At 39.4% G+C, this 288,358-nt stretch overlaps 2 protein-coding genes, 1 long non-coding RNA gene and 1 pseudogene across 5 annotated transcripts; 3 read left to right on the top strand and 1 right to left on the bottom strand.

The window, feature by feature from the left end:
- The first annotated feature begins 64,640 nt into the window (after positions 1–64,640).
- LOC126471710 (5S ribosomal RNA) lies at positions 64,641–64,758 on the top strand (annotated as a pseudogene).
- A 31,004-nt stretch (positions 64,759–95,762) lies between these two features.
- On the bottom strand, positions 95,763–274,153 carry LOC126470398 (transcriptional adapter 1-like). Of its 3 annotated transcripts, XM_050098242.1 has the most exons (8): positions 273,912–274,153; positions 251,244–251,346; positions 210,304–210,340; positions 208,987–209,187; positions 199,353–199,553; positions 152,357–152,508; positions 141,869–142,031; positions 95,763–101,551 (listed from the first exon to the last, which is right to left on the bottom strand). In XM_050098242.1, the coding sequence occupies exons 3-8, from the start codon at positions 210,307–210,309 to the stop codon at positions 101,375–101,377; spliced, it is 900 nt and encodes a 299-aa protein (XP_049954199.1). In that variant the 5' UTR covers positions 210,310–210,340; positions 251,244–251,346; positions 273,912–274,153; the 3' UTR covers positions 95,763–101,374. The 3 variants fall into 3 exon arrangements, with proteins under 3 accessions (XP_049954199.1, XP_049954198.1, XP_049954200.1); XM_050098241.1 differs by lacking the exon at positions 251,244–251,346; XM_050098243.1 differs by lacking the exons at positions 208,987–209,187; positions 251,244–251,346.
- Positions 274,154–274,340: 187 nt separating this feature from the next.
- On the top strand, positions 274,341–275,181 carry LOC126469531 (uncharacterized). The gene is made up of 2 exons (XR_007586004.1): positions 274,341–274,571; positions 274,911–275,181. It is a non-coding gene; the product is annotated as an uncharacterized LOC126469531 (long non-coding RNA).
- A 3,666-nt stretch (positions 275,182–278,847) lies between these two features.
- Positions 278,848–280,986, top strand: LOC126470975 (TBC1 domain family member 5 homolog A-like). Its single transcript, XM_050099021.1, has 3 exons — positions 278,848–279,525; positions 279,652–279,987; positions 280,456–280,986. Exons 1-3 carry the CDS (start codon positions 278,848–278,850, stop codon positions 280,984–280,986), a joined length of 1,545 nt encoding a protein of 514 aa, XP_049954978.1.
- The last annotated feature ends 7,372 nt before the right edge of the window (positions 280,987–288,358 follow it).

The following is a 288,358-nucleotide window of genomic DNA, read 5'->3' as shown; positions in this document are numbered from 1 at the left end:
ACTGATGGAATGTATGTGAATCATGGTGGTCACTTTCTCAGAGAAAGTAATATTATTGCTTCATTCAAACCCAGTTCAGAATTTGGTGCACCGTTAAATCACAAGCCACATTGTCCAGTATATAATCCAATTTTTGGTAATATATGGGATTTAGAAATGACTGTAACTGACAAAAATGATAATTTGATGAGCTCCAATGGTGCGTATGTGAGAGTTGTTTTAGGAATGTCTTAATAAATTTTATCCTTATTAAATGAATAAAACAGAGAGCTACCAGTTTTACTCATTCCCTGTGAATTAGCAGACTGAAAATAACTGCCTAATCCTAATAATGGACAGAGATTAATATTCACATTGCTGATGGCTGGGTTCATCATAATCAAGTTTAACTGTACATGAACTTCAGTATTGTTGGAGCTGATGGTACACATTATCCGACATGTGATAGAAAAGCCAATAAAAAAGTGGTTGACAACTATGTGGCTAAGCTTTTCTCTGTTATCACCATAATGAAAGGAAACAATATTTTGTCTATGAATGAGTACCCTTTCATTTCCTTGTCTACCCTTGTGCCATTGACATCATCTCTAGCCAATGAGCTAGCCATGGAAGATCATATCTTTAATAATGAGTAGATAAAAAGAAAAACGAAGTTCTGTTTCCACTACTTTTGCTTTAATGACTACAAGGAAGTTATACTGGAAGGAAATTTAACTGTAATTTTTACCTGAAGTTCTAGTTCTAACGCTCTCATTCTTTAGTGGTCTTACCATAAGAAAACTGGAGCTGAAATAAAAGATATGTAAGGAATGTAAAGTTGTTGAGGGATCAGTGGAAATTCATGTTCACGTGGTCAGACATGAACCAGAGTATTTACTTGAGCTTGAGCAAGAAAGACTAAAAAATCCCAAAGTTTCCATATCTTTCTTTGAATCAGAAACTATTGAGAGTTCCAGATTAAGTGGAAAAAGAAATTTTGAACTAGATATCACCAATCTATAATTCTTCAAAATATGATGTGCCTTACTTTTCTGATATAATAATCAGTTGAGTGTTTGTTCTTTATTCGATTATGTTAAATTACAGAATATCTATATAAAGAATGGTAGAAATTAAGTTTTTCTCAAGAAATGTAGAATATATATTCAATAAATAGTTTTCTGAAGGCATATAACGTGTTTCTTGAGTTTAAGTGGGTCACACAATTAAACAATGATATCAATGTAAATCCATTCAATTTTATTGAAAATTATCCTATTTTTGTTATAAATATGTCCAGGAGAATCAATGTGTTAGTTGCACAGAGACCTACTATGAAATTGTGTCCTACTTTTAATGATACACTTGCTTACATAATTATGTATGGCAAAAAGAGTTTTACTTGTGATGTACAACACAGAATGATAACTGATTATTTTTAAATTGAAATATTTAATATCTTATTTATTACATGATATTCGGTTTTATTCATTACAATTTCTTTGGATAGCTTTTTTTAAGTAGATTGTGTTAGAATTTAAATTTTTTAAAGTCAGTTAATATTTGTCTGAAAAATTAGTGAAATTTGATTTACTCAACTGGTCTGTTGGCGTGAGGTAGTGCGTAGCTCCTACCTCTAACGTGTCTCATAGCTGACTTAAGTTTTTATCGCCATCTGCCGCAGCTTTCTGGGCTACCAAACTATTTTCCTGGATGGCTTTAGCAGCAGGAACTGGTCCAGGAAACCGCTAACAGATGGCGTCACATGTAGAAATTTTTGTTCTTGAATCAACTTTGTCACTTAACTACTCACTATATATACGAGTTGTGAACGTTGTCTCCTTGCCCCGTGGTGCTCAGTTGAGTGGTATAACAACTGGACTCGCCAAGCCAACTCTGTCGTATCTGACATCCATCCACTACTGCAGCCCATGAAAGAGAAACAAGGGAACCAGCTGTCAGCAGCTCTTCTGTCTATGCATATATGTAGATGCCAAGATGCAGCCAACAAGAAGGTATGTGGATGAACATGACAAGCAAAGCTGCAGACCAAAAGCGACGTTCAACAGAAAAAAACGGTGGAGAGAGATGAACTAAAGAGAATATCAACAAAAAACCTAACTGGTTTTCACCTGGTGACAAGATATTACAATTTCTGAAAATGAATTTATTTTTTTTAATCGTATAACAATTTTTTCTGTAAGTCTATGTCAAAACTTGTATTTTTACAACTCTAAATAATTTTGTATAGAAATAAAACAAAAACCGCCATGAGCAATAATACTGAAGAATTATTAAAAGAGCTTAATAGTTTCAATAATATCTCTACAGAAGGTTTTACTAAATTAATAGATTTAAATATATGTGTACATTATAATATTTAAAAATTTGAACTTTTACCCACTAAATTTGATCAGAAAGTTACATCAGTTCTAAATTATAAGTATAAAATTATTCTTCACAATCATTACACTAAAAGCTTTTTGGATGTTGAACATAAACTAGAGAAATTTGTAAATTTAAAATTTATATGTAGAGTTTTAAAAAATTAAAAATTATTCTGTTTATGTTATTGATTTTGAAAAACTGATTGAAATTTTTTTATTTCTTTATGTATAATCTTTTAATTTATTAATTTTTACTATTTGGTATCTCTTAATATTAATCAAAATGTTATTACTGCACTGGGACTGGGAAGTTTTTTGATTTGGAAAAACTAAATCTAAAAACTACAATTTTCACACCAGAGAAACAATTGGGAGTGATGACTCAGTTGAAGATTTCGTCAGCTTTTGTTACTTGTGACAGAATTCTCAGATGAAAGCTACTGCCATCTCATAACTTCAGGCTCAAGTTATGTAGTGGCTCGGAGAAACAGGTACCTTCACCATTATGGGGTAGGAATGATCCATGACAATGCTGCACACCCAAATATGAAGAAGTCATGCGGCATCGCATTGATGCGATCCTCTCTCTGATTACTCGAACAGTTCTGCGTACAGTGGTTGTTAGTCAAAGTATCGTCCGGGACGTTCTGCGTGAGCAACAATTACATCTGAAACGGTACACGTTATGTGTCCAGCCGATTTTCCACAACATGTTGTCTGCTGCAAGTGGTTCCTGCACTGCTGCTTCGACACACCCGTTTCCTAGTAGAGTTCTGTTTAGAGGTGAGTGTGAGTTCACTAGGGACTGTGGTCTGAACTCACGAAACGGTCATGTCAGGGCAGTCGAAAACCCTTATGCCACGCGTGTTCAGAGATTTCAGCACCAATTGATATTAATGTGTAGGCAGGTACTCTGGACTGTTATGTGATTGGACCATACCTCCTTCCTCTCACGCTAACTGGTCCCACAAACTTTATCTTCATACAAAACGTATTGGACCAGTTCTTGTATCTGTGCCACTGAATGTTCGTCAGGAAGAGTGGTTTCTGTATGATGGTGCACCACCTCGCTTCCACATACGATTCGGATATATCTCAACAGGCGATAGCGTGAAAGATGGATAGGCCCATGTGGTCCAACACGTCGCCTCGGCGACCGCCGGATTTAACTCCTATGGATTACTTCTTATGGGGTTGTATGCAAAGTTTAATTTACAAGACTGCTGTAGAACCAAAGGAAAGTCTGCTGGCACGAGTTCTGGCTGCTGCACTAGAAACTGAAGAGCCATCAGGCGGGATGGAGAGCGTCTACTGGAAATTCTTCATATATACAATGTCTGTAACACCGTTGGTGATCGCTACATTGAGCCACTGTTGTAATGCACCAGTACTGCTCTGTACGTAAAGTATGCTGACTTCTTTTTTGTTTTGGGATAATATTAACACCTAATGTTTAAGTGTTAATACAAACAAATAAAATTATTGAGATATCTTAACACGTCTTTTTTTAATTTCAAAACGGTACTTACTTTAAAAAACACGCCTCGTATGTTGCCGGCAATAGAATCTTTCTGTGACCAGCTTCAAATGTCGGTTCTCAATAGTGATCCTCAAAAATAACATCGTCTTCCCTCCAGGGATGCCCATTTGAGCTACCTGGCGAGTGTAATCCGACTGCTGAAAAAAGCTACTCATCACGCAAAGGGACTCTCATGAGCAATTTAGTTAATCAATCAATCAATTTGATATCAATGACCTGCCGCCAGGGGGCTGGAAGTGAGGGCAAGAGTGCCGCAGATATGATTCGAGAGTTAGAGTGGTAATCTGGCGTTTATCTGTTGCGGCGAGATCTTTCAAAGGAATTTTAGTTTCTCACCTGCACAGAGAGAGATGGTCATCATTCAGCTATATTACCAAATTTATTAAGTGATACATAATATAAACCTGATATTTACATCTCTGTGTTGCTACCTTGGGCATTTGGTTACCTTAAGAGAGTTCGGAAGTGAGGAGGCATCCTGTGACATAGGTGGAGAATGCTCTTAGCATTCCGTCATAAGCCAAAAATGAGCTTCATATTTCACAACAAGTAACGATAATTTAGCGATGTGAAAATGGGTGTAAGGTCCGATTTCTTCTGTCTTTGAAAATAACACGTATAAAAGGGAGAAATCTACATTTTGTGTGAGAAATTAGAGGTGTGTGGTCAACAACATCCCTGTCTTGAACTGGGCAACGTGTGTTTTTTCAACTGGGGGGGGGGGGGGGGGGGAGTCAATGTCGCGATGAAACTGGTTAAGACTACTGTATACAATCAAGCCGTTTGTCTCACAATGCGCTGTGGCCAGCGGCACGAGTGCTCACGAGCCATCAGCGACCAGAAATCGCATATTAACTTGGCCTCCGGCGACCGACAGGTACAAAGAATGCTCTGACCTGTCAGGTGTTGCCCATGGGGGCTAGAGAAATGACCAGTATGATGGGTGGGCGATGACAGAAGTTGACGTGCGTGTTGCGTGAGTAGGTTCAATTTTACAGGTGTTTGCACTGGACGATTATTCCATCCACGTTAATTGATCGGTTAATGGCTGGGCGCCCATGGTGATACTCTCTCCAGTCCCTGATCGTCTGGTACGAGAGGCTTGCGAATACCTGGAGATTGGTGCTTACCTGTCAATGTGGTCAACACGTTCTACACAGTTGTTTCTCTGTGGGGTAGTGCAGTGGATGGCGGATGGCGCGCTCTTTGCGATCGCGAGTGTGTATGATAGGTAGGATTTTTTTCAGCAGATATTTTTATGGATACTTTATGGTGGAGGAAGGTGCTCGTGTTGCGAAACGTTGGTGCATAAAAGACCACGGACGTATTTAGTGCTATGATCTATTTGTGGAGGAAATTTAATTATTTGATTTCCATAATGTTTGTGGGTGATACTCAGACACTGGAACTATGTTTTACTACGAAGAAGGATCATCGTAGGTTGGAGATGAGTTTTTTGAGTGATCTGTTTGACTCCTGTAAATTGTTAAGCAATCAATTTGACAGCGTATTGCAAATGGATTATTTCCCTCTATTTTTTATATACAACTTGTGTCAGCTCTCCCATTGTCCCCAGTATTAGCCAATAGTAACACAGTATTCTGTGAAGAGATAAAAACCTCTGCCTGCATGTTTGAAGACGTTCGTTGACACACACGAACAGGAAGTAGCCTCTTGAGGGAGACAGAGACAGGAAGCATGTCTGGAATTTCCAGATCAACAGAATGCCGCCACTTGTGTTACTTTGTTTTGGGGCTGTGAGATTGAAGGAGGCCGCCGTCCAGTCAGTGGTCGGTGGTATTTAGTATCATGATCTGTAATTAGGATATTGGCCAGTGTTTCACCGCCGTGGCGGCGCCCAGACGACAGACAAACACGCAGGGGACCCCAAATGGCAGTTACTATACGAGATCATATTCCATTCCTCGGTTCTTTCAGTTATTACATCATGGGTGGGGAGTGCAGACGTGAGCTCTATCCAAGCAGGGGGACTCCTGCCTCCTGCAAACGGATTAAATAAAGAATATGCATAATATATTATTGAGATTGATTTCAATTTCGTGTTATAAGATCCTTTCTCTTCAGCTCAGACCGAGTCTCTTTCCTGCAAATTTTTTCTAGGTGGGGTGGAGAGGGAGGCGGCGAGGGGTGGACGGTGGGACGTCCTCTGGTGGTGACACTGTGCACTAGCTCAGTCGATCCATGCATGTCAAGGTGAGCACATACACGAAAATTTTCCAAGAGAACACCTCCAATCTGCAGCAGGAAAATAACATAATTAGGACACATAGTTGCTGGATGTGATCTCTTACTGCCAAATAAAGGGAGTCAAGCCCTGAAAATCAACAAACATTATGTCCTCTACTACGTAACTGACGCTGACTTCAATTTCGTGTCATGAAACCAGCACTGACTGAGTCCTTTTATCGTCAGATTCCAGATGGGGAGGGAAGGGGGAGTGCGACGTGGGGGCCTGGGGGATTTACCAGGTGGGGAGGGGTAGTTAATTTATCGATTTAATTAATTAGTCTATTCATTTGATATCAAAGGTGAGCTTGTATTGGTGAGGGGGTCTCCCAGAGGGGGGAAGGTTGAGGGGGAGGGGGAGGATGAGGGTTCTCAGAAGGAAGGATTATCCCCAGAGGGTCCTAAATCAACTTGCAGGAGGTCATAAACCACTTAGAAGAATAGGTTAAGGGAGGGGGAGAGGAAGGGGTCATAAATCAATTAAGTTTTCCACTAGTATGCTTGCCCCTAAATGTATGCAGTACACACTAACAAAATACACTGACACCTCTGTTGCTCCACTACTGACATTCACAACACGCTCATACTTTGCATCTGTTATGGGATTGCCTTTAAGGTTGTTGGAGAATGCAGTTATGTCGAGTAGCCTGGTTTCATTCAGTTTTGCCATACTATTCAGATACTCATGTGGAACACCCCCTTCCTTGCCACAAGTTGAAACTTTTCCTTGTCATGCAATGCAGCTCAGGTGGTGTGCGTATCCTCATGAGGCAACTTCAATGCGTTTCTGGAATAGTGCCAGCATAAAACGTAGGTATTCAAGGAAGTGGAGCGTAATTCTTGGTGTCATTCGTTTGGTGAGTGAAATATATTTCTCAGCACTCTCAGGAAGGAATCTGACCTGATCATTCTCCATACAGAAATTAGCCAAGTGCTCAACAAGACCGTGAGTGTCATACCCGCTTAAATTATGAAAGAAAACGGGTATGTGTAGCAGTAATTGATACTTCAAGTTTTATGTGTTATGGGTGGCGCCATAGAACTTCGCTGTAAGATGACTGTGGTTTCTGTGTGCAATTTCCGCTTTTCTATCTAATGACAGCCGACAGATTTGGCAGTCAACTGCCTTCATGTACAGATTTCCATTCTCCTTTAATTTGGTCATGGGAATGTTGTTGCTGTACAGATTACCAACTTCCCATGAAAGATTTCAAGCTCAATGAGAAGCGAAACCAGAGATTATCGCCAAAATAAGACTTCTAAAGATTTGAATCATAGGATGATGCAACTTGGTACACTGCCACATATGGTACGTGTTTTTCTGTGAAGGTAGTATGTGAGGCTGTGGGTCACCTTCACAGCAATTCACAGGGGAGATGAGACATTCAAAGTCACCATATATCACAAACGGGCATCACTCCTGATCGTGGGTGTTCTTAAACTTTATGAATTTATTTTCCTCATTAGGCTTAATAACATGTACTGGGTTCTTGGATGCGCAGTCTATTACATTATTTGCTGATAACTTGTCTGACTAAAAGTCATTGAGGCACCTTAAGCACATATGCTGTTTACTCAGTTGGAAAGCAAAGACTTAGGACATGTCACTGATCCAAAACATAATGATCTCTTTCTCCATCAGAGAGCAGCAGTATGTTCACATGCATGTTATGCTCACCAGGAAATTTTGAGTAATGGAGGGGTTCGATGACTATATGTTTATTCTGTTTGTCCTGCTCATCTGACTTTTGTTGTTTCAGGCCATAAACATGAACTGATATTCTGGTATTCTGTGCCTCAAATTTAGTTATGTTCTGGGTCTTGATGGGGAATTCAATACCGTAAAAGTTATAGCACTTATGAATGTCAAGGTATCTACCATATCAAGATGTGCCCTCTGGGTTCTGTTTAATATTTCTCTGGAGAGCCTCGATTTACCATGCACAACAAGCCTTGTCGGTTTTATTTTTTATATTAATACATGCCTTCTTATCCCCTTTATTGGGTCATAGACATGTAGGAGGAGAAGGTGGGTAGGAGGAGGAGATGGTTCGTTGCTGTTACCGGAATACTGGGCCAATTGCCAGAGAGAGAGTGGCCCATTCACACCTAAGTGGAGCTGAGGCAGGGGCAGTTGCAGCGGGGATGGCTGCAGGTGTGGCTGCAACTGCTGCAGCTTCCCATGCAGTAACAAGTGGCGCCTTACATGGCCATATGTGCTGCACAGGACCGCTTCTTGTTGGTGGTTTCTTTGCTGCCCTCTGTACCTGCACGATGGTGTACCATGGTGAGGCACCTGCTGGAAGAAGAAGAATAACGAAAAGAATTAAGTACAACTTTCCAGACATTGCTTGCTGCTGCTGCTGCTGCAAGGAAAGAATAATGATTACATGCAAGCAGTGTGAGAGTCTATTAAAATTATCTATATGGCTCTGGCTCCGTGACATATCCCTCAGATCATTGGAAACACCTCCAGTATCTCCTTACAGCGACGCTGACCCGTCTTCGTTTCTTCCATCCATTGTGACATGTCATCATTCTTACCTGAACCACCATGGATCTATTGATCAAGGTTGCTGAAATCAGCTACAACAGCAGCATTCTGATTTAATTAAAAAACTTAAAACACATAAAACTAAGAATATTTTTTAGAATATACACTTACACAATAGCTGTGATGGGGAAGGTATCACAACCTATGTCCCTCCCTGCTCCTCTTCTTTGAAATCATGTACAACAACGAAGAATATGTCTCAGATAACAACATATTATGTGTACACACAGGACTATGATGAAATTTTAGAAAGAAATTTTTTAAAGATTATGACTCAGCAAAATATTATATATACACGGAGCACTACGAAGATGAAAATATGTACTTATAATGCTGGTGATGATGCTGCTGCTACTGCCCCTCAGCTTCCAGACGATCCAGTATTTCATTTATATATGTTGAATCAATAAGACGAAACGTATTCTATACTTAGAAATTCTTAGTGAAAGAACTGTGAGGAAAAAAGTTGAAGTTATCGATTTGTATATGTAGTTAAATAGTATTTCTGACTGTCTAGGCTATTTACCACTGGCGCTGCAGCTGTTTGCTGCTGCTGATCGCTTCGTGATAGAGGTGGATTGAAAACTCGACACACTAATGAAGAACAGGCACACTGAAGTTACAGTGGACGATGGCATAGTGAAGATGACTAAGTGAGGGGGTAGGCTTCATATACCTTCATCAATTCAGCATTAGCCAATAGGAATACAGTATCCTGAGGAGGATGAAATCCTCCATCTGTGTATTTGGACATGGTTATTCATGCATGTGTTCACACAAACACAAAATAACCACATGAGGCAGAGAGAGAGAGAGAGAGAGAAAGAGAGAGAGAGAGAGAGAGAGAGACAAGAAGCGAGTCTAGAATTTCCCAGACAAAAATGACAGCTGGCCATTAAATGTGGCTGTCTCCAATGCAATGGAGACAGCCACATTTAAACCCACGTGCTTCTTTAGGTATGTGGATGACACCTTCGTGATCTGGCCACATGGGATGGACAGGCTCAATGAGTTTCTTGAACATCTTAACTCATGCCACCCTAATATCAAGTTCACCATGGAACTGGAGAAGAATGGCCAGCTGTCATTTCTGGATGTACTAGTCCAGAGGAAAGCAGATGGATCAATTGGCCACAGTGTGTACCGAAAACCTACACACACTGATTTATATCTGCAGGCCAGCAGTTGTCACCACCCTGCACAGAAGAATGGGGTTCTGAAGACTTTAGTCCACAGAGCACGTGCCCTATCAGACCAAGAGAATCTACCCATAGAGATAGAACGTCTCAAAACAGTTTTCTCCAAGAATGGATACATGGACAGACAAATTGAGAGGGCACTCCGACCAGCCACTATACCACAGGTTCCTGAAGAAGACCAAGATGAAGCAAGGAAGGTGGCATATCTGCCCTATGCTGGCTCTATTTCTGCCAGAATCAGTAGGATCCTGCGTAAACACAATATCAAGTGTGTTTTCTGTCCATCCAACAAGATCGGGGGACTGCTGGGGAGTGTCAAAGACGACCTGGGGTTACGAAAACCAGGGATTTACAATATACCTTGTCAATGTGGCATGTCCTACATTGGCCAGACGACAAGAACTGTGGAGATCAGGTGCAAAGAACATCAGAGGCACACTAGATTAAGACAGGTGACTAAGTCAGCCATTGCTGAACACTGTCTAGAACTAGATCATGCCATGAAGTATGAGGATACCAAGATTCTAGCACAAACACCCGGATTTTGGGACAGTGTTATAAGAGAATCGATTGAGATTAAAATGGCTAACGATCTTATGAATCGTGACACAGGGTACCAGCTAAGCAGAGCCTGGGATCCGGCTCTGGAATTGTTAAAGGAGCAACGGGGCCAGCTGCAACACCACACAAACAGAAGAACCAGAGACATGGAGATGGTAAACGAGCCCCTGACGGACTGCCAGGAGCACCAGACCGAAGATGGAACACCCAGAAGTGGGACTGTTGGGCGCGGACCGCAGAGGGAACATCCAGCAGACGAAAAACGGAGCGGCAACGCTCCAACAGGTCGTGGTGAGCGGGCGCGGGCCACAGGGGGAACGCCTGGTACCCCAGACCGTAGATGAAACCCCCAGGAGCGGGTTTGGTGGGCGCGGACCGCAGAGGGAACACCTAGAACCGCAGCGGACGGAAAACGGAGCAGCAACGCTCCAGCAGGTCACAGGGAATGGGCGCGGACCACAGAGGAAGCGCCTGCAGCTGTTGGTGGAGGGGGAAGGCCATAGGCATAAATACTGGACCAGGTCCACTCGAGGAGCAGTCTCAGGTCGCACTTGATGAAGGTCTCGAGCTACGTGACCGAAATATCGTGCAAGTACGACGCTGATATCCGGCAGAACACCCAACAACCCAAGATGTCACATGGAGATTTTTCAGGAGGCAGCTTTATCAGTGCTAGGGAAAGATTCAAATTTTGCAGCGGCGCCCAATCGTTTGCCAGTGGTTGATTTTATTAGTTATGTGGGACAGGCAGTTTTTAAACTACCTCCTGACGTTGCAGAGGAGGCTAGGAGGGAGGCGTGTGGTTTATTGACTGGGACACGTACACCAAAGAGTAATATCACAGCAGCTGAGGCAGCTGCTTTACGTTCGTTCAGATATTGTTATTTTACCAGAGGACAAAGGCAATGCTATCGTTGTTTTGGACAAGCTGTATTACGTTCAAAAGATACAGTGTTTCTGTCTTATTCAGCGTATCGCTGGATCCGTGCTGAGCCCACAAAAAGTGTTGAGAGAAAGACTAACCGCCTCCTGAAGAAAAGTTCCTTATTGCAAGAGACTATCAAGTGTCTTAATTCTTATTGTGGTGTTCCCCTAAGGTTATATGGTATTCCTAAGGTCGACAAGGAAGGGGTTCCACTGCCTCTGATTATGAGTAACACTGGTACTCCGACATATTGTCCATTAAAACACCTTGCTACTCTGGTGAATCCTATGGTAGGTCGGTTTGAGCATCATATAAAGAACTTACGTTGATTAGAGGGAATGCGTTTGAATGACTCTGTTGTTCTAATAAGTTTTAATATGGTCTCTCTCTTCACTCATGTTCCTCTATTTGTTTCGTTATTGGTGACTGAGGTTAGGTTTAGTATTGAATTAACGAACTTATTTCGACATGTGTTGACTTCCACTGACTTTTTACTCAGGGTTCAGTACTACGAGCAGACAGATGGAATTGCGATGGGAAGGATGTTGTCGTCTGTTATTGCTGATTTGTTGATGGAAGACTTCGAGAAACATACCTTGGAGTCGGCGGCTTTGAAGCCTGCGTGTTTGTTTAGATATGTAGACGATACTTTTGTTATCTGGCCTCATGGCAGTGAGAACTTTCTAGAACACCCGAATGCAATCCACCACCCCTTCCTTGTATGTGGTGGTCAGGAGGAAAGCTAATGGTATGTTGGGTCTTGGCGTTTATAGGTAGCCTACTCACACTGACTTGCATCTGCAGGCTGATAGTTGTCACCATCCAGCTCAACATGAAGGTGTACTTCATACCTTAGTTCACAGAGCCTACGTCATATCGGACCCTGAGAGTTTTTCAACTGAGTTAGCCCATCTCGATGTCACTTTTCGTCAGATTTTATAGAGAAAGACAGATTGTGCACCATAAGAGTGATGGTAATAGTCAGGTGGCACCAAAGTCTGCGGTCTTTTGCCTTACGCAAGGTGCATTTCGAACAGTATAGGCCCTATTTTGCATAAATATCATGTTAAATGTGTTTTCCGACCACCATTTACTATTAGGCTCCTTTTAGGTTCCGTAAATGATGATCTTGGTTAGCATAAGACGGATGTCTACCGTATTCCTCGCAGTTGTGGCATGTCATATATTGGTCAGACCATCAGGACTGTGGACAACTGGTGTACTGAGCATAAGCGTCACACACGCTTACAACATCGGAGCAAATCCACCATTGCAGTACATTATCTTGGCACTGATCATGCTATGGAATACAAGAACACAGAGATTTTGAAGTGTACTGAAAGCCATTCGGACAGTGTTATTAAGGAAGCAGTTTAAAGTAAATTAGCAAGTAATCGCAAACTTACCCATACAGAGGTGAGCGTTCTTGATGACTCTCGTAGTCGCATTCTGTTCAGATGACACTGCACTTAATGCTTTAGGACTGACAACCGTTACAATTTCCTGAAGTTGAACTTTAACTGCAGCCCTTTGCTGTAATGAATACGTTTTTGTTCTGACATATAGCATCTATAAAATATATTTTTCATTAAATTAACTCCACATATGATTTCTATGATATTCGCCAATACAGGTGACTAAATTCTTGCACACATGTTCAGTACATAGTACATCTATGGAACTAACTACGATCATGTGACACCTATTTCCATGGACCGATACATGCAGAATAATAATCAAAGTAGCATGCAATTATTTTGTGAAATGACTCACTACACATCCTTCTTAATATAAGACAAAACAAAACGTGTATTTATGGTTTAAGGCTTCTTATATATAGTCCAAAATCGAAGATGGTAACACTTTCTGTGGCAGATGGTTGATACTTGACACAGAACTTAACAGTTCAACTGCTGCAATATCGGAGTGCGACCTACTAATTCATAAAAATTCAACTGTTGTCGCTATGTTGGAGAAAGCTAGGTGCTCAAGAATTTTCAGCTCTTTTTGGACTTAGCAGTTCATTATTAGAAGAGACAAAATGTGTGTGAAATGTGGTCGTTCAAAAATTAAAGTGTGTACAGGTCAACCATGGATTATATCTGTGGAAGGAGAGAGGTAGCACTCATGTGAGTCTCACACTAATGGACGTGATGATACTGCAGCATACACAGATAGAATAGTATAATGTGTAGCTGTACACGCACAGAATGTCCATACAAACCTACAGCATAGTATGATGCAGTACTTGGTACACTGCCCATATTATGCAATGTGCTGTTCTCTGAATATAATACAATACCATGCAGATGCGCTATGGTCAGTCATCTTGTATACAGTAGTGGGGCAAGTCGTTATAGTTTTTTTGTGGTAATGTGTTACACTGGAGAAGGGAGGGTTTGTCACAGTTTTGGAGGGCACTTTGTTGCAACTTTTACTGAAACATTGGATGAATGGGGTGAAGCGTTAAGTACCGTCCAGTGTGCAGGTACAAATTACTCATATTTCCACTTCATATGGAATATTCGAAGTCCAAACTTCATATGCAAAATTTATCAGTAGCCTTCACAAAATAAAACTCCTCACAACCTTGAATAACTCTAAGTTATATGATAACTGGAACTATTTCACTACAGTCAAACATATTTCAATGTCCTATAACTTAGTAACCTTGTAGAATTCCCCAAGACTACACACATGTTCGTTTCACATCACCTCTTCTGCAAACTTCTGTCATGACCTGCAGAAGAACCTATTGCGGTAGGGCCCTTATTGGATGAATGAAACAAGCATTCATAAGAAAATGAATCAGAAATCATGTGGAAGTGTGCTAGCTTCCTAATAGAAATCCCATTATACTGCCAATGTTTCATGTTTCACATATTGCTCACATATTCACATTCCTCAACTGTCAACATTAACAAATAGGCTGGAAATGTTAGATGTATTGTGTATAACGTAAAAACGCTTACAATTTATGTGAAGGATCACCTAAACATCATTTAAAATAGAATGATAGCCTGGATATTACATCGCTTTCTGCTTATAGGAAGGATGATTGGAGCCTAACGTTTCACGTAAATCAGTGTTAATTAACCCTACAATGAATATACAGTGCTTTGGAGGCCCTTGGAAGCCTTACTTTTTGAATTTTCTTGTAATTTTGATATCAAACTCTTTCCAAGTATTCTTTCTGTTAATCGTTGGCATCCTCCTTCTCAAGTCAGAGACCAATTGTTTTTCACGTTTTTGTGTATAATTCAAAATATTTGCAGAAACACCATTAATGCATATACAGGACCTCAGAAGCCCCCTTACCCCTTATTCATGTTCTTTATTCCAGATTGACTTTTGTATTTGTTAACTACAGATATTGTTGAATTAATAACTGCTCCAAGAGGCAATTGTGGTATCTCGCACCAGCAGGAGTAGTAGCAGCAATAGTAACAGAATTTACGCTTATTTATTAGGGATATCTGTATACCTTGGAGCTATTACCAATCACGTGACTTATTGTTGCACAGTATTGTTGTTCTGTGCTGTCATTGTCACCATCGTAGTTAGGTTACTTTATTTGTTGCCCCAATGATGGTATTGTTATCATTATGACTTTTTTAGTTTTGCATCAGATGTTATTCGAGTGACATGTATTTTGTTATGGATTCACCAAGGAAAACAAGAAAGTCACAAGTGGCTGAACACTTCCTGTTCCCTTAAATAACGTAACTATCCGACGAACGGTCCGGACACTTGGATGATGCCGTCCAGGATACCGAGAAGCATATGTAGCACACGCCCATTGGGCATTTTGATCACAATAACCATACATCAAGACGATATCGACCTTTTCAGCAACTGGTACACGGTCCATTTTTAACTAGGGTAATGTATCATGAAGTAAATACTGTCTGCACTGGCGGAATGTTACGTGATACCATTTACCTATACGTTTGTGACTATTACTGCGCCATCTATCACAAAGCGAAAAAAATGGTCCAACTAAAACATTCATATTTCTTTATGTACTACACGAATATGTAATAAGAAGGGGGGTTCCTATTTTAAAAAACGGAGTTGATATCCGTTTGACCTATGGCAGCGCCATCTAGCGGGCCAACCATAGTGGCATCTGGTTTCACCCTTCAAGCTAGACAAGTTTCGTTCTGTGTAGTTTTTTCGTTTGACGCTTATTTCATGAGATGTTTGACCCAGTCACGAACAATGAACCACCCTGTATAAGGATAATTGATCATTTTATATCACATGATTTGGCTATCAAATGTACAATTCGGCTTTAGAAGTCGTTTAACAAATGAAAACGCCATATTCTCTTTTCTCTGTGAGGTACTGGATGGGTTAAACAAAAGGATCTGACCGCTAGGCATAGTTTGTGATTAAGCTAAGACGTTTAATTGTGTTGATCACAAAATATTGCTTCAAAAGTTGTACCATACAGAATAGGGGGAGTAGCTCACAATTGGTTCACCTCTTACTTTAGCAACAGACAGCATAGGGTCATTATTCACAGTGTTGAGAATGGCTGTGATTTGGGGTCTGAGTTGGGTGCAGTCAAGTTTGTGCCCCAGGTATCAATGTTGGGGCTACTCCTGTTCCTTATTTATATAAATAATATGTCCATTAGTATTACAGGTAACTCTAAAATATTTCTATTTGCTGATGGCACTAGTTTGGTAGTAAAGGATGTGGTGTGCAACATTGTCAGATAGTGCAGTTCATGACCTAAGTTCATAGCTTGTAGAAAGTATCTAATGCTAAATCACAGTAAGACTACGTTTTTGCACTTTCTTACACATAATTCTACAAAACTGACATTATAATTTCACAGACTAGGCATGTTATTAGTGAAACTGAACAGTACAAATTTCTAGGTGTTCAGATAGATAATTAATTGTTATGGAAAGCCCATGTTCAGGATCTTGTTCAGAGACTTCATGCTGCCATTTTTACTATTTGAACAGAATCTGAAGTGAGTGATCGTTCAACACAAAAATTAGTCTGCTTTGCTTATTGTCATTCACTTATGTCATATAATATTATATTTTGTGGTAACTCTTCATTTTCACAAAGGATATTTTTGTCTCAGAAATGGGTTGTTTGGGCAATAAGCAGGGTAAGTTCACAAACTTCTTGTCGACACCTGTTCACACATCTAGGTACTTTGACAATGGTCTCTCAATATAAATTTATACCTTAGTGTAATTTCTTGTTAATAATAGTAGCTTATTCCCAAGAATAAGCAGCTTTCACTCAGTTAATACTCGGCAGAAATCAAACCTGCATTTGGATCGCACTTACTTAACTCTTGTGCAGAAAGGTGTGCAGTACACTGCTGCATCCATTTTCAATAATGTACCACTAGAATTCAAAACTCTTAGCTGTAATCCAAGCACTTTCAAATCAAAACTGAAGTGTTTCCTCGTGGGCTGTAGCTAAATCAGTTCATGAAAAACAAAAAAGGATGTAGAGTTAGGAGACTAAAAAAGAAATAATTTAGCATTAGAAAAAAATTCATGTCTACAAAACATCTAAAAAAATTAAGAAATTTTAGATCATTATCAAATTCTGATGTAGACAAACTTGTTGGACAAATGAAAATTAAACATTTTTGTGACTTTTATGATTGCATATTATGTAATAAACAGGAAGATTTTATCTGGAATAGTTAATTTAGATACTTCAAATCATACTGGTACTCACTGGATATTTTATTATGAATCGAATAACAAAAAAATGTTCTTGATTCATTTGGTGGGAATATTACAAAACAACTAGTTAAAGATTTAGCTAAAAAAGAATTGTATTACGATATTGAAAGAACACAAGATTATGGTGAATTAATGTGTGGTCTTTTATGTATATTTATGTTAAAACTATTGTCAGATGGTAGTAAATTTTACCATATTTTAAAAATGTTAAATAGACCTTTTTGGGAACAAAATAAATGTGCAAAGTAGTGCAAAACTAAAATTAAGAGAACTAAAAAATCAAAAATCATGTTAAAAAGGACTAGATCCAAAAATTAAAAATATCACTTAAGAAACTTTGTAGTGAATTGAATAATAATTTTCAAGTAAATAAAAGTAACATACATTTTAATAATAGAAGACTAGTAGATGTAACTGATCCAACTGATAAAGAAGATAAAGTTGACAAAAGATAATTGGAAAATGAATTCAATAATCATATCACAAAAGCTGAGTGCACAAGCATTTTAACACAATATAATAACTATTTCACTGAAATGCACCTTCATGAAAAAATTAATCAGGTTTATAATGATAATTATGTCACTATAATAAATGTTATGGAAAAAATAAACAGAGAATGAGGATCTTATGCAAGCGATTTTGTTGATGTACAAGGGGGAAAAATATATCATAAATCACTGAATTTTCATTTGTGACAGGAAATGAGGAATAATTGTATACTTTCGAGTATGATTTTAAAATGAAAAAACTTGTTGTCACTGGTAACAATATCCAGAAAGATTTAACAGTGAATGACTTTGCTATTACATAAAGTTTTATCGATAAGCTAGATGAAATAAATAATGAAAATATTTAGTTTATGGTACAAGAAACAAATTTTTAACTGTAAGTTTAAAAGATATATTTAAAACTGTTCCAATACATGTACAGGGGCTGGGCAAAATAATGTGAACAATGCCAGTAATGGGATAGTTGTGCTTGACAGTCAACAATGGAGGAAATGCATGTCTCACGTGCATGTTCAGTACAGACTGCATCAATGCAGGTTGTTTACGAGTGGTGGACCCTTCGTATTTGCATTTAGTGGCCAAGGTCGATGTACAATGAAAGACCTAACAGAGATTCAAACAGGGCAGATTGTGGGGGACCAATTAGCTGGAGCATCAATAACCAAGACAGCCAACTTATGGAATGTTTCAAGAGCAACTCTTTCAACAGTCATGACAGCCTACACAAAATATGGAAAGACACCATTGTGTACACGTAATAGTGGACTCAAATCAAAACTAAATGACAGAGATCGTCATACGCTAACATAAATTGGGTCAAAACAATACAAAACCATAGAAGCTAAATTGACTGCAGAGCTCAATAGTCATCTTTGAGACCCTGTATCTATCGACACTGTCAGCTGACAACTCTATAATGCGAATGTTCATGGACGAGCTGCTATTCCAAAGCCATTAGTGACTAAAACCAACGCAAAGAAGGGTAAAACATGGTGTCAGGAGCATAAATCCTGGACAGCTGATCAGTAGAAACAATCATATGGTCCAACGAGTCAAGATTTTCATTATTTCCAACGTCTGAAGAACGCTAAAAGAAACCTACAATCCTGATTACTTGAGTCCAACGACTAAGCACTGAGGTGCAAGTGTGATTTTGTGGGCAGCCATATCATAGTATTCTGCTGGTCCCATCATTACTCTCAAAGGTTGTGTTATAGCCAACAAGTATGTGAAAATTTTACGTGATCAAGTGCGCCCCATGTTTCAAATGTTGTTCCCCAACAGTGATGCCATATTTCAGGATGACAATGCACGCATTCACACAGCCAGGACAGTACAATCATGGTATGAGGAGCGTGCAACGGAACTGCAGCGTCTTCCCTGCCCAGCACACTCCCCCAGCTTGAAGATTATCGAACCCTTATGGGCAGTATTGGAGTGCAGACTCCAGAACAGATTTCCACCTCCCTCATCACTAAAGGAATTAGAAGAGGTGCTGGCCGAAGTGGCCGCGCGGTTCTGGCGCTGCAGTCTGGAACCGCGAGACTGCTACGGTCGCAGGTTCGAATCCTGCATCGGGCATGGATGTGTGTGATGTCCTTAGGTTAGTTAGGTTTAACTAGTTCTAAGTTCTAGGGGACTAATGACCTCAGCAGTTGAGTCCCATAGTGCTCAGAGCCATTTGAACCATTTTTAGAAGAGGTTCTGAGGCAAGAGTGGCATAACATTCCACTGGAGACTGTTCAATCATTAATGCCAGTATTCTAAGGAGAACAGCAACTTTATTATGGTCAAATGGGGGTCCAACCACTTACTAATAAACCATTCCAAAGTAAGTACAGGTTTTCACATAATTTTGGTTATCTCTGTGCAAATAAGTTTATTTGGTATAATTTAATCTATATAAATGAACGATTGTGCTCCAGACACAGCTTTTCACTGTGTATATATTAGGTGTTTTAGAGAAAAGAAATTTCGTGAAATACATTATCCTCAAGGAATAATGACGAAAAATGGATGAAAGGGAGTACAAGGAATTTGTGTTGTTTGTAAAATAAAAAAAATGTAGATTTGTTTAAGAAATTTATAAACATTTATAAATAAATTATTAATGAATTACATAATCCAATGAGAAATGTTTTTAAAAGATGAAATGTTGTTTCTTTTGATACAGATTATTTATGGCAAGCAAATTTAGTAGAATTTGATGTAGGAAATTTAAAAGGAATTTCAAAAATAAATAAAAGATATAAATAACTCCACCATAGCCGGTCCCAAGCCCGGTTGAGAAAGGAGGTGGGGGAGGAGTAACACCTCATTAAAAAAAGCCTTGGTTCCCCTGGCCCAGGTGATAGTACCTCGTGAGGGCCCCTTGCCAGGGATACAGTGAAGATCTCAACGGCAGCGAAGGCAGAAAAGATGGTCTTCGGTACGGCGGACCTGGTGGAAGAGGCAGCCTCTTCTCCAAGACCAAAATGAACAGAGGGCACAACGGTTCCACATGTTAGCGGTGGCACCCTGACAGTGTCTGTTCCACATGTTATTGGTGGCTAACAACCTGACAACCTGGTCTTACTTTGACAATTCAGGGATGACCTTGGATTCCATACTCTTTACAATTTACAGCAAATAATGGCTCTGAGCACTATGCGACTTCACTTCTGAGGTTATCAGTTGCGTAGAACTTAGAACTAATTAAACTTAACTAAACTGAGGACATCACACACACCCACGCCCAAGGCAGGATTCGAACCTGCGACCGTAGCGGTCGCTCGGTTCCAGACTGTAGCGCCTAGAACTGCACGGCCACTCCGGCCAGCACAATTTACAGCTTCAAGTCGCAATATGGAAAGTTCACACAATGTATGCTCTAACCCAGGTGGTAACTCTGATGAGGAATCCACCATTACATCATGTAATGCAATGGGACCTAGGATTCTGGGGAGTCCCAACATTTGTGGTGAAGAAAAGATGAAATATGTAGAAAAGCCTTCCAAGTTTCGGTTCAAGAAGAAGTACTACTATGGAACCTTAAATGCAAATTCTCTTCTGAAAACTGGGAAACAAAAGAAATTAGAATTATTTCTGCAGAAGAACGATATACATATTGCAGCAGTTTAGGAAACACGATTCTTAGATGAGGATGTAGCTGATACACAACATTATAGAATTTATAAAGGGAAACCAGCAGTGAGAATAACGGAAAACATTCCGATGTTTGGAGCAGCATTTTATGTAAACAAAAGAATCGTAGATAGTATAACAGAATTTAGATCGAATTCAGAAAGGATATCCATGTTAGCAATGAAGTGAAAGAATAAAAGTTAGATCCTCATAAACTGTAATGCACCTATAAATGCTGACAACAGAAGAAATCTGAGGAAAGTAAATAAATTCTGGGATCTTTTAGAATCTGAAATTTCTATCATACCTAAAAAGAACATTAAAATACTTCTTGGTGACTTCAATGCGCAAATTGGGAGGGAAAGGAAATTTAGAACTGTTGTATGTGAATATCCAGCACACTCAAGAACAAACAGAAATGGTGAAAGACTGATCAACATGTGTAAAATGTTCCAGTTAAAACACACGTCCACACATTTCCGCAAACTGCCAAGAAAAGCCAAAACCTGGAGACATCCAAATCCAAACCTAGGCGAATTTCAACTGGATCACATAGCCATATCTAAAAGGCACATCACGCAAATTATGAATGTTAAAATAGTCAGAAATGGGGAATTCGATTCAGATCATTATCTCTCTAAGATTAAAAAACATTTCTACCATCTAAACCAAAAAAGGCGACCAAGAAAGTGATCAGACACAACACCACTACAGCTAATATTACAAAAGAAAATATAGAAAAATTTAGAGAAGAAATTGAGACAAGTAAAGAATTTGATTGGCGTGAACTCCAGATGAAAATAACTCAAGCAGCAGAGAAAACTTTTGGATTAGCCAAGAATCAAAAGAAGACATGGTGGAATGAGGAGTGTGAAGAAGCACTAATACAAAGAGCTCAAAAATAGAGAAAAGGGATACGTTCGAAAAAAGAGGAAGACCTTGAACAATTCAGACAAGAAAGAAAAGAAACATCAACAATAATCTGGAAAATCAAAAAGAACTTTGAAAATTGTCAGCTTATTGAAATAGAAGAAAATTTCACCAAAAATAATTCTAGAAATTTTTACCAAATATTTAAACACATACTTAAAGGATATCAGGCACCAAGTATTTGTTCCAAGATGAAAATGGCAAAATAGGATTAAATAATAAAGAAAATTGTTAAATTTTAGCAAATTCTTTTGAAAAGTTGTTAAACTATCCAGTTCCAACAGATAAATTAGAATTTCCAGTGACACCTCAAAATCTAGAGGAACATTTCCCGCCAACAGAGCTAGAAATTCATGAAGCCCTCAAAACACCCAAAAACAATAAAGCATGTGGTGAAGACTCCATTACAGCAGAATTATTGAAGTGGTCAGTACGAAAAATCACAAAGGATCTACAGCTGCTTTTTGAGAACATTTGGAAAACTGATAAGATTCCAGTTGAATGGAAAACAGCATTAATCCACTTGCTACATAAAAAGGGAGACAAACAAAATGTCAGTAATTACAGAGGAGTGTCACTTCAGCCAGTGCCATGCAAAATATTATCAAAAATCCTCCTCAACAGAGTGGTAGATACTTTAGACAAATAACTAGGAGAATATCAGGGTGGTTTTCGAAAGGGAAGTTCCTGTGCAGAACAAATTTTTAACTTAAAGTCAATAATTCGCCATAGAATGTAAACCAGCAAACCAATACTAGTGTCATCTATGGATTTCAAGAAAGCATTTGATTGTATGGACAGAGAAACGATAGATAAGGTCATTAGAGAATTTGGTGTTGAATCAAAACTAGCAAACATAATTCATAAAACACTAACAGGTACAGTATCTCAAGCCAAATTTATGGGAGAAGTATCTCAGTCTTTTGAAATAAAAACTGGTGATAGATAAGGCTATGGTTTATCACCTTTACTATTTAACTGTGTTCTAGAAAAAATTGTAAGGATCTGGAATTCAGAGCTAAAAAATCACAAAATTGAACCAGTAACTCTGGTAAGGAAAACAAATGGAATTAAGGTAAACTGCTTGGCTTTTGCAGATGATTTTGCAATACTTTCAGAAAACCTGACAGAAGCAGTTACTCAAATAAACATTCTGGAAAAATTAGCAAACAGAACTGGTCTCAAAATTTCAGCTGAAGAAACAAAATTCATGACAAATATAAAAATTGTACCAAAATACATAGAAACACAAATAGGTAAAATAGAGCGAAAAAATAAATTTAAATATCTTGGAGAAACTATACCACAGAATGGACTAGAAAAATCTGCAATAGATGTAATAATTGACAAATTGGAAAGAGCATACGGTTTGACAAAAAATATTTACAACAAGAAATGTATATCTAGAGAAACAAAACTAAAACACTACTCTACAGTGGTAAGACCAGAATGTTTATATGGATCTGAATGCCTAACAATGAACTATAAGATGGACAAACTAGAGGTACTGGAAAGAAGGATTATTAGAAAAATAGTGGGTGCAATGAAAATGGTAGGAAAATCAGAAGTAATGAGGAGATCTACAAGAATATAGAGAAAAAATCTGAAGTCATGGCCAAACGAAGACTAACATTTTTTGGACATCTCTACCAAATGGATGGAAGAAACTAACAAAACAAATACTCCTATATTTCTGGAAGAAGAAATTGACAATAGCATGGATTGCAGAAGTAAGGAAAGGTCTTGAAAGAAACAACATCAAAGAATCAGAAATAGCAGAAAGAAACCGTTTTAAAAACAAAATACTAAATTTGGAAGGCTTTCAAAGCAGAAGAAATAAAAAATCGGGAACAACATGGACAGAAGGAAGGAAGAGACTTCAAGGGGAGAAAATGAGGGAAGACTGGAAAAATAGTAAACAACAACAAAGGAAGAAGAGGAACTGAAGTTGTTAACGTGATCCCAGTTGGTCAATACGATTGTAAAAAAAAAAAGATATAAATATCTACTAACTGCAATTTATGTTTTTCCAAGATTTGCTTGGGGTATTCCAGTCAAAAATGAAATGAGAAAAAAAGATTCAGAAAATTTCGAAAACATCTTAGAGCAAAGATATCCCAAAAAATTACCAAAAAATGGACTGTAATATTCAGATTATCAACTAATGTAGCCTCAGTTTTTATACAGTATTCTTCAGTTCTATCAGCAACTCAGTTTCTTAAACTCATTACTGGTTTCTCAAAATTTATAACCTATAGTAAAATCCAACATTTCAATTAATTTATTAATTGTTATTTGTTTGTCTTCATATTATATACAATCATCTTCTGAAGCTAAGGGATCATTGTATCTACTTTCAGTATAATGTAGAATGTAATTTTTAAACACTTAATGACATTTTTTGAAAATTTTAAAATCTACAGAGGTTATACACTGAACTTCTGCAAATCTATATTAAATAAAATGTAAAATATAATCCCTAAGCAACACTTTTTTCCTTTCAAACAATATAAACCTAATATTTTTAAACCACATTCCTAAGTTTAACTGATAACTGTTTTGGTTGATAACACCAAATTTATTTAACATTCCTTTTGATTTGGTTTATTTTGTATCCTGCATATACTACGCATATTAGGAAATATTTTAGTTACAAAATTTTTCTTTATGTTATTTTGTTTGCCACTTCTAAATAAATCTTGCATTAATTGTAATAATTCATACAAATTTTTTCTTGTTTTAAAAAGTAAACAATAAAAAATTTAACATTTAACTACTGTCTAATTTTTTATCTTATAATATATTTTTCCATCAACTGAAAGTGATGACACCATCTTCAGACTACATCAAAACTAAAAAGTGCAAAATGAGTGAAATTGATAAATCAATAAATAATTATAATTTACAAAAATACAGAAATGTTGGCTATAGGACAATGTTTTAATGGGTATCATCAAAAACTGTATAATAGTAAATGAAATCTGAGTGTACATTGAAAATAATTTCTGCTTGTTATTTCAAGGGACATTTGAAAATGTTTGTAATCATGATCATTCACAGATGTTATTATCAATGGGAAATGGTAATGAACAACAAACTGGCTGTAAAAATACATTAAAGGTCAAGAAATCACAGTTTTTTGTTTTCATGCAAATCCATTTTCTAAAGACAAACATACAAACACATGTATTAATGATATTTGTGAATATAATATGTAATATTATATGTAATATTATTAGAATTAATATCAAATACATCAGAGTTACTGAAATAAAGTATTAACTGTCAAGAAATTAAAAAATTTTATTGTTTTTTCTTCATCATGTAGAGACAAACACTCAAGTAAATGTAAAAACTGTGTTCTAGAATATGTTTGAAAATATGAAATCTGAGCACAGCTCTAAACAGCTTGAATTAATTAAATACATTTTTAATAGTTCCTAATAATGTCTTAGGTCTGACTTTTTATTTTTGTAATGAAATATTTTCTCATATAAATAATAATGAAGTCAGGTGATAAAAAATTGGATTGAAACCAATTAAAAATAATTTAAAATTACTGACTCTACCTTTATCTTTGTCTAGAACTCAATTTAATCTACCAGTATCTTATATTTAATTAATTTATAATAATTTTTTATTCTTTTCAAATTGTGTTGCTTATATTTTATTGATTTTTAATAATTTTTAATTCTCTCATTTATTCTAATACACATTTTTCGCTTTGAAATTGTGATAAAAACAAGACACACCTCAGCTGCTCAGTTCATGATTATTGTAAAGGAAATTATGTAACTGGATGTAGTAGTCTGAAAAAGATGACTTAATTACTTTCAGAATTAAACATTATAATATTGTCACAGAAGAAGCTAAGTAGCATAGTCCCCATGGAGTAATGGTTATGGTACTAGACTGTCATGAGTTCAAATCTCACCTGAACTGTAAGATTTTAATTTCTGCATTCGGTTCGAGTACATTGTAGAAGTATCCACGAATGTCAAGACTCATTGTACTGGAATGTTCTGTAACTGTATATATACTGTATGTGTTCTAGATGGAGGCATTTCACTCCATGCTCTTGTATGTGCAAGTGCTCAATAAACCTTCATTAAGTAAAGTTAGGGTTCGTCATTCATCTAATTACACCTTCTACTTGACATTATTCTGGTGGAGACACTGGGTATTGGAGATTGTGATAGTGCACATTATCGACGACATAGTGGCTCCCATCAGGCCACGAAAGAGCAGCCGTTTACGTGGCGAGGAACCCGAATTCGAGCTATATTCAACAGATCGCAATCTATCGGAGACAGAAGATGAAGGGGACGTTACGATGACAACAACTGTGTGCCACCACATGAGACATCCTTCCGGGTTCTCTGGTGACAATGGCCAAGATCCCAACAAGTGGCTGAAGGTACATGAGCATAAAGCCAAATTTAACAAAAGGGATGACACCGTGTGTTTGACTAACGTATTTTTCTACTTGGCGGGCACTGCCAAGCAATGGTATGAGAACAACGAGGAGAAGTTCAAAAATTGGGAAGTATTCCAGACGGAACTGCGCAAGTATTTCAACGACACACAACGACAGAAGTGCAAGGCTGAAGATAAATTAAAGTGCAGAGCACAGCGTCCAGGAGAAAGTACAGAATCCTACATTCGAGACGTCTTGGAGCTGTGTAAAATAGTGGATCCTAGAATGAAGGAGGAAAATAAGGTTGCACATCCCATGAAGGGTGTTGCTGAGGACATGTATCAAGATCTATTCCTGAAGGAGATTTCGACAGCAGACGACTTCATGAAATGGTGGCACTGTATAGTGACATTGCATCAAAAGAGAATTACACCCAAGAAGTTTTAGCGACTTCCAAACGTCGTATCGATGCCTGTGATGGAGGAAGGAACTGATTTCACAAGTGTTCTTCGTCAGACAGCGAGAGAGGAAGTTCAGAAGGCACTTAGATTGCACGGAAAGCAAAAAACCGAGATGCTTCAAGAGGTCATAATGGAGGATGTGGAACAGACATTGAATCCAATCTCTCGTCCTTCATTTCCCTTTAAAACGGTTAAAAAGTCGAGACCAAGGCGAAGATACGTCCTTACAATTGGGCGTGAGGAACCTGTTTGGACACCAAAGAAGACTGACGTCTGGAGGACCCAGTATAATCAACCAGTACGTTTCCACTGCGGACGACTGGGACATGTGGTGCGCTATTGTCAAGAAATGCGGCAGATATTTGATGACATCCCGGCAGAAAACAGCAGACCGATTTTAGCCGACGCCATCTCCGGGACGATGAAGATGACCAAGAAGATGTGGGTATAGGAAGACGTAGGTCACCATCGCCGCTAACTAGCCGCTGGAGAGGACGCTCCCCAACAAGCCGATCAAGGTCTTCATCGCCATTTGGAAGCTCCAGCCGGTCACCTAGCCGCCGTAACCTGGAAAATTAAAGGGTGCAACCTTCCTTGGAGGTGAGGCCGCCGAAGAGAAAAATCTTCCGCCGTCGATCGCTACAAAAATGATAGGAAACTACGTCAATATCCTCATGGATGGCCGACCTGCCCAAGCTCTTGTGGACTCTGGAGGATCATATTCAGTCATTTCGGAGAAGTACCGTGGCCAGTTGCAGAAAACCGTATTCGTCGACAGCAAAACATCTGTGCTGAAGGTGGCTAATGGGAAATATGTATAACCTACAGGAAGATGTGTCATTCATGTGGGTATAAGTGGCCATACACAGCCCTTAGAATTCACCGTCTTACAAGAGTGTAGTCACGACGTCATTCTCGGATGGGACTTTTCGAAAGCTTCTCAGGCAATTATAGATTGTGGTCGCTCGAAGATTATACTAGACGAGATAAGATACTGTGGACAGGGAGATGCGCATCCGTGTGTGTGGAGACTATGTGCGCTGTTTGAAGAGATCATTCTTGCAGTCAACACTAGAAAGGTAACTGTCATGTGTCATGCCATGCATCAACCCATGGATCTTGTTGTGGAATGTAAGGGAAGAATACCAATGAAGAATAAGTTGGTGAGCCCAGTCTCTGTCGTCTTGGTTAAGAACGGATTCGGTGAATTGTGGATAGTTAACTGTCGCCGAGAACCGCAGATCCTTCCAAGACGCATGTGCATAGTTAACGCTGAGCCGAACAGCTGAGCGTCATAGAAACTTCCCACATGCCGAATCTGTGGGTGAAATTGGCGCTACCACTACGAGACAAGATCTTCTACCTCGATTATCACCAGGTCTCACTAAGGAACAACAGAAGAAGCAACTTGCCACTCTTGAAGAGTTCTCTGAATGCTTCAGTCCATAGGTGAAGAGCAAATTAGACAAATTGACGGTGAAGCACCAGATTAGCACTGGAGACCATAAAACAAAAAGCCAGAGAGCATACCGTGTGTCAGCAATGGAACGTCGAATAATTCGCGACGAGGTAGAGAAAATGATGAAGAATGACATCATTCAGCATTTGCAGAGCGCATGGTCGTCACCAGTGGTTCTCGTCAGGGAGAAGCATGGCAGTTGGCGCTTTTGTGTTAATTACAGGAAACTTAATAGGGTAGCTGAAAAGGACGTTTATCCTCTTCTACGAATTGATGATACACGAGATTGTCCGAAGGAGGCTAAGTTTTTCTCAACCATGGACATGTACTCGGGATACTGGCAAATCGAAGTAGATGGGGCTCATCGTGAGAAAACAGCATTCTTCACCCCTGAGGGCCTATATGAGTTTCAAGTAATGCTGTTTGGTTTGTGTAATGCATCAGCAACTTTTGAATGAATGATGATAATCTTCTAAGTCACCTGAAGTGGACGATGTCTCTTTGTTATTTAGATGACATTATAGAGTTCTCAGAGACATTTGATGAACAAGTAAAAAGACTGCAGAGACATTTGATGAACAAGTAAAAAGACTGAGGGCCGTTCTTAAGTGTCTCCAACAAGACGGACTGAAACTTAATCCAAGAAAGTGTCCCTTTGGAGCAAAAGAAATCAAAATACTTGGACACCTTGTATCAAACGAAGGTGTGCAGCCAGACCCAGAAAAGGTGAGATCTATAACGGAATTTCCTATTCCTAAAAGTATTAGAGATGAGAGAAGCTTCCTCGGGTTATGTTCTTATTATCTTCGTTTTATCAAAGACTTCTATATCAAAGCCAGGCCACTCCAAGAGTTTTTATAAGCCAATGCTAAATTTATCTGGGTTGGTGCCCAACAAGATTCTTTCGATGTGCTGCAAAAAGCTGTGATGACTGACCCTATACTTGGTCTGTATGATGAGAGAGCACCTACAGAACTACACACAGATGCCAGTGGGTATAGGATCAGTGCTGTTCTGGTGCAAATTTCTGATGGAAAAGAGAGGGCTATAGCCTATGCTTCTAGGACATTTACAAAATCCAAGATAAATTACTCAGCTATAGAAAGCTAATGTCTTGTTGTGGTCTGACACATGTGCAGATTTCGACAGTATCTCTATGGAAGGCCTTCACAGTTGTTACAGACCATCATTCACTTTGTTGGTTGACAGGTCTTAAGAATCCATCAGGACGACTCGCCAGGTAGGCACTACGTCTTCAAGGGTATGACATTACCATAGTGTACAAAAGTGAAAGAAAACACCAAGATACCGACTGTCTCTCAAGAAACCCTGTGCAAGACCATCAAGACTTTGATGAAGATAGCGACTGTCTCGCTGCACTCCAGGATCTCTGTGCTGAGCATAAGAAGGACGCCAAGATATCTCAAATTATGCTGGCCTTAAATCGGTCAGAGTATGTGAAAGGACTATTTAAGGTAGTTAATGGATTACTTTGCAAGAAAAAGTTTGATCCGTTTGGAAAGAGGTGGCTACCAGTGATTCCTAAACACGCTTAGATGTTCTATGGAATTCCCTGACACGCCTGCGGCCGGACATGGAGGATTTATTAAGACATACGATAGGTTCAGCAAGAGATTTTAAGAGATTTTTCTGGCCAGGTTTATTTAGGAGTGTCCATCACCATGTGTCACACTGTCGAGAATGCCAGAGGAGAAAGATGGTTCCTCAGAAACTACCTGGCCGACTCATACCAATTCCACCAGCCGAAATGCCTTTCCAGTGTGTTGGGATCGACGTCCTCGGATGATTTCCAATGTCTTCTAGTGGCAATAGATGGATTATTGTTGCCACTCATTATCTGACATGCTATGCCATAACAAAAGCAGTGAAAACAGTCGAAGCATTCCAGGTAGACAAATTCATCGTGGAAGACACTGTATTAAAACACAGTGCCCCAAGGTCGTTAATTATGGATCGAGAGAAAGTTTTTCAATCGAATCTTGTGACAGAGATAAACTGTTGGTGCAACGTTAGTCATCACATGACGACTGCCTACCATCCGCAAACTAATGGCCTTACTGAACGCCTATTAAGACCTTGGCCTTCATGCTATCAATGTTCGTCAATGTTGGGCAGAGCAACTGGGATGAGGTGCTATGTTTCGTGACGTTTGCCTAGAACACTGGCAAACAAGACTCCACAGGATTTACGCCATTTTTCCTGGTGCATGGCGTGAGGTGACTACGACGATGGACACTGTGTTTCCGTTACATCCTGATGACTTGGACGATGATTACATCGGCCGGGTGTTAACCAGAGCTCAGGAAGCTCGGATGTTGCCTGTCTCCGCACGCTACGATCGCCGAAGGTATGACGCGAGCCACTGCCCAGTTGTCTACTAGCCTGGTGACATCGTCTGGATCTTCACTCCTGTTCGGAAGGTTGGTCTCTTTGAGAAGCTCCTCAGGCACTACTCTGGACCTTATAAGATTGTAAAACAGTTGTCTGATGTTACTTATGAAGTTGAAGATTTCGACCTCGATACAAGACGACGAAAGATCAGAGATACAGTCCACTTCCTTCCAATGAAGCCCTATAAGGATCCTGGAACCCAGGGTAAATTCGAAGTTCCAGCGACAGGCAACAAGCGGAAAGGTGACGAAGAGCGTAGTGGCAAAGAAAGTTCTAAGAAGATCACCGCCAGGATGAACATCGGTCATCGGGAGTCGGAGTATGCAGGACCGATGACTCATTCCCGGACTGGGACGACGTGACACCGAGACACTGTTCTCTTATGGAGGAAGCAATGTCGCAGAAAACGCTGGGTAGCACAGTCACCGTGGTGTAGTTGTTATAATACTAAACTGTTGCGTAGATTGTCGTGATTTCAAAACCCACCTGAACTGCAAAATTTTAATTTCTATTTTTGGTTCAGGTACATTCTAGCAATGTCCACAAATGTCCAGAATCATTGTACTGGAATGTTCTGTAGCTGTGTATATATGATATGTATTCTGGCCGGAGGCAGTTCACTCCACGCTCTTGTATGTGCAAGTGCTGAATAAATCTTTGTTAAGTGAAGTTAGTGTTCGTCATTCATCTAATTACATTAATTTTTAACAATAATGAAATTAAACAATTGAAAGAAATATTTCAATTTTCTGCTAATGTACCCATGAGAAAAAAAATACAAAAACAGTCAATCAGTATCTAGTTAGTAAGCATTTGAAAATAGATTATGGATTATAATCTAAGGGAACAAGCATAACTTTTTTCTATAAATTCCTTTTTCAATGTGTCATAACCAAAACTTACAGAATATTGAAGTAAAATTTAAAAGTATACAATGGAATAAAACTAGATTTTACGACTTTTTGTGGTTGTAAGGTGAAATCATCAGATTCTGAAGAAAAGGCGGAATTTAAATTTCAAACAGATAATTACACAATCATGAATGGAAGGGATTTGATCAAATGTTATTAAAATGGACGAAAAAGAATTTATAGCGCAATGAATATCAGAATTTCAAGTTCAGGGGCCTAGATGAAGTTTAGAGTGCGAATTATTAGATTACAGTTAGCAATAATTAAATACAGCCCATTAAGACTACATCTAAGGTCGATTTACCAGAAAAAGTCAAGGGAAAGAAAGCTTGTATAAATGTAAAAAATAATGATCAAAAATTTTTTGCATTCAGTACAATCAAAACTATATGCTGTAAATAAAAATGCACTAGTGACTTAAAAACATAAAAATGTCGGACTCAATATCGATCTGAAGCTTGAATAATTTGGATCTCCAATTCAGATTGGTAATATTCCAAAGACCGTGATTGAAATTAGTGTATTTATAATGTTTATTCAATTCATAAAAAATATCACATTTATCCATTGAAAATAGCTAAATGTAAACAAGATAAACTTACTAACCTCTTATGTTTTAAAGATGAAAGTAACTCAAATTGCTGTTGGATTAAAGATTTATTTTGATTTATTTCAACTCAGATCTTAAAATACAATGCATTGAAATTTATTTGTGATATACATTTACTAAATTTTAATAATAAAGAAAAATCAAATATTAACATTTTAAACTTTTCAGTTAATAATCCATTACAATTTCAATTACCAGTTAAAAATTCATATGCAAGTTTCCAAAATTATCAGCATACTATAAAAGCTCTATTTGTTATTTGTGCTGGATCTGAAAGATTGCTTTTAAAAATAGATAACTGTCAGCCTGGTACAGAAAAATCATATACAATGAGATATCAGAAAAATGAACCAAGTGGCTTTTTATTACTTTAATTATGTGATTGGAATTTATAAAAATCCAGTTTTATATCGATGACCAAATACTCATAAAAATTTATCAAATGTGTGAAGAAATAAGTTGAAGAAATTGGTAACTTATATTCTGAAACTGAAGAAATGATACAATTAACATCTGAAGAACAAACATGACACAATAAATAAAAAAACTGCTTCCTTATGTATAGGTCAGTATTCACAAAAAAAGTTCATCATCTTGATCATTTAACTGGAAAATAAATAAACCCCTGATGTACCAATTTATTTATATAAATAAATAGGATAGTATTCTGATTTGTTTGTAAAAGAACTCAGTTAAACAGAAATAGATTTAATAGCAATAATGAAGATGGATATATTAGTTTTGGTAAAAAAAGTCGAAAATCTGACAATATGATTTAATAACACAGTTAAATTTATGGTTGCAACTCTTGACAAACTTTCTTTAAATTTGAGAAGAGATCAAATGACAAACATTAAAACAATTTTTTCCAAAAAATTTAATAATTAAAAAATTAATTTATGCCTTTGATTACATGGATAGTTGAAAAGAATTTGAAGAACCAAATCTTCCATCAAAACAAAAATTTTGTAATAAATTCAATCAGTGTGAAATTAGTGATAATGACTATAAACATACAAAACTGATTTGGGAAAATTTAATGTAAGTTATCTTTGTGAATATCACATTTTATATCTCAAAAGTAAATTTTTGTTTTTACCTGATACTTCTGAAAAGTCTTAGGAAAACGTGTATAAACACTCATGGCTTAGACCCATCTTGATATTTTACAATGCCAGGTTTAAGTTGGGATTTGATGTTAAAAATGACAAAAGTTATATTTTAATTATTAGTGATTATGACATGCTTCTAATAGTTGGAAAAGAAATTACAGGTGGTACTTTTCAATGTTGTAAGAGACATGTCAAAGGAAATAAAAATTTGAAAGATTATAATTCAAATAAGAAATTATATTATTTAACGTATTTAAATGCAAATAATTTATATGGCTGCACTATGAGCCAATTTTCCATATAACTTTTTTGATTGGAATGATCGAAATAATTTTAATTTTAGATGATAAGTGAAATTGCAGATAATTCGGAAAATGGATATAGTTCTGAAGAAGATTTAGAATGCCCAAAAAATGTAGATGATGAAACTTACCATTACCTCCTCAAAGTGAAATTGTGCCTGAGACTAAAGAAAGAAGTTGTTAATAACATCAAATTACAAAAAAATTATGTAGTTCACAGTGCAAACCTTAAACAATACTTGTCTCTTGGAATGAAGTAAAAAAACAAAGTAATAAACATGTAATTTATTCAGTTCAAGTAATAAAAAAACAGTGATTTGCAACAAAATGCAAATTTTACAGCAAAATTGAAACAAAATGCCCTTTTTTACAGCACACCTTAACAAAGCACTCCATGCTACAGAAAAATTGTAACGAATTAACCCACGTTACAGTAAAATGGTCACAAATCGTTTCTCAATATACATAACTGTTGTATAGTTTTGCATAAAGAAATGTCAGAGGTGACTGTTATGGATATATATATATATATATATATATATATATATATATATATATATATATATATATATATATATATATATTGACGTCGAAGTCTATGAGATTTTCTAACACTGATTTTCTCACAGTTTCATCCAGTAGATGGCTATGCCGAGCATATCCCCATCAGCTGCCACATGTCCCATATCTCATGGGGTTATCCCCTGATGCCACAGTGGAAGTAGAGCACTTTTGTTTAGTATAGTATCCAAGATGGACATTTGTAAAAATCGTACAGGCACTAAGTATAATATTCAAGATAGAAACCCCAGATAGCAAACCTTAGAACAGCCCTCTGATTTCACAATCCAAAATATTGAACCAAAATGATGGACCTTAACACAGTGCACTGATGTCATAAAACACTTTTCACTTTTGATAAGTTTAGAACTCAAGATGGCTTGCCAGATCGAAGATGGTGAGCCTGAAGATAGTGGTGCAGCCTACATATTTGTCAAATTCCTGATGATGTCGAAATCCAAGATGACAGATGTGGGAAAACAGGTGCAGTTTACATTGCTGCCATTCCAAAATAGTTGTTTCAATTTCCATGGTGCAACAATCACCAACCCCACCACCACTCATCTACATCATCAGGCAACTGGCCATCAGCTGGAAATGGCATTCATACTCTGTACCTGTAGTGAAAGGTCGATCTTCATGAAGTAACCTCAGATTTATGCCAGCTCAAGACAGAAAAAACTGACTCTCAAAGTAAGTCGATTGTAAGTATTAACTCATTCCTCTTCCTCACTGTCTCTTATTTGTCATTGTGTGCACATGTATATATTTTCATGGCTTTCATTTATTTATCCCTCAGTATCCTTAAGAAAGATCATACCAAGCCTGATTCATTTGAGTAGCATAAAAAACAAAATCAGCTGTAGAGAAAGTCTATCCAGTTACAAAGGTACAGTTCAGTGATGTAGGGTGGGACTAGCTTTGTGGCAAGCTGAAGTATATCGAGGTTTACATGTCAGCCAACTATAGTCCATTCCCTCAAGACATCAGTATCTTTGACAGCAACACTGCATCCTTCAACAACTTGTTTCTGGGTGACACATTGAATTTACGATCTCAAAATCCAACACAGTGTGTTTATTTAAAACACACAAGTGTCATGAACCTGCATGGCTATACACTGCAATACATGTCACTATGCACAGACTAAATCTATGATGAACACATTTTAAACTACTGTTTGATGATGTTGTTGAGTATATGTTGGAACAACGAGGTTCATGAGGAGGAAGAGCGAGATAAGTGTTTACATGTGTGTATGTATGTTATACTTAAGTCTGCTAGTATTACTAGTACAAACAGAAATTGCATACACAGATAGTTTACATATGGCATATGAAGGTTGTGTGTGTGTGTGATGATGAAGTCCCATACTCTGTGACAGAGCGTAGGGGATGATGCGGGAAAGCTGCACCGCCATACTAGGCAAGGTCCTAGTGGAGGTAGCTTGCCATTGCCTTCCTCCGACCATAATGGGGAAGAATGATGATGAAGATGACACAACAACACCCAGTCATCTCGAGGCAGGTGAAAATCCCTGACCCTGCTGGGAATCGAACCCGGGACCCTGTGCTCGGGAAGTGAGAACGCTACCGGAAAGCAAACTGTTGAAGTCATCGGTCCCTAAGCCTACTCACTACTTAATCTAACTTAAACTAAATTACGCTATAGACGACACAAACACCCACGCCCGAGGGAGGACTCGAACCTCCGACGGGGGGCGCCGCACAGACCGTGCGGCTACCCCGCACAGCCTATTATGACTGTATATTTTGCTTTGTCTAATAATGAAGTACAGTTTTCAGAAAAAATGTGAGTCAGTTCAAAAAAAATTGCACAGGATTTTTCATATTGTGTTGTACATACTGGACGATGAGAACAGGCTGCATGTGATTGTAGTCATTCCCATAGATGTGTCGAATGCCTGTGCAAAATTTTATCACCCTTATTGGATGAATGCCATAGAGGTCATATGTGGACGAAATTACATGAAAAAATGAAAATGAGATAGTTCAGGAAAGATTATCTGTCTATACTGAGTCACATGTTACCCTTCAAGGTGTTTTTATGTGATTCTTGTAGCCTGTGAAGAATAGAACTACATCTGTATCCATCACTTGAACCAATGACGCTGTGTAGTTTAACACATGATTTGTGAGACATGACCACCTGCATGGGTTACCTCATTGTAAATATAGAAAGTATGTATCGACACTAGCGTCATTCTCCGACTGGTCGTCAGCTGTTAAGGTGTATGCAGAAAAACTTAATGAATCTAGATTCATTTATACCAGTAACAAAGCTCAAATCATTTGAATCCACTGTGATGGAGGCTAAAAGACTGGGAATAAATGCACTATTGCCAGGCTGAATATTCCCTGTGGTTTTCCAGCATTTGCTTTTGGTTTCTTTGAAGGGTAAAGCATCTGAACACCATGTAACTATGAGGATTATCTGCAATGTTAACCTGCATAAAACTGACATTCTCCACAAGATGAGAGTACTATTCTTTCCATGCTTTAAATGTACATGTCCCTTTCCCTCATGTGTTCTATGTTGAAATCCAAGCTACAGTAAGAGCGTGTCATCGTAATAAATTCAGTATCAATTAATAGTTTTAGCATATAAAATGCTCAAATGCATTATTTTCATTCCCCATTTTCTCTCTTCTGTTAATGAACTGCTAAGTCCAACAGCAACAAAAAATGTGTTAACTGCTATGCCTCTCTAACATATCAGTAACAACTGAAAATATTATGAACTATTAAGTCTCACTCCCTTACTCTCTCTCTCTCTATCTCTGTCTCTCTCTTTCTCTCTCTCTCTCTCTCTCTCTCTCTCTCTCTCTCTCTCTCTGCCTCTGACATTGCAGTAGTTGAACTGTTGACTTTTATCTCATGTAAAAATGTGGCTAGTCTTATCCATGTAGCTGAACTGTAATGTCTCTCTCATATTGCGAATGTATAAATTACTAAGACTCTCTCTCCAACAGCTGAACTATTAAGTCTTATGGGAAATATGCATCATGGAATAAGATACATTGCACTTTGTAAGTATATTATTTTTATTATATATATTTTGTACAATTTTTGTACATTATTTATGTAGATTACTGTATTTTTTAACTGTGAAAAATAAATCACTCTCATTAAAACATTGTCATTCATTTTTTTCTCCACCAACCATAGACATCACTGCAATATTTTCCGAATAACTGTTTTATATGTTTTAAATTCAGCAAGTGTGCACCAATCGGCCAGCACATTATGACCACCAACCTATTATCGATCTAAACCCATCCAAGCGATGGCAGTATCACCTGGCGAGGAATGACTGTTAGTCAGACACACATGCAGTGCATGTAATATCAGCGAGTGTGCTGCCTGTGTGTAGAACGGGAAAGACGCGTGGTCTATCTGAATTTGGCATAGGACAGATAGTGATGGCCCAGAGGCTTGGCATGAGCGCTTTGGAAACTGAGCAACTTGTCAGGTGTTCGATTAGTACTTCGATGAGTGTCTTCAACATGTGACGAAACAAAGGTGAAACCACCTCCAGACATCGTGAGGTTGGGTGGCCACCCTTCATTACAGATTTCTTATGTCATAGGCTGGCTGGGCAAACTGGTAAAACAGGACAGACAGCGAACTGTGGCGGAACTAACATTGGACTTTAATGTTGGTAGAGTACAAGTGTGTCTGAAGACACAGTCCACTGCAAATTCCTAATGATGGGCCTTCACAGCCGACGATCTATGCACGAGCCAATGTTAATACCATGACATCAGCAACTATGACTTAAATGAGGACGTGACGATCGGCACTGGACGTTGGCGCAGTGGCAGAGCGTTGCATGGTCTGATCAGTCCCAATACCTTCTTTATAATACCGATGGGAGGACGCAAATCTGTGTTCTTGCAGGGGAACAGCTCCTTGACTCCTGTCCAGTGGGACGGAGACAAGCTAGTGGTGGCTCCATTATGCTCTGGGGAACATTCACGTGGGCATCCATGGATCCAGTGGAAATCTTGCTAGGCACCATGATGGCCAAGGAGTATCGTACACTGGTTTCAGGCCACGTACACCCCTTCATGACGATCATGTTTCCCGACAGCAGTGGCACTTTTCGTCAATATAATGTGCCGTGTCACAAGGCCAGGCGTGTGATGGAGTGGTTCAAGGAACACAGTGGCGAGTTCCAATTTATGTGCTGGACCCACAACTCGCCAGATCTGAACCCAGTCAAACACATCTGGGATGTGACTGAACATGGTGTGAGAGCTCATCGTCCCCATCCCAGGAATTTACGGAAATCAGGTGACTTTTGTGCGAGTATTCGTCAGTAACGATTAAGAAATCCTTTAAAAACATGTAAGCTCACCAAAAATTAACCTTGCTAGTAAATAGAGCCCCTACTTCACTAGCCCTTCGCAGTTACAGGCATAGACTTCATAGGTCCATTATTCACCGAGAATGTGCACAATGTCAGCAAATGCTACATTGCCTCGTTAGCTTGCACTTCTAACTGCACTATCCACCTCAAATATAACTACTGACGGATTTCTTTAACACCAAAACCCGAGCAGCACATCCGGACGTCTTAAGAGGTCTCAACGACTGCTTAATAATGCCGCGATCTCACATAGGTGCGTGGCCCTCTCCAGCATGGAGGCACAGCATTCACGACCGGTGTAGTGGTGACCAATTGCTTAGCACCCAGCTGTTTTTGAGAGGGACTCGTTTGGGCTACTACACCAGACTCCTCCAACACTATGATAGCGGCACAATTTATCTCCTCAAATTGCTCTGCAATTCTAAGAACTGCTGTTAAATCACTAGGATTTTCAATGCCCCCTCTTCCTGAGATTTCCGCACAAGAAAACGCCTATGGCTCTGTTTCCTGCTTCCTGCAGTGACACCTTACTGCCTCACATACGTCTGACCATTAACTTTGCGAACCCTGACCGAAAATAATTCCATTGATTCATAACGTTCCAGAGACAAGTTACTGAGCTACTCGCGAAAAAACCTCTGTGCTATTCTGTTTTTGGTAGCCTTGCGTAGTCGAGCGACCAGCTGCTGAAACGACTGTGCTTTACTGAGAGTCTCATGACACAACACACGTCTTGGCTTCCCCCATTAAATACAAGTTAGCCACATGAAAGCTTATTCCGTTTGCCCATCGGCTCGTTGCAGCAATAACTGTAACATCATTCATGAATATTGACACATTTTTCGTAGATTTACCCGAAAACGGGTTAAAAACAGATGAAAAGAAGAAGAAGCCATCCAGCTGTGCCTTATTTTCCCCTAGCTCAGAATGTGATTGAACCTGAATGGCTTCTGAAGCCTCAAATCTATGTAGGAGTTCCCCGTGCTCATGCTTCTGACGAGGTGTTACTTTTTTTTTTTTTAACATACTAACGAGCTCTGTTAGCGTAGCGATAGACTCTACAGTAGTAGCAGCATGTGCTTCTACCATTATGCGTACTTCACCCCTTACAGCAGTCAATACCAGATACACAAATAACTAACTAATGCACTCAATACTCTGAAAACCTTACAAATTTCTCTTTCAGGCGTATCATCGCCTATTTACACTCTAAACTATAGTGAATGAAATGACCAACCCGCCTACAAGTAAAACATGTGGTTGTCACAGCCTTAGTGCACGGCAATTCATGCCCTGCAAGACTGCAAAATTGACACCTTACTGGTACTAGATTATCAGTTTTACCATTACCCTCAAACAATGATAAATCTACAGGTTCACGTGGCTTTGCAAGGACAAACTTATACATGATATATCCAGCAGTCACAAATTAAATCTAATAACTGAGAACAGATTATGACCCAAACATAAATAAAGCGACACTCACTGCATCCTATTGTGCTGAGCCAACACTGCTGAAGTGGATATATGCCATGTAACTACCAAAATACTCATTCCTACTACTCAACACCAAATCACCGCGTCTGGGTGTCTAGTGTTACACATCAATCACTTCTCTCACCAAACTGTAGCGTTTGCTCGTTGTACGAACACTTCTCGACACGACACGTTGAGATGGGAAGTATAACGACCACTTACTGACACCTACTGTAATAACCTGGCCTATTCCAGCCTGCTATGCATCTGGATGGCGGAGACGAATGGTGAGGAAGAGGACACATTCACGCCGGGGTGTGCAGTTAAACAGTGGTAGTATTGAAAAGTGTTTATTCAAGCAGCCTTATGCAGCACTTTAGCCGTTGTCAGAGTCGCACTGTGTGCGTGAAAACACAGCTGATTGCAGAATGCATTGATGCCTGGACTACGCCTACACCGGTGACGTCCGTTGTCCTGGGTTGCGGAAAACTGTAGCTGCAGAGCGATGTAGGTCGCGAGGGCGCGCCTCCCCCAGCCCGATCGTATACTGGTTGCAATTCTTCAGCCGAAGACAACGGTGCCTGGTTGGACACCAGCTCTCTGCATCAGCGAAGTTTCCCCAAGTCTCACAACTACCGCACCACGCCTCATGCCGGAACTTTAGTGAGTTACACAGCAGACAGGTAGCTAGCTGATCTTCATCACCTAGTGTTAGCCATGGTTTCCCTGAAATCAAAAGCCCGTCGTTCTCTCTAGTTCAAGACGCAGACAGAATGGCGGCATGACTGAACACTGTGAGTCCCTAAGCTCGATTATTTATACCCTTAACGCTACGTTTCTGACTTAGTCCTACTGGTGGCTGGGAGGGGGGGAGCTAGTAGATTCACTATATGCTTGTCCTGGCAACTTTTCCTAGCTCGCTCTGCAGTGAGCACACATTGCTAGGCCAAGTTACATTTGCAACGTGTGAGTTTCCCGATAACACGCAAGTGCTCTGAGTCACAAACTGTTACTTCATTGCTGTCACACTACGACGCGGCGTTCACGGTTCTACGTGCCTCGGTAGTGACTGGTGTTTCAAACCCTGTCTGTCTGGGGTGTTTTGACGTAATGTCAACAATACTGCCCAGTGACTAACTTTGATTAGCACATCAGCCGGACTGGCGTCTACTGTCTGGCTGCTGCTGGGAAAACTTTAAAAAATTCACATTTGGAGATCCAAACTTCCTCCTTTCTTTCAAAATATTCACTCAAAACTTCCAAGGTTAGTCTTCCCTTAAAATTGCTCTCATCCAACAGAACACTGTACCATGCTGACAACAACACTCAATTTTAATCATGATGGGCTTTTCTCCTATCCACTACTACATGAGCTTACTTTTAAAGTGTAATTTCCAGAACCTTATTACAATACAATCCTTAATCTAATGTTTATACTATTTAAATACTGTGATTTTACTTCCATCAACTGTTCTCTCGGTCCATGCAGGCTAACGAGTCGATTGGCAATTGATGTGTTGGTTGATTTGTACACTGTACACGTTTGTGTTTATAACAGAAAAAAAATATGAAAATGTCCAGTAGAAACACGCCACAATTGGTAGCTGAAATTCTTATTGGTATAAACTTGTGCTGACGATTTTCATCAAAATTTTGAACATGTTGTAACATCTGCTCCATTGAAATTTTCCCTGCTGCGACTGGATAAATTTGTCTAAACAATGCTCATGTTCATGGTCGAGGGTCCCCATTAATGGGGACGTAGGAGAAAATGGACATGTTTACGTAATCTAACACAGTTTTTGGTGTTTGAAAGATAATAGAACCAAATTTTGCACGTGAGGTAATTGTGTTATGGGCTTCATTCTGGAAGTTTTTCAATTTTTTTCTTAAAAAACTTGAGCATGGTATTGCTGGAAATTTTCGCAGCACATACTATCACACAAGGAACATTTTTACAAAAAGTACTTTACTTACATCTTTCATATTGTGGTACATAATTCTTAGTAATCAGATAAGCAAACGTGTGGAACAGTTCTTTAATATCAAATATAGAGCTCTTACAATTTATTTTAAAAATTATGTGTATGAAGCAATGTAATTTCAGTTTCACAGAAAAGTAAACAATTTTGACACAAACACACTTAGAAAAAATTTGTACCACAGGAAGTTGTGTTATATTACGAACAAAGTCTGCAGAAAATTTCACTTTTCTATCTCCAGTGGCTCAGGGGAAAATGTTCCTTATACACCGAAAAATTAAAGTTCCAGGAAAAGCACATAAAAGATTTTATAAGGATTTAAACAACATACCAATACCTTAATGTTGACCATAACCATACATTTGGTCTTCTTGCTCTTCGTATGCCTGTTTCCTTTTTATCTGATGTTTCTGGCATGCCCTTTTGGTTATATCCTTCACAGACAGTTAAGAACGTGCAACACACGCCGTATCTAACTTCTTCAATAGCTTCTCGGCGAAGCAACCTGCAACAAATCCCAGTCCTGTAAGGGTCCTTATTGTTCCAATGCTGACATCATTAAACACCAGACATGCATCATATGTAGCTATTTTGACAACAGTAGATGAGCTAAATGTTGTTTTTGGACATCTCTTCCAAATGAGACTATTGAAGCTCTCATTAGGGCTTTGAGTTTCACCATGGATACCAACTAGCCCAGGAGGAACTTTCAGGAAAGAGGATGGTGAGTATAAAACGACAGCACATGAAACGCTGGAACTACTCCTCAAGACTCATTTTCCTCAATGTACTCTGACAGACAACATAGACCAGGACGAGATCCCTGTGAGATATCGGTTTTCAGGTATTCGAAGGGAGAACTGGGAATCCGCCAGAGAATGTATTGACCATAATAAAATCCACTGGGTGGTGGGAACATTCCAACCATTCAAGTCACCTAGCCCAGATGGAATTTTTCCAGCGCAGGAGTGAACTTAATAATATTCATATGCATGTTATTTAGGGTTAGCCTCGCAACAAGAATCATTCCTAATGTCTGGAGGACAGAGAAAGTTGTCTTCATTCCAAAGCCAAGGAGAAGTGATCATACCAAGGCCAAATATATGAGACCAATCAGTCTGTCCTCCTTTCTTTTAAAACATTAGAAAAACTGGTCAACGTGCATGTTAGGGAGATGAGGTTAACTAGGGTCCCTCTATACATAAATCAACATGCATACCAACCAGGAAAATCGTGTGAAACTGCACTCCACCAACTTGTTGAAAAGGTGGAGAAAGCACTACACTTTCAGGAAATAGCCCTCTGCATCTCCTTGGACATCGAAGAGGCTTTTAGCAACACGACCTTCGAATCCATAGTTAAAGCAGCAGAGGTGCATGGCTTGGAGACTACCATTTGCAGGTGGATTAGAGCCATGCTTAGTGGTAGAACGGCAGAAGCCACCATGATGCAAGGAAAAATGGTAATCAACACCACCAGAGACTGTCGACAAGGAGGGATTCTGTCCCCTCTACTGTGTCACCTTGTGGTGAATAAATGCATTGTAGAATTAATCTCTAGACAGTACTTTTGCCAGGGATACGCAGACGATCTTGTCATAGTAATAATTGGGCAAATTTTCAAGCACAGTCAGAGCTATGGCACAAGGAGCTTTGAACATTGTGCAAAATTCGTGCAGGAAACAGGATTTAAGGGTCAGTTCTAAAATGACTGTTATTGTACCATTTACGAGGAAGCAGAACCAACACATATATTGGAATCTCAAACTTCTCAATGAAACTCTACCAGTGAAGGGGATCGTGAAATATCTAGGGGTAAGCCTGGATGAGAAACTATCGTGGATCCCTCACGTAAGGAGCACCTGTTCCAAGGCAAAAGGTACTCTAATGAGTACCAGGAGAGCTTGTGGTAAAAACTGGGGCTTAAGCCCCAAGAGTATGTACTGGATATTTCAACAACCCTACACAACAAAGGTCAGAATTTAATAACGATTGTGGTGTTACTCACGCTGCTAAATACTGTATTTTCGGGCAACAACAGTCATATTATGTGGCAGTTGTCATTAGAGCACAGTTAATGAAGTCATTTCATGTAATAATCAAAAAACTAGGCACTCATCTTTTTGTGTTTCCCACGCTGGTCTCGTCGTAAAATCATGGCTCAATCGTTGAATATCTATGTGATTATGATTCCAAGCTCGGATGCAAAGAGGCCTAGGTTTTGTCCTGCTATATTCAAAAGTTTTGTAGATGCGCTTCACAAACCATTCTTGGAGATTACACTTTTGCTGGACAATGGTGATGTAAAAGAATAATCAGCACTCCGAAATTAAGCTACACTTCCTTTTAATTGCAATATCACGTGACACACAAAACATCACTTCACAATACAAAACATAATTGAAAACGTCTTCCTCACATTCACTGTTAAAGTTCACATTTTATAAGCTGACGACAATATTCGTCTTTCCAACATGACGTCCACGACTTGACTTTCTCAAGGTCCGACTCTCTAACAAGTTAACAACTAGCTAATAATCGCTTACGCGCCTAAAAATCAGAGTTACAAGTACTTCAAAGATCATAGTGACAAAAGAAAGAATACACATAAGAATAATACCATTGCAATATAAACATATCGATGTATCACAAATGAAATCAAATCTGAATTTTGTCTCAGAAATATGTCAACTACTTTGCAGAAACACAGTAGAATATAGCTGGTATCGAGAGGTTTAGGTGAGGTGCCGTAATGGTTGCGTAATTCAAGTACCATTACAATATACACCATAGTAGTAAGACCTATGATCACATATGAGGCTACAGTGTGGTGGGAAAAGGTAGAACAGTAGGTAGCTGCTAAAGAACTCGCTAAGGTGCAGAGATTGGCCAGCTTAGCCATTACAGGCGGTATTAGCAGCACACCCACTGCTGGGATGGAAACCAGGTTGGACATGCCCCCATTACACTTGTGGATAAAAATGGAGGCAGCAGCTGGAGCACACAGGTTAAAGACTGGCAAAAACTGGAACTCACTTGGGTATCCAGGATCTCACACTAAAATACTGAGTGAGGTGGACATAGGTATGGTTGGGGAAATGTCGGCCGACTGTATAATAACTCCCAGCTGCTTCAACAAGTCTTTCAATGTAGTAATTGGAAGTAGAGAGCTTTGAGAGAACAATTTTCGACACTGTACTGGGGACATAATCTGGTCCACTGATGGTTCGAAAACAGACCAAGGTGTCAGGGCCGGGGTACATGGGGTGCAACAAAGGCTTGAGAGTGCAGTCTCTCTAGGGAAGATGGCCACAGTGTTTCAAGCAGAAATATCTGCTGTCAGGGTATGTGTGAAAGAGAATTAGCGAAATTGCTACCGAGGTCGTAGCATTTTCATTTATTCAGACAGACAAGCAGCCCTGAAAGCACTGGCAGCCTCTGCCTCTCAATGATCGTGGCAGAATGCCACAAAGTCCTTGTGGAGCTAGGGGAAAGCAATAGGGGAAACCTATTGTGGGTCACTGGTCACTCAGGGATTAATGGTAATGAGAAAGCCCATAGGTTGGCCTGGATAGGGGCGATGGCACCATTTATGTGACTGGAACCTGTCCTGACAGTCACCAAGGCGATGATCAAAATAAAACTACGAGACTGGACAAGGAGACAGCATGTAGAATATTGGGCTAAGGTCCAAGAGCAAAAACATGGCAAGGTATTGATGTCGGAAGTTCCATGCGGCTTTTCGCGGATGATGCTGTAGTATACAGAGAAGTTGCAGCATTATAAAACTGTAGCGAAATGCAGGAATATCTGCAGCGGATAGGCAATTGGTGCAGGGAGTCGCAACCGACCCTTAACATAGACAAATGTAATGTAATGCGAATACATAGAAAGAAGGATCCTTTATTGTATGATTATATGATAGCGGAACAAACATTGGTAGCAGTTACATCTGTAAAATATCTAGGAGTATGCATGCGAAACGATTTGAAGTGGAATGATCATATAAAATTAATTGTTGGTAAGGCGGGTGCCAGGTTGAGATTCATTGGGAGAGTCCTTAGAAAATGTAGTCCATCAACAAAGGAGGTGGCTTACAAAACACTCGTTCGACCTATACTTGAATATTGCTCATCAGTGTGGGATCCGTACCAGATCAGTTTGACGGAGGAGATAGAGAAGATCCAAAGAAGAGCGGCGCGTTTCGTCACAGGGTTATTTGGTAACCGTGATAGCGTTACGGAGATGTTTAATAAACTCAAGTGGCAGACTCTGCAAGAGAGGCGCTCTGCATCGCAGTGTAGCTTGCTCGCCAGGTTTCGAGAGGGTGCGTTTCTGGATGAGGTATCGAATATATTGCTTCCCCCTACTTATACCTCCCGAGGAGATCACGAATGTAAAATTAGAGAGATTAGAGCGCGCACGGAGGCTTTCAGACAGTCGTTCTTCCCGCGAACCATACGCGACTGGAACAGAAAAGGGAGGTAATGATAGTGGCACGTAAAGTGCCCTCCGCCACACACCGTTGGGTGGCTTGCGGAGTATAAATGTACATTTAGATGTAGATGTAGATGTAGAAGCCATGTTCTAAGAGAAGTCTCTCAATCCTGAGCTTGAACAAAAGACAAATGAAACTCATGGTTGGACTGTTGACAGGCCATGGGAATTTCAAAAGACACCTACATACAGCGGGGATAATAGAAGAACACCCAAATGTAGGCTGTGTGGTGTGGTCAAGGAAACCGCATCACATTTGATCTTCGAATGTGAGGCATTGGAGATTAAAAGACACAGAATATTCGGATCAACCAGACCTGAAGAAATTGTGTCTAGCAAAGCACTGGTAAAAGATTTCCTTGCACTGCCCGAGGGCATTGATTGGTTTTACAAGAGACACAGAGAACAAAACCGCACAATAAACTCTGTTTTGGTGTGAGCAGCAAAGGCTTGACCTGCGTTTTTTTTTTTTTTTTTTTGCTTCCCTGATCAAATCAAATCAAAATCAGACTTTAATGCTGAGCAGAGTACATGTGTCTCTGATCACACAGTGCACTGAACACTCATAATGACGGGCTTCCACAGCCGATGACTCCTACATGTACCAATTTTAACACCATGACATTGTCAGCTACGGCTGAAATCGGCACGTGACCATTGGCACTGGACACTGGCGCAGTGGCAGAGCGTTGCATGGTCTGATGTATCCTGGTATCTTCTTTATCATGCTGATGGGAGGGCGCGAATCTGCTGTCTTTCAGGGGAACATCTCCTTGACACTTGTCTAGTGGGACGGAGACAAGCTGGCGGCAGCTCCATTACGCTATGGGGAACATTTACATGGACATCTATGGATCCAGTGGAGCTAGTGCAAGGCACCATGATGGCCAAGAAGTATCGTACCACTTACATCACTTCATGACGATCATGTTTTCCAATGGCGGCAGCACTTTTCAGCAAGATAATGTACTAGGTCACAAGGCCAGGAGTGTGTTGGAGTGGTTCAAGGAACACAGTGGCGAGTTCCAATTGATGTGTGGTCCCACAAGTCGCCAGATCTGAGCCCAGTCAAATATATCTGGGATGTGACTGAACATGGCGTCAGAGCTCATCACCTCCCTTCCTTGAATTTACAGGAGTTACGAGCCTTGTGTGTGTGCAGACGTGGTGCCAGCTCCCTCCAGTGACCTACCAGGACCTCACTGCTTCCATGCCATGAAGTGTCGCCACTGTTATCCGTACCAAAGGTGGATATACCGACTGTTAGGTAGGTAGTCATAATGTTCTGGCTGATCAGTGTAATTAACAAATTAGAAATACATGGCTGTTGAAGATGAGTTTTACGTTAATTACTGTTCTACAGTCTTCAAAATGCGATATAAAATCTATTGTTGTAACGCTACGTGCTGTTAACATCCAGCTGCCCAACACTACAATGGCAGATATTCCAACAACAATGCAAACCAGCCACAGACTGCACACAGCACATATAGAGCGCTACGTGGCGTTACCAATATAAAAACTTAAACAGCCTACTTACATAGCCCCCATGCTCCCCACAAAAAATTTTACAAATTGTTTTGGGCAGTGGCCAACACAGATTTGAAAAAATTTTTCATAATTACAATAACAAAGAAATCAAATGCACACACTTATTGATACAATGTTGGTCAAATGCTAAAATTTTCTCACAGTCCATAAAGACAGTCCTGATCGTTCATCACAGTAAAATAGCAGTGTTTTTCTCAAAGTCTGAGCAGTAGAAGAAAATGCACACGGAAGTAGTGGATTTCCATGCAGTCTTGAGGAAGTAGTATTGTCCTTCCAATGAAAAGACAGTGCTGACTCCTGACATGCAAACAGGTAATGGGCCACAACAGAGCAAACTCACCGCAGAGTCACTCGAAGTTTTGAAGAATATTGGTAGGTAGGTCATCACAGAGTAGACCCACCGTAGTCCTGGTAGAGATTATGGTATTGGTGGGCCACCAGAGGTGCAGATCCACTGTAGTCCTGGTAGAGATTGTGGTATTGGTGGGCTACCAGAGGTGCAGACCCACTGCAGTCCTTGTGGAAATAATGGTAATGGTGAGTCAGCAAAGGTGTAGACCCACTGTAGTCTTTGTAGAGATGGCCAGCAGCCATCTGCTGCGACTGTGCAGGTGCACAATCACCATCGAAGAGTCTTGCAGACAATATAGCAAGTCCATAACCACCACTTGTGCACTCACAAAATTTTTTGGAATTGTCCTTAGAACCAGCAATGCTGTTATCCAGTCCCTTGCTGAATTTTTAACACACGTGCAAACACTAACAGTCCCTACTTCTCACATATTATCCATGTACTATGACCAACAGAAACGTGTGCAGTGAAATAGAACTTACAAGTTACCTAATTTGATGAAATGGTGTCAATTACAATTTTATAAAATAAGAATACAATTACAAAGATACAAAATACATCATTAAAGAACATAACAATACAGATAACATTTGTAGTACAGGCTTTACAAAAGAATCGAAATAACATATACATCAGTGTTACAGGAATTATGACATAAGTTCATACATAAAAGATCAGAATAACTTTCGAAACATCAACTTCACACATGAGCATTAAAACAGAACAGAATAAATAATGTCTAAACATCTTTACAAAGAAAATAACATATTATCAGAAAAATTCTACAACATAACTCTTATTAGCTAAACACATTAAGACAGGAAAAACACAAATTCACATAGTGTAATAACACAAAAATAAAGGACAGGGTTTGTTTTCAGTGTGACATTTGGTACTGCAGTCCACCCCAAAACTTCATTCCATATATCTTTCCTCTTATTTCAACATTTGTTTCCACCAAAAAAATCCTATCCAAGCATGCTTTCTGTATTTATATGTTCACATATTTCTTACCTCATTATTAATTTCCATTATCTTACCTCATCATTTAATTCCAAGAAAATCCTACGTAAACCTGTTGTCCCTAAACCCTACTTTTTTGCTCATATCCTCTTTCAAAATACTTTTTTGGCCAAACCATTTTCTTATAGCTTCTCAATGCATTTCTTCCAATTCATCACAACTCGTTCTCTCATATAGCCTACCCCATCTTAAGCTAACTTAAATCTACTGAGCTCAGATGCTAAACTAAGTAACGAGGCAATGCAGCAGCACAAAACAATTAACACAAACAGCAATGATAAAAAATACAAATGGCAAAGCAAGCAGCATAAATTAGCAAAGCAAATGCAATATTACAACTAATATAAGGCAATGCGCAGCAAACAAGAAAAATAAATCAGTAGTAAAACTAGATTAGCAGAGTAATACAAAGTGAAATTTAATAACACTATGCCTGGCAAACAGCAGCAGCAAATGCAATGAGTTATATCTAATCATGAAAAAGCTCAAGCAGAAAAAATATTACAGCAAAGATGGCCATGTCTAATACCTATGTCACATCTTAACACTAGAGTGATGCATCACTGTAACTTGCTCTAGCAGACAAGTTACCAAGTCACTGACAAAATTATGTATGCAATTCCTGTGAAGTGGAAATGTCCTTTTGTGCTCCCTCATTTTTTTGGAGTACATCCATCATAAAGTTATTTTTTACTGGATCTGTAGGCATAAAATATTTATATTAGTACAACTATAAAATTTTATTTTAACCAATGCTGCAGTGCAGCTAGGAACTGGATATTAAACAAAATAGGCAAAGCAAGGCGTGAAACGTCATTCACTAGCCATATGGCATTTCATAATGCAGTAAACAATCTTTCAACTAGCAAGACAATAGACATGAAATGTTTCTCATCATTTCATTTCAGTAAATATCATAAATTAAGAACTCTACAGTGTAATCATGTTTTCAAGTTTGAGGGTGTCGTATTTACGATGCTTTCTACAAAGGAATGTCAATAGCGAAGATAATGGCCTCCCTCCTTTTTTTTTACCTGTGCCTCTGAAAAGGCACACACTAATGGCTTTTTCTCCAGGCGTCTGACACAGCTGGCTGCTCAAGACGCATTACGTCAAGGTCACTTGGCTTTCTTACCGAAATATTTACGACACCAGTTTGCACTACTGTGACAGTCTCATATAAAAATTTCACGGTTCGAGAATCTGCGTTGCAAATCTGTAGAAACAAAATCCTATAAATATAACAGTGTCCAAAAAATATTCGTCGGCATTGTGATACATTCATGCATTTAGACACATTTCATAACTCTTAAAGTACGATTCTTGGTTTCCAACATACTTTTTCACAAGTCAGAGTCCCTAACCACTACTCATTATTCCTTACCTTATTACACATATACATATTCGTCGACACGTCTTCAATATTTCATCATAATAAATACGTAGCATAATCAAATTCCTCATATAGCATCAGCTTATTGATCATAAACATGCCGCAACAGCGTAATACACATCGTCATCATAACATCATAAAACCTCAGCCAAATCTCAAAAAAAGGCGTAGTTTTCTGCAATAATGTCAAAACCTAAAAAAAATTCTCTGCTCATTTCAATAGTGTCATCTACCTCAAACATACTTTAAAAATCATGCTCCCTTACCAAATACATCATTCAAAGCTCTCATAGTATCACAATGGTTCCAAAAAATATGAACAGCTCACAAAGTACAGACAAAATACAATTTCATAAGTGTGAAGTTATCCAACTGTGTAATTACGTAAACATCTGTCACTGATGTAGTAAAAAAAATGTTTGTCTCTCAGTTAAATGATCAGATAGCTGTGTAATTTATGTGTTAGAGAAATATGGTACCGATGTGTAAAGTTGTATAAGCAAATACCATATTAGCTAGGGCTCATTGTGCTTGCCACACACATGGTACACAAAGTAAGCGTGTACCCCCTGAGGATTAATGTAATTGTACCCTCAGGTGTTACAGATTACAGCAATGGAATGAAATGTATCACGGAAAACTTTCTTTGTAATTCAAAAATCTTTGAAAATAAATGTTTTAAGTACAAAATTAATCACTGAAATGCGTGTCCTGTAGCGCTAAATGTGCGTCTTGCTGTAAGATAATTCTGTTGAAGTGTCGTAGTTATCGTTCTCTGTAAGCAAAGTTCTGCTGAAGTCAATGTACTCACCTAATCATAAACAAAAGTGAGATGCTTTGCGTATAGATATCGTAGTTATTATGCTTATTGCCATGATGAAAAAAGTACTATAATGTAACGTATTGTTGTGCTACGAAAAAGGCTGTCTCATTGTAGCTATACCACAAAAGTTACTACTAAAACATGTTTTACTTTCCAGAAGAATTCAGAAAACCTGTGCAGATATAAAACAGATATACCGCAAAAACAACATTGTAAAATGTCACTCATTAGTAGCGTCGTGATAAAATCGTGTAGCTGTCACATAAACTAACCACTGTGTCATCTGGTATCTCACAGAAAGTACTTTAAATCCAGAATGTATTTTCAAGTAAACCAAAATGTTGCATTAAAATCTCATTAGCAGTACTGGTAAATGTTCTAAGTATGTGAGCCTTATAGTCGTTACGTAATCGTGCAACTAACAAGCAAGAATGTATACACACAATAACACTGTGTCGTCTGTTCACAATAACAATGCATTCGTAATTTCTGTTTAAATAAGTTCTCTTGGTTCTTGACTGGATATTTAACTTCAAACATTGTTGCATATTAACAGATTCTAAGTCTGACAAAGCATACTAGTAATGTAAAGTGAAAAGTTATATTGAAAAGACGAAGTTAAAAAGCAGATTCTCTCTCAATAAACGGTTTTACATGTGAAATGTGGTGTAAACCTTTACTCTTCCTAGTATGCAGAGTTTCAACTTTGACGCAGTTATCATGTGGTATACGTCGGTGAGGAATGCTAAAATTTTTCTCAAGGTTAGCGTCTATGTTATTTTTCTCTGAGCCAGCCGGCGCACGCGGCTGGCTGCGGTGCGAGTCATTGTCTGTTCCTTTGTTAGCGCGCGTCGTTATTGGGATTAGGAGACCTAACTTCTACAAATTCACCTTGTCGAGAGGGCCCTGCTCTGTTTGAATCCCGCCAGTTCTGATGCAATTCAGGTCTGTCGTTACGATCATATCGTCTGTCGTCATGTCGGTAGATTCCATAGTTTCTTTCTTGTCAGTCATGTGGTGGAGAATTTCTTCCTGAATCGTAACTGCGCGCTGAACTGTTGCGTCAGAAGTTATTCTGTTTCCCTTGATAATAATTGTTTTTGTTCCCATATTGTCTGTTTCTATGGTAATATCTGTCATATTCATTACTACGGAAATGCGATCTTTCTCTGTAACTATTACTCTGCCAGTGGTTGTCATATGGGTGGGGTCTGTTTTGTTCACGATTTGCGTTGTAAGAATAGCCTTGTCGTGTATTATTTCTGTCATCGCGGAATTGTGACAGATGTGACCTGTAATTGTTGTGTTCCTGTTTTCACGTTCCGCGATTGTCAGTGTCAATTTCCAGTTCTTGTAACAGTCGCTGAAAAGCCTCAGTGTCGTCTTTGCAACGTCCTGCTAAAATACACTCCTGGAAATTGAAATAAGAACACCGTGAATTCATTGTCCCAGGAAGGGGAAACTTTATTGACACATTCCTGGGGTCAGATACATCACATGATCACACTGACAGAACCACAGGCACATAGATACAGGCAACAGAGCATGCACAATGTCGGCACTAGTACAGTGTATATCCACCTTTCGCAGCAATGCAGGCTGCTATAATGCATGGAGACGATCGTAGAGATGCTGGATGTAGTCCTGTGGAACGGCTTGCCATGCCATTTCCACCTGGCGCCTCAGTTGGACCAGCGTTCGTGCTGGACATGCAGACCGCGTGAGACGACGCTTCATCCAGTCCCAAACATGCTCAATGGGGGACAGATCCGGAGATCTTGCTGGCCAGGGTAGTTGACTTACACCTTCTAGAGCACGTTGGGTGGCACGGGATACATGCGGACGTGCATTGTCCTGTTGGAACAGCAAGTTCCCTTGCCGGTCTAGGAATGGTAGAACGATGGGTTCGATGACGGTTTGGATGTACCGTGCACTATTCAGTGTCCCCTCGACGATCATCAGTGGTGTACGGCCAGTGTAGGAGATCGCTCCCCACACCATGATGCCGGGTGTTGGCCCTGTGTGCCTCGGTCGTATGCAGTCCTGATTGTGGCGCTCACCTGCACGGCGCCAAACACGCATACGACCATCATTGGCACCAAGGCAGAAGCGACTCTCATCGCTGAAGACGACACGTCTCCATTCGTCCCTCCATTCACGCCTGTCGCGACACCACTGGAGGCGGGCTGCACGATGTTGGGGCGTGAGCGGAAGACGGCCTAACGGTGTGCGGGACCGTAGCCCAGCTTCATGGAGACGGTTGCGAATGGTCCTCGCCAATACCCCAGGAGCAACAGTGTCCCTAATTTGCTGGGAAGTGGCGGTGCGGTCCCCTACGGCACTGCGTAGGATCCTACGGTCTTGGCGTGCATCCGTGTGTCGCTGCGGTCCGGTCCCAGGTCGACGGGCACGTGCACCTTCCGCCGACCACTGGCGACAACATCGATGTACTGTGGAGACCTCACGCCCCACGTGTTGAGCAATTCGGCGGTACGTCCACCCGGCCTCCCGCATGCCCACTATACGCCCTCACTCAAAGTCCGTCAACTGCACATACGGTTCATGTCCACGCTGTCGCGGCATGCTACCAGTGTTAAAGACTGCGATGGAGCTCCGTATGCCACGGCAAACTGGCTGACACTGACGGCGGCGGTGCACAAATGCTGCGCAGCTAGCGCCATTCGACGGCCAACACCGCGGTTCCTGGTGTGTCCGCTGTGCCGTGCGTGTGATCATTGCTTGTACAGCCCTCTCGCAGTGTCCGGAGCAAGTATGGTGGGTCTGACACACCGGTGTCAATGTGTTCTTTTTTCCATTTCCAGGAGTGTAATATGTCATAAATGTTCAGGCAATTTGATTAAGCAAATGCGGATGAGTTCTGAGGGGCAGTATGGGTTTGAAAGATACTGATTCTTATGCAACATGTCTTCAAAATATTTCATAAGACTGGAAAATTCAGATTGTTCGAAACGTTTTATCATTATGATGCTATGTTTTACTCGGTCTTGTGTAGCTTGAGACCAATACGCTGAGAGGAAGGCATGATAAAATTCTCCTTCACTGTGGCAATCGTGAATGACCGATCGCATTCTTACAGCTGGTTCATTCTCTAAATAGCCACACATAAATTCTAACCTGTGCTCCAATGACCAGTTGGGAGGAAAACAATGAGAGAATTGATGAAGCCATGCTTGTGGATGAATGTCGTTGTCAGAATTCTTAAATGTTTTAAATTTACGTGTAGTAATTAACAGCTTGTAGTCAAAATCATCATGTCGGCGAGTCGCATGTTGGTCATTGTTACGTCGTTTCGACGGTTCCATCTCAAAATCCAATGCGCCTTGCCAATTTCTTTCATAATTTCCGAAGTGTCCTGTGTTATTATTTTGTGGTTGTTCCGTATTTCTATGTCCCTCTTCCCGTACTGGAGCGTGAGTGTCCTCTGAAATATGTAATTCTTGTATTACTTGTGCCAACTGATCTTGTACTTCCCGGATTTCTCTTTTTATACTGTGTATTGATTTGATTTTGAGTTTGTTTAAATTTTCTAATTTGTTCATACTCTTCAGTGTCCGTGAAGGCTACAGGTCTTGTGTCATTCAGATCATCATCTACCTTTGTAGATAAGTTAGTGAACTGATCTGAAAGTTCGGCTACTTCATCCGTTAGTGAATTTATTTCCTCTGTGTGAACCAAGTTTCAGAGTGTCCATTTGTGTTGAAATCGTATCTACTGTGTCTTTTAAGTTTTCCTGAGTTTTTGCAAGCTGCATAACCGAATCGGTAGATGCAGCTGAGTCAATTTTAGCTTGCAAGATGTCGTGATTTTCATGAACAATAGTTTGCAGTTCCTTTGTGGCTGCTTCGTGATTCTGTAATGCATTTTCATGACGCGAAAAAATAGGTTGGAAATGCTCACAAATTTGTGTTTTTACGTCGTAACAGACTTTTTGACATTTCGATTCGATTTTATGTAACTCAGTAGTTAAATCTTCACGTGTTTGTTCAAGTGTCGTGTGAAGATTTTGTTCCATTGCATCTAACTTTTGAAGATTTTGTCCCATTTGTTTCTGATTTTGTTCAAGCGTTGTGTCTAACTTTTGAAGATTTTGTTCCATTGTGTCTAACTTTTGTAGCCTTTGTCCCATTTGTTGCATTAACTGTAATAACATTGCACTGGTGTCTGAAACATGTTCTTCAGTGCTTTTCGGCAGTGAATTTGCACCGGCAACAGTCACATTTTGACAAGCGGAAAATGTGTCTTGACTCGTTTGAGAAAACGGTGAGAACCCAAAACCTGAGTCTACAGTATTTGCCATATTGTGTCCTGTCATTTCGGAATCCTGAGGCGAGCTGTTGCCGACCGATCGATCGATAATGCTTCCCTGTTCACTAATTGTTTCACTGTCTACACCATTATTTGCTGCCCGCTCCATTTCCCTATGCACAATTACCAAATTACTACTTTGAATGTCTGTTAATTCATTACACAGTGGTGCTGATAAGCTACGCTCGTCGTCACTATTATTTCTCAGTTTACTTTGGAGCCTAGTGTTACGTTTTTCACACGCCATTATTGTCACAATATTTCACACGATAACACAGAAAAGCACAATCTGAAGAGCAAAAATAAGAGAACACATTAACATAGCACTGAAAAAAATATCTAGTTAATTGCAAGCGCAGCTGCGAAATACTTGGTGCAAATTTACATGCATGCCACAACTGTTTTACTGTACAACAATGAAAGACTGCAAACACAAAGGAGATTCTCTCTACAATTACACGCTAGCAATAAACTAAAGCTACACTAATTACACTAACTACAAGAAAAAATCAGAAGATTCCAGTGAGGTATTCTCGGCTAAGGGTCGACATATGGAATGTCTCCTTTGAACAATTAAACATGACTGTGCTTAAACTGACACACAATATTTTTTTTTTTTTGCGCAATGCAATCTGACTTTTAATAATCCCTACAAAAGAATGGCCCTGACTAACATTAACCTATACCTTTCACAAATCACTTACCTCACAAAAATCTTCGTTACTTGAACTACTGCAATACAGCGAGCGCCACTACTGCCAGTTAAATAAAAGATTCAAACTACGGAAGGCACTAACTACTGATAGGCATAGATAGCAAATGAAAGATTTTAATAGAGAACAAACAATGTATTTACCTTAATAGTCATAATATATATAGCAGTTCATGACATCCAGTCTTACAAATTTCAAAACTCCACCATCTCTCTCCCCACATCCACCACTGCTGGCGGCTCACCTCCAACTGCGCAACGTTACGCGCTGTTAACATCCAGCTGCCCAACACTACAATGGCAGATATTCCAACAACAATGCAAACCAGCCACAGACTGCACACAGCACATACAGAGCGCTACGTGGCGTTATCAATATAAAAACTTAAACAGCCTACTTACAGTTTATGATGCTGTTGCTAGTAAATGCCAACACATGGTAGCACTCGTAAATGTTCAGTGTTTGATTATTGTATCACTCTTGTTGTAATACACAACACTTCCTCAAAATCAATATTTTCCCGTTAAGAACTGTTTCATGATGCTTATCAGATGTCACAACGTTCTTTTCACATCTTAAGTGTCTGCAAAAAATATGTCAGTAATACAAAGAATTAATTGTTTACATCAACTGTTATATGTCATGCTCCAAAGACACATACACACACAGAACACACACACACACACACACACACACGCACACACACACACACACACTTCATCAAATGCAATGTTTACATCAAGTGCCACATTGTTGTTTCCCAAATATACAATTAAAAACATATCCGACAGAATTGCTGCCTAAAATGAAAGTGTGAACCCTTAGATTAAGTGACCCACAGCTGTTTCCATGCCTAAATAGTTACAAATAACTTACTAAACAAAAAACTGAAATTTCATGTTAGACTTAAATAAGACAGTATATCAAAACTCACATGACCATGCCTAAAACTGCAGAAAACACATGTGGGCTAAAATTCTACACTAGGCAGACAAGTACACAAGCGAATAGGCAGTCTGAATTAATGCCACATACTGGAAGAATGTAATTAATTCAATTTTTTAGGCCTACACTTGGAGTAAGGCACAACGGGGACTCAAAGTAAATATTTTCACGTCTAAATTTTTCTATGATGCTTGTCAAGTGTTACAATGTTATCTCCATGCCTAAAATACGTGGTGTTTGCATTTCAATCTGATGATATGTTTTTGATGGTTCATATAACAAGCTGTCATCACCTGACTTTTTGCAAGTTTTTCAGCGATGTTTCACCTCTGTAAGCATTATTTTAATGGGAAGAAAATAATGCATAATGTTATATTCCAGAAAATATAGTCCATGATACTGACAGGCAGTTATTGCTATAATTACAAACGATTCAGGCCTACAACAGCTTTCATACAATAACAATTTTCGAGAAAAGCTGCAATATTTATAAGTCAGAACCAGTGGCAGCACGTGAGCAAACATTCTGGGTGTTCACAAATTTTTAGATTCAGATAAAACTGAGCGTATGAAATTAACAGCATCTGCTTTATAACAGTTATTCTTATCGGCAATTTTATGCAACTACACTGCCAGTAATAATAATAATAATAATAATAAGATTCATAACTTATCTGACAAAAGAAAGAAATGTTTTTGTGGAATTTTGTTGTTATGTACATAATTAAGCGTAGGTTGGAGCAATAACGAAATAATGTGTAAGCTTTCGCAACTTTCCATTTCGCATTTTTGTGTAAGTGGGAGTTTTCGTGCTTTTCAATTGTTTCGGACAAATGTAGAAGATCCCTGACAGACGTATTAGTTCACAAATTTACTTCCGGGCTGAAAATCAGATATTCTTACGCTGCATCCACACATCATCTTGTGCTAACTGTACATAGTTAAATGTTTGCTTGTAGAAACGCTTATTTCATTTCGTGACTCTCTCAATTAAAGGATCTATTCTCGGGGTCCTAGTTCCTTTGCCGCCGCTAACTTTCCCTGGTAATTTACTTTTATGTTCCTAGAATGAGATTTTCACTATGCAGCGAAGTTTGTGTTCATTTGAAATTTCCTGGCAGATTAAAGCTGAGTGCCGGACCGAGACTCGAACTCAAGACCTTTGCCTTTCGCGAACAAGTGCTTTGCCGACTGAGTTACCCAAGCACGACTCAGAACCTTTCCTCACAGCTTCACTTTTCTGCTATCATTTGAAATAGATTCAACATCGTTCATATTTACACTGCACACAAAAGCCGATTCTCGCACATTAAACAACTAACTCCAAACACAAAGAGTCGTTTGTGGAAATGATTAAACTCAAGTAGTAATGTCTACCAACATGGTCACTGGACTAGAATACAAATGAGGTGCTGAGAGCCATCAGAGCCTAAAGCGCACCGCCGTCGATCCCACATGTCAGTCAGTACCAGAGAAACCAGTGATACAGTTCTTAGTGAATTTTCATATGAACAATGTGGGGCTACAGCACAGTAAATACTGACTCGCTGTAAGATCAACAGATTTGACAAGCATGAATAAATGCTACAGTCCCACAATCGAGAGTGATGTGCTTTAGGTCCTTATGATTCTCACAAGGGAAACTCCCCATCGCTCCCCCCTCAGACTTAATGATAGGATGTCCCATTGGATACCCCATCGAAAACTGAACACAGATCAGGCACGAGAACAGGAAGAAGATGTACTTCACTGTGAAAAAGAAAAGCAAAACAGGAATAGTGAACGGTTCAAGCTGAGCAAGTGCAATATTGAGCGAACATTAACAGCAGTGGCTTGTGGTTAGGCAGTCATGGTGTTGAACAGTGAAGCGGATGAGCCATACTAAAAACTCACTCGTGCCATTAATTTTTCTTTGTTTTGTTTTTCACAACATTATGAACTTTCCGCTCAGTCACTGAAATGTTTGTTCTCCTTCTGTAGTTTTCCATACATTGGTTATAGAATAAGAGTCTTGTGGTAAGAATACGTTACCGTCGCGAGTAACGTGATAAATAGTGGCAGCAGGCGAGATACAACATAGACGCCTCACATAAATGAAAACAACAAATAAACGGGTTTAAATTATGTTACAACAAAGGAATTCAAGGGTCAAAACTTCCAAAACGGAACGGAACTTCAAAAATATTAAAAACACGTGTTTTGACAGAGCACAGAAACTATGTGCTTGTGAAACTGCTGCGTTCATTTGTTGCAGCTGATGTGACAAACTATTATGTTTTCATCATTTCCTTGGAAATCATCGCATTCACATTCACATGAACACCTAAATCGGGTAAGGAAGCATATCTCACTCACTTACCAGGCGTACAAATTAGGTGCGATGGTAAGAGATTCCTATCATATGACACCCGTACAGTCACCAATGCTGTGTATGACAGACCAGACGTGTTTTACAGTGGAGGATCCGACTGACTTGTCGCCTTATTATCAAAGGTTTGTGGTTCCATTCGAAAGACTCTTCCTTTCGGCTGCTAACAGAGTAGTTGTGCCGAATCAACTGTCATTACAGGTCCATTCGTTACACCTCGCTGTTACAAACGGACGTTACACTACGACACAGACACACATTTCAATACAGCGAACAGCGAAAAATAAAAGAATTTCGCTGACCACTTAACCATGACGGATCACTCAGTGTTCTTCTTTTGCTTTTTTTTCACAGTTCAGTACACCTTCTTCCTGTTTTCATGCTTGGTCTGTGTTCAGATTTTGACGGACTGTCCACTGGGCCCTCTTACCACAAAATCTGATAGGGGTGCGATGGGGAGTTCTCCTTGTCACTGCCTCAAATGGATTTCTGTATGATAAATTCATAACTTAATGTACTACAACTCATTCAGAAACCCACAAAATAGGTTTACTGTCAGAACAAATTTAGGCCTAACATATGTTGACGTCCAATACAATTTTATTACAGTATATGGTGAGTGAATTAGCATATCTGAGGAGTGTGCTGTCATATAGGATTTATGCCGAGCGAATTGGGATAAAAGTCTACTGCATTGTGCTACCATCTGGTGGCCCTTATGTAAACTTCTGAGTAGCTAGGGCAAGATGTGCACATCGTAAACCGTGCACGTTGTTGATCAAATCCGAGTCCATTTGGCCCATAGGGCAATTACGTTACGTGAGTTGCGCATGCGCAAAAGTTCCTTAAAACGTGCTCGTGACGCTGATGCCAAGTTTTGCGTACTCTAAAGAGCAGAAGTGCGGTAGATTTAAGTGCTGCATCTTTCAGGCTGCAGCATCTTTGTTATGTTAAACAGCATTCAAAGAAAAATAACCAATAAATCCGTGAGGTATCGAAAGTTAGGATATTCATCTGCTCTTTTACTCTTACACAGCAGCCGCCATTGGTCAGAACTATGATGCCAAGGCTCTCTAAAACGTTTACAGACTCTATTTTGCAGAATCAGGTACTAAATAATACAAAAATCTACTCAAAATATCTTATGCAAAACACACAATATAACCAAAAGACAGAAGAACTGACTAAACACCATTTTAGGAAGGAAGGAAAATCGTTATTGCTATGCAGCATTTAAATTGCATATTTTCGTAATACACAAGGAGAACTACATAATGAGAAATGTCTACATTCTATACTACATGATAAAAGACAACAGTGGAACAAGATGGAGGTGAAATATCTCCAAAGATAATGATGGATTAAGACAGAGATTAAACGTCTTTTTCTCGTAAATAAAATCTTGGCCACCAAAATAAAATTAGTCATCATAATAAGTAACGATCTGGAGTATAAAAAAACACACACATCCAATCTCTTTACTGTAATACACAAGTATAATTACAGGGCTCTGATTGCGGATGCAAATTCGACCTATGCACCAAAATAAAATTTATTATTTTTCAAAATACGCAAGATTTTGATTGCGAAACACACATGATATTACTGTCATAACTACTTTGTTATATAAATTTAAAAAATACTCCTGACTTCTATATAGGCATTACTGATGAGCCTTAAAGGTTAAGCAGCACTTGTTGACCACCAAAGTTCGATTGTCACACCACACGTTACAAGCACAATGAGCTGTTCAATTAAATATATCTACATGCAAACTGTGTGTAACAATTACTACAATAAACATGACTTGCTTATTGAGGCTACATAAATACACCGACGCGCCAAAGAAACTGGTATACGCATGCGTATTCAAATACGGAGATATGTAAACAGACAGAATAGGCGCTGCCTATATAAGACAAGTGTCAGGCGTAGTTGTTAGATCGCTTACTTCTGTTTCAATGGCAGGTTATCAAGTGTTAAGTGAGTTTGAGCGTGGTGTTATAGTCGGCCCACCAGCAATGGGAAACAGCATTTCCAAAGTAGCGATGAAATGGAGATTTTCCCATACGATCATTTCGTGAATGTACCGTGAATATCAGGACACCGGTAAAACATCAAATCTCTGATATCGCTGCGGCCACAAAAAGATCCTGCAAGAACGGGACCTACGACGACTGAAGAGAGTCGTTCAACGTGACAGAAGTGCAACCATTCCACAAATTGCTCCAGATTTCAATGCTGGGCTATCATCAAATGTCAGCGTGCTAACCATTCAACGTACCATCATCGATATGGGCTTTTGGTGCCTAAGTTCCACTCGTATACCCTTGATGACTGTATGACACAAAGCTTTACACCTCGCCTTGGCCCATCAACACTGACTTTCGACTGTTGACGACTGGAATCTTGTTGCCTGGTTAGACGAGTGTCGTCTCAAATTTTATCGAGCAGATGTATGTGTACGGGTCTGGAGACAATCTCATGAATCCATGGATCCTGCACGTCAGCAGGGGACTGTTCAAGCTCGTGGAGGCTCTGTAATAGTGTGGGACGTGTGCAGTTGGAGTGATATGGGACCCCTGATACGTCTAGATACGACGCTGACAGGTGAAATGTACATAAGCATCCTGTCTGATCACCTGCATTCATTCATATCCATTGTGCATTCCGACGGGCTTTGGCAATTCCAGCAGGACAATGCGACACCCCACACGTCCAGAATTGCAACAGAGTGGCTCCAGGAACACTCTTCTGAGTTTAAACACTTCCACTGGCCACGAAACTCCCCAGACATGAACATTATTGAGCATATGTGTGATGTCTTGCAACGTGCTCTTCAGGAGAGATCCCCACCCCCCCGTTTTCTTACGGATTTATGGACAGTCCTGTACGACTGCTGGTGTCATTTCCCTGCAGCACTACTTCAGACGTTAGTCGAGTCCATGCCACGTCGTGTTGTGGCACTTCTTTGGCTGTTCAGAGTAAATTACAGGTTAATAGATGAACATCTTGTACCATGCGTTAATAGCATATATTAAATTAATCAAAATACATTTAAAAAATTTCAATAAGATTGTAAAACATACTTGAGTGCTATGATACTACTGATGTAATTATCACCTCAAAGTGCTCTTGTTAAGAAGAATTACTGATGTAAATAATGTTTTTCCGTGTTTAATTCGTCAAAAACTCGTCTATAAAACCAATATGAGAACCACCAAACATTATAGTGACCCCATACTAAGATAATAACTTCGTCCAGTACTTCAAAACGTTATCATCTTATGTTGTCATAGCGTAGAAACTACATGACACTTTGACGAAATGGTATTCTGAACAGTAGTAATACACATTCATACAGTTAAGAAACAGGGGTTCCTATTCTTTCAAAGTCATGCAAATCTTATAGCGACTCCATGCTAGGGTTTTAACTTTATCTTCCACTACAAAACGTTTATCATCTTCTATTTGATAATGCTAACATGTACTTTCACATGGCGGAGACTACATGACACTTCGATGATATAGCACACTGAACAATAGTGATAAACATTCATATTGGTAAGACACCATGGTTGCTATGCTTCCAAAGTCATCCAAACATTATAGCGACCCCAGGTACAAAATGTGCAGTGAATGTCAGCAACAGAAGTCTCAGCCACTGGGTTTGCCCTCCTTCTTGCAGAAAATCTATAACTTCTTGGCCCATGTTACACCAATTTCCAGCGTAACTGATTTACAAAGTGACCATTTTAGATACTGTTGAATTGCGTAATGATAATCAGTTGACACGGCAACTGTCATGCCCCACATGTGCATTTTTTTTTACTCAGTGAAATGTGACATGCATGGAGATTGTATTGATGTGCATGTGCAGCCATCAGAAAGCCTAATCATGATGGCGGCGAAGCTAGCTGACAGTTGTTCCAAGCTAATATATGTAACAGGTTGCCCCTATGTTACAGCTGCATAGTGGATTCTGCTGCGTATAATGAGGGTTAGTTGACATGGTGATGGGTTTTATTGTGATCATGGTGACTACCATTACTATGAATGCATGGTGTCAGTGTGATAACCTAACAGAGAGTGTTAGCTACTGGATCTAAAATCGTATTCTAATACCAGATACTGAGAATGTATCTGCCATAAACTGACTGCAAGTTATTAACAGTTCTAAGTAGTTATGACAAATCATATCACCATGTTACAGAAAGTGCCATAACTTGACAGTATATGTGCCATAACTTGAGAGTGGGTGTCAGCTACTGGAGCTTAAAACTAATTGTAACACCAGCAGCTGACAGTGTGTATGTGCAGTTGGTATCAGGTACAAAGGGTGTCAGCTACTGGAGTGTCAGTTACACAATGAAACTGTAACAACTTGCTCTGAAACTATAACAACTTGCCCTGAAACTATAACAACTTGCCCCTAAACTGTAACAACTTGCCCATAAAACTGCAACAAGTTTCACTGTCGCCCCACAGTTCGTCAGATTCCACCTCAGAATCTAAACACTGTGGTTTCCACCAACTCTGAGGCATCAACTATACTAAAACATGGACTGTGTCCAGTATCGTCCCAGGCAACAACAAAGCAGTAGACTGAAGTTTTTAATTGTTCTTCAGGTGACTCTGGGCATCCCACAGTGTCTGGTATGTTCATGTACTAAAGGCAGTTGTGGGTAGGAGTACAACCAAAGTTGTCACTCCCCCTGTCTGGAGCAAGTCATGTGAGGAAGTAGGTATCGAAGGAATATTAATTGCCTGGCAGATGTTGAATTTATCTATGCCTTGCAGAAAATACACACTGAAATAATTTCTTGTGTCTTATAAGTTCGAACATAAATTCTTTGTCTGTAACCTTGTTTTGGCAACGGCCTTGCCACAGTGGATACACTGGTTCCCGTGAGATCACCGAAGTTAAGCGCTGTCAGGCGTGGTCGGCACTTGGATGGGTGACCATCCAGGCCGCCATGCGCTGTTGTCATTTTTCGGGGTGCACTCAGCCTCGTGATGCCAATTGAGGAGTTACTCGACCGAATAGTAGCGGCTTCGGTCAAGAATACCATCATAACGGCTGACCCCACGCCCCTCCTATCCGCATCCTCCATTGAGGATGACACGGCGGTCGGATGGTCCCGGTAGGCCACTCGTGGCCTGACGGCAGAGTAACCTTGTTTTATTTATGCCATACTATTTCTTCTATACATCGGCAATGTTTTCTCACATTTGACAGACAGCATTTCGATTTTTTTCAAATTATGTGAACCACTGTGTTTCTTTTTGATCTACCTAAATATCCGAGTGTGTCAAAGCACCAATTCTGGGATATCAAGAGGCGACTTTCCTCAGATCTAATCTGCCCCACAGATTAACGATGATGGCTGGTGAGCTGAGCAGCCTGGATGTGGTTTTTAGATAGTTTCCCACTTCCAACTAGGTAAACACCAGTCTCGTACACACATCCCACCTCATACTTCTTTCGGCCCTGACCTGCAATTTTGTGACTCACACCAACTCACGTCAGTCTTGGTGGTCTATCCCTGTTGTTACTAATGCATTTCCGGTTCCCATTGCTGGTGACATACTGCTCTACACACGAAATTCAGTAGGTAGCTGAGTGTTGTCGCAACAACGAGGTAAAATATTTCGTCATTCTTCTTTATATTGTTTAAATGAACGACAATATTAACGTTTTCTTATAAAAAGAAGCGTATAACCACAACTGTACACCATTATTTGAACTTCTTTTCAAACTACGCTTTCTGTTATGGGACAAATAACAACAATCACTACCATGTGGGTTAGTATTTTGTTTAGATTTTTTGATTCACCTGCACATTCATGTGGATATTATTTCTGTATTAATAAATGTTAATTAATGTTGATTTTCATGTTAAAAGTATTTAGTCCGAGTTGGATATTACTACTCTCACTTCGCAGATTTCAACTGGTATACGTATTTTGTCCGAAAGTGAAATACTTACTATCTTGAACGAAACACCAGACATAAGTGATTTGTCTGAAGATGAAAACGCTAATGTTGATTGTTCGTCACAACTGCCGATGAGTAACATAAAAGAAACATCTTTAAAGGAAAGCAATGATGAAGAAAGTATTCTTCGAGCATGTTCACAACAATGTATGACAGCAAATGAGTCCCATTAAGTGAATCCTCATCCTTCTAATTCGAGGATGACACAGTAGACGTGGATATGGAAAGAGATAGATTTTGTTGAGAAGAGTTTTCTTTCTGCAGATACTTCCAATACATAGGTGAAGACATTAGTTTATTCGACACATTTTTTTAATATTTTAGTGTACATCACGTACTGGAAATATATATTTCTTTCAGGATCCAGTGATATTGAAAAGACTTTTGCAGTAATGGTCTCAGGTTTTCTCGCAAAACTTCTTTATTTCTGCGTCAGAACTCATAAATACATATTCAATAGAAAAAAGGGGTAAAATATTACAAACCATGTTGAGCTTCAGCATTGCTTTGGTTTAAATTTAATAATGGGTGTGATCGGATACCTTAGAATTTTAATGTATTGCCAAAAAAAAATTAATTTCCTGGTAATAACCAGCATTAAGCCTGATGACAGTTTTCTTTCCTTGAGAAATAATTTTCATCTCATAGATAGTAACATAGTAAATTACGAAGTAGAAAGAAATAAACCCGGGAAAGTTCAACCAATTCTTGACACTTTTGGGAACGTTTGTACCAGTCTTCATAGAAATTAGAGCTCCTATTCCACTGATACCTTTTGCAGGAGAGTGTCACTTTAAAATAATTTATAAAGAACAAGCCAAGGCCTGTAAGTTTGAAAAATTTTGTGGTTTCATCAACTTCTGGTCTTGCATGGACTTTGAAATATACCAAGATCCTTTAACAAATCTGAATGATACATATCTAGGACTTGGACCTTTCATAGTTCTTCAGCTGTCAAAGACTATTCCTCTTGGATGCTGCTTGTATTTTGACATTCTTCAATTCCCCTGTGGGAGAAATTAGCTGATGTGGGATATCTTGACACATGAACAATTATGACGAACAGGGTAAGGGGAGTAAACTTCTGTGATACATCAAAATTAAAAAGAGGAGACTCAGTAAAGATCGTTCATAGTGATGACAAGATAGTTTTAGTACAATGGAAAGATTGCAGTTGGGTAGTGATGGCATCTACATGTTCTAGAAGTCACCCAGAACACAAGGTTGAGCGTTGTTCCAAAATGGAAAAAAGATGAGCGACCATGTCCCTTTGTTGTACACAGATAAAACAGTCAATGTATGAAGTGGACATCTGTGATCAACAAATGGAGTTGTTGGAACTCTGACAAACACTTGATTTAGGATAAAGAAATGGACTTTGAAGATCATTTTCCATTTCCTCATCTTAGATACAGTGAATAGCTACATGGAATACAGAATAACTGCAAAACGAAATAAAATTCCCCAGAAAAATGTTAAAGACTTTTTGAAATTTCGATTGGAAATTATTGAAGCTTTACTGGCAACCCCTATGAAGAGAAGACCTGTGGTGGAGGAACTCGGGGCTGAGGCAAATAAAAGATCCAAATATTGCAGTCTTCCTGTGCCTGTTCCTTGCGATTATAAAATATTAGAAGATTATGATCATTTCAGAGTCATTGATGATATAACTTCTCAATGAATGTTACAGTAACTTCATGTAATAGCAGAATCGAAACCAGTTGCGAAAAATACGATATATGTTTTTTGAAACACAAAAATGATTTCAAGCAGTTTCACACATTGAAGTAAAGTGCTCTTAATCTGTTAGATTATTGTAGTGGTTTTTTCAATGATTGTTTGCCAGTGGCTTTAATCAGTTATTTGAATTTATATTCCAGTGTACACTTGACTGAATAGAAATGTTTCCAGGAGTTTCACATAAAGAAGTAATATTATCGTAGTGTGCAATACTTGTGAGAATTCCTCCCATAAGAGATGCAAAATGGATCAGAGACTACAGCCACGCCGGCCGCGGTGGTCTCGCGGTTCTAGGCGCGCAGTCCGGAACCGTGCGACTGGTACGGTCGCAGGTTCGAATCCTGTCTCGGGCATGGATGTGTGTGTTGTCCTTAGGTTAGTTAGGTTTAAGTAGTTCTAAGTTCTAGGGGACTGATGACCACAGCAGTTGAGTCCCATAGTGCTCAGAGCCATTTGAACCATTTGACTACAGCCACAGTCTAACATAGACTGTGCTACAGCTCTCGAGTTAATAACAACGTTGTTCTTTGGTGAAGTGTATTCTCTTTGTTTTTTGTTCTACTGTGTACGGACTTCCATGTTCTTATACGCATGTAATTACAGTGTCCTTGTGCTATTAATAAATCAAGTGTATCAATGAGTGGTGAATCTCAGCGTTATTCACCACATTTCCCGCACAGAGTTCCGGCAATGGTGACCCAAGAAAGTGCAGCGAATTTTGGCTCCACCTTCAAAGTGTTCCCCACGACACAGCGCCATTACCAACATGGCAGGATCCACGAGAACGTCAGTCTTTTGAACAACTCTTTCAAAAGAGGGACTTCCGTAGTGAACCCCTACACATTTTTACGTCTCCTGATCAGCATACGACGGACGTGAAACATGACAGCTTCATTCCAAATCTTAATGTGGCCAACACTGTTAATGGTGGACACGGATCCGAACGATATTCACGCCAACAGGACATACTAGGCGATCTGACATTCAACGAACAGATACTGAAAGGGAAAAAAAAATCACAACACCAAGAAGGAGTTGGGCGACATAAACGAAAGCTGGTAGGTGTGTTTCTACATTTGAAAGATGGTGTCTATTTAAGTTTCGAGCTAGACATATGAGTGGCGCTAGTAGCGGTACTATGACATGCAAATCAGGTTTGCTTTAATACACGCTGTAACTGTCTTGAGCGTCAGTTTTCTTTGAAATTGAACGTGGTGAGTTGTTGTCAGTCAAGAATGCCTTTAAGATGTCAAAGACGCCATTTTCAACATATCACTATGTTTGAACGAGGTCGTGTAATAGGGATACGAGAGGCTGGATGTACCTTCTGCAATACTGCAAAAAGAACTGGCAGGAATGTAGCCACTGTACATGACTGTTGGTGGCAGTGGACACGAGAACGTATGGTCGCTAGACGATCGATCTCTGGATGGCCATGTGGCATTACTGACAGGAAAGACAATTGTGTCCAGCCTATGGTTCTGGCGCTTCATACTGCGTCTGCAGCAGCAATTTGAGCAGCAGTTGCAACCACAGTAACAAAACAGTTACAGATTGGTTGCTTCAGTGACAGCTCCGACCCAGATGCCTTGTAACGTCGGCATTTACGATTGCAGTGGTGTCAAGTGAGAGCTCATGGGAAGCCACAGTGGGGGTCTCTTGTGTTTCCTGATGAAAGCTGGTCCTACCTCAGTGCCAGTGATGGCTGTGTGTTGGTTAGAAGGAGGCCAGTTGAGGGCCTGCAACCAACCTGTTTGCCAGCCTCAATGGACCTCCACCTGGAGTTATGGCGTAGGGTGTGATTTCGCATGACAATAGGAGCACTCTCGTCTCTGTGCCACGCACTCTGTCTGCAAATTTGTAGGTCAATCTGGCGATTCGACCTTTTGTGCTGCCTTCCATGAACAGAATTTCAGGGGGTGTTTTCCAACAGGATAACGCTTGCCCATATACCATTGTTGCAACCCATCATGCTCTACAGAGTGTCGACATCTTGCCTTTTCCTGCTCAATCACCAGATCTGCCTTCAATCGAGCACATATGGGATATTATCAGCCAATAACTCCAGCGTCATTCACAACCAGCATTAACCATCCCTGCATTGACCGACCAAGTGCAACAGACATGAAACTCCATCTCACAAACTGACATCCAGCACCTGAACAACAGAATGCATGCAGGTTTGCACGCTTGCATTCAACAGTCTGAGGGTTACACCGGTTATTAATGTACCAGCGTTTCACATTTGCATTGGCTTATCTTACATTGTTAATCACTTAAATATGTTACCTGGACAAATGCATTCCCGAAATTTCATTACTCTATATTAATTATTTCTTGCCTTCGTGACTTTTCCTGTCAGTGTAGTACTACTTATTATCATAATTCCGTTCACATGACAAGTACGGGGCAGTGCAATGACCAGTCATGTATGTTCCACAGTTTCTGCACTGGTTACACGCCAGTCGAATCCGTTCACTGCACAATATGTGATCCAGCTGGCTAGGCTTCATGAGCCGTGTTCCGAGTTTTGCTCCCACGCTGCGAACGAGCCACAAGCTTGGACTGAATATGCCATCAAATCACAGTCAGGACTTCATTGGAGTTCTGTTATGACCTGAAGCAATACCTAAATTACTGGTATTTCAACCGGAATATGCAGCAACACTGTTTCAAACTACTTAATTTATTTTACAAAGTCACCTCATCGTGGGAGTGACACTTAAATTTGTGTCTTTGTTAAGTAATATTGCTAACTAAGAAATGTCTTCATGGAAGACATACCTAAATTTGTGACTTTACTAAGTAATATTGCAAACTATGCTTATGTGATAAGTGACATCATACATGCACCAGCGACCACAGGAAAATTCGACACTGCAAGGACAGCACCCCTACAGTGCCTTGTCTTCACATGAACAACGTCTCCTCGGGTATTTACAAAATATGTGTTGATAGTGGAACATCTTCACAACTATAACAGCATCTACATGAAGCTGTTCCTCCAACCATTACGCCAAACAGCATTCTTTGGCCCATCTGGCTGATCAGATTACCGCCACTAATGCAGAGCACTTTGATTTTGAAGGAACATGATGTGACAGTGATAAAATTATATTTGGATGATGGGCTTGATGCAATCCCACAGCAACGATAGGATGCATAATCATGACACAATAATGTACCACATTCAAATTTCACCGCCATATGTGGGCCACACTGGACATACAGGGACACTGGGCACCAATCTCTCATGAATACTACCAACAGGAGTGTGCCGACCTGCAGTCAGCGGGGGAAATCATGCCCATAGTACACAACACCACACATGCCGGAGAGACAGCATGACTCTAGTCATGCTAGTTTCACTGAGAAAACAAGCAGCTCCTCACAAGCATGCAATTACCGAACCTCCACGAGCAGTCCACAGTAGGCACTCTGGGTCGCAACAATCAAGGCAGTGGCCCAAAGAACAGGACAAGTTGCCAAACCAGTTTGACTGCAGAATGGATACTAGGCTGTAAGTATTAGACTATGCCTCTGAGCGACTCTTGCTGACATCAGTCCACAATAAGCACAACAGTCAATTAAAGCAATGGGTGAGGTGTTCAACAGGCAAACTATGCACTTCCAATGACATCCCCCATGAGGCAATTCAGGACATTTGAACATGCTGTAGACCTTGGGGTACATGTGAAAAGTATTTGGCATTTTGCCTTAGCTGACATGAGTGACCCAATGCTGGGGGTGGACTCCCTACGAAAGTTTCACCTCTTGCCCAACCTAGCAGCAGGGTTACTTCATCAGATTAATAGTGGGGGTCAGAGCCTGGGAACATCAGCAATCCACTGACATGTAAAACTGATACAACTCTTCGGGATAGACAATGAGCCCTGGAACACAACCTTCAGGCTATTACTAAGAAATATGAAAAGACTAAAAGGAGAAAGTATTTCACTGCTCAAGGAAACTCTGACTTGAAAAGCAAATTTACATTTGTTAGGGACAGATCTGGACCACAATCACAGGATGTACATGCTACCACCATGGATGACTTCCACACCCCTCCCTCCCGCCCCCCCCCCCCCCCCCTCACACACAGTGCATGTTAATTAAGCTGCAAATGGTAAATCACAACATGGTACACCAGATAAATACCACACCAGGACCACTAGTCCATTTCAAAGTGTGGTGCTTGGCACATGACAGATTATGTGCTGCCAAAAATGTCACTGATGAACTGCTATGAGCTGAGATTGTTAGACCATCAGCGAGTTCGTGGGTTTCACCCATGCATTTGGTACAAAAGAGAGACAGATCATATAGACTTTTTGGTGACTATCATTCACTGATCACATGTATGACACCCAATTGATACCCCAATCCAAATATACAGGACTTAACATATGCCTTGGTTGGCACTTCTACCTTCATTGCCATAGACCACACAAAAGTGTACCTCCAGATCCCCAGGGCGAGTGAAGATATACCAAAAACTACACTGTTCTCATTGTATGAGTTTCTATTCATGCCACATGGGTTAAAAAATGCCACCCAAATGCTGCAACATTGTTTTGGCAAAATACTGTTACAGTTCAATTTCTGTTTCTCATGTCTAGATGACATTTTAGTTTTTGTAACCATCACCACAAGAATATGAGAAACATCTCAGCAATGTTTTTGAAATACTCGAACAGCATGGTGTAGTAATAAATGACAACAAATGCCAGCTCAGAAAAAAAAGTTATATTTCTTGGTCACTCTATCAATCATTTTGGAATTCATCCTACAGCAGAATGGATCTAATTATTACAATCGCTTACTCACCCAAACAACTATCAGGAATTAAGGAGATTTCTCAGAACTACTACTAATTTTTATAGAATACATTTGCCTCAAGCTGCAGTGATACAGTTTCCATTTACAGCTACACTCATGGGAAATAACAAACATGGCAAGCATTCTCTGACATGGATGACAGAAATGCAACAGGAATTCGACAACATCAAACTGTGCCTGCAAGTGAGCATCATCCAGGCTCACACTGTTGACAACGCCCCCTTGTCCATCGCAGCTGATGCCAGCAAAATGGCAATGGGGCAGTTCTCCAGCAACATGAAAACAGACAACAGCAGCCAGTATGATTTTTTTCACAGAAAATGATCGGCATTCAAGTGAGGCTGTGCAGCACTTGAAGTGGATGTAGAAAGCTGGTCATTTACAATTTAAACTGATCATCAACCACTCACAGGTGCTATACAAAACTGAGTAAAGACTACCCCTCCAGATATTTCAGCCACCTCGATTATGTCAACCAATTCACCACTGATATCTAAGACATCAAGGCTGCAGGAAAGTAAGTGGCAGAGTACCTGTCACACATCAACACATTGTCTATGAACATGGACTATGATGACCTCACATCAGTACAAGAACATGATTAACAAATCTGCCAGCTCCTGCAGGATGAACTGACTGGCCCAAAATTTGAATGTCATATTTTTTATGGTTCTGACAAACAAATCTGACGTGACTTCCCACAGGGGAGAGCCTTCCCACTAGTTCCATCTCCAGTGTGGAAACACATCTTCAGCAGCCTCTAGTATGTGCCACACCTTGGAATTCGATCTTCTACCAAGCTTGTCACTGAGTGCTTTGTCTCGTCGAATGGGAATGGCAGTGCTGCCACGCCAACCCTACACTTGGGAAATGTGACATTCCTGCAGGAAGACTGAAACATGTACACTTAGACCTAGTCAGCCTGTTCCAGGAGTCTGGTGGCAACAGGTATGTACTTTCTGCAATTGACCATGTTATGTGATGGGTAAAAGCACTGCCCCTACCATGTATTACAGCAGAGACGAGGGCTATTATACAACTATACATCTCACGCCTCGGATGTCTGACCACTAGCAGCACAGACCAGAGCCACCAGTTTGAGTCATCCCTGTGCTAAGAACTGTGAAAACTTTGCAGGGTGAAACGTTACGATGCCACCATCTACCACCCACAGACTAATGGGCTGGTGGAGCAGTGTCACTGCACCTTAATGGCAGAACCAGTGTATCATGAGGGTGGTTGGCTGCAATCCATACCCTGGCTACTACAGAGCATACATTTGGCTTTTAAGGAGGACCTGCAGACATTGTTGGCCAAGATTTTGTACAAAGAGCCACTGAGCCCCCCCCCCCCCCCCCCCCCCCCCCCCCCGCCCCACGTTGAGTTCTTTGAACCCACAGAACTGCCAAAGCCCAATCTGCAGCCAGACCTAGTCACAAAGTGAAACAGCACATTATGCAGATTAGGATGCTACTACCACAACCCCGCAGATCTCCCAATATTTTCATACACAAAGCCATTGCAAACTACAAGTTCATAATGTTGTGTGATGACTCAATACAGGTGGCCATCCAGCTACCTTACTCCAGTACCCACAAGATCCTGTGTAGAGGAGACAACACCTTCACTGTACTCCTCCACGACATACCTACAATAGTCTTGATGCATAGACTCAAACCTGCTTGTATTCCACATGACACGGTGATGTCCAAGACACACACACTGCACAGTCAACTGCTGATGCACAGTGACAAATCAACACACCACACTGGAGTGACTGCCACCTGAGTCCCCTTCGCCTCCTCTCCTCCCCTCCCCCCCCCCCCCCAATACAGCTTCACCCACTAACTGCCACCTTGCCTCAGTGACTACATCCTCAACTAGGTTCAGATGCTATGCATCCTCCCTGATGCTCTGCCCTACGTGGAGTGCAGGCTGTGTGGGAATTCCTCCCAGCACAGATGCAAAATATGTCAAAGACTACAGTTCTTGAGCTAATAATACATTTGTTCTTGGGCAAAGTGTGTTCTCTTTGTCTTTTGTTCCATTATGTAACTATTTCCATGTACCTATACACACATAGTCACAATTTTGTGCTATTAATTAAGCAAATGTGACTGGAATATCTGAGCATTACTCAGCACTCTTCCCACGCAGAGTTCCTACACAATAATACTAATGATTTGTTCACCTACAACTTAAATTATTTATTTCAGTTTATGTTCCAGTATAAATGTGTAATAAAGTATGTGATTATGTTTGGATGAGATAAATATGCAGTCCATCCCTGAATCACAGTCCTATGTAATTCTGATGCATACTGTGAAACTTTCATAAACAAAACCTAAGCTGCACGATCATGTGGATCCTTTTTTTGTAAATTCAGTGGAAAAGGTATTTTTCCTGGCCTAACTGTAGACTATAAATCAAACTAAAATTAGAATTTCGTGAAATTGAAATGAAAAAACTTGCAAGGCTGAAAGGTATATACACGCTAAGCAAACATTTAGAAAACACTCTTACACTGTAGAATAGATTTACTCTAGACGCAGACAGATTCCATCCTGGGAGGGTGTGGTGACGTCAGGAAGTCTATCCTGCCACAAACGACCACAAACATTGCCTCAGTCCATGTAACTTTGCTGATTCCCTAGAAGAAACAGGAAAAGGGAAAGGAAGAGGAGGAGGAGGAGGAGGAGGAGAAGGAGAACAAGACTGTGTTTCTTTTTAAAGATTACACATGACAAATAGACCATTGGAGGTATGTCGGTTTGAGTAAGATATTAAACATCATTTAGAAGGCTGATGAATGCTGTGGGATTAATTTGTGCAAATACATGTAGGATGAGCAATACCCTGTCTGATCAAAAGTATACAGACATCTATTAGTGGACATTAATTTGGGGTGTGTCCACCCTTCTCCTTTATGATGGCTTGAAATCTACTGAGGACACTTTCAGTGAGGTGTCTGAATGTTGGTGGAGAAATGGCAGCCCATTCTTCGTCAAGAGCTGAAACCAAAGAAGGTAGTTATGCTGGCTGCTGTGGTCTGGAGCAAAGTTGACATTCAAACTCATCCCATAGGTGTCCACTGAGTTTGGGTTCGAACTCTGGGCAGGTCAGTCCATTTCAAGAATTTTTTGTCTGAAAACTATTGCCTCACAGATGCTGCTTTATGACAGGGTGCATTGCCATGCTGATACAGTTATCATCTCTGAACCGTTCCTCTACTGCACACAGTACTCAATGCTGTAAAATGCATTCATACCATTACAAATTTAGAATTTTCAAAAGTGCAATAGGGGAACCATGCCATAACCATGGAAAACACCCCCCTACTCTAACACTACCTCCGTGCTTCACTGTTGGCACCACACATGATGGCAGGTAATGTTCTCGACACTTTCACCACACTCAAACCTTCCATTGGATTCCCAATGGGTATTATGTGATTCATTACTCCAAATAACTGAATGTCTTCTAGTTGTGTTGCACACATGACACAGTAAGGAAAGAATGTAAGTGGAAGAGAGACAAATGGGTAGCCATTACAGCAAAGATACAGCCCAAAAATGCAGAAATCCATTGATATAAATGGTTCTGACAAAGAGCACATTGTTATGCAGCTGCGGCTTAAAATCAGAATCTCTGAAACGGCAAATCTCACAAGAGATTGGGTCAGTTTTTGTGCCCCCTTTGTGACTGCACCCTTGGTGCGGACTCTATGTAGCCATGGTCACAGTATGGCCATGGTGATAGCCAGCGGGTATCCACCTCCAGAAGTTTTTTGTTTGTGTGTTTCCAGACGAGTATGGATCGATTACTTTCTGTGATTTATTTGTGCATAATATGTATTTAGTAAAATCTGTGTTGCTGAAGAAGCAGACTTCCAACATTAGTGATGAGGATTTTGTGGAATTGCAAGTGATCTTTATTGGAAAGGAACTTGTCAGGCTGTTTTGCTGAGTGTTTCAATTGTGATAAATAAGCAGTTTTTTGAGGTCTGGAAACAACAACTAGAGCAGCAGCACAAGCTCATGTAGAAGCTGGCAGATCCAACATGTCTACAATCGTTTCTGGCAGTCCCAGCTTTCTTGCGATTCTATGAAGCTCAGGAGGGCTGGGAAGTGTATCAAAAGCTTTCAGCACTTAATTTCCAGGCAAGTGACAGTAAGTGCCCAGAGTGACAGCAGGCCTTTCTGTTATCTGCTAATTCACAGCTATATTATTTTGTGCAAAAGTTGGCCCTTTTGTTGGAACCATCACTGCTGCCCAGCACCACTATTCACTGCCCCTTCAACACGATAAGTCAGCAGCAGTTGTGCATCATGGATGGCAGACCTATAAGGTCTGAGTGGAAAATGCAAGTTTATTGTTCTTGTGTACTGTCCAGGCCCTGAAAGCCCAAGAGATGTCGATCAGCTACTACTGTGTCATTCTCTGCCATCCCACATCGTGTGGATGTGGTATGGCAGGCCATGTGGTCAACACTTCTCTCTTCTCATCGTTTTGCCTAATTACCAGACCTTGGAGCCACTACTGCTCATTCAGGTAGCTCGTGAATTGGCATTACGAGGGCTGATTACACCCTGTACCAACTTCCCACTAATGAAAAATACTTGGTAGTACCAGGAATTGAACATAGGTCCTCCACATGCTAGCCATCTATGCTGATCATTCAGCTATGGAGACTGACTGGACTGCTATACGCAGAAGAATCAATAATACCTGACATGGTTATTAAATTACCACCAGAAAGTGAAGCACATGCTCAAGTGTTACAGCAGTCGGATCGTTCTCTAGATGTCACTTAGTGTATTGTTTGGGCTTTTGAGATTTCTCAGGCTTCCATTTCCAGGTCTGAGACACACCAGAACTGTCACCTTTATGAGCAAATGTGTCACAATCTAGTGTGTCTGATGGTGAAAATGTAAAAATGTCGTGCTGTCCAGATGCATTGGAGCAGCTCCCAATCAACTGTACAGCAATCAAGCCTAGTGCCATATGTTTTTCCTCCTGGCCATGGAAAAATTTTCGCTGACTGTCCTGATTGTTTTTCCATACATGACAGACATAGTTGCCTACATTATAATGCTGTTTGTGAACAATGTTTTCACCAGCTTCATATAGCAAATGTTTGTTAGAGACAACCATGCTGTCAGCAGTCGACTGCACCGATGCCAGGAGACATCATGGAGTCTAAGACAGCACAACGCCGTCTTATGCTATCAACAGCGGTGTATAGTTTTCTCGTTTTACTCCTTTTTGATACAGTGGCCTGAGTCTCAATTATTAGTCAGCTTGCAAATCTTTGATTGCATCACCACCCTTAAAATCAGCAGCAGCTAAGCTATCACCTGATGCTCATCAAGAAATTCTGATAGCAAGTCATTTAATTCCTGAATTAACGTATAAGCAAGTAACCAGAACCCTTCATTTCTTTGTAGTAGCAGAACGCTCAACGGAAAAGAATTCTGTGAGTTCTACATCAGTCCCACTGGGGTACTTCCAGAATGAAGTATCTGGGCCAGCGGCATGTAGTGGCCATGGGTCGATGTGGATATTGCATATGTGGCCAATCAGCACTGCCCTATGGCTACCCAACAGTGGGATCGGGTGCATGTGGGTATTGTAGGTCCATTTCATGAGGGCCATGTGGTTGATTTGAATAAATATGTGCTTTCATTTCCCATACAAAATCAAAATGCATTTTCTATTGAAGGATCCCAAGAGCTGTTATTATTGATAATGGGCTGCAGTTTGCATGCACTCATTTTCAACAGGTTTGCACTTGGAATGGAATCAATCATATTACTGCACCTCCATTTCAAGCTGCCTCTAATGGCATGGCTGAATGTTTCATGTGAGCATTTAAAATGCATATGGAAAAAAACCACTGACATCCGCACCTATCGATAATGCATGCTTTTTGTTTTATCCTCTTACTGGAAAACACTGATCTATGATCCAATCCAGTTGAACTCTTGTGTGGATGGTTGCTCGATCCCTTAATAGATCTGTTGCAGCTTACACCAGTACAAGAAGAAGAAGCAGTCACATATTTTAACTTTTAATGTGGGTGTTGCTGTTGGGTGCGCAGGTCATACATTTGGCTGGATACATGCCTCCATCACCGCCCAGCAAGGTCACCAGCTGGTCCCAGTAGCAACACTTCGATACATCCTCCACTGGTGCGCGAACCAGCTCTACTTGCATCATACAAGGCAAACTTTGTCTCAGGATTGGCCACACTGGTGGTGGCAGCCCATCTCACATACCCCAAGAACCACCAGAATACACGGGTCCAGTTCCAGGATGACTTCCCAAGTGATGAGCACCTGGAATTCTCAGTTCTCCAGCCATCATCAATCACTCTTATGGATCTGGGCAATAAGTAACGCCCCCTCCCCCCCCCCCCCCCTTCCAAGCCTGTGCTGGGTCTGATGTGTCTCCCACAGCATTCTCCTAAACCAGCAGCAAGCCACAAGTCTGCACAGTCACCTACCCATCTGGCACCAAATGCAAGAGCAGCTCTTCTACCACTATCAGCATCCAAACCTGCATCGTCCAGGACAGTTTCGGCCCTATCGGCCAATTCAAGAACTCAAAGAGGGAAGATCCTGTTATCTCACCACATGCATCAATGGTTCAATCAGTATGATTATGGATAAGTCCAGTGATGTCACTAGATGTGGCCCGGAATAATACATCTGCCAATGCCAGCTCACATAGCAAAACACAGGCAGTGGACTTAAGGGCTGCTGTGGATTGGCATGGTCTCACTTGTTGCAGCCAGCTGTTTATAGCAAGATCTCCAGTGTACCTATTGTCTCTGCACTATGTGACTTTCTCCTGGACTATGATTTGAACTTTGTTGTTATTTGCCATTGATGTTTTGTGCCGAAAGTATTACTATCCTTTTCATATTCAACTGACAGTTGTGTTTCCAGTGAACAAATCATTGGTATATGTGCACACCAATGATGTGTTTCATATTAGAATGCTTTCCTCCTGCACTAACATGTGAGTTATTGAAACTTCCAGAATACTGTGTTGACCACGAGGTATCCACTTCCTGAAGTTTTTAATTTTCTGTGATACATTTATAAATAATTTTTGCTTAATAAAATCTGTGTTGTTGAAGAAGCATATTTACAACCCATTTGAAACTGTGTGTCTCACCTACACCCTTATCCTTCTCCCAATAACTGGCTGAGGAAGTATTCCATCTCAAACAGGGCCATTCACATTAAAATACTGCAGTGTTCAGACCATCCTTCAGTTCAATAACAACCTTACCTATTAAAGTAAGGTCTGTGATGATACAGTTCGTCAAAAATAAAGTGTCGTGGTACAGTTACTTGGCACAGACACCTGACTTCAATTCTATGGAATGTATATTGTAATGCTGACTTTACTTGAACTGCTAATGATCCATGTCATAAAGTAATATAGTCTCAGTTCTTCAGGAAGAATGGGTGGTCAGTCCCTAAGGATGTCCAACACTGTGGTGGGAAGTCTCTCCAGCAGAGCAAGTGGTATAAAACAGGTAAAGTGTGTACCTATCACACATTTATTTGAACTCTCAAAAAAGACATCACAGTGATTTTTTTTTTTTTTTTTTTTTTTTTGACTGGACTGTCATGTGGGTAGTGAGAACCTTTTCATCAGTGCAGGTATGGAAGATTGCACAAAGTATTTGAATTTTTAGTGTTTGTTATCATCTGGATTATGTGATTGTAAAGATAAGTAACAGATGACAATTTTCAGTCTGGCTCTTACAGAGAACATGTATTTTATAGTCAGGTATATTTCAGATTTCATTAAGCATTTATAAGGACAGTCAACATTTATTATAACACAGGGCTATGAAGTCATTTGCTTGGTCTTAGGTGCTGCTCACCATCATCATAGTACAAAAGCAACCTGTCAAATGTTTTGTAACAAATATGCATTCTGCTTGCCTTTCCTTCATCCTCCCCTCTACATACACCTAGAATGTATAATTTCAAGGTGCACCCATTAGCTAGGGTTGAAACATCACAATCCCATATCAACAGGTGAAGAAGATGAAAAGCCTTCTGATAAATTGCTATTTCTAGTGAAATTAGGTCCATTAAATGTGCTTGATTTGTGACAGTATGCACCAATGCCCCATACTGGTACCTCTGACAGAAAAAAAACTTTTTTTGAGATGTCATACGACTTAAATTATTTTTTACCAGCACAAATGTTGTATTCACACTTTTAAAATTTGCAGGAAAGTGTTCAAATAACGTTTTAAAAAGTTTAAAAAATTATTCATGTGAAAGTTAACATTTTATTTCCTGTGATATGCTTATGACATAAGTTATTTCACACATCTTTCACAACCAGTCACCAAATACCTGTGCACTTTCTTCGCATTTGCATCCATGATTGAAGTTAAGTAATGTCTTTCATGTGGATCAGATTCAAGAGACGTCTAGCAATGTTTGATACCTAGTTCTCAATTATTGACACTGAAGGAGCAGAGCCCTGATAAACCGTCAAATTTCATTAAACCTCCACTGGTGATAACAGTTCAAAACAAAGAATTTTGTAATGGAACAGCAGTCCATTTAAATGATACACAAACATGTATACTGAGGAAGTTTATACAAACAAAGCTATTCCACCAATCAAGCTGGCAGCTAACTAACAGCCTGGCAAAACAAGAACCAAAAGAACAGAAACAAAATTTCATTGATACCAACATCTTATTACTGTGAGTCTGAGGACTTTTCACCTTGACTCAGATATCACACATGTACATATATTGCCACATACTGGTGCTTCTGCCATTTTTCAAATTATGACTATGTATCCATTTTAAGATCAGCCACACACCTGTGTAAAATGAATTTTCATAGTGTCATAATGGAACCCCCCCCCCCCCATGAACCATGGACCTTGCCGTTGGTGGGGAGGCTTGCGTGCCTCTGCGATACAGATAGCCGTACCGTAGGTGCAACCACAACGGAGGGGTATCTGTTGAGAGGCCAGACAAACGTGTGGTTCCTGAAGAGGGGCAGCAGCCTTTTCAGTAGTTGCAAGGGCAACAGTCTGGATGATTGACTGATCTGGCCTTGTAACAATAACCAAAACGGCCTTGCTGTGCTGGTACTGCGAACGGCTGAAAGCAAGGGGAAACTACAGCCGTAATTTTTCCCGAGGGCATGCAGCTTTACTGTATGATTACATGATGATGGCGTCCTCTTGGGTAAAATATTCCGGAGGTAAAATAGTCCCCCATTCGGATCTCCGGGCGGGGACTACTCAAGAGGATGTCGTTATCAGGAGAAAGAAAACTGGCGTTCTACGGATCGGAGCGTGGAATGTCAGATCCCTTAATCGGGCAGGTAGGTTAGAAAATTTAAAAAGGGAAATGGATAGGTTGAAGTTAGATATAGTGGGAATTAGTGAAGTTCGGTGGCAGGAGGAACAAGACTTCTGGTCAGGTGACTACAGGGTTATAAACACAAAATCAAATAGGGGTTATGCAGGAGTAGGTTTAATAATGAATAGGAAAATAGGAATGCGGGTAAGCTACTACAAACAGCATAGTGAACGCATTATTGTGGCCAAGATAGATACGAAGCCCACACCTACTACAGTAGTACAAGTTTATATGCCAACTAGCTCTGCAGATGACGAAGAAATTGAAGAAATGTATGATGAAATAAAAGAAATTATTCAGATTGTGAAGGGAGACGAAAATTTAATAGTCATGGGTGACTGGAATTCGAGTGTAGGAAAAGGGAGAGAAGGAAACATAGTAGGTGAATATGGATTGGGGGACAGAAATGAAAGAGGAAGCCGCCTAGTAGAATTTTGCACAGAGCACAACATAATCATAACTAACACTTGGTTTAAGAATCATGAAAGAAGGTTGTATACATGGAAGAACCCTGGAGATACTAAAAGGTATCAGATAGATTATATAATGGTAAGACAGAGATTTAGGAACCAGGTTTTAAATTGTAAGACATTTCCAGGGGCAGATGTGGACTCTGACCACAATCTATTGGTTATGACCTGTAGATTAAAACTGAAGAAACTGCAAAAAGGTGGGAATTTAAGGAGATGGGACCTGGATAAACTAAAAGAACCAGAGGTTGTACAGAGATTCAGGGAGAGCATAAGGGAGCAATTGACAGGAATGGGGGAAATAAATACAGTAGAAGAAGAATGGGTAGCTTTGAGGGATGAAGTAGTGAAGGCAGCAGAGGATCAAGTAGGTAAAAAGACGAGGGCTAGTAGAAATCCTTGGGTAACAGAAGAAATATTGAATTTAATTGATGAAAGGAGAAAATATAAAAATGCAGTAAGTGAAACAGGCAAAAAGGAATACAAACGTCTCAAAAATGAGATCGACAGGAAGTGCAAAATGGCTAAGCAGGGATGGCTAGAGGACAAATGTAAGGATGTAGAGGCCTATCTCACTAGAGGTAAGATAGATACCGCCTACAGGAAAATTAAAGAGACCTTTGGAGATAAGAGAACGACTTGTATGAATATCAAGAGCTCAGATGGAAACCCAGTTCTAAGCAAAGAAGGGAAAGCAGAAAGGTGGAAGGAGTATATAGAGGGTCTATACAAGGGCGATGTACTTGAGGACAATATTATGGAAATGGAAGAGGATGTAGATGAAGATGAAATGGGAGATATGATACTGCGTGAAGAGTTTGACAGAGCACTGAAAGACCTGAGTCGAAACAAGGCCCCCGGAGTAGACAATATTCCATTGGAACTACTGACGGCCGTGGGAGAGCCAGTCCTGACAAAACTCTACCATCTGGTGAGCAAGATGTATGAAACAGGCGAAATACCCTCAGACTTCAAGAAGAATATAATAATTCCAATCCCAAAGAAAGCAGGTGTTGACAGATGTGAAAATTATCGAACTATCAGCTTAATAAGTCACAGCTGCAAAATACTAACACGAATTCTTTACAGACGAATGGAAAAACTAGTAGAAGCCAACCTCGGGGAAGATCAGTTTGGATTCCGTAGAAACACTGGAACACGTGAGGCAATACTGACCTTACGACTTATCTTAGAAGAAAGGTTAAGGAAAGGCAAACCTACATTTCTAGCTTTTGTAGACTTACAGAAAGCTTTTGACAATGTTGACTGGAATACTCTCTTTCAAATTCTAAAGGTGGCAGGGGTAAAATACAGGGAGCGAAAGGCTATTTACAATTTGTACAGAAACCAGATGGCAGTTATAAGAGTCGAGGGACATGAAAGGGAAGCAGTGGTTGGGAAGGGAGTAAGACAGGGTTGTAGCCTCTCCCCGATGTTGTTCAATCTGTATATTGAGCAAGCAGTAAAGGAAACAAAAGAAAAATTCGGAGTAGGTATTAAAATTCATGGAGAAGAAATAAAAACTTTGAGGTTCGCCGATGACATTGTAATTCTGTCAGAGACAGCAAAGGACTTGGAAGAGCAGTTGAATGGAATGGACAGTGTCTTGAAAGGAGGATATAAGATGAACATCAACAAAAGCAAAACAAGGATAATGGAATGTAGTCTAATTAAGTCAGGTGATGCTGAGGGAATTAGATTAGGAAATGAGGCACTTAAAGTAGTAAAGGAGTTTTGCTATTTGGGGAGCAAAATAACTGATGATGGTCGAAGTAGAGAGGATATAAAATGTAGGCTGGCAATGGCGAGGAAAGCGTTTCTGAAGAAGAGAAATTTGTTAACATCCAGTATTGATTTAAGTGTCAGGAAGTCATTTCTGAAAGTATTCGTATGGAGTGTAGCCATGTATGGAAGTGAAACATGGACGATAAATAGTTTGGACAAGAAGAGAATAGAAGCTTTCGAAATGTGGTGCTACAGAAGAATGCTGAAGATTAGATGGGTAGATCACATAACTAATGAGGAAGTATTGAATAGGATTGGGGAGAAGAGAAGTTTGTGGCACAATTTGACCAGAAGAAGGGATCGGTTGGTAGGACGTGTTCTGAGGCATCAAGGGATCACCAATTTAGTATTGGAGTGCAGCGTGGAGGGTAAAAATCGTAGAGGGAGACCAAGAGATGAATACACTAAGCAGATTCAGAAGGATGTAGGTTGCAGTAGGTACTGGGAGATGAAAAAGCTTGCACAGGATAGAGTAGCATGGAGAGCTGCATCAAACCAGTCTCAGGACTGAAGACCACAACAACAACAACATAATGGAACAAATGAAACTGGGTTTTCAAAATCCTTCCTGATGTTTCTGCTGTTTTCACATGTGCACATCAACACATACTACCTGTTGTTGTAACTGAATGGACACAATTGCACAAAATCTATTTAAAAAGACTGGTGTTGTTGATGTTCTCCACTGCCGTTATTGGAGTAATGAACTAGTATCAGTCTGATAACTCAGAAGCACAATTTATATGGTACCATATGCAGCACAACAAATTATCAGAAGTGAAGTTATGGGTTGGTAGAAATCCAGGAAGAGAGTTTTCTCAACATATCCCTGACAATCACTTCACATCATGAAACTATTGAAGCAACTGCTAGACAACAGCAGTAGTGGTCTGACTGACTTTGGACCTAATAAACTGACATGATGATTACCTGCACACTGGTGACAGGTTTTTAGTGTGAAGATATGTTAGTTTCTGGAATTGAAGAACTATAACATGAAAACAATTTCATCAAAAATACTGCCTAATACTAATGTATGAAGTAAGAAAGGGTAACCAGGTGGAAATCAATATTTCTTGGTTTTTCCCTTGTATTGGGCTACAAGCAACAGTTATTACACTATATAGTATCATGTATTAAGACAATAATTAACGTCTATGACAGAGCTCCCAGTGCTGCTTGATAATGGACCCCTTTCTCACTTTAATGAACCCCATTAAAGTAATCTAACAGCCATCTTTCTTCCCCAAGCAAACAGATGTATCTCTGCTTTAAACAAATGAGCAGTATCATACTTACATCTACATCCATACTCTACAAAGCATTGAGAAGAGCACATCACATGGTACTTCCCATAGTAACACATTTTAGGTTTTTCCTGTTCCCTTTTGCATGGCCATTACTTCAATTTTGTCTATGTGCTCTGTATGATAGCAGCACACAAGAGGCTGTAGTATATTTCTCACTTACAATTGATTTTTTGATACTTGCAGGCTTTTGCACAATAGTTGGCATCTTTCATTTCACGTTTATCATTTCACTTATAAGCTCATCTGAAATGATACTCAGAACCAAAGTCAATACACCATTTTAAATGCATCTGTGCACATACTTTTCCATACCCCACAGAGAGAATTTTACATTTTCCACAGACCAGTTTTAAATATCAACTTAACTCACTACTTCAAAGAAGATAATATTCAGTCATGAATTGCTACTTACAAGAAATCAAATGGAACCTCAGCATCTCTTTAAAATCAAAAATATGTTATTCAGTCTAACAGGATTCTCATATTGGACGCGGGGCATTCATAATTGTTACAATCAATCTGATTAATTAAAGGGTGGACAAAATAAAAGTAGTCCTGAAAATATTTTTCAGACTGATGTGGAACTGACCCTTGCTAATTGAGCAGGAAAATGCTGGAAACCATGCACCAATAAGCTGCCGTCATGTTATAAGTTCCCCACTACATGTTTCTGTATGAAATTTAGCCCAGATTTACCTCCCACTGTATAAAAAATCTATGTATTATCAAAACTATGAACCCACAAGCTGTTACCCAACTTAAACTCATATGTTAACCTTTGACTTAACAGAATATAATTTGAATTAAAATGGAACTAGTCTGAACACAACTTGTCTTTTTATTAAATTCACAACTGAAGTAAAACAATTATTGGGCCCTAATCAAAACTTCCACTTACCTTGTACCCTGACAACATTTTTGCAGATTTCTCGCAAGCACAACAGCAAACAGCAGCTAAGCTAGATTTTAGATAAAATTTCCAAACAATATTCAAACTGTTGCATACCATATGGTGCAATGCGATAATGCATAATGATTAAGCTTCTTTATATAGTGGAATGGGAAGATTAACTTTTCCAATGAAATACTACTCCAAGACAACGATTCTAGAATGAAGTATGTATTAAAATGACAAGAGTAAAACTTCAAGTGATCTTCACACATAACTTTGCTCTGAACAATACTATGCTTAACAACATGAACAATGATTTAAAAAGGGTACAGTGTTAACAGAGAATTTCTATAACAACCAAACAGGTTAATCAGTTGATATGTTAATGCTTGACTCAGGGAAGTAGGGTGGTCTTTCTCTAAGCTCTGAGCACGTGTGAAGAAAGTTAACGAGCTTACAATAATCATTCCAACAAACTAACTGTACAGTGCTGTAGTCTTAGCTCAAACTTTCTCTCTCTCTCTCTTTTTTTTTTTTTTTTAATTATTCAAAATTTATACTATTTTCACCTTTCAATATATACATCATTTTCATCCTTGCTGTCCGTTACAAGAAATCTTTCTTCATCTAATAGATACAATCACAAGGCCACACAGCATGACTCAGTACGTCCATCACCTACCACATTTCAACTAACAATGTATCAGACTGTGCAGAGACAAAGACTGTGCCACAATAGGATCAAAGATTGTTTTACAGTAACATGATTTGCTCTCTCTATGACGTGCACATTGATAACTTACAAAAACCAGAATGACATGCCTGCTTTACAATGCCTGTCCATCCGCATCTCCCGCGTGCCCTATCCTGAGAACTTAGCTATGCCATTACGTTTGAGTGAGTGAGAGGAACAGGCGCCTTCAGTGATCAGTTGAATGCAACACAAAATGGTGTTCACAATAAAACACCATACATTCATTGTAGAGTGTTACAGGAAGCACAACTCATAGAAAATGTGCAGAACTGTTTGTACAATAGTTTAATACTGGAGTTGTTACGCAAAAACTCCATCAAAGTCTGCAATGCAAAACTTAGTAGTCAAATAGTGTAAAACGGTCTCTGTAGCAAACAAAAACCATGATGTTCATTAACAAGGACCAAGCCGGCATCAGTCTTGTTTTAAATATTTTCTGGGACAGTTTTACTTTGGCCAACCTACTGATGTTCTCGTTGCATAAAAAATATTTACTGTCACAACTTTTTTCAGCCCAAAAGCCATTTCAAGTGGTCAGTTATTATGCACAACAGGAGCTATATTGTGATACATAACCGACTGCTTGATAATGGGCACTGCACCAAAACTGTTTCTGAAAAATAAAACTTCTTTTATGCAAATCAACCTGCTATATAATCAGATCAATAATTTGCAAGTGTGTTTTCCCAGCAGATGAGATTATACCCCCATCCCTTGGTGCCTGTGCTTTTCTAGTGAGTCAATGCATATATTGGCAAGCCACTGCAGCAACACATCAGTAAGCACCTGAAGATGACGAGCACCTATGTCACTGAAATATTGTTCAGCATTCACAGCATCATCTTACTTGAAGCACTGAAGCAAATCAATAATACCCTATGGAGACAAAAGTCATGGGATAGCAATATGCATGTATGGTTCAAATGGTTCTGAGCACTATGGTACTTAACTGCTCTGGTCATCAGTCCTCTAGAACTTAGAACTACTTAAACCTAACTAACCTAAAGACATCACACACATCCATGCCCGAGGCAGGATTCGAACTTGCGACTGTAGCGGTCGCGCGGTTCCAGATCATAGTGCCTAGAACCGCTCGACCACTCCGGCTGGCAATATGCATGTATACAGATGGCAGTAGTATCACACACACAAGGTATAAAAGGGCACTGCATTGGAGGAGCTGCCATTTGTACTCAGGTGATTCATGTGAAAAGGTTTTTGATGTGGTTATGGCCTCATGATGGGAATTAACATACTTTGAATGTGGAATGACAGTTGGAGCTAGATGCATGGGACATTCCGTTTTGAAAATCGTTTGGGAGTTCAATATTCTGAGATACACAGTGTCAAGAGTATGCCAAGAATACCAAATTTCAGGCGTTATCTCTCACCATGAACAATGCAGTGGCTGATGGCCACCACAACCCAACTGAGAGCAGCAGCATTTGCGTAGAGTTGTCAATACTAACAGAAAAGCAATACTGTGTGAAATAACCACAGAAATCAATGTGGAATGTACAACAAACTTATCCATTAGGACAGCACAAGGAAATTTGGCAGTAATGGGCTATGTCAGCATATGACCAATGCAAGAGGTTTTGCTAACAGCACAATATTACCTGCAGTGCCTTTCCTGGGCTTGTGACAATATCAGTTAGACCCTAGACAACTGGAAAAATATGGCCTGGTCACATAACGTTCCCAAACAATGATGGAATTTTTGCACATAACAAAGCGCAATGTCGCTGGGCCACAGTTATTAAAAATTGGTTTGAAGAACATTCAGTACAATTTGAGCAAATGATTTGGCCACCCAGGTCACCTGACGTGAATCCAATCAACCATTTATAGGACATAATCGAGAGGTTAGTTCATGCACAAAACCCTACACCAGCAACCCTTTCACAATTATGGAGGGCTATAGAGAAAGCATGGCTCAATATTCCTGCAAGTAACTTCCAACAACTTGCTGAGTCCATGCCATGTCGAGACGGTTCACAGGGGTAAATGGCAGGTCGTATTCTCAGTAGTGGTATTTGAACACTCAACATTAGTTCTCTAGAACAACAAAAATATGGAATTCAGTTATTCTTGACTCTCAAAATACTCACCACTAATATGCACTCTCATCTACCTTATGAAGAAGAAAGATTGGGTTTAATATCTCGTTGACATTGTGGTCATTAGAGATAGAGCACAAGCTCAGATTGAGTCAAGGGTGGGGAAGGAAATCAGCCGTGCCCTTTCAAAGGAACCATCCCGGCATTTGCCTTGAGCGATTTAGGGAAGTCACGGAGAACCTAAAACTGGACGGCCAGACATGGCTTTGAACCATCATTTCCCAAATGCAAGTTACGAGAAACTGATGATGGAATATAATTAACCACAGAGGCCAATTTAATAAGAAAAACACTGTTGCAAAACAGACTGCCATCATTAAGTGTTTTTGTTGTCTTTTCATCATAACTGGGCCAATTTTTTTCAGCTCAGTTTGAATGAACTTGGAGAAGAAAGAGGGTGAGTTTTTTCATTTACTGATCAAATACTCCAAGCTCACAACTATTTTCAGGCATGCTATACAAAACCTCAAACATCTCAGCTGTGCAATCAATAAAGGTAATGAATACAGTGATGAAAATGCAGACATACTATATAGTGCAAGTATGGACAACCTTTGATGTCCCATAGGCCTGATTAACATACCTTGTTCAAGCTCACAGGACACCTCACCATGTGACATGATAGCAGTGTTCCTAGTCAAAACTATAGTGTCCGTGATGCTAATGTTTATGGGATATTGGGCCAATATGAATGGCATCAAAAAATGGTTCAAATGGTTGTAAGCACTATGGTACTTAACATATGAGGCCATCAGTCCCCTAGACTTAGAACTACTTAAACCTAACTAACCTAAGGGCACCACACATATCCATGCCTGAGACAGGATTTGAACCTGCAACCGTAGCAGCAGTGCGGTTCTGGAGTGAAGCGTCTAGAGCTGCTCGGCCACAGCGGCCGGCTGAATGGCATCCCCTTCCTGACATGTCATGCCGACAAATTACTGGTATACTTCAAAAATGGATTTTTGGGGGTATGTTCATTTTATGTCCATTCCATCTCCATATGTTATCTTAAAAACTTCCACTGCAAAATTCTGCAATACAGTTAGTAAAGACACAGAGGTCACATTATGCACATAAAAGTAAATATATGAATACTGTACGCTAGGCACCTTGAAACAGTGTCATGGTAAAATAAACACCTGCAACTGCTTGCAGCTAATTCATTAAGTTATCTTCAGTATCAACAGTAGCAGTGTTTTAATATGTCCACAATGGACAAGTATTATTTATAGTATCCATACGAGAAAGAACAGAAAAACAAAGTACGATAATGAGATAGGCAATCCCAGTCAATAAGCAATTAGGAGGAACTTTGTGATTTTTGGCTCCAGATAGGTAGGCTAATTCAATTGTTTGAAATTTAGTGTGTGAATATTCACAAACACTATAAGCAAACATTTTATAAAATTTGTCTAAAAATATTACTGATCGCATAGGGATGGGTTGCTTCCATACGCTGTAAATAATGTGTGTGTTGTCAGAGTTGATCCAAGGTGAAAATATGAGTACAGGGGCATAGCTTTGGGCTAAGAATGGAAACATGTTTCTCTTTGTTATTCAAATCTAGCAGTGGCAAAATGGCTTAGAACATGCGCAGAATAAGCAAAACTTTCACTGGCCAGCACCATAAGCTGCAAACCTGAAACAAACTGGGCATTGGTCGAAAATCCAAAAATGTGTCCTGGGCAGCGAATAGTGCAAATACCTAACTCTCTCTTCCACAGATTTCTTTCAGGGGCCAGACTGAAACCAACTGCAGGTCGGATCTAGCCCACAGGTCACCCATTTACAAACCATGATACAGTGTCTTGTACAACACTCTCCTGTCCACACCTACAGCAGGCACTGCTCTTGAGAGATAAGTACTAATTTTATAGCTTGTTTAAGGTAATAAGTTTGAATTAATTCCTTCTTATTTTCTTTTCACACACACAGACTCAGGGGTTAAACAATGGTAAGTCCACGATGGAATAACAACTATATGAAAAGGGTAGATTGCTTTTCACCATATAGAAGAGATGTTGAGTTGCAGACAGGCATTATGAAAAGACTGTTAAACATTTAAGATTTAAGCTTACATGTTTAGTAGTCTTTTCACTGTTCCTGTCTGCAACTCAACATCTGCTCTATGTGGTGAGTCACAATCTATCCTTTTCATGTTGTTTTTATAGATTAATATGTAACATTATGTTGAAGAACTGAAGGATTCAGAAATTATTAAGTGAAATGACAAATTCCCTATTATAAAATGTGCAACAAATAATAACACCACAGCAATTGTAGTTCTGAGTGTGCAGATTACAGTAATTTTTCAATTATGGCACTTCTTTGTGAGTGCACAGATAAGCGTCAGATGACTAGTACAATATCAATGGTTTTACCTATGGTGTTTTTTCCAGTATCAATGGTTTTACGTATGTCCCCGCCCCCCTCCCACCACTGGAAGTTAATGTGACATTCAGCTCCAGAAATGTATGTCTCTGAAGGGAAAAAATTAGAAATTATAAAAAGGATAGATTGCTACTTACCATGAAGATGATATGTTGAGCTGCAGGCAAGCACAACAAAAAGACATTACACAGCCGAGACAAAAAGTCTCTTACACACTGAGCTTTCAGCCAAAGCCTTATTCCCTGCAGTCTGCACAGAGTGGCCAGAGATAGCAGTCATGTAAGCATGACGTGTGTGTGTGTGTGTGTGTGTGTGTGTGTGTGTGTGTGTGTGTGTGTGTGTGTGCATTTTACGTTGCGTAGCAATCTATCCTTTTCTCAATTGCTGACATTTCAACCTGGACTTTCTGTTGCTTGTGGAAATAATAATAATAATAATAAATCAGGCTTCGCAATGATTCAGATTCCACGTTAAAGTGTAGCTCTCCCCCCATAAATGATTGGGCAACTGCTTTCTTGATGGGGATAGGATAAGACGCTATACATTGGATAAATGAATAAGGACCACTGATTAAGAACAATACAAAAGGCACTGAAGATAAGTTCCAACTAATTTTTCCCTTACATCCTCTTTTCCCCATCCTGTACATTTTATATAACTTTTTCCTTTTTACTATCTGGTTACTGGATATGATAAAGGAACCTAAGATTTGAAAAGCACTAGATTTATGTTTGTCCTGCCCCAACAGCCGATGATTTAATAAGTGAGATACAGGGTGACAATTACTGAACTACACAAAATAAAATCATCATAACTTCTGAACAGTTTGTGCTAGGACATTCAAAGTTCACCGCTGGCCACGGGGCATGATGGGAATTAGTATGCGCATGTGCATACACATGTTCACTTTCATTTGGATAGGTTCGTCAAAAAGCAAAATTGGCACATTTGAGGGACTGAGAATGCTCATTTCGTGATCGATAAGTCTCTTCACCCTCAACGGGCAACTGTGTGATGTGCAGTGACCAGTCACGGAATAATCGGTGCGATATTCGTTGATGGTACGGCGACTACCAAAACAGTACGTGAAGGCTTTGGAAGATGATTTCATCCCCATTATCCAAAGTGATCCTGAATTTGACTAGATGTGGTTCATGGAAGACGGAGCCCAACCTCATCAAAGCAGGGGAGTGTTTGATGTTCTGGAGGAGCACTCTGGGGACTGCATTCTGTCTCCGGGGTACCCAGAGGCCACTGGCATGGGCCTTGATTGGCCGCCATAGTTTATGACTCTGAACACATGTGACGCCTTTTTGTGGAGCTATATTTGAAGACAAGATGTACAGCAATAACTCCAAAACCATTGCTGAGCTGAAAAGAGCAATTCATGAGGTCATCAACAGCAAAATGTTCGGATACTTCAGTGGGTCATGCAGAATTTCTCTATTCGTCTGCACCACATCATTGCCAATGTAACTAATTTACGTTTGTTTTAATTTTTTTAAAATACATAGTTCAATAATTGTTACCCTATATGTGTGTGTGTGTGCCTGCATATAGTTTGTCAGGTAAGTAATGATGTCACCTTCATATGACTTTTGGGTTTTGTAACTAATTCTATCTAACTGCAAAGGGAACTGCAATGTCAAAAAGGAGAGAGATCATCCACATGAGTATGAAAAGAAATTCATTAAAATGTCAGTTACATGATAAATCATACAGATTCAATGTCTGTCAATTCAACTAAATACCTAGGGATTATAATTACAAACAATTTAACTGGACTGATCACACAGATAATGTTACATGGAAAGCAAACAAAGGACTATGTTTTATTGGCACAACATTTAGAATATGCAACAGGTCCACTGAGGAGACTGTCAACATTATGCTTGTCTGTTCTCTGTTAAGAGTATTCCTGTGTGGTTCAGGATTGATGGTGGACATCGAAAAAGTCAAAAGAGCAGCTTATTTTGTATTATCGTGAAGTAGGGGAGAGAGTGTCATGGATATGACGAGAGAGTTGACTTTCTCCTCTGAATGTAAAAATATTTTCTTGTTGTCAACCTACATAGGGAGAAATGAATATCACAATAAAAACAAGAGAAATCAGAGCTTGTACAAAAAGATTTAAGTGTTCATTTTTCCTGCTCGCTCTTAGAGTTTGGAACGATAGAAAAATAATGTGAAGGAGGTTCAAAGAACCCTCTGAAAGGCACTTAAGTGTGAGATGTAAAGTAATCATGTAGATACAGATCTAGGAATAATTTAATAACTGTTCTTCTTCTATCAATACAGCAATAGAGGAAAACAAGGTTCATTAAATTCCTGAGACCTGAATGTGTGTACATTTGGAATTCACCAACAGAAATTAATTTTAACAACTTTTGCTGTCAGCATTTGCTATAAATGAAGGTAATGTTCTAATATCAGTGTTCAAGTGGATAAAATTATCTGCGTAATGGTTTTTTTTTTACACAATGAAAATTTTGTACTCATATTTGGTGCAGAGATCACGTAAAAAGCACTGACACTACACACTCTAGTATATTGGATAGTTCATAATCCTGTGTGCTTTCCTACACAAAATTAGTGTGTAATTCAATTTAATGACTTTTTCAGCCCGAATCATTAAATTGCTGTTCATACAATAACTTTCTTTGGGTGTGGGGGGGTGTTCCAAAGAACTGAATTAAATGAAGAGAAGAAAATACACTCCTGGAAATGGAAAAAAGAACACATTGACACCGGTGTGTCAGACCCACCATACTTGCTCCGGACACTGCGAGAGGGCTGTACAAGCAATGATCACACGCACGGCACAGCGGCCACACCAGGAACCGCGGTGTTGGCCGTCGAATGGCGCTAGCTGCGCAGCATTTGTGCACCGCCGCCGTCAGTGTTAGCCAGTTTGCCGTGGCATACGGAGCTCCATCGCAGTCTTTAACACTGGTAGCATGCCGCGACAGCGTGGACGTGAACCGTATGTGCAGTTGACGGACTTTGAGCGAGGGCGTATAGTGGGCATGCGGGAGGCCGGGTGGATGTACCGCCGAATTGCTCAACACGTGGGGCGTGAGGTCTCCACAGTACATCGATGTTGTCGCCAGTGGTCGGCGGAAGGTGCACGTGCCCGTCGACCTGGGACCGGACCGCAGCGACGCACGGATGCACGCCAGGACCGTAGGATCCTACGCAGTGCCGTAGGGGACCGCACCGCCACTTCCCAGCAAATTAGGGACACTGTTGCTCCTGGGGTATCGGCGAGGACCATTCGCAACCGTCTCCATGAAGCTGGACTACGGTCCCGCACACCGTTAGGCCGTCTTCCGCTCACGCCCCAACATCGTGCAGCCCGCCTCCAGTGGTGTCGCGACAGGCGTGAATGGAGGGACGAATGGAGACGTGTCGTCTTCAGCGATGAGAGTCGCTTCTGCCTTGGTGCCAATGATGGTCGTATGCGTGTTTGGCGCCGTGCAGGTGAGCGCCACAATCAGGACTGCATACGACCGAGGCACACAGGGCCAACACCCGGCATCATGGTGTGGGCAGCGATCTCCTACACTGGCCGTACACCACTGGTGATCATCGAGGGGACACTGAATAGTGCATGGTACATCCAAACCGTCATCGAACCCATCGTTCTACCATTCCTAGACCGGCACGGGAACTTGCTGTTCCAACAGTACAATGCACGTCCGCATGTATCCCGTGCCACCCAACGTGCTCTAGAAGGTGTAAGTCAACTACCCTGGCCAGCAAGATCTCCGGATCTGTCCCCCATTGAGCATGTTTGGGACTGGATGAAGCGTCGTCTCACGCGGTCTGCACGTCCAGCACGAACGCTGGTCCAACTGAGGCGCCAGGTGGAAATGGCATGGCACAGGACTACATCCAGCATCTCTACGATCGTCTCCATGGGAGAATAGCAGCGTGCATTGCTGCGAAAGGTGGATATACACTGTACTAGTGCCGACATTGTGCATGCTCTGTTGCCTGTGTCTATGTGCCTGTGGTTCTGTCAGTGTGATCATGTGCTGTATCTGACCCCAGGAATGTGTCAATAAAGTTTCCCTTTCCTGGGACAATGAATTCACGGTGTTCCTATTTCAATTTCCAGGAGTGTAGTAACCAGCACATTACCAATTCTGAAGAAGAAGAAATTGGTTATCACTTACCTTGAAAGGACCAATGGACTGCTTTGTTTTCAAACATAATGTATAAACATTTAGAGTTTTTCAGAGGAAACTGAATAATACAAATGTTACACAACCTTTTAATTCATGTCTCTTCTGTATATTTTGAATAACTAACTCTACAATGTTTTAAGTTTAACAAATGCACACAAATATACTTAAGTCCACTGACTGTCTTATTAATAATTTCTTTCAAGACCACAATAAGGACTTACAGAATATAAAAATTTCTTTATGTCAAAGGTTTGACTGCATTTAAGAAATTTTGCTGAAGTTACTCCATTTCCTTATGTAATTTTTGAAGCACCCAGTATCGGAAAAAAAGTACAAGAACTCAAGAGATCTGAGTCATACATTCGGCATTCTGTGAATATTTCAGCAAATTCTTCTTAGTCAGAAATCAGAAAATTGAGACATTTTTTTCCATCCAAGTATACAAGACAACATTACATTTTAATACATGACAATTTCTATGAGCACATACCATACAATAAAGAGTTACTAATAGCATCTGAAGGCTACTTGCAGAGTGGGAGCAAGAAAGAAATCAACCCCTTCCTGGTCTACACTTGTATAAACATTCTCAAATCACAAAAACAAAATAGTAAAATTAAATACTCCCAATTAAAGGTGTATGATATTAACAACAGATATGGTTAAAAATTTATACAAAACCAAAAGTTATTAATTTTATTCTCTTCCTGCAGTGCTTAACTGCCTCTACAATTCAACAAAATGTGGTAAGCCTTCTGACCACACCCTAGAAAATATGGAATCAACCAAATTACAAACTGCAATACTTCAGAGAATCATGAGGACATTTTAATAATAAGAACACAAAGTGCTGTGATTTATGATAAGATGGAACATAAAGACAATGCCATTTACATTGTTTACATTTAAAGTGGATGAAAGAATATGCATCAAGTGTACAAACAGGATCATTACCACATAAGCAAATGAAATTTATGCACCATTAAATAAGGGGCAGCTTATTTCAATAATGTTTCATTACATTTAAAGACAAAATCAAACAAGAGTATCTATTATGAATAGAAAGTGCACATCTTACGTTTTATGGAACTATGTCTACATTTTAGGCAACAAACAAAAGTTTTAAAAGAATAATTCCTGTGTATCTGACAAAATAGTACTTAATATAAACATGACCATAATATAGTTTTATGGAACTATGTCTACATTTTAGGCAATAAACAAAAGTTTTAAAATAATAATTCCTGTGTATCTGACAAAATAGTACTTAATATAAACATAACCAACTGTCATTACAGAATCAATAAAAACATGTAATGGCAGTCATAAAAAGCATAACATACGGCTTAAAGCTGCATACACAATTCAACACATGTTCTACAAAAAATGCATTACAATTCCACAGCTAACATGATCCAGCAGTATTTAAAGTGGGCACCTTTCTTCAGAAAATAGGAACAGATAAACAATGTAAATAAGTTGCTCTAGTTTTCCACTGACGATATTATCATAGTCATTACAATCTTTGTTACAATGACTGAATAAAATTCAACACTATGTCATTGATCATTTGTATTATATGGACATCAGACCATGATTGAAGACATGTTCCTGCGTGTAACATTCATGTACTAATGCTGCAGACTTCATCAGACAGTCAACAATTTTTTTTTTTTTTTTTTTTTTTTTTTCAAGCAAGCCCACTCTGAGAACACTAACATGGTCTAACATAGCTGTATACACAATTCTACAGATTTTCTACAAAAGTGGATCAAAATTCCACAGTTAAATTGTCAGAGCAGTATTCAAGGTGGGCATCTCTCTTTAGTAAATTAAGAACAAATGGTTCAAATGGCTCTGAGCACTATGGGACTCAACTGCTGAGGTCATTAGTCCCCTAGAACTTAGAACTAGTTAAACCTAACTAACCTAAGGACATCAGAAACATCCATGCCCGAGGCAGGATTTGAACCTGCGACCGTAGCGGTCTTGCGGTCCCAGACTGCAGCACCTTTAACCGCACGGCCACTTCGGCCGGCAATTAAGAACAGATAAATGATGTACAAAGTGGCTCTTGTTTTCCACTGAAGATAATATTGCAGCCATTACAGTTTTCCTAGCTTTTGATGAAGTCTCCAGTATATGCAGATACAACATCAGGCACAGAAACATATCTTAAGAGCCTGGCCTAATGCTCATTAAAAATCCACCAAGGATGTAAATACTGTCTGTGAAAGCCTGCACTGCATGATTCAACACTATCTCATGGAATGAAATATTATTTCTGATGGATACACCAGAGAGAATTAAAACATTGGTGATTAGCTTATTTCACTTTCTATATAGCAATGTGGTGATTAGCTTATTTTACTCTCTATATAGCAATGTGGTGGTAAAAACAATAACAAATAATAAAACGAGTACCGAAGTTGTGTATTACATGACAGATGGTACAATAATGGAATGGTAACAAAGAGTTAGAGATTCAGCCACCACTCAGCTTCAAAAGAAAGTGATGAGCAGCAGGCAGGTACATAAAACAGAAATGATTAATGGTGACTCATTACATATGATTTCCTTGCAGCAGAGCTCTTTTGAGGCTTGCAAGATGGCTAAGAACCATGAAATAAAACTGAAAATACAGATACTATGGACAGAGAAAATTTATGTGCCAAGCAACAGCAGATGGAAAAATGTAGATGGGCTTGAAATTGCTATCTTCCCCTCTTACACTTCTCTAGTAAGTCTATACCCATACAGTGTTTTCGCCAACTTCTCCTATGTTGTAAACCTTAAAAGACTCTTTTCCTCCAAACTTTATTCAGGGGTTCCTGGTTTACCTGTGTTTCCATCTTGCTGCCACTTGATGATGACCTTGCTGTTTGGTTCCCTCTCGTGAATAAATCAAGCAACCAAAAATTGTGGTGTCACCGCCAGACACCACACTTGCTAGGTGGTAGCTTTAAATCGGCCGCGGTCTATTAGTACATGTCGGACCCGCGTGTCGCCACTGTCAGTGATCGCAGACCGAGCGCCACCACACGGCAGGTCTAGAGAGACGTACTAGCACTCGCCCCAGTTGTACGGACGACTTAGCTAGCGATGCAACACTGACGAAGCCTCGTTTATTTGCAGAGAAGATAGTTAGAATAGCCTTCAGCTAAGTTAATGGCTACGACCTAGCAAGGCGCCATAATCCTTTGCTATATATATTGTGGTTATAACATGTATCATCAAGAGCGATGTTCTACAATTACGAATTAAAGTTAAGTATTCTAGAAGCTACATACTTTTCTTTATAGCACTCATTACGTATCCTGTTTCAGACCTCACGCCATCCGGCGTCCTCGGTCTCCTCAAACCACACTGTGTCGGCACTTCTGTCGACACATCAAAAATACTCTGGGCTCTATCATTTCTGTGCAATAAAACTGCTCTCATTCACCTTCTTATATGAAGTGAGGGAATTTACTACTCAATATCTATATTTGTAGGGAAAAAACCAGTAATATCTTACATTTGCATACTGAGTTTCATGATTAATAATAACAATTATTAATTTCAGTTATATAGCATAATTTTGTATATTTAATCTATAATTAGTTTAACAGTCTATAATTGTTTTCACATGACCTACCCCATTCATATCACTTCAGATATTACAAAGAACAATGGTCATGTACTCATATACACATTCACATAGCTACATAACAAATTTATTGCTTTGTTTTAATTCTTAAGTATTTCACTACTGAAATAGTAAACATTGCAACTACCACCACCTTAACCAACATAAAGCAGCTGCGACACCATAGTCGTCTCCTTGGTTCCCATTTCCAACCTGTGGCATAGTGCACTTCATTTAATGCCATCATCTTATCGTTATTACAGTCTCTTACAACATACAGTCCCTTCTAAATTATGCTTACTTAATAAATTTCCTTATTGTTCTCTCATAACATTTTTTTGCATTTGTACTTCATTTTTTATTTGTGCCATTTCCACAATTCTGAGCATAATCTGAAACCTTACCTGGAATGCTATCAATATATACCTCACAATGATACATTTTATTTATTTAAATATACTGATACTGCATTACATAATAAACTGTATATTCATGGTGTAATTATTTATGCAACACACTGATCTGTGAACATTGTTTTTACTAAGATCCGGGTATTTGGAAGATTTATCACCTACTGCATACATGCTGCACAAATCATACTACAAGTTTAATGGCAAACTACAGTGACTTGGTGCAGAAACTTATCTGCCTGCAGCATCATCAATCAGACTAAAACTTATCTGTCTGTGAAATAGGAGCCCTCTATAGTGTTCTAAGTGCTGCTCTGGAGATTTTAATCTACACTCTACTGTATATACAACCAGAGTTCTGAGTTTATAGCTCTTCAATAGAACTTAAAAATTTATTATTGTTCTTACACCTAATGCATGCTTAGTATTCCTTCAAATAAGTTTTTTCTTAAGTGTTTATTATATGAGTTAACCTCTCTAGCCAGGAAACTGAGTTAATCACTGGTGCTCTCTGAGCTTCTGCACTTTTGGTAATAAGACCACATTCTCACCAGTTGCAGTTTCTCATGTTAAACTGCATTCTTCTGCCATCTGTAGACAATGGGCATCACTACTTCATTAGTTAAGTGTAGGTATGTTTGTGCTGATGCACCATTAAGACCTTCATCGGGAAGTGAGGAAGTAGGAAGAAACCAGGAATCACAAACTTTCCTCGTGAAAAGAAAGAAATATATATATATATATATGTAAAGTGGTAATGAAAATATTGAGAAGGCCATTAATGTTGAAGTGTACAGTGCATTTATTGTTTATCAGAGCACTGAAAAGGCAAAGGAAGATGCAAAGAAAAATTTGAGGCTATGTCTCATAATAGAACTACTGGAAAGTAATGGGCACATACTGCAGATAGTGGGCTTTATTTTGAAGATTACTTCAAAGACTATAAAACAAAGTTTATTTCAAGTAATCATGTGTGTCTTGAATGTAGTAAGGGTCTACTGTTAAGAATTCCTGGATATTTCATCACTGTTCAACACACGATTCCTACACTGAAGAAATAATTTAAATAAAATGCTGCACTCCTGTGCCACCTGATCATGTAAACTATCACCAATAGGCTAGGTGCAAGCATGGGAACTACCAACTTAGAGGGTAAAGATATGACATTTCATTCTTCATGCTGAGAGGTATACCAGGTACAAAATTGATCTCTGCAGTTCACATTTCTGTGTCTTTCTTTTCACCAACTTCAAGAGTAAATGTTCTAATTACAATCCTATAAACATCCCTCTCCAGTTCCCATTTTTTGAAAAATTAACTGGAACAGGCTGTCACATGTTTGTCACTTCTTCCTTCTCTTCTTTCACTCTTCACACCAAATCATATTCCCTTCTTTCAAAATCTTCATTCGCTTATCTCCACGATTTCAATATGTGAAAGTAGCTACTATTTCACAACAGGAGCAGTCAGATAATTGTAATTTACAAAACTGAATATTCACACTTTACTTATAGCAATATGCTGCAAATGTTCTTAAATATGATTGGTTTTCTTGAATTTTTACAAGCAATGTAACATTCCGTTATTATGTTTTCTGCAGAAATGTGGATATGCACACCTGTGAAATTGATTTAATTTGTACTATTGAACCTTTTCACTCACATTTCATTGTTTGATTTAAATGTGGAATTATGGTGATCAGTTGAAAGAAACATTGAGTTATCAAGAACACGCTTAGCCCTCATCTCCTCATGAGTCCGGTGAATTAGGCGATCAAAAATTCTCTCCTCCAGAAGAGACATTACACTTGCAGATGGAATCACATTTCGATGCACCTGTAAAGTAAAACTAATCTATCAAATTGAAACAAAAACAACTACGGTAATCAAAACATCTATAAACGTATAGTACTTGTTTATGTCTACAACACACAACCTAATACAGAGAGAATATACAAATGCAATTAGAAAGACTAAAGTAAACTGTTATTGTACCCTGCACATTGCTGTATGGTTGATACAAAATTACTAATTTTAATATATAGTTGATAGAATCTGAAAACTTGTGATGCACACTGAGACTACACTCTGGTCTTTTAGTGGTGACATTTGGTACAGCTTTTACAAATTTTAAGTATTCCGTTAATAAGTAAACCACTTCTACAGTTTCAATGATATCAAAAATGTTATAACTCAGTGGTAAGAGTTTCATGTTTGGATAAAAATTCAGAAAACTATTTTTCTTTTCCTAATGCCACTTTGCTTGTTTTGTCGAAAACAGCACAAATCACCAAGCAAAATAATCCTATCTGAATATTATAATCTTGCATTGTGGCTACAGCACTGTGGCTGAACATCAAATAGTCACATATATTGAAAAGATAAATGTAGGTGTATATAAAATTTCAGCACATGTAAGTAGAGACACTATGGAGACAGGAGGACTTGTCATATATGTTAAAATTTGTCATAATGTGGGAAATTTAGAAACTAAAAAATTTTGTGTTGAGGAACATACAGAAGCATATGCGTGTGAGCTTAAAACTAAATAATGGTACTTTTATAACTGTAGCTTTCTATAGGTCCCCATTGGGAAATTTCCAGCTATTTTTGAAACTTGGATTCTTTGTTGTGCTATCTGTCAGACAGAGGGAAGTAAATTATTGTTTTTGACAATTTCAATGTAAATTTGATGAAAGAGACTGATAGAAAGCTTGACCTTGAAGTATTATTTGATTCTTTCAATTTGATGTCAGTTATTGATTTTTCTATTCAGATACTACAGGAAAGCAGCACACTGACAGATAATGTTTTTATGGACCAAGGCAAATTTAATCAAATAAATACTTTTCCTGTTAAGTATGCTACCTAAGCATTATGCACAGCTAGTTACAGTATATGACATAGCTCCATACAGTAATGCTAAACAGTCCTCCAAAATAGTGCATTCAATTACCAATTTAACAACTGCAAATTTTAGGGAAAGCTTGCAGCAATTTTACTGGGATGAGGCGTACAGGGAACCTGATGCTAACCAAAAATTTAACATATTTTATGATACCTTTGTGGGTATATTTGAAAACTGTTTCTCTAACAAAACAGTGAAACATAATTGTAAGACACCATCTAAAAAGCCATGGCTTACTAAAGGGATAAAAGTATCTTGTAAACAGAAAAGGAAAATGTATCTTATAGTGAGGACGAGTAATGGTCCAGAAACAGCAAAACACTATAAAAACTACTGCACCATATTATAAAAAGTTATTAAAAACTCCAGAAGTACATGCATTTGAGATTATCATCTCTGATAATAAAACTAAAACAATTTGGAATATTGTTAGAAGGGGAAACAGGGCAACTGAGAGCACAGGAAGACTGTATTTCTGTCAAACTCAATGAAAAGTTTGTTAACAAACTGTCAGAAGCAGAAAACATTTTTAATAATCTTTTTTTCAGTGTTTCAGAGAAAATAGGACCCAGGTAAAGTGTCACAGAGAAAGTAGGATCCAGATATTCATTATAAAATGCAATGCAGCATATGGAAGAGGCAGTACAAATGGAGTCTGACTCAACTAACCTCTCCTACTGTAATTACGAAAATAATAAATTCACTCAAAAGTAAAAGCTAGCACGGAATTGATGGCATTTCCAACAGAGTACTAAAAGGTTGTTCCCAACAGATAAGCATGTTTCTCAGCCACATATGTAGTAGCTCACTGAAACACGTAATTTTTTCCAGATAGACTGAAATATGCTATTGTTCAACCACTGCATAATAGGTCTGATGTCCAATATTACTTCTGACAGCTTTATCCAAAATTCTTGCAAAAGTAATGTATTCAAGAGAAGCATCACATATTTGTAAAAATAAAGTACTAACAAAATATCAATTTGGTTTTCAGAAAGGCTTATCAACAGAAAATGATATGTATGCTTTCACTGATCAAATGTTAAATGCTCTGAATAACCGAACATCCCCCCAATCAGATATTTTGTGATCTCTCAAAGCCTTTTGACTGAGTGAACCGTGAAATTATTCTAGATAAGCTGAAGTATTGTGGTATGAGTGGGACATTACATAAATGGTTTAATTCATTTAACTGGGAGAATGCAGAAGGCTGAATTTAATAGTACGTATAGTCTGCAAAAATCAGCAAAGTCCTCTAACTGGGGAGGTATCTAGAATGGGGTCCCACAGGGTTCAGTCTTGGGTCCCTTATTGTTCTTAATATATATTGCTTGCCACTCTATGTTGCAAAGCTAGTTCTTTTTGCTGATGATACAACTATAAGGCAAACCTACATTTCTAGCATTTGTAGACTTAGAGAAAGCTTTTGACAATGTTGACTGGAAAACTCTCTTTCAAATTCTACAGGTGGCAGGGGTAAAATACAGGAAGCGAAAGGCTATTTACAATTTGTACAGAAACCAGATGGCAGTTATAAGAGTCAAGGGACATGAAAGGGAAGCAGTGGTTGGGAAGGGAGTTAGACAGGGTTGTAGCCTCTCCCTGATGTTATTCAATCTGTATATTGAGCAAGCAGTAAAGGAAACAAAAGAAAAATTCGGAGTAGGTATTAAAATCCATGGAGAAGAAATAAAAACTTTGAGGTTCGCCGATGACATTGTAATTCTGTCAGAGACAGCAAAGGACTTGGAAGAGCAGTTGAATGGAATGGACAGTGTCTTGAAAGGAGGACATAAGATGAACATCAACAAAAGCAAAACGAGGATAATGGAATGTAGTCGAATTAAGTCGGGTGAGGGAATTAGATTAGGTAATGAGACATTTAAAGTAGTAAAGGAGTTTTGCTATTTGGGGAGCAAAATAACTGATGACGGTCGAAGTAGAGAGAATATAAAATGTAGACTGGCAATGGCAAGGAAAGCGTTTCTGAAGGAGAGAAATTTGTTAACATCGAGTATAGATTTAAATGTCAGGAAGTCATTTCTGAAAGTATTTGTATGGAGTGTAGCCATGTATGGAAGTGAAACATGGACGATAAATAGTTTGGACAAGAAGAGAATAGAAGCTTTTGAAATGTGGTGCTGCAGAAGAATGTTGAAGATTAGATGGGTAGATCACATAACTAATGAGGAAGTATTGAATAGGATTGGGGAGAAGAGAAGTTTATGGCACAACTTGACCAGAAGAAGGGATCGGTTGGTAGGACATGTTATGAGGCATCAAGGGATCACCAATTTAGTATTGGAGGGCAGCGTGGAGGGTAAAAATCGTAGAGGGAGACCAAGAGAGGAATACACTAAGCAGATTCAGAAGGATGTAGGTTGCAGTAGGTACTGGGAGATGAAGAAGCTTGCACAGGATAGAGTAGCATGGAGAGCTGCATCAAACCAGTCTCAGGACTGAAGACCACAACAACAACAACAACAACAACACAACTATAATAATCACAACCAAAAGACAAAAATCATCTGAGGAAATTGTAAATAATGTCTTTCAGAAAATTAAATTTTTAAGTGGTTCTCTGCAAATGGACTCTCACCAAATTTTGAGAAAACACAGTACATACAATTCTGTACAGTAAATGACACACACCATTGATAAATATAGACTTTGAACAGAAGTCTGTCACTAAAGCAGAATATTTAAAATTTCTGGGTGTGCACACTGATGAGAAATTGAATTGAAAGAAACATATTGATAATCTGCTGAAATGATTAGGATCAGCTACTTATGCTATTAGGGTTACTGCAAATTTTGGTGATAAACATAACAGTAAACTAGCCTACTATGCCTATTTTCATTCACTGTTTTCATATTACATCATATTTTGGGGTAATCCATCATTACGAAAAAAAGTATTCATTGCACAAAAGTGTGTAATCAGAATAATAGCTTGAGCCCACCCAAGATCATCTTGCAGATATTTATTTAAGGAGCTCAGGATATTCAAAGTACCCATGCAATACATATATTCACTTACAAAATTTGTTATTAATAAACCACCCAGTTCAAAAACAATAGTGAAGTGCATAGCTATAACTCTAGAAGAGAGGATGATCTTCACTATTCTGGGTTAAATCTGACTTTAGTACAGAAAGGGGGGAATTAGGCTGCCACAAAAATATTTGGTCATCTGCCAAATAGCATTAAAAGCCTGACAGATTGCCAACCAATACTTTTAAAAAAATTAAAAGAATTTCTGAATGTCGACTCCTACTCAACAGATATAAAGTAGTAACTCTAAAGAAATTTCGTAAAGAAAACTTACATTAAACTAACATGCTCCACATCATTATAAAATGTATTCATGATCTATGGAACAACTATTAATGTAATGTAGCATGCATTGCATCAAGTGAAACCTGTATGCTGATTATGCATAAAAAAATTAGCATCACATTCTCAGGGTTGGCACACTTTGTTAGTTGTTTTGTGTTCTCTTTCGGCCCCTGCAGGGTAAATGCTTGTACAATGTGAATGCTGGGAAATTGTCCCATCTGCCACAATGAATTAAAACCTTCTAGAAAACTTTCCTCTGATACTGTTTACAAGTGTTGCAGCAATCTGTATTATATTCAGTCATGACTGGGTATAATATTGTGTGCCTCAGACAGTGCTGACTCCAACTCCCATACAGAGAAGCGAGCAGTTATGCAACTCAGACTTGTTGGACCTGAAGTCAAACCCATCACTCTCCATGGTCACATTGTCATGGTGAATGCTAGATCCTGGCTGTTAGTGGCAGTAACATAACAAAATGATCTGTCATAGTCTGGGCAATATTTCCATGTGGCTTTTGGAGATACTCCTGCTTCAGTTTCGCTTCTATATGTGACCGATTGCAGTTAGTGGACGGCACACTTTTTTAGTTGTTTGTTTGTCCATGACAATGTGACCATGAAGAGTGATGGGTTTGACTTCAGGTCCAACAAGTCTGAGTTGTATAACTGCTCGCTTCTCTGTATGGGAGTTGGATTCAGCACTGTCTGAGGCACACAATACTATACCCAGTCTTGACTGAATATAATACAGATTGCTGCAACACTTGTAAACAGTATCAGAGGAAAGTTTTCTAGAAGGTTTTAATTCATTGTGGCAGATGGGACAAACTCTCTATAATTTGATCCCTGGGGCAGACAGAGGATGAGCCACATAACACATTATACACACTGAAGTATCCCAGTACGAGAAATAGCAAGGGGTATGTCTATAAGATCTTTAAGACTCCCATAAACAAGTTGTTCTTGTGGTGGACATATAGACAGCATACAGTGATCCTTTGACTGATATGAATTTAAACTGCTACTGCTTGCACATCAGTAACCTGAGATACGGCATCCCATACTCTTGTATAAGAGGAGCAGTTGACAGAATCCAGGAATACTTGTTGTGAGATATTTTTCCTGCCTTTGATTATTCATCAAGCATTGTTCCTCACTACTCGATAGATTGCAAGGGTTTCTGATGTTTGTTGATACTTATAGTATAACTGCAGTCTCAACCAAATGACTGGGCACCACTCATCACTCCAACAAGGTACAGGCTGCCTTTCTAGATGACATAAGCACTTCAAGGTGGACAACCTGTGGCAAGGTGGATAACATTTGTGATGTGGTCCAACCATTTCTGACATTTTATCAGTGTTCAAAAACAGCTGCAGATTGTCCAGTGTTCAGTTTTCTCTGCAGTTTATCCATCTTGGCAGCTTGTTTTCAAGGACTGCTCCATCTGGCAGATGGATCCCAGGTGGAAAGTGGTCACTGGTCATCAGTAAGTTCCCACCAAAGAGAATATGTGAGGGTTGGAAAACAAAAAGAGAGGTGACTGAGGAAGACCCAATAACAGTGCTGAGATGTGAGGGATTGCCCACATTGATGATACACAGCTAACTGATACATCGCAGGACTCTATAATTTGATCCCTGGGGCAGACAGAGGATGAGCCGCATAACACATTATACACACTGAAGTGTCCCAGTAGGAGAAATAGCAAGGGGTATGTCTATAAGATCTTTAAGACTCCCATAAACAAGTTGTTCTTGTGGTGGACAAATAGACAGCATACAGTGATCCTTTGACTGATATGAATTTAAACTGCTACTGCTTGCACGTCAGTAATCTGAGATACAGCAGAGGAATGGTATGTGCTGTTTACAAACACAGCTATCTTTTCTTTGGCCCCTTCCCCATTCAGGCCAACCTTTTGGTGGAGGGTCCAGCCCCTTAGCACAAGGATGTAAGATAGTTTGATGCATACACAAACACAGGAAAAAAGACAAAACAGGGATCTTCCCTGTACTAGAAATTTTAGTTCCTCCACATGTTTCAAATCTATTCATGTTCCACTGTAGTATGGAAGTCACCTTGGCAGTGAGGTTTTCGTCTGTCTTTCCTGCTGTCATTCCTCCATGGTGGGAAGTCTGCAGCAGAGGGGGGTGGGTGGGGAGAAGGGTTACTTTAGGGCTTGCCAGTTCGCTCAGACAGACATTGACATCCATACCATCAATAATATGGTCATTATCTGATCCGTCAGACAGGACCAAGGTCGCATGTTCTGACAGTTTTGGACCTGATCTTTTTTGTTTCCAGCTCAGATTTTGGGGACAGTGTTAAGACTGTTTTAACAGAAACAATATTATGAAAAGGAAAGTTGCTACTCACCATATAGTGGAGATGCTGAGTCACAGATAGGCACAACAAAAAGACTAACAAATAAGTTTCCGGCCAACATGGCCTTTGTCAAAAATAGACAACAGAGACAAACACACACGACTGGGTGTGGCTTCAGCTGCCAGAGACCACAGTTGTGTGTGTGAGTTGCATCTGCATGAGAGAGAGAGAGAGAGAGAGAGAGAGAGAGAGAGAGAGTGTGTGTGTGTGTGTGTGTGTGTGTGTGTGTGTCTGCCATCTATTGTTGACAAAGGCCTTGTTGGCCGAAAGCTTATTTGTTACCGGCATTTTGTTGTGTCTATCTGCCACTCAGCATCTCTGCTACATGCTGAGTAGCAACTTTCCTTCTCATAATATTGTTACATTCCATCCTGGATTTTCCGTTGGTTGTTTTAATAAAAATATTTTTATGGGCTTTTTCTTGTCATGAGGGTGTGTCATTCTTCCTGGCAGTATGGTCTGGTTCCACCATTTTTTCAGTTGTAGGAAAACTTGTTCGTTTAACAAGTGGTGCAGGTTGCTACATTTACAGTTCCAGGCTGTTGTGCTCTCTTCAGCTCTCAATTTCTGTGTGCTGAAACTTGTCTCTGGTACAGGTTACTTCAGTGCTGAAGCAAATGGTTTCATAAAAGTAGGTGGTTGTGTGTTCTTAAATACCCTTTTCACCTCAGGATATGAAATGCATAGGGTAACCTTTATTTCCTAGATTTTCTTCTCCAAATCTGATAGTCTTGTTGGCACAGTGCTTCATGGGCAGATGAACCATGTCATCCACATGCAGCCTGACCCTTGCTAACCACAGTGGTGTGACTGAAGTGTTGACACTCCAAGCAGTGCATAGGGGTGGGTATGTAGAGCCTAGCTTTAAGATCAATAAAGCACACTGTACTCACAGGCAGTTTTGGTAACTGAACATGAGAATAAAAGATGGTAGCTTCTTGAGCTCAACATTTACTGTTTTCATAAAATTCCTGACCTGACACCTTCACTTTCCCATTCCTGTTGCAGTTCTTTGGCATTAATTTCTATGATATGCTGACAGGTTACGACTCACAGCAATTTAACACAGTATTCAACTTAGTTTGATGGCATACTCTCCATATGGTTTGGGATTTAATACATTGCTTTTGTCACCTTAACCAGGAGTGTACCATTACACAGCCTCTTGATAGATTTAAGTTGCCCTGAAAGTCACTATATAATTTTATTTATGTAGCAATGCATCAAATTTTCCCACATTTACTTACAATAAAAACATTATCTATCACAGGGTGTGACATGTTACTATTAGCACTTCCTATGATATTGACAGATATCTCAGGTAGCCTAGCGACACAAGGTCCAATGTACCACCCAAACCACTGAAGGTGTTTGAATTGTACACAGGCTTCATGGACGTTCCATGAGCAGCTGGGGCAACAAGGGTCCCACTTCAAAAAAAAAAAAGACCTATACGATCCTCCTGTTCCCACGACACAACCCAAAGTTCCACTGTCGACCACAGCGCATGGTGTCACTGAAGCATACGCAGAGCTTATGGTTACAGGGGATTGGAGGCACTCTCCAGTCCCTAGCTAAGGAAACCCAGGTTTGCTATACCCATACCCAGCCAATGATGGCTGAGTCCCCTGAGGTGCTCTGCTTTTAGAAAGACCCAGGGGCCCACGTGGCTTTGCTTGAGTATACCATAGACATGGAAAGAATTACATCTACATCCAAACAGATACTACGCAAGCCACCCTACGGTGCATGGCGGAGGGTAAACTATACCACTATTTGCCATTTCTCCTCCTGTTCCACTCGCAAATAGAGTGAGGGAAAAACAGCTATCTGTACGCCTCCGTATGAGCCTTAATTTCTCGTATCTTATCTTCATGGTCCTTAGATGTGATGTTTGTTGGTGGCAGTTGAATCTATCAGCAGTCAGCTTCAGATGTCGTTCTCTAAATTACCTCCTTTCTGTTTATGGAATTCCAATTGGATTTAAAGAGGAGATTTTTGTTCCCCAGAAATTTCATAAGGTGTGACCATAGAACATGTTTCATAGTTCCAAGAGATTGACATCATTTATATAGGCCTATAAGTTTGTGCCTCTGACTGATGACCCTTCTTGAAACTGGGAAAGAGCTGTGCTTTTTTCCAAGCACTAGGTACCATTTGTTTCAGCAACTTATGATAAAACTACAGCTCAATGGGAAGCAGGTTCTCTCCTATTATCATAATAAAACCTCTCATCTGGTCCAGCTGTCTTCTCACTGTTGTTAAGTTTTAGCCTGCTACCTATTGTGTTGCACAGAATAGAGTAGCATGGAGAGCTGCATCAAACCAGTCTCAGGACTGAAGACCACCACAACAACAACAACATCTATTCCATGATTACGTATTTCAATATGTGCCATTTTGGTAACCATAGGATGATTGAAAGTAGGAGGAACCACATCATGATGATCTGAGGTGCAACAATTTCGGAAGAACAAATTGGGTATTTTTGCCTTCTCTCTGTCATCATCTATTTGGTGCCAGTATGGTCACTGAGCAACTGAACGCATGATTTTGACCTGATTACAGACTTTGCATAAACCCAAAACTTCTTAGGACTTTTAGACAGATCACTGAAAGCTTCTCACGCTGCTTTCCACGTACAATCATTTTGCCTTTATTCAGCTTTCTTTCCTCTACTATACTTTGATATTACTTAGATCCGTGATGAAGCTCTCTATCTGCTTTTGAAGCAACTTTCTCACATGACTATTAAACCATGGGTCTTTTCTGTCCCACCCAGCCTTGTCTGGCACGTGCTTATTTGAGGCAAGTAGTGAAATACTTTTGAGTTTTATCCATTTGCACTCCACATTTTTGTCCTCAGACCTGAGTATTTGATGTTGGCTACTTAGATATTCTGCAATTTGTCTCCTACCACTCTTGCTATCCAAAGATATTTTCCTACCTTTTTTAAAAAATATTCCTTGTAACACTCATAGTCACTGATACTATTACAGCCTCCTAGAAATTAACCAATTTGAACAGTCTGTGCCTGCTAAATACTATGTTTAATGTGTCAGGTCCTCAATTATCTGCACAAAGTAATTGTTGGACAATCTCACACTACTCCCTTCCCCAGGCACTAGTTTTAATTACATGACTCTCCCATTCTACAGCTTGCAAGCCGATATCCCCTATATTACCAGGTGGTTATAATTAAACTGACGGTGTTCTGAGTGCTGCAATGTGGGCTGTACACATCACTGAACAATGAATCATTGTAGGTGTGTTCATTAATCAATGCACCTGTGGAGTATGCCGAAAAAAATAACAGTTCCACTTTCTGCCAGCAGGTGACGATATGGAACTGTAAGCAGTCAGAATGTGAAGTGGGTGCAAGAAAAGTGGAGGAACAATCAAGCACAGTAACGGTGGTTCTGGCATGTTTATTAGGACATGATCATAAGTTACAACATGTGTTCAATATGGTCTTCTGAACCAGCAACACATTGCATCTGTTACATGGACAGTCAACAGTTGCTAGCACCATATCCGGTGCAATCGGAGAGATGTGTCATGGTATGGTAGCCTTCAGACCAGGAAGAGTCCAATAGACACAGTCTTTCAGATATTCCCACAACCATAAGTCACATGGATTTTGGTTACAGGATTTGGAAATACACATATCTTGAAATTGCCTAGAAATAATGTGGTCATTACAGAAGGTTCCTCAAAGCAAATCTTTTATCTAGAAAGTGACATGTGGTGGTCACTTCATCTTGTCTGCAAATGGTGGTGTAGACACTGCCTGTGTTTTTAAAAAGCTGGAATCACATACTGCACAAGGAGGTCCTTATAACATGCAGATGTCACAGTACACCTAAAAGGCTCGAGAGGTGTCATCTCCTCAAAGAAAAGCGGACCGAGAATGGAGGAGCTTGTGAAACCACACTACAGTCACACAAGCTGACTGTATTGAATGTTCCAGCACAGCATGTAGTGGAGTAGAGCCCCTTAGGTGACAGTTCTGTGTGTTCACTGCATCGTGTAGAGTAAAATGTGCCTCATCCATCCAAAGAATATTCCCTGGTCACGTCTCATCCATTTCCATGCATGTCAAAAAACAAAGGGCATTGTAGCCTATCTTAGGGCTTTAGTTGGGCCACATTTTGAATCTTGTAGGGATACCAGAATAAAATGGGCTGTTCACTAGGGGAGAGACAATTCCCACAACACAGCCTGAGCACTGGCTGCAGAGTCTCAGGCATGTACTGTACGGTCGGCTATAGCTGCAGCCACTTAATCAACAACTGCCATGGGAATGGGCTGCCTCCCTCTCCCTGCTGCAATACCTAATCACATCTTTCTTCAAATTTCTTTATTATATTCTTTAGCCCATTTATTGACATGGGGCCTCTTCGCAGCTGTTTCTGTCGGTGATGCTCCTACAGTGCTGCTACTGCTATCGTTCTAATAAAACAACTTTAACTGCAGTGCATGATCTTTCTTCTCAATACACATAGTGTTTTATATGGAATACTTCAACCTTCTTGACCCTTTACACCAACAGTCAGTTCACAAAAGAAATCGACATGCATTGGAAAGTGATAAACAGCATATTGACACCAAACCGGAAACATTTCACTTTCTGATTGCTTATAGTGCCATATTTTCATCTGGTGGCAGAAAGTGGAGCTATTATTTTTTTCAGCGCGCTTTGTGAGCGCACTGATCGATGAACATACCTACTATATTTCAGTATCCTGCAATGTATATAGCCCGCACTGCAGCACTCGGAACACTGTCAGTTTAACCCTCGAGTGGGTGTGCCATTTTTAGTAACACAAGTGGGTACATGGCATACTTTGTACACGTGTCAGGAATAGCTGTCCTTATGTCACCAACATAAACATGTATGAGCAATATCACAGTTTAATCTTAGTTTAATTACACATCACTTTGTTGTCATGAACAGGTGTTACCCTAGAGTAAGACCCACTCGGGGCATTAAAGAGCGCACCTGAATCAGATCCCAGCTAACTGCTTATTTGGTTGCTACTTATCTCTTAGACAATTGCCTCAATGTGGGATTATGCTGACAGCTCATAGTATGGGTCATTTTCTTGCATGAATCGTAAATTTTTTCTCACCTTGCTTGCTGTTTATTTTATATTACTACCACTCTCTGACAACACATTTTATCACAGTGTTAACTGAAGCAATATTGAAGGTATAGATATGGGCTTGCAACTGAAAAACAAACATGGAATGGTACAATATATTGTTATTTGTGGTTGGTGCACTTTATACATAGGTGCACCTGCTTGACAGTTAATTATAACCACTTGGTACACTTGCATGATCCTGAAACTTACTCACGATATTCTCCAAGTTGTCTCTGAAGTGCTCCTGATGTAGGTAGTCTGTAAAAGCATCTGATAACCATGTTTGGTCACTTTTGATGCTTAACTTCAGCCTAACTACTTCATATTCAGGATCTGTAATACCTTCACTAGTTACAATAAGAATTATTTACAGCAGTAAATAAGCCACCACCACTGGCACCTAGCCTGCCCTCGTGATATATATTTCATTCTGAGTTTAGGATTTTGCTGCTGTTCACTTTCAGTTTTGGCCAGTTTCCTGTGCCTAACATTAGGTGGATGCGATGGCGACTATTGCTGAAACAACTGGCTTTTGGTTCTATCAGTTTTTGCAATGCCAGTTTAATTGGACTACTACAACTGCTAAAAATAACCGCTTTCTGAGAGAACTGATTTTCATTTTTTTAATTCCAATTATTTCCTGCATTAAACGTAGAAATACAAGAAACATTGAAAAATTTTGACTCCCTTACTTTTAAGATACACAGAATCACAACATTAAATTAACAGGCAAATAAAATAAAACTTAGTACACTGCTTTTCTTGAAAGGTGATAAGTGGTTGACCAAAAAAAAAAAAAAAAAAAAAAAAAAAAAAAAAAAAAAAAATCGCCAGTATTCTCCTATTGATTCTAATGTTTTGAAACTCTGCCCCAAAATCATGTTGTAATTGGGGATCATACTACTACTTGGACATTACCAATAGTCAGTGCTAAACAGTGATAATAGAAGTTGAAGAACTGTGTTTTTCAAGTTAATTTGTCTGTCCTCAAGGGTTACAAGGAGATAATGGTATGTTATGCAGACACAGGCAGCTGATCTCCTGCTTTTTATTTATACTGTAAACTATGAATGAACTGTTAAATTTTAAGTTTTATTGTTACATTATGTCACAAATTTGTTGTGGTTCCTCCCATTTTTAATCTTTTAAACCAAATGAAGCACAGTATTTCATTGATACTCCACTTTGTTAAAACTTCCAGTCCAGGGATGGTGCTATTACGTAATACAACTGATGTCCAAAGACAACAGTGAGAAACTATCATATAGACCAGGTGCGGCCAATCTTGTACACATGTACCATCCAACAGGCCACACCACATGGTAATAGGTATGTTATTGTCTCAGCAATGCTATGCCAATTCTTATAGCATGTGTTTGTTGCTCGTCTCTGTTGGCATTAAAATAGCACTGATCACTTTTCCCATTTTCTATAACACTGCAATAATTCAAAGCAATGCAGGGTTTACAAATAAAAATTATTCATTCTTAAAATAAGGTTTATTTGAAAACAAAAAATTTAGCACTGCTGCAATAGCTAATTTACATTTCAGTTTTTTACCCACTTATTAGTAAAAAATAAAAACATCTGTTACAAGCAAGAGCAGGCAAATACTGAAAAATACTGGTTACTCACAACTAAAATACTGGTATTGGTTTTATCTGGCCAGTTTTTCCTATCCACTCTATATGGGCATTATGACCTTCAATAAGTGAGATTAGCTCTATGACCTTATCATCGATGCTCCTGCAGTTTACTAACAACACATTACAATATTCTCTTTCTAATCGTCAAGGCTGAAAGCTTTTGTTAAAGATTAATGTGGCTGATTTGTCTTCTATTTTGACAGTCATTTCATCAGTGTCCCTAAGGAGGCATTACTCAAACCTAATGCCACACATGCTGATTTACCAGAGTAGCTGCGTCTTTTGTGTAGTGAAGTCCAGACCTTTTAAGGGGGACCCCGCAATTTTCCTTCAGATAGTAGAGGTTGAGAAATTCACATCAGAGATCATTGCAGAAGTGCCCGAGCCTCTGGTTTAAACCTTCCACTCAGCTCCAAACCAGAGGACTGTGATATCATGCTTCCACTCTACAAGAGATGCTAACTGCCTTCAACAATCTAGCCAACTGTGTAAAGAAAACAAGAATGGCCTCCGAATACAGGCAACAAGCATCATTCATGCTGACATAAGTCACTATTGCAGGCAGTTGCATCCAGCGTGTGAAACAGCTGCTGGTAGAGTATCCTCCATGTCTTGGACGAGACCTCTTTGCAAGCATACTGAGTGCACAATGACCTTTTTGCTCATTCTGCTGTTTCCCTAAAAGGCCCTATCATTGGATCTCACAATGAGCAACAAACCCAAGCTCTGTTGTTGTCTGGACTTGGCAGGAAAATCAGTTTCCAGCCCAACAGACAAGACATCACGTGCTGGTTCAGAATTGTTACCAACACTAGGCAGCTCCTCATATCTGTTGCCAAGGTGTAACGAGGTTTCACCTTCCACCCAGAGATAAAAAAAAACCTTCACTGTATGCCATCATCCTCAAGTGAGGAGAAACTGTTCAGATAAGGTATACTGGAAGACAGAGTGACATTGAGGTTGTGAGGAGATTCCAGATGCACCAGAGGTGTTGGAGCTTTTTCCAGTGATCCCTCAACATTGCCACAGCTTACGGCGGCAGCCTAATGCCTGTTGACTGGCCAATGCCGTTTCTAACTATTTCTGAACAGTGAACAATTCACCTTAGTTCCCACACAACAAGCAAAGCCCCCATCCATCTTCTACTATGAAAAAGCTATGTAAAATCAGGAAGAAATTGCTAACCAACCAGTCAGGGACTAACTGTGTAAGAATAAGCAGACCACAACAACTGAGTAATTTCTGTGAATAAAGTGACAGCAGCACTACAGTGATGGGAAACTACACTAAAAACTTAACTCACTCTATACTAATGGTCAAAAATTATGCAAACTCTTACAACAAAATAAAAAGGACTCCTAAAAACAAATAAATTTTTACTTTTCACTTCTACTAAGAAGCACACAAGAATACTACTCAACACGATCTGTGTACAAACTGTGAGCTGCTGTTGATGAACTCTGTACCACTCTATGACTGGAGATCTACTGCCTTCAATGCCTCAAATGCTAAATGCCTCATTAAGTAACTCTGCCAAGCTATGACTTTCCCAACTCAACCCTCAAAACGAGATCATCTCTCTGTAAAATCCTTCTCACACCATCCAATGTCACCTTCTATCACTCTTCTAACCTCTGTAATATTCTTGTGAAACCATTACTACATTCCCAGGAAATGATCTTTATTGTTATTGTAAATAAAGTTCCAGAAATTTCCAAAATAACCTTAAAAATCATTAACGTGTTTTGAAAATTCTTCAAGACCGTATCATCTCTATCACAAGGTTCCTACCCCTGCAATCATTCCCCTTGTACAACATGCCCTATGTATCCATCACTTGCAAATTCTACATTAAAACTGGAATATATGAAATCAGCTGTGTTGAATAAACTGTTCTTGGGTTTCCAACCGAGTCAATTGCATAAAACTACACGAGCTTCCGGCCAAGCACTCCTTGGCCTCTGTCAAGTGATATGACTGCCAGTGGGCTGTTGGTGCGCCCTTATATACAGTAGCCGCCAGCAGTGACGTTACTGGTGCCTGTGGCATTGCCATATTTGGGCATGTTTTGAGTCGGCGTTCGATGTACCCTCTTCAACCGCGCGATTGCTGGATTTCACGTAGTGCTGAGCTGCAAGCCACCGTCTCCATTCAGGGTGTTTGCGGTAATTTTTATTTCAATAGCTTCCTTTATTAAACTGTCCCAGAAGCCATTAGTGCGAGCCACGACTGAGGTATCGTCAAATTTTATGTGGTGACCGTTTTCTAACGCATGCTCAGCTAACACAGATTTCTCTGGATAGCGTAGGTGATAATACCTATCACGTTCTTTCCTGCATTGTTCCACAGTGCGCACTGTTTGTCCGATGTACTTCTGGCCACACTCACAAGGTATTTCGTAGACTTCAGGTGTTCTGAGACCTACTGCGTCTTTAACTGGTCCCAGTAATTGACAGATTTTCATTGGAGGCCTGAAGATTGATTTGATCTTGTGTCTTTTCAACAGATGGCTTATCTTGCCCGACATAGAGCCACAGAATGGCAGCAAAGCAAGTTTCTTTTCCTGCTCTTCGTCGGTGGTCTTATTTTGATATTTCCCAGAAGGAGCAGGAGCGTAAGATCTGTGCCCTTCAGGTGCAGTTACAATGTGCAAAGGAGGAACTAGATAGGTTGAGGAGGGTGAAGGGTGGTGGGGAATGGGAACTGGCAGTTGGCAAGAAGGTAGCTAGGAAGAGGAGGTATTCAGACAGTTTTACTTTGCATACATGCAATAGATATGACCAACTGTCAGAGTTGAGTGGAGAGGAGCCTCGTGTAGCCGTAGATGTAGGTAACTTGCAGCAGTCCTCAGAAATTAGGAGGCCTAGGTTAGTTGCAAAGTCTAGCAGAAAGAAGGTTCTGCTGCTAGGTAGTTCCCACGGTAGAGGTGTGGGCCAGCAGTTGCAGGAAGTGTTGGGGAGTGAGTACCAGGTCACCAGCATTGTGAAGCCTAGTGCAGGGTTGGCTCAGGTGACTGAAAGCATAGGGGAGTTATGTAAGAATTTTATGAAAGAGGATCAGGTAGTGATAGTAGGTGGAGCAGGGAACAGTCTCGATAGGGACGGGGAATATGATGTCAGTGATGACTTGGTTAAGATAGCTACTCAAACTGGTGGCACTAATGTGCATTTCGTGCATCTGTTTCAGCGTTATGATCGGCCTCACCTTAATGCGGCTGTTAGGCGCATTAAAGTGGGGCTGGAGAGGGCACTGATGACGGAGGGCATGGATCACATCTCAGTGGTGCCAGTTGGGTCTATCAGTAGATGGGGTTTCACTAGGCATGGCCTGCGCCTCGATAGGTATGGGAAGGGGAGGCTGGCTAAGCTTATAGGTGACAGTGTAGTGGGTGGTGGTGGTGGTGGTGGTGGTAGTGGTATCACTCATGGAAAAATTCCTGTAGTAGTTGGTGTTAGAGCTGCACCTTTTTTACACTGAAGTCAGTTGATAGGTATACCAGCTTAAAGGAAGTGCCTCTAACTAAGGGCTCACCTCCAGAGGATGTAATGTTTCCAAGTAGAGAAGGAATTAGCATATTTCATCAAAATATAAGAGGTATTAGAGATAAAGTTAGTGAACTGCTAATAGATGTTAACTCCAAAATTATTGGTATATCAGAGCACCTCTTAAATAATTTGATAATTCAGAGGCTTCCTTTACCAGGCTACAGATTAGCTGGCTGTTTCTCAAGGAGTTCCTTGCAGGGTGGGGGAGTGGCTCTGTACGTAAAAAACAGTATTTCATTTGAGTCCTTAGACGTATCATGACACTGCACTGAACAGATATTTGAAAGTTGTGCAGCATTAGTTGAATTTAGTGAAACTAAACTTCTAATTGCTGTTGTTTATAGTTCCCCTAACTCCAACTTCAGAGCATTTTTGCTTAAGCTAGAAAGGGTTCTTGATTCACTTTGTAGGAAGTACCAGAAAGTAGTTATATGTGGTGACTTCAATATTAATTTTGTACATGATTGTGCAAGAAAAAGGATGTTGGTAGATCTCCTAAATTCATATGATCTGATGCAAACTGTGTTTTTTTCCAACTAGGGTGCAGGGGAACAGTAGCACAGTCATAGACAATATTTTTATTCATTCTTCATTACTAGATGGGCATTCTGTTAGTAAAAGCGTGAATGGCCTTTCAGACCATGATGCACAAATTTTAACACTAAAAGGTTTTTATACTCAAACCAATGTCGTATTTAATTACAAACTACGTAGGAAAGTTAACCCAACAGCAATACAGAGTTTTTCAAAACTTGTCAAGGAACAAGAGTGGCAAGATGTTTATAGTGGCAATAATATAGATGATAAATACAATGCTTTACATAACACATTTCTCATGCTCTTTGAGAGTTGCTTTCCATTAGAACATTCTAAACGGGGTACTAGCAGTAATGGACAGCCCGGTTGGCTGACTAGTGGGATAAGGATATCATGTAGAACAAAGTGGGAATTATATCAAAATGTTAGAAGTAGTCACAATCAAGCTACAGTAGCCCATTACAAACAGTATTGTATGGTGCTTAAAAATGTTATTAGCAAGGCAAAAAGTATGTGGTATGCAAATAGAATAGCTAATTCACAGGATAAAATTAAAGCCATATGGTCAGTTGTGAAGGAAGTGTCTGGTCAGCAGCATGAGGTTCATGATATAAAGTCAGTTAGCAGTAATAATATTTCTGTTACTGATAAATCAGATATATGTACAGTCTTTAACAACCATTATCTGAGCATTGCTGGTGAATTAAATAAAAATTTAGTTTCTACAGGAAATCATATAAATTTCTTAGCAAATGCCTTTCCGAGATTGACGTCTGAAATACTCCTCTGTGATACAGACAAGAGGGAGATTGAGTCAATAATTAAATCACTGAAGACTAAGGACTCTCATGCTTATGATGGAGTGTCTAGTAGAATATTAAAGTACTGTGCTGCACATGTTAGCCCTGTATTTAGCCATATTTGTAATTTTTCCTTAAGGAATGGTCAGTTTCCTGAGCGATTAAAGTGCTCAGTAGTAAAGCCACTTTATAAAAAGGGATAATGTAGATAATTTTAGACCTATTTCTATGCCATCAGAGTTTGCAAAAGTTATCGAAAAGGCTGTGTATGTAAGGTTAATTGATAATTTTATATCACACGATTTGCTATCAAATGTACAGTTCGGCTTCAGAAGTCGTTTGACAACTGAAAATGCTGTATTCTCTTTTCTCTGTGAGGTACTGGATGGGCTAAACAAAAAGTTTCGAATGCTAGGTATATTTTTTGATTTAACAAAGGCATTTGACTGTGTTGATCTCACAATATTGCTCCAGAAGTTGGACCATTACGGAATAAGGGGAGTAGCTCACAATTGGTTCACCTCTTACTTTAGCAACAGGCAGCAAAAGGTCATTATTCACAATGTTGATAACGGCTGTGATGTGGGATCTGAGTGGGGTACTGTCAAGTGGGGGATGCCCCAGGGATCAGTGTTGGGGCCGCTCCTGTTCCTTATTTATATAAATGATATGCCCTCTAGTATTATGGGTAACTCTAAAATATTTCTGTTTGCTGATGACACTAGCTTGGTAGTAAAGGATGTTGTGTTCAACATTGACTCGGTTTCAAGTAGTGCAGTACATGACCTCAGTTCATGGCTTGTAGAAAATAAACTAACGTTAAATCACAGTAACATTCGGTTTTTACAGTTTCTAACACACAATTCAACAAAACCTGACGTTTTAATCTCACAGAACGGGCATATGATTAGTGAAACTGAACAGTTCAAATTCCTAGGTGTTCAGATAGATAGTAAGCTGTCGTGGAAAGCCCACGTTCAGGATCTTGTCCAAAGACTTAATACTGCCATTTTCATTATTCGAACGGTATCGAAAGTGAGTGATACTTCGACATGTAAATTAGCCTATTTTGCTTATTTTCATTCACTTATGTCGTATGGTATTATGTTTTGGGGCAACTCTTCCCATTCTAGAAGGATATTTTTGGCTCGGAAACGGACGGTTCGGGCAATAAGTGGTGTGAATTCACGAACCTCTTGTCGACCTCTGTTCACGAGTCCGAGTATTTTGACATTGGCCTCTCAATATGTATATTCCTTATCGTCATTTCTTGTTACCAATATTAGTTTATTTCCAACAATAAGCAGCTTTCACTTGGTTAATACTCAGCAGAAATCAAACCTCCATTTGGATCGGACTTCCTTAACTCTTGTGCAAAAAGGTGTGCAGTATACTGCTGCATCCATTTTCAATAAGCTGCCACTCGAATTAAAAAATTGTAGCAGTAATCCACGCACTTTCAAATCAAAACTGAAGAGTTTCCTCATGGGTCACTCCTTCTATTCTGTTGAGGAGTTCCTTGAAAAATTAAGCTGATTCTCATTGTATTGCTGATAGCGTTTGCTTAAACTTATGGACTGATTTTCTTTCAGGGTCATGAACATTTATTTATCTGTTATTACTTTTATGTTGTAAGTTCATGTACTGACACGTTCCATGACCTTGGAGATTTGCTCCTCAATTTGGTCCTACGGAACTTGACATGTAAATAAATAAATAAATAAATCACTTCTTTCACTTATGGGCGCTGTAGCCATTAGTCCTGAAAACCTTGCGTAGGTGGTTCAGTTCATGGGGCAGGTTATCGTCGTCTGATATTACTTTTGCACGATGTCCCAATGTTTGTAATACTGTGTGCTTCTGTGCTGGATGATGATGGCTGGTGGCGTGCAGGTACAGGTCTGTGTGGGTGGGTTTTCTGTAGATGCTGTGGCCAAGGCACCCATTTCGTTTACAGTGGACAAGGACATCGAGGAAGTGCAATGCATTATCTTTTTCCACCTCCATGGTGCACTGGATATTACTGTTGATGCCATTGAGGTGTTCCAAAAACTTGTCTAGTTTCTCGCGTCCATGTGGCCAAATGATGAACATGTCTGTCAACGTATCGAAAGAAACACTTCGGCTTCAATGGTGCAGCATCTATGGTAATATCCTCAAAATTCTCCATGAAGAAGTTTGCAACAGCTGGAGCCAACGGGCTACCCATTGCTACGCGGTCTGTCTGATCGTAATACTGGCCGTTGTACACAAAATAGGAGGACGTAAGAGTGTGCCTAAATAGCTTGACCACATCACTTACAAAGTAATAGGAAATTAGGTTCAAAGTGTCATCGATACGCACATTCGTAAACAGAGCCACTACATCAAAACTGACCATAATATCATCCTCACTAAGGCGTAGATGGTTGATTCTGCTGATAAATTCTGCTGGGTTTTTTATATGATGTTTGCAGTGTCCCACTTGTCGAGCGAGGAGCTTGGCCAGGTACTTTGTCAGCTTGTATGTTGGAGAACCTATTGTGGACACAATAAGGGGCAATGGCGTCCCATCCTTGTGTATCTTTGGTAAACCATAAGCAGTAGGTGGTCTAGGCGCCTGTGGGAGAAGATTCTTAACCTCACTGTCTTCCACTAAAGATCGCTTAAGAAGTTCTGATGTTTTTCTTACTATTCTTCATGTCAGGTCGTGTGGGAGCTTCCAATAAGTATCTTCATTCAGTAGTGCACAGATCTTCATATCATAGTCCTCAAACTCCATAATTATGCCAAATTACAACCATAGCTCGAATAGAATTCTCTGACCTACTTTATTAGAATTTTTAAATGGATGGATTTCTTTACTCTACCATCTCAGGAATTTTTGTGTGTTTCATTGTACAAAATAATGTTCAGATTCCAGGTTCCTGGGTGTCACTCAATTCATTAAAACCGTACTAGTTTTTGGATATTCCAGTGCTGGAATGCACAAGGAGGATGAAGGGTGGGGGTGGGGGTGGGGGGGGGGGGGGGGAATATTTTACAGAACACTGTGGTCAGAGCTGAAAACATATGCGCATATAAAGGCAGTATGACTGGCACTGGGAAGGAACTCAGTTATAAATGGTAATGTACTGGTCTGAATATGACTCAAACTCTATTATTTAATCTGCAGGTTGGTTTAAACATCAGAGTGCTTTATTAGGCATGGCTCTACTAGGGATAGTTATGCCCTTGCCTTCCACTGACCTACTGAACTGACTCTCTCAGTTATAAGGGAGCATACTGTTTAAAAGGGATTATGAATCCTGGTGTAACTTTGCATTTGCACATATTCAAATTATTGCCTCAGGTGAAAGAAGCAACAAGTGACAGAAAAAAATCCTAACACCAACTGAAAATTGAGCACTGGTACTTTGTGCTAGGAGCCTGGCAATTACTAAGCCATCAGACCTATTGTTCAGAGTTCATGTTAAATTACAGGTCCATCTATAACTGGCTGGGTAAGCCTGTTCAATGGTCAGAGGTAAGCAAGGGCACAGCAGATTGAACAGGACCATGTTCAGTGAAGCACTGTTGTGTTCAACCAAAGTTTTGGTTGAGGATTTTCACTGTATCTGCATACAATTCATTCATGAATCTGCACCTCTTACTTTGGCTAAGAACTTCACATTTTTTAAAAAAATTTTCTTCTACACTGCTGGAAAACAGATTTTAAAAAATGAAGGGTTTATAGCAATATACAGTATCATACAAATATCCTTAATATGACACTGAAATTTCCTGAATGAGGTACAAATAAGGAAGGAGTAAAAGTACTCACTAACTGTATAACTAAAATGTTGAGACATTGACAACTACTTAAACAAGATTAAAGTTATTACTAAGCTTTCAGACAATGTCCTTTCTTTGAGCTGAGAGACAAACAAAGTACCCCCCCCCCCCCCCCCCCCACACACACACACACAGGGTTACACTGATACTGCATCCCAACCGTAATGAGGGGTTACTTACATGCCTGTTGACTTCTCAATGCCTCATCTACGCAATGAGATGTTACATTTACTCCCATTATCCTCCCTACTTACTAACAGGTTCATTTCATGGAGATAATATCACAGAGTCACAACACAACTACATGGAAAAACATGTTTCAGTTATGAAAAGCTGTATGTGAAATCAAGGGAGAACTTTACCACATTCTAATTTTAAAAGAGGGAATAGAAAGTAATTAGATATTATTATCAGGCCTCAATCATACTTTAATCACTTCCAGCCCACAGGCATTACACATGCAGCTTCCTAGAGCTCTCCAAACAAATTGGAACACCACACATTTGACACACATATCTTGTTTCCCTCTTCATGCAAGGAGAGCAAAAGGCATGTTTCTTAATTTTTCAAACGATTCTTTCTGTGTTTGAGGCTCATCTTGTGGTCTATTGCTAGTCTCTTCATGAAGATTAATTTCATCATTACTTCTATCTTTGGATAAGTTTGATGTAACACATGGAATTCACACTACATGTGACGTAAACTAAAATGTACCAGAGGCTATCTTCTTTTTCTGTTGAACACATTTCAGTTATGAAAAGTTATATGTGAAATCACGGGAAAACTTTACCACATTCTAATTTCAAAAGATGGAGTAGAAAGCAATTAGATATTACTATCAGGCCTCAATCATACGTTAATCACTTTCAGCCTACTTTATGAATTAGTTGCATATCTTTGGTTGAAACAGTACACACCACCTTTTGTCTTGTTATACAAGATGGTGATCTCTGGTTTTCCTGAGCCAGGATCACAGTTTACTGGATGGTGCAGAGAAGAGACTAGTATTGCTGCTTTGAACTTTTCTGGCACAAAGGAAACCAGTGTCATGTATTCAGTAAAATCATAAACAGTTGTCTTCATCTCTCAATATTATTTTCAGACTAATGATGTATGTGAGAACTTTTTTTGAAAGTTCATTGATTAGTTCTAGTACAAGCTGTCAGCTGTAGCATTTCTCTGTGTGTTATCAGTGTTTCCATCAACAGAAGAACAGCCTTTGTGGGAACAATGCAACCTTTCTCATGGTCTGAAAGGGTGCAATCATTGGTGCCTTTTGTGGAATAACTGTATGCATTATACACATAATTTGTATGTGCATCAAACAAGCACCGAATTTTCAAGCCATATTTTGTTGGCTTGTCTGGCGTATACGAGGGTTGGAACAAGTGGCAACTATTTATTCACAACCGATAAAAAAGAGTTACATGTTTGCACCTGTTACTGTCCTTCAAAATGTCACCAGCATTGTGTAGACACCATTGCCAGCGATGCGGAAGGCGTTGTATATCGTTAGCAGAGCCTGTTCTGTTGATGGTGTGAATGGAGCGGTCTACTGCCTGTCGAATATCTGTAAAAGTTCTGAAGTGAATGCCACGAAGTGGTTCCTTCATCTTTGGAATCAAATCAAAGTCACAAGGGCGTAAGTCCAGGGAGTATGGTGGATGGTACAGTACTTCCCAGTCCCATCGACCAAAGAGAGCACCCACAGCTTACACTGGATGCGCCTGCGCATTGTCGATAAAATGATGGGTGGGTTGCGCAGAAAGTGTCGCCGCTTCTTTCCCAAGGCTTGGTGACAATGTTGTACTGTACGACCTCGGGCACATTCAATCTTGATCCAACTCCGTTATTCCTGTTTCGAAAACATAGTGACACCGTTACGTTAGACTTCTCGCTCACAAGTGACTGTGTTTCCCTCGATTGAGCGCACACTGATGACATGGGACAGGTGAGTCCATTTGCTCACAGGTAAGGTAGATATGTCAACAATATGTGCTACCAGCAGCAATAGTAGATTCCATTGCATAGTGCCTCCACAGCAGTGTTGCCACTATTTAAGTTCCAACCCTCATACATTCTAAACTCACACCTTCCATGGAAATGTAGAAGCATTTCATCGACACACACTGTTGCACCTATTTTCAATGAAATACAGACAAAAATTTGAATTGCAGCTGCTTGTCTCCTTTCTTTCCTATTGATCATCTGGATTGTCAATCTGTAATGCAGATAATAAAAACAAAAATCTTTCTTTACTAACAGTGCACCTGAAAACGTCTCTGCTGCTCCATCAGTTGCAAACAAACTATAAGCCAATCCATTCCCTGATTTGAAAATGGCTGAGTACATGAATAGTTCAATTAATGTCATCAGTTCAATAATATCAACATCTTGTAGATACGATAAGCAATTATCAGTTTATTGTGCTCTAAGCTTACATATTTCCAGATCTATTGCTGAAATGTTTATCTAGAGTATCTTGGGTACAGAGCAGATCCCGTATCTCCAAAACAGCAGGGTTTTCTTGGAGACTTTTCGTCATCTATCAAGTAGCTGCAAGACAGAAGCTGCAGTTTTCCCTGTCAAAAACATCTGTTCTTATCACAGAAGAAACCTCCCCTATTGTTAGGTAGTTAGTTGCATGTTCCATAGATCATTTGAACAGTTCTTTTATCAAAATGATGTGAATGAAGTCAGCTTACAGGTTATGTGTTAACATTATCATCATCATCAGCCAATTTAATCATTAAATGATGTGGCCTCTTGAAGTCATGGATTCAGGTAGGCTTTCAGCAGCCCTCTCCAACTGGAACAGTCTTGGGCAGTTAACTGCCAGGTGCTACCAGCGATCTTCTTCATATCTTTGTCCCATCGGTTAGGTGGTCTTCTTCTAGGCATCCGATGCTCTCTTGGACTCCACTCCAGTACTAACTTCGTCCATCTGCCATCTTTTCTTCTCATGATGTGGCCAGCTCTTCAAGGAGCCTACTGTCTCTCAGATGTCCTGAACCTTCGTCACAGACCAGATGTCATCTGCCCTTTTCCTATCCTTTCTTGTATAGCCCAGCACTGATCTTCCCCTTGCTCTCTGTGCTGTCGTAAGTTTCCCTTTTGTAAATGAGTTCAGTGTCCATGTCTCACAACCATACATCAGCACAGGAAGAATGCATTGATCAAATACTGATTTCTTCATATATACTGGCATTTTTGATCTGAATACTGTTCCTCCTAAATGCTTGCCAGCCATGCTTGATGCGCCGATAGATTTCTGGCCTTACATCTCCTTTCACATTTATAATCTGGCCAAGGTAGATATATTCACTGGCCTCTTCTAATGGACTGTCCTTGAATTTCAGATCTTCAGCTGGGACCCATTTGTTGGACATTACTTTTGTTTTGGAAAGGTTCATGTTCAAGCCAACAAACTGACATTTCGATGCAAGATCTGTAACTAAGTTTTAGAGCTCTGCAAATTCATTGACCAGTAAGGCAAAATCATCAGAAAATCTAAAGTTGGTAAGCCTTCTTCTATTAATTCTAATTCCCTTACCTTCCCAGCTCAGCTTTGACATAGCCATTTCCAGTACAGCCTAGAACAGTTTTGGGGAGATGGGGTTGCCTTGCTTGACACCCCTCTTGATGTGGAACTCTTGAGTTGATTCGCCAATATTAACATAAGTTGAAGAAGTTTCGTAGATATTGCTGAGCACTTCAATGTACGCTGCTCCCACTCCTCGCTTACTCAAAGCTTGGAGGAAAGCTATATGGCTAACAGTGTCAAAAGCCTTTTCAAAATCAACAAAGGCAATGCAGAGAGGCAGTTGGTATTCATTTGCTCTGCTTATCACTTCAATAACAATCAGAGTGTGGTCAGTAGTGCTAAAATTGCTTCGGAATCCTGCTTATTCTATAGGTTGGGCAGAGTCTAGGGTGGAACTAATTCGATTTAACAGGATCTTTGTGAAAATTTTGTGCAAAATTGAGAGCAAGCTGATAGGACGATAGTTTTTGATATTGTGAATACTTCCTTTCTTGTGTATCAATATAATCTTTGCCTTGTTCCATGATAGTGGAACTGAAGCACAGTGCAGGTAGGAAGTAAATACTTTCGCCAAATGATTTAGTGTTACCTCTCCTGCCAGTTTCAGGATGTCAACACTGAGCTCATCATCATCTGTCACTGTTCCCTTCTTCATGCCATCTAGAGCACACTTGACTTCCAATAGGAGTATATCTGGAACCCTACATAAATCATTTAATTTAGATACACTCAAATTTTCCCTTGGTTTGCTATATAAATTGCTATAAAAGTCTCTGATGAACTTCAAAACCTCCTCCTTTTCTGTGATTCGACTGTCATTTCCATCAAGTGCGATAATCTGCTTTTTAATGAACAAATTATTTTTTACTCCCACTCATACTACTGCATTTAAAAACTAAGAAGTAGGGTTCGTCCACAGAATACAGGGATTTGTCAGAAGAAATGATTTTAGGAATGCTTTAAAACCCACTTTGGTATCTGTCAAACGTTTTACGTTATTGGGCAAATGATCAAAGATTTTTGCTGCTGCATATTAAAACTTCTTTCTGAACAATTGACAGCTTAATTATGGGTGATAAAGGTCATTTTTTCAATTAATGTTTTACGTGTGGACATCACTATCATTCTCAAAATGTGATGGATTATTTGTGATGGATTTCATTAGCAAATATGTTTATTATGATGGCTAAGTTAAAATACCTAACTCCCTGAAAAAGTACCTTCATGACAATCATGGGTGAACATGACATATTACTCTTACTGCTTCCTTTTGAGCAATCAATACTTTCTTTCTGGTGATGAGTTACCCCAGAAAATTATCAAATAAGACATCAGTGGTCACATCTTCAACACTTTCTGTTTCCTACTCCAAATTAGTGTCACGATCGCTAAATATCTCAAAATCAGGTTCTTATCGCTGTCGCAAATTCTTCATCTGAGAATTCCCTGTCATTTTTGAACAGCCACATCTGCCTTGTGTAAAATATGTTGTGTAGAAGGCTCAGCTTTCCCCACCATGGAAAAATGGTAAAACTGAACCAAAATGAAACATGCAAAGACTATGGTATACCTGTGACCTGTGAGACCTCTCCAGGGAGCGCAGGGGGAGGGGGGGAGGGGACTATAGGAAGGTACACAGAAGAGTTCACTTTGCTTTGTATGGGTATATGAAATATTACAAGATTTAAAAAAAAAAAAATCAAGTGTTCTGAGAGACAGTTCATCTTCAGACTTTTTCATTCTTTCTAAACATTTTGACCCCATAAGAAGTTACCCAATTGATTATTATCAGCAAACATGCTGCAAATTAGTTACATATGCAGTAATCCAATCTTTTAAATGGCATATTTGAGATAGCTCTTTGAAATTCAAAAGAAAGTTGGACTGGGGCTTAACACAAACTGGGATTGAAAGAGGATAGTGAAGGAAATAGGTCATTCCTTTTCAAAGGAACCATCCCAGCATTCACATGAAGCAATTTAGGGAAATCACAGAAAACCTAAATCTGAATAGCTGGATGGAGGTTAAAAACACTGTCCTCCCAAATACTAGTCCAGTGTCGTACAACTGTGCCAAGTCGCTGAATTTCTGGTATTGAATATGAAACTGTTTGGCTCACTATTTGTTTCACATGTTCTTTCCCTTTTTAGCTCTGGCTGACTGCTTCAACAAATTTGACTAACATTAAGTTACTTGCCACTAATGTAACAGTCAAAGACCACCATGTGATTTCATTATCTTTTCATGCTGCTAGTAGAAAACTAGGAGACAAATACTGTCCAGAGTTACACTCATTTTTTGTTTTCTACCACTGCGGTTTCTAGTCCCATGAGTTATTTATTTACACAGTATACTTCATGTGTAGTCTGTTAAGATTTATTGCATGCTGACATGCACTCATTCTTACTTTGGTAACACTGGTGGCGGTTTCCAGGAGGTACACTGGACTATTATCTTTCTTGAATAAGATCAGTGAATGGGGTAGAGCCATTCCTGTTCTGATAACCGTCCTGCTGTCGTTAGATACCGTATTTACTCGAATCTAAGCCGCACTTTTTTTCCGGTTTTTGTAATCCAAAAAACCGCTTGCGGCTTAGAATCGAGTGCAAAGTAAGCGGAAGTTCTGAAAAATGTTGGTAGGTGCCGCCACAACTAAATTCTGCTGTCGAATATATGTAGCGCTACACAGGCATGCTTTGCAGTCACAAAGATAAATACTGGTGCCAAAACCTCTGCGTCAGTAAACAAAAAAAAAAAAAAAAAAAAAAAACACGTGGAAGACGAGCTTTTTTCTCTCCCCCGAGTTTCGACCACTGTATTTTCATACATTATCCAACGAAGTAAATACAAATTCCGTATTGTTCATCTTCGAACGTAGCAGCATTTTGATGTATTATGAAAATGCAACTGGGAAGACTGTTTGGGATGTTTGTCAATATGGCCAACTCTACGTTCTGAATTTTTTCCTACCTGTGAGAAGACGCGGTTGTTAATAGGAACTTTTATGAATTGTGAATTACATGCAGTATTCTCTTCACCATACGAATAATACAAATATAAATATTTTGCCATGTATTCTTTCATGTTTGCTGCTATATCATTTAAATCCTGTCTGCCTAATAAACTACGAAACTAGAGTGAGACAACAGTAAACATGAAACAATATACATATCATGTCATGTTTATATTCGTATTATCCTTATGCCTAATAGCGATACAGTCAGAAATGAAGCACGGTAATTGACTAGATTTTTAAATCTAATATGACTAATTTCTGTGCAGAATGTAATGTACTAAAGAGGCATGTGCAAAGATTTTCAAACGGAGAAAAATTTTTGCCATACTCACGTTCAGAACATCTTCTATCATACGCAGTCTATTATTTGGTTCTTGTTGATCATTATCAAAGAAAGCAGCAGTGTAAGTAACAACAAATAGCAGTCTTTTGCCATTGTTTAGCTAATGAGACGATTCCTCTTCTTCTTCTTCTTTTTTTTTTTAATTGTAAGCGTGGTAGCATGCACAAAAGCAAGCCATGCTGCGAGCGGTGACAAGCGTAAACACTCATTATCAGAATGCGACAAACAATGCATGACACAGTACAGTAATGCATTTTCAGCTTAGAGTGACATAAACACCTAAAACAAAGAGAACGGCACTTATCAGATCAAAGAAAAAAAGGAATCAATTCAAACCAGATGAGGCACGTGAAAAAGGAAAGGTACCTGTATAAATACGGACGGAGCGCCTGACACATAGCAATGGCTACCTGGTAAAGCTTAACTGCTAAGCTTATGACTCGAACCAAACCACTATTGCTGTATTGTCATTCATTCGACCTAAATTGTGTCTCTTATTAGAATGGACAAACTTTGTTTTGATTTCGAGGTGCGGCCTAAAACTTTTCTCTCTCCTTGAATTTCGAGTCTCAAATTTCAGGTGCAGCTTAGATTTGAGTGCAGCTTAGATTCGAGTAAATACGGTAACCTGGCGATGTATGAATCATCTGCATGTGACATTCGTTTGCTAATTTTAACAACTGGCAATAGTCCCTATTGATGATGACTGGGAAAATTTCTAAGGGACAGTCAAATAAAATGAGACACCTGGAAAACAAGTAAGTAAATTGTTTATTATTTCAAAATTATTCACATTAACTGTTGACACATTTATTCCACTGTGAGATAAGATGGTAAATGCCTTCACTGAAAAATATTTTCAGTAGCCAATGGAACCATAATAGACCCAGGAGTGCACCTCTTCACCTGAAGCAAATCGACAGCCACAAATGTCTTTCTTGAGAGATCCAAAAATATGAAAACTGCACAGAGACAGATTAAGGCTGTACGAAGCTGTGTAAGAGCTTCCCAGCAAAACTTCAGCAGCAATGTTGAAACAGCCTTGGCAGCAAAATAATTACCCACATGTTGCCAAGTTTGTTTCGATTGTGCTGCAGAAGTTTTGCTGGGAAGCCTTTCACATGCTCCATATAGTCCCTATCTCTCCCCATGCAATTTCCATATTTTTAGAGAGAGATTCATCACCATCAATTTACATGCCTTGGTACAATCATTGGTCTGTAGACAACCCCAAAATTTTTTCCATGGATGCACTGATCCTCTTGACTCACAGAGGAATAAATGCATTAACAGTTATGGTGATTACTTTTGAAATAATAAATAGTTTACTTACTTTTTTCATCTGTCTCAATTGAATATGACTCTCCCTTATGTGAATGTGTAATGAAAATTATAATACTTAGCATGCACAAACTTGTTCTGTCAGCATATATATTTCAGATCATACAGATAACCTGTGACACTAATTACTGTTTTATTTTTATTAATATGGAAAAAATTCCAGTTATGAGTATGCAACCACTTTGCACTTCAAATACTTTGGTCTAGATCACTTATGAAAGTTTACTTCCACATGACACGTTTGAACTACTCCCATCACTGGATTTTGAAAAAAAAGGGAGAAGTAATGTGCACAGAATACCAACTGAGATAAGATGTAGTTTCCCAGCCACTAGAACATAAAACTATTAAAAACAATGCTGTGTTAATGAATGTCTAATGGATTATAACAAAGACCTAACTAACTGCACAACTTTGTAGCTTCTACAAGGTAAACAATAAAATCTGTGAGAGGATGCTCACAAGAGCATTTTTGGAATGCGCGTAAGTGTATCATGATCCAGCAACACTGCAGTAGCAATGAATAATTTCTTTAAGAACTTGCATCTGACGTTGTCCAACTGCATAAGAAAAGGCACTACTGTTGATGGATTTTCACTAATGTGCTACTAATCTGAACAATAAAGGGAACAGTAATAAACACAGTACAGGAGACTGAACTGAGGCTGATGCTGAGTTACGAGTGTTCATGAAGGCATAAATACCAAGAGCTGCTCCCCAGGTTATGCATCTGCACAGCAGCAACCATTAGTTGCAAATCTGGCTTTGGAATAATTGTCTAGCAGTTGCAAGGGATTATGGCATAATTAATGCTTCCTAAATACAGAAACTTGAGACCTTTACACAATATGCCACACTCTGCCAATGCATGAGGCTACTCAGTTGTGGAGAGACGGTGTGTGTGAGAAGAAATGTTACTGGAAGTATTTCAGGTATTTCATTTGAAAAACTTTGTCTAGAATGCCTACTGCAAGTAGTATCTAACCAGTCAATGAACAAAGCACTTTGCAACTCCTGTAAACCCACAAAATAAGATTCTGTAACATGTATAAAATAACATGACTGACAAATCCTAGCTTGTGATGGAAGGAAGTTCCTATCCAACAGCCCTCCCTTAACTACATTCTGATTGATAGAATGTGGCAACATTGGCTTAGTGTGTAGAATCAGAAAACAATGCTTTATCATGCTCGCACTTAGTTATTCTGACTGCACCAACTGTACATACCACACTATTATAAATACATGCATACAGATAACAATTCAATAACTGGAGCTAGCCATACAATTGTACAAAAAACGTTGTATATCTCAAATAGGAACATTAACTGGATCCACATACGATGCCTGACATAACACAGACTATGAAATTGCATCACGAGAGAGTGGTTTTAGCAGAATTAGGAATTCTGAAGCATCTGGTAACTCTTGAAAATCTGCTGGTATTTTCAAAGTTAAATTAAACAGTTACGTTAGGTCCAAATATACTCCTCTTGCAAACAGGAGTCTCCATCCCATTCTTCATATTACCCACTGATGTCTGCCAATGTTTATGTGGTGACAGCAAATGATGAAAATATTTTAAAAAAGAATGAAAATTTTGCTAGCTTTTGGATGAATCATTTAACAAGCTAGGGCACACAAACATATGCCTGTCAAGGAAAGAATCTTCTAGTATTTGGTTAATGGTCTCCATTACTCTTAAATTATTTACATTCTGCCAGAACTTTCCTTATCCTCTTTATACTTGCTAGTGGCTCTCTTCTGTCCTAAACCTTGTGTCATCCGATCTTTGTTACCATCTCATAACTTATATCTGCTGTATGTCTCTTGAATTGTCCATCCATATCTCTCCCTATGTTTTCCTTCTCATTTTTGCTACATACATGCATTGCAAGCCCCTACCTGTGTGATCACGTGGGACATTTGTTCCACTCATAGCACCGGTCGTGGACACTTTGACTGTAGTGCACACCATCCTATGAACAACCCAATAGCTGGATCACAGTTTAACATTATCAAAGCAACAAATTACTCTCACACACTGCTCCTATCATAATCTTAGATCTATTCTTTTTTTTTGCCCCATGCACAATGTTAGCTAATGTATGATCGAATACCCGCACATCACAGAACTATCCTCCAGCCCTCAGCACAATTTCTTCTTGTCTTATCATACTCCAAACCTGTGCCTTGTTATACGTCGTTCCCTTCATAACAATCCAAAATATTAATTTGTCCGTGTTCGTGTCTCCGTGTCCGTGTGTGTGTGTGTGTGTGTGTGTGTGTGTGTGTGTTTTCCCCCTGGCCATCTCAAATGAAATCTTCATCTACATCTACATCTACATTTATACTCCGCAAGCCACCCAATGGTGTGTGGTGGAGGGCACTTTACGTGCCACTGTCATTACCTCCCTTTCCTGTTCCAGTCGCGTATGGTTCGCGGGAAGAACGACTGTCTGAAAGCCTCCGTGCGCGCTCTAATCTCTCTAATTTTACATTCGTGATCTCCTCGGGAGGTATAAGTAGGGGGAAGCAATATATTCGATACCTCATCCAGAAACGCACCCTCTCGAAACCTGGACAGCAAGCTACACCGCGATGCAGAGCGCCTCTCTTGCAGAGTCTGCCACTTGAGTTTATTAAACATCTCCGTAACGCTATCACGGTTACCAAATAACCCTGTGACGAAACGCGCCGCTCTTCTTTGGATCTTCTCTATCTCCTCCGTCAGACCGATCTGGTATGGATCCCACACTGATGAGCAATACTCAAGTATAGGTCGAACAAGTGTTTTGTAAGCCACCTCCTTTGTTGATGGACTACATTTTCTAAGCACTCTCCCAATGAATCTCAACCTGGTACCCGCCTTACCAACAATTAATTTTATACGATCATTCCACTTCAAATCGTTCCGCACGCATACTCCCAGATATTTTACAGAAGTAACTGCTACCAGTGTTTGTTCCGCTATCATATAATCATACAATAAAGGATCCTTCTTTCTATGTATTTGCAATACATTACATTTGTCTATGTTAAGGGTCAGTTGCCACTCCCTGCACCAAGTGCCTATCCGCTGCAGATCTTCCTGCATTTCGCTACAATTTTCTAATGCTGCAACTTCTCTGTATACTACAGCATCATCCGCGAAAAGCCGCATGGAAATCTTGCTCCATCTACCTGCATCAGTTCAGATAGTATCACTATTCTTAGGTAAAACCCAGGCCCGCATCACATTCATTAAATGCTGCATAGGCCTTGTTGCTATCAAACACTAACTCTCTCAACATTCTTCCAACTCCAAATTAACAACCTCGTTCCTCATTCATCTAGCCAATTACATCCTCAACACAACTACTTCTCCTTTGAGGGGAAGATACATAAACAAATCCGCTGCAAGGCTATGGGCATCCACATGGCACCCTCCTATGCCAATATGTTTACAAGTCATGTACAGGAAATCTTCCTAACCTCCCAAAACCCAAACCAATTGTCTGGCTCAGGTTCAGTGATGATATCTTCATGATTTGGACACAGGGCCCTGACAATATATACTCATTTCTCCACAGCCTCAATATATTTTCTCCCATCTGCTCACCTCCACCCCTCTGATGGTTCCATCCAAACCTCTGTCCATTTCAAGTCCACTAACTACCACCAGGACCTCCATTCTGACAACTATAGCTCCTGGCCACTCATGGATGGTGTATCTGCAGTGATGAAAACTCCCTTGCTCAGTATGCTAAAGGTCTCACAAGGGCCTTAACAGACAAGCACAGCCCCCCCCCCCCCCTCCTCCTCCAAACCTAGTGAATAAGAAGATTTTCTGTGCCATATCCTCACTCACCCCCCCATGAACCATGGACCTTGCCGTTGGTGGGGAGGCTTGCGTGCCTAAGCGATACAGATAGCCGTACCGTAGGTGCAACCACAACGGAGGGGTATCTGTTGAGAGGCCAGACAAACGTGTGGTTCCTGAAGAGGGGCAGCAGCCTTTTCAGTAGTTGCAAGGGCAACAGTCTGGATGATTGACTGATCTGGCCTTGTAACAATAACCAAAACGGCCTTGCTGTGCTGGTACTGCGAACGGCTGAAAGCAAGGGGAAACTACAGCCGTAATTTTTCCCGAGGGCATGCAGCTTTACTGTATGATTACATGATGATGGCGTCCTCTTGGGTAAAATATTCCGGAGGTAAAATAGTCCCCCATTCGGATCTCCGGGCGGGGACTACTCAAGAGGATGTCGTTATCAGGAGAAAGAAAACTGGCGTTCTACGGATCGGAGCGTGGAATGTCAGATCCCTTAATCGGGCAGGTAGGTTAGAAAATTTAAAAAGGGAAATGGATAGGTTGAAGTTAGATATAGTGGGAATTAGTGAAGTTCGGTGGCAGGAGGAACAAGACTTCTGGTCAGGTGACTACAGGGTTATAAACACAAAATCAAATAGGGGTAATGCAGGAGTAGGTTTAATAATGAATAGGAAAATAGGAATGCGGGTAAGCTACTACAAACAGCATAGTGAACGCATTATTGTGGCAAAGATAGATACGAAGCCCACACCTACTACAGTAGTACAAGTTTATATGCCAACTAGCTCTGCAGATGACGAAGAAATTGAAGAAATGTATGATGAAATAAAAGAAATTATTCAGATTGTGAAGGGAGACGAAAATTTAATAGTCATGGGTGACTGGAATTCGAGTGTAGGAAAAGGGAGAGAAGGAAACATAGTAGGTGAATATGGATTGGGGGACAGAAATGAAAGAGGAAGCCGCCTGGTAGAATTTTGCACAGAGCACAACATAATCATAACTAACACTTGGTTTAAGAATCATGAAAGAAGGTTGTATACATGGAAGAACCCTGGAGATACTAAAAGGTATCAGATAGATTATATAATGGTAAGACAGAGATTTAGGAACCAGGTTTTAAATTGTAAGACATTTCCAGGGGCAGATGTGGACTCTGACCACAATCTATTGGTTATGACCTGTAGATTAAAACTGAAGAAACTGCAAAAAGGTGGGAATTTAAGGAGATGGGACCTGGATAAACTAAAAGAACCAGAGGTTGTACAGAGATTCAGGGGGAGCATAAGGGAGCAATTGACAGGAATGGGGGAAATAAATAAAGTAGAAGAAGAATGGGTAGCTTTGAGGGATGAATATGTGAAGGCAGCAGAGGATCAAGTAGGTAAAAAGACGAGGGCTAGTAGAAATCCTTGGGTAACAGAAGAAATATTGAATTTAATTGATGAAAGGAGAAAATATAAAAATGCAGTAAGTGAAACAGGCAAAAAGGAATACAAACGTCTCAAAAATGATATCGACAGGAAGTGCAAAATGGCTAAGCAGGGATGGCTAGAGGACAAATGTAAGGATGTAGAGGCCTATCTCACTAGGGGTAAGATAGATACCGCCTACAGGAAAATTAAAGAGACCTTTGGAGATAAGAGAACGACTTGTATGAATATCAAGAGCTCAGATGGAAACCCAGTTCTAAGCAAAGAAGGGAAAGTAGAAAGGTGGTAGGAGTATATAGAGGGTCTATACAAGGGCGATGTACTTGAGGACAATATTATGGAAATGGAAGAGGATGTAGATGAAGATGAAATGGGAGATACGATACTGCGTGAAGAGTTTGACAGAGCACTGAAAGACCTGAGTCGAAACAAGGCCCCCGGAGTAGACAATATTCCATTGGAACTACTGACGGCCGTGGGAGAGCCAGTCCTGACAAAACTCTACCATCTGGCGAGCAAGATGTATGAAACAGGCGAAATACCCTCAGACTTCAAGAAGAATATAATAATTCCAATCCCAAAGAAAGCAGGTGTTGACAGATGTGAAAATTACCGAACTATCAGCTTAATAAGTCACAGCTGCAAAATACTAACACGAATTCTTTACAGACGAATGGAAAAACTAGTAGAAGCCAACCTCGGGGAAGATCAGTTTGGATTCCGTAGAAACACTGGAACACGTGAGGCAATACTGACCTTACGACTTATCTTAGAAGAAAGATTAAGGAAAGGCAAACCTACGTTTCTAGCATTTGTAGACTTAGAGAAAGCTTTTGACAATGTTGACTGGAATACTCTCTTTCAAATTCTAAAGGTGGCAGGGGTAAAATACAGGGAGCGAAAGGCTATTTACAATTTGTACAGAAACCAGATGGCAGTTATAAGAGTCGAGGGACATGAAAGGGAAGCAGTGGTTGGGAAGGGAGTAAGACAGGGTTGTAGCCTGTCCCCGATGTTGTTCAATCTGTATATTGAGCAAGCAGTAAAGGAAACAAAAGAAAAATTCGGAGTGGGTATTAAAATTCATGGAGAAGAAATAAAAACTTTGAGGTTCGCCGATGACATTGTAATTCTGTCAGAGACAGCAAAGGACTTGGAAGAGCAGTTGAATGGAATGAACAGTGTCTTGAAAGGAGGATATAAGATGAACATCAACAAGAGCAAAACAAGGATAATGGAATGTAGTCTAATTAAGTCAGGTGATGCTGAGGGAATTAGATTAGGAAATGAGGCACTTAAAGTAGTAAAGGAGTTTTGCTATTTGGGGAGCAAAATAACTGATGATGGTCGAAGTAGAGAGGATATAAAATGTAGGCTGGCAATGGCGAGGAAAGCGTTTCTGAAGAAGAGAAATTTGTTAACATCCAGTATTGATTTAAGTGTCAGGAAGTCATTTCTGAAAGTATTCGTATGGAGTGTAGCCATGTATGGAAGTGAAACATGGACGATAAATAGTTTGGACAAGAAGAGAATAGAAGCTTTCGAAATGTGGTGCTACAGAAGAATGCTGATAACTAATGAGGAAGTATTGAATAGGATTGGGGAGAAGAGAAGTTTGTGGCACAACTTGACCAGAAGAAGGGATCGGTTGGTAGGACATGTTCTGAGGCATCAAGGGATCACCAATTTAGTATTGGAGGGCAGCGTGGAGGGTAAAAATCGTAGGGGGAGACCAAGAGATGAATACACTAAGCAGATTCAGAAGGATGTAGGTTGCAGTAAGTACTGGGAGATGAAAAAGCTTGCACAGGATAGAGTAGCATGGAGAGCTGCATCAAACCAGTCTCAGGACTGAAGACCACAACAACAACAATCCTCACTCACCCCTCATCCTCCCATTACCCCCAAGAACCATCTGCAAAGGAATGCCCCCATTGTCAGCCAAATCAACCTACACTGAAGTAACCAGAACATGTCCTTCGCCAGAGCTCTGACTATCTATCATCATGTCCAGAAATAAGGGACATCCTACTCACGATCCTTTGAACTCCCCCTCAAATGGTATTCTGCTGCCCATCCAACCTATGCAACATCCTGGTCCACCCCTGTGCCAATCCCACTCCCAACCCCCACCCACCCAGCACAAACTACTCTAGTCCCATTACCGGCTTATGCCATTCCATACCATCAGAGGCAGGGCCACCAGTGAAGGCAGCCATGTTGTATACCAGGTTTTTTGCAATTTCTGCACAGCATTTTATGTGGGCTGCATCATAGCCTTTGCTATTCAGATCCCAGGTTTTTTAACTACACAGCTGAGAGTTATCCTTGCAATAGTTTCTTTGCTCCTGTAATCCTCTTGGCCTCAATCTCCACTAACCCACTGCACTCACAACTTGACCCCATTCTCTCTCTCTCTCTCTCTCTCTCTCTCTCTCTCTCTGTGTGTGTGTGTGTGTGTGTGTGTGTGTGTGTGTGTGTGTGTGTGTGTGTCACATTATAAAGGGAACTGATTATACACTAACAGCCCTGGAAATGAGCATTTGCAACACCCTATCAGTAAGAGTATTACCCATGCAAGGTGAGGTTCCAAGTTTGAGTACAATTCCAACACATAGTTTCAATCTGCAACAAAGTTTCAAAACAGGTCACACCACCCACTGCTGCTGAGTGAAAGAGTCCAATTTGAAAGAATAAGATACGTCGTTCAATATACAGAAGCTTGTGAACATTTTAGCATGAAGGGACAACATGTTCATCTGTACATTACTAAACAAATAACGGAACATTATTGCCAGCATACAAGTTTATCTGAACAGACTGAGTAAGTTGGTACAGTGGTTAAGACACTCAACTCATAGTCAGGAGGTGTGGGGTCCAAATTACCATCCAGTCATCCATATTTAGGTTTTATGTGATTTCTCAAAATGTATTCATGTAAATGCCAGGATGGTTCCTTTGAAACATACTCATCTAATTACCTTCCCTCTCCTTATCAGTTAAAAGTTGGTAATCTGCATCAATAACCTCTGATCAACTGGGTGACGAATTCTAAATCATCCTTTTTTTTCTTATGTGAATGGCCTCTAAAATACCCTGCAACATGGACAGGATATTTGCAATAAGGTAGCATATAAGTTGGCAGTTTCTTATGATGTAAATTTTTGTAACTCAAAGTTTTTTCACTACATTACACTACACTATCTGATCAAAAGCACTCGGACACCTATTAATCGACATTAATATTGGGTGTGTCCACCCTTCACCTTTATGATGTCTTGAACTCTGCTGGGGACACTTTCAGTGAGGTATCTGAATGTCTGTATAGCAATGACAGCTCATTTCTTATCAAGAACTGAAACCAGAGAAAATGATGTTGGGATGCTCGGGTCTGGAGTTAAATCGACATTCGTACTCATCTCAAAAGTGTTTCACGGGGTTCAGATCAGGACTCTGGGCAGGCCAGTCCACTTCAAGAATGTAGCCTCACAGGTGCAGCATTATGAATGGAAGTATTGTCACACTGACACAGTCAATCATTGTCTCTGAACCATTCCTCAACTTTGCTTAGTACAAAATGCTGTAAAATGTGTTCATATCCTTCCGTATTTAGTGTTTTTTTATTTGCGATAATGGGATCACACCACAACCACGAGAAACACTCCATACCGTAACATCACCTCCTCTATACTTCACTGCTGGCACTACATACGATGGCAGATAATGTTCTCCAGATATTCATCAAACCATAACCCTTCCATCAGATTGTTACAGTTTGTAGCATGATTCATATTCCAAATCATTCACCTCCTGTCATCTATGTCCAGAGATGCCACTCTCTATACTACCTCAAACTTTGTTTAGCACTGATACAGAAATGTATGGCTGATCAGCTGCTGCTTGACCATTGCACCCCATTCTTTTTAGCTCCTTACGCTGAATGTGCTAGTTGCACTGATGGCAGCACTTTGGACTCATGAGTAATTCCTTCTGCTGTTTTTATGTAAGTTATTACAACTATCCTCCACAATGCTTGATGGTCCCTGTCAATCAGCATAAGAGATATGGCTGGTCTACGTTTAGCTGTGGTTGTTCCTCCACATTTACACTTCACAGTCACACACCAACAATCAAATTGGGCAGCTTTAGAAGCTTGAAATGTAGATTTGTTAATCAGCTGACATCAATGAATAGTCCATGTTCAAAGTCACTGAGCTCTCCTGACCCAACCATTCTGCTGTTACTCTTTCTCTACTAACAATAAAATACTCCCCACATCCTTTTATACTGGCGTATCTGCCTCTCATGACATCTAATGGTCAATTCTACATTACACACATGTATCCAGATACTTCATATCACATAGTGTACATCATTCTCAGGAAGTCAAGTCACAAGTCACACTGAACTTGTTTTTGACAGCACTCTTTAGCACATTTGTTACTTGGCAGCAGCTTCTTCCTCCCTAAATGCAAATGAATGCTAATGCACAGCTTTCAATATAGTAGAATTATAAACATGAAAACTTTTTACTAACCTGCACTGTTTCAAGTAGGTCATATAAGCTTATTGGCCTGTTGGGTGGAGGCTGCCGAGATGAACATGCGAGTTCAAATATATAACGTTGCTCCATTTCTTCGTATGTTGGTCCAAGAATTCTAAGTCTGCTGCATGATGCTCCCTTTTCATCAGGCTTTCCCCTAAAATATGATATTTTAGTCTTTCAAATGTGTCCAAATCACATAAATAGGGCACCTCTAACTGTGCAAAACACTAACTCCGTCTGATTCAACACTTCCAGTAAAATACAAAATATGAACAGTAAGAATGAGAATTACTTTACACCTGGAGAAAAAAAAGTACTTGAAGCACAGGCATATAATTATGTTGTGTTGATTACTGGTTTTATAACTATGTAAGATTTCATTCTGAGCAAACTAGTTCTGCTGATTTAAAACCAATAACAGCAATAACATGCAGAAATGGGCACAGAGACAGACAGATTAAAAGTTGGCATAAATCCAAATGTTACAAAAATCTGCAGACTATAATTAAATTTACATTGAAAGTGAGATATGTCAACTCCTTGGGAAAAAAAACTATGACTTCCATTATGACTATCTTTCTGCAGGTCCTGTTGCTACTGATATTATAACTGCTCAATTTAGTAATCTATTTTTCTACATTAGTACTGGACCAGCACAAGTGAGAGGAGGATGATACACTTATACAAAATTCCAGGTTGCTGGTGTAGAAAGAAGCAGAGGTCACACAAACAACAAAAGCTGACAGATACCACAACATGTGAGTGGAAGAATCATTTGTTCACTATGGACACTCAACAGTACTCCCCGCAATAAATGAAATTGTAACTAGTGACCTCCCAATTTATTCTTTAGCACAAAATATGTATGTAATGCAGTCCCATGAAAATATTAGTATGAAACAATTAGGACATGCTCATAAGTCTCCCATATGGTGCATAAAGGACATATGGCAAGAATAAATTATTGGAAAATGAAGACCTCTAAATACATATATAAATTAAGCATAACCCCCTTTAATGTTCCTGGAATTAATGTTTTCCCACTGTTTATGGCATGTTCTATCAGTTCCTTCAAATTCTCTATGTTCAGAATGTTAATTCCCACCAAATTTTGTGTTATAATTGTAAGTATCTGCTTTTTATACCTAATGAAACAATGTTAATATACAGAAACAAAAACATATAACTGGGACATAATGATGCTGATAAGGATTTGGCTTTTATGTGGTGCCTAGAAACATTTCACAATGAACTCTGTTGAGCTCTGGCCTCTCACCTTCTGAATCAGTAGTAGAAGTCTTTAAAAGTTAGAACAATTTCTGTCACTAGTGCTTTGTTTTCAACACTGTGAATCTAATAACAACTATACTGTCTGTAGTGTTGCTCATAGTTGTGTTATCGAACTAAGTTTTAGGTTGGGATAAAACATCAGAATTAGTCCAAACAGAAAAAAAGCTGGCAACAATAAACATGAGCTATGGTAGCACCTCTTGCAGATACAATATGAACTATTATATAAACTATCTTTGAACCATTGCAGATGTGGTATCTCTTGCACACAGGGCAGAGAGGAGGAGGGAGGGGTGGAGACAACACTTTGTACTACCACTATGTATGACATGGGAATTGTTGGCATATTATTTCATTAAAAAAATGCATCAACTGTGATTTGCAGCAAGGGCCCCCGACCACCGGCTTTGGCTGTACTGAGCTACAGTGGTCTTGGACGAAGCAAGCCCGTGATGTTACAGTACAGGCTGAGCAGGACTGGATGCAAACACCATGCACTACAGGCTGGTGGTAGTACTGACTGCCATTGTGAGCTAAGGTCTATGAACAGCAAGTAGGGCGGTGCTTAGAGTGACACGTGTGTATGCTAATTAATGTTATCACTAAATTTTCCATTTTATTTTCTTCTTTTTTTCGATGGAAAACATGGTTTGCAAAGGAAGAAGAGCAAATCAATAAAAAATGAAGTAAAAGCCCGAAATGAACCTTAAAAGTTCAACTTGGGCAGTATTTAAGCCTGTAAAGGATAGCAATGAGGAAAATGTTAGTTCTGTTTGCTGTTCACTGTGGAGAGAAATTTACACTCATGGAAAAGGGTAAAGTGGCACTTTGCACATTTCTTGCTGCCCATATGTGTCTAATAAGCAAGTGTCTTGTGCTGACAAGAAACAACTTCCTAAACCTGCCCAGGGAATGATTATTGCTAAATGTGTGGCTATGTGCTGTATGGAACTGTAGGGGATGGATGTTTTTTGGATCTTGAGACACAAGTTAACACTGGAGTGACTTACAGAAAAGTATCCCCACATGGTACATGGCACAAAGTGTTAAAAAAATGGCTCTGAGCACTATGGGACTTAACATCTATGGTCATCAGTCCCCTAGAACTTAGAACTACTTAAACCTAACTAACCTAAGGACATCACACAACACCCAGCCATCACGAGGCAGAGAAAATCCCTGACCCCGCCGGGAATCGAACCCGGGTGTGGGAAGCGAGAACGCTACCGCACGACCACGAGATGCGGGCAAAGTGTTAAAAGCTCGATGTTATCTGCACTGCGTGATTATTCATGATTGAATTGTTCCTGTGCTATGTAAAATACAATTCTACAAAATGCTTTTAATAAGGACAAGATAGGCATCAACTGTCCACAATTTATAACATTTCAACTTGTAATTTACACAAAGAAAGGCCTCCCTGCTCTTACAATAACAGTGAAAAAGTCCAGCGATACTCACTGGAATACAGGGTTGACTGTTAGGATCAGAAGACAGTCAATATTTTGACTTGTGTCATTAAAGCTCTCTGAAGAAGAAGGAAGATTAGGGTTTAACATTCCACCAACAATGACGTAATTCGATACGGAGCACAAGTTTGGATTTTTTTGATTTGACCTCTGAGAAGGGAGAAATAGGCCAAACTGAAGAAATTAATAGCATACTGATGAATGAACTAATTTCTCTTCTCACGGTATATATGCTATCACATTATCGTAATTCTTATATGTTAACATTTACTTTATAGCAAACCTTTTGAAACGTGAGGACTTTCATGGATGCAAGGAATCAGAAATCACCTACACTGTTGCCATGGAATATGACATTATTGCAGCATTTGATTCAGGCACCTCAAGACAGAGAAGCCTCTAAATAGGACTTCTATGTAAATGCCTTAGTGGAAAATTTAATTGTTCAGAGGTACAATGAACCAGCAACTATTCTCTGGCCACCATATCAACATCTAAAAATGACATCTGAAGAGAAGAGGTGAGAAGTCATGAGGTGAGAAGTCATGGCACAGTTAAAAAGGTGAGAAGTCATGGCACAGTTAAGACGTACAATATATTTATTGCTATGTTTATTGTCCCCAGTGGCCATTTCCAAATGGAACTGTCAACTGTCAATCAAAACCAAGATTGGCCACAGAAGAAAGTACAGACCTCATAGGGTCTGATTTGGTGTTTCCTCACCTAAAGAACAATCAAATATATGGGAATACTTTATCAGATCATTTAACATAATCTGTGGGTGACATTGGGGAAGTCCTGAAATTCAATGAAACAGTTCAAATTCCTTCAACAATAGAATATTGTTGTATTTTTGATAGTATTTTTCACTTTAGGGCTCACATTGTGGTTGTATTAAAAAGCTTTTCTATTTTTCCAATTAGATAAAAATCATTAGAGTGAGTCATGCAGATGCCACCAACAAGCAATTCTTTCACGAAATTACACAAAAAGTACACTACCATGGAAAGTGAAGAAGTTTGCTTTGTGGGCAGATGTAAATGACAGTCTTACGCTAACAGGTGACTTAGAGACACACATAATTCCAAACTACAAAATGGAAGAAAATATGGTTTCTTGCTGCAGAATGACTGCACAAAATTTTTCAGTTCTTCAGAAGAGTGCCAGAAAATACTGTGTATAAAATCACCCAACTTGTCTTATGAAAGAAATTTTATTTCTGCCAGTTTCATTCTCAACACCAAGACAACCACTTTTACATCAGGACAATGTTGATGCACTTCTTTTTATTCACAGTAATTGTAACAGAGACAAGTGAGTGAAAAAATATCCTGAAACCCTTTTTGCACACAAAGTTTCATTTTACATTGTTTGTAGCTGTAAATTTTTTTTGTTTATTGCACATTTTGTTGTGTACATTTGACTTACCTACACTTCCTTTAAAATTACTTTTAATTTACTGAAGAGAAATAAAACTCACATTACATACAAATTATTACTGAGCAGCAAGGATGATACTGGCAGTTTTATTTCAATGTCAGACAATCCTGTTTAGTATTTAGAAAATGACTTGTTTTATTCACAAGTGCCTTGATCACTTGTGATGAATTTTGAGTGTAATGACTTATCATTAGAACTAAAAGTCCAATATCTTGTTATGTCAGTAACAAGTAAAGTCTTCATCACACACTCACTGTGGTCACTTAATATTTATGTAACAAATTCAGTCAAGATATTCAGTCAAGATATTCAGGAATAAAAAAGTATGTCAAATGAACCTATGGCTGGCTGTGGCCACAGCTTCTACAACCAGAGCTGTAACTGGTGGCATGTCTGGCAGCGAATTGGCTGCATTTCAGTCATCACATGTTGGGGGTTATGGTGACAGCTGTGGAATTGTGAGCCGAAATGAAAGGAGAAAACATAATGGGTACATCCTTATGTTGCAATCCCCTCTACAAAGGGAATGGTTGTTACTTTTTTTTGTGAAACAAACGGTGCTGAACTATCATCATTCTTGAACAAGATGATTAGCTGAGTGTCTGTGGCAGATGGTGGCATGTAAGTGGAGGATATTTCACAAGCCCCTGAATGTAGACAATATCACTGTAGAGACTGTTATGGCATGTTGTATTCTACAAAACTATGTATGAACCAGAGATGGTGTACCACTTACTGATACCCTATACCAGTATCTTTCAATTCATGAGAGGGTATTACACAATGAATATAGTCATAGACCCAGCTCACACTACAGAAACGTGTTTACCAATTACTTTGTAGGTAAAGGTGCTCTGCCACGTCAGTTGGATAACATTTTCTGAATTAAATGTAGATGTTGTGTTAATAAAATATAAAAAAAGGTGTGTTTTATTCCTGTGGATTTGTACATCCACTTCCACCAAACATCAGTCATTTTCTATCACGTTTTCTTTTGCTGGTTCTTGTCTACTACATGTCCTTTGGATGACAAACTTCCTGGAGCAGATATCTTCCTAAATTTTATAATATTTTTTTCTGTATCAAAGTCCATGATGACAGAAAGATCCTTCTACAGCAACACATCAACAAAAAATCAAATGTAAAAAATCCACACCACTGGAATCGCATTGATGGCTGGCCCCACACTGGCAGTATAGCATACACACTGTTCCTTGCAACTGCATACAACTTTGGTCGCAGTGGGGTCAATGGCTGATCGCTGTTTGCATGACAAAATACTGGCCAGACAAGACAGATGGCTAAAGTTGGCTGTGTGCGCAATGCACATCCACCTTGAATGTAAACTTGGCCACATCCAACCAGCTGCAAGTCTGACCACAGCTGTACTAGTGCACCACCATCCTGAGTGCAGTATGCATATTTGCCAGTGTGTACAATGCAGCCCATCCACTGCTGTTGGGTGGGGCCAAAGCATTTAATAGTCAAAGTGGTATTGGCTGAGGCTGAGCCAGCACAGAGCTATTTAACATGGAATGAGGTGTGTCAGACCAGCAAAGCCCATGGGTTTGGACTGCTGCATGGTGGGCCACTCTGCAATCTGATTTGCAGGGAGATGTTATCATGTGGTGTACGGCATGCTGCTGTTTTTGGAATATTTAGCAATTTCTGAAGTGGTGGTCAGGTTAGGAACTAATAGCAAAGCACAAACATTTAATACTATCATAACTGTCACACATTTTTGGTACTTCATTCAGCATGTCCCGATTCCCAAGGTGTTTATTAGCATGGGACCTTACAGCATAATTAACATTTAACTGCACATTCCATTCTATATTATGAAGTACAGAATTATATTTTACTATGTTGTCTTGTATCTACATACATTTAACCTCGTGATGAAATTTGTAGAATGTAATTCTGGGTGTGTCATATTACATAAACAGTCAAAATGATCTGTTGCCAACTACTATCCCATGTTTTGCATATTTTTCTTAAAATGTCATATTTAGCATACAATGTAGCAAATTTTATAAACTAATTATAGATATACTTCTTGTCTACTGTTTGATGCCATATGTATATATGTAACATATGTCCCGGTCTTGTAATTGCTTTTGGACTAATGCTAAAATTTTTATGTAGGCACCAAAATTTTTGAGTTTATTTATGAAGCAGAAAGCCAGATAGAAAGAATTCACCATGCGAAATTGTTACGAACAAGAATTCTGGATTTTTTTTTTCTTCATAAAATAGTATGAGCTACTAATGTGATCGTAAAATGTAAAAACTTTTGTATGTACTTCAAAAGTAACTTCCCACCATCTACATTTCCCACAATTGACACCATTTTTTAAAAGTCAGTTGAAAAGTGTAAAAGAGGAGTTTTACTGTACCATATTTGCATGGGACACTGATAGTGGGCACTAAAGTTGATGTTTCAAACCATTATGTTGAGGACAGAGTAGGACTCACCTAATGTCTAAGAAATTGCTGAACCAAAAACAGCTGCACTGGACTTTCTGAAAGACTAATCTGTTTTTATGACAATAACACTGGGTTAGAAAACATTGCAGACATATCAAGGCACTGCTGAGAGGCACAATTTGTGCTGTTCCTGTTAACTGAAATTCAATGGCGTCATATTGTAGGCCTTCCAAATAATTGTTTAATACATTCTATATGATGTGTCAGCTGTATGTTGGGAATGGTGTCAACAGTACAAGGAAAGAGCACGTGTTTCTCACACTGGTTGCAGATGGCAGAAGCAGACAGAGTCATGCCTGGACTGTTTACCAAATATGAGCAGCCATTGCTGATCACACGGAAACCACTGCAGAAATTAGGACTAATTTGCAAAATTAGTGTCAACTAGGACCATCTGAAACCATTTTCTGGATGCTGGGCTATAAACATAGGTGCCACTTGTCATGTTTCCTCTCATATCACAAATGGTGCAGAAAAATATGCAACGGGAATGATAAATCGCCAAAAATTTGTGATAAGTAATGTGTGCATGGACAGAACAGGAAAACAGAGTAACACACCAACTGTGGAGAAAAGCTTCAAAGTTTCCATTTTGGAGGCACAGATCTACTGACAGGAATACAACATTTCAATTTTGTGACTCATTATATGCACTGTCCATAGCAATATCTGACAAAAGCAAACAGGGATGGAGAATTGGCACTAAGAGACTGGTGAGGCCTTTAAAACTAAATTGGTTTTGCGGTATTATGCAGCTTCAGCATATTGTTACTGTTAAAAACCAATCTGTCACAATTTCAGAAGAACGTAGATGAGATGTGTGGAAATAACTAAGAACAGTTATGTGTTTTTCACCAACATAGCCACCTATGCTTCATTATGCTATTGGCAAAGTGAACTGTGATAAGTAAAGTCACCAGAAGATATCCTTATAAATTAAAATTGGGAGCAATCTGGGAGTCATCTAACTGTGAAACCTGCCTCTTTCTTTTCCTTCTGTTATGAACAAGAGTCTTGGACATAAGGGTGGAGAGAGGAATGGGAAAGTGGGCACTTGATTCAACCTAAAAGTTTAGACGGGAGTTTAGAAAACACAAAACATTTTGAATTTTGTGTCATTTTCATCTAAAATCGGCCAGGTTCCCATTTCAGATAAGAGGTCCCTATAATAAGGACTCAAAATGTAACATGCAGCGATATGTACAGCACAAGCCCAGAAAACTGACGATTCTTCTTATTAGTGTGTAAAACGACATGCAAGCAGTGCCCTGTGTAGAGCAGCTGGAGACCATAAAGGTACAAGAAGGCTAGACACTTTGTTTTACTGATTGCAGCCAAGAGTCCCTCTTTTCCAGCCACTTCCCCTCCTGCTCACACAAGTTTCCAATTCATTAAAGATATGACAGCCAAAAATGGAGCGCCACTGTGTTCCCTGCAGATTTCTTTGACTGCTACATTTACTTGTTTGTTACCCTGGATTACAACACATACCACTATACCACTGCAATTGTGTGTAAAAAAAAAAAGAGTATTGGATGTTTGACATCTTCTCTCTTCTACAAAAATCTTTTGCAATAGTTACTTGGTACTAACGGGATAGGACCATATGATAAATCTTTTCCCTCAGTGGCACATCACATCATCTGTTCCAGTGTCTCCAGAATTGTACACAGCTCAGCTTATTTTTGTGATAAGTCATCAACTATAGACGTTCCACTAGGTGCAGACAAGTACTGAAGCCTCTTTTCACTGTTAGTCTTTCCTGAGACTTTTCCTTATATAGGGGAAGCTGTGTTGGAGAAGATGGGAGTACACTGACACCTCCATTCAGGTTCTGCAGTCAGTAGAGTAGTATTTCTCGTCATTTTAAGTATTTCAAGGGTATCACCTTTCTACACCTGACCTTTTAGGCTTAAACTTGTAACCACAGCTGTTTAACATACTGTGACACAAATTACTCTGTGTTCACAAATCAATTTTTGAAAGTAGTAAAGAATTTTGGAATATGCCAAGGTATCCACTCTCCTCTGTGAATTACTAACAGTTCCCTGAAAATGGGATCACAATATCAGTCAATTTACTTCCACAATATCTATCAATTTACTTCAAAGTCCTTATGTCTGTCTGTTCTGGTCTGATGGAGCAACTTTTCTTCCCTGTCTGTTTTCTAATCTATTTGTCTGTCAGCACTGCTCCAATAGTTCCCATTTCAGTAATTAGTAAGTTGACTCCTCTTCTGCACCACAGAGCACTGAGCATAATAGCTTGCTCTATATAGATTATTCTTTTCTCTGATGCAAATTCCATTATAGTTACTAAATACTGGTAACCCCTCCGATTGTATACTAATATTTTCTTCTTCCATTTCTGAATAGCATTTGAAACTGAAAGAGATGACTTCTGTAATTACCAAGCAATCAGAATATTATTTGCCATATATATTTATGAATAAAACATCTGCCTTTAGATTGAGTGATTGATATCCATGATATCTAAAATTGAATTTCTGCACATACAGCAACTGAAGGTCACTAGGAAAGTTTTGAGAAACCTTTTGTCACACTTCACTATTTCACTTTCTAGAAGCACAGCTGACCACAGTTTTTTGCACAAATAGCCTTTAAAGTTTCATCTAACCTGGTTTATTATTGTCACTGAAAGTGCTGTGACTGTTCCTGCCTCTATGGAACTGATGACATCCAAATGATGGTGGGAAGTGAACACTTCTCTGTGGTGCATTTTTACAATTTCAACTCAGGTGAAGCATATTTGACAGCCAACACTTAGAATGCACTTTTAGAAAATTTTCCACTACACACACACACACACACACACACACACACACACACACACACACACACGCACGCACACACACACATTAGTCTTCATTGAAGGAGTGGATATATGATGACAGCAATGATGGAAAAAAAAAACATCACCACTGTAGGGAAAATGATTAAAATGAGCTACAGAGAGACATTTAAGGACATCTAAGTAACACCAAAAACTGGCTCACTAGCTATGACTGAAATCCAGCGTGATTTTCTTCAAATCAAGAAATCGTCATTCCAGTAGGTATCTCGCTCTTTGATAGATAAGCAGGAGGACATGTATGTCAAACTGTGAAGAAATGTAGGGCAGATTCCATGACAGTAACTCTACAACTATTCCTGACATTGTCACTAAAGGTGAAATGTGATTTTATCGGTCTGAACAAGATACTTGTGTCTGTCAAAGGTGAGGACGAAAGGCTGCCACTGTGAATAGATACACAGTGGTTTACCACCAAAAATTTTTCTAGTAGTTTGGGGAAAAGCAGCCATGCACAAGACTGCAAGGGATGATACTGCATTGTGAGAATGTAACATACTCAGTGTTATCATATAGCTCCACTGAAGTCAAACTTGTAGTTCATCTACCTTAGAGTTGTGGCTTAGCCCCATAAGATTATTTCTATTTCCGACAGTGATAATAAGCACCTGCATGAAAGTTGATTCACCAGTCCTGAAGAAGCTAATAAGCCTCACAAAAGTTTTTAGCTCACAACACTGAAAGAAGATGAGTGGAAAATTGTTTCCAAAATTAGTTTACAAGAATGCAAAAGTTGTTTGTGGTGAGTACTTCAGAGAAAATAAACTAATCAAAATTGTGCGGTGTCTTTCTATTCACCTACTGGCATTGCAAAAGTTTCATAGTGACCCTTTTCCTGGAAGATTTAACTATTCTAAGCATTTGAATTCTTGTTATTATTATTAATGTATTTACCATAAAACACTACAATCAATGTATTTACCTTAAAACACTACACCTAAGAGGTTTATCCAGCTTCCTCCTGAGCCACTTGTTAATATATGGTTTATTAACACCATATGGAGAACGACTGTCAAGAACATGAAAGGATTTTCTGCGACAAATCGTTGCAAATATAATGTTGCGCAGCAATGCCTGAAATTTAGATGAAATGGATCAGTTTGCGAACTTATCTAATTTATGTATGACAAAAGGTAGGTGTAAAAGAAAGAAGCATGCATGTTACAAACACATTCACATGCATACATATATTGACAAAATCATCACCTATTCTAAATATACATACTGAACAAAATTTCTGCGAACTTTTTCTAAAGGGATACTAATTTTTCAGTTAGTATCAGTGAACCAACATTTTATCATCTTATTGTTATCTATCTTATAATCAAATTAGTATGTCAATACCAAATTAGTATATCAATATCTAGTGCATTGTAATTCATTAATAAGCACTCACATACAGAGATTTAACAGGTATTCAAAGAGAAAAAAATTGTTCCAAAACATTTAATTACAGTGTCTGTGAGAAACTTACTTATTTAAAGGTTTTACTGACCATGAAAAGATACCACGAAAAGATTGGTTTACATTTCATGGTATACACTGTATAAAACTGAAAGTGAATGCCAAATGATGAATTATTTTTGCTAGTATTCCAAATAGAAATTGGTCATACATGGAGAGCACCTAAAGTAACAAATGTCTCCCCATATCTGGGCCTCATACAAACAATGAAGCTAGCTAATAGTTTGTGTATCAGTATAATATGTTCTATTGTGCCCAAAAAATTTCACCACAGAGTGAGTTTCTGACAATGACAACATGTAAATATCTCATGTAACAAATTTGTTGATCCCTAATAATGGTGTGGGCTTTAAAGGTGATAATATGCCACCATATATGCCTGTTTACTGCTCACTCAAGATCAGAGGAACTGGGAATGAACTTGGACACCTCATCTAATTAACTCAGTGTCCAGAATTAACCAATGCTTAATCACAGAGTCAACAATAAAATTAGCATCCTCAGTATCATTTTTCGAAGATCTTCTTGATACATTTAAAGATGAGAGTGACAATACACAACTGTGATGAGTTTCAATTTGTATATTATAATTCTGGTATGAATCTAACTCTAAAAATGGCAAAGGGTGATTTATCACTTTATTAATAATGACTTCATGTCATCATTTGCTTCCCTTATTCTGAATACACCATGCTAATAACTAAATATATTTGCAAATGTCATATTTTCCTTTCACAGACAGTGAATTTAACCACAGGTGACATAGCTGAGTTTTGGTACACCGATTTTAGTTTGTCACTACATTTTATATAAATATATTACAACCAAGATTCATGACAATGCCTAAATATTGTGAACTGCAAATGAAATTCAGATTCCCAAAAAATGCCTTACGCATCTTGGTAAATTTGTCATCATAGGAATGAAACAAAGAAGTTTGTTGCATGTATTATGTTCGCGTATCCTGAATAATGATCTACTGAACAACTGGATGCACAATACTGAAGGTGTGCACCGAAATTGTAATGTTGTAGAAAGCTCCTTGTGTTTTACATTGAACTATATCAATGGACAAAATATATTTTGGAGCTGCTTTTTTGGATGCAAACGAGTTAAATCATTTAATAGAAACTCTGTAAAAGCAAGTTAATATAATAATCTATGCCTGACCAAAATATTTTCTAATACGCTCAAAAATTAATTATCAATCCAAGCACAAGGTACTAATTATGGATTTCCTCTCTCTCTCTCTCTCTCTCTCGAAGTTCTTTTACACTGTGACTTCACAATTTGGTAGTTATTTGCTGACAACGTGTTTTATTTCCCAACAATTGTGGAAGTTCACTACTCTTAATTTTTCTATGGAGTTTTTATACTCAATGAACGCAATCTGGCAACTATCCTTATAAGTATGCGGAAGCAGTAAAAAGTAATAGCATATGTCTCCATAACTAACAGTAAAAGTGAAAGAAAGTATTTTGCAACAGAGAGAACATGAGGGTTTTTTTTTTTTTTTTTTTTTTTTTTTTGACAAAAAAAAAAATACTCTCTCCACCTCTTTGAAAGGCTATTTATTAACTGTTATCACAGGTCACAACTTACTTTATTGGATGATTGGTTCCTCAGGATTTGTCTCAACAATATACAAATCCTTACATTTTCAAATGTATGAAATAACTATGATGTACAGTAAAAAATTACCTGCACTCTTGTTTTTCCAATTAGTTAACCCAAATGTTGGTAAACAACAAATACACACTCTTGCAACAAAATCTACTCTTTTACATTTATCTCTGTTCAGTGGCTTATAAGATTTCAAACTCCTTACAAGGAGAACATTTTTGATAGCTTGTAAAGGAATTTACATTCTATATCCCACTCTCTAATTTCTGTAGAAAATGAAAGATGACATTAAGCACCTATCAGTGGTCCACAGAATGTGAAATGTGGATGAAATCCGAGTTGGATGTATGGTGTTTGTGACATTTCTCTTACTTTGGACAACATTTTATTTGCAAACTAGCTGAGTACCCAGTGTTGCCCGGCTATGTATTTATGCCACTGTTCTATTACACCATCTCCTCCTTCCCCCTCTCCATCTCCTCCTCCACATCCTCTCTGTCCATCTCCTCCTCCACCCTCTTTATGACCATCTGGTTCCTCCTCCCTCCGTCCATCTCCTTCTTCCTCTCTCCCTGTTCGTCTCCTCCCCTTTCCTTTGTATGTCCATGCCCTCCTCTCCCTTCCCTTTGTTCATCTCCTCCTCTTTCCTTTCTCTGACAATTTCCTCCACCCCCATCTGTTTATCTCTTCCTCCTTCCCCCCTTCTCTGGCTCTGTCCATCTCCTCCTCTCCTCTCTCATTGTCCATTTCCACTCCCCCCCCCCCCCCCCCTCTCTCTCTCTCTCCACCCATTTCCTCCTTCCCTATCTCTGTCCAGCTCCTCCTCCTCCTATCTGTGCCTATCTCCCCCTTCCCCCTCACTGACAATCCACCTCCTCCCCCCACTCCTTTCTCTTTCCACATCATCACACTCACTCTAATATAAGTCTGCTGGTTCTTGCCTCTAGAGGATTTCTTTCCAGATTGTATCTAATACATGGACCAAATTTGATTAAAATTTGATTTAAATCATTCCAGGGGTTTAGGATGAGCTTTCTCCCGTGGCTTTACCCGCACACACACATATCACATACATTTCACATATAAGTTACATATTTCATCAGTACGTTCAGCAAATTTTGCACTATGGTTTCATCTTCATGCAGCTCAAGGTTTATGACATTGTATCTCCAGAACTACATGCTACACAATGATATAATTTAGCAGGTATATCCTGTGTTATTGCACAATGATATAATTTAGCAGGTACATCCCGTGTCATATGTGGCTACTGTCTGTGATATGTGTTGTGAATTAAGTTAGTACTAAAGAAGTAATACATTAAAATGTCATGCATGATGTGGCAGTTTTTCATGCATTTCAGTGTTTCTGATTTCATCTCTCCTGGACTATCTGTCACACAATGATGTCTTTTTCTAGACACATTCAGTGGCATATGTTCATACTGTCTGCGAAATGTGTTCTGAAAAGCATTAGTGGCAACAAAGTAATGAATTTAAACATCCTGCGTGTTGCAGCAGTTTTTCATGCCTCTCAGTATTTAATGTCACATCTTCTGAATTATGTATCATACAATGATACATTTTTGTACATACATTCAGCAACAGATGTGCATACTGTATGCAAAAAGTGTTGCAAATAGAGTTAATACGAATGAAGAAATAAATTTAAATGTCTTGCATGATGCACCAGGTTTTCACACATCTAAGTGCTTATGACATCATATCTACTGAACTAAGTGTCGTACAATAATGTAATTTTTCTGGTAGAATCAGTGGTGTATGTGGATATTGTCTGCAAAATGTGTCAAGAATACAGTTAGCAGTAAAAGGGTAATAAATTAAAACGTCATGCTCATGCGGCAGTTTTACTGCATGAACTTTGAAAACGTGATATGCGATAAACTTTTCTTCCAGTCATCATTTTGTGGGGTTGTCAGTGAGAAAGAGAGTCATAAATGTTTGAAATTGTGTGTTAAGTTTTCTGCAAGTCACAAGTTACTGTCATTCTCAAATGTTGGATGACTAAAGTATTGGCATTCGCATGCCGTGGGCTTCACTGCTTTTTCACCCCACCTCTACCCCCTTGATAGGTGGGTGGTTCCTACCCCCACAGTGATTCTTCCAAGACAGTAAGAGACAGGTGTACCAAGTTCGGTTGGAAAAGGTCCACTGGTTTAGGAGGATATGTTGAACATACATCCATATATATATTTTACATGGATTTAAACACTGTTTTGGAATGTGATTCTTGAGTTTCTCCCGGCGTATTTGATAATCAAAATATCCACGGGTATGCTGCCGGTCTATAGTGTCCAACGGGCACAATATTTCAGCGATCATACATGTCGCCATCATCAGGTGAACTGACGGACTGAGCTCCTGTGAACGTGCTGGCACGGAGATCCGTACGCTATGGCTGCTCAGAGGGAACTGGGTTCGGTCGCGGCGGCGGCTGATTTAAATACCCTCCGCCCGCAGCGCGCTCCCTCCGCCGTCCGCGCCCCGCGCCACGGTCGCGCGGTGGAACAGATTGCGACGGCGTCTGAGATGACGTCGGTGTGATGGCTCTGTCCGCCGTGGTCGTCACAACTATACGTTTGCTCGATTTACTCTTGATTAACCCGGTTGCTGGTTCCCAAGCCTTGCTAAGATTATAGCCACAGTCACGGTTTATGAGGTCGTCATTGGTGCGAATTTCGATGGCCTCTCTAACAACGCTGTCCCAGTACCTTTCTTCAGAATGCGGGCGATTTTCCCCGAGAGTGCGCCTGTGTATGGAATAAATGCAGTGCCTACCTCCTCCCTCGTCACTTCATCCATCTCAACAGGTTGTGTGCAGACAGAGAGTCTACCGCAGGAATTGGAACATCTGAGAACTGTATTTCAAGAAAAAATGGGTACTCAGAGTGGCAGATTCAACGTGCTATCCGCCCAACCACTGCAGCACAACCTGTTGAGATGGATGAAGTCACGAGGGAGGAGGTAGGCACTGCATTTATTCCATACACAGGCGCACTCTCGGGGAAAATCGCCCGCATTCTGAAAAAACACCGGGTCGGAACTGTGTTTTGTCCTCCAAATAAAACTCGTGCACTGGTGGGGAGAGCCAAAGATGACCTCGATTTGAGGAAGGCCGGTGTGTACCAGATTCCGTGTCAATGTGGCAAGTCGTATATTGGTCAGACAATGTGTACCGTCGAGGATCGATGCCGTGAACACCAGAGGCACACTCGACTGATGTATCCGAGCAAGTTGGTGGTCGCTGAACATTGTTTGTCGGAAAATCATGCCATGGAGTATGACCGCACGAGGATTCTGGTACAGACGTCGAGATACTGGGACAGCGTTGTTAGAGAGGCCATCGAAATTCGCACCAATGACAACCTCATAAACCGTGACTGTGGCTATAATCTTAGCAAGGCTTGGGAACCAGCGATCGGGTTAATCAAGAGTAAATCGAGCAAACGTATAGTTGTGACGACCACGGCGGACAGAGCCATCACACCGACGTCATCTCAGACGCCGTCGCAATCTGTTCCACCGCGCGACCGTGGCGCGGGGCGCAGACGGCGGAGGGAGCGCGCCGCGGGCGGAGGGTATTTAAATCGGCCGCCGCCGCGACCGAACCCAGTTCCCTCTGAGCAGCCATAGCGTACGGATCTCCGTGCCAGCACGTTCACAGGAGCTCAGTCCGTCAGTTCACCTGATGATGGCGACATGTATGATCGCCGAAATATTGTGCCCGTTGGACACTATAGACCGGCAGCATACCCGTGGATATTTTGATTAACTGTTTTGGAATGCTACAATTAACAGGAATAATTCACTTTCAGCAATGTCAAGTATTATAATGATGAGTAAGAACTGTTCCCACATTTGGAACAAAGATAACGGGACTAAAACATTTGGGACATTCCATACCAAGTGGTCCAGTGAAAAAATAATCGATTGCTCGACCATCTCTGAAGAAATTGATATTCGCTGTGTGAATACCCTAATGTTTAGTGGGCTTAAAAACATTTAAAAATTTTTTTTTATTGTTTATCAGTTAGAAACAGGGGTTATTTTTGTTTCAGCCCGCAAGCATTCTTTTGCATTTACCAGCAACTGCAGTGTTTTAAACTGTTCAGTAACACACATTTCAAATAAGAAGCACTTGGTTCAGCATACACTGGACAATAAATGCTCATCTAGCTGAACAAATTCCTTAATATGTTTTTAATGCTCAAAGTCATTGGTTGCAAATTCAAAAAAACTCATTCTCCAAAGAAGGAGTAACTTTTCAGCCGTAATATTTTATGTGCTGTTAGACTACACAGTATAGTTACATTTTAAAGAGTATCAATGGTGAGAACCTTAGAGTTAAAAAGATAATACACTGTCTTTATCTTTGGAATGGAATATCTCTGTTACGAGACCAGACAAAAATCTGAAAATTACACACTTGATAGAGCTTTATGATATCAACTTCAGTATAAATTTCAACTTTGAGCTTCAGTGGGAAGTTACAGAAAAAATTATGAGTCAAAAATACATTTCTTCATATCTGCAATATCTAGACTAATGGATTAAAGTAGTATAACAATTATATAATTTAACACACAAAAAAACACATGAAATTGAAATAACGGCTGATTATTTGTTGTAACAATCTTCTGCAAGAAGTTTCAGCAGGGTAGCAGACAGCATCTGCAAATCTCTACAGGCTCACAGACATGCCGATACAGTTGTCTTCCTCCTTCCATCAACATCTGTTCACTCACACTCAATTAACAATGAGCTCTTGAAGTGTACAGTTTAAAAATGGAGTCTCAGTGTTCTTATTAAAGAAGCTTGCCACAAAAATGTGTATGGAGTGTTTTCTAAAGACATTACTTTAACTGAAGATTACAGCAAAGAAGAAAAAGTGTTGTTTTACTTACGAGTTGGCTCAGAGGTTAGCTCAATTGCAAGTACCATGAAATTAAATACTTAAAGAAATTCCATCATCTTTTTGGCCAGTCTTGCTTACACTCTTTTAAGAAACAGAAGAAGTATATAACAAAAGGTCTGAGAAATAATGTCTGATCATTATTCTACAAATAAAAGCCCTTTTATCAATATAATACCATGAAAGTCATTGTGTCCAACATGTTATTCTAAGATATTTGTCATTGACGAAGAAAGGGGTAGCAATAGTTCAGATAAAGAATTTTGTGACTCATCATAAAGTAAAAAAAGTGGGTTTAAAAACTTCTTTTGTAAATAAAACTGCCTTTCTTGATGCCTCTTAATTTATTTATCCCATACGCATTTTGCCTTTTCTTGTTCTAAGACATCATCAGTGGGATCTATAACGATACAGATTTGTTAGTTTTAGATTATTAAACAATTCACGTCACGATTTTTTAATGTAAAAAAGTAATTACTTACGGTTTGCTGATCTGCGTTTCCTCACATCTGGACTGGAGGTCGCACTACCACTACATTACTGACATATAAGCACAACTTCGTGTTCTGACCTCCTTCACACTGTTCACCATGTTTCCCCTTGTTTTTTTTTTTTTTTTTTTTGTACTATTGTTCTTTTGCCACTCAATGTAACTATTTTGTCGGACACTGCTTCTCTCAACGTAAATATTGCAACTCTATAGTGTTTCCTCCTCTTTGGCATGTTTACCTATTTGTTGCCAACCTAACAATGTATATGTTCAAGACTAACTTCTATTCATGATGTTTAAACCATGTGTGCGTATGAGAGAGAGAGAGAGAGAGAGAGAGAGAGAGAGAGAGAGAGAGAGAGAGAGAGAGAGAGAGAGATCTGAAGACCTTCTTTTTTTGGGGGGGGGGGGGGGCGGAGGGGGGGTTGGTGGTTTGAATTGTATGGTGTTGTACTAGTTGTTAGCGAGTCGTTGAATGCTTAGGTTACAGCTGATTTGACTTTCCGTATCAGTATTTGGTGGAAGGGTTTGTGGATAAGCAAGTGTAAAGATGCTGGGTGGTATTATTATTATATTGGGTAGTATTATAATATAACTCATCTTTGGGAGCGTTATTCTATTACTTTATCTGTTAGTGTAAATAATGAATTGCTTGGCATGTGTACTTGATCATTCAACAAGGTTTTCCTTTCTGCTTTAGTTTTCTGTAGATGGTAATTTTCTTGCAGGGTTAGGAGGTGTTTTTTACTGTTGATTCTAATTATTTTCATGTCATCTTCTCTAGTGGTTGGTTTGTGGTCATGTTCTCTTAGGTATTCTGCAGATGTGGAGTGGTTTGTCCCATATTTCCAAGCTCTCATGTGTTCTTTGCACTGACATGAAATGTAATACCTGTTTGTTCTATGTATCTGCCTTCACAAGTGTTACACTGTAGTTGATATATACCTGCTTTCTGGTATGTGTTTCTGTATTCTGTCAGTTTTGGGGTGTATTTTTGTATAGAATTGTCTGTTGTGTATGCTATGTTTATTCCCTGTCTTTTGAAAATGTTGGTGATTTTAAGGGTTCGTTTGTGTTTGTATGTCATTGTGTGCCACCTTGTGTTTTATTTCATCATTTACTGATTATCCTGTGTAGTTGTTATGGGACTGCGTGTTTTTGTTTGGTTCTGTCATGCTGTTGTCTGTGGTCTGGTGCTTTCTGCTTTTATTTTACTTTTAATTTTGTTCTTTAGCTTTGTGACTGTGTTATTATTGTAACCATTATTTTGTGCTATCTGCATTATTATGCCCAGTTCTTTTTGGTAGCTTTCTTTGGTGAGTGACACTGTAGAGTCTATGGAGCATGAGTTGAAGTGCTGCTTGCTTTTGTGAGTGTGGGTGGTTCGAGGATTGGGGAATGATAATGTCCGTTGCCATGAGTTTACGGTAAATTTCAAACATGTGCTTATTGTTTTGTTTTTTGAATGTTATATCCAGAAAGTTAATTTGGTCGTTCTGTTCTCTTTCAACTGTGAATTTTATATTTTTATGTATCTTGTTGATGTCTCGCATCTGGTCAACAAAGTCGAAAAGCACACAAAAACTGCTGTACAAAGAATGGAAACAGTTCATAGAAGAAAGACCAACCAACTCAAAAAACTCCAGTCACAACACAATACCTTTACACACACAAATTCTACCCAAGATTAGTGAACCTTACTGACACACAGTTAAACAGTAAAGAAAGACAGCTGTTGGAGAAAGGATTAAAATACAATGTAAATTCAGAAATAGATGAAGATTAATTAGAAAATCTAATTATAGAAGCAGAATGTGTTTTGACAAGGGAAGATAGGAATGAAAATGGCAGTGTCAACATTGGAATAACTAGAGAACTAGTAAAAAAGAAATCCAAAATATAATAACCAGTATAGAAACACAACACAAAAACAACAAAAACACAGAATCACCAACACTCGACAACTTTGGAGAAAACTTCAAAATGAAAATGTTATCATTTCAAAAGCAGACAAGGAGAATGCAGTAGTACTGATAGACAAAGAACAATACATCGAAAAAACACAAGAATTCATTACACAAAATAACATTACAAAATTAAAATCAGACCCAACAAACAGATTCCAGACAAAAGTAAAAAACATTGAAAAATATTGACATCATACTGGATAAAACAGAGAAAACAAAGTTGACACAGATCAATCCCACTACACCTGTCCTCCGAAGCCAACCAAACATCCACAAACCGAATCTTCCTGTAAGGCCAATACCAGATTTCAGAAAATACGCCATTTACAAGCTTGCAGAATACATGTTAAAATTAGTCCAAAAATTTCAAAGTACAAGAAGACAGAACCATTAAACCCCTACACTGCTAATACAACAAATAAAAGGTATAAAAATCCCAGACATAGCAACACTCCTCTCTTTTGATATAGAAAGCATGTATTCCAACATACCAGTACTAGAAACAATAGAAATCTTAGATAAGAACCTGACAACTTATAATCAACTTCCCGATAAACTGATTACGGAAATATGCACATTAATAAAGCTCATAACAGAGCAAAAGTACTTCCAATTCAATAACGAATTTTATTTACAAGAAGATGGATTACCAATGGGGTCCCCAGTTTCAGGAGCCTTAGCAAATATTTTTGTAAACCAATTTGAACAGATCATTTTCACAAAAATAGTAGCTTAATAGATGAACCACAAACAAAAATTGAAAAACTACATACTGACATCAACGAGATACATAACAATATAAAATTCACAATTAAAAGAGAACAGAATGACCAAATTAACTTTCTGGATATAACAATCAAAAAACAAAAGAATAAGCATATGTTTGAAATTTACCGTAAACTCATGGCAACGGACATTATCAGTCCCCAATCCTCGAACCACCCATACTCACAAAAGCAAGCAGCACTTCGACTCATGCTCCATAGACTCAACACAGTGCCACTCACCAAAGAAAGCTACCAAAAAGAACTGGGCATAATAATGCAGATAGCACAAAACAATGGTTACAATAATAACACAGTCACAAAGCTAAAGAACAAAATTAAAAGTAAAGTAAAAGCAGAAAGCACCAGACTACAGACAACAGCATGACAGAACCAAACACATACACGCAGCCCCATAACAACTACACATGATAATCAGTAAACGATGAAAGAAAACACAAGGTGGCAATGACAAACAAACACAAACGAACCCATAAAATCACCAACATTTTCAAAAGACAGGGAATAAACATAGCATACACAACAGACAATTCTATACAAAAATACACCCCAAAACTGACAGAATACAGAGACACATACCAGAAAGCAGGTATATATCAACTACACTGTAACACTTGTGAAGGCAGATACATAGAACAAACAGGTAGAACATTTGATGTCAGATACAAAAAACACAAGAGAGCTTGGAAATATGGGACAAACCACTCCACATTTGCAGAACACCTAAGAGAACATGACCACAAACCAACCACTAGAGAAGATGACATGAAAATTATTAGAATCAACAATAAAAAACACCTCCTAACCATGCAAGAAAATTACCATCTACAGAAAACTAAAGCAGAAAGGAAAACCCTGTTGAATGATCAAGTACACATGCCATGCAATTCATTATTTACCCTAACAGATAAAATAACAGAATAACAGTCCCAAATATGAATAATATAATAATACTATCCAATATAATAGTAATACCACTCAACACCCACCTATCCATGAACCCCTCCAAAAAGTCAAATAAGCTAAGCTTTCAACCACTTGCTAACAGCTAGTACGACACCATACAATTCAAAAACAAACTTGTTTAAGTGGGTTTAGCTTTTGAAATCCTAAGTGTATCACCTGCTAGTAAAATTAAGAAAACTCAGTGGAAAAAATACCTTTAGCATTGAACACAAAAACTGAGAAAGTGGCAACTACTGTCAAAAAGAATTGGGAAGTTTCAATTCAAAAGAGCATTGCACTAAACCTGATCAAAGTTCTAAAAATTCTCTGAACAAATATGACGATTTGATAGGAAAGATAAAAAATAAATGTTGTATTTCAAACAAAGAGAATAAAGTTAAGATTATCATTTTACTACCAAATTCTTAGAGTCGAGCAAAAGTTAGTGATGAATTTAATGTGTCAGAAGTTTAGTTAAATTAAAAAGGCATCAGTAGGAGAGCAGGGAATTTTACCTGCATTACAAAAGAACAATACATCTAATTTCATAGTTGAAAATACAGTCGAAAAGGTTATAAGGTTTTATGAAGATGACAATAATAGCTGTTCAATGCCTGGCAAAAAAATTGTGTTTCTTTGAAAGAAAACGGTACTAAGGTTCAGAGACAAAAAGATTAATATTGTGTAATTTAAATGAACTATTTACTGACTCCAAAAAGAGAACTATTTACTGAATCCAAAAAAGATAATCCTAGCATTAAAATTGGAAGGTCGAAATTTTGGGAGTTGAGACCGAATTGGTGTATTGTTGCAGATGCATCTGGCACCCATAATGTTTGCATTTGATTGTATCACCAGAACGTAAAGTTGATTATATATGGAGGCCAATCTTAGAGTTGACTATAAAGACCTTTTGGAAGTTCTGATTTGCAATACTGACAGTTAGAATGGGAAAACATCAACACTGTCTAGGCAAACAGGCTTTACTTGACATATTTGAAGAATTGGAAGAAGATGATATGATGCCTGACAAAATAGAATACAAACAATGGGTGACACAAGACAGAATGGAAATGGTGACAATTACAAAACCACAAGAAGTGTTTTTGAAGTGTTGGCAGCTATCTCTGAAAACCTAAAAATGCATCATTTTATTGCCAAGCTCAGGGTAAATTTTTGAAAGACAAAAAGCAAACCTTGATAGTTGATGAAAGTTTAACTCTTGCCAATTTTTCAGAAACTATTCCTTTGTTGTTCAAGATGAAATACAAGAGCTCCACTGGGTATACAAACAGGCCACAGTTTATCCATTTGCGTTCTATTATAAAGATCAAGATAAACTAAAGGGTCACAATTTTTGTGTCATAAGTGACTACCTTGAACACAACGCTGCAGAAGTGCATGCTTCTCAACTGCACTTAAGAAACTACATAAAACAGCATAACCCTTTGATAAACAAACTGATCTACTTCTATTAACACCTCCTTTCACAAAGAAGATCATGGACTTGATCCAGAATGCCACTTTTTTGCATCATGCCACGGGAAGAATGCGTGTGATGGTGTCGGGGGTACAACAAAGTGAGCTTTCACAACAGCTAGTCTGCAACGGACCGGCGAGAACAGACCTAGACACCTCAAGAAATGTTTAAATTCTGTTAAGAACAGGTAAAAGGGATTACCCATGTTTTTGTAAAATATGAGGAAACACAAGAACTCTATGCCAGTGTCTCGAAGGAGAAAGACAACAGCTGTCAGAAGATTAAAGGGACCCAATCTTTTCATTGTTTTATACTTCAGTCACATAACTTACTCACTGTAAGTTCACATCGACATCTCCTGGTAGTAAACTTAATCAATGTAGAAAACTTGTACCACTGACAGTTCGAAATAAGGACACAGTGGCTTGTGTTGATGGCAAACAGTGGCCAATTCCTCAAAAGCAAGATGTTCACATTACATTTTACCAACCAACAGGACCAAGGACCCCATTTAAAAGAAGTTGAAAATGATCCAGACTGGATGCCTGTTAAAAATATACTGAAGAAGCTGCCTACCATGGAATTTACAAATCAAATTGGGTGAACTTTTCACCTAATGCCCAAACTGAGTGAAGAAATTTGTCTGTTGTTCAACGATGAGTTCAAATTATGTAACTGACACACTTTGTCCATTAGTTCAGATATCGCAGATATTAAGAAATGTATTTTTGACTCGTATTGGTATTTTTTTTTTTTTCATAGCTTCCCATTGAATCTCAAAGTTGAAATTTTTACTGAAGTTTGAGATCTTAAAGGTCTGTTAAGTGCATAATTTTCAGATTTTTATCTGAGCCCCTAACGGCAATATTGCAGGCCAAACAATGAAACAATTAAAAAAAATCAATTTTTTAAAATAGTGTATTTTTTAAGTCTAAGCTTCTCATCATCGATACTCTAGTTACACTGTGTAGTGTGAAAGCACAAAAAAATTTAAGGCTGAGAAATTACTCCTTCTTTGGAAAAATAGTGTTAAAAAATTGAGTTATTTTAACTTGTGATCAGTAACTTTGAGCCTAAAAATATATTAAGGAATACATTTAGCTATGTGATCATGGTTTTAATTTATTTATGCTTCTTATTTGAAAGGCGTGGGGCAACGCATTACTGAACAAATGAAAACACTGCAGATACTTGTAAATGTGGAAGAATGCTTGCAGCCCAAAACAACAATGGCCACTGTTTCTAAATGTACACAATAAAATTTTTTAAAGATATTTTGGAGTCCAACAAACAGGAGGGAATTCACCAGTGAATATAATTTTTTCTGAGATGATTAAGCAACCAGTGTTGGACGACTTGGTATGGACTGATCCATTTTCTTTATGAATTATTAATTGTTAAAGAGTCCACTTTTGTCCTATTAAATGCTAAGGGGAGCCTAAGTGTCATTAAAGCTTTGTTACTATAGTGCAGTACACTGTTTACATCAGGAAGCAAATGAAAATTGTTATTCAGCCAACACAAGAATAATTCAATGCTATATGAAGTATACTAAAGATTTCTGTTGTGGGCCAAGCTCGTTAAGACAGCATTAGGATGCAATCCAGACCTGATTTCTGTGTCGGCCATGCTGTCTATTTTACATAAATTTGAAGTTATTTGTCTGATTGTGTGATTGTTAATGTTTTATGGTGTTTGTCAATAAATGCATGGGAATGGCATCCAGAACTTATTTAAAGTAGATTACGTGCTTGTGTTTCCACTTACAGCCACATAGGTTGACTGACTGGATGTCTGAAAAAATTCAGTAGTTCTCCAAGATCTGCTTCAAGGAACTATACCAGTAAGAGGATGGCACAGAACAAGCATGGAGGAGTTCTAAGCTTTGATTCACTGAACTGGTCAAGGAAAGTGTTAACTGTTCCAGTCTTGAGTGAGAAAGAATGACCAGCGGTACTGTATGTCACCTCTACCACTTCGTATGAACTCGTTGCTAGACTGAAAAACATTTAAGGAGGTTTAGTACAATAGGGAGATCTTGCAATATGGTATCCCTTGTGGGGATAATTTGATGAAAAACCTGTGTTGAGGATAGAAGCTGCTATTTGGCATCCAGTGCACCAGAAAAGATAAAATTTTGGAATACCAGTGCTACAGATAATGAACAGTACCATATGGCATCTCTTTATGGGATAATTTGTTGAAAAATTTGTATTGAGTGTAGAAGGTGCAATTTGGTATCCAGGAATTCTAAGAGATAAAATTTTGAAATACCAGTGCTGCAGGCAACAAATACGAACTGGGCCACAATTTGTTAGAAAGTTAAAATGGTGTGGGAAGTGAACTCAGAATTTAAAGTGACTGTAATATGTGGCTTGTGGGTGCAGTGTAAAGTCACAACTGTGCGTGTCGCAGAGTGTGAAAATTGTGTTTCGCAAAAAACAATAAGTTTATCTCACAGAAAAACTGAATACGCCTCCAATGACTACAGACGTTTCGCAAGTGAAATATTATGTGAAAGAAGATGGAAGACAGTAGCAGCAGAAGTGGGGAGGCCAGTCATGAGCTCTGAGAAAGAATTGCTGTGTGCAGTGAGGGCACGAGAAGCAATCTGAGTCACAGTAAGAGCAGTATGGGCACTGAGGGTGGATGCACAAAAATCTGGAGTTTGATGTGTGGGCGCGACTCCAACACATTCTTCAAACAGCTGCTTCGTTTTCAGAGTGTGAGCACCTAAAGAAAGTAAGTTGAGGTTTACATTAGCAACAAGTGTGTTTGAATAGTAGTAGTTACGTACTGTGGTGTGTATTCACTCTGAGGACAGTTAAAATAGTGGGAGGTGAAATGAGTACGTTAGAAACATGTGAGGAGCCAGAAAGAACTCAAAGAACTTCAGATTTAAAAAAAAAATGCTGATGAGGATACTCAGGTTATGAGAGACTGGACTGGAATTAAAGGGGACGAAAATGTAAAAATTACTCATGATGAGGTATGTTAGGCTTTGGAAAGACTGGAGGAGACTGTCTGCAAATTTTAATAAAATGGCGGAAAAATTAACAACAAATATTGCTGAAAAAAAAACACAAGCAGTATTAGGGATATTAACAATACTATAGAAGCCAATATCATTGAAAAATTAGAATTATCTGCGAGAGAATAGCCTGCTAAGGATACTAATATTAAAACTGGCAAAGAGTTTGAGAATATAATTGAAAACATAGAAGCATCTGTTAGGAATACTAACATTAAAAGTAATGAAATAGTAACAGACATCACTGATGATAGCAAAGAAACTAAAGACTTACACGAACAGTTTGTCAATTACAGACAACAATATAATTTAATAAAAGGTGATTTATCTTCTTGTTTTTCTAGTGCCTTTGTCCCGCATTGGCACAGGGTCAGAATGGTTACAGACAGATTTGGAACGCTTAATTTAAGAGGTGGCTGGATGCCCTTCCTGTTGCCATCCTGTTATCCCCGTGATGACATATGTGTACCCAAACTGTAAGGGTAGTGCTACTCATGTGAAAGTGAGTGAATGTTTCTGAAATGATTGTGATTTCTGGAAATGAGATGGGATTTAGGTATCAGCCCAGTAATCACCTACAGGACTGCAAGAAACCACCTAAAAGCCACATCCAGCTTGGCCAGCACACCAACCTTCATAGTTAATCCACCAGTCAGATTTGATCTAGGGCTGATGCACCTCCCTGACCTGGTAGTTGCGCTTTAAAGTGATTGACTATCTGGGTGGGTAACAGGTGATTTATCTCACAGAGTGAATACAAATGAGGCCCTTCAGGTCAAACAATGTAAAGAAATCAAGAACACTAACTGTAAAATGAGTGAGTCAGCTAAGACTGGAGAGGAGGGAACTGATTGAGACATGATGTATATGTTACAAGCTATTAGTAGTAAAATTGATGAAATAGAAGAGTATGTCAGGGTATCTAACAGTAAAATGGAGGACTATATCAAGGAGACAAACACCAAAAAACAGAAAAATGTAATTGGAATATTAACAAAATATGGGATCTTATCAATGAAAATATAGTAACTCTCAATGCAAAAATATGGAAATCTGATAGGAAGACTAACAAAATGTGGGACGATTTTTATAAAAATCTAGAGGTTCTCAATGAATAAACTAAAGAACCCACTGGGAATACTAACACATTGTTGATATGCATAAATTAAAAAATACAAGCATGTCTTAGGGATACTCACAGTAAAATGGATAATACTAAACAAGAATGTAAAAATATAAGTGAAGGTATCAGTTAGAATGAGAATGTTATTAACTCATTGAAAACCACTATTAGTGAGGAGATTGAAGACTGTGAGAGGACAGTATCTAGTGTAAACAATAAGTTAGTCCCAGATGAACAGGTTCAGTCCACAGTAGCTGTTGAAGCAGATTCTGTTAGAAAATGTGATATAAGCAGGTACAAAGCGAGCAGCATGAAATCAGTGATTTTATTAACATAGGCACTGAACTGTTTCCTGAAAATGTAAATAAAAAATTAGGGGCACAGCAAATAACAGTGGATATGTTATTGATGATATTTTCAGCCATTTCAGTACTAAAAGAAAAGTACCCCACATCGATGTCATAGGAGGAAAACTGGGGATATTTTGAAAGCCATGTGTGTCGTCCTAACCGCCGTCTGCTTCACGTCTGCTGTGCAGCGAGCTACCTTAATTTAAGTATTAACTGTATTTTTCTTACTTTTCACGTCTTCTTCGGTGTGTTTTTGCTTTTAGGAAGCTTTAATTGTCGAGTGCTATTTATGGTTCCATAGAGATCGTGTTTGTTTTGAATACAGTCAGAGAGAGTCCCTTTAGTCAACCATAGTGCCAGTAGTGCTAGTGTTTGTTCTCAATACAGCCCAGAGACAGGTTGTGCTATTTTCATTGTTTTATACAAGAAGTGGCTAGCAACCACAGTTTAGTCAATAAACAGCCGCCTTTAGTGAATTAGCAGTATAGTTAAAAGTTGATTAACTCTCTTCAGTAAATTGATTCCTTAGGATGGATAGGATGTGTGACTGCAGTGTACGGACGCAGGAGGAGCTGGCCACTGTTCGCGAACAGCTGAGCGTGTTGATGGCCGCGGTCAGCCGTCTTCAGGCTGCTGCCTCGGAGTGTAGCAGCAGTGGGGAGTCTGGTGCGTCGCAAGGTACACCCCAGGTGTTACATGCTTCACCCACTGTCCCTGCTGTTGAGACATCTTCGCGGGTGCCGGGCGCGGTTGGGCCACCCTCTCCCCAAGGGGAGTGGCGGGTTCAGCGGCGTTCACGGCGCACGAGGCGGAAGGTCAATGTGGAGGCTGGCCGTGTGGCATCGCCCGCTCTGCCTGTGAGTGGACATGTGGCTGCTCCTTCAGCAAGGTTCGAGCAGGCACACGGGGGAGGGGTTTATTAGTTATTGGGAGCTCCAACATTAGGCGGGTGATGGAGCCCCTTAGGGAAATAGCGGAAAGGTCGGGGAAGAAGGCCAGTGTTCACTCTCTCTGCTTGCCAGGGGGTCTCATCCGAGATGTGGAGGAGGCCCTACCGGCAGCGATAGAGAGCACTGGGTTCACCCGACCGCAAATTGTTGCTCATGTCGGCACCAATGACTCCTGCCATCTGGGTTCAGAGGTCATCCTCAGTTCGTACAGGCGGTTGGCGGAATTGGTGAAGGCAGAAAGCCTCGCTCACGGGGTGGAATCAGAGCTAATTATTTGTAGTATCGTTCCCAGAACTGATCGCGGTCCTCTGATTTGGAGCCGAGTTGAAGGCTTAAACCAGAGGCTCAGACGATTCTGCGGAGATCTGGGGTGCAAATTTCTCGACCTCTGCTATCGGGTGGAGAAATGTAGGGTCCCCCTGAACAGGTCAGGCGTGCACTACACGCCGGAAGGGGCTACAAGGGTAGCGGAGTACGTGTGGAGTGCACATGGGGGTTTTTTGGGTTAGAGAATTCCCTCCCTAGGCCCGACAAGACGCCTCCTGAGACGCGGCAAGGTAGGAGTAGGCAAAATGCAACAGGGGATAACAATATTAATGTGCTAATAGTAAACTGCAGGACATCTATAGAAAGGTCCCAGAACTGCTCTCATTAATAAACGGTCACAACGCCCATATAGTACTAGGGACAGAAAGTTGGCTGGAACCAGACGTAAACAGTAATGAAATCCTAAACTCAGATTGGAATGTATACCGCAGAGACAGGCTGGACAGTGAAAGGGGAGGCGTGTTTATAGCGATAAGAAGTGCAATAGTATCGAAGGAAATTGACGGAGATCCGAAATGTGAAATGATTTGGGTGAAGGCCACAGTTAAAGCAGGCTTAGACATGGTAATTGGATGTCTCTATAGGCCCCCTGGCTCAGCAGCTGTTGTGGCTGAGCACCTGAAGGATAATTTGGAAAATATTTCGAGTAGATTTCCCCACCATGTTATAGTTCTGGGTGGAGATTTTAATTTGCCGGATATAGACTGGGAGACTCAAACATTCATAACGGGTGGCAGGGACAAAGAATCTAGTGAAATTTTTTTAAGTGCTTTATCTGAAAATTACCTTGAGCAGTTAAACAGAGAACCGACTCGCGGTGATAACATATTAGACCTTCTGGTGACGAACAGACCTGAACTATTTGAAACAGTTAATGCAGAGCAGGGAATCAGCGATCATAAAGCGGTTACAGCATCGATGATTTCAGCCGTAAATAGAAATATTAAAAAGGGTAGGAAGATTTTTCTGTTTAGAAAAAGTGACAAAATGCAGATTTCAGAGTACCTGATGGCTCAACACAAAAGTTTTGTCTCAAGTACAGATAGTGTTGAGGATCAGTGGACAAAGTTCAAAACCATCGTACATTATGCGTTAGATGAGTATGTGCCAAGCAAGATCGTAAGAGATGGAAAAGAGCCACCGTGGTACAACAACCGAGTTAGAAAACTGCTGCGGAAGCAAAGGGAACTTCACAGCAAACATAAACATAGCCAAAGCCTTGCAGACAAACAAAAATTACGCGAAGCGAAATGTAGTGTGGGGAGGGCTATGCGAGAGGCATTCAATGAATTCGAAAGTAAAGTTCTATGTACTGACTTGGCAGAAAATCCTAAGAAATTTTGGTCTTATGTCAAAGCGGTAGGTGGATCAAAACAAAATGTCCAGACACTCTGTGACCAAAATGGTACTGAAACAGAGGATGACAGACTAAAGGCCGAAATAATAAATGTCTTTTTCCAAAGTTGTTTCACAGAGGAAGACTGCACTGTAGTTCCTTCTCTAGATTGTCGCACAGATGACAAAATGGTAGATACCGAAATAGACGACAGAGGGATAGAGAAACAATTAAAATTGCTCAAAAGAGGAAAGGCCTCTGGACCTGATGGGATACCAGTTCGATTTTACACAGAGTACGCGAAGGAACTTGCCCCCCTTCTTGCAGCGGTGTACCGTAGGTCTCTAGAAGAGCGTAGCGTTCCAAAGGATTGGAAAAGGGCACAGGTCATCCCCGTTTTCAAGAAGGGACGTCGAACAGATGTGCAGAACTATAGACCTATATCCCTAACGTCGATCAGTTGTAGAATTTTGGAACACGTATTGTGTTCGAGTATAATGACTTTTCTGGAGACTAGAAATCTACTCTGTAGGAATCAGCATGTGTTTCGAAAAAGACGGTCATGTGAAACCCAGCTCGTGCTATTCGTCCATGAGACTCAGAGGGCCATAGACACGGGTTCACAGGTAGATGCCGTGTTTCTTGACTTCTGCAAGGCGTTCGATACAGTTCCCCACAGTCGTTTAATGAACAAAGTAAGAGCATATGGACTATCAGACCAATTGTGTGATTGGATTGAGGAGTTCCTAGATAACAGAACGCAGCATGTTATTCTCAATGGAGAGAAGTCTTCTGAAGTAAGAGTGATTTCAGGTGTGCCGCAGGGGAGTGTCATAGGACCGTTGCTATTCACAATATACATAAATGACCTGGTGGATGACATCGGAAGTTCACTGAGGCTTTTTGCAGATGATACTGTGGTGTATCGAGAGGTCGTAACAATGGAAAATTGTACTGAAATGCAGGAGGATCTGCAGCAAATTGACGCATGGTGCAGGGAATGGCAACTGAATCTCAATGTAGACAAGTGTAATGTGCTGCGAATACATAGAAAGATAGATCCTTTATCATTTAGCTACAAAATAGCAGGTCAGCAACTGGAAGCAGTTAATTGGAATGATCATATAAAGTTGATCGTCGGTAAAGCAGATGCCAGACTGAGATTCATTGGAAGAATCCTAAGGAAATGCAATCCGAAAACAAAGGAAGTAGGTTACAGTACGCTTGTTCGCCCACTGCTTGAATACTGCTCAGCAGTGTGGGATCCGTACCAGATAGGGTTGATAGAAGAGATAGAGAAGATCCAACGGAGAGCAGCGCGCTTGTTACAGGATCATTTAGTAATTGCGAAAGCGTTACGGAGATGATAGATAAACTCCAGTTGAAGACTCTGCAGGAGAGACGTTCAGTAGCTCGGTACGGGCTTTTGTTAAAGTTTCGAGAACATACCTTCACCGAAGAGTCAAGCAGTAGATTGCTCCCTCCTACATATATCTCGCGAAGAGACCATGAGGATAAAATCAGAGAGATTAGAGCCCACACAGAGGCATACCGACAATCCTTCTTTCCACGAACAATACGAGACTGGAATAGAAGGGAGAACCGATAGAGGTACTCAAGGTACCCTCCGCCACACACCGTCAGGTGGCTTGTGGAGTATGGATGTAGATGTAGATATAGATGTAAGGTGGTTGCATTGTTAGAAAAGCAACAAAGGGTAACAGTTGAAAGGCTTAATATGGGAACCAAAGGATAATGGGAACGTAAACCATATCCATGTCAACATTTTGCAAAATGATAAAGGAAGATACAATAATGGTTTTCCAGAAAAGGAATACGTAGGAAATGATGTTTCATGTTTTCATGAGAGTAGGCAAAATAATGATAATAACAGAGTGAGAATGGGTTGAAATAACATTTGCCTGATGACAATGTAATGACTGTTGCAGAGAAAAACTTGATTGGAGTTCAAAATTTCACGATAATAGGTGATATAATAAACACAAAAAAGAAAACATTTATAGGAGAAAGACACAAGAATGAGGGTAAAGGGACGTATGAAATTATTGTGAGTATTCAAGTTGATGGTACTGAGAGTGTGGCGATCATTGATGCTTGTAGCAAGTTATGCACCAATGCAAGGTGACTTTGTTGTTGTTGTGGTCTTCAGTCCAGAGACTGGTTTGATACACCTCTCCATGCTACTCTATCCTGGTTCTTCATCTCCCAGGACCTACTGCAACCTACATCCTTCTGAATCTGTTTAGTGTATTCATCTCTTGGTCTCCCTCTACGATTTTTACCCTCCACGCTGCCCTCCAATACTAAATTGGTGATCCCTTGATGCCTCAGAATATGCCCTACCAACCAATCCCTTCTTCTGGTCAAGTTGTGCCACAAATTTCTCTTCTCTCCAATTATATTCAATACCTCATCATTAGTTATGTGATCTACCCAAATAATCTTCAGCATTCTTCTGTAGCACCACATTTCGAAAGCTTCTATTCTCTTCTTGTCTAAACTATTTATTGTCCACATTTCACTTCCATACATGGCTAAACTTTAAGAAACGACTTCTTGACACTTAAATCTATACTCACTGTTAACAAATTTCTCCTCTTCAGAAACGCTTTCCTTGCCATTGCCAGTCTACATTTTATATCTTCTCTACTTCGACCATCATCAATTATTTTGCTCCCCAAATAGCAAAACTCATTTACTACTTTAAGTGTCTTATTTCCTAATCTAATTTCCACAGAATCACCTGATTTAATTCGACTACGTTCCATTATCCTTGTTTTGCTTTTGTTGATGTTCATCTTATATCTTCCTTTCAAGACACTGTCCATTCCATTCAGCTGCTCTTCCAGGTCCTTTGCTGTCTCCTCCAGAATTAAAATGTCATCGGCGAACCTCAAAGTTTTTATTTCTTCTCCATGGATTTTAATTCCTACTCCAAATTTTTCTTTTGTTTCCTTTACTGCTTGCTCAATATACAGATTTTATGAGCAATTAATAAACGTTTCACCAGTACAAAATTTTCATCCAGATCTGCATGAATGTTCTGCAATGCACACTTAAGTGCCTGGCACTTAACAGTTCCACTCTCTAAGAGCATGCGGAGGAAAAGGAACACTGAAATCTTTGCATGGGATCTCTGATTTCTCTTATTTTATTACTATGTTCTTTCTCCCTATGTAGGTGGGTGTCAACAAAATATTTTTGCATTCAGAGGAGAACAGGGAGGTGTAAATTTCATGAAAAGATCTTGCACCAATGAGAAACACCTTTGTTTTAATTTTGCCATCCCAACTCGCATATCATATCTGTGACTCTTTCTTCCTGATTTTGAGATAGTACAAAATGAGCTGCTCTTCTTTGAAATTTTTGAGGTCATCTGTTAATAATATCTGGTAAGGATCCCAAACTGCATAGCAGTACTTTTGCGGATGTCTGACAAAATAGTGTAGGCAGTCTCTTTAGTACAACTGTTGCATCTTCTAAGTGTTCTGCCACTAGAACACAGTCTTTGGTTTGACTTCCCCACAACTTTATCTACGAGGGCAGTTCAATAAGTAATGCAACACATTTTTTTTTCTGAAACAGGCGTTGTTTTATTCAGCATTGAAATACACCAGGTTATTCCCCAATCTTTTACCTACACAACACTATTTTTCAACGTAATCTCCATTCAATGCTACGGCCTTACGCCACCTTGAAATGAGGGCCTGTATGCCTGCACGGTACCATTCCACTGGTCGATGTCGGAGCCAACGTCGTACTGCATCAATAACTTCTTCATCATCCGCGTAGTGCCTCCCACGGTGCGAGATCGGGGCTGTAGGGTGCATGAGGAAGAACAGTCCACTGAAGTTTTGTGAGCTCCTCTCGGGTGCAAAGACTTGTGTGAGGTCTTGCGTTGTCATGAAGAAGGAGAAGTTCGTTCAGATTTTTGTGCCTACGAACACGCTGAAGTCGTTTCTTCAATTTCTGAAGAGTAGCACAATACACTTCAGAGTTGATCGTTTGACCATGGGGAAGGACATCGAACAGAATAACCCCTTCAGCGTCCCAGAAGACTGTAACCATGACTTTACCGGCTGAGGGTATGGCTTTAAACTTTTTCTTGGTAGGGGAGTGGGTGTGGCACCACTCCATTGATTGCCGTTTTGTTTCAGGTTCGAAGTGATGAACCCATGTTTCATCGCCTGTAACAATCTTTGACAAGAAATTGTCACCCTCAGCCACATGACGAGCAAGCAATTCCGCACAGATGGTTCTCCTTTGCTCTTTATGGTGTCCGGTTAGACAACGAGGGACCCAGCGGGAACAAACCTTTGAATATCGCAACTGGTGAACAATTGTGACAGCACTACCAACAGAGATGTCAAGTTGAGCACTGAGTTGTTTGATGGTGATCCGTCGATCATCTCGAACGAGTGTGTTCGCACGCTCCGCCATTGCAGGAGTCACAGCTGTGCACGGCCGGCCCGCACGCGGGAGATCAGACAGTCTTGCTTGACCTTGCGGCGATGATGACACACGCTTTGCCCAACGACTCACCGTGCTTTTGTCCACTGCCAGATCACCGTAGACATTCTGCAAGCGCCTATGAATATCTGAGATGCCCTGGTTTTCCGCCAAAAGAAACTCGATCACTGCCCGTTGTTTGGAACGCACATCTGTTACAGACGCCATTTTAACAGCTCCGTACAGCACTGCCACCTGTTGGAAGTCACTGAAACTATACGAGACAAAGCGGGAATGTTTGAAAATATTCCACAAGAAATTTCCGGTTTTTTCAACCAAAATTGGCCGAGAAAAAAAATGTGTTGCATTACTTATTGAACTGCCCTCGTACGTCATCATTCCAATTAAGTTGTTCGTAATTGTAGTTTCTGGATATTTAGTTGACTTGACAGGCTATATATCTGTGTGATTTATCATATAACTGAAACCTTGACACATTTCTTTTAGTACTCATGTGGATGACTTAACACTTTTCATTATTTAGAGTCACAATCGCCACCTTTCACACGAAACAGATATCTTGTCTAAACCATTTTGCAATTTGTTTTGATCATCTGATGACTTACTATATGGTAGACAATATCATCATCTGCAAACAATCTACAAGGGCTGCTGAGACTGTCTCCTAAATTGTTTGTATAGATTAAGAACAGAAGAGGGCCTCTAACACTTCTCTAAAAATGCAAGATATCACTTCTGTTTTACTCAATGACTTTCCACCAGTTACTTCGAACTACGACCTTTCTGACTGGAAATCAAGAATCCAGTTGCACAACTGAGATGATACTTCATAGGCATGCAATTTGATTAGAAATCACTTGTGAGGAATGGTATCAAAAGCCATTTGGAAATCTAGAAATATGGAGTCAATCTGAGATCCCCTGTCAACAATCACTTTGTGAGAATACCTAGTTTCACAAGAATTATATTTTCTGAATCCATGCTGACACTGTGTCAACAGATGGTTTTCCTTTTTACAATGTTTAAACATAGTATAGGTTCCAAAATCTTATCGCGAATCGATGTCAGTGATATGGGTCTGTAATTTATTGGATTACTCCTACTTCCTTTTTTGAGCATTGGTGTGACTTCTGTACATTTCCAGTCTTCAGGTATGCATTTTTCGTCAAGCGAGTGGATGTACATGATTGTTAAGTATGGAGCTATTATATGAGCATACGCTGAAAGGAATCTAACTGGTATTCAAACTGGACCAGAGGACTTGCCTACATTAAGTGATTTAAGCCACTTTGCTATATTTAGGATACCTACTTCTAAGTCACTCATGTTGGCAGATGTTCTTGACATGAATTCTAGAATAATTACTCTGTCTTCTTTCTTAAAGGAATTTTGGAACTCTGTGTTCAGTAACTCCACTTTAATGGCACAGTCATCGGTAACATTACCACTGTGATCGTGCAATGAAGGTACTGATAGTGTCTTTGGTGGTGTACTCCACGCATGATCACAATCTCTTTGGGATTTTTTGCCAGATTTCGGGGCAAGTGTCTTACACTAAAGTTTGTGATAAATTTTGAGCTTTTGTAAGACTTCCCCAATCTTAGCGATTTTGCGTTAGGCATGGTTTCTTCGTTGCTTCTGCAACAACGTTCTCACCTGTTTTGTGTATCATGGCGGGTCAGTTACATCTCTTGTTAATTTATCTGGTTTAAATTTCCCACCACTGTCAATACTATTTGTTTCAATCCAAGCTACACCTTCAATGATCAGAAAGAGTGGAGGCTGTATCTTATGATGCAACCATGCAAAATTTTATTTCCTTTCCCAAACAGATTTTTTTTTGCATTTATTTTTGGTGGGTTTGGCTGTTATGGTATTTAGTCTCACTACAATGACCTTGTCATCATTAACCCCTGTGCCGATCATAATGCTCCCTATTTACTTAGGATTATTTGTTGCTAAGAGGCCAAGTATGTTTCCACAAACTATGAATGGGTTCCTTAATTAAACATTCAAAATAATTTTTGGAGAAAGCAAGTAGTATGATTTCAGTGATGTTTTATGCTTACCACCGACTTTAAACATGTATTTTCACCACTGTATTCAGAGTAGATTCTTCAATACACCAAGTATAAGTGTATAAGTGTGGTACCTATTTGAAATGATACTTAAGTCTTCTTTGAGGTTTAAAGTCATAGATGATGTTGGAGGTAATACTGAAGCAATAAAGGAATAGTTATTATTAAAAATGAGGAATCAAGACACAGTGTTGAGAGTTACTGTCATGGTGGTACCAGATCTATGTATCAGTTTTATTATAAGAAAGGATCTATTGTTAGACCATGTTGAAGCAGTGGGTTTTGAGAGTGGCAGTATAACCACGAAGATAAATGGTATAAAGAATATTAATAGTGCTTGTAATAAAGCACAGAACTGATGCCATATGAAAATGGCAAGGGAATGATTTCAATGCAAATCTAGTGAAGACGAAATTATTTCATAGAAGGGAAAGAATAGTCATATCAGTATGAAAACAGAAGTGTCCAACAATGAAATAAGAGTTAAAGTAAAGGAACATAAAGTAATTAAGAAAGCTATAAAAGGAGAGTTAAAGAATTTGCTTTTGAAAGATAAGAATGTGTTTTCAAAGAAGAGAGGTTTAACGCGCAATGATGAAAAAGCACCCAATACTAATGATGAGATAGAGGATTATTTAGAAATTTTTGGAAGTCCACATGTAGTGAGCAGAGTACCTCATGTGAGTGCAATGAAGGTGTCATATCATACACCCTAGTTGGTAAAGGGAGGATATAGCACTGTAGACATAAAAATATAACATAGTAATTAGTAGAAAGACACCTGGCTATAACATGAATACCATATACTAGAAGCAACACCTCTCCTTTGGACAAAAAGAATTGCTAAAAGACAGAATACTAAATATATTTGAGTGTGTATTGTTAAGTAGTGGAACTCAAATCAACAAAAGTAAGGTAACATGTTATTAACCTAGTTTTTGTAAATAATGTTTGTTTTGCTAAATGTTTCTCAATATACAAGACACTAGCAGTACTCAATGGCACCTCAGGAAGAAGGGATGAGGTGTAGTATTGCTATGAGTGAGCAGTGTAAAGGGCAATGGACTGAAGTGAGGCTCGATGTTAATGACCTTCGTGGAATGTGCCAACCATCTATCAGTGCTACAGCAGGCTATGAGGTTGCAGTGACGTAACTATGGGCACGTCACAATTGGTGATTGTAAACACTGGTGTAAACATTGACATTATCGTGGGATGGGTTGATATACCTGTAAGATAACTTGACTAAAGAATATTCTTTATATCTAAAGAATGTAAATTCTGACTAAATATTTGGGAACTTTAATACTGTTTATGTACCTCTTGGGCAAAAAAAGTTAAAATAATTTGCTACTCTAATATAATCAATGATGCCTGGAGTCACAGGAAAGGTTGAAGCCAGATAATTGACGCTAAAGGTCAAGACAAAAGTACCAGAAAGAAAAAGATGAGGCTGGAGGCTGAGTGGTGATGAAAGCCAACAATGGGTCACGATGGAACTGCAGTAACAAGAATAAGAATCACCATATTCAATGAATGATTGAAATGTGGTTTAAAAGAAAAATTTTCAGTGGGAAGTGTTCTAAAATCATGAACATACAAGTCATAAGTACTTCATGAAGCAGTTGTGATGTATGATAATGAGTCATAACAAAGTGGAAAGAAAGTAAATATCCAATGTATAGTGTACGTACGTTGATGAACAGTGATGAGCTGCATTTAAAGGCCTCATAAATCATATTTAATGGCCTCATAAACCATATTTAATATTTGTGTATTGATAAGATACTAAAAAGTGCTCATGTGGATTACTATCAGACAGCACCCAGGCCACAGAATATGTCAGTGTAATATTTTTCTTTGTCTATACAGGGTAGTGTAAAAACTAAGATTTGCTTAATAATTGCTTTCAAAAGTTTATTTAGAGAGAATAATTAAAATTTTATGTAGTGTTCAATTTGAAAAGACACTGATTACAAATAATTATATAATTTTGTTCTGCATGTGAAAAGCAGCTTATTTTGGTAGTAGGTTTTATTTCTCAAAAAGTAATTCGAAATACTGCAAATTATATGTTAACCCCACTGTATTTGTAGTTCATTGAACTAAAATTGAGAATTAGTACTGTGAGAGAATGGCAAATAGAATGCATGCATTTGATGTGTTTGTGTAAAATTTGTTTATTTTGTAGTAAGTCTCCAAAGAAATCAGTTAATGAAGAATTTGTATTTAGGTATGTTTATAATGAAAATCCATGTCTTAATTACTAAAGTTAAATAAGCAATCAAAATGTTTCATTGCAATTCTGTTCTGATGCTTAGAAAATGTATAAATATACAGCACAGAGGAAACAAGAGGAAACTTAAAGGCTACTGATACGTGCTATAATACTATGACCCTACTTATTTTTGACATACGAATTTTATTTCAAAAACCTCAATTTTGCAATGCAAACACCAAGGGGTATATTGAAGGTCCTCTTATTTTGGACAACATTTTATATGCTAAGCAAACACTGTATTGGGACACTGCGGTTAAAAGAAATAATTTGCTTTATTGAGCAGCAATGTCGAGTGTTGTGGCAATGTCAAGTGTTATAGCGACAAATCAGAAGCTGTTCCCACGTTCAGAACACCAGCAGTGAGACTGGCTGTGCCGTACAGCTCTGAAGCATGCCAGTGGTGTGGGGAACTGTGAATAAGCCATGAGAGTTGAATTCTGTTGAGCAATTTTAAATTGTGGGAACCAGCCAACATTCAGGGCAAAACTTCTTTATTAAATATACATTGAGTCCATTTTGGCATAAGGCTTTGCCACAAGAGCTGTGTAGTAAACTATTTATATCAGGAAATAAATAAAAATCATTATTCGGGCAACAACATATGAATAGTTCTCAAGGTACATGAAATGTACTAAAGATGTCTGTTGTGTGCCAAGCTCATCAGTCAACATTAGGATGTCATCCAGGCCTAATTACTGTGCAGATCATGCTCTCTATTTTACATACTCTTGACGTTCTTCATGTCTGAGACTGTGATTGCTAACTGTTTTATAGTGTTTGTCAATAAATCCAGGAAAAAGACTTCCTGGAATTTACCACATATCATAGCCTTTCTCAACACTGTGGATAATGACCTTATGCTGTCTGTTGTTAAAGTAAGGGATGAACCAACTGTGAGCTACTCCCCATATTCCACAATGGTCCAACTTCTGGAGCAATATTTTGTTATCAACACAATCAAACACCTTAGTTAAATCAAGAAAGATGCCTAGCATTTGAAACCTTTTGTTTAATCCATACAGTACTTCACAGAGAAAACAGAATATAGCATTTTCAGTTGTTAAATCACTTCTAAAAACAAACTGTACATTCAATAGCAAATTATGTGAAATAAAATGATCAATTATTCTTACATAAACAGCCTTTTCAATAACTTTAGCAAACACTGACGGCATAGAAATAGGTCTAAAATTGTCTACATTATTCCTTTCTCCCTCTTTATAGAGCGGCTTTACTACTAAGTACTTTAATCATACAGGAAACTGACCATTCTTAATGGAAAAATTTACAAATATGGCTAAGTACATGGCTAACATACGCAGCACAGTACTTTAATATTCAGCTAGGCACTTCAGCATATCCATGAGAGTCCTTACTCTTCAGTGATTTAATTATTGACTCAATCTCCCCCTTGTCTGTATCATGGAGGAGTATTTCAGACACCAATCTCGGAAAGGCATTTCCCAAGACAGTTATGTGATTACCTGTATAAACTAAGTTTTTATTCAATTCACCAGCAATGCACAGAAAGTGATTGTTAAATACTGTACATATATCTGACTTATCAGTAACAGAAATATCTTTAGTATGAACTGACTCTATACTGTCAACCTTGTGCTGCTGACCAGACACTTGCGTCACAACTAACAATATGGTTTTAATTTTATCCTGTGAATTAGCTATTCTATTTGCATACCACATACTCTTTGCCTTCTTAATAACATTTTTCAGCACCTTACAATAATATTTGTAATGGGCTACTGTAGCGTGATTATGACTACTTCTAACATTTTGATATAATACCCACTTTACTCTACATGATATACTTATACCACTAGTCAGCCACCCAGGCTGCCTTTTACTGCTAGTACCCTGTTTAGAAAGCTCTAATGGAAAGCAACTCTCAAACAGCATGAGAAATGTGTTAAGGAAAGCATTATATTTGTCATCTATGTTACTGGCAGCATAAACATCCTGATGTTCTCGTTCCTTAACAAAGTTTAAGAAACCCTCTATTGCCATTGGATTAGCTTTCCTACATAGTTGGCATTACATGAGACATTTGTTTGAGTACAAAAACCTTTTAGTGTTAAAATTCTTGCATCATGGTCTGAAATGCCATTCACCCTTTTACTAACCAAATGCCCATCTAGTAATGGAGAATGAATAAAAATACTGTCTATGGCTGTGCTACTGTTCCCCTGCATCCTGGTTGGAAAAACACACCAGTCTACATCGGATCACATGAATTTAGGAAATCTTCCAACATACTTTTTCTTTCATAATCACATATAAAGTTAATATAGAAGTCACCACATACAACTAATTTTTGGTACTTCTTATAAAGTAAACCAAGAACCCTCTCCAGCTTGAGCAGAAATGCTCTGAAGTTAGGAGATCCATAAACAACAATTAGAAGTTTAGTTTCACTAAATTCAACTGCCCCTGTACGCCATTCAAATAGCTGTTCATTGCAGTGCAGTGATATGGACTGAAATGGAATACTGTTTTTTACATACATGGCCACTCCCCCACTCTGCACGGAATTCCTTAAAAAACAGCCAGTTGATCTGTATCCTGGTAAAGGACGCTTCTGAATTGTCAATTTATTTAAGTGATGCTCCAATACACCAATAATGTCAGAGTAAACATCTATAAGCAGTTCACTAACTTTATCTCTAATACCTCTTATATTTTGATGGAATATGCTAATTCCTTCACTACTTGGATACCTGACCACCTCTGAAGGTGATTCTTCTGTTACAGGGACTTCCTTTCAGCAGGGATACCTATCAGCTGACTTCAGTCTAAAAAAGGTGCAGATCTAAAACAAACAACTACAGGAGTTTTCCCCTGAGTGATACTGTGGTGTCACCGCCAGACACCACACTTGCTAGGTGGTAGCCTTTAAATCGGCCGCGGTCCGTTAGTATACGGCGGACCCGTGTGTCGCCACTGTCAGTGATAGCAGACCGAGTGCCACCACACGGCAGGTCTAGAGAGACTTACTAGCACTCGCCCCAGTTGTACAGCTGACGTTCATAGCAATGGTTCACTGACAAATACGCTCTCATTTGCCAAGACAATAGTTAGCATAGCCTTCAGCTACATTTGCTACGACCTAGCAAGGCGCCGTATTCAATTGATATTTATTATATGAAGCATGTATCATCAAGAGTGATGTTCTACAATTGTGGATTAAAGTTAAGTATTATATCAACTACTTACTTTATTTGCAATTCTCAAGATATTGTCCTGTTCCAGACCTCACACCAGTCAGCGTGTAATTAAACGCGTGCATTTCGGCCTCCTCTAGAAACACAGTGTTGGCTCTTCTGCCAACACTACAAATTGGCGACGAAGATTTAACGGTTGTATTGCTCTCATTTACTTGTCATGGCTTCGCCACAATCTCAAGATGTACTGTCCGAATTTTATCGCTTGCCGAATCAGGAGACGCAGGCGTTATTGGATGCCCTTGGACAGCTCGTCCAGGGTCAACGTGCAATGCAAAACGATGCGGCGGCCGCCGCTCCACCGCTACCGCAGACACAACACGCAGTTGCACCACCTTTTCGTCCGTTTGATGCGGCGATGGAAAGTGATGGACGGAGTGGTCACCCCAATTTGGATTCCATCTCGCCGCCTACAGAATTCAAGGTAACGAGCGGCAGCCTCACTTATTGGTATGTGTAGGGGTGCAGACGTACCGTGTGATAGTGAAATTATTTCCCCGCCGCGATGTAGCAACTCTGTTCTACGAAGAAATTTTGTCTGCATTAGATGCGTATTTCAAGGAATCAGTCAATGTAGTTGCCAAACAGTATACGTTCTTTCGTACCAAACGTATGGCCGGTCAAACTAATCGGGAGTGGGTTGCAACTTTGCAAGGCCTTACTAGGGATTGTGCTTTTGAGTGTGAATGTGGACTCCCTTATTCAGATACTATGGTGTGTGATGCAATTGCACAGAACGTTTCTGATGTTCGTATACGGGAGCAAATTTTGAAACTAGTCAATCCCTCCCTTCAACAAGTGATAGACATATTGGATAGGCTAGACACACTTATCTTTGCTCAGGAATCATTTGAAACTTCACCAGCCGTGTGTCACGTTAACCGGCCCACCAGGCGAGCTGCACGGAACAGTCAACAGCCCTCGTGCCCGTCCGCGCAGCCATGTGTGCCGCGTAAGCAGGCAAATGCAGTGCTAAAATCATGCCCGCGGTGTGCTACTAGACATTCACGTGAGAACTGCCCGTCACGCCAAGCTATTTGCTTTTTCTGTAATAAAAAGGGACATGTTCAGAGTGTTTGCCAGAAAAAGCTCAGAACAGACACTCCCAACCATTCCAGGCCCTTTGTTTCGCGCTGGAATCGGAATCGAACCAAGAATACTCAAGTTCGTGAACCATCGCCCATGGAAATTCATGCAGTTCATTCCACTCCGCCCAGTGCCACTCTCTCTAACAGTGACTGTGTTCGTCCCACAAATAGTGTGCGTCGACGTCGCCGGAAATCCCGTCAAGTCGCAAGTGCTTCTGTACCAGTGTCTGTTCACGTTGCACGAGACAGTCGCTCTTGTCGTCAGCAGGACAATAAAATTTTGTAGACTTGGACATTCATGGCAACGGGATCCCATTCCAGCTCGATACCGGAGCTGCAGTTTCACTAATAAATCACGACACGTACAAACAACTGGGCACAGCTCCGTTGCGTGCCGCAAATGTTAAATTAAATAGTTATTCCGGTCAGAATATCCCTGTGTTAGGACAGTGCAGCCTTCTTGCAATATACAAGGGACAAACAAAACTTGTGTCATTTTACGTTCTTCGTTCTTCTTCTGCAGTGAACCTGTTTGGTTTAGATTTATTTCAGTTGTTTAACTTGTCTATAGTAAATCAGGTCCTATCAGTGAGCCAGACTGTGCCTTCAGACAGTGTTTCTAGTCTATGTGAAGAATTTGCAGACATTTTTGCACTGGGCCTTGGTTGCGCTAAGAACTATAAAGCACATTTGGAACTGACAGTAAACGCGCAACCGAAATTTTTCCGAGCGCGCAATGTTCCCCACGCATTGCGTGATGAGGTCGCAAGAACGTTAAACGATTTGGAATCACAAGGTGTGATTGAACGTGTGCAGGCTTCTCTCTGGGCATCACCCTTAGTAATTTTGCCGAAACCTTCCGGAAAACTGAGACTTTGTGTGGACTTCAAAGCTACAGTGAATCCACAACTAGTGATTGCGACTTTTCCTTTACCCCGCCCGGACAATCTTTTTGACAAACTGTGCCCGGGTACATATTTTTCGAAATTGGACCTAGCAGATGCGTACTTGCAACTACCAGTGGACGACGAATCCCAGCGCGTCTTGGTGGTTAACACGCATCTTGGTTTGTACCGATTCAAAAGACTGCCATTCGGGTGTGCATCCACCCCTGCATTGTTTCAGCAATATCTGCAAACTGTTTGTGCCTCGGTCCCTACTGCAGCAAACTATCTGGACGATATTGTGGTCTCCGGAAAGACGGAAGAAGAACATTTAGCCAACCTCCGAACATTATTTCAGGTCTTGCGACAAAATTGTCTTTGCTTGTGGAAGGACAAATGTGTGTTTTTTGATCGTGACTTACCATATTTGGGACATGTAATCAATGCCCAAGGCATACATCTCAGTCCCGAGCACCTCCGTGCCATACAAGACTTGCCTTCGCCGCAGAATTTGAAGCAGCTACAGAGTGTGCTGGGTAAAATTAATTATTACAACCGATATATTCCCCATGCCTCTTCCATTTCAGCTCCACTTCATCGCTTACACCGTAAAGATGTTCCATTCATCTGGACGACGGAATGCGAACGCGCCTTTCGCCAGTTGCAATCGGCGTTGCTTTCAAATACTTGCCTTATGCCATTCGATCCCCAGAAACCCCTTTTGTTGATGGTAGATGCATCGGATTTCGGGATCGGTGCTGTGCTTGCGCACAAAGATGGCTCGCATGATCGCCCTATTGCCTTTGCGTCCAAATTGCTCTCGTCTGCGCAAAGAAATTATTCACAGATAAAGAAAGAAGCCTTGGCTCTCGTATTTGGTGTTACTAAGTTTCACGATTTCTTGTTTGGTCGTCACTTTACCATTATCACAGACCACAAACCTTTGACATCGATTTTTCATCCGAACAAGCCTGTACCTCCACGTACAACGCAGAAATTCATTCACTGGTCTATTTTCCTCTCGCAGTACCGCTACGATATCTTGTATCGGTCCACTGTTAAGCACGGAAACGCCGATGCATTGTCCCGTTTGCCTGTTGCTGAGGAGAGCATTCGATTCTTCCGAACTTGCTTGCATGTTCATTGATTCGGAAACCGATGACTTGGTCAAATCGTTTCCGATTGATTTTCATCGTATAGCTACAGAGCATGGAGAGCTGCATCAAACCAGTCTCAGGACTGAAGACCACAACAACAACAACAACAACAACAGCTACAGCCACAGCTGCTGACCCTGTCCTTGCTACCGTTTTGCGTTTTGTTGCTACGCAATGGCCCTTGTCGCAGTCACGGATCGAGGATCCGTTGGTTCGCCGATTTTTTGGTCACAAGGAGAGACTTTTTGTTCGACGTGGTGTTTTGCTGTTGCGTTCTGATAATGATCAGTCCAGGGTCGTGGTCCCACGTTCGTTACAGTCCTCTGTCTTACGGCTTCTCCACCAAGGACATTGGGGTATGGTGCGCACGAAACAACTTGCTCGTCAGCACTATACTTGGTTCGGAATCGATGCTGCGATTACGAAAATGTGCTCTTCTTGCATGGCGTGTGCCGAACAACAATCCGCACCACCACGGAAATTCTTTGCATGGCCGAAAGCCACTTCCCCTTGGCAACGCTTGCACATAGGTTTTGCTGGTCCATTTTGGAATGCTCGATGGTTGGTTGTGGTTGATTCTTTCAGTAATTTTCCTTTTGTTGTCCGGATGTCTGCCACGACGTCATCTGCCACCATCCAAGCGTTATCCGCTATCTTTTGTATTGAAGGTCTTCCACAGACTATTGTTTGCGACAATGGCCCACAATTCATGTCCACAGAATTTCAGTCATTCTGCAAGGCCAATGGTATTCAACATCTGACATCCGCGCCGTTTTCGCCTCAGTCAAACGGTGCCACTGAACGATTGGTCCGGACTTTCAAGTCACAGATGTTGAAGCTGAAAGAGTCACATTCTCGGGAGGACGCGTTATTGCTCTTCTTGTCCTCGTATCGCTCTCAGTCCCGAGATGGTCGCTCGCCGGCTGAGTTGCTCCACGGTCGTCCTCATCGAACCTTGATGTCTTTGCTGCATCCGCCGCATCAGGTTCCTGTGCAGCGGCAGACACCTGCTTTTGCTCCAGGTGACGTTGTATATTATCGCAACTATCGAGGTTCACGGCGTTGGCTCGCAGGGCGCATTCTTCGCTGCCTCGGCCGCGCTATGTATTTGGTTTTGGAGGCCTCTGGTGAGGTGCGTCGGCATCTCAATCAGCTGCGCCTCTGTCGTCGCCTGGGTTCTGCCGCTCCCTGTCTGCTTTCAGCGATGATGCCATCCGGTCAGCACCCTGGGGACCCATCTACTGGCTCGCCTCATCCCCAGGTGTTACCGACGCTGCCTTCCATTTTGCCCCATGACGACGCGCCGCCGCCGCCTATTCTCCCGCCGGCGACGCCCGCAGTGGACGCTTCGCTGCAACCGCCAGGCGCCTCCCTGGGTCACGCGCTGCCGATCGCTTCCCGTAACCAGCTGTCCTCCGACATGGAACTCTTGCCCGCTCCGGACCACATGTCGTCTTCGCCCGTCGGTTACCCCGACACGATGGAGGTCGACCCTTCGGCCCCTCCTGTCTCTCTACGGGCGCATACACCACATGTTGACGTGCACCCTGGACTAGGTTTTCAGGCGTTTCCTAGCTCCCCTCGGACCGAATGGCCGGGTGCGGGAGGCACAGCCTCGCCTGTTGTTAGGCTCCCCACCTCGTCGCATACGTCAACATGGGGTCCTCCCCACGGCGGGCGGAAGCCTTATAACACAACCGTTCGCCGATTTGCGGGGGAGGAATGTGGTGTCACCGCCAGACACCACACTCGCTAGGTGGTAGCCTTTAAATCGGCCGCGGTCCGTTAATGTACGGCGGACCCACGTGTCGCCACTGTCAGTGATAGCAGACCGAGCGCTACCACACGGCAGGTCTAGAGAGACTTACTAGCACTCGCCCCAGTTGTACAGCCGATGTTCATAGCAATGGTTCACTGACAAATACGCTCTCATTTGCCAAGACAATAGTTAGCATAGCCTTCAGCTACATTTGCTACGACCTAGCAAGGCGCCATATTCAATTGATATTTATTATATGAAGCATGTATCATCAAGAGCGATGTTCTACATGTGGATTAAAGGTAAGTATTATATCAACTACTTACTTTATTTGCAATTCTCAAGATATTGTCCTGTTCCTGACCTCACGCCAGTCAGCGTGTAATTAAACGCGTGCATTTCAGCCTCCTCTAGAAACACAGTGTTGGCTCTTCTGCCAACACTACAGATACTACCACCACCCACTTCACTGTCATCTATAAACTTAGCTAGCCTCCCCTTCCTATACCCACTGAGGTGCAGGCCATGCCTAGTGAAACCCAATCTATTGAAAGACTCAACCGGCACCACTGCAAAGTGAGCCATGCCCTCCACCATCAGTGCCTTCTCCAGCCCCACGTTAACAAGCCTAACAGCAACATTAAGATGAGGTCAATCATGAAACTGAAACAGCTGCATAAAGTGCATGTGAATGCCACCAGTTTGAGTAGCTATATTTACCAGGTCACCACGTACATCAAACTCTGTGTCCCTATCAAGACTATTCCCAGCTCCACCCACAATCACTACCTGATCCTCTTTCGTAAAATTGATACATAATTGCCATATGTTAACAGTCACCTGAGTCAACCCTGCACTAGGCTTCACAATGCTGGTGACCTGGTACTCACTCCCCAACACTCTCTGCAACTGATGGCCCACACTACTGGCATGTGTACTATCTAACAGCAGAACCTTCTTCTTCCTATTAGAATTTGCAGCAGACTTGGGCTCCCTAACTGATGAAGACTGCTGCATGTTTCCTACATCTACAGCTACAAGAGGCTCATCTCCACTCAACTCTGACAGTTGGTCAAATCTACTGGTTATACGCAGGTAAGCTTCTTGCATCACTCATTTGTTACAATTTTCCTACATATGTGATACTGTATCAGTTACTCCATGCAACTGTGCTGTCTGGGCATTTTTGTTACAGAAAGTACAAGTTCTTCTCAGAAGTCTTGTGTTAATCATCCTGACCATTTCTGTTACATATGTGGTAAATATTGTCAAGAACAGCTAAACAATGGAATATAAATGATTTGTAAAACAAAGTTATCGGGCATATGTTGGAAAACAACTTGGAGAACAAGATAAATGCTGGGCCCCGCACAACATTTGTAAAACTTGCATGGAGTCACTTCGATACTGGAGTCACAGAGGATGAAAAGGGGCTTCCATTTGGAATACTGACAGCATAGACAGAGCTAAGAAACTACTTTGATGAATGCTACTTTTGTGCTGTGACTGTAAAAAGTATGAATTGATACAAAAAGTGATCTTGGGTTTCCCCAAACATACAATCACTAAGCCGCCAATCTTGCATAGTGAAGATTTGCCATTACTGGTATTTATGTCCTCATCAGTCAATTACTGTGACTATGTCAAAATGGTAGACAGTCAGAGTAAAAGTGAATTCGAAGAATGCAGTCGTACACTGCAAGGTTTTTCTCAGAGCAAGCTAAATGAGTTGATTTGAGGTTTAAATTTATCTAAGAAATCAGCTGAGCTTCTTGCATTAAGACTAAAAGAAAAACATTGCCTCCAGCCTGGCGTATCAGTAACATCCTGTCGAACTAGAGAGTGTGACATTCTTTCATATTTTAATGAGATAAGTAATATTGTATATTTCTGGGCTTTTAAATTTAGTGGGTCTTCCATTATCCCAACCAAAAGACTGGGGACTTTTCCTAGATATCTCAAAAGAAAGTTTTAATGTGTGTTACTGCATAAGGGAAATAAATTAGCTTCGATCCCAATAGCACATTCAACTACTTTTAAGGAAGAATATAAAAATGTTAAACTTGTTTTAGAGACAGTTTCATTTCATCAACATCAGTGTGTGTAGATTTAAAAATGGTGAATTTTTTATTGGGTCAGCAATTAATATCTCTGTTTTCTTTGCCTGTGGGACAGTCATGCGAAAAATAAACATTGGAGCAGGTACGACTGGCTGCCAAGAATGAAACTGACTATAGGAAAAGATAACATTATTCACAAAAAGTTGGTCAGTCGGGAAAAAATCATTCTTCCACCACTACATATTAAACTTGGGCTTATAAAACAGTTTGTTAAAGCTTTAGATAGCATTGGTAATTGCTTCAAATATATTTGTCAGTCATTTCCTGGTCTTAGTACAGAAAAGTTAATAGCAGGAATTTTTGATCAGCCACAAAACCGTACTCTTACAAACAAAAATGATGCAAACCATATGACTCGAGTTGAATTGGAAACATGGAAAAGCTTTGTATCAGTTGTCAAAAACCTTTTGGAGACTCACAAAACTGAAGAATATTCCACAATAGTAGACAAAATGCTCCAGAATTTCCAGGTAAGAGCTAATATGAGTGTCAAGTTGTATTTTCTGCACGGTCATTTAGATAAAATTTCCTGACAACTTGGGCGATTACAGCAAAGAACAAGGGTAATGTTTCCACCAGGATATCAAGATTATGGAGGAAAGATATAAAGGACGATGGGATCACCATATGATGGCAGACTGCTGCTGGAACTTGCAGAGAGAATGTTCAGACAAAAAACACCAAAGAAAATCCCAGGCAAAACTTTTTCTTAATTCTTATTGATATGTTTTTGCTGTTATGATTAATTTTACTATTCTTTGCATCATTTATAGCACTTTGTTTGAAATCATCTGATAATTTTAAAATAAATGTTAAAAAAATTTTCTCTTCTTTTTAATAACTTAATTTTCAGTATAAACAGATTGCCTTTCTCTCAAAAAGTAGAATCAATTCAACAAAAATATTATTATTTTCATATTCAGCAGACATAAATTACCTGAAATAGATCAATAAATCTCATCGCAATGAATCAGTGTTACCCATCATAATTTATGTCTTGTCATTTTGCACTGTATGAGACTAAAGAAACACATTACAAATCTGGTAAAAGTTAACATACAAATTTCTAAATTAAACTGTCATGCAGCTTTATGAAGGCAGAAGAAATTATCCACATATAAGACAGCTTATTCATATCTGTAACATTTCAGAGAAAGTAAACTCTTCAGAGAAGTGACCAGAACAAATGTTTATCAGTGTCATTGCAATGGGGGCTACAATTTTGTGACTGCTACATGCTGAGGATTTGGGGCATAAAATAGATTGTTTTATCATGTATGTTTCAATGAGTTCATATCTAGTAGCTTCAGTGGTTAAATTATTTCCCGACACTGTTCAAAATGTTCTTCAAAAACCAGTTGTTAACTATCTTCCTGGAAAACGATTTTGTTGGTAGTGTACACTACATGTTCAAAGGTGTGGCTGTGGCTACATGGTGACTGGAAACAAATTACTGCATTTACATTGAATTACTGTTTCAATTTCATAAAATGATGCAAACCATACCACAAAAATATGCCTCAAATCATAATGGTGGCTTCACCATGTTGCACAGTGCCTAGGTGAGAACTATGGTCGGACCATATCATTAGCCCACATAAACTACAATTTTTAATCAGCAACTCAAGCTACATTTTACAGTCACATGAGGTCAAATAATGTGTTTCAACAAATAACACAGCTGCTAGTTCCAACAGCATGCTATTACTGAAGGTATATGGCACTGACAAAAAATACCACTGCAGGTATCTCATCAACATGGTTCTTGTAATTCCATCATTAAATAATTATGTTGTCTGGCACGGTTTCACTTGTCTGTTCCTATTTTGATGGTCACTGTCAATATGCAGCAATGGTCAACAGTTGTGCCACACCCTGGAGAAAGAAGCCCTTCAAAAATATCATCTCAGTACACTCCTGATACTGTGGACCAAGGACAGTTGCAAGTTTGAGGCTTTCCTAAATGTCATAGTAACATACATAACTATGATCATTCTAACTTTCTAATATCATCTTTCTTTACAATGTATGGGTTCAAATGAAATAATTTCTACCCTTTCGTACAATACTGGTGCCACTTCATTATTAGAATAATGCTATCTCATGAATTTTTACACTAGTGTGCAATTAATTGGGATAGAAGTAGTTACTGTCTATTCTCAAGGACATGTATATAAAAGTGTTATTGTGTGCTGATGATACACAGGTGGTTACTTAGGTTTTCTAAATTCACAACATTTCACTGACCAGAATCATTTGAGAGCATTCAGTACTAAGTGACACTCGAAGTCCATATCTCAGTACAAATGTGAAACCATTGTCACCATTGTAAGCAGCTTCTGACACTTCTCCAACTGATATCACCTTCTGCTGTATTATGTATTCAATACATGGGTACATAACTACTTGCATAAACAATTTCACTTAAGACAATAATATAAAAAATTTTAACAACATAGAAACTTTGGAGATTCCCGAACTTATTGTGAAACACATTTTGCTGCAATATGGTAGGTCAAAGTCTACAATAATAGAATGTTGAAGAGTTTCTTAGTTCAAATGACATCTCATGCCCTGCGAGACATCCTATATGATGAATGCTTATCATTATCAAGCATTTAATTGAACATTAATGGGCATGTTATCCACGCATACTGTGCATGTAAACATCACACAGAATAAGGAGGATTTGGTGCTATTATTCATCAATCTCATTACAAAACTGACAAATGAGACATTGCTATATTAACTGACATTTTTGTCTGTGGGTTTACTGTGATTTCAATTCTTAGGTTACAGTATTTAACAATAATAAACTGTCTCCATTCACTACATGTTTCCTGTTTTTATTACACTGAAGTGCCAAACAAACTGGTATACACATGTATATTCGAATACAGGATCCCAAAATTTAGCGAGTTTTCTTTCTCCTTTGTGTGTGTCTGTTAGCAACTCAATGTTCCTGCTATCCAGTGAGTGGTCTCCATTACCCCTAAATCATATACAGTATGACAGGAACAGGCAGAACATGGCACTGTGGTTGACAATGCCTATGTAAGACAACAAGTGTCTGGCACAGTTGTTAAATAGGTTACTGCTGCTGCAATGGCAGGTTATCAAGATTTGAGAGAGTTTCAACGTGGTGTTATAGTCGGCACACTAGTGATGGGACACAGCATTTCTGAGGTGGTGATAAAGTGGGGGTTTTCTCATAAGACCACTTCATGAATGTACCGTGAATATCAGGAATCTGGTAAAACATCAAATCTCCGACATCGCTGCGGCCGGAAAAAGATCCTGCAGGAACGGGACCAACGACAACTGAAGAGAATCTTTCAACAAGACAGGAGTGTAGCCCTTATGCAAATAGCTGCACATTTCAATGCTGGGCCATCAACAAGTGTCAGCATGCCAACCATTCAACAAAACATCATCAATATGGGCTTTTGGAGCCGAAGGCCCACTCGAGTACCCTTGATGACTCCACAACACAAAGCATTATGCCTCGCCTGGGCCCATCAACATCAACAATGGACTGTCGATGACTGGAAACATGTTGCCTGGTCAGATGAGTCTCGTTTCAAATTGCATCAAGCAGATGGACGTGTGGGGATATGGAGACAACCTCATGAATCCATGGACCCTGCATGTCAGCAGGAGACTGTTCAAGCTGGGGGAGGCTCTGTAATTGTGTGGGGTGTGTGCAGTTGGAATGATATGGGACCCCTGATATGTCTAGATATGAACTCTGACAGGTGACACGTACGGAAGCATCCTGCCTGATCACCTGCATCCATTCACATCCATTGTGATTCGAACAGACTAGGGTAATTCCAGCAGGACAATACGACCACTCCACACATCCAGAATTGCTACAGAGTGACTCCAGGATCACTCTTCTGCCTTTAAACACTTCTGCTGGCTACCAGTCATGAACATTACTGAGCGTATCTGGTTGGTTGGTTGGTTTGTCGGATTGAAAGGACTAGACTACTAGGGCCATTGGTCCCTTTGTCCATTAACTTGAAACCCCCACAAGGAATAAAAACAAACAATGGAGATGACAAGAAAGACACAGACAGAGACCAGACAAAAGGAATTAAAATCACACCAAGTGTGACAGTGGTTGGCCAACAATTAAAAAAAAGTGACATATGTCCTGCTACAGAGTTGCACCTGCTCAGGTGTACGTGTGTGTTTATTTTGCATAAGTTAGTTCTAAAGAAAGACATCATATAAAAGCTTAGCAATGTTTTTAGTCTTGTTGCTGTGACTATAAAAGCCTCAATGTATCAATTAACCAATGAGTTATCTTTACTCCTGTCATTATTTATATTCCACCCAGAAGTTCCCATTATTCAATTAGATATAATGTGCATATTCAGTATTATTCTCATTACTCCCAATATTCTGTCAAATAAATGTAAATCCCAATTCAGGCATGAAAAAGACTACTGAATCAACAGGATACGAAATTCGACCTCAAGAAGTTAACTGTATTGTTATACATGTATGGTATGCACCAAAAATTGTAAGTCCATAAATTGTAACTGTCTAGAAGGTCTTATACCTCAATTATGTCTTGCTTAGGAAGAAATGAAGGAAAGTAGGTTATAGCTGAAGGTCATAATGATGGCATGATCATTTGAGAAAGAACAGTAGCTTAAATGGACACATCTGGAGAGGAAACCAGCCATGTTCTAATCAAAAAAATCATTCTTGCATGTGAAGTGGTTTAGGAACGCCATGAAAATCCAAAAGTCTGAACCTCACTACTAAGAAACATCACTCTAGTATCATATTATATTTAGGGTACAACAACTTCTAATACAAACAGGATATTTTAAAAGCTGTCTGAAAGAGGTATAAATTTCCTGCAGTTGTTCCAACAAATAACAGGTGTCACAATGTGTGTCTGAGAAAAAGGTCACTGGTTTATAAAGCAATGTACTTTCCTTCCACTTTCCTTAGGGAGTTTGGTGCTTGTAGGCATTGTGTGGAAAACTGAGTGTGAATACATGGTTTAAATTCATTTCTGCTGTATAAAAAAGAAATGACCAAATCCAACATTAAAGTAAAAATATGTGTGTGCATGCGTACGTGTGCACGCTCTAGCTCCAGAAAGTATTGATTCCAAAACCTATGACATTTTCTTTCTCTCGAGCCTGTCTCTCGACGACTCAACGCTTCTACTATTTGATGAGTGGTCTTCTTTACTTCTAAATTATTTATATTCTACCATAACTTTCATACTTCAAGAATAATATATAGCTATCATAAAACAGGAAATAATAAAAGCAGATCCCAACCTGCGAGAAATTATAGTGGTTGGGTAAAAATGAAACTAAACATGACAAAGTATATGAAATCTACAATACTTGAAAAATGAAGACACAATTCATTTACCCCAAATATCATTTTACCTCATTTCCACATAACTTAACTTCTTACTTTAACAAAGACTTCTTTGTTTTCCATGGGACAGAGTGTGGTCTAGAATCAATTACAAATTCCTAATACCATTTACATGTTCCTCATACAGTCTATTTGAGTGTATATCAAAATTTCAGTAAGGCTTCCCAAGAATGTTTCTTAATATATCAGGTTAAATGCTTTGCAAAAACTTCCTCTGGAAATCTATCTTTGGGTGTTGACCAGTAAAACTGTTTTGTAGTTTATATACATTTGAGAATATACGATTATTCTATCCTAAATCAACCATTGTTTCATCGGTGTTCTGATCTGAATTTAAAATCATCCTCTTTTATATAAACAGCCACGCTTATTTGAAGTGTTGTTATTATGAAAACTACACACTGACTAAATGAGAAGATTCTTTGTAGTCCACAAACTGTCCAGCCTACGCTGTTGGTAGCTTTGTAATCTTTCATCATGTAAACTAAATGATAAGCTCGCAAACCGAATAATATTCAAGAAACGGATTTGGCCCATTCCCCAAATTTGGAATGACTATGGTGTGATTTGTTTTATACTATAAAACACCTTCAATTATGTGAAGCTATGCTATGTTGATGAACTCTCTGCCAGGCACTTAAGTGTGATTGGCAGGGTATCCATGTAGACGCAGATGTAGATCCACACGTCTGTATGTAACTGAGAGCTTGTTTTGGATTTGGCATAGAAAATATTTGATCATCCAAGTATTCACAAAACTCAGAGCTAGTCACAGCATGGATTCATTCTGATGGTGTCCAATCCCCCTTTCTTCCTTGGTTTCAACATCAACACTTTCTGATTTATCCTCGCATTTAATCTCAATCACTACAACTTCATTTTTAGATTCTGGATACTCCTCTTTCAAAACAATCTTTACATAATCTTTTTCATATTTATTACAGGCATCACAAGGTTCCGTAACAAACTTAATATCTACCTGATTCTCTGAACTGGCTTTTGGTTCTGGTTTGACTTACACTGCCTCTCGATCTAGATGGCTCCTGGTAATTTTCATTGCATTTATATATTTCTCTTCTATTTATGTCTCTTGATTTCTGAACAATCTTCTTTTATTTCCAAGCATGTCATACCACAAGAATTTTCTGTTGTACAGTGCATCTACAAAGTCTCTCCACAGCAGTGAGATCCGCATGTCTCACCTTGCGGGGCATGGAAGATTGGCAGCACATTCACGTCACTGTGTAAACTGGGGGCTGGGATTCCCTGATAGTGGCTGCAGTTATGTTGAGAGAAGAGACTCAATATTATTACAATTCACCAATATCACAGTACATGAAGGAAGAGCATATCCTGACACTGTTAACTTGCAATCTTCATAGTACAGATTATTTCCTTCTCTGTATTGTTGTTGCTATCTCATGAATAGTGATAGTTGAAGACTGTCGAGGTATTATGTCTTGTCACTATGTTGTGAATGAAGTAATGTACTCCTATAAAATTTGCCCCCATACTGGAAAAATGCATCAAACCCTCTCAATCATTGCAAAATGCACAGGATAGGAAATAACATTCCAGTCAAAAGTGTTTGCTTGGAACAAAATAAATAAATAAAAATACCAGATAACCACTTGAAGATGAGAGGAGAGGAATAACCCTCAACAAGTAGCACAGATATAAACATACACACCATATGTAGTTCAATGTGCGGCTGTGGTGTGTACAATTCAAAAAAAAATATATATATATATAACTGTGCATTGGGTGCGATCACATTCTCTTGACTAAAATTCTATGGCTGACAAAATTTAGAGAAAAGGCAAGTCTCACTATGTTTCTCAATACACAAGAAATAATTCTTGTATTGCTGTTCCAGACTTCAATGAACTTTCCTAAAGAGATAGCATGAATTGAAAATTAAATTGCATTCAATGCATGCAGCTTAAATTGTACCACTCTGGCATTTAGTTTTCACTGTATGACAATGTGTGCTCATAACAGAAATCACTGCATATCTCAATTTCTGCTGAAAACAGAACGGCAAATGTTTTGCATTCACCTATTCACAAAAGAAGAGGACGTTCCATATTTCAAAGATCACAATAAGCATAAAAAGGCCAAGATTTGTAATGATCCAAGAAATTTGACATACTGTGAGAATATGGCAGATTTCAGTTTGAAATGACAATTTTTTGGAAGTCTTCTAATCACTGTACAACCACTCTGTTACATATGTGGCAAAGGAAGGATGTGCATTGCTTTCAGTTAGTTTGCATTTTATTAGAGCAGAACAACAAAGAAAGTTAGTTGGCACGATCCTAAGCAAACATTCATTGTAGAAGCTTACAATTTCCTGTATTTCTGGCAACAAAACAGTTGGCATATGCCTCCGGCACACAAAAAAATAACATGCTAGCTTGCAAATTTTCTTTACTGCAAAATCTTTACAAAGAAAGACTCCGCAACAGGAGGGTAACCAAGATCCTCCACACAATAGTTCCTTCCTTCAGTAGCATTTATCAGTCTCTTCATAATTTTTTTCACTGAATTAAACTAGTCTGCATTTTAAACTTAATTGTCATATGACACAACGCTGAAGTTCTTACCAACACTGCTGACATAATAAGCTTTACAGCACCATCCTCTGCCCCTTCAAGACCATGCTCCCATGCACCAAGCATAGTCCGACTATACATAAATGGAAAATCTGGCAGAAACCTTTCCTGGGCCAGAAGTCGAACAGCATCCTGTTGCGCATGTGACGGTATTTGTTGCATAGGAAGCATGTAGTCAAAAACGTCCACAGGCTGAAAGAGTTCACTTTATTTAACATCATATATGAACCAACTTTAAATTTAGAAATTGCATATATCTATACATGAACTCAAAACTTTGACTTAGTTGTCCTACCTGAAAACATACCTAAACAAATATTTACAGTTACACCAATAGTCAATGTGAACTCATCACCAGCCACCAGCAGTCACTCAGAGCAGCACTACGACATGCACACTTTTTGGTAAACTTCCAAATACTTTATTGATTTTTCATGTGAAAAATTAGTAGCACAAATGTACGTACATAGGAGTGAAGATTGTGTCACAATAACCAAAATAAAGCAAGATTCTATAATATCATAAAAAACAACAGTTTTCTATATGTAATGATTACTGAAAAAAGACAAAATGGAGAGGTGGTAAGAAAATAGTGGTTGAAGACAAACTTGCAGTCCAATCAAGGGAAAATGGAGAGTAAATCCAAAATGGCATACACACAAAAACAGGGCTAGGCATTTACATTACCACAAGCTTGAACTGACAAACATGTGTCTACCTTCAACACAATCAGGTAGGTGAAAACAACTAAGTCTGATGCACATACATAAATAATGAATATATGCTTTGGTTCATTTAGCCAAAAATGGACAGGAGTGGGTGGAGAGAGGGGAAAAATTATAATGTAATATTGAATTCAACAGTACAAGTTAAACAAAGCATGAGGGGGAAATATTGTAAACATGGAATAAGATAAAAGATTGGTGCATTTCTGCCATAGGCCTGACACTACATACTGGTGTAATTGTACTGCACTCTCATTCAGTTACAGCCTTGAGCAAGTTTTCCAATGATTTTCTAATAGTGCTAAGTGATTACTGAAGAAAGTAACTACAGAAACAGTACTTCCTTCATCCTAGATGTTTATCAAGTTAAACTGAAAACTGCTCTCTGTATTCAGCTTTACAAGATAGCTTAGAGCATTTCTGACAACAATTACAGTCATAAATACATTGGAAGGAGAGGAAAAGTATGTTCCAGCCAGTTGATCCCCTACAATTTTAGCTGCTCTTAAAAATGATGAAAATTAAAGACTTGAGTTTGTATATATTTACATTCTGTACCATTCTGCAAACTGAGAGTGCCACACAGACCAGGAGAGCTTGCTCACACTAGAGCTAAGGAGCTTCATAGCAATGAAAATTTGGAAAATCTTTAAAAATATTCACTATAAAAAATCATAGATAATTTTGCTTGTTTCATTGTGCAGTTATCCTACATGGTCCCACGGAACCTTATTAGCATGATCAGCAAACTTTAAGCCATACATAAACTGACAAATGAAGTAGCCAAAAGCTATCAGATTATACAGGGGAAGCTAAAGAACTGATAAAGCCAGAAGTAAAAAATGCAAATTAAGGTGCAAAGCAAAATGTTGTTGGTAATGGTACACACTAAAATGTGGAACAATTATAGTGAAAGTATTATAAGCTTATCAAACAAAGGGATTCTCTAGCTATTAGTTATCATCTGGAATTCTCACAATGAGAGTTTTTAGATTTGTATGATATAATTCTGGAGGTCTCACCTCAGATTTAACAGCATTGTTTAGTTGCTACTGGCTACTGCATAACATTACTTCTTTAACTAATGAATACACTGTCCTTCACAATTGCTGTAGAACAGAAGTATTCTTTTTGAAGCAGTTATAACTGCTCCACCTCCCTGCAAAACAGTGACCTGCAGTTCATTTGTGACTCTGGATACAATCAGTGATTCTTCGTATGGCAGCACTGGTGGATCTGCAGATTCTGGATGTGTTGTCCTGATGATCACTGTGAAATTCTAACGGAGTTACTTCTCTCAAAACATTAGGAGCCTCAGACAGATTTTAATGTTCCTCATAACAGAAGTTCCTATGGTCAATCTGCACCTCAAGAATAGAATAGGGTTCCATTCAAAGGATATAACAACTACTCTGCACATTTGCCTCCTCAATGTAGAATCATCATCCTCGACTTTGTGACATCTGACAAACAATGTAGGATTTGCTATGAGCCAAAGTATGCTTTTATAAATGTTCTTATGGCCTGATCTCCTGCACTGCTGGATTGTAGCTTTTAAGTCAGTGGTTGGCCTTATGCATCCCAGCTGTGTTGTTTTTTTAGTGAGTTGTTTGACATTACCATTCTCAGGATCATCTGGTTGAAACAGACACAAAGTATCCATTATAGTTCCAGTCCACTAACCGTGGATCAAGGAAACAGTGTGAAACTTATAGTTTCTTGCTCCGCTGCACTGCATGTGAATGTCACAATAGGCAGTTTTGCATCACAGTCTCTCTGTTTGACATCAACAGACATCAGAAACATATCTGCCAACATCTTACTAAAACATTCTGTGAGGCCATTTGTCCAGTACCTGGTTATCAACCTGTAGATGTTGTTGCATTGTGAAATTACTATTGACAACGGGCTTGACTGAAATAGTCAAAATATCCACGGGTGTGCTGCCGGTCTATAGTGTCCAACGGGCACAATATTTCGGCGATCATACATGTCGCCATCATCAGGTGAACTGACGGACTGAGCTCCTGTGAACGTGCCGGCACGGAGATCCGTACGCTATGATTGCGACATGTATGATCGCCGAAATATTGTGCCCGTTGGACACTATAGACCGGCAGCACACCCGTGGATATTTTGACTATCAAATACGCCAGGAGAAACTCAAGAATTGACTGAAATAATTTTCTGTGATTAGAGGTCATTACATGTAGAGCTGCATGCTACAAAAAAATATAGCAATTTCCAGAGCATCAGCAGTCAGTACAACTTTGGTGACAGCATAACAGGTGATGCAGTCAGCATGCTACTAGATAGTCCTTCAACTCTGTCAACTTAAGAAACTTCCCCAAGAGGTCCATGTCAATCAGGTGAGATGCAGCAGCTGCAGGATGAACCGGTACTAGTTGTCCTGCAGGAATCTGAGGCAGGTGCTTCTATCACTGGCTTTACAGACAATGGCTTACATAATGTCTAACAGGTAAGTGAGGCCTGGCAAACAATAACTGTTTCTAATTCTACCAAGAGCCTTCATAAATCCCCAATGGTCAGCCTTCAGAGCAATTGGACTAATTCAGTATGATAGGCCATGAATGACTAGGGATGATGAAAAACCATTCCCATCCCACTGGGCCATAATTCCTTCTATACAATGTGCTATCTATTAATTTGAATTCTCCTTTCACAGCCTTCTCTAAGACCTCTAGGTCAATTGTAATACTTAATTTTTCCATTTGCTGGGCTGCAGTGTTTATTACTGCATCAATGACTGTGATATTTCCAAAAATGTAACGTTTCTCCCACAGATCCATGAAAGGCAATTAATGTCCCTGTGCTTGCGTCCATTTCTTTATACTACCGTGACATCGTACACTCAAGCTTCGGTGTCCATTTTTAAGATTGACCTGATGGACGCTTCAGGTTGGCCAGCCAGCATAAAGAACGGTGATCAGTTGCAATAGTAAATAATGGTCTGCCATATAAATAGCTTCAGAACTCACTGATTGCCTGAACAACTGCAGCGGACTCTCTCAATCACGGAGTACTTCTTCTCAGAATTGGAGAGTACTCTCAAGATCTAAGCTATCATTCTTCCAGCATCTTCCTGGATTTTGATTAGAAATGCACCTATCCCTTAAGCACTATCATCAGCAGTAGTTATGTTTTAGAATTCTTGTCAAAAATTAACTTCAGCCGGTGAAGATGTCACCATCACTTTATAGATACAGAAAGACCTAGACCTTTCTGGCTCCTCATTTAAAGAATATTTGGTGTCTCTCTGGAGTAGTTTTTGTAGTGGCTCTGCCTTGCAGCTAAAATCCTTCATGAAGCATGTGTAGCAGGAGCACTTGCCAAAGAAGCCTCTTATGGCCATTACTTCTCCTGCATTGGGATGTCTCGTTTCCATTTACTTCCTGGGCAACAAAGAAACACTTTCTCAGATTCGGACCTGTGCCATGTAGTTTAAATGGTCTTTAAATGTTTATGAGGAAACATCAATGGCACCCAGGCAACAAAGATGGTACAGTAGGTTGTCCACCATGCATTCAAAGGTTGCTGCAAACAGTATAACTTTGAACTTAAGGAGGTTATCAGATACTATGAAGGTAATGAGATGTTATGGAAGCAGTCTTTTCCCATCAATTTTGTCAACTTCAACATATCAATAACCAATCTGCATATCCATAGTGCAGAAATGCTTCATTCCCTTGAGGCAATCAAAGGCATCATCAATTCATGGCAGTGAATATATACTCTCTTTGGTGATTGTATTCATTTGCCAGTAATCACTGGAGAAACACCTTGAGCCATCTTCCTGCTCTACGAGGACCACTGAGGAGGATCAAGGACTCCCTGATAGCTGAATGGTGGTGAATCACAGCAGCTTTTCCACATGCTTCTTAATTATTCATCATTCAGCTGGAAACACACTTTAAATGTGTTGACTGACAAACTGATGAGAGGATGATCTCTTGTGTTGATATGGTGTTTCACATTGAGTTATCTGGTCTGCAGTGTCTCCTCTATGGACTTGAATGCCTCTGAAAACTGAAGCAGAATGACAAAAACTCACTGATATTGTTCCCCCGTCACTTTTGCATAATCTGACACATTGTAATTTAAACAAAACTTTCATGAGTCTAGTCATGGGAGGTGTTGCCCTAACTGCAATCTGTTAGCCACGCAAATCTCCAAACTGTTGAATATAAGTGAAGACTGGAAAGCACAATGGTCATGATATATGAGTGATGGCCTCACCTTGCAGCAGCTCATCAACAGATTCAGTTCTACACTAACAAACACTGTAGTCCATATAAACAAAAAGCTCATTAGCAGTACCAGAATACGGGGTGTTCTCCCTGTACCTTTGAGTCACCAAAAAGTAATTTCATATGATGTGCACATGCCTATGGCCACAATGTCTTCCACAACCACATTACTGGGATGTTTCGTACACAAATATGGATTCATTACACATTATCACTCTCTTCAGATGTGAAAGCAAATGACGTCAAGGCACTGCATTAAAGTACTTCTCAACACAGGATGAAATGCACTTTTATTCAGCTTGATCCCATTAATGATTTTCCCTCTTCCAATGCCTTCAGATACTCATGTAACTTCTTGGCAATGAAAGATACCCCATGAGCACACAAGGAAAAAGCTCACATTCATGAAGACGACTGCAGAAAATTTTGGTTGATGTTCACCAACCTGTAGCTGCTTGGACAGGTCACTGCAGTCAATCAACATTATGCCACTCATTCTGACAGACTGTGGGCAAACAAGTAACGATTCTATCTAACACGGAGAGGTCCCCAGTGATGGAATCGACTTTTTGAAACTACCTATACAGTGATGTATATTAAGATCCCAAGTATCACAGCCAGCAGCCACACTCCTTGGTGGGCCCTCATTTGTGAGTAATTGACAGAAAAAATTGTGGAATTTTGCATGATGCTCGTTAGCTTTGAAAAAGTACTGATGTCTATGAGACTGGTCATAGGCTGGCTGTGTAGCTTAATGGATAAGGTAAGTGCCTCACATGCAGAAGATTGTGAGTTCAAATATCAAGTGCTACATTTTTTTTTTTTTAATTTGTATTATAAGGACTTTGATCAGTATTTTTATTCAATTAATTGGTTTAAATATACACAGTTATTGTTTCTACTCCTTTGCCACATTTTAATCATCATATTAACTTTTTCATTTGCTCTCAGTTTTCTTATCATTCTTTTTCCACTTGGAAACTTTCTTCACATGACTGTAATTAATTTTATGTATTAATTTTGATTTAATTTCCTTCAGTTTATCATCCTACCTTTTCATCTATGTTATTGCATATATTATATCTCTTCCTCATTTTGCTTGACTTTTATTTTACTTATAATCCTTTCTTTTTTAAATCTTCATCTGCTATACTGTGTCCATAGTGAAATAGGAATTCATGCTTTAAAACGTTTTTACGGCAATTACCACCTTTTCACAAAAAGTACATTTTTGACACTACTGCACAGTCAATAGAAATCCATTATTTTGTCTTTTGTTTCTCAACTGACAGATCAGCATTTCAAATGTTTAAATATTATAAAAGATAAATGAATATAATGAAATTCATATTCACAAAAATTCTGAGTGGAAAAAAACAATATAAAGAAAAAATGAGAACAAATAAAAAAGTTAATATGGTGATTAAAATGTGACAAAGGAACAGAAATAAAAAATTACATTTAAACCAATTAAGTACATAAAAATAATGATCAAAATCATTTTAATAAAGATTTAAAAATAAGAAAATGTTGAGCACTTAATGAGATTCGTAACCACAACATTCTGCATACAAGGCCCTTACATTACTAAACCAATCCATACATCTGTATTCTTTTAAAGCTAATGAGCATCAAGCAAAATCCTTAAATTTTTGTTTCGTTTTTTGTTTTTTCATCAATTACTCACAAACGAAGGCCCACCAGGGTGAATGGCAACAAGGTGTGATACCTGGGATAGTTGGTTTCAAAAAGTCTATTACATTACTGGGGACCTCTCCTTTTATGTGTAGCTGCTTACAGCTAACTTTGCTTTGACCTCTGAATAGTTCACACTGTTTGAAAGTGAGTCTACAATAATTAAAATACACTTTAGGACATCCCAGAAGAATCTGATTCTTCATGCTGTAACTAACCAACTTCCATTCTACCAATAGCTGCTGTGAAACAGATTCCAGCAAATGCAATGCTGAGACACTGGACTATCATTACTGCTACTTGCATCCAAGGGGAGTTTGGTACCAAACACTTATGACACCTGGAGTTTCAATACTTGAGCAATGCTCCACTGTTCAATCAGAATATTGGAGCATGATCAAACTGTAGTTCTGAAGCAGCAGCATTCCTCATGTGGTATCTGCTGTAAACTCAAGTATGTAATTTTGATACTTTTCTACATAATTGCCTCCATAGCTAAGACCTTCATTGCAGCAGCTTCTTTATGCCTCATCATAAACTGTTGCTACCTGTGATGATAAATCAGTGGGTCACTATCAATTTCACATTATATGAGGAACATTACCAGTAAGGAATTATTCTGGATACAGAGTGAAGTCAAAGCCAGGCCAGATCAGGGTTGAGAAGAATGAGGGAACCGACCCCATCCAATGATTATTGTGTTATGGGTGAATATTATCAAGAATTTTAGAACATCTTTCACTTGTTTGCCCGGTCACTTAAAATACCCACATGAACCTTGCCAATTAGATCGCAGATGCTCTCATACTTCCACCTTCAAACTGAATCACTGCCCAAGCCTCACATGAAGCAGACACTGTCATTCTGTTCATCTTTATGAACACTTACTAACATTAACCCACAGTTCACAATTAAATGCAAAATCCATATTTCATAGCACAGCACATTCACAGAATAGGGACCCCATCAAAGTGTTTCTTGGGTTCATCAATGGACCTTACCCTTCATGTGATCAATTATGTCAGAAGCAGACTTGAAATTATTCTTCTGCTCTGTTCTGTGATAAAGGTCTACAACCACCAGAATACTCTGCTTTTTCATTAAATCCCATTGCACCTTGCAACAAAACAGTGTATTAGTTTGACAAATAATTGATCTGCAAATAAATGATTTGTATTAAGTGGCAGAAAGAAAAATCATGAAAAAAAAAAGAAAACACGGATAGCATGTATAAAAATAATTATTAGTACTCATTTTAGTAGACGTATTATCATGGTACTTGTGCCTCCTTGGCTTTTTGTGAAACACAGTAGCTATTGATCTTGGAATTTTTTCGAACAATTTACAAAAGCGCAAACAACAGCTGTATGGCATATTAAGTTTGCTCTACTGCAGAGACTAAATTGTGAACAAGTTCTTTTATAGAATTTATTGCAAGTGCTTTTACATCTACTATGGAGAGATTGGAAAAAATCATTTTATTTTAAGGCCAATTTCAGTGGCTTTTTGTCAAATTTGGTTATTTTCTGGTAATTTTGTGTTATTTTTCCAATGTTTTAATTTTTGGTGGTTTATTTTTGAAGTACATTATATTACTTATTTTTGTCTTACTTCGTTCTGTTTCACAGTTATGTTGAAAACAAATATCTACCAATTTATACATCTACTAACATCACAGACCACATTTATATACATCACTGAAAAAATTACTTATGTTAAACTCACTAAAGCTAGTCAATTAAAGAAGAAAAGTAACTCTGCAACCATACTCTGTCGAAAGTTTTTCAAAATAGAGCCATGTCATAACTTAAAAGCTCTCTTCTGAGAAATTATGCCACCAATCCACCAGCACTTCACTACAGTGCGGTAACAGTTCCCTGGAGTCTACATATGAACACAAAACATTCAGTACAACATAAGACTTTTGACAATGTCCACATTTCCTCCTGGCATGGAAAGTTGCTTTTCCACTAACTTATGAAGAGATTTGTATCCTTCGGAACATCTACGTAGGTGAGACATGACACTCCGGGTACACATATCAGACTCACTATCATGTTAGCATTAACACAGTTCATCATTAACATCCTATGACTGAAACAAAACCCTAGGGCTGTGAACTCAGACTTGCATGGATATGTGGTCACTGGAGTTGTCAGCCTAGTTTGAAGGTGCAACCCAGTGCATTTTCTTGTTTTTTCACCTCTGCCAAAAGTGTCTGTCCCTTCATAATTTTCAATAGTTTATTGGCTTCCCCACCAAAAATTCCTTTTCCCCACAATAATGAAGCACTCTTCAAACTATTTTTATCCTTTAACAGAAATAATAGTTATACCACCAATTTATTGTTACTGATTGCATTATTGTTATGCAACATTTTCCTGTCCCTACTGGTATATAAGTACTTAGTGAAGAATACAATTAAGTAACACTACAACATTTTTGGATGTACTGTAGTGCTGTCAAATATGTTAAACTACTGGCTTTCACTTTCTACGAATAAAACATTTGAGTACAAAAAAATCCAGATATATTAACTGAAAATATTTGTTTAGGCATATTTCTATTGACTGTACCTGAAAATTTTATCAGAATTATTAATATCAGACAGCACACTGCAACTGATGTCTTCACAGAAAAATTAATTTCATGATACCGAATTTAAACTACCTTAAAGAAAATGGAGCTAAAATGTAGATACACAGATGTCACCAGTGCCCCACAAAAATCAAAATTATGGCCTTATAAACATGATAGGCAAGGAAACAGAAAATTAAGAGAAGAATAACATAAACAGAGTTACAATAACAGCACAAGAGGACGCCAAGGCATGCAAGCAAACCCAAAAAAAAAAACCATGATATTTGTATCAAAGCATTAGTTGCACGCAGTGCTGCTCTGTAGAAATTAAATAGTGAGTTTATGAACATAACTTACTTCAAAACCACCACGTTCAGCACGGTTGCGACGGCGGCCCTTTCCTCCACGGCCACGGCCTGAATTTTCATAGATAGAAGGTGGATGCGGAGAAAGGCGGTGACATTTTGTGATCAAGGTAATAATAAATGCATTGTGTAGGTGCACTTGATCTGACGTTAAGAGCTTCCTAGCCGACTGATCAAATTCTTCCTTGCTTTTCTGCATTCATAAACAGAAACTTCTATACAAACATGGAAATGTTGACTAACAAAGAGTAACCTAAGAGAACGATTACCTACCAAATTGCCTCCAGACAGAATAAAATTTGAAACATTTAGTTAGAATGTCTACAGATTTTTGAAAGCACAACTGAATTTTTTATTTTTTTCTCATATGATGGTATACATCATAGGTAATGAATAATGATTATATCTTTAACAGAATGAAGTTATTAGAGTACATGCACAAAAATGAAGACAACTACCAGAGTACAAAGACAAGCTATTCAATGAGGCACAACAAAATATTTCTGCACTAGTGAGGCAACACAAGTGCAAATTTAAACTAGATAAGAAGTAGTCCAACAGTAACACACTTATCTTCTCCTCTGCTGCATTCTTCGACCGTACAATAACTCACGACCCACCAAATTACAATTTATGTACTTTTTTTAACGGCATGATTTAGAGTAAATGTGTATACAAACACAGGAGAAGATCACAAAAAAGCAAAGTCAGATGGAGATACAGCAACATTAGTAGGCTACAGTGTGCTGAAGAGACAGGATAGAGAGTAGACAGCAAATGGTGAACAGGAAGAAACAAATGCTATTATACTACACTATAAAAAGCTGTTCCAACTAAAAAGCTGAAATTAAAACAGATGGTGTGCCAAACATGAACTGAAAATAGTATATAGCAGGGCAGTTAACAGGACATGTGAACAGCACTAATGATGATTAAACCACTATTTAGGTGGTCTGTGGCAGTCTTAATGTTTAGCAATCTTTCAGTGCTACAATCTCCACAGGTTCCACATCTGTGCTCATTCTGATAACCAGAAACATGATTATATGTGGTTTAGGTTAGAGCACAATGAATGTTTCAGGTAAAGCCTACAATGCATGTACCAATGGTATCATGTCATAAGTCAGTTCACATTTTTCTTAATAAATTACAATGTGTTAGTGCTGCGCTACTGTGACAAGTCAGTCTAAACAAATGTGAGCAACATAGCCCCTCCCAGAGCTGTTTCCCTCATCTTATGGATTTATTACTGTAAAGCAATTCCAACTACACAGGAAAAGAAAAGGTAGGCCCTGTAGTAATTTCATACCTTCATTTGAAACCATAATCGCAAAAGCACCAGATACCTACAAAAGAAATTACCAAATAATCAACACACAGCACTATGTGAAACAAATTATTAAGTTTTGTTCTTGAAATAAATGAAAGCCATGCTATAAAATTTACATGAATATATTCTTGTATTTAATTTACTGTCAATAAATCTTACACAACAAAACATGCCTAATCATCAGTATAGGGAAACTTTGTTATAATTAGTTTTTGTTTTTATTCCTTATTACAAGCAGCCTGTGCTCCACCATCAAGTAGTAATTTTGTCACAAGCTCACAGGGCTGCCTTTCATTGATAGGCCTTTAAAACAAGCAGATTTTGCTCAAAACATGTTATTCTGAGAACTGAATTATTTAGTAAATGCAAGTGTGTTTATAAACACATTTGATGTGACCCTTGGGGCGTGTAGAACTTGTTTTTGAGCATGAACTTTACAATGTTGGTGTTATTAGCACATAACTGGACTGAAAAATATATATTAGTTTGTAATGACGAAACTTATGTTTAGCAGTGTGTCTGTTTATCATCTTTCCAGATTATATTAATCATCCTGTAATACTTTAACATACAGTGGAGACTCGGTTACCCAGACCTCAGTTATATGGACTCATGATTATCTGGATTGTCAACTGCGAGCAAATATTTTTGTAGTCTAGTTGGTGTGTACACGGACATGTCGTGCTGGCACCACCCGGCCGCACCCCATGTGACCTCTGTCCTGTGCATTTCATTACCGTTTCAGTTAGACAGTTGCCAGTCACTGCACTGTGTCATTTCTATGATTATAATGTCACAGCACAAGAGACTGGTGTTATTGCTCAAGAAAAAACAAACATTATTGATTCATTAAAAAAGGAGAATGTGGTTGTAAGTTAGCTGGTAAGTATGGTGTAGATATTTCTGTAAGTGATATTAAGATGAATATCGATTCAGTTATCTAGATTTTTGATCATCTGAATGACAGACAACAACAATTAATCTGATAAATCAAGTTTCCACTTTAGGTCAATAGACATTCAATTACTTCTGAGTGTTTGGAAGGTAAGAGATGAAGTACTGGCAGAAGTAAAGCTGTGAGGACAGGTTGCGAGTCATGCTTGGGTAGCTCAGTCGACGGAACATTTGCCTGTGAAAGGTAAAGGTCCCGAATCCAAGTCTCTTTTCAGCACACAGCTTTAATTTTACAGGAATTTTCATTCAGTGACATACTGTTCTTTGATATAAACACACAGTTTGGTTACTACTAATAAAACTATGAAATTCAACAGCACAAGATTGTTCTACACTGCTCCTCCAAGGGCCGGAGAAAATGTTTTCACAAACCTACTTGTGTTTAGTACATAATTAGTTCTCAGAACAATAATTTTGATATAAAAGTTGGAAAGTTTAGAGACCTATAAACAAAATGCACTGCAGTCTCCTGCACTTAAATAAAAATCACAAGTTGTTGCCTGATAGTGAAACATGACCTTTCAAAATTTTATCATGTCATAAAACTCAAAAGTAACTGGTAACACAGTTTTATCTTTCAAAATTTATTTTCCACATTTACAGAGATGACGAAAATAAAATATGTCTATATTTAAAATTAGTTATATTCTTCATTTTACTTTAGCCACTGAAACCCCTCTGGTAATACAGAACAGTAAGCGCAGAATGTGTAAAAGGAACTACACGTCAAAATGAAAATTTTGCTTCTCCCTGCACTGTCTGTTTCCTTGTATATATTAAGAATACTGTAGGGGACTGATCAATCAAGATACACATAATAAATCCAGTCCGACATCACCCACCCAGTACCTAAAAACATCTTGTTACTGAGCAGCCCTAACACATCAAACTAGCAGCAAGCCTTTCATTCATCTAATAGCTGACATGTAAATTACTGTGCAAACAATTTTGATATTTGGATCTACTGTTACAGTTATTTGTGTACATGCAGAAACAGTATGAATCATTAATTTAGACAATCTCTGACAACCCACTGAATAAACTATCTGTTGTGATATTGTATGCCTGGAATGACTGTAATGTTCACATGTACGCTATCATTCAGGAAACACAGAGGAAATATATAGAGAACAAACATTTAAATGCAGAAAAATAGGATAAACAAACAAACAGCAAACTAAGAAAAGCTGCTATATTATTAAATAATAAGCATGCAAAACTCACCATTTCATTTTCCCATTAAACGATGTTATCAAACTCCATACTTATATTAAAGTTTCAAGTTAGCAGGTTAAATATAGATGAGTGGTACTTCACTTAATGCATAGCAAATATGTGCAATTTTTGTAAGTTATTTTTGAACATAATATGACAAAATGACAGTTGGACTTCAATAGTATTTTAACAGATACCATTATCTTTTCTTTTTCCTGTGCTGATATTACAAGCATAAGATAGTGTGTCACAATGTGGAAACTCATTTCATGAGCCAATAAAGCCACATGATGTCAGTGGCCATAATACAAGCCACATGATGACAGTAACCATAATACACTGATGGAATTTTTTATATCTAATTAAATAACACAAAGCAAAAAGTATACTGAATAAATTTAGAATGATTTACAATAACCACAATGGGTGTACGGTGTCCTTTGACTGTCAGTTTGTATTTAGGTTGCAGTGAACACTAATTTTATTTTACTGGCAGAAGTTTTCATTTAAAATATAACATTATAACATGTACTTTTTTAAATTCTTCTAAATGCAAAGCTGTCTTTATGTGAGTAGTATCATATATTTGCTTACTCTCCAGCTATGTAAAAAAGAAAAAAGAAAAAGAACAAGGAGTAGGGTTTAACATCCTACTGGCAACAAGGCCACTGGAGACAGAGCTTTAACTGATTCAGGAAAAATATGTTAAACCTAAATCAGAATGGTCAGATTGAGGTTTGAACCCTGCTCCTCCCAAATGCAAATCCATTGTACTAAGCACTGTGCCAATATAATCAGTACATACTTTTGTCTTCTCTGTTAAAAGAAAATGGTGTCATGGACTATCTGCACTAATTATCTGATGCATAAATGTGTCAAAATGGTTATAATTCCACAATATAATCAAGTGAAGGCATGCACCTTGAAACCAAATGAGAAACTAACAAACTGTTTGCAGATAGCTGTGGTATATCCACTCCGCAAACAGATCAGTGGGCTGTTTCAGTGGTCAAAGCTTTACACTTTTATTCGGAATTAGGAAGGATTTTGAGTAGCTTTACACTAACATGATTACAGACAAGTTGTAACAGGTTCTAGTATCCTTAATTTATTCTCAGTCTCATTGTAGTTTCTTAAGGAAAAGAATGACAATGAAAAATATGATTTATTTCTATATGGGGTAGTACAGAATTCTTTGATTTTGTGGACCACATTACATACTTGCTCAAGTTAGGTCATTATGAAATTAAGGGGGGGGGGGGGGGGGGGAGAGAGGAGGGGGAGGTTAACTGATGATCCTCTCATATATAGAAAACTGGGCAGAGACTGCTGTTGCCGAGTGAGAAAAAACAGAGATCAACTTTGAATTGGGTTTCCTCAAAAATGTTTGAATACATAAGTAGTAATGCAATCAACTTGTAACTGTCTATATTAGCCCTGACTCCCATTTTATAAATGAATATTTTAATCTGTTTTGAAACAGACCACACCTACTAAATTAATCACGCACATGAGATAGGACTGCACAACACAATGAACTTTATAAGCCTACTTGATACTTTATCATACTCACTGGAATCTTTAATCTTCAATTATTTAACAATCAGTTCAATCTCTTTCTTAAAGCTGCATGCAACATACAGTTTATGCTCCTAAAACTTCTGCATGTTTGCCTCTGCCAATGAAATTTTGGTGTTATTTGCCAGGTATAAACACAAATATTTAATATTTTACAAAAATGAGGGTAAAGAAACCATTTGGTTTGAAGATAGAAAACCTTTCCAATTAGGTGGCTAAATCTACACATAGGCAACTGCTAACCAAAATTGCCATATGACTATATTTTACTGTAGAGGTACAATATCTTGAGTACTCTCTGTATAATACCCTCAGTATTCGCTTTCTGCCATGATACTACTTTCAAAACAGACCATACAGTTCTGATTTTGATATGAATGCTCCTAGTTGCTTTCAATGTATGAATTTTGCATCTCCAACAATACACTTCTACACTATGCAGAGTTGTCTGTAGCAAAATTTTGCAAATGAGCTGTGCTTATCCATACCTTTGCAGATGAGCTGTGCTTGTCCATATCACGGTACAGTTTCCCCTCATTTCTTCATGATAGCCTGATGTAAATCTTTACCTGAGACATTATTTATTAATACTTCATTTCTGCTTGTAATACTGTTATGTTGTAATCACAGCTGAGTCCAAATCCCAAAGGAGGATTGACAATGAAGTACAACACTTAGCACTGCAAGCATGTTAATTACAGACACCAACACACAGAGAGAACATAAGTAAATCTTGGACAGAGAGTGCTACTATTTGTACAAACATAAAAAATTCCAGAATATGTGAACATTAAGACATTAGACATTTAAAAAATGTTCTATAATGATAAATACTAAATAATAGATATTTGCTAGTGATTAAATTTGAACTGGTGACCCGCAGCATGCCAGTCAGTGACACAAACTGCCACTACATATTCCATGCAGCACAGCTTGTGGCACAGCTCCCGCCCCTAGAGACACAGCAATTCCCTGTTTCAGAAGTTCTCACTGGAGCTGGCTACAGTATCCTACATCTAGATCTTATCAAAGGTCCTCCATATGGCTGCACAGGAGGATCCTCATGTTCGGGTCAAGCTGGTAGTCTCCTCACCATGATGAGCATTGAAGGCAGTCCCTCCCATCAACGCTTTGTGATCATTGAGTGGACCTTCAGTTGAATGAGAAGCCCACATCATCAATCTGTGACCCATGACTGTAGTAGGGTTTCATATGGAGGACATGGATGTCTCCACTTTTCTTTTTGTCTTGATTAAGGATCATAACGTAATCCTTGACTGCATATGTGATGTTCAACAGGAGAGAAAGGATATGGTACAGCCCAAATTAGTGTCTTAGTAACTTTTTTGATAGCATCACTTTCCTCACATGTGTAAAAATCCATATTACATCTCCCAGGCTGTATCTCACATGCTGGTGTTTGATGCATAGTGATCTCAGTCTTTCCTCTGGCCTTACTGGGTCTGTATGTGAGCCAGCAATCTTGCTTTTTAGGTCTTGATGATGAGGTGTTTCACATAGTCATCCTGAGTGACATCTGACTGAAACTGGAACAGCATATACATTGTTATTTTGGCCTCATACCTGTGGAGCAAATAGAACGGTGTGATGCCTATAGTGTCCTTCTGCATTGTGTTGTATGTAAATGTCACGGCAGTATTGTACCATTCCATGTGACTTTTGGCTCAGGAGATATCTAAAAGAACGTATTTACCATGTACACATTCGGTCTCTACCTCATCTGAAGGGCAGTAAACAGGGCCATGGCACTCAGATTCCACCACAACTGCTGCAAGCAACTGTTGATCACATCATTTTGCAGTTGCAGCATCTTGTCAACGGCTCCTGAGCCCATATTGAACAAATTGTGTTAGCAGTTAATAATAAAATCAACATTATCCCCTCTCAGTTGTTTGATGTTTTCTGTCCTAATCTGTTACATATGGAAACATTTCTGTATGTCTTTCTTGAATTCAAGTGCTAGATTTGCAGCTGGTGGCCAAAATTGGATGTAAGTTTTTTCCAGTATAAATCAGATCCACATTAACACATTAGAATATCTACAGAGTTTCACTGCCATACAATAATTACAGCCCACACTGTACTTCCGCAAGTAGCTGCACTTTAATCATAACCATCTACTACACTGACAGCACATCTGCAACATCTTAATAAAATGTTCTGTGATGCAATTAGACTGTGGGATGTAGGCACTTGTCATTCTGGGGATGATGTCACAACGTGAAATTACCTCTGATACTACTCTCACCTAGAACACTTTTCCGTTAGCAGAAATCATCACATGGGATGATCTGTGCTTCATGATGTCTTCTACAAGAAACCTTGCAATTTCTGGAGCTTCAGTAGTTGGCACAACTTTAGTGAGAGTATGGTATGTGAGGTAGCCAGTGGAGACTATTATCCACCGATTCCCATTTATTGACTTTGGGAACCTACCCAAGAGACCAATTCCAATCTGGAGCAATGGCACTGCCGCATGACAATTGGTATTGGTATCAGATTCTCCAGAGGTTCCCCATCACATCCTTGAAGGTGGCTGGAGTATTAAATAGTCCTAACAGCATAACTTTGACCTAATGGAGGCCATCAGGTGTTAAGAAGGCAGTATTTTTTCAGAAAGGCTAGTCAACCTCCATTTGCCAGTAGTCTGTCTGCGTGTCATTAGTTGAGAAATACATTGCCCTTTCAAATAGTTAATGGAGTCACCAATATCATCAACATGTGGCAACATGAAACCTATATTTTTTGTGATTCTGTTCAGTCATCACCAGCCAATACAGAAATGCAGTGTGCCACCTTTCTTCTTCACATGAACCACGAAATTAAGAGTTGTTCAGCCAGCAACACCCTGTAACAGTGCTGGTTAGTTGGTGGATACTCCTCAGTGTTGGTGTGGTGTTTTATCGTGGGCCATTTGGTCTGTCTTTTCTCCACTCCACATTTGAAATCATCCAAAAGGTGGTGCAGAATGGCTAACACGCACCGACATCATCCCCCAGTCAGGCAATTCTACAGGCAGTTCTAGTAGGAGCTTCCTCCAGATTGATAACTGGAACTTGTCTTGATGATGATAATGGGATAGCAACATCTTCAATGGGAAACAACTGCCCTGAGCAATCTTTGTTATTGCTGTATCCTGCTACTAATGCGTGTGAGTGTGAGTGTAGTGCCGCCGCACATGTGTTCTTAAGTGAACTGTATCAGCCCGGACTGGCCACTAGCAGCCATCTGTAAGAATCAAGCACACAGTGCGGTCTCTGCCATGCTGTCTACTGGTAACTCACACTTATATAAATGCATGGAGCAACGCTGTCTCACTCTCACTATGTTCTTTCAGTTTGTATCACTCACATCAGCTGTTCTGTGTATCACTTATGTTGCACCTTTTGATGATTGTTTTGCCTCGTTACGTGATGAGTCGAGAGAGGTTTATTTCTGTTATTGTTAAGAGGTTTATGAAGAAAGTCATACTTATGTTACTTGGATCAGTTTTGCATATTGCTTAATTACTACACGACTGACAGTGAGGATGAAAGTCTGTAAGTGCGGTTTCATTAGGTTTAGTCATTATGGATGCTGTGCTATCGGCCCTGATTAAACGGCTTACTTCTGCAGTGACCACTTTGTCGGCTTCCGTTAATAGACAGGCTACAGTTCTGCCGGTCTATCCACCCAGTTGTCTTCTGTCTGATGATTTAGCCGAGGATTGGTAGCTTACAAAAAAAGACTCAGACAGCTTTTTTTGGTTTTCGGTGTGTCAGGTTCGAACTTGCGCAAAGCCTCTTGTGGATTCCACATAATGTGTATCAATTACTGTGTAAACTTGCTCCTTTACAAGAACCGGCAGCTCTTACTTTTGATCACATGAGCAATTTATTGTCCAACTACCTTCTCAAATGAACGCACGTCAGAGCAGCACGAGTTGAATTCTACCAATGTCACAAAAAACCAAACCAGTCACACAGGGCCTGGGCAGCCAAATTTCACGGCCTTAGCCGTAAGTATCAGTTCATTACTGACGACCATAATGACACTTGCGCAGACCGTATGGTGTGCCACACAATTATATGCTTAGCTCTGGACAAGAAAGTGTGACAGAAGGCTTTATTATGTGGAAGTTTTGCAAACAGTACAATCTTTTGAAGTTTCCCGGGCAGTGGGTGACCAAAATGAAGTGTGAGACAATGTGGCAGTAGTGTCACAAGATGTGCCCGCTAGGACAACAGACAGCTTGCACGAGGAAGTGACAGTGGTGGTGGTAAACATGCTAGCCCTGCGCCGAGCAGACCAAGGCCGGCCCAAGCAGCTGTGATCGCCACAGTGCCCGCATTAGCGTTCTCCATTTCCATCTTGTCCTTTTCTTTTTTGTTCAGCACAAATATGCAGTGTGCCCTAAGTGCTGGGCTACTTGTAATGCTTGCCAGAAGAACGGCCACAACGTCTCTGTGTATTGTTTGGCGAAGGTTGCTCAGGATATGGACTTGGATGTACACTGTGTGACTATAATGCTTGTGTCTTATGCCAAGTTGTTTATCAAGTTAAGTGTTTTTGCCAAGTGCTTCAGCTACAGGTCGACACAGGAGCTGTAGTGACTTAATTGAATTTTCAAACCTACATGAGTTTAGGCACACTACTATCAGTTATAACAAACAGAACATTGCGCTGTTGGGACAATTTACAACATCTCCCTCTTACAAGTCAGGGGTTCATTCCATTACATTTTTGGTGGTTGCTGGTGCCGGTGCTGAGAACTTGTTTTGGATGGATGCACTTCAGGAATTTGGATTTTCTATCACCAATGCAGTTCATCTTGTGTCCAGTCGGGTACCATACTCTCAACTGGAAACACTGGGTGAGGAGTTTTCAGACTTGTTTTCGGAAGGTATAGAATGTGCTTTGAATTTTTCTGCTCATATTTCTTTGAAATAAATGGCTTGGCCTCATTTTTGTCATGCGTGTCCTATTCCTGTCACCCTGAAAGATCAACTGAAAGCAGAATTGGACAGACTTCAATCTCTATGGGTGGTGCAACCTGTTACGGCTAGTGAATGGCCTTCTCCGCTGGTTGTAAATAAGAAGCCGTTGGGTAAACTTGACCTCTTGGTGATTTCAGTACTACAGTCAGGTGATTTCAGTACTACAGTCAATGTGCAGTCGTATCCTCTCACATGCCAGGAGGAACTGTTGGTGAAAATATCGAGTGATCAGTACTTTTATAAAATTGATTTGTCTGAAGCATATCTGTAGGTCCTTGTGGAAAAATAGTCTCGGTGAGTTCTGGTTTTGAATACTCTTTTTGGTTGCTATAAATATTGGCGCCTTCCTATTGGTGTGGCTAGTGCCACTGCTATTTTCCAATGATTTTTAGAACAACTGACTACACCTGTGTCGCATTGCGTTAATTATCTGGATGATATTGTTGTTATGGACTTCTCCATGGCCAATCACTTGAGAAATTCATGCACTTTGTTTTCTGTCTTACAGTCCACAGTCTAGGTGTAACCTCACAAAATCTCAGTTTTTTCAATCTTCTATTGTTTATTCGGAGTTTGAGCTCTTGCTGGATGGGGTTCATCCTCTGCCAGACCACACCTCCACTGTTAAGTCTATGCCTCGCCCCTCATCAACGAAGGAGCTTCAAGCCTTCCCAGGGTAGACAGCCTACTATCATAAAATCCTGCCAGGGGTAGCCACAATGGCCCACCCGTTGCATGCCTTGTTATGCACGAGTGTAACTTTTGCTGGAGCCCAGACTACGAATGTGTTTTTCAAATGTTGAAATCAAAACTATTCTCAGGGTCCTTGTTTATCTGCATTCTCTACGGACCTGCACTTAGTTTTAGTGACTGACACCTCACAGTATGACACTGGCACAGTCCTAGTTCACTGATATGCTGATGGCTCTGAATGACCTGTTGCTTTTGCTTCTAAATCTCTCACGAGAAGATGGCACCCAGTGAAAAGTGCAGTGACACAGTGCTCTCGGATAAAAACAAATTAAACAGTTTGTCATGCAAGAAATGTCAAAAACGTGTAGTGAAAGGAATACTATGTGTTAAGTGCAATTTTTGGATGCGTGAGAAATGTGCAAAAACGTGGCTTAAATTCATGAGTGAAAACTTTAAATGGTCTTGATTTGATTGCATACATGAAGAAAATGTACGTCTAGCATCGGATGTTAAAGACGAAAGACAAAATCATAAAAGCGATGCAAACAGAAATTGACACTCTAAAATGTGAAATATTGTCACTTAAGCAAGGAAGTAAGCAACAAAAGAAGGCATGTGAGCTTGCAGGTTATAACTGCAACAAGAGGGATACAGTGAGTGTAAACAACCTAAATGTCGAAAACTAAAGTGCCACTGTTTCACCAAAAACATCGACAGCAGACTCTGAAAAACCACTAGAAAATGCAAATTCAAGAAACAAATACCATTGGAATAGTGTTACTTACAAGAAAAACAAGGAAAGTTGTCATGTTGGCGAAGTCAAAAATGAAAATAATGAATTTCTTATTATTGGCGATTCTATGCTGAAAAACATCAACGTGCCAAATGCAAAGATTGGTGTACGTCCAGGAATCAGGACACAGCAACTAAACAAACATTTAAGTAACATTCAAAACCCAAAAGAAGAATCTCCACAAATTTCTCCAAAAAACTACAAGGGCGTGTTCATTCGCGTAGGAATGAATTCTCTTCACAGCTCCAGTGAAGAAGACCTTATCAATGAAACACAAAACTTAATTTGAACGGCAAGAAGCTTATATAGGATTTCAAAAATTGTTATCAGAGGTATAATATGCAGCATGTCAGTAAGTTATAAATACGTAACCAAGATAAAAAGTAATATCAGGGAGCATTGTAATGATCTTGGAGCAATATTTATAGACCCAAACAAGTACTTGTGTGACAAATGCCTGGGGATAGATGGCCTTCATCTAAACAGGCTAGGCTCCATATTGCTTAGTAAAACGTTTACTGATGTATCTCACATCTTAAAAAGTACTAAAAAGGGAAACGAATAAGCAGAGAGAGGAATGCAAAATTACATGTGGGGGAGGGGGGGGGGGGGGAACAACCCAAATAATATCAAAATCCTTACCAAACGAAAATCTACCCACAGTAATAAATAAATCTGGAAGCATGCATATTATGCATTACAATATACAGGGTGTTTCAAAAATGACCGGTATATTTGAAACGGCAATAAAAACTAAACGAGCAGCGATAGAAATACACCGTTTGTTGCAATATGCTTGGGACAACAGTACATTTTCAGGTGGACAAACTTTCTAAATTACAGTAGTTACAATTTTCAACAACAGATGGCGCTGCAAGTGATGTGAAAGATATAGAAGACAACGCAGTCTGTGGGTGCGTCATTCTGTACGTCGTCTTTCTGCTGTAAGCGTGTGCTGTTCACAACGTGCAAGTGTGCTGTAGACAACATGGTTTATTCCTTAGAACAGAGGATTTTTCTGGTGTTGGAATTCCACCGCCTAGAATACAGTGTTGTTGCAACAAGACGAAGTTTTTAACGGAGGTTTAATGTAACCAAAGGACCGAAAAGCGATACAATAAAGGATCTGTTTGAAAAATTTCAACGGACTGGGAACGTGACGGATGAACGTGCTGGAAAGGTAGGGCGACCGTGTACGGCAACCACAGAGGGCAACGTGCAGCTAGTGCAGCAGGTGATCCAACAGCGGCCTCGGGTTTCCGTTCGCCGTGTTGCAGCTGCGGTCCAAATGACGCCAACGTCCACGTATCGTCTCATGCGCCAGAGTTTACACCTCTATCCATACAAAATTCAAACGCGGCAACCCCTCAGCGCCGCTACCATTGCTGCACGAGAGACATTCGCTAACGATATAGTGCACAGGATTGATGACGGCGATATGCATGTGGGCAGCATTTGGTTTACTGACGAAGCTTATTTTTACCTGGACGGCTTCGTCAATAAACAGAACTGGCGCATATGGGGAACCGAAAAGCCCCATGTTACAGTCCCATCGTCCCTGCATCCTCAAAAAGTACTGGCCTGGGCCGCCATTTCTTCCAAAGGAATCATTGGCCCATTTTTCAGATCCGAAACGATTACTGCATCACGCTATCTGGACATTCTTTGTGAATTTGTGGCGGTACAAACTGCCTTAGACGACACTGCGAACACCTCGTGGTTTATGCAAGATGGTGCCCGGCCACATCGCACGGCCGACGTCTTTAATTTCCTGAATGAATATTTCGATGATCGTGTGATTGCTTTGGGCTATCCGAAACATACAGGAGGCGGCGTGGATTGGCCTCCCTATTCGCCAGACATGAACCCCTGTGACTTCTTTCTGTGGGGACACTTGAAAGACCAGGTGTACCGCCAGAATCCAGAAACAATTGAACAGCTGAAGCAGTACATCTCATCAGCATGTGAAGCCATTCCGCCAGACACGTTGTCAAAGGTTTCGGGTAATTTCATTCAGAGACTACGCCATATTATTGCTACGCATGGTGGATATGTGGAAAATATCGTACTATAGAGTTTCCCAGACCGCAGCGCCATCTGTTGTTGAAAATTGTAACTACGGTAATTTCGAAAGTTTGTCTGCCTGAAAATGTACTGTTGTCCCAAGCATATTGCAACAAACGGTGTATTTCTATCGCTGCTCGTTTAGTTTTTATTGCCGTTTCAAATATACCGGTCATTTTTGAAACACCCTGTAAATGGTCTAAACTCTAACTCCTTGAATAGCACATGTAAAATAGATGAATTGCAATTATTTCTGTCTGAATGCAAATTTGTAACGAACATTGGTTGACGAAAGACACTCTAAAATTTCTAAATAAAATCTAAAACTTCACCATAGCTGCTAGCTACTGCAGACAAAATAAATCACATGGAGGCTCAAGTATACTTGTTCATTCTAACATAACTTTTAAAAGAAGGAATGAGTTTGATCATTTGAATGAGGAATGTAGCATTGAAAGTTGCTGTGTAGAACTTGTACATCTAGGTATTATTGTAATTTCAATTCACAGAATCCAGGGAAATCAAATAATGGATCAGTTTGTAACGCCGGAAATGCATATCCTCCTATTTCCATCTATTGTACTATTATTTTTTATCTTGTTTTGTTACCTCAAAATATGACATTTCTGTGCCTTTATATATTGTAATTGTTTTACTATTTGTATATATATTTATGCATTTATGTCGATGTATAATTGGTTTGTTGTGTAAAGATTATTTGTATTTATACGCTGGGTCTGGCCTAGGGAAAACTATACTATCGAACGAATACATCGATAGGTCGTGTGGAGAACGAAAGTGTTTAGGATCTTTGGTAGTGTTAACTCTGCCGCGTGGAGCGTGGGCTGAGCAGAGAAGGTCTGGCTGGAGTAGCGAGTGGAGCAGGTGTGTGGTGTGAAGCTCCCGCGAGTTGCCGCGCTTTCGGGGTTTGGCAGCATGTAATTGCGCTCGACTTGCGATGATAGTTTCTGACATGGTGTCGCGGACGGGAAGCATTAGCTGGCGCACATCAAGAGCCCGTTTCGTCTGGTGACCGTGTCGAGAAGAAGGCGCGCCAACATCCAGCTTCTGCAACAGCGACGGCCGACAATGAGTGACTGTCGCCACATCCTCGATCGACGGCTTCAAACCTTCAATCAACCAACAAGGAAGACTGGAAGCACGTGAAGTTTTAGAACTGTATGGTAGACCTCAGTTTTTCAAACTTTTAAAATTGTTGCATCACAAAATTACAGCTACTTAGCATGAACCTTTGTTGCTCATTGTCCCAAGTGCATTACCAAGCAGGGTCCCTTCCTTTTCCGAAATGAACCCGAGTGTCGTTGAAATTCAAACGCCAGCACAATTCCATTTCACTGCTTTAATTTCAAAGTTCACTTTAAGTATTCATAGCTGGCTACAATACTTAGATTACACAAGCACAAATTAAGAGTGCTAGTTTTGTTACCATATTTTAGCTTACCTGTGACTGCAGCTCAGCTTGGTACGTACTAAATTTTACTATTGTTAATTGTTCAGAATCATTTAATTCACGTTCAAAGTTAAATCTCTTATTTCTAAATTGCGTAGATTCAAGTAGCTTTTGAAATGATTGTTGAGGTAGTCCAAGACTAACCGAATTTTACTGAATTTCGATGTGCTTCAGAAAGAAAGCTCACTATTAACTTCAGTCACTAAATTAACTTTCGATTTTCCGGTTTTATTAATTCTATTGCTAAATTAATTCAGAGTGTAGCGAAATTTATTACTTCTGACAAACTTTCAGTTTTCACACTACACGTGTCAACCTTCAGTTGCCACGCTTTTAGTGCGAATTATATGTGTAATAACCTTTCTTTTTCAGTTACTATAGTAATTGTCCTTAGGACTGGCGACCGTAATTTCCCCCAAATCTCAAATATCTAATTACCGCTAGTTAATTGAATTGTTAATGTAACGGCCGCACATTTACTTTTTTCATTAACTTTACCCCTTTTCAAAATTAATTTCCACCAGTTTCATTTGCATTTTTCCTTTCATTTAGATGTAACCCTTTCCTCCCTCTTTACCGACAGATTAACTTCGGTGACGATTGCTTTTCCCACATTTCCATTAGGTACACGCGGTTTAATTTTTCACTGTCATTAAGGTCGATAAGTGAGGGGGAGGTTACACGTGGCGACCTGGTGACAGGACAATCTTCAAATCTGAGGTTGTTCTGGACACGAATTTTGCATTGTGCAAATCTCGTAACAAAGTACTGGTTACGAAATGGTCGATACGTCAGCGAGAATATTAGTGTGAGGAATCCTAATTAGATTTGAGATTTTGCATTTATATTGAAAATTATTAAAATGAGTGAAGGCAACAATTACCAAAATTTGGTAGACTTAGATACGGAACAATCGGTCGAACAGTGGGAAACGCGCACCGCGGTACCCATTGTTACGGGGCAGGCGGCTAGCATGAAAGATGCGACCGCCGAAACGTATCAAAGAGCAGAAATGGAATTCCAGACTTTAGAAAATGTTTCGGAATCGGAAGTGAAAATCAAATCTGAATCCCTTGATGACGAATACGGGGGGACAATTAAAGAGGAAGCCGCTACGGAAGTAAAACCGGTAGTTTCCGGGAATTTAACTGATTTATTGAATGTTTTGATTAACGAAATCAAGAGTCAATCGGCAGAAATTAAAGCTCTGTCTGCCAAGCAAGACGATCAGGCTGCCAAACAAGAAGCTCAGGCTGCCAAGCAAGAAGCTCAGGCTGCCAAGCAAGAAGCTCAGGCTGCCAAGCAAGAAGCTCAGTCTAAAAAAATTGAACGAATGCTAGACAATCAGAACAAAGCTATTAATGTTGTTAACAACAATGTTGAAGTTGTTAACACAAAAGTTGATAAAATCAAAGACGATATCGTCGTGATTAATACCGAAATCGGTAATCTTAAACAGGAAATGATAGGCGTTCAGGCGGAAATTGCAAGCATAAATACTCGGTTTGATTCCGAAATTAGCAGAATCGAGAAAAGTGTAGGAGACGCAGTTGCTCCGATCATCGAGAATAAGGTGACGGAACAAATTCAATTAGTGAGGAAAGAGGATCAACAGAAGGTGGAAACTTTAAAGGCTTTAGTATCCGAAGTAGATACCAAAGTGATGAAGCAGGCTAATACCTGCGAAGAGAAAAAGAGGGAAGTGGAAACGCTTGCGACAACCACTTGCCAAGTGATTACGAGGGTGTCGGAATTAGAAAGGAAACTTGACGAAAAACAGAGCTATGTGCCAATCTGTGCACATAGTTCGGAGTTGTTGACGAAAGAGGAGCGGTTCGACCCCTTGAAAAAAGGTGGTATACACCCGACGGATTTCATTAAAAATTGTGAAAGAGTTTTACCCAGATCATGGTCTAATGAGAGAAAAATTAATGCGGTTATTGATGTGTTGGCTGGTGATGCCAAGCGTTGGGGCTTAAACCTCAACATTACGAACCTGACTTTTGACGAGTTTAAAAATTTGTTTCTGGCTGAATACTGGTCAGAGCAAAAACAGCAAAGTGTCTGGCGCGAATTTGTCGTATCGAGGCCTTTCGATGCGAATTCGCGCGGCTCGATGAAGGAGTTTTGTGAGGGCTGGATCCGCAAGTTGGAATATTTGCGTGATCGCCGCACGGAATCCGAAATAGTCTGGGAACTCTACAAAAAGCTTCCAGATGATACAAAACGCTACGTAGGAAGCAATTACAGGACAATAAATGATTTTCTGGAAAGAGTGGAGGACGAGGACAATTGGCGCAATAATCGCGACAGTGGTAGAGGCCGTGGTAACAACAACGGGTACCACAGCAACCACAACAACGATAACCATGGGAATAATGCAACCGCAACCATGGCAGCAATAACAATAATGGTTCGGACCGTAATAACAATCGGTACAATGCAAATAATAACAGGAATGACGGAAACCAGTATCACACTAACGTGATACGGGCTTCACAGAATAGTAATAACGCCAGAGGGTGTGATCAGCCGCCTCAGCAGCATCCGGGGAGCGTATCTGCTGGGACGAGACAGGGAAACCATTAGCCGCGCCGGTGAGGGGCCGACCGGGCGTGGAGAAATTTTGGCGGCCCAATAACAGTAGAAAACCGAGGTGTCGTCGTTATGAAAATTCCGTATGGAATAATCAACGGCGGGAGAGTGTGCCAGTATTAGGAGAAAGGAGTGCGCCCACAAGTAGTAGATCAGCTGTAGACACGGCAGTAGAAAATACATCCACTGTCAGTGAGAACAATTTAAGTAGTGTTCCGGAAATCGATTATAAAGTGGCAGCTGTAATACCCACAGCGGAACTGGAGAATGAGTTTAAGAATGATTCGCAAGTGTTGAAAGAAGATCAGATGTCGGATAAAACGTCCGTCATCGAGCGAGGGGATGCAGAGAGGGATCAGGTCTGGTTAAGGCAGTTCGGTCGCTTATACGACGAACTAAGATATTATAGGGGCCTGTACGGGAGAAGTGTTTATGGGGAGCGCGGGCAGGATTTGCCGCGTCTCGTCCCGCAGGAAGATAGTGATTGTGAAGTGATAGAAAGTTCTGGCCCTAACCGGCAGACTTTACTAGAAATAGTTGATGTTAAGGGGGAGCACGAGCAAGATGCGTCGTGTTTCGTCCCGCAGGAGTTGAATGTTGAAGTAGTAACGGAAAGTTCTGGCCCTAACCGGCAGACTTTACCGAAAGTTGTAGTGGTAGAAGTAGCCGACCCATCCGACGCGAACATCCAGTTTAAACATTGCGAGAGTATTAAGGAGAAAGATTACGAAAATTTTAGTGATAGCCGGAAACGATTGGTAGAAAAGCACGTAGATTACAGCGTGTATGAGGTTAGAGCTGACGTTATACGGTCAGACGGTAGCAGTGTGGGTTGCGCAGATCCAGAGGAAGTAATTTCAGATGCTACTGGGCACATTCTTCCAGGTAGATTGGCAGATGAGATCAATCTGACCAAAGTGGAATCAACGAAGTTGGCAATTAGTGAATTGATAGCAAAGCAACACTCACTAGTTGACGAGTTACAGGAAAAGGTTTCGGTATTGGAGGCGAAGCTACAGACTAAGCCTCGGGACAAACGTGTTGAAATTAAAACTGTATGTGAACAGAGGCTGAAAAAGCCGCCAGATAAGCCGAATTTAGGATCAAAGCCGGATGGTTGTTTCTGGAATGACATGGATATAGACGAGGATTTATTATGGGAAAATAAAGAAACAGTCGAGGACAAGTGTAGACAGATAGTAGTGTCTGTTAATATGCACGAACTACAACTAAACGTGTTGATTGACACCAGTGCAGAATTGAGTGCTGTATCTGGGAAAATATTTGAGTTACTGAAAGACAGACCTGGCATCGTAGTTATGCCAGTAACAGGAGTGAAAATTATCGGTGCTACTGGGAAGGCCAGTAAACCGGTCACAAAACAGATTTTTGTCAACTTCGAGATATGTGGGGCACGATTTGAACAAGAGTTTGTCGTCGTACCAGACTTAACTACGGAAGTAATTATCGGGTTAGACTGGCTATTAAAGTACCGTGCAGTGATTAATTGCGAAAGCAAAACTTTGACATGTACGTCACAAGATAAAACGATAGTAGTTAGTTTTGACGAGGCAGGAGACGATGTGCATAGGCAATACCAGCCTATACACATTGTTAACTGGCCGGATGTTATTGACGTAGGTATGAATTTGAACTACTGTAATGTGAGGAATCTCGGCATTGACAATGGTGTAGAAAGTGAATTGGAAAGTATTGTAGTCGGTGTGTCAAACGTAACACACGAACAAAGACGAGGCCGACTTTCCCGTACCTGTTGCCATCACAACCATAGGGCATGGGGCAAATATGTAGCAGTATTTGAGAGAATTATGAACACCTTGAGACATGAATCGACGGGATTTTCTCCAGAGGAAATCTTGTTGGATGACAGAAGTAAAAGTTTAGTGGAAGAGATAATCAAATTCCCTCCACGGATTGACATTAGTATTGGTGTGAAAAAAGATCGTTTGCGAGAAGTAATGAAGCTTAAAGCCGATGCTCGCATACGTCGTCATGACGCTAAAGCGCGTTTTGCTAAGTTTGCAATCGGAGACTTAGTACTTGTAAAATCTCATGAGAAATGGAGCGAGATAGACAATGAAATCTCTAAATTTAAGTTTGTTTATAATGGACCATATAAAGTCATTGGTATACCTCACACAAATGCTTATTGCTTAGAGTATCCAAGCTCTGGAAAACGGTTAGGTATACGGAATATAGTACTTGAAATTGTACCAACCTAGGATCGATTAATACCACACAATGGGTAATTTGTACAGTATGTAAATATAGGGTGTAAGATTTAAGGTTTGCTAGATTGCCATGCTTTTGCCTGACCAAGAGGACATTAAAGAAGTTGTAATTAATAAGTAATTAATTTTGACTAAATGATTTAAGAGAGAGTGATTATTTATCAATTGAAAAATCCAAGCTGCTAGTTTAAGTTTTCAGCTGAGTCACAGTAGATTAAGCAATGTAAATATGATTTTGTAACTAGCTGTAAGATTTCATGAATGTGTGTTTTACTAGTCATTGCCGATGTACTTAGACGCAGTTTTAAGTTTCGGGCTAGTACATGCGTGTGATGATGGACTATGTTGAGTTATCCACTGTGATAGTGTTAATGGACTCCTTGAGATTACTCGGGAGTGAGTTTTTCCCAAAGAATTCAGTGAAGCGGACGTTCTGGAAATGCCGTTAGACAGGCGAGTGAGATCAAGCGTGCCGCACAGGCGGGCGCAACAATACTGACGAGGCGGAGCCGCTGTCGGCTCTTGTGCCGCCGTAGGCTCTCCTTGCCGCTCTCGGCATTCTTTGTACTTGCCGGTACGAAAGGCGGAATAGTTTTTCTTCCCGGACAGCTGATGTGAAAGAATTCTGCTGTAAATATTTATGTTTTTTTTTCGATCTACTGAATATTATTTTCTTGTTCAGCGTTAAGTGGAATCTCATGACGAGATAATAATTATGAAAAGGTTATATAAAATGTGTATTCTATGTAATTAATAATTAATTTGCGTATTTTGATCTACCTGTTTTTATGACCATGTACTCTGATTAATTTTGTAAATAGTATTCCATTTCTTGATAGTGTTACGGATTTTGACGATTTTGGAATAGCTAAACCATTTTCTATATTTTCTATGAATTTTAATATGTTGTCAACCTCTTTTATTTTGTGCAAGATGGCAGAGTGGAATAAGATTAGGAGTGTCTCCACTCAATTATTATGGTCTAAAAATTGAATTATGCTTAATTAGACGAATGCTAAATTTTGTTGATGTTTTGAGCATATGCATTTCCGCTGTTTCTTTTTTGGGACATTTTCTGAGTCTGTTTACGTTACACGAACATCCTCAGACGATGTGGGGCACGTGTAACGCCGGAAATGCATATCCTCCTATTTCCATCTATTGTACTATTATTTTTTATCTTGTTTTGTTACCTCAAAATATGACATTTCTGTGCCTTTATATATTGTAATTGTTTTACTATTTGTATATATATTTATGCATTTATGTCGATGTATAATTGGTTTGTTGTGTAAAGATTATTTGTATTTATACGCTGGGTCTGGCCTAGGGAAAACTATACTATCGAACGAATACATCGATAGGTCGTGTGGAGAACGAAAGTGTTTAGGATCTTTGGTAGTGTTAACTCTGCCGCGTGGAGGCGGGCTGAGCAGAGGTCTGGCTGGAGTAGCGAGTGGAGCAGGTGTGTGGTGTGAAGCTCCCGCGAGTTGCCGCGCTTTCGGGGTTTGGCAGCATGTAATTGCGCTCGACTTGCGATGATAGTTTCTGACATGGTGTCGCGGACGGGAAGCATTAGCTGGCGCACATCAAGAGCCCGTTTCGTCTGGTGACCGTGTCGAGAAGAAGGCGCGCCAACATCCAGCTTCTGCAACAGCGACGGCCGACAATGAGTGACTGTCGCCACATCCTCGATCGACGGCTTCAAACCTTCAATCAACCAACAAGGAAGACTGGAAGCACGTAAAGTTTTAGAACTGTATGGCAGACCTCAGTTTTTCAAACTTTTAAAATTGTTGCATCACAAAATTACAGCTACTTAGCATGAACCTTTGTTGCTCATTGTCCCAAGTGCATTACCAAGCAGGGTCCCTTCCTTTTCCGAAATGAACCCGAGTGTCGTTGAAATTCAAACGCCAGCACAATTCCATTTCACTGCTTTAATTTCAAAGTTCACTTTAAGTATTCATAGCTGGCTACAATACTTAGATTACACAAGCACAAATTAAGAGTGCTAGTTTTGTTACCATATTTTAGCTTACCTGTGACTGCAGCTCAGCTTGGTACGTACTAAATTTTACTATTGTTAATTGTTCAGAATCATTTAATTCACGTTCAAAGTTAAATCTCTTATTTCTAAATTGCGTAGATTCAAGTAGCTTTTGAAATGATTGTTGAGGTAGTCCAAGACTAACCGAATTTTACTGAATTTCGATGTGCTTCAGAAAGAAAGCTCACTATTAACTTCAGTCACTAAATTAACTTTCGATTTTCCGGTTTTATTAATTCTATTGCTAAATTAATTCAGAGTGTAGCGAAATTTATTACTTCTGACAAACTTTCAGTTTTCACACTACACGTGTCAACCTTCAGTTGCCACGCTTTTAGTGCGAATTATATGTGTAATAACCTTTCTTTTTCAGTTACTATAGTAATTGTCCTTAGGACTGGCGACCGTAATTTCCCCCAAATCTCAAATATCTAATTACCGCTAGTTAATTGAATTGTTAATGTAACGGCCGCACATTTACTTTTTTCATTAACTTTACCCCTTTTCAAAATTAATTTCCACCAGTTTCATTTGCATTTTTCCTTTCATTTAGATGTAACCCTTTCCTCCCTCTTTACCGACAGATTAACTTCGGTGACGATTGCTTTTCCCAAATTTCCATTAGGTACACGCGGTTTAATTTTTCACTGTCATTAAGGTCGATAAGTGAGGGGGAGGTTTCAAGTTCCCATACAAATTAGAAAATATGCTCAAAAGCCTAATTAAAGAAAAAAGTAGTAATGGCAGCTGACTTCAACATCAATGTCTTAAGTGAATGGAATGAAGCTGACAAATTCACTGATCTAATAAAAGAATCTTGCTTCAAACTTAACTTCTTAGAATATACCAGAGAAAATGCCCAGTCAGCAACCAGCATTGATAACATTCTGACAAATTATGTGTTTGAGGACGTTCATAAATTTTGCTTAGATATAGGAATGTCTGATGATAAAGCACTTTTTATTGAACTGGCAAAAACAAACACAGAAACCTCACCTAGAAATAAGCCTAAGTACTTTAAAAGAAATTTAAACTCAGAAAATTTAGCTGTATTCCAGGACAGATTAAGAGAGACAGACTGGCAATGTAACAATAACAAGTCAATTAATGAAAACTTCCAAAAATTCCTAAATAGCTTCTTTCTTGTATTCAATGAAACCTTTCCACCTAAGTGTGGCAACACCAAAGTGACAAGTAAACAAACTTGGAAATGGCAGCTGCACAGAGAGCTGAAATATAGCAAAGTAGTTTTTATTGAATATGTGAAGCATTATAAAAATGTTTTCAAAAATGTTGTAAAGGCAGCAAAACAAATGTTTAACAGCGAACTAATCTCAAACCATAAGAATAAATCAAAAGCAGTGTGGTCTGTTGTTAAATCAGAATTGGGCATTAAAGTCGGCAGCCATGAAATTTGTAAAATAAAGCATGAAAACACCACCATTGTAAATCCTGCTCAAATTTTGGAGCACTTCAATGAATTCTTTATCAATGTGACAAAATCAAATGTCAATGTTACAAATTACAATAAAAATGTATGTCCATATGGGCTTGATCGAAAAAATATATCTCCCATGAAATTTAGAAATATTACAATGAAAGAAATAGAAGACATTAAATTATCACTAAAAAATAAAAATTTAGCGGGTTGGGACGGGATACCTGCGAAAGTAATTAAATCAGTGTACAAAATAGTAAGTCCTCCACTAGCTGAATAATCAACAAATCATTTGAAGGAGGTTGTTTTCCAGACTCATTAAAATATGCGGAAATAAAACCACTTTTTAGGAAAGGGTCAAGAGAAGGTATGGGGAATTATCGTCCTATCTCCCTCCTTCCAGTGCTGTCAAAAATTTTCGAGAAAGTAGCTGCTATCCAAATCCAAAACTTTATTGTATCACAGGGGATCATTTTATGAAATCAGTTTGGCTTCCAGCAAGGGAAAAATACAACAGACGCCATAATTTCATAGAAAAAATTAGCACAGCTCTAGACAAAAACAGTAAAGTAGCCAGAACTTTCTGCAACCTGACAAAGGCTTTTGATTCGGTAAATCATTCCTTGCTAATCCACAAAGTAGAAAAATATGGGATTAAGGGTGCAGTACTTCAATGGATTACTTGTTACTTATCTAATAGAAAACAAAGAACAATCATCTCTTCAAACGGTGTGACTGGAAAACAATAACACAGGGTGTCCCACAAGGTTCGACCTCGGTCCAATTCTCTTTCTATTGTATGTCAACGACTTACCATTAAACATAAATTCACCACCCGTTCTGTTTGCTGATGATACACCTGTCTTGATAGAAAGCGAAGAAACAGAAATGATTCCTGATAGAATCACTGGTACATTAGACAGGCTAGAATCATGGTTCCAGTTAAATGGTCTGAAGCTTAACATATCAAAAACAAACTTGATTCAATTCAGAACCAAACAGTCAAAAGACCAGGAAATTAGTATAAATCATAAAAGTGAAGAATTAACAGAAGTGCATTCTGCCAAATTTCTAGGTCCACACCTCAATAAGAATTTAAACTGGAACACACATATTGCATACCTGTGCAGCAAACTGGGTAGCTTCGCAATGCCATGCATACATTATCAAGTGCTACTAACATGTCCACTCGCAAAGTAGCATATCTAAGTTACTTTGAATCAGTGATAAGATATGGAAATATTTTCTCGGGGAGCTCCAATAATATACCTCGTGTACTGAAGCTCCAGAAGGAAATTATCAGAAATATGTGCACTGCACAGCAAAGAGAATCATGTCGTCCATTATTACAGAAACTAAAAATTTTGACTATCCCCTCCCTATACATATACGAGCTAATGATATTTTTACACAACAAACCAGAATTGTTCATCAAAAACCCATGTTATCATCCATACAGTACAAGGAATAAAGATAATTTTATGCTTCCTGCCCATAGATTGAAATTATATGCTCAGACCCCACAATATATGGGCATGAAAATCTACAACAAGCTTAAAGGCAAAAACATTCTAAACATGGAACTAGGGATACTAAAAAAGAAGTTACATGAAATTCTTATACACAAATGTTATTACTCATTAGAAGAGTTCATGGAGGATGAACTGATAATTTGAGCAGAATCCAACTGCAAATTAGCATTATATTGTGAAAAAAAATTGTCCATTATCAAGAAAGATATTTACCTATGCTGGAAAACAAGAAAATATAGATGCTGCTACATAGACTAAATATAGTTTTAAAAATTAATATTAGATTTTAGTTTGTAATTTTTGACGTGTCTCCTGTACCATAATCACATGATTTGTAAGTGTATGTTATGAGACTAATAAATCACAATTCACCCCAGCCCAGCAGCATTGCTCTCAGGTGGAAAAAGAGGCTCTTGCCATAGTGTACGCTATCCAGAAACATCATGTTTTTTGTACGTCTCCAAGTTTCACCTTATTACTGACCATAAACCCTTGGTTTCCTTGTTTAATCCTCACACTTCCTTGCCTGAACGGCAGCACATCGTCTACAATTATGGGCACTCTTCTTGTCTAATTACAATTACGAAATCCATTTTCTATCTACATCTAAATATGCCAATGTGAATGCCTCGTCCCACGTTCCTGTGGATCCTGATTCCAACTTCGATCATAAAGAATTGCTTTGCTTTCATGTTGACATTGAAATGCAGATCACAGCCGAAGGTTTCCCAATTATGAGCTGACGCTTAGCAGCTGCTGTTGTCATTGAGCTGGTTTACCACCAGGTGGTTAAGTCTTTTCAACAGGACTAGTCAGATAAACTGCTGGGTCAGGCTTCAGATCCCATGTGCACCTATTTTTCCGTATGCTATCACCTCTCTGTTTTAGACAATGTTTTGCTGTTGTCCACAGAAGACCTCTCTCCCAGAGTACTCATTCTTGCCGCATTATGGCAAAACTGTTCACTAGGAGACATATTTTTTGGGCAGAGGCTGATGGTGAAATTTTCTGTTTTGTTGTGGATTGTGATCACTGTGCCCAACAACAGGCAGGTTCCAGGGCATCTCTGTTCATGCTGGCCTGCTCCATGCCAGCCATGGGAATGCATTTATATAGACTTTGTGGGTCCCTTCTTCAGTTCCTACTGGCTCTTGGTTGTGGATGAATTTTCCCAGTTTCCTTACATCCTTCAGCATGTGTCAATGTCGGCTGAGGTCATAATTCATACACTTTTGAGGAAACATCATGATCTCAAGTTGATTCCGTATTTCTAGATTTCTGGAAAGCTTTTGACACCGTTCCTCACAAGAGACTTCTAATCAAGCTGCGGGCCTATGGGGTATCGTCTCAGTTGTGCGACTGGATTTGTGATTTCCTGTCAGAAAGGTTGCAGTTCGTAGTAATAGATGGCAAATCATCAAGTAAAACTGAAGTGATATCGGGTGTTCCCCAGGGAAGCGTCCTGGGACCTCTGCTGTTCCTGATCTGTATAAATGACCTGGGTGACAATCTGAGCAGTTCTCTTAGGTTGTTCGCAGATGATGCTGTAATTTACCGTCTAGTAAGGTCATCTGAAGACCAGTATCAGTTGCAAAGCGATTTATAAAAGATTGCTGTATGGTGTGGCAGGTGGCAGTTGACGCTAAATAACGAAAATAGTACAATTCTCAAGGCTGTCAATTCAACTAAGTACCAGGGTGTTAAAATTACAAACAACTTCAGTTGGAAAGACCACATAGATAATATTGTGGGGAAGGCAAGCCAAAGGTTGCGTTTCATTGGCAGGACACTTAGAAGATGCAACAAGTCCACTAAAGAGACAGCTTACACTACACTCGTTCGTCCTCTGTTAGAATATTGCTGTGCGGTGTGGGATCCTTACCAGGTGGGATTGACGGAGGACATCGAAAGGGTGCAAAAAAGAGCAGCTCATTTTGTATTATCACGTAATAGGGGAGAGAGTGTGGCAGATATGATACGCGAGTTGAGATGTAAGTCATTAAAGCAAAGACGTTTTTCATCGCGGCGAGATCTATTTACGAAATTTCAGTGACCAACTTTCTCTTCCGAATGCGAAAATATTTTGTTGAGCCCAACCTACATAGGTAGGAATGATCATCAAAATAAAATAAGAGAAATCAGAGCTCAAACAGAAAGGTTTATATGTTCGTTTTTCCCGCGCGCTGTTCGGGAGTGGAATGGTAGAGATATAGTATGATTGTGGTTCGATGAACCCTCTGCCAAGCACTTAAATGAGAATTGCAGAGTAATCATGTAGATGTAGATGAGAGGCTGCCTTGTATGTTGGTTTCCAATAATGGGGACCACTTCACTTTATTTCTCTCAACTTTCAATTGTCCTGTTCCCTTCACAGCATTCTCTAGTGGCTAGTGTTGCTACCTCTCGATCATGGGGTCCAGTTTCAATTCCTGCCCAGGTTGGGGATTTTCTCTGCCCGGGGACTGGGTGTTTGTGTCGTCTTCATCATTTCATCATCATCATTATTCATGACAGTGGCTAAATTGGACTGAGTAAAGAAATTGGACTGTTTGAAAAATTGGGACTTTGTATGGGCACTGATGACCGTGCAGTTGAGCGCTCAAAAAAACCAAACATCAACATCATCACAGCATTTATCACGTTCCAGCCCCACTATTCCACCCTCATTTGAAACCATGACAGAATTATTAGTGTGTACATTCAAGTCCCAAATGAAAAAGTTTGTTGTGAGTTCTTCGCCAGATAATGCCCTTCTCTGTTTTTTGAGCACCTATCGCTTCATGCCTGTGGGGAGTGGAGCCTGGCTGTGATGCTACACGGTCAGCAGCCATGCATGCTCCTCCATCTTCTGTAGTCTGCATTGCATCTGCCACGGTCTGGTTTGCCGACCACTTCACGCCAGCATCGACGTGTGGGTGCAAGGGTTTGGTCGCCGGCCCAAGTGGATACTGATTATTGTTCGCTGCCAGAGACACCATCTTTATGACTTCTGTATGGCTGATGGCCTGGTGGTGGGCCACTTTGATCAGCTGCAACACCACTCACTACCGGAAGCTACCGCTACACGGGTGCAGACCCGTCGCTGAGCCTGTTGTTGCCTTCTGTGGAGGCACCGTCGCCCCATCGACTGCTTTCTCCATGTGGGGCGCCCTGGAGTTCCAGCTACCCAGCACTGGACGCCGGTCTGTCTCTGGCCTCAGGTCCATTGGTCTAGCCTGCTGTTCTGGTTGGGGCACCTCCATTGTCCCTTGCAATCATCGCCTCAGTCGTCATCGCTGGTTAATCCAGCCCCGTTTCCTCTATACTCGGACCTGCCTGCTGATGATGACACAGAGATGGTGCTGGCACCCTTCTCCCTGGTGCTGTTATCGGGTGCTACATGAGCCCACTGTGCTTGAGTGTGCCCACCTGGCACACCGTCCTACCCCAGCCACTGGCACCGGCTGCCACCTCTCTGGATCTCATTGGGTTGCCAGCATCTCCACCATTGCCTGGGCACCCTCTTTGCATGAGGGAGAGGTGTGGTGTATCCTGTTACTACTGCTTATGAGTGAGAATGCACTGAGTGTAGAGTTGCTGCACGTATTTACTGAAATAAACTGCCAACTGAATCAGCATGGGCAGGAAACTAGAGGCCGCCTGCAGGAAGTGTGCACAAGACACACCGTCTACCAGCAACTTGTGCCTATATACATGCTGAGCATTGCTGACAGAGAGAGAGAGAGAGAGAGAGAGAGAGAGAGAGAGAGTCAATCTGGAGCTCTGATCTTCCACAGTGAAACATATTCGCTTTTGGTTGATAACAATAAGCAATGGATTATACAGGAAAAAAAGCTACAGAATCGACTAGTGCCCAAACAGGTTGGACATCAATGAAATTTCCCAACCTCTTGGTAACTATTGTCCATGGAGGAGTTTAGTTTGTAGAGGTCTCACCTCCATAGATCATCACCTCACATGCACTACAGCCACGAAATTTAACTGACAGGAAGAAGATGTTGTAATATGCAAATGATTAGCTTTTCAGAGCTTTCACACAAGGTTGGTGCTGGTGGCGACACCTACAACATGCTGATATGAGGAAAGTTTCCAAGCGATTTCTCATACACAAACAGCAGTTGACCGGCGTTGCCTGGTGAAATGTTGTGATGCCTCGTGTAAGGAGGAGAAATGCATACCATCACGTTTCCAGTTTTGATAAAGGTCGGATTGTAGCCTATCGCGATTGCGGTTTATCATATCGCGACATTGCTGCTCGCGTTGGTCGAGATCAAATGACTGTTAGCAGAATATGGAATCGGTCGGTTCAGGAGGGTAATACGGAATGCCGTGCTGGATCCCAACAGCCTCATATCGCTAGCAGTTGAGATGACAGGCATCTTACCTGCATGGCTGTAACGCATCGTGCAGCCACATCTCGATCCCTGAGTCAACAGATGGGGACGTTTGAAAGACAACAACCACCTGCACGAATAGTTCGACGACGTTTGCAGCAGCATGGACTATCAGCTCGGAAACCATGGCTGTGGTTACCCTTGACGCTGCATCACAGACAGAAGCGCCTGCGATGGTGTACTCAACGACGAAACTGGGTGCACGAATGGCAAAATGTCATTTTTTCGGATGAATTCAGGTTCTGTTTACAGCATCATGATGGTCGCATCCGTGTTTGGCAACATTGCGGTGAATGCATACTGGAAGCGTGTATTCGTCATCACCATACTGGCGTATCACCTGGCGTGATGGTATGCGATGCCATTGGTTACACATCTCGGTTACCTCTTGTTTGCATTGACGGCACTTTGAACAGTGGACATTACATTTCAGGTGTGTTACGGCCCGTGGCTCTACCCTTCATTCGATCCCTGCGAAACCCTACATTTCAGCAGGATAATGCACGACCGCATGTTACAAGTCCTGCACAGGCCTTTCTGGGTACAGAAAATGTTCGACTGCTGCCCTGGCCAGCACATTCTCCAGATCTCTCACCAATTGAAAACATCTGGTCACTGGTGGCCGAGCAACTGGCTCGTCACAATACGTCAGTCACTACTCTTGATGAACTGTGGTATGGTGTTGAAGCTGCATGGGCAGCTATACCTGTACACGCCATCCAAGCTCTGTTTGACCCAATGCCCAGGTGTATCAAGGCTGTTATAACGGCCAGAGGTGGTAGTTCTGGGTACTGATTTCTCAGGATCTATGCACCCAAATTGCGTGAAAATGTAATCACATGTCAGTTCTAGTATAATATATTTATCCAATGAATACTCGTTTATCATCTGCATTTCTTCTTGGTGTAGCAATTTTAATGGTCAGTAGTGTAGTTTCTCTAAATTTGATGCCTATGCTAGAAGCTAGTACCTCTATACAGTGACACGGAATGGCTACAGTATATTGGGGAGTGATCTTGTCCAGGCTACAGTAATAGGCTTTATTCCATATGTCAACTAGAATCTTCTGCACCTGCCTGTTGTGATGGTTAACGTCTTGCAGCTTAACAATGGCTGAACACTCATCTTCTCTTTCTGAACACCATATATGTCCAGGGCATCCCAGCTGAAACATACTGGAGTGCTGCCCTCCATCGTCCAAATGTTTGTTCTTCCACGGAACATTATACTTTGCAGAGGAGTTGGATGCACCTGCGCTGATCAGATGTTAGATTGTTGTTTGACAGCTGTGGCATAAGCTCCAATTGGTTAAGTCAGTTCTTCATGACACATTCGAATGGTGGCAGCGATTAGTGCAAAGATCAATATACATCTTCTTAAACTTTTTCTGTTACCTCCTAAAGAATAGGATCAAAATTTAAGTCTGCTACATCTTAGAGACGCAAGGTCATGGTGGTCTTCCACAACTGCCATAGGCACAACATTTAGAAGACAGTCATATCTCTTTCAATCGACTTTATTCTGTTGCATTTTCTTAATCTGCTCTCACCACTTGGTGAATTCCTCTGTTGCTCTGATATCCTTTACTAGAAGAGGTTGGTATAAGTCTTTTGCAATTCATTTAATCTGTCATATTCAGATTCACAATGTGGCATAGGGTAAAAACATTCACAGTGTGGCATAGGGTCAAAATATTCGGTATGAAAGATTGTGTCATTTCCAAATGACACTGGGCCCTGTTCTCCAATTGTTCTTCTGTTAAGCCAACTTACTGCTGGTTGGCACCAAATATTTTCTCCAGTTTGGCCTGGAATTTGTTCCAAGTACTGAGCTTCTCTTTGTTGTTGTTGAACCACTGCTGGGCTGTGCTGTCCAAGTAGAAGCGTATCTTTGCCAGACACACTACAGAACTGTATTTGGCAACTTGGTCAAATCCTTTCAGCCATATTGTAGGATGCGGACCAGAGTCTCTGGAAAACTCTGATAGATGTCTGATGTGCAGCTTACTTGCTGCTGTTTTGGAATATATTGGTATCCTGAATATGGAGATCTTGGGAATGATGTACCACTTGTATTCTGGTTTCTGCCCATGTAGGTGACGGCTTTTACGTTGCCTAATTGGAGCCACAGTGTCGTAGATGTTCTGAAGCAACAAGTGCTTCCATAAAACAATGACACAGCATAACCACAATGAAGTCAAAATCCAAAAGCAGAGTCATAAGTGAGATACAACACTTAACACTGAAAGCACATTTATTACAGACACCAGCATACAGTTAGAACAGAACTGTCTCCTGGATGGAGAATGTTATTATTTACACAACCTTCAAGTAATCCAGAAAATGAATACATTACAAACATAAGATATTTTGAGAACATTCTAGAAAAAAAATACTAAATAACAAATATTTCCTGATGATTGGATTTGAACTGATGACATTAACAGCTACTCTATGTTGCATCCAGCAAAACCCCCAGCAATATTTAAATAGAAAATGCTATCAAAGAAAGTGATGATTGATTGAGGAGAGGTATTATATTTCACATTTCAGTTCTCTGAATTGTATATTTGTTGCCAACTGAATGTTTAATTGCAGCTCAATCTGTAAAAAAAAAATTATGTTTAGCACCGTGAAATACGAACCTATCTTTAATCTTTACTCCTAACAGTGCCTGCATAAAGATGCATTTACATTGAGTGTGAAACATGTTTTGTAGCAATGTTTGCAGCTACAACCAAACACAAAAACAGCGATCGATGGCTTGTCAGTTATGCACCATGATCTAACAGAGGGTTAGTAATGTTTCCGATAATGAGTCCGTCAAAAGAAAATGTATGGAATATTATCTGTGATTTCGCAAATGTCTGTCTGTATTCTTGTTGGGATTACATAGTTTGTATCAGATTGTAAAACCTGAATAGATCCAGTAACATTCTTTTCCTGGGGAATCTGTTAAAAAGTTGATGTAAGTCTTTAGAAAAAGTAAACTTGAGGAATTTCTTAAGAGCAGAGCTTATAACACTTTAAAATTTAATGGGTCTATGAGATTATAATTACAAATCTTCCCCAATAGTTAAAACAGTCCTTGACAGCCCTCACATAGTTTATTCAGTGTAGAGTTTTCATAGTTCAACAATCTTGAATGAAAGTGCAATCTCTGATTTCCAAAGACGTTCTTTAATACAAATCTGTTATAAAAAATGGCTGCTATACTTATTTACAATATAACTGATGATGTGAGACAAACAATATCAAATACTATTTACAATACATCTCTTTTATGTGTCGTAGTTTGTTGATACAAGCTCACACCACCATCTCACCCTGCATTCTCGAGATACTAAACTAAGTCCTGCCATTAAGGTAACATTTCTTCATCAGTGATACCTCATATCTTGTTGCATATTTAAAAAAAAGATCTAGCCCTCATGTAAATCACCACAACAATCTGACTTTATGTGGATGAACATTTAAAGGTTTAACCAAGCACCAGATCCCAATTCTATGTATGTGCAGATCATGCCTAGAATGACTTTATTGATACTCTCATCCAGGACCATCAAAATGTGTGCTCTCTAAGCTGTCATTGGTGTACTCATACGTCCCTTATCAACTCACACTAATATGAAAATGACACTGACTATCCACTAGCCTCTTGTCAGTTACTTTTAACATTCATTACAAAACTGTTTTGTTGTCTTCTCTTCTTAATGGCTTTAGTACTAACTGGCAGCCCCCACTTCTCCACGCATTCCCTCTGCACTGTGTCAAGATCCTATCTAACTACCTCTAACTGTGCCTCAACAGGCAAAAGTGAGCACTCACAAAGAAATTTAATATGAGAAAAAACAAAATGAAAATGGCCTTCTTCTGTATTTTAACAATAATAATGATCAAAACCTATTAGAAGAAATGTAAAAAAAGTATCAAAATTAATTAAAACAGTTACCAGCTACCAGTGACATTATAAAAAAAAAAAGAGGTTATAGCTTTGGATCAGGTAACTTTATGAGGGTGAAAAATTCAGAATTTAATTTGGGATTAGTTTTGATGAAATTAAGTCACCTTTTCAGTTCTCTGCAGACCTGGAAAAGGTTTTCCAATCATGAAATATGGATAGAGAAAGTAACAAATTAATGTGTGTTATTCAAAAATATTCAGTTTCTCAGTTACATTATATTATTTGCTTCTACTTCAGTTCTGTTCCAATGGAGACGGGGGGAGGGAGGGGGGGGGAAACAAAGGAGAACTTGATAGAACAAGAATGAGAATAGGGCTGAAGATGAAGAAAAGCAAGAGTAAAACATTTTATTAGCAGACAGAAATGATAGCACTGTAGATTAACAATTATATCATTGAACCATCTGATGAATTCATATCTAAAGACACTGAAAATGTATAACGAATGGACAATAAAAGAATAATAGAAGAGCTTAATGGCTTGGAGCTCATTTAGAAATGTGAGTTGCCACGTCCAATTATAATCTGCAATGCACTTGGAATGGAAAATCTTTAACAAGAATGTGATGTTAGATCTTCTCTGCAGCAGTGAAACATCAGCTTCAAATATGCACAAGGAGCTGAAAATTGAGTGTTTCCCAATGGAAAGAAGCATACTGAGAATAATGAAAAGGGAGTGGATGTTGGACTACATTTGTATGTAAATTAAAAGTTGAGGATGTCATAGTGATTGCTATTAAATTTAAATGGACAGAGCAGTAAGCCACACTGATCAAAACTGAACTAAGAAATCCTCTTTTTAATTTCTCATGATAAGAAATGACTAAGACAGTTACTTAAATAACATAATCAGAAATGGGGTGAGCATACTTGAATGCAAAGCAGTTGAAAACTGTAATTCACACAAAAACCAGAAAAAGTCATTAACACATCAGTGCATGAAAAATTTTGAATGTTGTTGGGCACAAAACAGAAGACAAACACTCTAAATTACTGTAGCAAATAAAGACTGAAAGTAGTTTGCCACAAGGAAACTTTACAATGTGCACTTTAAAAATTTACATTTTTCATTTCTGTTGGTCAACTGAAAATGTAACCACCAGAATAGTGACTATACTGCAGTAATAAAGAAATAGTCAAGTTCACAATCTGCCTCATCTTCAGCAAATAAATGTTGTAATTCCTTTTTAATGAGTCCAAATTATTAACTACAAAGGCTATGAGCTAACATATTTAATTTATGTTATGTTTGTGAACTGACCACAAATTGTTCTTATTGATGCTCTTAGGGCTACAAATGTCCTCTGGAAATGCGAAGATTCACCCTGCAATATGGTGCCACTGGGCATAATAAAATCAAAATACGCTGAGCAAGCTAACTTTTATGTTCAAATGTCAGAAAAACCACAAAATGTTCTGATGACAAAAACAGCAACTCTCAATAACTCTATAAAACATTAAATTTACAATTTAAAAACTTTTTCTGTCAATCTTATAAAAAATATCTGCCTTTCTGAATTACTTCACCATATTTTAATAACGAAATATACGTTTTACATGACTTCTGCGTATAAAACAGTATAACTATATTTTAATATAGTTACGTGAAAATCTGACGAAACTTTCAATGGAACACTGCAGAAAAACAAGCTGAATTTCCAAAAGTTCATCAATTTTCTGCTTATTTATCTACTCATTTATTTTTGTTTTCATTTTCATTCTCCCTCTCTCTCTCTCTCTCTCTCTCTCTCCCCTTTCTAGTCTTTATGGGCATTATTATTTCCACTTCTCATTTTCTCTTTATTTTGTAATGCGTATTTCTTTTTGAACTCTTTCATTTCTGTCATCTCTGAAGTGAAGCTAGCACAGTAATTATCCTTGTATTACCTTTGACCTCCTACTCTCTCCAAAATCTTTTGTTTCATCTTTGCCTACCATCATTGTCAAAGATGGTTGGTCCACCTACACCTAGGACTCGACTGAGCCCTCTCCTGCATTTCCAAGGTTTCCAAACCTTTCCCTTCAGAAGGTATGTATAGTTATGAAAACTATTTATTTTTATTTATTTCTTTTTCATCCAGGAATTCTCTCACAATAATGTAGGATTTTTCATCATAATATAATGAAAATAAATACCTCAAAATATACAAACCCACAGAATACATAAGTATGTTTATAGTGGCTAGGATAGGGGTCAGCTGTGCCCTTGTTGAAGTAAACATCATAGCATTAGCCTGAAATTATTTAGGAAACCCACAGAAAAAGCATATCATGATGGCCTGATGCAGAAAACCCTATCCTCTTGAATATGAAGTCAGTGTCCTAACAACTGTACTGCTTCATTTGGTTGGTCACTAATGTAAAATGTTAGTTTGATCTTATACAGTTTACACCATGTAAGTTATTTTATAAGACACCAATTATCACTTCACATACTGTGGACAGCCACTGGTGACTCCTGGACAACAAAGATGTTGCTATGCCACTCGCACTCCCTACAAATGTTTCTATCAGCAGTACTATGAATTTCATCTCTTGCAAGTCAGTCTTTCTGTCTCTCTGTAATTTTTACAGTTTTTGTTTATGAAATATTCCCTAGAAAAATCTCCATCTAAGGTGTGAGATTTAGTAAAACAATTCAAATGACATCTCAGCAATGAAATAATGAAACAATCTACACAACATGTTATGAATATTGTCTTACTGAATGAGGCCAAAAGCGTTATATACCAGCTGAAGTTGCATTCATCATAAGTAACACAAATTACATAGTGAGGTTAAAACTAATTCTTAGATTTATTATATTATAATAATAATAATTGTCATCATCGACATCATCATCATCATCATCATCACCACCACCACCATCATTTATTGGTCTGCCTAAGAATCACACAATGTGAAACCCCACAAAAACAGTGAAATAATATCATAAGCATTGTAGGTAAAACTCATATTTTAAATTACGAGGTCTGTTCAAAAAATTCTGGAACATTCACAATTTTGCGCCAATGAGGTGCTGGAGCAACATGCAGTTGGCATCCCTGCACATCCCTGTGTTGAACGCGTTAACTACCGGAAGTTTCATTGTTGTATGTCTGTTAGTTATTGTTCAGTTCTGTATTGAGTAGAACATTGTGCCACACAGTTTGCGAATTTCAAGTGGCAGAGTTAGAGGAGCAATGCGTCTGCGTTAAATTCTATGTTAAACTCAAGAAAACATTTACAGACACACACTAAATGATGCAGGATGCCTATGGTGATGAGTGTTTAAACTGTAATTGGTGTTACGGATGATTCACATTGTTTAAAAATGGCTGGATGGAAGTTAAAGATGACCCTCATTCAGGACGTCCTTCAACATCTACCGATGACGCTCATGTCAATATCGTCAACAAAACTGTGCGTGTCTATTGAAGACTGACTGTCTGAGAGATTGCAGAACAATGTAACATTTCAGTTGGAGCATGTCATGAAATCCACACACAGCATCTTCGAATGCATTGTGTTGCCACCAAGTTCATCCCATGGCTCATGAGTCAAGACCAGAAAGACCTTCGCCTTGGAATCTCTGATGAGCTTTTGGATTGCACAAATGAAAATGAGATGTTTCTTAAGGGGTTCATAACTGATGATGAGACATGGGTCTAGGGTTATGATGCTGAGACCAAGGTTCAAGTAACACAATTGGTCGGTAAACATTCTCAAAGTTCAAAGAAAGCTCATCAGGTCAGGTTAAACGGCAAAGCCATGTTGGGATAGTGCTCTTTGACTTTGAAGGATTATTCATCATGAATTCATGCCACAGCGACAAACTGTTAATTGATGGTACTATTGGGACACGTTGAGATGTCTGGAAGAAAATGTGAGAAGGAAACAGCCTGAAAGCTGGCAAGACAATTCATGGCTCTTGCATCACTATAACGCATCCACACACTCATTCCTGTTGGTGTGTGACTGTTGCACGAAAACCGAAATCATTGTGTTGCCTCATCCTCCATACTCTCCAGACCTGGCCCCACAGATTGCTTTTTACTTCCAAAGTTGAAAACCCTGTTAAAAGGACAAAGATTTGCAATTACAGATGAGATAAAAGAAAATTTGCAGATGGTTCTTCACGCAATCCAGCAACAGGTGTACCAAGACTGCTTCTAGAAGTGGAATTGGTGTATCAATTGTGGAGGAGAGTATTTCAAAGGAGACCATGCACAATGAGTAAAAGGTAAGAGTAAAAAAAAATTGTGGACCAAGTTTTGGAATTTTCGCAACAGACCTCATACATACACAATTGTAAAGAATTTTGGCATTACAAAAATGTAACTAGGGGATTCGAAAATATTCACAAAAAATGAATAGGACAGAGGTACAAAAAGACAACACTTTAAAAAGTTATACACCACAAGCCATCATCTCATGTATTATCTATTTCAAGTTATATTCCACCTTGCTGAACAAGTAAAATGATTTTGAGTACACTTCTGTCCACAATCCAGTATCTTCTACTCCATCACACCCATATATACCAGACAAATGATTCACAATCAGATCTTTTCTTACCTCCACTTTTCCAATAATACCACCATCACAAGGACCTCACCCATAATAAGGCAGTCATTACTTTTTCTTCGAATTTTTTCACAACAGCTTCTCCGAAGATAAGCTCTCACTTCATTTCTTTTCATCATTTCCTTCAATTTTAACCTCAATCTTTGATTCAACAGCCTCCAACAGCTCATTATTATGAGTATTCAGGAATACAGGATGTATCATAATTAATGGCATAAACACATAACAGTTGAAAGTACACGATACTAGAAGCAAAGAAGTCTCAGTAGACATACGTACACAAGAGCGAACCATTTGCGAGATAGCTGTGACTTTGTGGTTAGCAGCCACCACTGACTTAGTTCTGTGTAAACATCATCCCATAAGGAAAAGGTAACAATACTGTACAACATTAAGAAATATAATTACAGATACTTCACTAGAAGTGCAGGTGTTTTGAATGAACATGACAATGTACTCAATAGTTACAGAAGGTGTTCAAAATGTTGTCCTTGTACACAGATGCAGGCCTGTATCTATCATTGCAATGAGTTTTGAAACTTTTCAAACAGGTCTGGATTATCTCAAAATTGTTGACAAGCATAGACAAGTCTCTGCTCCAGTTCTTCAACCGCGTTAACAAGAGTGGCATACACTACACCTTTGAGGTGGCCCCAAACACAAGAATCCATGGGGTTCAAATCAGGTGATCTAGGAGGCCACAGTACATGTTCTCCATACCCAATCCATCTTTAGCCATACTGGCACATTAGATGTCATCTCACCACAGCAGCAAAATGTGCCAGTGCTCCATCATGCATGTACTCCATCCCCTGGCATTGCTCTAAGGGAACATCACAACCAATCCCACAAAATGATGCTACAGAAACCAAAGGTAATTTTGTCCACTGAGATTGTTTGGTAAGATGTACGGCTCAATAAGATGATCATATAGTGCCACTAACCACACAGTCAATGAGAAACATTGCTGTTAGGGAGACTCATGTATAGCATGTGGGTTGGAGCCTACATCACTCCAAACTTGAGAATTGTGATAATTAAACATACCATCATGAGTGAACTCCGTTTCATCTGTAAATAAAATGTTATTGTCAACTACAGAGTTCCTTACAGTTTGTTGCTGTATCAACTGACAGAATGTTAGTCTAGGACCAAAATCCACCTCACTAGGACATTGAACTCATTGATGGTAAGGGTACATTGCATTGTGATGCGTTATTCTCCAAACACTGCTGTGGTTCATTCCAGGAATTAGTGCTGCAACTCCCCTTGTCAAGATTCCTGGGGAGTGTTCAATTGTTTCCAGCACCACATCTTCAAACACAGGTATAATTCACACAGGCCTACTCACTCTCGCAGAATGTGCAAAGCTCCCAGTTTCTTGGAGGTATTGAGGCAGCATTGTAAATTTTTGGCTCTCAGGGTGCCTTCGAACAGGGTATGCTTCTTGGTAGAAGTGTGCAGATCTTATGTGTCCCCCCCCCCCCCCGCCCCCCATGTATTGTTGTTACCCCTACGATACATAAAATGATATCTGCATATGCCTCATTACTGTAATGTTCAATGTTACCACCAATACTCATACAACACAACTGATGCTCCATGAACAATTGATGTGAATGGTACTCTGACTGTACTGTATTGTCTTATCCATGCTGTTTATATCTCCACATCTCGAAAATGTAAATACAGACCGCAACACGGCCCAGCATGTGGCATTTACACAGAATCATGTCAGTAGTGGCTGGTGACCACATAGTCACGGCTTATTTGCAGACCTATGTTTACTGAGACTTCTTTGCTTCTTGTATCATGTACTTGCTACTGTATGCATTTATGCCATTAATTATGATACACCCTGAATGAATATGACATATTAGACTGTGGTTTTTAAATTTCTCCTCTTGTATGTCTCACATGGACCAGGTTGTGGAAAAACTTGTTTTCTTTATGTATTTTTTTCTGTTTCTTTATCATGATGAAGAAATGTTAGCATATTACGAGTCTCAAGATGCAACTGTATTTTTTAATTGTTTGTCAGCATTGCTTTGATGAGGCTTGTATCAAGAGCTGGTACATAATGCTCTGTTGCAATGATGTTTGTGGAAATTGATACCCAAAGAAGAATATATGCAACAAAATTAATTTTGTATCACAGATTAAGTACATGACAATACATAAATGAGTAACATCATAGATTTGTATATGAACTCTGACAGAGAGAATTTAGTATGATCTGAAGAAAGCTTGCATGTACCTCACCACATGTCGCCAAGCACTGACCTGCTGAAACATTGCATCAATACATAGGGGTTTGAGGCAATCTGTATTGTGCCTACTACAGTATTTCAAACTATTACATACAGCAATTCTCAATTATGTTGATCAATAATGCACATAGCCAGAGTGTGGCCACCACACAGTACCATCCAATGTATATTTGGTCATCAATGTATGACAGGTTGAATCAAGAATTAATATCAAAATACTATATTTTGCCACTCTGCACACTGAAAATGCCACTCCTTTTTTGAGGTCTGTGTTGTTCCTTGCTGCTACACAGTGTAAGTCAGCACAACGGCATGTGTGTTACCAGCCCAGCTGCCAGCAAACTACATCAAAGCACTAACAATGAGCAGCACACATCTCAATTTGTTCTTCTGGTTCAATCCAACACTGTGGACAAAATCTTAGAGCCTGGTACATCTGTACCAGCATTCCCTGCTGTGGTCATATCACATGTGACCGACCCTCTTCTAGCCACTAGTCATACACTTGTATCACTCTCAGAGAGAAGCATAACCTGTACATAATGAGCACACCAGACATAAAATTAGTCACTCCCAGAAGACATCAAACTATCACTGTGTAATACCACTCTAGCTTAGATAATGGCCTTGATTCAATGGGGAACGGAGTACAAAAAAATTGTTAGGTATTTCATATGCCACTCAGTGATGATTGGATCTCTTAGAGCTACCATATCATGAGGATGTTGACTGCCAGATTTGACCTGCTGTTTCAAATAATCCCAGACATTTTCTATGGGTTAGAATTTGGTGGGCCAGTTGAGTACACATGAAGTCCTGTGGACAAGGCTATTGTTCATCTGGAAGAGAGGAGTGTCCACATCATACGATGAAGATGCAGAGGAAAGAGCAAAACTTCTCTGGTGTTGCAATTATGTTCAATATGTATTATACCAGGACGAGAGGTAATAGAACATTACTGAAAGTAATGTTTTGAAAAACATTTTTTTTTTTTTTTCAGTATTGCGAGGTGACTTATGATCAGTAGTATTGTCGTAACTTCATTTCCAAGTATGATTCAGCAGGCCCGTTTGATTTAATTCAGAAGGCATGTGAGGAGAACTATACTATACCTCTCTCACTGCAGCAGCAGTCATCCTTAGATTATCATCTTGACTCCATAACAGAAAAATGCATGGATAAAAATCCGAAAGAAGTCAAGATTGCAACTAACCCTTTACTGATAAAGGAATTTTCACAATTTGGACTCAGGATTTTTATCCACACATTTTAAAATAACTGATCACCTGACTCCCTATTTGACAATGTCACATAACAACGCCACAACAGACACTTTAAAAAACATGGATTAGTTTGACAAAAGGTGTCAAGGAAATGAACTACAAATAACAACAAATTTCTTGTTTACCTTTTTTATTTATAATGACTTGGAACTGTCTTTTCTATACATACAAATATACTGTGCTCAAGTCCAGAGTCAACAGTCCAGTTATTTCTTCATACAATAAGAGTAATCACAGGAGCAGCCAGAATTTGTACCACTCTCCTTTTCATCCCAAGCAAGAAGAGGAATAACAAAAGATACAATAATTGATAAAATAAGTGCAGGGACATGGACTCACATCTGCAATATAATGTCTTGATTCACATGAGCAGAAATATATATAGAGTTATGAAAATTGATTTATACAAAAATAATAATTTATCAATAAAAATTCCTTTAGTTTAAGTAAAACTGAAAGGGATATTGCACTTGGTCACTGAAAATGTTGAAATAAACATCCTGGTTTTTATTCATGGTAACCGGAAAGAGTGGGCCCGAGCAATGGAATGAAGAAGACCCCCCCCCCCCCCCCAAAAAAAAAAAAAAAAAAAAAAAAAAAAAAAAATAAAAATAAAAAAAAAATCACAGAACAAGAACACTGCATAGAGACAAAATCAGACGACACTCCATGCTTCCAGTCACCTATTGTCTAGTTTCTATGTTGTTTGATTCATTGTAGATGTGTAACTTTAACTACGCATACATGCAAAGTATCCCATACATCAGGTTATTTAATAACTTCGTAGACTTGGGACTGGAGTCATGACTCACCAGTTTCAGCTCCACCAACAGTCGGGGCCTTAATGTCAGCTGTCTCCATCATATGCAGTAGTAGCAGTAGCAGCAGCAGCAGCAGCAGCAGTGGCGACAGCTGCTGCAGAGGCATTTTGGAAATACTAGAATTATCAGCCGCCATTTCCCTACAGCCTGGCCATCCAGATCACTTGATATTAATCCATATGACTTCTGGCTGTGGGGTTATCTGAAAGACTTTGGTTTCAGTGCTCCAATTACAAACACAGCTGAATTTAAGACACACACTGTGCAACACATTCTGAACATAACCCCTGAGACACTCTGATCTGTTGTGGAACATGCTGTTTCTCGATTTCATCTTGTAGCAGAAAATGGTGGACAGCATACTGAACCTGTCTTGCGCCAGTCTCATGACAATTAGAAATCGATGTCATTTTGCTTTTTATGTGATTTTTGGCCCCAGGTCAATTAAAAAATAATGCCACTTTACTTCATATGTGGTTTTTGGCATCAGGACAATTAAAAAGCAATTTTTCCCATCTGATGTGGTATCACCTTGGCGTGGTAGATGGGCTTACCTAACTAACAGTGGCACAATTGTTGACTGCTGAACTTGCGCAGTCATGCACGTTGAACAGTATGGTTGGTGTCATGTGCAACTCAAACCACAGCTGCCGTATTGCGATTCATTTGTCATTTGCAGCCAACCCCATTTACGATAAGATGCTTACAGAACCATCTATCTATCAGTAAAATTCTTTTCCGTGATGTTTTCTCCTGCATCAATAATATACCATTCAAATTTGATGTCATTCTGGTGGTTCTCTTTCTATAGTGCTTTGAAACTGGAACTTTAATTATACCATGTGTAATAATATGCTTTAGATATACTTAGCATGGTTGTGAAAGATGGAGGAAACCAACTGTGGTCCAGTATCCATCTTAGATAGCTGCTACAAAAGCAAAGAATGCTTAATCAAAAATTTAAGAGAACAAAAGTATCTCTGAAAATCAAAAAGTTGAACAAAGCCAAAACCTTAAAAATTTAATGATCTCAATCACAATAGCACACAATTACAACTTGTTGACTACTGGTTTTTAGGTATTCTTGACATAGTTACTGCAAACTTTATAATTATATTGTGATTAGCGTTTCTTTGTAAGTTTTTGTACTAGTCTCAATTAGTTTAAAATTACTTTTAATAATTATTTATATTTCTTTCACTTTTTAATATTGACATGTTACACTTAGTAACCATGGCATTGTGGGCAACATTGTACTTCGGTACCAATTCTTTAGTAAGCATGGTACTTTTTTGCTATTTTTTATGTTTTAATACCTTTATAAACAATGAATGTTTTTTAAAGATTGTTAAGCGTTCATATCAACTAAAACACAATTCTCTGTTTATTTCCACAAATCTGAGGATGGTTGCTAGTCAACTGAAAATGGTAATCAGGAAGATCAAGACATTAAAATTTTTAACAAATAATACAGATTTCTGTGTCTGCTTCAGTTGACGATGTCAAATCTTACAAAGTCAAAATGAATTCAAAATTTAAATTTTTGGGACTCACTCACACAATCACTCTATCACACGCAGTTTATGACAACGGAAAAAGGGTGAAAGTAGGTTACCTGGGAGGAAAACGGAAGTAAAACCACAGAAGAGCTAAAAGAAAGGCACAGGGAAATGTGACTGGCTGGCAACATACAAAAAATATGGGTGAGCCAGTCACACTGCTGACACGTTAAAACAACTCCCTAAAATTTTCAGAAACAGGTTGGACAAATCACAAAACCTTAAAACTCTGACCACATTCATTTGAGCATTACTTAAAATATATGGCAGATATGTCAGGAAACCTGACACTACCCACTGGTCGGAAAATAAAACACAATTTAATAAAATGTGGTGCAGAGCGATCTGTACGTCACAAGCACCACAGACTGGAGGGTCTTCTCGCCAGAGCAAGAAGCTATGCATCATGGGGCTGTGGGCTATGCAAAGACAAGTAAGGAGGACCTCATCCCATCAACATGACTAGAAGGAGGTACACCGTGGCTGCATTGTGACTTTGCTGGATGAAGCTTATTGTCTGTCACTTCCAGGCACTCAACTTCCCATCGACACATGAGCCTATACTTCAATAGTGGAATTAGAGCACACAGGGGATGGCACACTGAACTAACTGAGGATCAAGTCCTGCCCCCTTGGTTGCTACATCTGCCGTTTCATCCCCCACAGTACATATGTGCCCTGGCACACAGCAAGAGGACCTCCTTTCCCAGCCATTGTAGCTGAAGGAGGGCATCCTGGACATCCCAGACTTCTTTGATAGATGGATACAAGCATTGCAGAGACTGAAGGGCACTAAGGGAGTCAGAATTTAGTAGGCATGGCACATTTCATCTATTCCAGTGCCCTCAAGACATCAAACACTGTGAATTCCGGAGGCAACCGAATCTTGAGGTCATGGTCTGGGAAAACAACTGAGCAACCAATGGAGTTTCCATGGTTGGACCCATCCATGAAGACAGCTACATGGTTGTGGTGCTCCTTAAAGTGTCAGAAAACATCGCATTAAAAACAGAAATAGGAGTGCGATCTCTCCTGTACTGCACTAAATCTAAAATGATTCTGGATCTCTGCAGTAACCAAGGCAGCAGTCGATTAAAAACCTGGATTTCAGCCTGTACATATCCCACGCCAAGGGTCTCCAGCACACATTTCACACAAATCCCAAACGGCTTCATTGCCCGTGGATGATTCATGAAGAGCTGCTTCATAGTTGGACAAGCAATGGTATGGTATGGTATGCTGGGGTAGTGGAAGTAGCTGACATCTGATGCACCATGAGAAGCTGCCGCCAGATGGTAAGTGACAGTTCACCAGCCTCAGCACAAACAACGGGTATGGGGCTGGTCATGTAAGTGCTCACGGACAACTTGATGCCCTCATGGTGTACAATGTCAATAATTTTCAGGTATGAAGGTCTGGTTGAGCCAAATACTGTGCACCCACAGTCCAGGCTTGATCGAACGAATGCTGTATAAAACTGGAGAAGAAGCACCGTGTCTGCTTCGCAAACCCTGTGGCTAAGATACTTCAAAATGTTCAGTGCCTTCTGGGCCCTTGCCTTCACGTCCATCATGTGTGGTAACCACATAAGCTTGGAGTAAAAAATGAGGCCCAAAAAACACACAGAATCTTTAAAAGGGAGAACAGTGTTCCACATATGAAATCCACGTAAATTAAACACTATGATGAGCATGATTAAAATAACACACACACACACACACACACACACACACACACACACACACACACACACACGTCTTCACAGAAAATGTAAAACCAGTCTTTGCAGCCCACTCCTCCAGCCTCTTCCATGTAAGTTGAAACTGACGAAAACTGCAAAATTGTTCAAAAATAAGGAGCATTGTCTGAGAACGCCTCCTCCAACCTCATAATTTTGTTACATAATTCTCAGACATTAAACACTGAACTTAATGACGATCTGTGATTGGATAACACCATCCTTTGTTGCCTGGAAAACAGAATTCCACCATCCAGATGATGATCTTGCAATGCCACTACTCCAACCCCAGCAAATAGGTACAACACTGCCAAAACTAACATTAATCTTTTCTCACATACAGCAACCTGAAGACAAGGATAAATATCACCCTCCTGCCCTCAGACCCCTGCTATTTCTGAACATGTCTGAACATAGTAATGCTAATTCTAACCCTGACACAAAAATATAACCTTATCTAAACTATACACAAAAGAACAATATCCATAAATTACAATACCTATCAACTGTTTCCTTGGCCTCAATGTATCTGGACCTCCCTCTCCTGTTGCTCATCTTTTCACTTCTTCTTCACTGCCTCTTTCCTTGCTCTCACTAATACCTCTAGTGCACACTTGAATGGTCACAGATGCCCAACAAACACAATTGTTGACCTTGTTGGCAACAGCAGCTTTACATTTACTGGTTATGTGGTTTCAATTACTTGGTATGGGCCCTGGTACCATGTTAAAAATTTCGTTTTTCCACACTTCACTTGTTGAATGGTAATGGCATCTTCTTCCCATACACCATCTCGAATGTTGATAACCCTGTACTACTGTACTAGTGTGGACTTTGAAGTTGTACACATTAACTATGAAGGATAGATACGTGTCACAGTTCGAATGGTGTGCATTCATGTAATAACTAATCATCTTTCCAATTGTCTGATGAACTCAACCCATCCTTTTCTTAGCTTGCAGATGAAGTGGACTATATCCCAACATTTTCACTTTTAACAACTGACATGATTCTTTTATCAGGTCTGACATGAAGTTCGTCTCTTGGTCCCTAATTATTGTCTCCAGCACCCCAAACTTCAATATTCACCTATTAACCAACACCTGCATGACTGTAACTGCTTGTTGGTCCAGCATCAGCAACAACTCAATGCAACGAGGAAAATGGTCTATTATGGTCAGCACAAAATGATTACCTGCTGGTGTTCAGTTTAATGTGCCTAATACGCCCACCCCAATGAAACTAAACAGCTCCATTGTTACTGACAGTCTCTGTAATAGTACTTGGCTTCAGATATAAATCCAGCCACTGTGCACAATTGACACATTCCTGACATACTGATTGACATAATTCTTCCGTCTCTTCCACCAGTACTTTCCTGTTGCTCTCCAATTCACTGACCTGCATCTCCCATGGCCTGATAAGACGTGATCACGCATTTCACGTAGTATTCTTGCTTCAACTTGGCTGGCACCAACAACCGTGTTCCTAATTACGTTTCTCTACATAATAATCCATCACACATGCTAAGCCACTGTTGCTTGCCATACTGTTTACACTCTTCGTCAGCTCACCGTGCTGCTTTCGATTCCCCAAGGTCCTGACCTAGTGCTTGTACTACTGCTATATTCCTGCTTAACCCACCTGCATTTCCATTCTCCTTCCCTGGTTTGTGGATTACTTCACACTCAAATTCACCGAGTTTTAATGTTCATCATGTCAATCTTCTTGATGGGTACTTCAAACCTAGGAATCATATCAAAGCAGCACAACCCATCACTACCTTGAACATCCTTCCATACAGGTAACACTGGAAGCTTCTTTAGTTAAATAATTACTCTCTGTTGCATTCTACAATCTTGATGCAAAGGCAATAGACCACTGACCTCTTGGCTCAAAACACTTCCAAGAGCATGGTTCGACACATCACATGACAATATGAACTCCTTCTGAAAGTATGGAAACATCAACATTGGACTCGACATTAACACTTTTTTTACTTCCGCAAATGCCCCCTGACATTCTTCTGACCACACAAACTTATCACCCTTCTTCAACAACTGTGTAAGTGGTCTTGCAATATCTGTAAATCCCTTCATGAACTTCCTACAATAATTTGCGAGACACAGGAAAAACCTCGGTTGTTCCTGGTACTGGAAGATCTTGCACTAATCTAGGATCAGTTCTTACATCAACCTTTAATCACATGTACTAAATAGTTGACTTCTTCTAATGCAAAGAGACATTTCTCAGTACTCAATGTCAAATGAGCTACTCCATGAAACGATAATTATGCCATCAACATATGCCAGACACTGACACGGTTTTAATTCTTTCAGCACTCCATCCAGTAAATGCTGGAATGTTACCAGTCAATTTTTTAACCCAAAAAAACATCCTTCTATACTGATTGTGTCCCCATAGTGCTGAAAATTTGTGCTATCCTCTGGAGCAACTTTTAAGTGATAGTATCTACTCCTCAAATCCATTATCAAGAAATACTGGCTTTGCCATAAATTATCTATTGTCTCTGTGATTTTCGGAACTGGGTAGGTATATGCTGTAGACTTACTATTTAAATGGAGATAATCACAACAAAAGTGATAATTCTTTGGACCATCCATACACTTTTTGGGGAAGATTATGAATCCCCCTTCCTCTAGTGGCTATTACTATGTTCTATTATCCCGTCAGCCAATTGTTTATTTGTAAATGCCTCCAAAACTGGTGGCAGTGTTCAGTGAGCAAGGTATTCTGTACGGCCTTCAGTACATCGGTGCTTTGTTCCCTGTTGGAATCCTGTGTTGTGTTACCGGTGTTGCAGGTCATTGTACCTTGAAACTCCAGTAACAGGTCCTCCATCGCTATTCCTTCCAAATGCTTTAATTTTTCATGAAATCAATCCTAGTAGTATCCTGCAATCCCCAACAGCCTACGCTTTCTGTGTGGCAATCTTCCTCAACTGGAATCTCCAATCTAGCCAACAATGTCCCTTTCAATAACTTAACCTCCTCAGCCACATAATTATCTATGTTGATGGTACTACTTTGCATCCGTCCCTCTCTTGTAAGCGCACAATACTATGTTTCACCAAATAACACATTGCATCCAATACCTCTCTACCCTCCAGTGGTTCCACTATACACAACATATCACTTGGTAAGTCAGGCTTCTCATTCACTCACAGTGGCTTTCCAGTGCCACGTGATACGCAATCATGTGAATTAAGCCTTAATGTTATTGTTTGAGGTCTAACTGGATTGTTCGGTACAGTAGGGGCTCCTCACACAGATCAACATTGACAATAGCTTCCCCAAGCTAGAATGTCTTCCCATTAAGTTCCACTTTATGTTGTTGAAGGCCAGTTATAGCACAATGATGATGATGATGATGATGATGATGATGATGCAGAAAGTCTAACCCCAGGATCATGCTGCAGCCTTCACAACTTTTCCACACATGGTTGTCTCTGAAAAATTCATCACTACTGACCCCAGTGGTCGAATACCACTATCCCTTACTACACACAACTTGTAACATGGTGGGTTCCAATGCATCCTACCTGCTAATTCACTTGAAGCCACTGACACATGTACCCCCGTGCCTAATAAAACTCTGTATTCCCTACCATCTATCACACCTGCTATGGCACACTCTGCCTCTGTATTTGTTTTTACTGCTTTTATCTTTACTGGGAACACCTTCAAGTGGCTCTGGGATTCCTTCTTAAGCTTAATGGCTACTTTTTATCACCCAGACGACCTCTCCCATTATCCTTGCATCCCTGCCATTGATCCATATCAATATCACCACTACGACTGTTTCCATTAAATCATCTGGAGTCCATACTGTCCCTATCATTCCTCTATAGCTGGTAGCACTGTCTCTGCACATGCCCTGCACAACCACAATTAAAACATTTTGTATTTGATGCAAATATGTTTCTTCAATCCCTTATACCTGTGGACACACAAATTTCCTCATACACCAATGCTAATCTAACCACTGCATGGAAATCTTTCAACACCCCAGCATGCATTCTCCTTGATATCTCTTCTGCCAAACCTCTCCGAAAAGCATCAATCCCACATTTCTTGGCTTTCTGTAACAATACTTTGTTCACCTCCTCACTCTGTGTTAACTCAAAAGTATGTACATTTGGCTTCTTAATCCTAACTACGAAATCCTCAGCCATTTCGTTATGCTTTCTGGAGGCCACACTCAACTGCTCATGGAAAAACCAAGCATTGCCCTGTTTCCTGTATCTTTGTTCTAATTCTTGCCTCAGTTGGTCACAAGTCTCTGCATTGCACAATGCCTCCATGCACTGCAAAAGCAACTTTGTTTCTGCTATTAAAAATAACCTTGCTATCTGAAATAACAGACCAACCTTTTATGCTAGCTGATGACCTGAGATCCTCCACAAATGCAAACACATCCTCAGGTAACCTACTAGAAAAGGGAGAAGTCAGGCCGGTGATTGCTGGATCCACTCCTAGAGCCTGTGACTGTAACACCTCTCTCTCCACTAGTTTATGTCTGAAACCACTTTACCTGCCCTTAATTGAGCTACCTGGTTCACCAATGACTGTATAGCCTCCACACTGGTGACACCTTGTGTCTCCGACTTTGCTACTGCCTCATGCATCACTCATCGTCACGTGTCAGAATTAATACCTTAAAACAACACAAAAATAATAATCCAATAATAACCCAGACACTCGATGACTTACCTATACTACTAACCTACTTCTCTCTAATCATGAGCCAACTGCACTCATTTCTCAGTGTGGCCATGTGCCCAGAAAGATTAAACATAAAGCAAACAACTGCTACAGACTTGGCACTAGGGGCAGAATTCCCAAGCAAACTGCACTGTGTACAGCACACAGGTACTAATGACTCCTGTCTAGAATTACCCTTAAACTGTGATAAGTCAGCTGCTTCCTCTGGTATAACAAAAGTGACTCCACTATTACCACACCCCTTAATCCTTGACCCCCAATCCTTTTGTCACCACAAAAGAACAAAATAGTCTCTCATAGCAAATGATGATACCACAGGCTCCGGTTTGTATGTCGTGCTACAGGGCTGGAACATCCTCTGCTGCTGATTGCGTCATTGTCAGCACCTCTAACACCACTCTGAACAGTTCCCAGAGGTGACGACTACTCTGATACCACCTGATGAGTTAGAGTGGTGAGTGGAGACAAGGGGGTGGGGGGGAGGCGTAGGTTACAGTGTAGACACTGTTGGCAGTAAAAAATGATTTTATTCAACTCCAATATATGACAAGTCACAGCTCTGAGATGCAAATAAGCCTCTCTCTTTTGTTCCTGGCTGGCGCTGGCATTAAGGTGACGGCTACCACCCTGGATGCTCAGATGGCATCCTGAAATGCTGACGGCAGGCCCATAGTAGGCCAGCAGCTCTCAGACACTACAGCCATTGACACCAGTGGCATGCTACTCCCCTTGGCAGCATGAAGCCCTGGCATCCCTTATTCCACACATGTCACCATGGTTGCATGTGAAGACAGCACTGCACACAGTACAACTCACTGCCCTCTTGATGGATTTGGATGGCAGCTGCCGCTGCAGCACCTAGTCCCACTCAGAAGTCAGCATCAGCCGCAGCAAGCACGTCTAGCAAGTTGACAGGGCTGTGGCACCCAGTCCCGAGATGAATTTAGAGCTGGTGGCAAGTGTAAACTGGTCTCAAAACCATGGCTGCTGCTGGCAGTGCCCAGTCATCTCGCGGTCCGGTGTAACTCTGTCGTCCTGGTGGTGGTGTTGGTCTTCAGTGACAAGAAGTCACTCCTATCTCAATACTCAGATTTATTTATATGCCTTTGGCTCACCTTTGTTTCACTGAAACCTGGCACCTAGTCATGTCACCCATAACAAGAGACTTGCCCTCGTTGTGGTGACATCGCGCCACTTGCTATATGGTTACCGCTGTACGGTGCAGTTTATTGCTGCACTCAGCTCCCCTCCCTCACGATCCACTTGCGTGTCTGTTATTGCAGCCCTCATGCTGCCACACTCGTGCCTACCGGCTCACAGCTGCTAATGTAATGCTCCACAGCGGCTTTCTCACTACTTCTTATTATTTTTGCTAAAAACTTAAAACTTTTGCTCAAAAACTGGTTAGTGGCACTATCTTAAGTACAGATTTGTTAAGGGCCTTGTGCAAATGCAAATGTAGGAGTCTCAATATGAAGCGAGACTGGCTGGGTTTGTGTCACATTTTGCTTGCTAACTAAAGCTGTCACTGAAAGAAACAAATCAGTAACTGTTGACTTCTAGAGATTTCTCTGCTCCAAGCCACCCCGCGAGAATTCCAAAGTTATATTGTGAGTAGAATAGCATCATCATAGTAGCACTTATTATTACTTCACATTATTTTAGATCTGATTTAAACAGCACCTGTAACCCATAATACCTCATAGTGTTTCTGACCTTCTTGGTGGTGAGTGAGTCCCTAAGGCTGGCTGTCATTTGCCACTAAGAGAAATAACAGAGGGGCCATTAAGACAGTACAATGGCCAGCCAACATGAATCAAGAGAACAGTTACAAACTCTCACCATTTTGGTTGATATTAATTGGCAGCCAACAGAAACAGTTTTACTGTATCTGCCCTATCACATACTGTAGTAAGCACCATGCTAGATTTATTGGGAATAACTGGCAGATTCCAGGACACAGTGGGAGATGCATTTCACATTATACCACAGCAGCACCTTCCACAGCAGCTTGTCAGTGACAACCAGAAAATATTAAGGTCAAATACTTCTAGCAATATGTATTTGATATTCATCTAAATCAACCCATTATTCTGTTACCACAGGACACATCAAGAATCTCTTGCCTCATGACTATTGGAGAGGCATGGACCCATTGCCACATACTACAATATTATAAAGAGTATAACAAAGTAAGGCTAACAGTCTTCAAGGTGTTGTAGAGGCTATTTTCTGAAAAAAATTGAGAACAGGAAACAATGTCCAGGAATGTCATCAAACACCACTACAGAGCACCAAGTCAAAGGGCTGAAGGCCTGACTGTTGGCCACCCCTTCAACTGCAAATGTGAAATTCTAGGCTGATGCGGTCTCTACAGAACTGTTTTGACATGCAGACACAAAATCAGTGCCATGAAATGTCATGAATGCCATCAAGCCCAATGCAAGACCTTCTGCTTGTGGTCAATTTATGTTTTCTGCAGCCAGCCGTTGTGGCCGAGCGGTTCTAGGCGCGTCAGTCCAGAATTGCGCGACCGCTACAGTCGCAGGTTCGAATCTTGCCTCGGGCATGGATGTGTGTGATGTCCTTAAGTTAGTCAGGTTTAAGTAGTTCTAAGTTCTAGGGGACTGATGACCTCTGATTTTAAATCCCATAGTTCTCATGATCCATTTGATTTTGTTTTCTGCAGAACAGGTGCTCTCACAATAAGTGTTGACCCACAGCCACTTACATGAAGACAGCCATGTTTGGGCTCTGTAAATTCAATGCACTGCAGCATTGGTGGATGGAATTTCTGGGTATGGATCTCTATCCTTGATTCATTCTCAAGACACCTGCTCTCTTGAAGTCTGTTTGTACTGTTTTGTTAAACCCTGTATAGATGCAACACATCAAAAGTAGCCTACTTCTCATTATCAAGGCTATAATAGTAGCAGAAATGGTCAAAGTTGTATATATAAAATGACATAATCACACACCCAAAATAATTTTATTGAAATGGTAGCATTCAGATCTTTAAGTACAAACACTTTTTGAGCAATATTCATCTGAAGAAGTTTTTGGCTGAGGGTTCAAACATGTGGCTCAAATCAAGTTGAGAGCTTTGTTAAATCCAGTAATTAATATCAAGATCTTTCCAATGTCATCAGGCTCACATCTTTTCAATCACCGAAGACAGGTCAAACAATATTGTACATTTATGCCACAGTTACCAGCCATACGGGTTTTTGAATGTCCTGAAAGTTTACAGCCTTAAATTGACGCAAGGTAACATTTATATTTGATAAAAGGGGAATAACTCAAAATTAATGTTTTTACCATGTGTTTTCAATGGTTAAGAATTATTCTTGCCTGCCAAAACAAGTGGAAACACTCCTTTAATGTCAAGTCTTTTGCATTTTTGGGTGTCAAATCTCTCAAAACAAAGTACTTTATCACAGCTCATTAGTCAATTTTATCGATTTTAACAGATGCCATTGTTTACATCACCACCACTAACAAATGATTACCATAATTTTATATCTCTGAAACCTTTTAGTGTTAACACCTAAAGAGCTGCAGATGTCCATGGCTACAGAATTTTTGCCCCATTCACACCATCTCTGTGCTAGGTCATGATCTTTTAGAATTTCACACGTCCAAAAGGAAATGATTGGCCAATTAAACAATATAAAAAATTTTCTTGTAAATACTGATGTGTTCATTACAGAACAAAATCACAAGAAAAATATATGCTCACGTACATATACGAATTCCATGAGTTCCAATCTTTCTCACTTCATTTGGCTACATGTAGTATTAATTTAATGTTACTAGCTTACAATTGTTAGTTAGACATAACTGATAAAATTTACATTACTGGTATTCATTGTTTGGCAGGTCTATGGTGCCTGGGTGACACTATTACATGATATTGTAAGCGAGCAGAGCACTCGTTATTTAATTATTATGAAAATAGTGAAGAAATCAAACATTCCTTAATCTGCCCCCATTTGATGAATACCTCAATCACTTCTTTCAATCAATTCTTTAATTGTTGCACCTCACTTATCTGTTGTTCTCTTGGAAGAAATTGCAGTGGCTTTGAAAACTGAATACTCTACTGGGAATAAGTGTCAGCGTTATTTAATTTTCTGTAGTAGTAGCTATTTAGTATATTATAATCCAGGTTGGTATTATGTGACACGGGGAAAACTTGTTTGCAAGTAAATCTAAAGGGTAGTTTCAGAACTTAAAGACACTAACATGATTGCTCATACTATTTGAGGGAATCTGTGACAGAACATATGAGTGAGATTGTTAAGATAAAGATGTTGCTTCTGCTTGGTGGACTTGATAATCTAGTGGCCATCAGATAGTGAAACGTTGACAACATGAAGAGTACTGTTACATTTGGAGTAATCAAAAGTGAATTTGCTATATACAAATAACTAAGACGATCTACAACATTAAAAATTAAAGGTTCACTCAGTCAAAACAACACAGATGTCTCCTAGGTCTCAGACATCAATACAATTTGGTATAAGTGACTAAAGAAGATGGCTACTCAGGCAAGTAGTGATGTGCTCAGAACTGAATTATTTTGTTCCAGCAAGTTACAAGGTTTTCAGTGTAACATAACTACAATCCAAAGAACACACAAGTCATACATCCCACCTTCACTGTAAATGGATTCAGCTCAATGGAAGCGCCTGATTCCATCCGTCTGCTTTGACCCACGACGTAAGGGTGTTGTGGTGTGTGACGTCATTACGGCGCGAGTTTTAGTTGGTTGTGTTTGATGGCGTCCTGTGTGTGTGTGTGTGTGTGTGTGTGTGTGTGTGTGTGTGTGTGTGTGTGTGTGTGTGTGTGTGTGTGTGAGATGGCTGGCCGAAATTTCTTGGTGGTAAGTAATTGCATTTTTTGGGTCTATTTTTCTTGAGTTGTAATGTTTTCTGTATTTATTGCGTATTGAATGTGTTTTAATTTACGTAGGGATGTTTGAGTTTTTAATTTTTGAGGTGTTTTGGTTTTGTTTTTCATAGTTGTAGGTGTAGGTTTTTTTCGTATCAGTAGTTATAGTGAACCTATATAGGTCAAGGGAAGTGTCTGATTCCTTTAGATTTTGTACTTTGTAAAACAATTTTTTTTTTTTTTTTTTTTTTTGTTCCTCATCTGGTGTGGTTTGTGTTTTTTTTACTGTTATATTTAGCTTGTCCCCTTCCTAAAACCCCCAATTTCCAGCAGCTGTCCTGTTAGTTTGATTGTATTTTTGGAGGGAGATGTTTTTGTCTTATTTATATGTATTTTCATTCAAATGGTTCAAATGGCTCTGAGCATTATGGGACTTAACATCTGAGGTCATCATTCCCTTAAATTTAGAACTACTTAAACCTAACTAACCTAAGGACATCACACACACCCACGCATGAGGCAGGACTTGAACCCGCGACCGGAGCAGTTGCGCAGTTCCACGCTGAAGCACCTAGAACCATTCGGCCACACCGGCTGGCACGTATTTTCATGTTTGTTGCCATATGTATGTAGTGATATTATAGGCACCATATTGGAGACGCTTAGAATAGCCATTTCTGCCATATTGATGATGTCTAGGTCAAAGCAGAGGGGTGGAATCTGACACTTCCATATTCCCGAGGATTCACACAACTGGAAAAAGACTTTCCAAATTTACATTCACTGTGCTTCCTTAACATTCAGATTCGTTGAACGCAACAGAATATAACTTCCATGACAACCCTGCATTTGAAATCCATCTCACCATTAAAGTATTATTATTTACTACCCAAATGAAACATCCTGAGGATATGGTACAAGATCTTAAAAGTTATGCTGTCTGATATATTTACAGTGCCAACGTTTAATATTCAGTGACCTCTGTGGGAACTTTTCTATCATCATTCTAATCATCAGATTTTATGACATCATAGTACATAGCATGATTTCTAAAACATTGTGCAATGAAGTTCAATACATAAATGATAAGTATTTGTGATTTCCTGAAGACTGAAGTGCAAGACTAACACAGTTCCTCACATTTTGAAACAAAATTAAAGAAGCATGAGTGCACCTTCTGTTCTCAACATGTGCACTGTCTCCAAATGGAATATTGCTATCATAGTAAAATATGTAAATAGTTGATGAAAAAAATTCATATCTATGATATGAAGTCCATTTAAGAAAATTAAGTGATTTCTACTGATGTAACACAAAACACCCCATCAACTTGATGTTAGTAACTGTAAATATTGTGAGTGATGAGCAAAAGTTATGTTTCAGAGAATCAAACCTTTTAGAATCCATGGAGATAACTCGATTTTGGGCAGGTTGTTATGGTTGACTCGGAATATGTTTAACAACCCTGTTTAAAATGGAAGAGAGCTTTTTGTGAATATCTTCAATCAATTATGATTAAGAGCAAGGTGAGTTTTGTGTTTGTCAGGTATTGAAGAGAAACCAAAACAAAATTTCTCTTCTGTGTTTATCAGGTATTTCAGAAAAACAATCACAAAATTTACCTAAACATGACTAGCACCCAAAATTAATCATATGGGTAGCACAATGTTGTATCCTACAAAGGAAGAAGTCACAAAGACAATACAAAAATTATAAAAACTGAAGTCAGCAGATCTAGATGAGTTGTCAATTCCTGATCTGAGGGGACAGATGGACAGGGGTCACCAAAAGGGCCCACACCCTAAGTCTGTTGTGGTGTGTGACGTCACAGCGGCGCAAAGTTTAGTTTGCGAGTGTCACGTGTTTGTAGATGTCTTGCTGTGTTGTCGGTGGTGCTCTCTGGTGGCATGTCTGTAGGCTATGGGTAAGGCTTTGTTGTTGGTTTAGTGTGTGCTTGTGATGTGTTTGTAGGTGCCGTGTCGTTGTGGTTTGGTGGTGCTCTCTGGTGGGGTTTGTGGGTTGTGTGGTGTGTGCCATATTGGGTTCATTTGAGCTGTTGATGTTGTCAGCTGCTGTTGTGCTTGTAAGTGAAGATTGATGGCGTATTGTGCAGTGAGTTGATGGTTTAATTTATGTTTTGTTTTATGGTAATGTAGTGTTGTATGTGGGTTGTCGTGTTTGAATTTTTGAGATCAATTTTTTTTGTGTCGTCGTTAGGAATGGATATGACGGATAAACTGAACAGTTTTCAGCTGTGGGGAATGACAGGCGACACAGCTATGTCACTCATTAAGTTTTTGCAGCTCTTCAGACTATTGGCTGAGCTAGTGAACTGCTCTGTGTGCAGAGAATATATGAAGATGACAAAAGTTTCAGCGTCTCGGACCAGAGACAGCTATATGCGGAGGTGCCGGCGTGACAACGTTTGGCGCTCCATTCGCCGGGGTACCTGGTTCGAGAAGTCTAGGTTGGGCATGCGTGAAATTGTTTTGTTGAGTTTTTTTAGTTGTAGGCTGTGAATGGTTTTTTTGTTTTGTTTTGGTTACTGTTTGTTTCTTTGGTTCTGATTTTTGGGGTTGGGGGAGGGGTTGGGAAGTTTGTTTGGTTGTCTTTTATTCTGTGTGTGTGTGGGGGGGGCGGGGGGGGGGGGTGGTTGTGTGTGAGACTGTGGTGTCCGAACTAGTAGGCAGTACTGGAGCTTTCACGTGGTGAGTTTTCGATTTTTTTATTCGTGTTTTTATCTGGTTAGATGATTTGTGGATCATGTGTCGGGGGATTGTGTTGTTGGTATTGGTGAGTTGTTTTTCACCCTGTGAGTTTAAGGGAAGTGTTCGATTCCAGATTTGATGTTTTTTTGTGGTTTTTGAGGTACTGATGATTGAGAATGTTGTTGTAGGTTTTGTGGTTTCTGAATTGGTATCGATATTTTCCATTGACCTATATAGGTCAAGGGAAGTGTTTGATTCCAGATTTGGTGTTTTCTTGTGGTTTCTAAATTGGTATCGATACTTTCCATTGACCTATATAGGTCAAGGGCAGTGTTCGATCCCAGATTTGGTGTTTTCTTGTGGTTTTTGAGGTACTGATGATTAAGAATGTGATTGTAGGTTTTGTGGTTTCTGAATTGGTATCGACACTTTCCTCGCCCCATATAGGTCAAGGGAAGTATTCGATTCCCGATTTGGTTTTTCCTTGTGGAAGTGGGTGTAGGTTCTGGGGTTTCTGAATTGGTATCAATATTTTTCGTTGACCTATATAGGTCAAGGGAAGTGTTCGATTCCAGATTTGGTGTTTTCTGAATTGGTATCGAAACTTTCTATTGACCTATATAGGTCAAGGAAAGTGTTCGATTCCGAATTTGGTGTGGTTTTCGAGGTAGTGACGATTGTGGAAATGGTTGTAGGTTTTTTGGTTTCTGAATTGGTATCGACACTTTCCGTTGACCTACATAGGTCAAGTGAAGTGTTTGATTCCAGATTTGGTGTTTTCTTGTGGTTTTTGAGGTGCTGATGATTATGGAAGTGATTGTAGGTCTGGGGTTTCTTAATTGGTATCGATATTTTCCGTTGACCTATATACGTCAAGGGAAGTGCTCAATTCCAGATTTTGTTTTCTCTTGTAGTTTCTGGTCTCGATACTTTCCATTGACCTATATAGGTCAAGGGAAGTGTTCGATTCCAGATTTGGTGTTTTCTTGTTGTTTTTGAGATACTGACGATTGAAGATGTAGTTTCTGAATTGGTATCATCACTTTCTGTTGACCTATATAGTTCAAGGGAAGTGTTCGATTCCCGATTTGGTTTTTCCTTGTGGAAGTGGGTGTAGGTTCTGGGGTTTCTGAATTGGTATTGATATTTTTCGTTGACCTATATAGGTCAAGGGAAGTGTTCGAATCCAGATTTGGTGGTTTCTGAATTGGTATCGATATTTTCTATTGACCTATATTAGTCAAGGGAAGTGTTCGATTCTGAATTTGGTGCTTTTTGAGGTAGTGACGATTGTGGAAATGGTTGTAGGTTTTTTGGTTTCTGAATTGGTATCGACACTTTCCGTTGACCTACATAGGTCAAGTGAAGTGTTTGATTCCAGATTTGGTGTTTTCTTGTGGTTTTTGAGGTAGTGATGATTATGGAAGTGATTGTAGGTCCAGGGTTTCTTAATTGCTATCGATATTTTCCGTTGACCTATATAGGTCAAAGGAAGTGTTCGATTCCCGATTTGGTTTTTCCTTGTGGAAGTGGGTGTAGGTTCTGGGGTTTCTGAATTGGTATCGATATTTTTCGTTGACCTATATAGGTCAAGGGAATTGTTCGATTCCAGATTTGGTGTTTTCTGTATTGGGATCGATATTTTCTATTGACCTATATTGGTCAAGGGAAGTGTTCGATCCTGAATTTGGTGCTTTTTGAGGTAGTGACGATTGTGGAAATGGTTGTAGGTTTTTTGGTTTCTGAATTGGTATCGACACTTTCCGATGACCTACATAGGTCAAGTGAAGTGTTTGATTCCAGATTTGGTGTTTTCTTGTGGTTTTTGAGGTGCTGATGATTATGGAAGTGATTGTAGGTCTGGGGTTTCTTAATTGGTATCGATATTTTCCGTTGACCTATATACGTCAAGGGAAGTGCTCAATTCCAGATTTTGTTTTCTCTTGTAGTTTCTGCTCTCGATACTTTCCATTGACCTATATAGGTCAAGGGAAGTGTTCGATTCCAGATTTGGTGTTTTCTTGTGGTTTTTGAGGTAGTGATGATTGTGGATGTGCTTGTAGGTTTTGTGATTTCTGAATTAGTATCGATACTTTCCGTTGACCTATATAGGCCAAGGGAAGTGTTTGATTTCAGATTGCTGTTTTCTTGTGGTTTTTGAGGTAATGATTGTGGAAGTCGTCGTAGGCTTTATGGTTTCTGAATTGAAACTTTCCGTTGACCTATATAGGTCAAGGGAAATGTTCGATTCCAGATTTGGTGTTTTCTTGTTGTTTTTGAGATACTGACGATTGAAGATGTGGTTTCTGAATTGGTATCATCACTTTCTGTTGACCTATATAGTTCAAGGGAAGTGTTCGATTCCCGATTTGGTTTTTCCTTGTGGAAGTGGGTGTAGGTTCTGGGGTTTCTGAATTGGTATCAATATTTTTCGTTGACCTATATAGGTCAAGGGAATTGTTCGATTCCAGATTTGGTGTTTTCTGTATTGGTATCGATATTTTCTATTGACCTATATTGGTCAAGGGAAGTGTTCGATCCTGAATTTGGTGCTTTTTGAGGTAGTGACGATTGTGGAAATGGTTGTAGGTTTTTTGGTTTCTGAATTGGTATCGACACTTTCTGTTGACCTACATAGGTCAAGTGAAGTGTTTGATTCCAGATTTGGTGTTTTCTTGTGGTTTTTGAGGTGCTGATGATTATGGAAGCGATTGTAGGTCTGGGGTTTGTTAATTACTATCGATATTTTCCGTTGACTTATATACGTCTAGGGAAGTGTTCAATTCCAGATTTTGTTTTCTCTTGTAGTTTCTGGTCTCGATACTTTCCATTGACCTATATAGTTCAAGGGAAGTGTTCGATTCCAGATTTGGTGTTTTCTTGTGGTTTTTGAGCTAGTGATGATTATGGAAGTGATTGTAGGTCTGGGGTTTCTTAATTGCTATCGATATTTTCCGTTGACGTATATAGGTCAACGGAAGTGTTTGATTCCAGATTTGGTGTTTTCTTGTGGTTTCTGAATTGGTATCGATACTTTCCATTGACCTATATAGGTCAAGGGTACTGTTCGATCCCAGATTTGGTGTTTGCTTGTGGTTTTCGAGGTAGTGATGATTGTGGAAGTGGTTGTAGGTTTTGTGGTTTCTGAGTTGGTTTCGATACTTTTCGTTGAGCTATATAGGTCAACGGAAGCTTTCGATTCCATTGGATATTGTTTGAAGTTGATTTTGTCAATGTTATGGTCTGTCTATTTTACCAGCTTTGTTGTTTGGTTTAGTGGCGTGTGTTTATTATGAGCTTGTCCCCACCCAAAAACCCTCAATTTCCCCCACTTGTCCCGTTAGATTCATGATAATATAGGAGGAATAAGTATTTGATGGTTTTTTGATCTATTTTTCTGTTTTTTGTCATGTGTACGTAATGACGTCATACTCACAATATGGTAGTTGTTGTGAATGGTAGTTTCCCCCATATTGGTGACATCATTGGTCAAGGCTAACGGGTGGGATTGGACATTTCTGTTAACTCGATGGGCAGTATATAAATTCCATTAACACACACAATAAATGATGACATCTAAAGCCACAGGTAATACAGAAAGTACTGGAAATTACAAGGCCTTTACCTATTCTCATCATCTCAAAAATAATAGAATCTGTCACAAAAGGCAGATTAATGAGTTCCAGAATCAATACAACCTTCTTAAAGAATCACACTTTGGCTTCCTAGATGGCAGAAGTACAATATCAATCACAACAGAGTTAATAAATTGGTAACTGAAGTTTTCGACACGGATGACTTTATCTTTGATAAGGATAGAAGCTTAAGTAATAAATTAAAATTTGTGCCACAGCTAGGACTCGAATCTGGGTCTCCAGATTACTGGACAAATTACTAACACTAAACCACTGTGGTATTGTGGCTACCACCACTGCACAGACTACCCTAGTGCAATGACCTCCTTAACATAAACCTCATGCATGTCTTCAGCCTATCCTCTCCCCTCATAAATCATAAGTGCTTCTGAGGCTCTCAGCTGTTCCAATATTGGAGAACCTTGGCAATAATGACAATTTAAGAAGGGGAAAATGAGCTGAAGATGAGAAATGCAGTTTGTTTTAGGGAGGGCATTGGATTACAGTAGCCCATTCAGTTGTGGCAGCAACAATACCATGGTGGTGTAGTGGTTAGCACACCTGCATAAAAATCAGGAGACCCAAGTTCAAATCCTGACGATGGCACATATTTTAATTCATTACTTCAGCTTCTACCTTTATTGAAGGCAAAGGTGAGACTCATATATCTCCAAGAAACTGAAACTCCATCAGATCAAGGGATGATTATGCTATATCCATAACTTTAGACCTGTCCTATGCTTTTGACACTGTTGGCCATAATATATAACTAAATGAACTAGAAGCACAAGGTATAAGAGGAACAGTTGATGAGTGGTTACAGTCTTATTTGGAAAATTGAGTACAAAAGAGAGAGACAGCCCACTCTTCAGATGATGCCAAAGTTTTAGTAAAACACTTATGTGACTATAAGATGATGCCAAATTTTTACTGAAACAATTACATATTGCCATTTGCATTCTTAAGGGAAGTATATTGGGATCATTTCTGTTTTTCACATATACCAGTTAGTCTCCAGACTATTAAAGACATGAAGAAAAAAAAATGTTTTCTGATGACAGCAACATTACCAGTCACTGAAGAAAGGCAAATGAATGTCTCATGGATGTGTACCATTGGGCAGTGTGTAATAAATTATAATGAGTATAAAGAAAACAAACTCTGTGAACTTCAGCTTGTAAAAGGAAAACAGCTCTGGCTCTTTAAACATAAATGATGAATTTACTGACTATGTAGTAAGGTCAAAGTTTTTAGTGATATGAATATCAATTGTCAACTGACATGGAATGATCATACAATGATAATGGCAAAGAGGATGTCACTGGCACGTTATAACCTTAGAGTACAGTCATCAGTTAAGTCAGTGCCTTGTGGAACCGTAGTCTTCATAAACTGTCCATTCTTACCTATGGAATTCTGTTCTGGGGCTTATAAGCACAAATATGAACACAATTTTCAAACTGCAGAATGGAACTGTAAGGAATGTATAGTAAGGCTCACTGTAAAGGAATATTAAAAACAGAAAAATGGTATCCTTACTATGAGAAGTGAGTTTATCTGTCAATATGTTGTGCATATCGCGAAAAACAATAGTAAATGTGTCACAAAAAGTTCTATACATGCCCTTGCAACAAGAGCCAGACTTACATTTGCCAGGAATAAAGTAACAAAAATCCTACACAGCATTTTCTATCAAGGAATAAAACTGCATAATAATTTGCTCAAGAGAATGAAGGAGACAAATAAAATAGATGTTTGAAAGGGTAGTTGGAGTGCATCTCTTAACTATTGCACATTGCACAGTTAAATACTACTTACAGAACTCGAGAGTAGCAGTTAATAATTAAAAAGGTGACTGCTAGTGGATAATGATAATGCCTCCCCATTTTTCTGGGTTCAGCATCTCACTCACGATGAGAGGATGCTGCCTGAGTTTACTGATAAGCGAAAGGGACGTGGAGATCTAACACAGGCATGGCAGCATGATTGTGGTCCTAATGTCAACTGAAAGTACACAGGATTGTGTGTAGTGAAAAAACCAAATGAATAGAGCTTAATTAATTTTTAGGTATGTTGTGTAACTTAGACAGCTGTTTATTAGACATGTGCATCACATTTTGGAGGATGGAGGTTCATGCTCTGTCCATCCCTCCTGATTTAGGCATTTCTATATCACTTCAGGTAACTGCTAAGACAGTTGCTCCAACATATTGTTTCCATCTCCCTATTACACATGTGTGTACATTCATACATCTTTATACATGACTTACATTTTCCTTGTTCAAGTGGACAGATCCTATATCATTATAAAATAACCCTTGAAAAAATAAACTCCTCATACAGTAAAGGCCATGATAGGGACTCTATCTGACACTGGAATCTCAACCAATTGTTACCAGTTCTGGCTGCATTTAAACACCAGTAGCACTGACTGCTACATCATTACTCTCGGCACCTGTTCTGTTTCTTATGTTCCCTTAGACTGTTTACACACTAAGAGAGATCTCGAAGTCTTTATTAACTGTTCTGACAATTATTTATGTTTCTCAGGTCTTGATCAAATACTCACATGAACTTCAGCCACAGTGTCTCAAACGTTCAGAGCCTGCAGTAAATAGCTGTAAATCTTGTTTGAGAATTGAGGTAGCGTCCTACGTTTACATTTGAGCTACAAATGTAACAGAACAGGGGCGATTATGTAGTAACAATTGTTTTTGATCACTTGTCCATCAATCCCCAGTATAGTGAAGACAACTTTAAAGAAAAATTACAAATATATCTTCTGGAAACCGTTAGAAAAGGATGAAATAAAAATGATAAAAGTGCGAGAGATGACTCGAGGAGATGGAATGTGAGGCGAAAAGGGGTGAGAGATGTTTGCTGTAGGCCAAGGAAAATCGCATGGCGATGGTTTAAATACATAATCCTCATTCAATTTTCGGACTGACGTTAACAACATGAATCCCAATCAATCTGGGACATATTACTTTACCAAATCAATCTGGGGCATATTACTTTACAAAATAATTGCACACATTCTGCTCTGCATGAAGTTATAAGTGAAACAGATTTAAGATTTCGTTCACAACACTGATTTCTCTAGCGGCAAGAATTACTTTTCTGCTTGAAGTTCAATCGACAAAGGAATCAGTTAAAAGACTCTGAACACTTACATAACAAAGAGCGTTACAAACTGTTTCCTAACACTACAGACTGGACATAACAATCATTTTCAAACTGAAGACTGGTATTTCTATATAGCGTCCTTAACAAGTACATAACCTAAATATTTGTAATAATTAAGTACTGATTTCAAATACACATTATACAGAGTTGAGGCAGAATAGGGAAGGAAAACTTAAAGTAATAAATTTTACTTACTTGCTCGCATTGCTACCGAGAGCATCGAAAAGCCTCTTACGAGACCTGCTAACTTCATCATGCTGCGTCATAATACAAAAACGACTTCGATTATACGTTTATCTGGCGTGCCAAGATTGTTTTAAAGGTCTATCCATTTGATCCAGTGAATTCACACAATAACAATACATTACACAAACACAAATGAAACAATAAATGCAAAATACACAATCAAAACACAAACATTATACCCCACTATCGATCCTTTCGGAAATAGTCTCTGCAATCGCAGGTGATATTGCAACAGCACTTTTGTATCAACGACTCCAGATTGGTGGTGTTTTTCGCAATTTTGGGGAAAATATTTTTCTTTTGGAATGTATGGAGAAACAAAAATCTCTGGGAAATTTTTCTGGAAGAATATTTCTGTATCAGGGAGACTGGGAAGTATTTTATCTGCCTAGCCACGGCCGCCTGTATTAGAGGCCGGAGGACTGAAATGTGGCAACGTTACGTTAGGGCCTACCGCATGGCTGTGGCTATAAGGTAGCGAACGGAAGCAGTTGTTTACGTACTTTCGCGGTGTCTCTTTTATCCGACATTACAGTGTAATTATGCTATACTGGACCCTGCAAAAATTATAGCAAGTAGTCGTGACTACAGTCGAAGATATAACACAATGTAAGTATACAAGTCTGTGAAGTTTGTAGTGTTTTTACATGTATATGTGCAAGTGTGCTACGTGATCGACTTTCGTCTACACAATTGCAACAAAAGTTCTACTATATTCTAGATATAATTTGAAAGTAAAGTTTTGAATTCATAAGTTTAGTATCAGAATCTTCTCCTAAGTGATTTTGTGTTAATATTATGAATATTTCTACACATTTGATTCTATTTGTAGACTTGTGTTTCGTGATGTCCAAGCAGTAGAAAAAACCAGTCCACTCTAATTCTCATTTGCTATTTTTACATAACAGTATTTTGACGTTAGCAATTAATGCATCATTCTATTTGCAGATGCCAGAAAAATGTGTTCCTGGTCGCAACAGCAACTACAAATCCAGCAAGGAAGAGGGTTTCATCTCAGTGTTCAAATTCCCTACTGATTCCCTAACAGATTCATGTCTCTGTGGAAGGCCACTTACTGATATCTACAAAAAGCTGGTTTCCATTATGTGTAACATATTGTTAAATAATTATACCAAACTCCAAAATGATCATTTAATATGTTCCAAGAAGGAGGGAGTTAATAGAAAATTAAAAACATTACATAACTTTTGACACAAAATTATGAAACTTCTTTCTTACCCATAACCTCAGTCCTTATATGCTCTGATTAGTACTGGCAAGGAGGAGGTGGGCACTATGAAATAAACTTTAATGCACTGATAAATTTCAGTCACGCTTCTTATGCAAATCCTACAGCAAGTTCCCCAGTTCATTCTGACTCCGAAAGATGTGTAGATTGTGTATGACCTGTGATTTTTTTAAAAAAAACTAACATACTAATGAACAATACACAATAAACGTTCGTTAAAAATTATTGCTATTATGCCACCCTCATATACAAAGGTGTGCAAGATATGTTGCACCTGTCAGAAACTTTTATATTAGTTTGTCATTTATATAGGAAGGAACATGATAATACATTTCAGATAACAGACTGAAATAATTGTAAATCTGCAAATAATGTTAGTAGGCACCTCATAAAATTGTTTACTGAACTTTTATCTCCAAATCTCGGGTAAGAAACGTCATAATATACTGCTATGAAGCACATGTGAGTTATTGAACAGTTCATCATTGCAAGGAAACGAGAATAAAATGCGTAATTGCGACGTTGTCGGCTTGACGACTCCGGCCTCTAATACAGGCGGCCGTGGCCTAGCCTTACTATTAATGTTATCTCTGATATTTCAAATCAAACAACACATACGAAAAAAAAATTGTTACGTTGTTATGTGTATCAGAACATTTATTTGTGATGGCTCAAACGTTTGTATGCTAGAAACCAATAAAAAACACATACTCACTCTCTCTCTCTCTCTCTCTCTCTCTCTCCTTTCGTCATCTCTTTTGTTAACTTCTCATATCGATAGTAGCAAGATAACGAACACAAATGTCGCACATACTAGTGCGTAGTGCTTATTTCCTCGACCGAAAATACATTCCATTCCAGAAATTTTTGCTCCATATTGCATTCAGGCTTAACCAATGAAGGTTGACATTACCATCAAATCCACACAATGTACATTGTCGCTGGATGAATAAACTACTACTACTACTACTACTACTACCACTACTACTACTACTAAATGAAAACTTTCTATTTTCAAATATGAGTACCATATTGTGAACTCGTTACAGTCCGGTTTTGGTTCATGTGATTTTCAGATGTGTAGGGATATGCGATGTTTGCGGGAACAGTTTGGTTCCCAAGCATAACTTGTGGACACACATGGGGTTTTCCAGGGCAACAGCAATAGATGTCCACACGCCCAGCTCATCAACACAAAAAGTAGTTTGATGCCCAAAACAAACCTGTCAGCTAACGACTACGAAAATACTACAATGGCACGGACAAAGACGGGCATATGCCACGGATCTTACCAGGATATACATTTTAAAGATCGGACAATAAACAAAAAAAAAAAAAAAAAAACCTCAATGCTGACGATTTTCTAATATTCCTCGTGTTTGCAGGAGTTTGGACTTGGAGCTAGTTTTGGTTGCAGCCACAGGACACACACAATATAAAATGAAAGGTACAGTGTACATGCAATTTAAATGACAACAAAATCTGAGGTACCATATACCTTGACACACACACTATAAAATAAAAGGGAAAGTACACATACAATTTGCGTGATAACAAAATCTGATATATGATATTCCTTAACCTAAAATTAACCAGTAAAGAATCTACTAAGGGTGCTACAACTGTGGTGGTAAAAAGGTGGACCCATCCTTAATTCATTATCTTATTTGTGCACACACAGGAACTGAATTAAAAACTCCAGTATGATAAAAAATGTCACATTTGTGACAAATTTGTGGGTTATCAAGACACACACAGGTCTTCAGAAGGATAGATAAGGATGATATTGAATATAATATAATTTAATGTAATGTTGTTTATGGATGTATGGCAGTAACATATTAGTTTCTTTACGAATATGCTTATCATCCATCCCATTCCTTTAAGATGTTGTGCGCATCATGTGAAGATTAATATGAATAATGTATTAGTTGTTTTGCTTTATGAAAATGGTTACCACACGTCCTGCTTCTTTATTTAGGTGTCATCCACAGTGTGTGAAGCTTATAAATCTTTGAAATGGCAGGGATTAATCAAATTTCCACCTATCAAACTTACGCAGCCCTCAGAGTATGCTAGAGATCAGTCTGTCACCTAAGGCAATATTGTATGGAGGGAGGGGGGAGGGCAGTATCACACTCTAGCCATATTTTATAAACTAAAAGAAAGGCAGGAACAGTACTTGCAGATGCCAGTAGATAACTGGTTTTCTCCTTGCATGTAGCATGTTTCATTGGTGACAATCTTAAGTGTTATAAATTTTTTTCTTCCCCAGTTGTGAACTAGTGTGATATTGACACCCTCACTCCCCCTCCTCTGGAATAATGGCTAGGGTACAGAATCAAACACGTTCTCACCATGGTGAAAAGTCTTTTTCCAGTTGTGAGGTGCAATTAGGTTGATTTTAATTCAGAATTAAATGTGTTTTCTTGTGTAAGGCAATTTTACGAAATTGTTAATTCACCATTAATATATCATAATTGATACTTCTATATTTAGAGTTGCAAGCAGAACTCTGGCCATTACAAGAGGCAGGACATGTCTCTTATCAGGTGTGTGATACTTTGGATGGCAATGCATTGTAATGACACATTCCTATGCAGAGACATACAATATCTTAAAAGCTGCGCCAAAGATAAATTGAGAGGCATGTATATTAAAATCTTTGCAAAGTTCACATTGGATTCTCTTTTGTTTGATACTCCAAGGAGCTAAGGGACACTTTCGATTGTTGCCTTGTGGAGGACGGACGTGATTTTTGGACTGTGCGGAAAGGCAGCCATATGGTTGGTAATTATGGTTTGTGCAACGAGCACAGCAAGTCTTATTGTGTTGTGAATAAAAAATAGTGAAATGTATCGAAGTGTTACAAAAATTATTTATAGCGACGTAGCATAGTATTCCTTGGTTTCCACCGTCTTCGTGAAGTGAACCGATGCCGACTCATGATGGTACACACGGTCAACAAAGAGAAGAACATCGATGGCGACTAATGAATTAATATTGTGGCAGAAGGACTAATTCTACGTCTAAGGTGAGAACTCTGATTAAATCAACAATGACGTGGAATTTAAAATATAAAATGTTTTTTATTTATTTCGCCACACTGGCGGCCGCTGACAGGGACAGTGCTGGTGGAACAAAGAGTAAGTACTTCATTGTTGTGCTACAAATGTACTTGTACTAATTACTGTTTCTCTGTTACATGACGCACATGGAAAATGACGAATAAAGTGAAACAATATTAACTGCATAAACGGATGGCACAATAACCAGAAGGAACAAGGACAAGGATTTACAAAACTAACGTAATCGTGAGTGACGCAGCTCAGGCGGAATTAAGGTAGGAAAGCGCAAACGCATGCAGTGGCTGCACCTTGGCTTAGCTCCACTTAAAGCAGAACCTTTTCCTGTCCATATTAAAATCCTGGTAGTGTTTGTGGCAACACACAATTACACTTTGATAATTACTTTTTTATGTTCAACAATCGCAGAATTAGAAGACGTAGTGCGCCATCTTGTAAATTTCCGACGCGCAACAAATAACAATCGCGAGATATTTTTATTAATTCAACTGCGAGAGAATTTAAAGATTTAGATTAACAGTAAAGTACAGATAAAAATAATATCTTCACAATGGAATCGAAGAACTTTAATTTGACAAATGTTCATGGACACGTCACTGATTCTGACAATAGTGACGTAAATGATGACGCAATTAGTTTTTCAGCACAACATAATGTAGAAGTAAATACAATTCAATTGCACTCCACAGGGATTAACAATAACGAACCACTTGCAAATGAACCCTTGTGCACAGTCAATGAAGCATCGATTACCAGATCAGATGAAAATATTTCGCGTGAAATCAGTGAACCTAGCCCGGTTTCGATTCAATCAGACCGTGGCAGAGAAACAATGGCAACAAATAATGGCATAAATACAAACACACAAGCTTCGTCAGTTACGCTTGAGGCATTATATAGTCTGATGTCAAACGTGAGCGAGAAACTGGCGAATCTAGAAATCAGCCACAACATGACAAACACAAAATTGTCAAACATGGAAATTGGGTTCCAACAGCAGTTTTCAAGTGTAAACACGCAATTTGAAAACATACACAGACATTTCGATCAACGCTTAAATAAACTCACCAATGAAATCGATCAAAAGATAGAAGACAAAGTCATCAAAACCGTCAATAGTGTATACAATGTATTGGCAAATGACTTAGAAAAGAAATTGTCAGATCTTACAAACAAACAGGAACAGGAACTGTCAGAAATAGCAGAAACACACAATCAAACACAAACCGTACAAAAATAAATACCTGAAAACGTACAGGCTATTCAATTAAATTTAACAAGAGTACAGTCCGCATGGGAAGAAATACCTGACCAAGTTAATAAAGTTAACGAAGAAGTCGGTTTTCTGAAACAGGAGACTCGACGTATCAACGCGGACATTATCAAAATAAATGAAACTTTAGAAAACGGTAATGTAAATGAATCAATAACTGACCGGGAAACAAAACTTTTTGAAAAATTAGGTAATGAAATCAAAGTAGCCGAGAACAGAATACGCAAGGAAATTGCTGGTAGACTGAATGTTTCAAATGACTTGCCTACGTCAAGCAACAGGCAGCGCGACACTTATTCGTCCGTGCCAGATTACGATGTCAATAACGCAGTACATCAGGCGCCCAGTCCGGCGTATGTGCACGCACCGGCACAGGCAAACAATGGCTATTCGCCAAACGCGGTGCTGCAACAGGCAGTAGGCGTGTCGCCTTGCATCTCGACGATTCTAGTCGATGAGAGCCTGTTGAAACATAGACAGTTTCCAGTTTTCTCCACAGAATCCAGAAAATCTCATCCAGTCGTATTTGTAAGAGCATTTAAAAATGTCTTACCAAGAAACTGGACTGAGGCACAGAAGATTAGATATGTAGTAGGCTTCACACAAGGCGACGCACTTTTGTGGGCCACTGACATGGCTGAACAGTGCGTCACCTACGAACAATTTGAACGGGCTTTCTTGGAGAAATATTGGTCTGCTGGGGTCCAAGAAAGACTGCGCCGTGAGGTATTCAACCCACAACCGTTCTACCTCAAAAACGGCGGGCTGAGAAAGTATTTCGAAAAGTACTTGAATAAGACGCGCTATTGGAACAATCCAATACCGCACGTAGATGTTCTCAAAATTCTGAAAAACAAACGCGAAAAATTGGTAACCATACCGGAGAACGATCTTGAATACTTTCTTTCCGTGCTTGACTCAATTGAACTAATATACGAAGAAGAGCCGAGCACAAGTAATCGGAATGAATATTCCGGAACCAATCAAAACAACGGTAACGGACATCATTTTAATGGCAGTGGACAAAACCCATACAGTTGGGATCCGTATGCGACAAGGCCAAATAATGGAACCTGGAATTACGGAAATCGGAGGAATTCGGCGCCACAAAGACGTGAAGACCGAAGGTATAGTACAGATTACGGCCCACGCCGGTATGGAAATGATAGAAATCACGTGAATGATTGGTCAGGCCCGCGTGATGAAAGGCGGCACACAAATGAAAATTACAATAGTTACAGTAATAGGAATGATAGACCAAGGAGGAATAGCGACGGTCGGTCGCAAGAAAATGTTGCACGCGGCGGTCCGGAAACTAATTGGCGACAGAATAACCACTCAGTACACTTTGTAGAGGTAACGGACAGTACTGAAGCAACGCCTTTGTCTCCCCCGGTAAACAACAATCGGTCGTAATGAGCCCCCACCGGCCGACCGATTTGACAACAGGGGGCACAAACAAGCACACATTACATCTTAGACAATTATTTTTAAGATATGATCAGGATGCGACCGTAGAAGATGATCTATGTGAAGACGGGATGAAAGCACCGGACAAGATAAGTGACCTCGTGCAGGCTGTAATAACAGCAAAGATAGGAACTATAATTACCAACGTAATTTTAGATACAGGCGCATCTACGAATATTATTTCTAACAGTTTATTTAAAGAAGTTTCGAAAGCATTAAAAGTACCAGTGTTGCCAACGGAAAACTGTAAAATCTTGACAGCTATAGGTAACAAGTCAAAAAGTATTAAGTGGCAGACGCAAATACCTGTTACCATTAGCGATGTCACGATAAACTGTACATTCTTAATCGTTGACAAGTTAATCGTCAATTGTATTTTAGGCATGGAAGTTTTCCGGCAGCATAAAGTAAACATCGACATAGGCAGTGGACTTTGCTATTTCCGAGTGGGCAGTCGTAGTGTGAAGGTCAATCTTGTAAAGTCAACAATAGATCGTAATGGCCAATCACAGAAACAAGCTGAAGTAAAATTAGTTTACCCACAAGTTTTATGGATAGATATTCCTTTCCCCGAACAATTAGACACGGAAATAATTAACGAACAGGCCGCCCACGAGAAGGTAGGAAAATCCACTTGTCTTTCAGAAACTCAACAAAATGAACTAGCAGATCTTATTTATGAATACCGCGACATTTTTAGAAAACAGCCGACAATAATCAAAAAGTATGAATACAAAATGGAAGTCTACCCACATAAAACGTACTGCCATAAATCATATGCGATACCATGGGCAAAGAAGGAAGCGGTTCGCAAAGAAATAGATAGAATGGTTCTGTGGAAGGTGATAGAACCTTCACATTCACCGTACTGCAGTCCCATCCTAGCTGTTAGCAAACCTGACGGATCAGTCAGATTAGTACTTGATGCGCGGGAAATTAATAAGATCATCGTACCAATACGCACTAGGCCAGAGAACTTAGATGAGCAATTGCTTAAATTTCATGGAGTGAAGTATTTAACATCCGTTGACATGAAGGCTTCGTATTGGCAAATAGCCCTACATAGTGATAGCAGAAAATATACTGCGTTCATTCATGCTGGCAGAAGCTATCAATTCCAAGTACTGCCATTTGGACTCAACGTGAGTGCTGGGGTGTTTATAGAGGCTTTAGACAGAATATTGGGTCCAGAACTGATTAGCAAAGTGACGTTGTATGTAGACGATCTCTTGATAGCCACGGAGACCTGGCAAGAGCATGTAGAATTGGTACACAAGGTGTTCCAAAAGTTCCGAGAATATGACGTCACAGCAAATTTTAAGAAGTCCGAATTCGGAAGGGATCAAATAAAATTTTTAGGCCGCATTATTTCACCAGGCGGAATTTTACCAGATCCAAAAAAGCTTGATGCCATAGAATATTTCCCCTCACCACAAACACGTAAACAATTGAAAGCGTTTCTGGGGCTCACGTCATTTTTTCGAAAATTCGTGCCCAAACAGTTACTGAATAGTGATTCCCTACTCAACCTTTTAAGGAAAAACCACACATGGTTGTGGACAGAAAAATGTGAGGAAGATTTCGTAAAAATCAAACAGGTACTCATAAACGCACCCATTCTGAAGCATCCTAACATGAACTACAACTTTTGTTTGAGCACGGACGCCTCATGTCAGGGATTAGGCTCTTGTCTGTTCCAATTAGTAGATGATAATGGAAAACAGAAAGTAAACATAATTAGTTTTGCCAGTAGAACGTTAACGGAATGTGAAAGAGCCTATTCGGCAACTGAACTTGAAGCGTTAGCTGTAGTGTGGGCTTTCCGCAAGTTCCAATACTATCTCTGGGGAAGGCATACACGAGTGTTTTGTGACCATCAAGCATTATCGTTTTTACTCACATGTAGATTGTTGCACAAACGGATTGCACGTTGGTGTTTATTCCTCCAGGAATTTGATTTCGAGATAGTTTATATCAAGGGTGAACAGAATGTAACTGCTGACGCATTATCGCGTTTGCCACAAGGCTTGAGCGAGTTCAATGAATTAATCGAACAGACTTCCGATTTTAGAGTTTTTCTGATGCCTGATGGCACATTTCAACCATATTATAGAAAGATGTGTAAAGACATGAGCAAACTACAAAAGGAAGACAATAGATGGAGACAAGTTATACAAAAACTGCAGGCAGATGACAATAGTACATTGAAACAATATTACACAATGTCAAACGATGTTCTTTTCTACAGGCGCAATCCACAATCCAACACCTGGTGTGTCTGCATCCCGGAAGAATACATAGACAATTTGATAAGACACACACATAGAGTATGGGGACACTATGGGGTATCAACATGTATAGCGAAAATATCAACGTATTGTTACTTCCCGAATCTCAGACGCAGGATTGAACAAATAATAAAAAAGTGTACAATATGTCAGAAGGTTAAACATCTTAATAGATCTTGTTTGGACGTATTACACCCTATCATTCCAACTAGACCAAGAGAACTAGTTTCCGTGGACGCAGCAGGACCATATCCACGAGCTAGGGGAGGAGTTAGATACGTGATCGCATTTTATGATGTCTTCACAAAGAATTTAAAAATGTATGCTATAAAAGCAGTACTGTCGGGATCAATAATCAAACGCATGATAGAAGACTACATACCACTAGTGGGAAAACCGAAAATTATATTAACTGATAATGCAACAAACTTCACTAGTAATAAATGGAAAACATTTCTCGAATCTCAAAACATAAAACATATATTGGTATCCAAATTTCACCCAGAATCGAGCCCGATTGAGAGAAATTTTAAAGAATTTAATCGCTTTAGAAGAACTTATATACCAAATAAACAGACAAAGTGGGTGGAATACATAGCCCCCTTTCAGCATATTTTAAATAATTTAATTCATACTTCAACAGGCTTTACACCTACAGAGTTAATGTTTCAAGGCACAGAACTTGACGAATGGGCTAAACCTTTACCTAAATTAGCCACAAAGGAGATAACACTAGGCGAAAAGGTACGTCAAGCATTACTACAGATGGAAGAACAAGCAGAAATAAGGAGAAAGCAGTTCAACAAAAAGATAAGAAAGGTTACAGAATTTAACATTGGACAGGAAGTACTATTACATACCCACCCAAAATCCTCTAAAATTAAGGCATTAAACAAAAAGTGGCAGTTGTTGTATGATGGCCCTTTCATTATAATAGACAAACCTCTCCCAGGATGTTATCTGTTAGGTAACACACGAACGAGCAAGGTGAAAGGGTTATACCCTCACAAGGACATCAAGGAATTTTTTCATTAAAGGTTATATGTTATTTTAGCAAAATTGAAATTGTACAACCTTGGATCACATAGTAAAATTGCTGTCATTAACCTAAGAAACTTGCGAACAACTGGGGGCATATGCCAGCTTAAAAACGCATATTTAACCAAACCTAATGAAACATGTGTTACTGTGAGTCTTAACACTATAAAATAAACCATACGGTACTTTTGTAGTCTAACTCAGTTATTTAAGAGAGGGGAACAAAAACAAATTAGCGCGAAGGTCAGAGTTTGTTCGCTTGAGACGAGCAACAAACCACACGTCGAAGTTGCAATCCAACGCTCAGCTCATGAGCACGCGATAGCTGCATGTCAAGACGAGGTCATTGGCCGCGCTATAGGCAGCGAGCCGGGGAGAAATCTTCCCCCCTTCCATGTCCGATCAGCTGAGCGAATAATGTTCACCAACAATGCAGAGTTTTCCCCGCACCTACAGTCCAGTCGTGGTACGTAAGCGCGCATGCGCGGAACGTTTAAAAGTTTTGAGACCACTCTTACTATGAGACACAGAGACGAAAGTCATTCAAAAACAAGAAAGGAAAGGGTACACAAGTCTTGTAAATAGTAACTTAGAAAATTTAATTATAAGCTGGTATTACGTAATAAAAGTGAACATACAAGTACATACTGGTCATGGACGGTATTGTAATATTACATTATACTGAGAAAAATCTTAGCTTGTACGGAAGGAGAAAGAAAATAGAAAAAAAATAAATAAATAAATAATGCAGATATATAACCGGAAGAAAGGCTATGTACACGAGAACAGCACACAATTACATATAGGGAAAAAGCAACAAAGAGGAAATCAAAGAGATAACGCATACATTTACATTACACAGTAGCTAGCGATTTTCAGAATAAACAACAAGGTAAACGCGGGAATTTTTGTGACTAAGGAAAAGAGTGACACAAGCGTTAAAATAGGATAATAATAAACAGATCTATGCAGCGTGAGTAATGAACTGAATCGCTCTCAAAACAAATACCTAGGGTTTATAGAGAGAGAGACACACATTAACGTTAGGAAACACCTGAAGCACTCAGCAAACAACTTTGTAGAATATATAAGCTATACACGAGGGTACATGTACGAAAGCTAAAGTGTAAAGGAGGAAAATAGGGAATGTTGCGCATTAATGGACTGTAAGGCAGTTATGTATGTAAGAAGAAATATTTAGTTGTAAGTATTATTAGTATAAGGGACGATGCTCAGCACACCCTGAATTATTTTGGAATATTGAAGGAATGGTGCAGGGTACCGAAAAAGGGCCCCACCAGCAAAGTGTATATTATAGTGGTAGATATTTTTTTGTGTATAAACGTATGTATGAATGTGTGAAAGGCGAAAGAAGCCCTGTACATGTACGGAACTTAAACAACGTAGAAGTGTATAAGGAAAATTAAACTGTAAGACAACCTCGTATAAACAGGTATACCTAACGTCAAGAAACAACTTAATTAAAACCGTTGACTCTACGAGTTTACGAGAAAATGCGAAAAACCTGATACAAAGTGCAACATTAGCGATGCTTCACTCATGTATGCAATAGGAAGGTATGAATTACTTTACCCACTTGAAACATGAAAGGAAAAATCATGTCAAAATTATATCTTTCACACATAACAATTTACAGTCACAAAGAATGAAAATGATATCGCCGCTATACGAGAAACAGGTAAGTAGTGTGATCGACGACCTGTAAGCAAAGGAATCGTCTATAAAATGAATTATGAACAAAAACGTCATAAAGAATTTCATGCTGCACTGAAGCTATGAAGGTCTGATTGTTCGTGTACATAGATTTTCATGACAACCGATGCATTAAAATGTCTGTATTTTTTCTCCCATGATAACACAAGACGCCTATAAGCGCACTTTGATTGAAGATGATACACGCACACAAGGGCGTGCCGCTATTGTGAAACACTGTACATATTAATAGTAGCTACACCCTGAACTTCAAAATTTTATGTTTATATGTCTATGTTAATGTAGGAAATTTTATTAGAGGTTAATGATTTATAAGCACACCAGAACGTGCTTAAGCACAAAACACTGTACATATTCGGGTTATGCTGCATATAAATGATTATTTCGTGCATTTTCAGATTTTATACGCAAAAAACCGTAGCATACACGTAGTCGTTGCCACTACCCTAAGTAGAAAGTAGAAAATTCCCTTCCCAAGCTTCAGTGGAGCGGCTACTGCATGCTGATGCATGTCGTTGCGTATGAAGAATACGTAACGGAGGTAAACCTTAACTTATACTCGAGTTCAAGATGGAAAACAAAGGACTTGTTCCTTCTAAGTGATTAATGGAAAAAGGTGTGTGTGTCAGTAAAATCCAAGACGAAGAAGCCACTGTGAGTGGTCAAAAATTTTTTTTTTCAAATTTCGTCGATAGTTTTTCCTGTAGTTAATGTAAACAATGTATTGTATGTATTATATGTTATTCCATTGTATGTGATGTATTTTGTATTTCATGCCAAGTCCCGTGACTTACAAATTATGTACATTGACCAGAAGTATTGAGGGGAATGAATCTCAGTACAATAGGTAAAAGGGGTTAATGCGAAAAAAAAAAGTGTAGTGAAAAGGAAGTTTCGATCGCAATACTCGCGGTTAAAGTGGTGTGTGTAGAAATTAAAATTGTGCAAAGTAGTGCTACGTTGCAAGTGTCAGCGAGCCTAAACAAGTGACATCGAAAATTGAAGCTTGTATCGTCAAACGACCCATGGCGTCACAATAGGAAAGGACAATGCCAAACAAGTTTGACATGGTACGCTTCTTACCAGGAGCTGCATCGACGGGATCGTCCTCCGCCTCGCACATAGTGTGGTGTGTTCTGCGGGGCACATATTCCAGTGTACCTCGTCGTATCCAGTCTAAGTACTGGAAGGAACTACAAAAAGCACACGCATACTGAGGTTCGGAAGTCTCGACGGTACCCGCACGTCCGTGTATATTCAGTGCACTGGCGCGCGCATTCAACCAACGTCGCCCGCTAACGGACAACCAAACAATCAGGCGCGCGTATCACCCGCCCATATTCAACACGGGCTAGCGAACAAAGCTCGTCGCCCCAGAATAAATATATAAAGCAATACAAGGACTTAATTTTCACCTCTGATGAGGAAGGAAACATTTGTATGTAACGTTGTATTCAGTGTATATTTTATTGTACAAACTTTACTACATGATGTCATTTTCTCAGTATTAACCAGAACTTTGTATATTAGGATTAAGGTTTGTAAATATTAGCATAAGTATACCAAAAAACTGACACACACTCAGAAATACCAAAGAATTCTCAGTGCCATGAAAATGAGACAATAAAAATGAAGTTTGTAAATGAAAGACCCCCAAACCTATCAATTGCAAGGTCGACTACTGTATCCTGTCAACCATATAAAATTTTCTAGTGACAGTATACAGTAGGGGGGCAGTTGTAATGACACATTCCTATGCAGAGACATACAATATCTTAAAAGCTGCGCCAAAGATAAATTGAGAGGCATGTATATTATAATCTTTGCAAAGTTCACATTGGATTCTCTTTTGTTTGATACTCCAAGGAGCTAAGGGACACTTTCGATTGTTGCCTTGTGGAGGATGGACGTGATTTTTGGACTGTGCCGAAAGGCAGCCATATGGTTGGTAATTATGGTTTGTGCGACGAGCACAGCAAGTCTTATTGTGTTGTGAATAAAAAATAGTGAAAAGTATCGAAGTGTTACGAAAATTATTTATAGCGACGTAGCATAGTATTCCTTGGTTTCCACCGTCTTCGTGAAGTGAACCGATGCCGACTCATGATGGTACACACGGTCAACAAAGAGAAGAACATCGATGGCGACTAATGAATTAATATTGTGGCAGAAGGACTAATTCTACGTCTAAGGTGAGAACTCTGATTAAATCAACAATGACGTGGAATTTAAAATATAAAATGTTTTTTATTTATTTC

Source organism: Schistocerca serialis, chromosome 3 (genome assembly GCF_023864345.2).
Source record: "Schistocerca serialis cubense isolate TAMUIC-IGC-003099 chromosome 3, iqSchSeri2.2, whole genome shotgun sequence".
Classification (NCBI taxonomy): domain Eukaryota; kingdom Metazoa; phylum Arthropoda; class Insecta; order Orthoptera; family Acrididae; genus Schistocerca; species Schistocerca serialis.
Note: the sequence above shows the minus strand (reverse complement) of the source record. Positions and strands in the feature narration are given on the sequence as shown.

Bases quoted from the DNA above. Each gene is read 5' to 3' on its own strand.
- LOC126470398 (XM_050098241.1), bottom strand. From the start codon at position 273,982: ATGACGCAGCATGATGAAGTTAGCAGGTCTCGTAAGAGGCTTTTCGAT. The intron at 152,509-199,352 runs GTAAGAACTTCA...TCTAAATTTCAG, and splicing joins TTATTATGTCAGCAGTGTTG to GCATTGCTGCGCAACATTAT. The intron at 101,552-141,868 runs GTTAGTAAAAAG...TTTACTTTACAG, and splicing joins ACCTACTTGAAACAGTGCAG to GTGCATCGAAATGTGATTCC.
- LOC126470975 (XM_050099021.1), top strand. From the start codon at position 278,848: ATGGAATCGAAGAACTTTAATTTGACAAATGTTCATGGACACGTCACT. The intron at 279,526-279,651 runs GTACAAAAATAA...TTTCTGAAACAG, and splicing joins CACACAATCAAACACAAACC to GAGACTCGACGTATCAACGC. The intron at 279,988-280,455 runs GTAGGCGTGTCG...ACCATACCGGAG, and splicing joins ACGCGGTGCTGCAACAGGCA to AACGATCTTGAATACTTTCT.